The sequence below is a fragment of the Bactrocera neohumeralis genome, chromosome 4 (assembly GCF_024586455.1).
Source record: "Bactrocera neohumeralis isolate Rockhampton chromosome 4, APGP_CSIRO_Bneo_wtdbg2-racon-allhic-juicebox.fasta_v2, whole genome shotgun sequence".
Lineage (NCBI taxonomy): Eukaryota > Metazoa > Arthropoda > Insecta > Diptera > Tephritidae > Bactrocera > Bactrocera neohumeralis.
Genome location: NC_065921.1, coordinates 81,095,885 through 81,384,242, shown reverse-complemented (window position 1 = coordinate 81,384,242; position 288,358 = coordinate 81,095,885). Strand labels below are relative to the sequence as shown.

The 288,358-nt window shown below is 33.6% G+C and overlaps 10 protein-coding genes across 11 annotated transcripts in view; 6 read left to right on the top strand and 4 right to left on the bottom strand.

The window, feature by feature from the left end:
• The window catches only part of LOC126756965 (serine-rich adhesin for platelets), a 169,227-nt gene extending 92,516 nt beyond the window's left edge, over nt 1-76,711 (top strand). Inside the window, 7 exon segments of the mRNA XM_050470496.1 lie at nt 40,365-41,169; nt 43,771-43,861; nt 70,526-71,092; nt 71,622-71,688; nt 71,749-72,149; nt 72,152-73,921; nt 73,978-76,711. Of these exon segments, the coding sequence (XP_050326453.1) occupies nt 40,365-41,169; nt 43,771-43,861; nt 70,526-71,092; nt 71,622-71,688; nt 71,749-72,149; nt 72,152-73,921; nt 73,978-75,741 (5,465 nt within the window). The 3' untranslated portion in view covers nt 75,742-76,711.
• Nucleotides 59,929-60,841, top strand: LOC126756986 (uncharacterized). Its single transcript, XM_050470529.1, has one exon. It carries the CDS (start codon nt 60,060-60,062, stop codon nt 60,765-60,767), a length of 708 nt encoding a protein of 235 aa, XP_050326486.1. The 5' UTR covers nt 59,929-60,059; the 3' UTR covers nt 60,768-60,841.
• Nucleotides 76,712-92,146: 15,435 nt separating the features above from the next.
• Nucleotides 92,147-100,288, top strand: LOC126755870 (uncharacterized). The gene is made up of 3 exons (XM_050468586.1): nt 92,147-92,561; nt 99,806-99,900; nt 100,100-100,288. Exons 1-3 carry the CDS (start codon nt 92,147-92,149, stop codon nt 100,286-100,288), a joined length of 699 nt encoding a protein of 232 aa, XP_050324543.1.
• Nucleotides 100,289-117,792: 17,504 nt separating this feature from the next.
• LOC126756969 (uncharacterized) lies at nt 117,793-122,661 on the top strand. Its single transcript, XM_050470500.1, has 3 exons — nt 117,793-119,649; nt 119,717-119,874; nt 121,287-122,661. The coding sequence occupies exons 1-3, from the start codon at nt 117,938-117,940 to the stop codon at nt 122,183-122,185; spliced, it is 2,769 nt and encodes a 922-aa protein (XP_050326457.1). The 5' UTR covers nt 117,793-117,937; the 3' UTR covers nt 122,186-122,661.
• A 30,171-nt stretch (nt 122,662-152,832) lies between these two features.
• Nucleotides 152,833-159,339, bottom strand: LOC126756974 (protein twist). Its single transcript, XM_050470510.1, has 2 exons — nt 157,505-159,339; nt 152,833-153,516 (listed from the first exon to the last, which is right to left on the bottom strand). Exons 1-2 carry the CDS (start codon nt 159,109-159,111, stop codon nt 153,261-153,263), a joined length of 1,863 nt encoding a protein of 620 aa, XP_050326467.1. The 5' UTR covers nt 159,112-159,339; the 3' UTR covers nt 152,833-153,260.
• Nucleotides 159,340-163,720: 4,381 nt separating this feature from the next.
• LOC126756983 (uncharacterized) lies at nt 163,721-165,407 on the top strand. Its single transcript, XM_050470525.1, has 2 exons — nt 163,721-163,923; nt 164,566-165,407. Exons 1-2 carry the CDS (start codon nt 163,785-163,787, stop codon nt 165,321-165,323), a joined length of 897 nt encoding a protein of 298 aa, XP_050326482.1. The 5' UTR covers nt 163,721-163,784; the 3' UTR covers nt 165,324-165,407.
• A 1,809-nt stretch (nt 165,408-167,216) lies between these two features.
• LOC126756978 (protein king tubby) lies at nt 167,217-285,600 on the top strand. Of its 2 annotated transcripts, XR_007666665.1 has the most exons (8): nt 167,217-167,468; nt 172,580-172,850; nt 279,652-279,997; nt 280,103-280,666; nt 280,723-280,913; nt 282,293-282,430; nt 282,500-284,099; nt 284,132-285,600. XR_007666665.1 is itself a non-coding variant. In XM_050470518.1 (7 exons), the coding sequence occupies exons 2-7, from the start codon at nt 172,809-172,811 to the stop codon at nt 282,767-282,769; spliced, it is 1,551 nt and encodes a 516-aa protein (XP_050326475.1). In that variant the 5' UTR covers nt 167,217-167,468; nt 172,580-172,808; the 3' UTR covers nt 282,770-285,600. The 2 variants fall into 2 exon arrangements, 1 of the variants encoding a protein (XP_050326475.1); XM_050470518.1 differs by having other exon boundaries at nt 282,500-285,600.
• LOC126756980 (glycerophosphocholine phosphodiesterase GPCPD1-like) lies at nt 260,833-262,861 on the bottom strand. The gene has a single exon (XM_050470521.1). It carries the CDS (start codon nt 262,720-262,722, stop codon nt 260,872-260,874), a length of 1,851 nt encoding a protein of 616 aa, XP_050326478.1. The 5' UTR covers nt 262,723-262,861; the 3' UTR covers nt 260,833-260,871.
• Nucleotides 264,134-266,296, bottom strand: LOC126756975 (putative glycerophosphocholine phosphodiesterase GPCPD1 homolog 2). The gene has a single exon (XM_050470512.1). It carries the CDS (start codon nt 266,108-266,110, stop codon nt 264,248-264,250), a length of 1,863 nt encoding a protein of 620 aa, XP_050326469.1. The 5' UTR covers nt 266,111-266,296; the 3' UTR covers nt 264,134-264,247.
• LOC126756972 (glycerophosphocholine phosphodiesterase GPCPD1-like) lies at nt 267,987-270,789 on the bottom strand. The gene has a single exon (XM_050470505.1). The coding sequence runs from the start codon at nt 270,100-270,102 to the stop codon at nt 268,078-268,080; it is 2,025 nt and encodes a 674-aa protein (XP_050326462.1). The 5' UTR covers nt 270,103-270,789; the 3' UTR covers nt 267,987-268,077.
• Nucleotides 285,601-288,358: the final 2,758 nt, after the last annotated feature.

Sequence of the window (288,358 nt, the reverse complement as noted above, 5' to 3'; positions counted from 1 at the left end):
TTCAGCTCATGCGGTCCCCATTGCACTCGTACAATTATGCTACTCTCTTTATGGATCGCTGGCTGGCTCTTCACTTTTGTTGTTTGTTGTTGTCTGTTCTTTGGTTTTTTGTTTTGACTCATTGTGGCTTTGTTGTTTTTCACCTTTTTCATTGTCTAGCATTTGCTGCAGCGCAACACACGTAGCTGCTCGTCGCATCCATTATCGTCAGCATCTCTGTTTGTTTATTGTTATTGTTTTATCATCGCATATTGTCTGGCCGTAATTATGCATTCACTTTTTCCGACAGCGTCAGCAAAACTTTTTTCCTGAGCAAAAAAAAAAAGAAGAGAATTGAAACTGTATTAGAAATGTGAGAAATTGTGGAAAATGGAATCTTATTTTTTTTAGGTATTTAAGAGAGGCCTATGAAGCGACCCTTAGTAATATGCATTTTCCGTAATTGTATCTAATTTTTCCATCCGGTCCAGATCCATTGCTTGGTTGGTTGAAAAAGAGGCACACTAAGACCATCATTAGTGGCATTGTGCTCCCGGATGATAACTAATTTAAGCATTATCCAGTAACTTTTCGTAGATATGGTACAAAACCACACCTGATTCCAGCTGTCCAATTTCTTTCAAGTTGGAGCATTATGAGTCGTGGAATATGTATGAAGACTGGGCATTCGCATAGATAACATTAAAGCATCTCATCATCCTTCACGCATACTCTGCATTCCGCCGAATCCACTTTTCCGATTTTCAGAAGATGGGAGCTTAAAGGTAGATGCCTCTACAATTTTACCAAGTTCCCTTTTGTCTATAAATAGGAGCTATTTGATCTGTTCACCATCAACACTACCCCAAAGTCACCATGTGGTATGCCCTGTGATGCTTACATTCCAAAGTTTGAAGTCTCCCTCTAGGTTCCATTGTTTTAAACAAGCTTAGACTCATTGAAGAGATAAATTTTCCAGCTGTGGAAGCAAAGACATTCACTTTATTTTCTCAAAATTTTACGTTTAAATCTAACGCAGAATCACTCTTGACAACAGGTCCTACTTTGGACTGAGTAGGCAATTGAAAAGTAAAGTCCTCCCTCGACGAACAAAGACCAAACTCTACAAGCACCTTATTATTCCCTTCCTGCTATATGGTGCGGATGGATGGACAATGACATCATCAGATGAGTCGGCCTTAGCAGTGTTCGATAAAAAGGTTTTGGGGAAGATTAATGGTCTTTTGCGCAATGGCAACGGTGAATATCGTAGTCGATGGAACGATGAGACAGCGGTTGCGCGGGTCATGTTGTCCGGATGAGAACACTCCAGTTTTGAAGGTGTTCGATACAGTACCTGCGCTAGAAACAGAGAAAAAGGAAGGCCTCCAGTCCGTTGGAGAGACCAAGTGGAGAACGGCTGCACTTGGTATCGCGAGTTGGCACCAAATAGTGAAAAGCAGAAACGACTGGCGCGACAAGTGTTGTTAGTAAGGAAGAAAAAGTTCTAATATTTTGGTCGTTACTTCGCAAATTTCTTTTACAAACCATAGTTTGGATATCTCATTCGTACATATGTACATCACACATCCATCAACTAATTGGAGATCTTTTTAATGGTCGCTTTAATAAAACCTTAAAAAACACTGATGTTCCGGTTGTATAAACCCCATTCGGAGTTTACATCCAACTTCAGCTGTTGTTTCGTTCCACAACAGCTCCAAAAGCGGTTTGTATAGCGAACATCTTCTTTCAAGTCACACATCCTTTTACTAATAAAAGTTCGATCAGATAAACTGATAATAAAAAGGGAATTCTTGAGATATCCAACTAGTATCTTACCAAATTCAAAAAACCTGTCGTTAGAACATTTCAACAGGAACAAATTTCCAAAAACTCCTGAAAATCCTGAGCTCAGCTTCTGCAGCTGTCGTCCGCTAAGATTTTCAACCTTACAGTATGGATGCCGATAGGGGACTGTTTGAACTCTCACAACCAGGAAGAAGCTGGTCTTACTAGGGGCAAAGAGCTCAGTAGATCTCTAAAGATCGAAGTTGGGCCAAAGGATCTTACGACGGCGTATAAACCGCAGCGCTGACCAAGCGTAATATATTAAGACATGATTCTACTTAGGTAGATTTGAGATGGTAAGGGAATTTTGAAATCAGGTTTAGCTCGAAGGAACTGGGTACCTTGAAGGGCCTTTTTTACTATTAACTTAACTTCCATTATTAAGTAATATTCCAATTTACTAAGCTGTCTAAGTGCTACATCCTTCTTCATAACTTAACCTAACATAATTTGAATATTAAAATTTCCGGTAAAGTTTTGAACAAAACTTAACACCATTTCAAATCTGATACCTTGGCACTTAATTGATTACAAGTAAACACCTTAATTATGCAAATTTGAAAAACAAAATATTCAAATTCATAATTTTGCTTCAAATACTAAAATCGCAAAGTAAACTTAAAGCACATCCGCTGGTCAGCTTGGATACCGTTTGTTAATTTTAGCCATGAAATTGCACTTGTGTAGTTTCCGCCTAGGCAGGCGACCATGTGGGCCAGTCAGTGAGTCAGCCAGTGTTGCCATATGCGCACTTATTGTTATGCCGACCATTAACATAATTATACCATGACAACCGATAATAAATGAAAAAATCAACAAACAAAAATTAGCATGCAGAACAACAACATGTGAAACAACAAAGCGGCAAGCGGCAACAAATTGAACGGAACGGAACGTGTGGCATATGAAACAAACAGTGAATAACAAAAAACAGCTGTTTTGTAGCGGCAACGCGTTATGTTGAGCGAGCGCTTTGTTGTGTGCTGTAATGGCTCTCCCTAAAAATTAGAAAGATAAAAAAACAATATGAAATAGACACCAGCACCTTTTTTGCGCTGCTGCCGAATGCGGTCGCCGTGCGTTTGAAGCCAAATTAATGGTTGGCAGCGCGACGGCAGTCAATTTTTGAGCGACATAATGAGCTCAGTTGGGTGTTGGTGGGCGCAACGGCGTCGCAATGCTTTCTTCTGGGTATGTAGTGGCCTCTGCTTTTAACAGCGGCTGAAGTGGGGGTGTTGTTGACTTTCTTCGTACCAAAATAGTCGGATATTGGTACATACCTGAGGCAGTCGAATGACTGACCAACCTCGTTTGAACTACGGCCTTACGTAAATTATTCATGCAAGTGAGTAGATCGTGTAGCCTCACAGTCCTGATATATCTGCAAGTCTCGAAAGTACTTTTGCAAACGAAAAGAAGATATTTCTCTAAATGTAGTAAGTTCAATGCTTTAGGGATTAGATACTTTGGATCCATTCAAACAGGACCGCCTCTGTAAACTTTATAGATTAGATTCTTGACCCATTTCAAAAGGTTTAAAGTTTAGATATTCCGAATCCATTCAAAGAGAACTGTCTCTGTAAACTTTATATATTAGATATTTTGGATCCATTTAAAGAGGTCCGCCTCTCTAAACTTTAGAGAGTAGATATTTTGGATCCATTCAAAGGAGACCGCCTCTCTAAGCTTTATAAATTGGATACTTTGGATCCATTTAAAGAGGTCCACCTCTCCAAACTTTGGAGATTAGATATTCCGGACCCATTTAAAGAGGACCGCCTCTCTAAACTTTATGTTTTAGATACTTTGGATTCATTTAAAGAGATCAGCCTCTTTAAAGCGGTCAATAGAAAAAGCTCCTTGATGGTTAGCGACTTCTAACCCCTTCAGGGAGTACTCAACTCACACTATGTTTGCTTCGACAGGGAATAAATTCAAAGGTTCACCATAAATTTGTCATGGTTCATTTACAAAAATTCGCCCTCTGCCTAAGCCTCCGCTCCCGTGTCAGGTTTAACCGCATGAGCTTCTATTAGTTTCAGACCACTTAGGGTCTCGCAGAGTTCACAGGTTTATGACCGAGTTGGTTCTAAACCCCTAAAATTATTAATTTATTTTCCTTTCGCTGTAAGAATGCTATTTTCCTGCACTTGCTCTCTTCGAAGCACAGTGCCGCGCGCTCGCTCCCTCCCTCAACACTCGTGTCAATTATTACTACGATTTTAAGTATCTCACACCTCATTGTTGTTGCGCTTGCCTTTGCTCTTACTGCTATTGTGACCATTATCGGCATTATTATTGCTGTCGGCTGCTTTCTTCTCTGCTTCTCTGCCTAACTTCGCCGCCTAGCCGACCAACTGCTTGTAGTACTTGCACACGTAACTTCTATTTGCCTACACTTCGCTACGCTGCCGATGTCACTGCTGCGACTAGCGCTATGGTTCAATTGTTTTTATTGTTGTTGCCGCTCATTGCTTGTACCGTCGGCGCGCTGAACATTTTCTTATTGTCTTCTGTTGCTGCGCTGCGTTGCGCGTTGCCGTCGCGCTGTGCTTTTTGATTTTTTCGATTTCATTCCGTGTCGAGCTGATTTTTTCCAGTCATTCCGTTGTTTTGACTTCACCTGAAAAGGTGACGCGCGCGCGACCGCTTCGTGGCACTAAAATAAATTATTTGAATATTCCATATTAATATTTTGCGATTTGGCAGTAGTAAAAAATTATATGCGAAAAGCAACAACAACACAGAGTTGATTGAGCCGGCCAAACGTATGTACGCATTCGTATGTTGGTTTGTATGTGCATGTACGCATGACGAGTGTGAACTTTCGGTGCAAAAGTGAGCTGTGAATTGCACTTCGCATGCGTTCGTTGGTTTATTCGATTTTTATACCGAATTCGTTGCGGCGTTGTGGAAAATTAAGAAAATAAACAAAAGGTGCAAAAATAAATGTTATTGAAATGTTTGTGAAATTCAATTACAATTAGTGCAGCGTTTTATTTAGCCAAGTGCTGGCGAGTGTTTCGTTCAAATTGTTTAAATTGTGAGGTCATCGAGTTCGTGGTTTCGGAAATACGCGTATATTTTAATTTATTCTATTATATAAAATAAAGTTTTATTGCTGAATACGGAAGGGTCGAATTGAAATTTATTTGCGAACCTAAATTTATATTAATAAAGTGCTTAAAACATTTGATTGCAAAAAAAAAAACAAAAAACAGAAAAAATCGAAATAATTAATTTTAATTAATTAATGAAGAAATTAGTGAAAGATTTTATTTTTGAAAATATTTTTTTAAAATTACTGAAAAATTAATGCAATTAATTAATTAATGGAAAAATATACATACATATTTTAATTTTAATTAATATTAATTTTTTTTTAATTATTAATTATTATTTTCCAAAAACAAAGAGAAAAAATAATAATTTGAACAAATTTGTGAAATAATAATGAAAATTAAATTTAATTAAAATTATTTTTTAATTAATTCATTTAATTTTTTTATAATTAATGAAAAAATTAGTGAACAAATTATTTTTTGAAAACAGTTTCTATAAATTATTGAAAAAATAATGTAATTAATTAAGAAAAATATTAATTATTTTTTAATTTTTATTTTATTTAATGAATTATTAATATACATACATACATATATAATTTATTATATATTAGTAAACATATTATAGAAAACACTGAAAACACCATTTTCAGAGTATTTTCAATTATAAAATTCCAAAACTGTTTTTTATTAATTCCTTTTGTATTTATTTCATTTATTAAAGAATTATTGATTTCCAAAAACCATTCTAAAAACCGAAAAAATAATAATTTCAATTAGTTAATGAAATAATAATTAACATATAATTTTAATTAATTTAATTTTTCTATTAAAATATTTTCTATTAACAATTAAATTTAATTTAAATTATTTTTCCATTAATTAATTAATTAAACTATTTTCCATTAAATTTAAAATTTTTATTTTAATTAATTAGTAAAAAATTAATTTTAATTAATTATATAAAAAATTACGTATAATTAACACTACTGGAAGTTTATAGTTAAAAATTAATTAAAGAAATAGTAGCACCTTTAAATTTTAATTCATTAAATTATTTCTGGTATTGAAAAAAAAAAAAAAATTTCAATTAATTAACAAAAAATTAATTATAATTAATTATATGAAAAAATACTTATAATTCAAATTAAATTTAAAATTTTTATTTTAATTAATTATTAAAAAATTAATTATAATTAATTATATAAAAAATTATGTATAATTAACACTACTGGAAGTTTTTATTTAAAAATTAATTAAAGAAATAATAGCACCTTTAAATTTTAATTCATTTCATAATTTATATTTCTGGTATTAAAATAAAAATTAAATTAATTAAAAAAAATTAATTATAATTAATTATTTCAAAAAATACTTTACATTACTGGAAGTTTACAGTTAAAAATTAATTAAATAAATAATTATAAATTATCTATAATTTTTATTAATTAATTATAATTAATGATCTATATAAATATATTTTTTATTAAAGTAATGTTTTTTTATTAGATTTAATTTCACTAATAATAGCTGTATTTTGAAAATTCATAATAAATCTTAAAAAAGGATCAAAAATCAAAACTACCAAAAGTGTGACAATATTTGATAACAGTAAAAGAATATTAACAATTTTATTAAAAATTAATAAAAAGTAATCAATGCTCCAGTGACATAAATATACGAAAATTTAAAAATTTGAACATCGTTGAATTGAAAAAATCTTAAAAAAGCATCTAAAAACCAGCAGTCGTTCAAAACAACAATCTTCACATAATTTGGTCGTTTTCCAACACTATAAATAAGGTAATTATAGTAAAATATTTCAAAATAGATATTTTTATTAAATAATAGTTTTAGTCCTTAATATTTTCTTCCGATTTTAAAAATTGTTGATGATTATTTAAATATTTTTAATTAATTAAAAATAGCGTAAAATTGTGTAATGACAGTTGACAGCTGACACTTCTACACTACAATTACTATTATGACAGATGCCAGCTATTTTTTTTTAATATTTTATTAGCAATCAGTTCATTTATTACAGAGAAACTCTAATCCGATCTTTATATTAAATTACGGTTGCCTCAATAATAGGTAAAGATTTCCAAGAGCTTATGCTTAAGTTCAAATCTCCCTCGAAAGTTTAAAAATACTTTTTTTTTAAGCAGAAAAACTCAAGTTATCTAGGGATTCCGCAAAACTTCTAAAAATACCAATCATTGATAAGAGAAGAATCCGTAACGAATCCGAGAGATTTAATAATTCGGTCTAATAATTCGGTAGATATATTAATGTTGAGCGAGATACATACATACATATATCGAAATTGTTCGATTTCGAATTTTGGTCGCTATGAAGTTATGTATAGAATGTATTTTAGCAGCTCTCATTTCGCCGAAGCATACTAAAGCTGACTTTCTATCTGTGGTATAGCATACTAGCATATAACTGAAATGATGCGACTTTTTGCTTTGTCTTCGACAATTTTATGGTTTCGAAACTGTTGTTGGCGATTTTTTGAACATTCACGGTGTCAAAAACTCGAGTTTAACGTTTGAGTTTACAAACCATCGGCAAGCTTCCACAATAAGGTGTTAAAGAAACTCTTTACTTTTACTTCACAATGGAAATTTATTCAATCGTGCAAACAAATTTTATTGCAAAACAGGGTTGCATTTTCATAAATGTGGAAAAAAATGTTTCTGACGAGTTTAATGAAAATTTTGTGTGTCTTCGACTTTCTGAGTCTACATTAAGAGGTTCGTTGGGGTTGAATATACCTACAGGTATATTCTCAAAATAAGCAAGTTTATATAGCCGATAGAGGCACAAATTAATATACCACGAAGCATCGGCGCTTTGTCGATTCATGAATACCCTCATGTGGTTTGGTTTGGTGATTACATAGAAGTTTTAGGTATCGCAGCGAACGTTTCAGGCATTTTTTCAGTTATTCAAGCGAGATGTTTATTGGCTTGTGCCAGCGTATCGTCCTTATTAATCTAACCTAACCAAACCTAAGGATCATATGCAAGGTAGCGTTTCTAAAAATACTTTGGAGAACTTTTGTGCTGATATAACAATAACAACAGGAAATCGAGTTAAATCTTGCTAGACTTTTTTTTCTCCTGATTCCGCAATGACAGGCATTTTCATCTTTTCCTTTGACTGCTTGCCTAGTTTCGAACTTTTCTCTTTTGACTCCGCAATGACAAGCATGTTTCTCTCTTTCTTCGAAGTCTTACCTAGTTTTGACCACGAAATATGATTAGTTTTTAATTTGTTGCTAATATTTCTTTGACCACTTACTAGCCTGATCGCTAACAGAAGCAACACTTTGAAAAATTCATTCATAACTGTCTCTCGCTACTTTTGCTTTCATTTGAAATAAAACAAAATGGAACGTTGGTAATACCTTCAAAAGGGTGCCATAAAACCAGCGCAGCAAGCAAAGGCAACTACCAAATAAAAGTAAAAAGCCTCGAAGCGGCGTTATGAAGTTACCGCGCCAGCGTAACACTCGTTAGACACGCATTAGATGCGCAATGACTGTCGCGAAACGCCATAAAAACGTACGAGTAGCATGTATGGTATATATGTGCCGCTGTACATTTTGATAGCAACAATAAAACTGGAGCAAAATGCGTTAAGCCGTCAATGAATGCTACTTACATGCCAACAATAGACTCCGCACTTGACTACAACAACACGCTGCGCTTTGAAGTGCCCCATCTCTAGCTCGAACGTCACTTTTTTCGCCACTTTGTCGCGTCTTTAAATAGCTTGTTACCACATTTTGCACTTTTTGTACTTTTTGCCGTCGATTAAACTATTTTTTCTGCTACTTACTTTTATTTTCATACTTAACACTACTTAAGCGCAGTGCATTTCTCCACAAAGCGTGAAGCGTTTTCAAAGCGTTTTTCTTTCGTTTTCGTTTAATGATTTTCAGTTTGTGTGTTTATGTGTTAAATGGCTAAGTGTTGGCGGTATGACGTGAGTCGCTGCCACTTAAATTGTTGTTTTTGTCAGTGCGCATCAGTTTGCGATCATTTGCCCTTAAGCAGTGTTGCATAATCACGTCTTGTGGCTCCCTTCTCTCTCTTGAAATTGCAGTGCCGTCTTGCGCCTTGGATTGGCTGTTGCCCCGTTGTCTAATGTTTCCGGCTGCTGCTGCCTGTAGTGTAGCATTGCAGCTGTTGTTGCTTATTTTTTACGTCTCTTGTTTTTATTTTATTGTACGTAAATATGACTATATATTTAGCTTTGATTATAAGCGTTATTTTGGCGCTAACAACTGTCGTTTATTATATGTTACGATCTAGTTACGATCGTATTATAATCGGTTATGTTTTATGTAGTTAATTGCGAGTTGCGGGATCTAGAAGAAAAGTGCTAAAAGAGAAACCATATGAAAGTGTGATTTATGTATGGAAATATAGTTTATATGGCTGAGATATTCTAGCGGTTTTCTCGGATCTTACTATTTATTGTGATATTACTGGACATATTTTTGTGGAATAATTTTATAAACAGAATCAATGTTTGATAAAAGTGAAGCTCTGTATAGTTAAATCATATTCTCTCTCTATCTCCCTCTCTTTTTCACTCTATCTCTCTCGAAATATCTTTTTTTCTTTAAAATTATTTTTTTCGCATCTCCCGTTTCTCACTTAATACTCCACAAAGTGAAGCTTTGTTTGGCTATTTCATATTTTCTCTCTCCTCTCGCTTTCTTTTTGTGTTTCTCTCTCTCTCTACCTCTCTCTTTATCTCTTTCTGTTTCTTATTATTATTTTTGCATCTATCGTCTCTCACTTTACACTTTCTCTCGTGAAAAATCGATAAGTGATCTTTTTTCCTCTGCTTCTCTCTAGTTTTTTCTTATTATTTGTGTTGCTCTTACAAAAGTGAAGCTCTGTTTGACTATATCATCTTCTCTCTCTTTCTGTAATACTCTTTCAAATTAATTTTTTTCTTGCATGCCTCTTAATACTTATAATCTTTGACTTTACACATTTCTATACAATATCTCACGAAATTCTATTATTGATCTCTTTTTTTCTTCTTCTTATTATTCTTAAAGATTGTGTTACTCTCCAAACTTTGCCATGCAACATACTTTTTAAGCATATTATTCTAAACATGATTAATCCACGATAATTAAATTATTGATTTCTTCCTCTCCTGTCCTCATTTTTGCCCCCTCACTACCTTGTTTCTTACCCAAATTATTATCTCTCTTTTTCTCTGCTCTTTTCTGTCTTGCTCTTTTTCTTGAATTATTATCGCTCTCTTTCGGTGCTCTTTTCTATCTGGCTCTCTTTCTCTCTCACACATTTATTTTTTACCCTTCAAATCAAATATTTTGGTCTCTTTTTCATAATCTATTACATTTGTTCCTTAAGCTATTTACTGTTTTATGAAAATAAGTTAGGTTAGTTTAAAATCTTTTAAATAGACGAATTATGTCTAATACAAGTACCTTATGGATATTTTGTCCTTGATCTCGACCACTTAGATACTAAAATATATATGATATATGTATGTGTAGTGTTCTGTGGTATTTCTCTCGAATAAAGATCGTCGTCTGTTATCAGAATCCCAGTTCTACGCGCGCCTATTCAAAAGTTCAATAACTTTATATGCGACTTAGCAATATATCGATAAGGTTATCAAATAAGCTCTTTTATGACATGCTTTTGTTCATAGTGAAGCTTTCTTACTACAGTTCTTACTAATTGCTTCCAAAAGTAACTCCGATAAAGTTGAATTTCGGGTAGTAATCAATGTAACTAACATACATAAACACTTTTATGAGATCAAAAAGCGAGAATAAAAGATATTATTAAATCCCATATTCACACGCAACAAACTTAATCGGAGAGTGACGCTCTTCTTACACCGTTTGTGGAAACACGAGTAACTCTAATTTATGATCTGTTACCGCCAAGCATATAAGTGTGAACCAGTTACCGAATTTTAGTATGGTTTATTTGGTAAATATCTATATATATGTATTTATATAGTATGTCCACGTATAGTGTTATCTTTATTGCTTGCTGATTTGTTATCAAAGCTTGTAAATGCGCTAATGACTTTCGTAAATATTTACACCGTTATCTATTTCAATTAGAATACAATTGATTTTGAACATTGTTAACTAGGCAAATTATGTTTTAGCTAATTGTTACGGAAGGAGTTGACGTTAAAAAAATCCCAGTTACTGATGAACAGAGTAATTTCAAGAGATCGAGAGAGATTCTAAGAAAACTTTTTTTCAATATTGTAGTCACTTCTGAATTTAATATTTTTGTCTCTCAACTTCTGCAAAGAAATTTAATTACAGCAAGTATTGTGTTGTAGGATATCGATTTAGGGGATTTTCGTAAAAAATCGATAAAGTTTTCAGAAAAAAGCTCATTAAAGTAAATCAAGTTATTCGGAGGAACCTTGCATCACTCTCAAAAAACTAAAAGTTATATTATATCGATTTTGAAAAAAAAATGTAAAAGCTCGATAAAGCTTTAAGAAGATAAAAGCTCAATACATGGTATAAAGTGATTTTCTGAACCTTACACAACTTTCAAAAAACTAAAAATTGTGCAATATTGATTTTGTAAAAAAACATCCTAAAAGCTCAATGAAGCTTTCGGTAGAAACATGTTCTTTATATGAAACTATGTAAGTAATTTGCTGGAAGCTTGTTTCATTACTATTAAGCTATAAGTTATATTACATCGCTTAAAAAAAATTTGGAACAAACCTGATAAAGCTTTTAAAAGAAAAAAGTTCAATAAAGTACATAAAAGAATTTACTCAATAAAGCTTTCTGTAGATAAAAGCTCGATGTAGAGCGATCTTACACAACTCTCAAAGAACTAAAAGTTATACAATAAACACTTAGAAAAAAATCGTAAAAGTTCAAAAAAGCTTTCAGAAGATAAAATCTCAATATATTAGCGATTTTCTGAACCTTACACAACTTTCAAAAAAACTAAAAGTTATATAATATCGACCTAGAAAAAAATCGTAAAAGCTCAATAAAACTTTCAGAGGAAACAAGTTCTTTGTATGAAACCAAGTAATTTGCTAGAGACTCGTTTTATTCCTAATAAACTACCAGTTACATTATAAGAAGAAGCTTTTAGAAAAAAAAGCTCCATAAATGACACAAAGTAATTTACTGGAACCGTGCTTCATTATCAAGAAACTGAAAGTTATATAATATCGCCGTAAGAAAAAATCGTAAAAACTCAATAAATAACACAAACTTATTTACTGAAACCGTACATTGTTCTCAATAAACTGAAAGTTATATAATATCGATTATGAAAAATTTTATAAAAGCTTGATAAAGCTTTCAGAAGAAAAAAGTTATTTGTATGAAACTAAGTGATTTGCTGGAATCTTAAAAGGCCAAACAGTTTATAAATATATTAAAAAAAAATGTAAAAGCTCATAAAGCTTTCAAAAGAAAAAAGCTCAATATATGAAAATAAGTGGTTGGTGCATCTCTCTTAAAAAATACAAATTATATAACACTAGTTAAGAAAAAAATATAAAAGCTCCACAAAGCTTTTATAAGAAAAAAGCTCAATATATGAAAATAAGTTATTACATAAATAAAATTATGTGATTTTAATTTAGAAAACCATCATAAAAGCTTCATAAAGCTTCCAGAAGAAAAAATCTTATGATATAACTCTAAGTATTAAATTAAGCCTTTACACAAACGAATGATTAAAGAACCAAGTGGAAGCCAATTCTACTTTTTATGGCAGATAATGATTATATGACAAGCTTTTAGTAATCTTATCAGCTTTTAAACCGTTTTACGTTAATAAGATGAGGTGTACAACGAAAACAATTTTTTTTCATGCAGACATGCTAGTGAAGAGGTTAACCAACTAATTAGGTGTGTTGTGAAAACGAGGAACTAAATTTGTAGTGAAAACGCGCACCCCACGTGACTTAAGAGCTGGAAAAGCCCACTTGCGTCAACACTTGCCGATCAGCACCTACACTTACGCTGCGCTGTCGCTAACCTAATTTGCTCTTTGTTGTTACTTTTGTCGATGCTAATGTTCTGGCGCGTAATTGCGCATTACACGTTTTGTTGCTTTTGTTGTGTTGTTGTGTGCTTTTCAAGATTTCAATTAATTACCAAACACTTCTAGCTTTGGCACACCGGATAAACCTACAAAGCAACGTGGGTTGCCCGTCCCGACAAAATGGCAACACCAACCATGATAAGTTTTGCAATAAGAACAAGACACCAACTGAAATTGTTGTGACAACAAACACAAACGTAAACAGCGCTGAGCTGCAAGTGAAGTGCACAGCAGTGAGACGTGACGTGACGTTACGTGCCGCGCAGGTGCTTACGGCAGCCGCGACAGCCGAAAGCCAACACTCCAAGAAACATTCACTCTGCTGACGTTTGGCCTTCAGCAGCATAAATATTTCAAGTCAAAATGATTGTGCCGCAGGTAAAAAAAAGAGCAAATAAACAGCGAGCTCAAGCATTCTTTTACAATAATAAAATATTCGTGTGTCAATTTATAGCGCAGTAACGAGTTTTCTATGTTTGAATTGAAAATATTATTGTTGCTGTTGGTTGTTGATGGCCAAATGAGATCGTTGCCGTGTCTGCTGAGTGCGGAGTGTTTACTAGTCTGGTGCTGGAGGCGTGTGTTGGCAACTCAAACACTTGCTATTCTAATGCAAATAAGTGCATTAAGTATTTCATCTAGTGTTTGATAAATATATTGTTTTCAAGCTAACTTCTCAGTGCTAATCTCAACGTTTTCTCAAACCATTCAGAAATTTATTACTTTTAAGTTTCTTTTCGAAATCGATATTAAGATTTTCTCGGGACTTATATATATTTTCTCGCTTATATATCAAAGCGGGCTGATTCTCAATAGTGATCTCAACATTTTCTCAACTCCTTTTGAAAATGACTGTTCTCAAACTGATTCTCAATAATGATCACAACATTTTCTCAAGCGTTTCAAAAATTTATTATTCTCAAGCTAATTTTTTATAGAGATCAAAACATTTTCTCAAGTATCTAAGAAAGTTATTGTTCTCAAGCTGAACCTTAACACCGATCTGAACATTTTCTCAAGCCTTTGATAAATTTGTCATTCTCAAGCTGATTCTCAATACCGGTCGCAACATTCATTCAAGGTTTTGAGAAATTTATTATTCTAGAGCTCATTTTCAATACCGTTCTCAATATTTTCTCAAGCTTTTCAGAAATTTATTTTTCTCAAATTAATTCCCCGTACTGATAACAGCATTTTATCAATCCTTTTAGAAATTTATTAATCTCAAGCTAATTCTCAATAGAGATCTCAACATTTTCTCAAGCCTTTAAGGAATATATTATTTTAAAGTTGATTCTCAATAAAGATCTCAACATTTTTTCAATCCTTTGAGGAATTTATTATTCTAAAGTTGATTCTCAATAAAGATCTCAACACTTTCTCAAGCTTATCAGAAATTTATGTTGAGAATCATTAATTTCAATAGATTTCAATTTTCAATAGAGATCTCAACATTTCCTCAAGCTTTTTAAAAAATTATTGTACCCAAGTTAATGCTGGATAAAAGTCTGAACATTTTTTCAAGACTTTCAGAAGTTTATTGTTCATGAACTGTTTCTCTATACAGACCTCAACATTTTCTCCAGCCTTTGAGAAATTTATTATTCTCAAATCGATTCTCAATACCGATCTCAACATTTAATGAATTCTTTGAGAAACTCATTATACTCAAACTTATTCACAATACTAATTCTAGCCTTTTCTTAGCACTTTTGAAAATAATTGTTCTCAAACTGATTCTCAATAACGATATTAATATTTTCTCAAGCTTTTCAGAAATTAATTATTATGAAATGGAATCGTTATAGCAATCTCAACTTTTTTCACGAGAAAATTTCTGAATCTGTACAACTTCTTTCTTGCCCTCAATTCGCTATTCAGAACCATCTCCAAATTTACGCTTTTAACCAACGAATCGCTTTTTTATAATTTCTACTCATAACACCCTGTAAACGCTTAAGTGCCGCCTTCATGCATAAATATTGTAAATAAGGCTCACTTAAGTCTAGTCGTTTGAGTTTTCCAATTAATCACTTAACGCCCACTAAAATGGCAGGCGCGCTACAGAAAACGTAGTGAAGGAAAAACAAAAATGACAGCTGTCAAGTATGCGACAGCGCGTTTTCGTTTGTGGGCTGTAAAATATTGTTTCAATACTTGAATTAATGAATATTTGTTTACAATAAATTTAGCGAGTTCAAATTGCCATTTTAGGCGCTTCTACTTACTCATGCATTTTTCATGACCTCTCTTCGCTTGACGCGGCGCATTTTTTTCGTTTAATTTAATAAATCGCACATTTACAATAATTATTTTTTTTTTTTATTAAATTAAATTTATCGATTTTTTTATATTTTGTTTTTGCAATTTGTTTATCGTTGATTACACGCGTTTCCTTAGCCGTTGCTGCCATATATGTTGTAAATGCAGTAAATGTCAAAGTTACGTTTGCATTAAAATTGCTAATTTATTTGCTTTATACTAATTGGCAGCGTGTAAGGTGAAGTAAACTTTGAAATCGATACCGAAAACGCTTCGCTGTGGGCATTAGCGGATTTTATTGCCCCGTTTTGGCATTAAAGCTGATAATGAAATTGCGCCTTCGCTCTCCGCCGCGCTGTTCGTAATGTGAAAGATCGCCTGCATGCCGCGCAAGCCATGCGAAATTTAACGTTTCTTGGGAGGCAAGCAGTAGAAAAAGAAGCAGCAATTAAACAATTTCCATTTAAATTCAATTAGCGCTGTTTGTTCGCTGAACCATAAAAAATGGAATGTCAAACAGCAATAAAGAAACAAGCCAACGAAGATTTATAGGAAACGTTAAAACAAATTTCAATAAATCTTTGAAAAATTTACTATTCTGTAGCTCATTAGCAATGTCGATCTCAAAATTTTTTCAAGCTTTTCAGATATTTATTTTCTCAAATCTATTCCCCATACTGATAACAGCCTTTTCTCAATCCACAAAAGAACATTTTCTCAAGTCTTTTAAAAAATTGTCTTATAATATTTGAAATGCTTTTTTATTATACTGCTGCAGATATTGTCTTAAATACCCATTTATAAATAGTGCAATACCACCCTGGTTGTTTTGTGTTTTCTTTTTGGTACCAAACAGTTACGAGTTTCGTACTTTGACATTCAGCGCTGTCCCTAATTTCTATTTGTTAGATCATACTTACTAAAGGGTTTCGAGGTCCCCTACTTTTTTAAAGAACAAACACGAAACTCCAAATCTATTGGGGAATGTTTATTATTATTCGAAAAATCGGTCTTTGTCATTTATTTTTCGAAGATTATCTCTTTCAAATGTTGGCCCGCGGCTACGTCTCAAATGCTCCATCCGTTGAGTCCAATTTTCGATGACTCGTTTTATCATTTCGACTGGTAACTGGCGAATGACACGAGTGATGCTGTGCTCCAAGGTCAGAATCGAAGCGTGATTGCCGGTATAGACTTTACACTTTACATATCCCACTAGAAAAAGTCTAACGGTGTGATATCACGCGATCGAATCGACCAGCCAAAAACGTGAAATTATCTCCTAATCGAAATGTTCTCTCAATGAATCCATTGATTGATGCTACGTGTGGGAAGTGACGCCGTCTTGTTGAAACCAAATGTCGCCGAGATCACGAGCTTCAAATTCCGACATCAAATAGTTATCATGGTGCGATAACGGTCGCAATTGACGGTTACGTTCTCACCAGCATCATTTTAGAAGAAATGTGAACCACCGAATATGGATAATTCCACCGGCCCGCAAAGCACACCAAACCATTTTTTTTTTTGGATGAAGTGGCAGCTTTTGAAAAGTTTCAGGTTGCCTTGAATGCGGCTCCGAATTTGGCTCGTGAACGTCATATCTTCTAGGAACTTTTCAAGAGTTCGTAGAGCGAAGCGATGTCGTTTAAGAAAGTCGAGCGGCTTCAGTTCTTGTACAAGCTGTAATTTGTACGCTTTTAATTTCAGATCTCGATGTAAAATCCGCCAAGTCGTTCCCTACGTCAGTCCGAGTTACTGCGAACTGCTCGGAATCGACTTTCCACGGTCTTCGTGTACACCCTCAGCTACGGCTGTTATATTTTCTTCACTGCGTGCCGAAGTTCGGTCTCGTTATTTCGAGAAATAGATAGAGAAAACATTAAAAGAGGGACATACATATATAGGGAGAGAAAATTAAAAGAGAGAGAGATAGAGGGGAAAAAAATTAAAAGAGAGACAGAGATAGAGCTCTCTCTAAAATTAAAAAAGAGAGAGATAGAGGGAGATAAAACTAAAAGAGAGAGAGAGTATCACTTTGCGAATTTTGTTCTAAGGTAAGCTCCAAAGGTTTATATCCCTTGGAAAGTCAGAAAAAATCGCTTATCTTTTCTTTTTTTTTTTGAAGAGGAGATAGTGAGAGTGCCATGTTGAGGGTTTTATTTTGAGCTACGTACCAAGTTTACTTAAGGGGTTATACCACTGGCAAGTCAGAAAAAGATCATTTATTGTAAAAAAGTGTGTAACTATGAGGAAGGTGTTTCAGCTTCGAGGATAAGCTCGACAGGATCACGATCGATTTAAAAAAATGTAAACTTGAGGAGTTTATTCTCATTCAAATATCAAAAGCACTCAAAGCACTCACAATTCTAACAATATTTTCACACTAAATCAAGTTCAAATTTAAAATTTCTATAAATTCTCAATTTGTGTATGACTCTTATTAATTCCAGCTATTTTTTGCTTCATTCAATTAATTCCTAAACAAACCTCTTCAATCAATCAACTTAACTGCTCATAAAATTATGAAAACCAATTGATTAAAGTCAATTTTACAGCTGCTCAAGTTTGCTGTTAATAGCATTACATCATCCCATCACTAGAAAATATTCAGCGCATGTAAATAAGTAAACATTGTGCCAAAACTGTTACACACATACACATACACACAGTAAATAACGTATCTTCAATGAAAATCATGATTCAAAAGTCAGCTCTGTGTCAATTTAGACAAAAAAATTTGCTGTCACTGCGGCGGCGTTTACTTGCCAAATGTAAACAGACAAAATACTCGCACAAAATCGTGCCGATTGCCGATGAGTGACTCAATGCATGTTTGTTAAAGAAAAAATAAATCAAAAAAAAAAGTCTGCGTGGTAGCAGCATATTTTGTAAATAAAATAAGCTACTGTGAAGGTTAATGTTAGCAATAACATAGTAATGTTAGGCTTAACAGCGGTATGTTTTCTGCAGTGGCTGTGCTGCAAATGAAGTTAATGCAAGCAGTAACATTGTAACATAGTGATGTTAAGCTTAACAGGGGATGTTCTATGCAGTGATTGTGCTGCAAATGTATGCTGGCTGTTATAGGTATAGGCATATTATCATTTTTATTTAGAATGCTAGTTTTTTTTAAATATTTTTTTTTTTAATTATTCAATTTATTTAATTTTTTTTTTAATTTTTTATATATGTACATACATACATACATACTTACAGATTTTTAAATTTATTTTTAAGTTTTTTTCATAATTTTATTAAGAATCAAATAAAAAATGATTCTTAATGTTTTATTTCATATAGATTTCTTGATATTTTAACTTTTTTAATTTACTTTTAATTTTTTGTTTATTTTTACAATACTTTTTTTTGTAATTTTTTTGTAAACAGTTTTTTTTTTAATTTTTATTTATTTTATTAGCGTTTTTATTATTCAAAGTGAACTCTTGCCACCCACTACTGAACAGCTATCGCTCATGAGTGATCAGATGACTAAGCATTTAAGAAAACCAACTCCTACCCCCTTTTAGCCAATACATTTGCTTGTCTGCCAAACTTTCCAAACGTCTGCTATTGCTTATATTGTATGTGTGTATGTATTGTTGCATCCCATCTCCGTGTCGTATTAGTCATGATATTCCATAAGCTTTTTGTTTACAAAATTTTATAGACGTTGATTGTTTCGCGTGTTTTTTTCTCGCAAATGTTCGAGTAATTGATTTTTAGTTCCTCACTTGAGTGAAATTGACGACCGTTTAAGAGATTGTGATTTTCAATTAATTTTTACAACTTGTGTTGTTGTTTTCTTATTCTTCTAATTATACGGCTGTAAATTGCGGTGTTGTCTAACGACTGTTTGAGTAAAATGATGCTTGATTTGATGAATGGGACCAGATGATAGATGCGAGATATAACAAAACTAAGATAAAATAAAAATTAATTATAATAAAGTTGTTTGAAATTAAAAAATAATTAAGTGAAGAAAAATAATATGAAAATATGCTATGTTATATGCACAAATATATATGTAACTTAAAAAAAAAAAACTATGAAAAATTCGATAAAATTTTTAATATTCATATTTTTTTATAATACAACATAAAAAAAATTAAATCAATGTATAAAGCTTAAAAAAATTAATAAACTAAAAATGTATAAAACTAAAAACAAAAAAATTAAAATTAAAAAAAATTAAAAAGCAAAATTTTCTGAAAAAATAGTTGCAATAGAATTTAATAAAGAGTACATAATTTTCGAAATTGAATTTTTAAATACTATATAAAAAAAGTAAAGTTAAAATATTAAAAAAAATAATATTATTAAAATGTAAAAACTAAAATTAAAAAAGAATTGAAAAGCAAAATTTTCTAAAATATGTTACTATTTTAAGTAAAAAAGTTAAAATACCATAGAATTTAATATAAAAAAAGTATTTTAATTTTATTTATTTTTTTATTTTTATTAATTTTTTTGTATTTATTTTTTTTTTTTTTAATTTTTTTTTTTATTTTTTTATTTTTTTAATTTTTTTTTTTTTAATTTTTTTTTTTTTTTATTTATTTATTTTTTTTTTTTTTTTTTTTTTTTTTTTTTTTTTTAATTTTTTTTTTTTTTTTTTTTTTTTTTTTTTTTTTTTTTTTTATTTTTGTTTTTTTTTTTTATTTTTTTTTTTATTTTTTTTTTTTATTTTTTTTTATTTTAATAAAAATCAAACATTTTTACGCACATCAATGCATTCACTTAAACGCCAGTATTTAGTGCACTTCATGAAACAAAAGCGAAGTCAATAAACTCTTAAATTAAATGCCAATTAGCAACTCGCTTGTTTTGGAATTTTTCACAATGAATAAAACACATATGCAAATATCATACATGTGTATGAGCACTAGTAAATATGTACATATATTATATATACATAAATATGTATACTCCACTACAATGGAACAGTCGTAAAACTGCCAATTGGCATGCGAAACTCATAGAAATTGCCATTGAAATTTTGTGTTAAAAATTAAGCATAAAATATAGACAAATGCTGGGCGAGGAGCAAAAGAAAAAAGTAATTGAAACCAAAGTAAAACTAAATAAGAGTAGAAAAAATAAAATGATTTTAAACAAGTTCATGGGAGAGCCGCTGCAGCAAACGAGCTTTGATGAAATAACACGAAATAAAACAAAAAAATGCTTAAAAAACTAGGCACGCGGCAAACTTGAACCAGTGACACACTTTTGGAGGCACTGTTTGTTGTTGTTGTGATTTGTTTGCTTTTTTTAAAGTAATTATTAGGTTTTATACAAACATTATTCTCTTTTAATTTAAAAAAAAGTAAACATTTTAATTAAAAAATTTTGTTGTCTTGGCGCCACTAGTATTTTTTATAATATATATTTTCTGTTTTGGCAACATTTATTTATTTTTTTTATGTATTTGTATACACAATATAATACTTTTTACATTTTTTGTACGCTTAAATCTCCACCTTTACCTCGAACTCTAAATTTTTTGCTATTTATTTGAAATCTTAGACATTAGCACACCTAAGCTTTTTGCTACTTTATTTTATATATTTATTTATTATGCAGTTTTATTTATTAGCAACGGTTTTATAAACCACTCCTCATATTTAAATGTTGAAAAAGTACAAAAATGTTGAAAAAAGTGTTGAAAAAAAAACTTGAATAAAATAAATAAGTGACCAGTTTATAACATCCTATTTCGTCATATATACTTGCAAAGGGTCCCAGGACATAGTTATATCCCTGGTAACTGTGAAGCAGATGAACTAGCCAGAACAGACACAAATAAAACTTTTTGTACTGATGAACTTTTTTAGAAGCGCGTGATGGTTCAGAGAGGAGACAAGAGAGTGAGAGAATTTTGGTCCCGTTGGTTTCACAATGGGTCTCCTAAAGGCGTTTTAAAGGTGCAACGTTAGACCTAGACCTAGACTAGGTGAGATTTTAAACTTCATTTAACCAAAAAAAAAAAAAATGAAATTCGGCTAAGTTGAAAAAAAGTTGCAGCTGTTCAAAAATGAGTAAAAATAATGAAGAAATTTGCTGTATTTTGAAATTTTTGTATAAAAAAGGGAAGAATGCCACACAAGCCACCAATGAAATTTGTGAAGTTTACGGAGACCACAGCATCGTCTCGTCGTCAGTTCGTGTAGCACAATAATGGTTCGCTCGCTGCCGTTCTAGAAATTTCGATTTACACTGATGAAAGTTTTACACTGATGGAATAATGTTTCAAGTAGAAAAATAGAAAAGAGTGGTCAACCAAAATGTATATATTTGATTATTTATTTATTCGCATAAATATAATAAAAGCAATAAGTTGAAGTTTGATTAGAAATACGAAAAGACTTTTTCGACTACCCAATAGTAATATCTTTTTAGTGCTACAGCGCTTTCTTTTAACATGTTTTGGCTGAATTATTTTTAGTTTTGTCTTTATTATACTTTCTTTCATCTTTTCTTTGCTTTTTAATCATTTTTTTTTAATTTTTGTTTTTGAAATTTTTTTATTTATTTTATTTTGCTTTTTATTTTTTTATTTTTATTTCGGTATTTGTTTTTTATTTTTTTTCTATTATTTTTATTTTATTTTATATTTTTTTTACAACCACTTTTATTTAATACAAGTATAAAGACTGCAGCTATTTTAATAACTTTCATTGTGTGTGATGAGCGATAAAAACGAAACGCTGTAAAAAAGTAAAAAGGAAACAAATGTAGTGACAAAAACAAACTTTATTTATAATTCACGCGGCACGTCCACAAAAGAAAAAGTTTTTGGAGCTGCTGATGAAGACAATATTATATTTATGTATATATATATATATATATATATATATATATTTAATTTCTCACTTAATTACAAAAAAAAATTGTTTCGTTAAATTTTTTAATGTTTAATTTTTTTTTATTTTGTTATACAAATAATTGCTTTACAATTTTCTATTATGCTTAGTACTTTTAATAATTTATATTTTTTTTTACTGTTTTACATTTATAAATACATATGTTTTTATTATATTTTTTTTTAATATTATTAGTTTCAATAATTTTTTGAATTTTTTTTCACTTTTAATATTTTATTTTTTCTTTATTTTATTGTTTTAAATTTTTTCTTAAATTTATATATATTTTACAATATTTTTTAATATTATTATTTTCAATAGTTTTTTAAATTTTTATCTTTGTCTTATTAATATTAGTAACTTTAATAATTGAATTTATTTTTTTATTTTATTGTTTTTAATTTTTACTTATATTTAAATATTTTTATCATACTATTTAATATTATTATTTTCAATAATTTCTTGAATTTTTATTTTTTTGTTATTATTATTACTTTTAATAATTTATTTTTTTTTATTTTAATATTTTAAATTTATGAAATATGTATATATATGTATAAATTTTTATTACATATTTTAATATTATTATTTTCAATAATTTCATTTAATTTTTTATTTTTTTTTGTTTTTAATTTTTTACGAATATTTAAATATTTTTATTGTATTATTTAATATTGTTATTTTCAATAATTTTTTAAAATTTTTGTTTTTATTATTATTACTTTCAAAAATTTATTTTTTTTAATTATATTTATAATTTTGTTTTTTTTTTTTTGTAATATTATCGTTTTAAATTTTTTTTCGAATATTTATATATGTATTTTTATTAAATTTTTTCAATACTATTTTCAAAAATTAAAATTTTTTTTTTAATTTTTTAATATTATTTTTAATAAATTTTGAAATTTTTTTTAAATATTATTTTTTATTATAATGTATTTTATTTTATGTTTTCTTATATTTTTTTAATCTTAATTTTGCACTACCAAAGCCAACAATGCAAAGGCCAAACTACTCCTCAGCCGCATGCCGGCTTTATCACGCTGCGCCATGGCGTGTTAATGTCGGTTGATTGATGTGAAAATTTTTGTATTATTATGCTAAACGAATTGTCAAAAAACAAAAAAAAACAAAAAAAAAAAACGAAAAATAAACAAATTATGCGCAGCTCGTTGATTGCTATGCTGCGCGTATTATATTTAGGCAATGAATTATTTTGGCAATTTAACAAAGTGGACTATGAGTGACAACAATTGTGTGTTTGCTCTTGTTTTTGTTTTTGCTTTTTTCATATATAACAGTAAGTTATATGCTAAAGTCTTCAAAAATATGCACCTTGCATTTGTTGACATTGATAAGTGACTGTGTGAAAAAAATGAATGAACCTGGATCAATGTCAAGCTGGTCGATTTGAAAGGGTTTACTTAAGACGCTTTAATAAACGTTTGTTTGAGGGATTAAATTGCAGTGAATGGGCAGAAAGGGATTGGGTTCGTGTATATATACATATATAAGAGTTATAAATTTGCATAAGAAATAATTATAATAACTGACAGGAATTATAGTTTGAGTGTTTTCTCTTGTCTTAAGCTGAGTATATAGTGTGATAGAATTCAGAGCAGTGAGAGTATGCGTACTAAAGACAGTTTTCATGATCTTATCTATAAGACAGTTCAATTGACCCAACCCGACAAAGTGTGGACCTGACACGAGTTATAGTTTAAGCTCTTAGGCTGAGTACATAGTGTGATAGAGTTCAAGGCAGCGAGAGCGCAGACTTATATTAATGGACCCAGAAAAGTTATGTTATGTCTACCGAAGTCAGTTTTAATGACCTTACCCCTTCACCCGACAAATTAAAGACCTTTTCTTGTCATCTAAGTATTTGATTAGATTTTGTCTTCGTTTGTATATACACAAATTTGTCTCTCAGTTTTTGAGATATCGATCTGAAATTTTGCATGCGCTCTTTTCTTTCCAAGAACTTGCTCATTTGTCGAAATCGTCGATATTGGAACAATATAGCATATAGCTGTCATATAAATTGACTTATCAAAATCCAGTTCTTGTATGGAAAACTTTTTTATGTGTTAAGATATCTTCATGAAATTTGGCACAGTCCATAATCCAAGGCAGTGCTATAACACCTGAATATATCGTTCAGTTCGGACCGCTGCAGAATATAGTTGCCATACAAATTGACTGATCAAAATCAAGAAACAGACCTTTTTATACCCTTTTGGGCCATAAGAACCGCACCTGTATAGGGTATTCTGGCTTCGGTGTAGCCGAAGTCAATGTTTTTTCTTGTTTGACTTCAACTTTATGAAAATATAACTTTCCAACTCTATCCACAGTAATTACAATATTAGACCACAAGTATATGATTTAAAATGATTTAAAATACTTACAAAATTGGCGCTGCACACATTCATAAATAATACACAAAAAGTTGGCCACTTTCATTAATAATAGAAAAAACTTATGTAAGTCACGTTTTGGCTTGCCGACGCCTGCTTGTTTGCCCACTGGCGCTTATAAGGCGGCTTTTTGCAATAGCCAACACTTCCTCGTCTTCCTCGTGCCACATGACTGGCTGGCTGGCTGGCGCTGGCAGCAGATGGTGAAAACGAATGGTGTGCCGTAACACCACTAAACCCTACAATTATTTCGTCAATACCGTTAGCTTATTAAACGAGCTTTAACGACTTTGTCGACGTGCATTTTGACCCTTTTTAACCAAAAGCCACTTGTGGCATGCGAAAATGTTTATAAGCAGGAATTTGTAATCAAAAAATAGCAATAATGTTGTTGTTGTATTTGTTGTAGCGCAGCATTAGCCTTTATGAGAGCTTTTAGTTGAATTAATTTTTATTTTATTATTATTGTTGTTGTTATTATTGTGATTAGCAAGCTGCTGCATAGCTATGCAACTGATGTCATCTGCCTGCTGTCTGTCCGCGTTGTAGTTGTTGTTGGTAGTGCAGAGCACAGACAAGTGGACACTGGCAAAATTGCCGCACCACTTTTGAAGCCAGCCGTTGGGTCGCGCCGTAGCCCACACTTGTAGCACAAATTGTTGACTGATCGAATCAGCCGACCGCACCCAATGCGGCACCAGCTGAGCCACACACAGCCATACATGCATACATATGTATATGCATTTAATTGCGCGCCACCCACACAGCCACCGCCACCTCCATGCTGTCGGCATTTGGTGCGCCCGGTTCGTTTGGCTGGCGCTCAGTCCAAATATCGCAGAAAGGGAAACAAACCAATATAACAACAACAGTAGCAAAAAAAAGTACAACAACAACCGTTTGATGGCCCAATTACATGCCAGCCAAGTCGAGGCGAGCCACAGCTACTAGTCCACACATATCTTTTTCCAACTACATATGTATATGCATACATACATACCGACACAGGTTCATTTGGCGGCTCGCATGTCTAACCAGCAGCCATTACTTTCAATGCGCTCCATATCCCCCATACAAAACCGTTTTCAAGCATACCGTGTCAACTCAGGCATGTCAATATGGCCAACAACAACGACAATAACGGCGCCAGTAGCACGGGTGGCAACACCAATTGCCGCTCACACGTGGAAAATTGTTTAATTGGGTTTTGTGGTCTCCATACATACCTGTGTTTAATGGTCACTTGCTCTCCACCGTGCCGTGCCGTGAACGTTTGTTTGTGGGGTCTTTGGAAAGTCGTGCCCGCATATTTAAATTTTCATAAGAGTTACGTGTGTCTGGCTTAGAATACACTAAAATATTATTTTATTTTCGAGTTACGTATACACGAGGAAGGTTTGTTAAGTGCGTGTTCCATGTGATCAAATTTGACCCGGACTTCATATTTTATTACAATTCTTTGTTATTGCCTTCGGAATAGACATAATAATCCTTAATCCAAGATAGGAGTACGTTTCGTTAAGTGCGTGTTCCATGTGATCAAATTTGACCCGGATTACGTATTTTATTAAAGCGTTTGGTATCGCTTTCTTAGACTTAATAATACAATTCTCCAAACACTTGTTAAACCTCAGCTGGCATAACCTTCAGTGCTTTCAGCGAATTTCGGATTTTTCGGATGTTCAGTTAGCCAATCGTCTTTTATAATTTTTCTTTCTGCATCATTGCTTAAATATTTCTATGAGAACTATTTCCTTAGTATTAAATCTCATGTCTCCCAATCATTTCAGCAGTATTTGAAACAAAAAATGGTAATAGATATCTTAGTTTGTGAAAAAAAGCTGGGCCAGAGCCCAATTTTTAGTCTAATGCGTCTAATTTTATCATCCAAAATACTTTTTTTGAGAATTTTTAATTTTTCCTTCGACCAATTTTTTGGACTGCGCTAATATCTTAGTTTGTAAAAACAACTGTACGAGTGCCCAATTTTAAATCTAATGCGACTAATTTTATCACTCAAAATACTTTTCTCGAAAATTCTTAACATTTGCTTTGACCAATTTTTTGGACTCGTCTAATATACCTCCTTATAAGGATAATAAATATGTATCTTCCGTAGAAAAATACAATCATTTAATAGAAAATGGTGTTAGATATCTTATTTTGTAAAAAAAAGGTGGACCTGGGTCCAATTTTTAGTCTAATGTAACTAATTTTAAAACTATAAATACTTTTCTCGAGAACTTTTAATTTTTTCTTCGACCAATTTTTTTGGACTACACCTAATTGAGGTCAGTAATTGAGTTTAAAGGCCTAAAGACATAAGGTTAAAGAGATTTCTAATATTACATGCGTTATATATAAAAGTATAGTCATGAGTTTGTTGGTTTACTGTCCGATGCGCGATATTTTTTGAGCTCTGTTGAACTACGTTGGTCCTCGCCTATGTTAACATCGTTAAGAAACCTTTAGAAATAAGCACTCTTAAGATCTACTGCAAGAATTAGTATTGTAAATGGTCAAGAAACTTTAGAACTTTACGAACACACTTAGCCTTAGTCAACGCACGAACCCTAATTCTTCGTTTGTACAATATTATACCAGGTATTGCGTCGAAGATTTTTGATAGAATCTGTCTTATTTTGAAAATTAGAACTTTGTCTATCGACATAATGCTGTGAAACACTTCTCAAGCATTGAATTAGTGGATAGATTCCTCATGCTGAAGAAAGTAAAACTTATTTCAAAATGTTTTTTTTTTGTTTTTTTGTTACTAATAATGTTTTTTAAACAGCTGAAGCCCATTTTCTGTTCTTATCGTGGAACTTTTACGAATTTATCTCATATCAATAGACTTCCATTTTCAAAAATGGCAATAAACAAGAAAAGTGTTGCATTCATAATAAGTTTAAGAGACCTCTCGGGACTTTTCGATCCAACCTTGTACTCGTAATTTTGTAGCTTGTTAGTTTTGTACAAAACTGGTTACTGTTGGAGTGGGCATTTAGCATGTGGGAATGGTTCTTTATCTATCTATGTATTTACTAATTTTTTGTCTATGACTTTTTTATACTAGTTTGTATTATCTTTAGAAATTCTGTATGGGTCCACATGTGTTGCTCTGTTATAATAACTGAAGTATAATTATTACTTTTTAATTACTAATTTAGCCATTTAAAAGTAGGTCATGTGCTGTTAACATTCAAAATAAGTAATTTAGGGTAGAAATTGTAATAAAACGGTTAAGTACGAAAATGTTATAAAAAAAACTACGATAATAATAAGAAATAAAATTGAAAATTATTTAAAAAAATATTTAAAAAAATTTATTATTAATTTTCAAAATTTTAGTAAAAATAAATAAATAAATAAAACATGAGAAGATATTAACCAAAACCAACATTAATAAAAAATAAATTTACAAAAGTGAAAATATTAAAAAATCGGTTATTACTTTAAAACATGTTAATAATGATAAATACAAAAAAATATGACAAAAATTATTGATAAGATTTAAAAGTTAATAATAATGAGAAAAAAATAAAACATGAAAAGAATAGTAATCAAAAATAATATTAATAAAGAAAAATTAAAAAAATATACATAAAAATATTAAAAATTGGTTATTAATTTAAAATGTGTTGATAATAAATTATACAAAAAAAAGTTTTACAAAAATAAAAAATTTTAATAATTAAAAAAATTATAATAATACAAAAATAATGATTGGTGTGTAAATCAAAATAAAATAATAAAAAAATAATAATAAATAAAGAAATAAATAATTAAATATGTATAAAAATATACAAAATAATAATAATAATAACAAGCAACATCAAAAATTTAAAGTAATTCTATCAGCTCTCTTCGATTCGATAAACTAGCTATTGTCGAAACGAACAAACAGTATAAATGCCATGCAATCAAACTGGCATAATTGCTTGCAGATAGTAAGCGGTAGCTATAACACGGTTATACCAGTTTAATAAGGCATCTATAAACACTCTTGTGTTGAACTCAACTGACTAATTTTATTGTTGTTTGCTCAACTAAATTTCTTACCAAGAGAGCAGAGCTCAAGGTTAGCGAGCAGAAAAGTGGCCGATAGAAGAGACTTTGCTCACGAAGTTATTCTGAAATATTTGGAAATTTAAATAAATAGTCACGGATGATTCACACACGCTATATACACACATATGTGTTGGGGTGGGTCAAAAAATTTCATATTTCTTCGATTGGTACACTGAAAAGAGGTTCACATTTCTTGAACCACTCTAATATATATACATACATGTATGTAAGGTGCACTTGGTGAGGAAGCTGACTTAGCGTTATGATTTTATTGATGAAAAAATGCCATCATTGCTCATATACACATATGTATGCAATATATAAGTGTGCATATATGTACAGCTATGTGTATATTTTTACAGTTACAATAGAAAACTAGTCATTACAGAATACAATTCACACGTTCGTATTTTAATTGTTGCATAGGAAACACATAACGTTGGTTTCGGAAGATATTCAATGACTTGACAGCAGTCACGAGTATCTACCATAGATAACAGCACAAAAATGTGTATGTATACAAATGTATGTACATTGCAAGTACATTAATTAAAACAATTGTCAAATGCTGAAGTGGCGAAATCTAGAGCGAAAATCAAATGTCAGCAATGAACATGGTGCATGCCTACTGCATTTCTAAAAGAAAAAATTCAGAAGAGTAAAAAATTATAAAAAAAATTGAAAGGAAAATTAATTAAAAAAATAAAAAAAAAATAAAAAAAAATAAAAAAAAAAAAAAAAAAAAAAATTAAAAGAAAAAAATCTAAAAAAAAGAAAAAAATAAAATAGTAAGTGAAAAAATATAAAAAAATAAAAAGAAAAAATTTAACAAAAATATAGGAAAAGTAAAAAAAATATATATTAAGAACATAAAACGGAAAGAAGCTTAAAAAGAAATATAAAAAGTTAAAAAAAAAATATTTAAAAAAATATGAAAAAATTCAAAAAGGGAGAATGTAATAGTTTCAAGTGATCGCAATGTGTTGCTGAAAATATGGTTGAAAGCAAGAAAAAAATTGAGAAATTCAAAGAAGTTAATTTCTTGTGAATAAAACGTGATGTTCAGACATACATATGTACATATGTATATACATATGAACATGTGAGTACATGTATTTCGTAGCTAAGTACACATGTACATATAAGTAGTCACATCACATGATATATTGTGTTTAATTAGCTACGAATAAAAGTGAAATGCACTTTCAATGAAAAAATATAACCAAATACATATAAAACAACTACAAAAGGGTTAAGTTCGGAAGTTGGGAAGATTATATACTCCCGCTATTGGCAATAATCAAGGGCAATAGAAAGGGTTCAGAGCTTCGCTGCGCCGTGCATGACGGAAAGAAGGTTCAAAGTAAACATAGAAAAATGTGGCTAGCGTAAAGGTAAAATTTATACGGATGGCTTGAAAACAAAGGATGGAGTTGGTGCGGGAATATACTGTCCAGAGTTAGGCATAAGCCAGACTTTTAAGTTGCAGGACCACTGCAGTCCATATATTTCAAGCTGAGGCTTTTGCTATTGTGAAAGCCGCGGAGCTGGCCTCTAAGACAGTCAAGTAGCAATCAAGATAGCAACTTTGTATTGCATATCGGCCAGAAGTGTCTTGAGAAGCAGGGCACGCGATAGAAAAGAAATGTGATCGGAGACTAACTGTCTGGTGGCGACATCCGCCCGCAAAATGCGGCTGATAGATCGAGAAAACTGCAAGAAATGTATACAGCAAGGCACCAGGGAAATAATGGAGCATTCCTTGTGCACTAATCCCGCATTGGCTATACTATGCTATAAGCATCTGGGTTCTCCACGGTATGATACGCTGGAAGAGGTATCGATAGTGAGACCAAAGAGTCTGTTGAAATTTGCGTTCAATTCCCTTTTTATTATTATAATTTCCTTTTTAAAAGTTTTTACATTTTTTCCTGGTTTGACCTCCAGCTTAACTTCGAATGATTTCTTTCATATGAAAAATAGCGATGTTTTGTGTTTCAATTTAATTTTTAATGAACAACTTTTTTTTAATATCTATAATTTGTTAATAACTTCATAGCGTTTCTTTGTAATTAAAAAAAAATTTAATGACATTTTAATTTTTAACAAAAATTTTTTTTAAATAAAAAATTATTATTTTTTTTTTAATTTTTAATATCTATAATTTCTTAATTAAAAAAAAAATAAAATTTAATGAAATTTTTTTTTCTTTTGTAATGAATGTTTTTTATTAAAAAACTATTTTTTGTTTTTAATTTTTAATATCTATAATTCTTTAATGAAAAACTTTTTTTTATATCTATAATTTTTTAACAACTTCATAGCGTTTTTTTGTAATTAAAAAAAAATTTATAAAATTTTAATAAAAAAAATTTACTAAAATTTTAATTAAAAAAAGTTTAATAACATTTTAATTTTTAATTTTTAACAAAAAAAAATGTCTTAAAAAAATTTCTTAAATATTTTTTTTAATTTTTAATATCTATAATTTCCTAATTAAAAAAAATATATATAATATAATATTTTTTTTCTTTTGTAATGAATTTTTTTATTTAAAAACTATTTTTTCTTTTAATCTTTAATATCTATAAATTTTTAATAACTTCAACGCGTTTTTTTGTACTTAAAAAAAATTAATAAAATTTTAATTAAAAAAAAAAATAATAAAATTTTAATTTTTAACAAAAAAATTATTTTTTAATAAAAAGTTATTTTTTTTGTAATTTTTAATAACTATAATTTCTTAATTAAAAAAAAATATATATATAATAATTTTTTTTTTGTAATGATTTTTTTTAAAAATATTTTTTTAATTTTTAATATCTATATTTTTTTTCTTTTTGTTTTAATAACTTAATAACGTTTTTTTGTAATTAAAAAAAAAATTAATAAAATTTTAAAAAAAAAATTACTAAAATTTTAATTTAAAAAAAAATAATAAAATTTTAATTTTAACAAAATTTTTTTTTTAAAAAAATATTTTTTTTTTTTATTTTTAATATCTTTAATTTCTTATATTTCTTTTTTTTTAATTATTTATATTTTTCCTTTTGTCACTGATACTGCTACATACAAATGTACATATGTATATATTGTATGTACTTGATTTATTCCCACTGCATTTTTTTTACTGATTTCCAATATCCGGTTCTGTTTAACTTGATGTTGTCATAATGTTGTTGTTATAATTTTTATTGTTCCAAACTTAAAATTATCATGTTTGGAATTTTTTATTATTTTTTCTCTCCCCCGCCTTTGTCATCAAACACTTCGAAACAACTAAATAAACAACTGTCAAAACTACTGTTGAACACTACCGCTTTACCGATTGCGTATGTACTATACATATGTATGTGTGTTTGCGCTGCTGTCATATTTGTCAAAAAGTCTTTATATCGTTATCGAATTAATTGTGAAGACAGTGTATCAACCTTTTATTTTTCAATTTGGAAGGAGGAGTAATAAAATAAACTACTTCACTCGCTTGCATGATGTGTGATGGGAAGGGTAGGAAAGGTTAAAAAATTGAAAAAAAAATTAAGAGTTATGATATCCATAACTATAACTTTTACTATTAGATAATAGATAGATAGAATGTCGCATATCAAAAAAACTTACATACATATTAACATAAAACAATAAGTCGATAAGCGTCGATCGCTTGTTGAATTAGTGTTGAAACTTTAACTCAACTATAAGCAAAGTAATTTTAATATTACCCAATTAAATGCCATTCACTTATTGAACTCTTTTTAAATGCGCAAATATGCGAAAATCGGCACATTTACCTTTATTTGTTGTTATTTGCATTGTTATTGTAATTTGTTTTACACTCCATTATCAGCGATAAGCGTGACTGTCAGCGATCGCTATAAGCGCACACACATATACCCACACACATTGGTGAAGTGTCACAGCAGTCTGATTGCGCAAATATTTATTTTGTTATTGTTGTTGGTATTTGTTTCAGTTTTTTTTGTGTTTCAAGCAAAACTTTTATCATCATGTGTGAAAACATTGCCATATTTAGACATGTCGTGAGGCTTTCACAAATAATATTAAACAAATAGCAAAAAAAACCCTTAAATTCGACTGCAGCGAAGTTACACATACCCTACAAAAATACAAAAGTTTCATGTGAGAACTTTATTTTGATCCGCAGTAAAGATATACTGTCAAAAAAAAAAAAAAATCGTTGAACTAAATTTTGAACGTTCAGTTTGTATGGCAGCTATACGCTATAGTGTTCCGATCTGAACAATATTTTCGGAAAATGCAGCGTTATCGAGAACATTAATCTGTGCCAAATTTCATGAAGATATCTTGACAAATAAAAAAGTTTTCCATACAAGCCCTTAATTTTGTTCGTTCAGTTCATATGGCAACTATATTCTATAGTGACACGATCTGAACAATTTCTTCAGAAATTACATCGTTGCTTTAAGGAATAACCCATGCCAAATTTCATGAAGATATCTCATCAAATATAAAAGTTTTCCATACAAGCTCTTAATTCCGATCAGTCAGTTCGTATGACAGCTATATGCTATTGTGCTCCTATATATGTGATTCTGACAAATGAGCAGCTCCTTTGCCTAAAAAGGACGTGTGCGAAATTTCAGATCGATTTCTCAAGAACTTCCTTCCTGTTACCTTCACGGTATTACAGCTTCGTAACAAATTCAATAAACCCCATACAGGGTATAAAGCTTATTGGCTGGTTGGGCAGTGAAAAGAACACAATAGCGTTTGTAAGTAGTATTTATATATGTACATATATGTGTGTTTAAGTATGTGTTGTGCAATAAGTTAGTAGAAAAGTACCAGTTGATTGTTTAAATAAGTAGAAGCAGATAAGTGGTTGGAGGGGCTTTCTACCGAGAATTCTCTTTTATTGTGTGCACAGCGCGCTATAAAACAACAAAATTTCATACGTACATATGTACGTATTTAATGGGTGGTAATAAATTTTATAGCTTTATAAGCGTTCGATTTGACCAATTTATGGTTGACTGGGTCCATGTGTTCTAGTATTTGCATGCTTATTTCTTTTATGAGGGTGGCAAACTTTACCGGCAAACTAAAATTTGGTGAGGTGCAGAGTGAACTTAAATTTTTGGAATTCAATTTTGGGTTGATAATATGTAAAATATTGGGAAGGCCTTGAAACTCAACATTTTTAGATCGAGAGATTGCCCAAGGTAACTTGTTATTGTATAGGAGATACGTGATAGGCTCTCGCATGTCGTGCGATGAATGAAGGGTCTTAAAGGTATTAAGTTAACATCCGTTTTATTTTTATGAGACATATTAACATACTAAAGCCAGCAATTTTTTACATTGTGATAAAAATGCACCCGGTAATTGGTGTATATTTTGGTTGTGAAACGCGGTCTAGCTCGACTCGTCCCGATAAAGCTGATTTTTTCAAAAATAGTACCGTAAACAGTACCGTAAATTGTCTTAATTCTGCAACACGAGAATTTTTCAAATGGAGAAAGCACGTAAAATAGTGCTTGAGTATAACTATCCGCCATAAAGCACTAAATCTATTGCGTAATTTTATATCTCTGCGAATGATATTGATAAGCACAAATGACAAGGCCGTAACTTATCAGCGAACCTTTGATAAATACGAGTACGTTCTTAGAGCGTGGAATTGAAGCGTTCAATTGAATATTTAAGCAAACAATGTGGAGGAGATAGTGTAGACTGCTAAGCATTTTCGACAATATTATTTGAGCATTAAGGGGGCGAAAGAGAGAAATGACAGCGGTTTACGAATTTGATGAATCGTTTGAGAAATACAGGCGACCTATGTTAGGCAAATGGAAAGTAAAGACTGAAAGGTGTAATGTCTAAAAGTATGCTAAGGATACAAGTACAGCACTTGAAAGTATGTTGAGGCAAGGTTGTAACGCCTAAAAGTGTGCTACACAATATGTATAACCGCTTAAAATCGAATTTAGAAATTCACAATTTGGTGGATATAACCATTAAAGCTACATTTTCGGGGTAAAATTTCGGTGTTTCCTACCAAGCATGTAATGGAAACTGTTCGAAGCTGACACTATTGTTTTTTGATAACCGGAAATTCGGTTTTTGAAAATGTTTAGTTATTTAAACACATCTACTTATAGTTCGAAATCTTTTCTCGGTGTTTTCTGCTAAGCTTTATTACTTTTCGGGCTTATTTGCTAACTACTTTCGCTGCCACAACAATGACATCGATTGTTCTTTTCGCAGACGATATTTGAAATTTGTTAGCACCTTGTTTTTGTTTTACTAAAATTGTTTTGGCAAACCCAAATCTTTTCACTTTCCTTTTTTGCAAGCCACTATTTGCGGAATATTGCGCTTGCTCTTTTTGTGCTATTTCTGCATTTCACTGAGGACCGAAACAGCAGTTTTTCGAACAAATAATCACAATAGCAAACAGACTTCTGACGTTATCTTTCATTAACTACTTTTTTTTACAAACGGTGAATGTGTTTCCAAGAAATTTGATAATTTTGCAGTAGTTTCTCCAACTACCGGCGTCTCTAAATACGCTAGTACTTTGCTGCTACCAACATTTGTACAAACATTTCAATTGTTTTCGGTTACTGAAGTGCGCAACAATTTCACTTTTATGACTGATTAGACGATTTGATAGCTCAATACGATTATTTTTTAGATTGTTTTTGATAGAAAATAATTAACTGGTAAAATAACCGTTATAAACAAAATAATTAACTGGTAAAATAACCGGTATAATATGTATATGTATGTACATATGAACATATGGATATGTAACCTTTATATACATGCACATATAAGTAATTAACTGGCACTTTCAATGAAAAAATATAACCAAATTATAACCGGAAGTTGGGAAGATTATATACTCCCGCTATTGGCAATAATCAAGGGCAATAGAAAGAAAGAAAATAAATAACTGGTAAAATAACCGGTATAAACAAAATAATTGACTGGATAAATAACCGTTATAAACATATTTAACTGGTAAAATAACCGTTCATACATTTTTACCAAAACAAAACGATCGATATTTTTATCTCAAAAGCAGTAAAAATTATTTCTATCTCCTCAGCAACTACTTAAAAATTTATAAATTACTCTTGATCTATCTAAAATCACACAATTTGCGCTTCACTAGTTTGCTCTTTCACAACCTTAACCTCACTAAATTGTACCGCTCACACCATAACATGATTTTTCTCCATCTTTCCCATCCAACCTTACAACCTATTCACCTTTCAACCCAAATAAATTGCTCATCAACTAACACGCGCTACATACCTAACCTAACTTTTACACAAACTTACCCAATCCTGTTTCAAGATTTCCATTTACATCGCAAAAGCCGGTTGTATTGATTTTTGCCCTTAATGCGGCACGTTAAGTGTGAACATGATAGATTATCCTAACACAATTTGTACACGAAATAAAACGAAAAAAATTGCAAAAGAAATCAAAGCACGTCAAATCGTTAGAAAGTTGTCGTGGAAGCATGCGTGCTTGACCAAACACGCACTTACATAGTTAAGACATGGTTTTCCGAAGGGTCAGGTCAACACAAGTGACAACTAAATTTTGAGTAATGAGCTTTTTATGATTAAGGTATGCTTATATATTTGATTGAAGTTAGCGGAAGATAGAAAGCGAAAGCTTATTTCGTGTGTTAGTGAAAGCACATTGACCTATGCACTAAACTCACTTTAGTTTCTTCTTCTAATGCGAAAGGTGTGGTCTCAGACTAATTTCCCTTTCTTTTTTCCTTCAAAAGGTCAGCAGAACACGAAACTTTTAGCCTTAGAAGAGTAGTTTTATAATAATAACGGAGAGCTTTCGTTATTTAAAAAAATTTTTACTGACTAAGGCTGAAATAAAATAGACTGCGTAAGCTTTTCAGACTATTTGAAAGTCAGATTTGAAAACCCAGCTGTCCTGTAGAAGAATAAGTTAAAGCTATCCTGTGCAGTCGGTAATAATATTAAGTCTAAATTAGAGGATTCTTTAGCTTTAAAAAATATTGTAATACTTCTTGGATTGCTGTGAATATTTTGTGATATATTTTTCAGTTTTTGAATAATCTTTCAGTTTTTCTTTTTCCGGCTCTTCTCACCGGTTTATAGGTGCTGTTGTGTTACTGTAAGACCTCTTTGCTCTAAACTAATACAGTCTGATGGTTCGGTAAATATAGAAATCTAGTGGTTTTCTTAAAAAGTTGCCAGAAGGGAGTTAAGAGATCATATATAGGTTTTCAAATATCCTCATTTTCCTATGGTTTCTCTTTGAAAATAATTCATGTTGATTTCTGGTTTCTTTAAAAGATCCCAGAAATGGCCTTGAGAGATCGTGTGCTTTCAGATATCCTCATTTCAGAAAGGTTTCTCTTTGAAATGCTGAGTTAAAACGATCGTAGTTGCTATCGTCAAGACTCGCCTAGTAAAAAGGCTCATATTGACTTCGGGTTTCTTTAAAAGATTCGAGAAGGAGGGGTTGAGCGGCCAAAAGCTTTTAGATCTCCTCATTTCACTAGGTTTCTCTTTGAAAAGCTCAATTAAAATGACCGTAATTGCTGTCGTTAAGACTCGGCTGGTAAAAAACGTCCCATGCTGACTTGAGATTTCTTTAAAAGGTCCTGGAAATGGGCTCGAGAGACCGTAGGCTTTAAAAGCTCTTAATTTTTCTAAGGCATTTCTCTCAAAAGTTGAGCTTAAAAGTTGTCATCGTCACGACTCGACAAGTAAGTTGGGCCTATGCTGAGCTTCAGCATAAGCGCTTCGATTAAAAATACCAATGAGTTCCATAATATAAAACTTATATATGTAGCTTTTCTACATATTCTAGGTTAAATCGCAAATTATTTAAAAAATTTCTTTAATGTCTAAATTTTGATTCCTCTCTCATCAAAATAATGACTTGTTTAATTTCGTGGCGTATATGAAATTGTTCCCACTTGCTTGTCTACCGCCATAACTGTAAATCTCATGTGCATAAATTTGACATAAAAAGGCAAACACGTGATTGTGCCGGTATCTCTGGCTGCCCCGAAAATTATTTACGACTGACACTCGCCTTTTTTCGCACCAACTCGCGCAATGTGAAAACATAGGAAAGACGCCCATCTATACAGACACATGTCTTTATATCTATGATTATATAGAATTTGTATGTATGTATGCGCGGCCTCTATAAAATTTAATATGAAGACTCATCCGCTTCATTGCATGCATTCGACGTGTTAACCCACTTTTAGCCGGCGCGCCGCACGTGTTGCTCAGACGATGAGTCGGCGGTGGCAGCTGCCAGCATGACGCTTTATGTCTTTGCAAATTTCTTCTTTTTGTTTTTACACCGCCCAGTTTCGCTTTCGGTATTTTGCTCATTAAAAATGTTGTAGGTGACTTTTATATTCATCACTCTTACTGCTCTCCCTACGCTTCCTCTTCTTTGGTATATGTATGTATGTATATTAGGTTGAAAGGAAACACCCACAATTTTATTGCATGTGAACTTTTTGCAAATTTAATGTTGAAAACCGGTGAAGAATATACATATATAGATACATATATACATATGTATGTACATATGTCAATATTTATCATATTTTTTATGAAATTCTAGAATTTTCTAAAGTTGAACTGCGCAATAATGCAATATACACTTAAAGCTCTAAAGCTCACTAAACACAAGATGGTGTGCATTTTGTAAACAAATTACTGGAAAGAAGAAAATCACAATTTAATCAACATAATCTAAATAATATTTAATACTTATTTTACAAAAGCTCGGAAAAGCTCAAATTACTTAAGATTTTTGTAAAGCAAATCATGCTTTTAAGTTAATATAAGTTAGTCGAAAAATAACCCGAAACATCTAAGTGAATGGTAGGCCAAAATGCTTTTTAAAACTTAAAGCTCTTAAAAAGCCCGTTTCGTACTAATTAAAAAAAAACGGTTTATTTACATTACAATTAAACTGAACAATTTCCATAACATCTTAAAAATAACCTCAAACATCTAAATGAATGGTGCCCAAAAAAGCTTATTAAAACTAACAGCTCTTAAAAAGCTCATAACGTACTAATTAAAAAAAAAAATATTACATATATAAAAGTTGATCTAAAAAATAACCCATAACATCTGAACGATTGATGGACAAAAGAGCTTATTAAAGTTGAAGCTCTTAGAAAGCTTATGACGTACTAATTAAAAAAAAAAACGAATTACTTACATTACAATTGAACTGAAAAATAACCCATAACATCTTAACGAATGGTGAACAAAAAAGCTTTTCAAAACTAAAAGCGTTAAAAAAACTCAAAACGTACTAATTCTAAAAAAACCAAGTTACTTACATTACCGTTGAACTCATATGAATTTTAATAGGCACCGGATGCTTTTTACAAATTAATAAAAAAAAAGCTCATGAGCTCAGTAATAATGTATTTCGAAAATGTCTTTATCACAATCTGAAATTTATATCATAACGTATTAATTCTTCAAACCCAAAAACTAAAAGCTTTAAAAAAGCTCACAACGTAAAAAGGAATTACTCATATTTACTAAAATCAACTTTTATTAAATATATGAATTTTAATGACCTTCAGATGATTTTTAAAAATTTATATAAAGCTTAAAAGCTCAGTAATGTTTCGAAAATTTATTTTTTGTATTCGTGGAGAAAGCGTTTGATAATTTTTAATTAATGAATTTTAATGAAAATCAGATGCTTTTGAGAAGTTTATAAAAAGCTCAAAAGCTCAGTAATATTTCGAAAATGTATTTTTTATAATTTTAAATTGACTTTGAGCTTAAGAAACATGTATTCGCGGGGAAAAATGTATGCTTAAGTTAAGTGAATATTTTTGTACATAGTTACATAAGCTCTTAAAAGCTCACAAGGTACATAAATAAATCTTTTAACAAATATAAAAATAAATCTGAATAAAGCTGTAAAGCTCATTTCTGTCTCTATAAAGTCTTTAAGTAATAATCCAGAAATTCAAAAGTATGTTAAAGCTTTCTACTCTCTATATATTACGCTTTCGTTTAAAAAGCTTTAAAAACAATAATCTATTCTTTAAAAAGTATATGTGAATTGAAAAAAAAAATTATATTAAAGCTTATACTTCTCTATATAAAAGCAAACTGATTGAGAATTCGTCAGGCTATGGCTTAAGATTTGTTTGTTGAAGCATTATCAAAAGTGATAACAGTAAAAATCCTCCCAAAAGTGTTTAAAAGCTTTAAGAGGGAAGTTGTTCGAATTTACATATTTTTGTCGGTTTTAAAATTACTCAAAGTTTAGTTTACAAGAGCTTTTATTTCGTTTTTGTTTTTTCTCATAAAGTCTACAGTAATTTCTAACATGCAATGTTGAATTTGGTACTGAAGCTTTATGTGAGCTTTTTCTACAGAGTTGATTTTTTATGCTTCTTTTTTCGTTATTTGAAATTTTTTTTTGTTTTAAAAATATTGACATTTCTAATTATTGTGAATAATTTTCACTTGCCTTTTTATATGAAAAATTAAAAAAAAAATATAACAAATAAAAAATAAACAAAAACAAATTTCGGCCAAAATTCGCAGTTTATACGCGTGGACTAGGTCTATTAAAAATTTGGCATAAAGTTGTCCCACCACAGGTGCAACTGACCGTTCTTTTTATTTATATAATAACGTTATTTCATCAAATTAATTAATGATTTTACAAAAAATTTTCTCATTTCAGAACCGAAACGTCGCCGCTTCCATCCGCTGCGCAATCTTCGGCGCATTTTTCGTCGACGCACGATCACCAACGTACCGGACACACCGCCGAGCGTCAACACAACCAACACATTGCCACCGCCCACCAGCAGCACCAGTGAAAAGAATCTGCGCAGCGCCACACTCTCCTCCATATCGTCAGCGGTGTCGGCCTCATCGCCCTCCTCACCATTAACCCACCAACAACTGCAGGACGCCTACTCATCACAATCGCTGCCCAAATCGAAATCCTATTCGATCAGTGGCTGTGGTGTTGGTGTTGTTGCCGCCGCCGGCAATAGTGGCGGTAATAAGTCCACACAGCACAGAGATGCCCTATTGGCAACGGTGTTAGGTGGAGGTGGTGGTAAACACAAGCAGCAACAACAACATAATAAACAACAATTACAACAACAATTGGAAGAAGATATCGACATGTATACAACACACGCCACACACAGCACCACATCGGCGCTGTTCCACCATCATCAGCATCAACAGGTGGGCAGCAGCGGCGGTGTGCTCTTCCAGCCGCCACACTCGGTGCGGCAATCGCTGGGCGTGGCCGTGCTGCCGAGCGCCATGAATCGCAGCTTCTACGCTGAGCGCCAGAAGTTGCGCAGCATCGGCGACTCGTCGCAGGAGTTGGACAGCAGCGGCAATGATAGCGGCAGCGCCAACAACACGGTGAGCGGCAGCGCGAACGGCGGCGCACGGACGAATGGCTGTGCGAGCAGTGAGATGTCGGACAGTCAGCGTAGCTTGAGCGAAGGACGCTTGGTGGACAGGTGGGTGCCAAAAAACATACTGTATATGCTTGCCTAAAGGGTTAAATATGTATTTATGTGTTTGTATTGTTGTTGTATGCCTGTGGAACTTTGCTTTATTTAATTCATTAACCAGTCACGTTCAGCGCAAGCTGCCGGCTTTTTCTTCTTGCGCCTTATCGCGCTCCATTTCAGCCACATAAAATATGTTGTTGTGTGCTTTTTGTTGTTGTAACATTTGTCATGGCTTACGCAGCTGTCAATACTGGTTCGCCGCTTTGTGTGTCACTGTTGTTGCTGGTTTGCTGCTTTCGGAAGTCGCACAAGTGATTTCCGGTACCGGCGTAACAGTTTCTCTTCAAGTCACACATACGCACACACACACTTGTGTGAAAATATTTTATTGTTTATTGCCGCTTAACCACTTGTGTTTTTGCATATTCTTTTTACGTCTTATCGTAACGGCAACGCATGCAAATCGATTGGGCACACGTGACTCAACGGTTTGAAATTTATTTTTGTCCCGTTTTGCACATTTTTCCTCTTTCTCTGGTCCGCCAATCGATACGCTTAAAATTGTTTACTTCCCACGTCTCACCAAATGGCAGCGCTAATGTACTTAGCGAGTTATTTTTAGAAAACAGCTGATCAGTTCAAATGATTAATGGGAAAAAATCGTTGAGCAGCGAAATTGAACGTATTAAAAGAAGAAAGCTTAACTTCAATTGCACTCTATATATAATGCCCTTCACAAATATAAAAGATTCCTTAAAAGAACTTGATTTTGGTCGGTCCGTTTGTATGGCAGCTATATGATATAGTGGTCCAAGAGATCTTACTGGCATAGTTGGAATATCGGAAGGCTCAGTGAAAACCGTTTTGAAAGATCATTTGGGCCCAAGAAAAGTGAGAGCACGATTGGTTCCAAAATCACTAAATGTTTTTGATAAACAGCGTCGCGTTAACTTCTGGGTAACAATGCTTTCCGACTACCAAGATGTCATGAAACGTATTATTATTGGCGATGAGCCTTAGATCTATGCTTACGACCCGGAAACAGACGATCAATAAGCCAAATATCGTGGCAAACATTAACCAAAGCCGGAAAAAACACGTTAAAGCAGATAAAAAATCAAAGTCATGTTGACAGTTTTCTTCGATTATCGAGGTGTTCTCAGAATTCACCGGAGACCAATATTAGCTCATCCACCCCTTACTACTAACCTATGGTGCGGTGTTATAGTATTATCGAAAAAGTGCGAATTAAATCCCTGGCACAGGTGCAAGAGGTATGTTTGCTGGGGCTTACGATCGTAATGAAAACTATCTCAACAAAGGCTCTAGAGGTTATCCTCTACATCCGGTCGACGAGTGAAGTTTCTGGCAATGCATACTGTCAGTCAGCGCATGATTTTAGTTCATTGGAGCCAGACTCGGCGTCACTACAGACATGCTATCATACTCGATCTTGTTAATGAAATCGGGCTCAGCTGGCAGTGCGACCGAGAAACGGAGACCCACGTATAATTAAACACATCGTTTTAACCCCCAATAGCGAAGAATTGACCACTTGTTTTGTGATCGTCAATTCTAACGACGAAATCTACATATTCAGCGACGATTTAAAGGGTGAAATAGGAACAGGAGCGGGCTTTTTCTGTAGTATTCCATACATAAAAGGCAACTTAAAACTAAATCACTAAAATTCAGTCTATTTTGATTTGAAATTTTGGTATATAATTTTGGGATTCAGCTCTAATCAGCAAGTCCATAAGCATTCTAGTGGATAGCCAAGAGGCAATGAAGGTTATCCGTAGCGCCAAAACCAAGTCTCAGCAACTGGGTACCCGGTCATATAGAAATAGAAGGAAATGAAAAAGCAGACGAGCTGGTCCAATAGGAAGGGGAGAGACAAATCTCTTCTTAGCTGTTCCAGTCCATTCAACTCCTTCAAGGGTTGTTTGAGGCAATGAAGCCTGGACGAACATCTCAGGTCTTGAAATACAAGTAACACATAGCATAGCACATTGATAATGGACAGACCAAAAAGTTCCTACTTCTAGGCAAAAGGAGCTTAGTAACAGTGTAGGGTTCATCACAGGATACCTACCCTTAAGATCCCAAATTCAGATAATGGGACTCGACGGAACGCATCCATTTCAACCCACCAACTGTTCTTTAAAAACTAATACGCTGGCAATTACAGTCGAATTGGGTTCGATATCAAGTTCCGGCTTACTTCAGAAAATTTCTTTTTAAAGCGCTTTCTAACGGCATGAAATGACAAACCTTAGATCGCATTTTGTCGCGAAATAACAAATATAGATCCTTCGGTACGCATTAGAAGAAGAAACGCAGCAAAATATTTCAGTATTGAGAATTGAGAAAGAGAGAAATAGGGATAGGAAGAGAGATAGCGATAGGCAAAGGGAGAGAGATGGAGATAGAGAAAGAAAGTGAGTGAAAGAGGCAACTTTAGGTAATTTGTTTATTATTTCATTGACTAAACTTGTTCTTGCCTGGTATTCTGTGTCAGAGTAAGAGAGCTTACTAAAAAAAACTGCAAATTATCACATATTTCCGTTTACACTATAAATAAAATTAATCTCTACCTTTTTGCAGCGACTATAGTCACGATCCACTCTCTCAATCACACGACAGCGTATTTTCCGAATCGGCATCAGCGAGTCTATTCTCCAACAGAGATTATCAGGTGAGTGCGATGTTTTATTATTTTTAATTTGGTTGGACTTTTTACAAAAAGAGGTGGAATTACTAAAATATTTTAGCTATATATATTAGGGTGGGTGAAAGAAACGACATTATTTTCACTTGGTATTCAGAAAATTGTTTCTTAGGCACCTCTAAGAAATTCTCTTTAAGTATGAGCTCTTAATTGCAACGGGAAGGTTCACCATTTTGGAGTTTTATATTTTTATCTTATCAGATCGAAAAATCAATCACGCTTCCAACTGTTTGAAAAAAATAAAATGCTTAAAAAGTGGTTCACCTTAATGTACAAAAAAAGATACCGCGGAACTTAAAATAGTTAATATCTATTAAAAATATCACGACATTGCATACATTTTCGAATTTCATAACACAATTACCCACATGAACATGAGTTAATCTCTAAATTACGTGTTTGATCACAACTCATTCGAAAAGCAACCCTGTTTCGCAATTGCACCCTCATTGTCAGAAATGCAATAAATTTAAATAGAAGCATTGCAAAATGCAAAAATAAACTAAAGTGTGCACATCAAGCACTTGCAATAGTAAATCACAGATCGTGGTAAAAAGTAACAAGTAACAATGAGCTTGCGATGTGGCATTACATCAGCTCAACAATTTTTTGTGCCTCCATTGTAGGGAGGTTGAGTCAGCAAAGTCGAAAACAATACTAGAATAATCATAAAGGCATTAGATATGCGCAACAGCCATTGTGTTTGAGTGCGAATACGAATCAAGTTGTTTGCTAATGGTTGCTGACGACATCAAGTCACTTGATTAGAGCGTTCACGTCACTACGACTGCTTTAAAAGTGTAGCAAAGCGTGTTGAGCTAACAAATTACAATAGTTCTCCTGAATAGACAACTTAAAATTGCTTTCGGGCGCTTCAAACTCAAATCACATGCACATCACATGCATATCATATGAGCGACAGCAGCTCATCTACAACATCGTAGATGATTAATGATAAGGAATAATATAAATGTGATTGACCAAGTGTAATTATATCGCATAGACATCACTATCATAGCATATTGCGCAGTATCAGCAAATATAAACATCACATCATATCACCAATACATATATCACATCAAATTTTATCGCACGTTACAAGCAGGATAAAGGTGATAAATAAGCAATTTTTTTTGATTTTTGTAAAATATCATATCGCATACACATCACCAGCACATCACATTATCAAATTATTGTAATTTTTTAAATTATCAAAAAAACAACTATTGGCAAGCAATATGAAATATAAATCTTTTTATCGCATGCACATCACATCACCATATCACATTATCAAATTATTTAAAAAAATTACTCATTATCCCAAAAACAACTATTGGCAAGCAATATGAAATAGCATTTTTTTTGATTTTTATAAATTATCATATCGCATCACATCACATCACATTATCAAATTATCTAAAAAAAATTACACATTCAGCATATCACGACAAATTTTAACGCACATTAAGTCGTCCAAGCAAGATAAAGTTGGTACATAAGCAATTTTTTTGATTTTTGTAAATTCTCATATCGCATGCACATCACATCACATTATCAAATTATCTAAAAAAATCAACATTACAAAAACCACCATTGGCAAGCAAAATGAAGTAGCTAAATAAGCAATTTTTTTGATTTTTGTAAATTATCATATCGCATACATACATCACCAGCACATCACATTGACGTCGCTATCATATCATATCAACTACAATAAATGACAGGTGACAGCAATTAACTCTAAAATAAAATTTTTTCATAGTATATTGTCTATATGACATCATAATATCACATCGCATCATCACATCACATTAAGAAATTATCTTAAAAAATCACACATCATCACAAAAACAACTACTAGCGTTGACATTAGAATGCAAACAATCACAACAAAGCATGCATTAACATAAAAATTATTTCAAAAATAATCTAAGTTGGTGGGAATCGCAGCTTTGCTTTGTACTTGAGCGTGCTTTGAGTGCGGAAGAGCCGCTAAACAGAGTCGCAGCCAGCTACAATTGAATTAAATCTCAGCTGTTGCTCTGTATCGCATAGGGAATTGTCTGTGCTGGGAAGGTCAGAAAGCAGAGTAAAATAGCTTTGAAAACAACATTGTATTTTATCATCTCTTTTTTTTGTAACCGTTATCTGCGCTTTTGTTATTGTGCCTTCATTTATGCTTGTGTAATGTTGTTGACATTCTTTGATTACAATTATTTGCTGTTGTTGTTGTTAACGCTGCTGATGCAATCAATTTAAATAGATTTTAATCAAAGTTAATTTAATTTATTAATGCTGTGGCGCGATAAATTTCCGAGCGGTCACCGCGAATTGCAACAAGTAATCGCCTGAGTATTGTGTAAGTGAAATGTGGCATAAATAATGCTGCTGCGCCGCTGGGTGAATGTGGGTAATCGCATCAGCAGATTGATTGCATTGATTCTTGTTGCCCACACAGCCACACAGGCACACAGGCCTGTGTGTTGCTTGTTGTAGGCTGCAGCTGACATCAGCGTTTAAGTGTTGGGTTGAGTTGTGTGTGTGTGTGTCTGTGTGGGTTTCTTTAATCGCTTCTCTCATTCTCTTATTTCCACATTTCCACATTTATCCAATTTCCTTCGGTTTTCAGCAGCTCCACTGACATTTGACCTTCATCCTGCTTGTGTGCGCACTTCCTACCTTCTCTCCTACGCTTCTGCTTGCTTGCTGCTTGGCTTTTGTATGCACTACCCCTTGACCTTTCAACTGCAATTTCAGCTTGATTGATTGAATTTACGCGCGTTTTGACTGCTCGCAGCTGTTGTAATCCACGCCTTTGTTGGTTTTATTGTTATTTCTCTCTTTTTTGTAATACTCTCTTATCCTTATTTGGACCACTGATCACATAAAAAAAGTATTTCTCTAAAATTTATTTTCTAATTAAAAGCAAGTGTTGCGAGTTTGAGCCTAAATTATATTTTAATCTAGAAAAAACGTTAACTTTGGCTGCACCGAAGCATAATACCCTCCAGACGTGCCTCTCTTATAGCATAAAAAGGTATGAAAAGATCTTTGTCTTGATTTTGATCGGGCAATCTGTATGGCAGACATCCCTCTTTCCATATTCGAAGGCAAGCGTCTCCGACCTTTTGATAAGGTAAAATACCGGGAGCTTATCCTTGATAAAAACTCTCATTAAGGCCAAATATATCGGAGAGGGTGAAGAAAGCATCGGTTGCCTTATAATGTCGTATACGGTGTTATGTGGAAAAGGTAGGGGCTCTCATCAAAGATGGTGTTTGGGTTCTACGAAACCATAGTCAAGCCAATAATATTCTTTTGTGTATTCGCTTGTTGTAAGGCGTTCGAAAAAGCTACACTGGTTAAGAAGCTTGAACGCGTCCAAAGAGCGGCTCATGTTGATTATCTAGTCCCCTTTAGTTGGTAAGATTCAGATAAGTTGTCATTGAGGTCATTCAAGGTTAGGACCAATTTCAGGGTCGGACCATAAGGAGAGGAGTGTCAGACGTGTAGGGTTAGCTGGGCATGTAAAAAGGTGCATAGAGTCATGCGGAGACTCATTGCATGCTGGATATTTATTTGATATGTCGGGGTCGATACTGGATAAATTGGAGTTTAACCTGCCATAGTAACCAGAATGAAGCTGTGTAAGGGTCACTATCGATTTTTGCGGCAACAGGAACTCATCGTGCTCTCATCGGCATCTCCAGTGCACTGCGAACTACACCAATAATGACAGTTAATGCGATCCTACACATAGTATCCGTGGATATTGGCGGCAGGTGCCACTCTAAAGCTCAGAGAAGCTGAGTGTACAAAGGAGTCCAAATAAGGTCACACTGAAATTCCCTCCTTCTTCTATTGCATCCCTGAAAACTTGGACCACTGCATTACAGAGGCCACTCCTGGCGGCTGAATCTCCGCTGCCATACCCATGAGAGATGTGAAGACTAGGGTAACTCGCTGAAGTAGAAGCGCAGTGAGCTTTTTCACGAATGGCTCAAAGTTAGGAGGAACAGTTGGAGTGAGAGCTTTCTGTAAGGAGCTCCCCTTTAAGGTTAGCTTTTGGCTACCGTACTACTGTAGTGTTTTTCAGGCAGAAGTGACTGCTATTAAGCTAGCAGTCGATTTTCTGCTTCCAAGTTCCTTCTTTCAGGGAGGGAGGGTTCAATCCGACATTAGAGCGATGATAGTAGCAATGAACTCGCAAAGTTAATCAAGGAGCATAGCATTTGCAAGACTGAACCTGAAACATCTAGGCAGGCATATCTTCGGCTAACCAGCTGCCGACCTCAATAAATTTATGATCGGCTCTAAGCGCTTTAGCGATTTACCAGGGTCCTCTAACTAATCTTTATAACAGTTGTAGTTACCACAACGAACCGGCGTTATAACAAAATGAAATACGCTTTTTAGGGTCGATGATTTCTTCTTCTTCTTAATTGGCGTAGAAACCGCTTAAGCGATTATAGCCGAGTTAACAACAGCGCGCCAGTCGTTTCTTCTTTTCGCTACGTGGCGCCAATTGGATATTCTAAGCGAAGCCAGGTCCTTCTCCACTTGGTCCTTCCAACGGTGTGGAGGTCTTCCTCTTCCTCTGCTTCCCCCGGCGGGTACTGCGTCGAATACCTTTAGAGCTGAATTCATTCGGACAACATGACCTAGCCAGCGTAGCCGCTGTCTTTTAATTCGCTGAACTATGTCGATGTCGTCGTATATTCCGTACAGCTCATCGTTCCATCGAATGCGGTATTCGCCGTGGCTAAAGGACCATAAATCTTTCGCAGAACTTTTCTCTCGAAAACTCGCAACGTCGACTCATCCGTTGTTGACATCGTCCAAGACTCTGCACCATACAGCAGGACGGGAATTATGAGTGACTTATAGAGTTTGGTTTTTGTTTGTCGAGAGAGGACTTTGCTTCTCAATTGCCTACTCAGTCCGAAGTAGCACCTGTTGGCAAGAGTTATCCTGCGTTGGATTTCTAGGTTGACATTGTTGGTGGTGTTTACGCTGGTTCCAAGATAGACGAAATTATCTACGACTTCAAAGTTATGACTGTCAACAGTGACGTGAGTGCCAAGTCGCGAGTGCGACAACTGTTTGTTTGATGACAGGAGATATTTCGTCTTGCCCTCGTTCACTGCCAGACCCATTTTCGATGATTTAGCCTAATCTAATCTAAACTTGTATGGAAGGTGTATGCTACTGATGTCCTATATCGGGACCTACAAAAGAGGAGCCCTTTTGGAAAATTTCATTCTTCTTGTACAAAATTTCAGACGGACATACATACAAATATATATATATGTATGAATAATCAGGGTGACGAACTTCGGAACTCAGGGAACTCTCTGAAATATGAACGCCAGATAGCCAAAACTATTGGAAAAGGGCTAATGAGGAGAGGGTTTAAAGGCAAATAATGCAAATAAGCGCTCGAAGTACAAATATACATTTAAGAACCTCTTTACAGAAGACGACAGAAAGCAAAGAGCGGAGTAAAAGAGAGAGTGTGTAAAACTATGCACCTTACTAGGCAAACTGTGGCACTGGAATACTCTCTCGAGTAGTGCGTGCACTCCTTGCTGTCGCCGAATAATACGAGTATTCAAGAAGATTCCGTTCAAACGCATTTTGTGTTTAGAAAACCTTAATGACCTTAACGGTCTACGCACGCAAGACAAGGTTTTCTTCCTCCAAAAGCAATATGAAGTTGACGTTGTCAAACAGGCTGCACATGCCATGAAGATAACAGACAGCAATAGAACTACAATAATACACGCCAACGAGCAGCAACAAAAGCTGTTGAGATTTCCACTTTATACCCTGCCGCCACACCCGCCGACCTGTTGACAGCAGCAAAGCTTTTGTGAAATCTGAAGAGCATAGAAACCGGCGAAGAAGTTACACTGGTGGACGGCGACTGGCAGTGGCACGCTTGCTTGCTTGGCCGCTTCACTGCACGTCAATGAAAACCGTAGCAAAACAAAAAAAGAACGCTTACATTTTGCTGACTAAACCGGCCTCGACGCCAAGGCAGCACGACGACTTGAGCAACCGAGTGCAGCGGCTTCTTATTCCTACCGACTGGCCGAGCGATTGACCAACAAACTGCCGACGAACACAACAGCCATGACTGCGTACGCTGTCCGCAACATGCCGCTTGCAACATGCAACAGAAATTGGAAAAAGAAGAAAAGCAAGAAAAAAAAACAGAGTTGCATGCTTGCTTGAGCGCAGTGCAGTGAGGGCGGCGGTTGTGTTGTTAATAGTCCCGGCACTTTTGCTAAAGACTTCTTCTTACTACTTTGGCCCGCCAATGCTGCAACGCTGCCACTGCAGACTGCGTTCACTTGCAGCAACGGCTTCTTCCACTCTTTCTCCACCACAAAGGAAAAAAAATATTTGCAATCTGGTTAGCGAAATAAATCGCATTTCTTTCTAAGCTATTGAACTCCGTCTAACTTTTCTACTAAATCAGTTCGTCGCCAGCCGCTCGAAAGTGTGCAACAACACAAACGAATTTCCTCAACGAAGTGTAAACGATAGGGGCGCATATTTTTTGGGGTGTCAGAAATTTTCTATTTCTTGCAATCACCGCCTACTTTCGATATGTCAGCGCGTCGAAACCGTTGTGTGCGCCAGTGACCGAGAAATCTGTGCGCCAGTGTACTGGAAAAGTTAATCCGCTTATTTTGATTGAAAATTTGATAGCTTCTCGTGCAGTGTAGCGGCAAGCGGCGGAAATGTCGTACGGTATCGTCGCAGGCGTGTCGTAAAAGTGTCGTTTGAAGTGCGTAGCAGGAAAATTCGTATGCTAATATTCGCTGATTGAATACGTTTTATAGCTGCTTGTGTCAGTAAGTCGGCGCTTTGCGTGTGTTAAGCGTGACGTGAGGTCGAAGTGCTGCAGCGTGGAGTGGAAAATTGAAAAGGCTGCTGATTTCTTGGCTAACTGTGTATAAAGTGTATTTTTTAGCGTCGTAATGTGGTGCTTTGGAAAATCATAAGAACTGTTTTGAGTGCCACAATTTGTGTGACTTCCTTTCAATAACATATTTTTATGTACTGAAGTTTACTTTTTTGGCGTAAAATAATCAATGTTTAAGCTCTTCATTGTTTATTTTACTTTTTCATGCATTTTTAAGTTTCTTATGATTTTTGAGCTTTTCATTCATTTTGTTTATTACTTTCTAAACAAATTTTTATTTAGTATTCCATATATTTTTATTATTTTTTAATTTTTTTTTAGTTTGTCATAAATTTTTAAAATAAAACAAATAATTTTAAAAAATTTTAAATCATTTATATTTTATTTAGTATTCCATATATTATTATTTTTTTAAGTTTTTAATTTTTTTTAGTTTGTCAAAAATTTTTAAAATTAAAAAAATTATTTAAAAAAATTTTAAATCATTTGCTAAAGACTTCTTCTTACTACTTTGGCCCGCTAATGCTTTGAAATCATTTAAATTTTTTTATATTATATTACAAGAAACTAAAAACATGACTGAAAACCTTAAAAATTTATACATAAAAAGTAAATAATGTATGAAAAACTAAAAAAAGTAGCGATAATCCTAATAAAATAGTAAAAAAAGCATCAATTTATATAAACTTGTAATATAAAATATATTTAAATTTTATAAAAATGTATGCATTTTTTCATATTTCTTCAAGATTTTTGCTAATTTTTTTTTCTTTAGTTTACATGCATTATTAACATTTTTTTTTATAAATTTTTAAGCTTTTCATTAATAGTTTTAGTTTCTCATACATTTCTAAATGCATATTTTCTAAATAAAATGAAATAAAATTTACAAAATTTATTAAAAAATAAATACTTAAAGTTACGTAAATTTAAAAAATTTATTAAAAAATAAATAAATAAATAAAAAATAAATTTTGTAAATTTTTATACATTTTAATTTTTTTTAATAGTTTTTTAAAGCTTTTCGCTTTTTTGGTTTTATTTAACTTTTTTAAAATAAATTTTTAAACTTTTTATAATGTTTTTTATTTTTTTTTTTATAAATTTTTAAGTTTTAATATTTTTTTTAGTTTTTTAAACATTTTTAAGTGTTTTTAACAATTTTTTTCTAGGTTTTTAATATTTTTTATTGTTTTTATTTAAAAATGTTTCACTTTTTATTATTTATTCTCAAATATTTATTCTCAAACATTTCTTTCATATATTTTTTTAAATTTTATTTTTTTAATTATATTTTTTTTTATTATATGTACATATATTGTATATTTTTTATAAAAAAGTTTAGCTTTAAAAGTTAATTTGTGCTTAAAAAAAATTATAAAAAGATTAAATTAGAAAAATTAGAAGTTCATTTTTGTTATAAAAAAATTATGGAAAATTGCGTTCAGAAATATATGTAAATAACATATAAAAATAATTTTATAAATTTATAATTTCTGAGCGCAATTTCTCATAATTTTTTTATGAACGAGTAATTATTTTATTGATTAGTTTTAGATTTGAGCATTATTCGGCTGGTTTATAAGTATTCTCTTTTTGTTTTTATATACAAAGTTGTTTTTATTTTTTTTTTAGTTTTGTACATAAGGTTTTATCAAAGTATTAAGAAAAATTTTTATTTATTATATAAAATTGATTAGGGTGAAATATTTTTCAAATTATTTTTGTTTTTTTTGTTGATTTTATATTTATTTTTTGTGATACAATTTGTACCAAGTATTTTTCTTAAGCTTAAAAAAAAATATATATTTTCGAAGTTTTAATTAAAATCGGCAATTATTGAAATTTTTTTGGAAAAATAATACTATTTTTGTAATTTTGATTTATTTAATTTATAGTGAATTGTTTTTTTTTTTAATAAAATAGTTTTTTATATGTTGTTAAATTTTAATGAAAATTCTAATTATTTAAATAAAAAAAATAATATTTTCTTGTAATTTTTAGTTAATTTTGTTTTTAATAAAATATTTTTTAAATGTTGTTAAATTTTAATTTAAATTCTAATTATTTAAATTTTTTTTAGAAAAAATAATACTTTTTGTAATTTTATTTATTTAATTTTTATTTAATTATTTTTTTAATAAAATAGTTTTTTATATGTTGTTAAATTTTAATTAAAATTCTAATTATTTAAATTTTTTTTAGAAAAAATAATACTTTCTTGTAATTTTTATTTATTTAATATTTAATTAATTTGGTTTTTTTTTAATAAAATATTTTTTATATGTTGTTAAATTTTAATGAAAATTCTAATTATTTAATTTTTTTCAGAAAAAATTATATTTTTTTTTAATTTTAAATTATTGAATTTTTAATTTACTTAGTTTTTTTTTGATAAAAAACTTTTTTTCTAAATTTTATTTTGTAAAAATAATTAATTTATAATTTTAATAAATATTTTTATAATTCAACTAAATTAAGAGTAAATTTATTTTTTTATTATATTTTAAAAATAAATTTAATTAATAATTAAAATTTTTAAAAATTTATGAATTAAAAATTAAAAGGATATTAAGTTCAAATTAAATTTTTTAATTAAGTAATGCTTTAATTTAATTTTTAAAGTTTTAATGAGCTCCATTTTTTTATTTTTATTTACATTTTACTTTACTTAATTTTTTTGCAATTTTTTTTTAAAGAATTTTTGATTACCATCGTGTTAAAAGTTAAATATAGGTTATATATATATTTTAAATTTTATTTTATATATTTTTAATTTATTTATTTTTTTTAATCTAATTTTTTTTAAATACATTTTTTTTTCTTAAAAAAAATTAAACCTTCATTTTATAATTAAACCAAATTTAAACAAATATTAATTTTTGTTAAAATTTAGAACTAAATTGTTTAATTAAATTTTAATTTTTTTAATTAATTTCAATTTTTTTAAATTTTAAATTTAAACAAAAATTGTAAAGTTCTATTTATATATTTCTAAATAAGTAAGTAAATTATATTATAAACGAACAGAAAGAAATCTAAATTAGGTTTAATTTTTTTATTAAGTAATTATTATTAATTATTTAATTTTTTTATTTTGCCAATTGAAAAATAATGTTATATACGAGTAGTACGTATGTTTAATAGTAATATTTTGTTATTATTTATATGTGCGCCTATACTTTTTTTTGTTTCTTTCTAATTAAATTTTTTATGCTGCGGTTTTTATTTTTCATATAACTAATTTAAGGATTATAAATAGTTAAGAAAATGGGTAGAATATAACTTTTTTAGGTTCGCCTGTATTCAATAGTATGACAATTGCACCGAGAATCCAGATTGAATAATATACATATATAAAATCCACACATACAACTTTTCCTACTTCATCACTGATACCACTTTTCCTAAAGACTCCAACACAAATCTACAAATGTGCAGCCCATCAATATCGCAACTCATGCACCGTTATTCCTACCCACCGCCTGCACCCGCCCGCAACCACTTTGCTGTCGTCATAGCTTGTCGGCTAATAAATTGCCATAAACAGGATATTGTCGTTGTTTATGTCTCCATAACCTCAACCAGCAACCATATACATACTTGCTTATGTATGTGTGTGTATGTGTGCGTTTGTAGCTGTCAATTACTTTTTGTGTCAGTGTGTGGGAAAGCTTATTGCAACGCTGCAAAAACGTCATAGCCATAAAGTTGACCTAATTCGGCGGATATGTGGCGAGACAACGAGCAAAAACAAAAACAATAACACGCACAAAGAAGAATCTCCTGCGTCATTGTATACAGCAAGTTGCATGCAACAGCGCCTAGGCACAGCTGTTTGCCGCATAGAAAAGTGGCTGGCAACAGGTTTTACAACGCTGCTTCTTCTTCCTCTTTTTTGGCTGTCGCCTCTGCGCTATCCTTTATGGCGCACTTTAATGAGGGTTAATAAAGTTTTTCAGACTTGCAATTTTGTGAAATTACCAGTTAAAAGTGCGTGTGTGTATGTGGGAGAGATTGGTGCTTTAAGTGCAACAAAGTATTTGCAGCTTTTTGCAACTGATGTGTGTAATTTTTTTATTAGTTCTTATTTAATTTTTTTTATATTTTTTATAGTTTTTTAAGTTTATTTTCAACTTTTATTTTATTTAATTTTTTTTGTACTTTAACATTTTAATTTTTTTTATTAATTTTTAATGTTTTATTTATTTAAATTTTTTATTTTAAATATATTATTTATGTTTATTTTCATATTTTTTTTGTTGCTCATTATTAAATTTTTTTCTAACTTTTTTATATCTTCTTAAGGTCATTTTCAACTTATATTTTCTTTTATTTTTTTTTTATTTTTTTTTTTTTTTTTTTTTTTTTTTTTTTTTTTTATTTTTTTTTTTTCTTTTTTTTTTTTTTTTTATTATTATGCGATAAAATTTCAATTTTTTTTTATTTTTATTTTTAAGTTCATTTTCAACCTAGATTTTCTTATTTTTTTATATTTTTAATTTTCTTTTTTTAATTTTTTAGGTTTTATATATTTTTAATCTAGTTTTTTTTAAATGATTTAAGTTTTTCAACTTATATTTAATTGTTATTTTTATTTTTCCTAATTTCCGTTTTAACATGTTTGCTTATTTAACAATTTTTTAATTTTTTTTATAAATTTTTTCAGTTTTTTATCTATTATTTTTTTTATTTTTTTTTTTATTTTTTTAATTTTTTATATTATTATTATGCATTTTAAATTATTTTATTGTTATTTTTATATTTTTAATTTCCATTTTAACATTTCTACATACATATCTAATTTTTTTAATTATTTTGCAAAAAAAATTTTATTATAAAAATTCGATATTTTCAATAAAGCGATCAAACAGGAAGTTGGCTTCTGCTGGCTTCACACTTGTGCCTAATTAAAAACTATATATATGTATGTGTGCATCTTGGTATATGCATTTGCTAATTTGTAGTAAAAAATAGTATCGACAGTTATATAGTATACCTACTTATATATTTTTTATTTTTGAATTTTGCATCTGTTTTCTGTTGTTGTTTTAATGGCGCGGTTATTGGAGCGCAACAATCGCTAAGTGTGAGGCACCGATATTGCACCATTAAAATCCCAGCCAATGCACTATTTATAGTATGTGGCCGCTAGCATGCCCTGTAGGAAAAAATTTTCCAATAAGGCCCTGTAGGAAATTTTTTGCCAATTTTTAAGTGATGCATTTTTAAAGCAAAATAATATAAAGTACTCTCAAGATTTTCAAAACGGCGAACTTAACAAAGTTTAGTGCAAAACAAACATTGGCTCTCAGTTGGATAGAGTTTGTCGCGATTGAGATCGCTGAAATACGAAAAGATGGTCTCAAAGGCTAGGGAATGACTATGATATTACTCTGACAAAGGCTAAATTAATATAAATGAAGCATTTGGTTCGTTCACAAACTCCTCATACAGCTTTTTAATAACTCAATATCCTTAGTAAAAAGTGATCCATTTCGAGATTACCTACTTTTTTAAAGGAAATACAAAGAAACTTCAAATTTAATGGGGTGTGTTTATTATCAATCGTAAGAACATTCTTTGGCATTTATTTTTTGAAGATTATCTCTTTGAAATGTTAGCCATGGCTACGTCTGAGATGGTTCATCCTTTGAGTCCAATTTTAAATGACTCTTTCGGGCATTTCAATTGGTAACTGGCGAATGTCACGTGTGATGTTTTGCTCCAAAGCCTGAATCGAAGCGGGATTGTCCGCAGAGAATTTAGACTTTACATATCCCCAAAGAAAAAAGTCTAACGGTGTAATATCACACGATCTTGGTGGTCAATCGACCGGCCCAAAATGTGAAATTATCTGCTAACCGAAGTGTTCTCTCAATAAATTCATTGGTTGATGCGATGTATGGAAAGTGGCGAGCTCTTGTTGAAACCAAATGTCGCCGCGATCACGAGCTTCAATTTCAGGCATCAAATAGTCGGTTATCGTGATTTCACCAGCTCACAAACCATACCAAACCGTTGTATTTTCTGAATGAAATGGTATCTCTTGAAATTCTTCAGGTTGCTCTTCGTCCCAAATTTTGCTTGTTTACATACCCATTGAACCAGAAATAGGCCTCATCGCTGAACAAAATTTGGCTCGAAAAAGTCGAAATTTCTTGGAACTTTTCAAGAGCTTATAGAGCGAAGCAACGTCGCTTGGGAACGTCGAGCGGCTTCAGTTTTCACAAAAGCTTTATTTTGTACACTTTGAAATTAGGATCTCGTTGTAAAAGACACCAAGTCGTTCCATACGTCAGTCCGAGTTGCTGCGAAAGGCACCGAATCGACTCTCCACGGTCTTTGTGTACAGTCACAGCCACGACTGCTATATTTTCTTCACAGCGTGCTGCACGTGGCCTATTCGAATAATGAATGCTGGATCTCAAGATGGGTGAGGGGGTTGCGAATAGTACGCTCAGTAGGCCGATTATGTTGACTATAAGTTGAGCTCACTCAGTCTTACTTACATAAATATTTATATAGAAATCAGCGCATACTTACATACATACCTATCTAAAGATAACTTAATACACTCATTTCCATTGCGTGGCGTCGCCGCCGGCAAAGTGGAGCAATTAAAGCCTAGAAATGTAAAGCAAAAGCAAGCAAAAAAAGGCGAGAAGAAAACTAAGAGATAAACAAAACAACTAAACTAAGTAAAAAGAAAAAATGGTCAAAGAAACTGCTAAGCTAACGCGCACGCGCTAACTGGCCAGTCACTTTGCGCAGCCGCAGCCGCAGCTTGTTGCAAGTTATGGCGCTTGTACGTAAGTGGGAAATAAATGCTGGCCGCTGCAAGCTGAAGGGGTATTGAATTACATGTGAATATGTATGTATATATACACATATATATGTACATATGTATATCGATATGTATCTATTTATCTATGTTATGTACCTACTCGTTAACGGGCGTTTGTTGCACCGCATATTGGCCCATTGAGTAGCCATATGCCGCACCGATTGACTAACAGGTTGTTTAGCTGTTGGTGCTGGTGTTATAGCGCCACGACCCATTTGCCGCAAGACAGCGTGTGCGAAGTCCAATGTAAGAAATAAACACGTTAATTAAAGGTGTAGGTATCGTGCAAAAAGTATAATAACTATACCGTTAGTATACTGTATTACTGTTTTTGCTATTGCAAATATGTTGCAAATAAACAAAGGTACTAGGTTGTGACGAGGAAGAGATAAAGAGCGTAAGAGAGAGAGGTCGAATAATTTTCTGCAATATAATCAATTTTTAGGTAGTTTAGTTTTCTGGTGATGAGTATTTCTAATCGATTTTCGTTCATATCGCAGGCAAGAAATGCCATAGCTTTTTCCTTTGTGTTTCCGAAAAAATTCTTTTTGATAAGATATCTTAAAGAAATTTGTCTTTGATTATTGTCCGAAGTCACGCTATAACCTCCGCATATATTGTTCGAATCGGACAACTATAGCACATAGCTGCCATACAAACTGACCGATTTAATTCAATATTTATGTGCGAGCATTCACTCATAAACCCATATTTCCTCGTCATTTGTGTAATAAATACCAGCAGGTGAAACCAGGTTGTAACCGGCTGACTTCAATTCAGCACCCATTTGCTCGCCATACGCAATTGCAACTGACATTCGAGATCGGTTTATGTTGTGATTATGCAAGTTTCACTTGTTTTATTTCAGTAAGCAAGCCGTCATGAGTTGCCACATTTACTCATGAGCAGAGACTGGCTTACAGTTGTATGCTAATACAAGTAATTGTATGAAGTAGTGATAATTTTATAGCTGTTTTAAAGTATTGGTTTGCAAAGGCCTGAAACAGATTTGTGGGGACCGAAAAGTTTGCTTCAGATTTGTCTAAAAGCAACGAGGCTTTATAAACAAATGCTGAGGATATAAAAGTTAGAAATTAGCAAGCTTTGTGGGTCCTTATTGGGTAAGACCCTTCATTCAGCTATCATTCTGCGGAGGTGAATGTAGGCTTTAGAGGCCTTAAAACATGCCGCGCTTTATTCAGCTGGCATTATTTTCAGCTGAATAAGGACTTTACAGATTTTTGTGCTATAAGTACTTTATTCAGCTATCATTTGCTCGAGCTGAATAAGGATTTTCTTGTATTTTGGATGTTGCGGCTATACTCAACTATTATTTTCTGGAGTTGAATAAGGGCTTTACAGGTAATAAACGCTTTAAATGCCTTAGAACATTCCGTGCTTTATTCACATAACATTTTTACAGCTGAATACGGCTTTTAGAGATCTTTTTGCTGTCATCACTTTATTCAGCTATTATTCTCTTGAGCTGAATAAGGGATTTACGGGTCTCCGGCTGGCAGAGCTATGTTTAGCTATTATTATCTTGAGTTGAGTAAGACTTTTACATATCTCTGACTGTCAGCGCTTTATTCAGCTATTATTCGCTTGCGCTGAATAAGGGTTTTACAGACCTTTGGTTGACAGATTAGCTATTATTTTCTTGAGCTGAATAAAAGACTTTACATGTATTTTGAGTGTCAGCACTATATTCAGCTTTTGCTCTCTCGAGCTGAATAAAGGCTTTACATGTATTTTGTGTGTTCAGCTGTTACTCTCTTGAGCTAAATAAGACTTACGTATCTCTGGCTATCAGTATCATGTATTATGGCTGTTCAGCTAAATATGACCCTAACAGATATTCTGGCTATCATTATCTTCAGCTGAATAAGGTCTTTAAAGATATTTTTGCTGTCAGTGCTTTATTCAGCTTTATTCTCACGAGCTGAATGAAGGCTTTACATGTATTTTGGGTGCCAGCACTATATTCAGCTATTATTCTTTTGTGCGGAATAAGGGCTTTACTTATATTTTGGCTGTCAGCACCTGTATTCAGCTTTCATTAAAGCTTTCAAGGTGCTAAAAATAAAAAAAAGAAAGGTATGTTGTAGCATTTCTGCAAGATGCGATATTCTAGCATGACTGCTACTTCTTTCCACCAAGCACTTGTGTATCATAACACTTTACAAAATTTGAGAAAAATTGTAATTTAACTCAGCAACTGGTGTCAAGAAATTTTTCAAAAATACATTTGAAAATTACACAACATTCTACAATGCAAATAAATTAATCGTCTCTTCTATCTAAAACTTTTGGCATCGCATCTAAATTTAAAATTTGTTTTATAAAATAATAATTGTTGTTGAAAAAAAAATTGTTTATACAAAATGGCATTGCAAAACTTGCTTCAAAAGTGTGTGCTAAATATCGCAAAAACCGGCACGTTTGCGCCGACATCGCTTATACAGCCCGTACGCTTTTCGAGTTCGGTAGGCGGCTGCATTTTACCGAAGCATAAGAAGAAGCCAGCCAAAATCCGACCAGGACGTAAATGTATACCATATAAAGTGCCCATTTGCAGTGAAGAGGTTTTGAAGAAAAAACGCAAATCCAAACCCTGTCAAATGAAAGCCGATGTACAAGAAATCGATCCCGAATGCTGTCCAAATCCCTGTATCGATATGTATCCACGTTTTGATGATCTATATTATGCGCCGTCCGAGAAGAATCGTCCATACCAGCAAACTTGGTGTGAATTTGGTAATTTACGTATAACGACACGGCCACGTTGTTGCTATGAAGAATTCGATATACCAATGCCGAAGCGTCGCAAACCGAAGCGTGGTCCAAGCGTCGATCTATGCGAAGTGGCTAGAAAATGTCCGAATGTATCGCCAAAATGTGTGAAACTCATTTGGCCCGGTTGTCGCACGAACAAATGTACATTCAAATGCAATTACTATCCGCCGCCGAAGGATTGCCTAAAAATCTGTACGCCATATCCGAGCTTTTCGGAATGTGAGAGAGATTTGCCCAAACCATTGCATCCAGTTGAATGCAATTGCTTGGAATACATGGGTTTCTGTCCACCATAAAAATAGAATAATGTAAAATTATGTACATAATTTAAATAAGATCAGTAAATGCTCCGATTTTAAAAAAAGTAAAATTTCTCTAAAATACAAAGTGAATATGCTTTCATTGGTGAAATAGCATATGAAATGCTGTAGATAATGTGAAAGAATTATAAAAATATCAATGCAAGCGAGTTTAACTTTAAAGCTTTTTTTATTTTAACTTTCATCGAAAGCTTTGAGCTTTTGGATTTGCAGAAAATGTTTTTTGTTATAAAAAAGCGCGAAAGCTTATAAAGATTACTCACATAGTGTGAGAATTATTAATATAAAAATGAGAGTTTAAAATAAAAGCTTTTATTTCAACTTTCATCCAAAGCTTTGAACTTTTGAAAATGAATAAAAAGTTGTTTGTTATAAAAAGTTCGCAAGCTTATGAAAACTGCTCACGTAGTAGCTATAAAAGCTTTCAGGATAACTACTGCCATGAATAAGCTTTTTATGAAAGCTCATAAACATACAAAAGCACTTCAGATTAGTAGATCGCAGATTTTTAGAATATTTTCAGATGCCTCTGACAAGCATATAGTTTAAAAAAGCTTGATCAAGCATATAGGAAAGTAAAAAAAGATTTTCGTATGCAATTTTTTATTTATGCTAGGTTTCTATCTGTAGAAAAAGTTCTGTGAAATCAAAATAAAAGAAAAATTCTTGTATTCCTTTCAAACCCCTAAACACGGTCGTCTAAATCCACACTCTCCACCCTTCAAATAGAAACGTGACTTGCCGCGTGATTAACGTCAAAGCATCCTTGCCGTAGCTCACATAAATGCAATTTTTGAGCGCATTGAACTTCACCCACTCAGTAGAGAGCCTGCCATTGTACGCAAAAGACCTCAAAATATATTTTTAATGTGTCTGTAATGAATAGTTGAGGTCTTTAACCTGGCGTCTAAATCAAGTTCGTGGCACATTAAGGACACGGCATAAGCAAATGCTGAATGATGGGAAAAAAGTGACAATACCAATAATTGTCAAAGCGACTAATTGTATGTGACGACTAACACGTGACAAATATGTCAAAGCTGATTGACGGCTACACTTATGTATGGCTAAATGTGTCAGGGTATTTGCAGGGATTACCTACCTAGTGGTTGGAGTGGCAAAATTCGAGGGTGGCCTGTAGGAAATTGTAAAGTGTATACTCACTTGACGAGTTTTTGGTGGTCTCGTAAAAGTTAGATACCAACTTTCCAAACCTTGGATTGTAAATCTATTCTATATACCTTATAAGCACCTCTTTTATAGTTTGCTGGACACCAGCTTTCGAATGTGAAAGATGCACCTCGCTCTGGTCGACCTATCGTTGAAAAAGTCGCTGGAATTATGGAAAATATTGACCACGACCGTCACATAAACAGCCATGACATCGCTAAAGAGCCTAACATTCATCATCAAACGGTTTTGAACCATTTAAAAAAGTCTGGCTACAAAAAAAAGCTCGACGTTTGGGTACCACATGAATTGTCTGGGAAAAATTTAACAAACCGAATTAATGCCATTCTTTGCTGAAACGAAATGACATCGAACCATTTCTAAAGCGGTTGGTAACAGAAGACGAAAAGTGGATCAAATACGGCAATAATGTGCAAAAAAGATCATGGTTCAAGCGTGGTGAAGCTCAACAAATGGTCGCAAAGCCAGGATTGACGCCTAGAAAGGTTATGCTGAGTGTTTGGTGGGATTGGAAATGGAATCATCCACTATGAGCTGATCCAGCCTGGTCGAACGATTGATTCTACATTTTACTGTCAACAACTGATGAGATTGAAGCAAGTTATCGAAAAAATAACGGCCAGAACTGATCAACGGAAATGGCTTCGTCTTCCATTAGGACAGCGCTAGCCCACATATTTGATGACTCGGAAAAAACTGGGAGAGCTTGGTTGGAAAGTTTTGATGTATCCACCATATAGCCCTGACCTTGCACCATCGGACTACCATTTGTTTCGGTCAATGCAGAACTCCCTTATTGGAGTAAAGTTGGCTTCAAGAGAAGCCTGTGAAAATTACATAGCAGTTTTTCGCCGAGAAACCAGAAAAGTTTTACACCGATGGAATAATGCCTCTAGCGAAAAAATGGTAAAAAGTGGTCGACCAAAATGGTACATAATATGAATGTGGTTCATTAAAGTTCATTATAAATATAAAAAAAATAAGTTGAAGTTTGTTTCGAAATACGAAAATACTTTTTCGACTACCCATATATTAACTATAAATTGAGGTTAGGTTAAACTTTGCGAAGTCATTTTTCTTATTCAGTGCTTGAAAATTTAAGATCTACCTTTGGAAATGGAGACCTACGCCCAGTTTGGAAGATTGGTATATGGTAACTGATTTTTAGGTTAGATGAAAAAAATTTGAAGCTCCGAAATATGAAGTTGCAACCAATTCTAACCTCAAACCGTCTCTAAGTTGCAAAAAGCGCTAATGAGTGGCGTAATTGTGTGAACCCAACCGAGTGAGTTCCTACGGGGTCCTTCGCCACATCAAAAAAATCAGGCCTTTCTTCACCAACGACTACGACACTTCAACGAAAATAGAATATTGATGTCGATAGTGGCACGTTGAGACGTTGCCACAAGTTGTGGCAACTAGAGAAGAAGACCTGCATCCGCATAAAATCGGAAGAAAATGTTTGTGTAATAATGAAGCAAGCAAACAGTACCAAGTATCTGTGTACATATGTACGTATGTGTGCATGTGTGCATAAGTGTGGAATTACCATAAGACACTGGGAAAAGTGCTGTGGCAAACGAAATAACACAGACGCAACATGTGTGGCAAAGTCGTCTAAGAGGAGCGCGGCGCACAGCACACGGCTAACTGCAGTTTGATTGAGTTTTGTTGCAAGTGTTGAGGCATTGAATGGCTGACTAGCGCACTAACAGGGTTCACCTTCGATAAGCGAATCAAGGCTGCGTATGTGTGTGAGTTCATATGTATATATGTATGTGTGTGTGCATTGGTGTATTCAGGCGTGTAGGCAAATCAATGCCACTGCGTTGATGGGTTTTATCGGTAACAAGCGTGCGGCAGCTGCAGCCGACAGCGAAGGTGCTGCTGAAGATGACGTTAGTGCGCAGTGCGTCGGCGTCGGCGTTAGCGTTGGCGTCGTTGACTGACATTGACAGTGTCAACAGCGTCGCTCCTTCAAAAGTTGCTAACAAATATAGATACTTGTGTATGTGTGTACGCTTGTTTGTGTGTTTAGAGAAGAATAATGTTGCAACGTCAGCGGTTTGTTTGATTTTTGTTTTTGTTTGTACTGCTTACTTTGTTGTGTGCATTTATTATACCCTGAACGGGGTATATATACATATGTGAATTAGTCCCTAAATTTTTGAGATATCAATCTGAAAATCTGCATATATTCTTTTCTAATCAAGAAGCAGTTTATATTTTGGAACCGTCAATATCGCATCACTATAGCATATAGCTGCCATACAAACTGAACGATCGAAGCCAAGTGCTTGTATGGAAAACTTTTTCATTCCATCAGATATCTTAACGAAATTTGGAATGGATTATTTTCAAAGACAGTAGTGCAATCTCCGAAGAAAGTGTTCAGATCGGATCACTATAGCATATAGCTGCCATACAAACTGAACGATCGCAGCCAAGTGCTTGTATGGAAAACTTTTTCATTCCATCAGATATCTTAACGAAATTTGGAATGGATTATTTTCAAAAGACAGTAGTGCAATCTCCGAAGAAAGTGTTCAGATCGGATCACTATAGCATATAGCTGCCATACAAACTGAACAATCGAAATCAAGTCTTTGTTTGGAAAACTTTTTCGTTTGACGAGATATCTTCACGAAATTTGGCTTGGGTAATTATTTGAGGCAGTGGTACAATCACTGGAGAAATTGCTCCGATCGGATCACTATAGCATATAGCTGCCATACAAACTGAACAATCGAAATCAAGTCTTTGTTTGAAAAACTTTTTCGTTTGACGAGATATCTTCACGAAATTTGACATGAATTGTTGTGAAAGACAATGGACAAATCTCCGAAGAAATGGTTCAGATCGGATCACTATAGCATATAGCTGCCATACAAACTAAACTTTTGTATTTGTGAAGGGTATATAGCTTCAGTGCAGCCAAACTTAACTTTTTTCGTCTTTCTTATTCTTGCTTCAGCTACTGCTGGTACAAACTATGCGTCGGATTATCCTAATGTTGGCTGCGCATGTGTTTGTGTGTTCCTCTAGTGGCCTGGTCGCCTGCCTGCCCACGTTTTGCCTTGATTCATTGTTGATGTTGAGCAGATGGACTGTTGTTGTTATTGCACTGATTGCTGTTGTTGTCATGTACCCTTGTTGTTGTTGTTGTTGTTATTTTTTCCCCTGTTTTTGTTGTTTCCTTTGCTTTTGTTGTTATTGCATTTACTATTGTTGTTGTTGTTGCTGCCGCTATTTTGGTTGTCTTGCCGCCGGCAGTCATTGATTGCTATTCACTTCCTTGTACTACACACCTACATACGCACACACACACACATTTAAACGGCGTACCTACATGTAGTGGCCGGCGTGTGTACTTAGCCACAAGGAAGGAATGGGCCTCTCTACATTGTAGGCTTTCTATTATGGCTCTTCATGCGCTGCCTTCAGTTGCATATTGCACGTGCCTTAGTGAACATACTCGATACTAGACTGGCCAACGCATAACCATAACGGTTTGCCGCGTGCAAATATTCGCTTACCGATAATCGCGAGCGTGTGATTTAGTAATAGCTGCGCATAACAACAACAACAAACAATAGAAAAAACAGTTTTAACACCGAAAATCAATTTGCCATTGGAATTGTGCATTTTATAGCCATTTGAGGCTGGCAAATTGCTTTCGAGTGTGAAAAGATATTCGCATTGAGTTGTCGCCGCAGCAGCGGCATAATGGTCGCCGGCGATGGAGGCACACTTATTGTGCAGAATGCACACCTAAAGCAATCACTGGCGGTAAGCGGGGGTGAAAGAGTGTTTGTAGTGTTTTTTTTTTGAAATTTATAAAAAAAAAAATAATAAAATTATTTTCTTAAAAAAGAAAAAAAAAAAAATATTAAATAAATATAATATATAAATAGAAATATATTTATTTTTATGAAAATAGAAATGGGCATTTATAAAAAAATATTAACACAATTATTTTCTTAAAAAAGAAATATAAAATATACATAAAAAGATTTATTTTTATAAAAATATTTTTGTGAAATAGTTTTTTTAACAAAATTTACTGAAAGAAATTTGTTGTGCAAAGCAGTGTGTTTAAAAAGAATATAATATTATATTCTTAGAAAATATATACATATATATTTGTACTGATATGTACAGCAATATTTTTTTTAAGAAAATATTTTTATAAAAAAAATAATTTTCTAAATACCTCCTAAAAATTTGTTACATAAAGTTATTTTTTTAAAAGAGGAATATATGTAAATTTATAATTTTGAATATATTTTTATAAAATATTTTTTTTTTATAAAATTTTCTCAAATAAATTTGTTGTGTAAAGTTTTTTCGTAGAATTTCTTTAAAAAAAATTTGCTGAATTTAAAGTGTTTTTGTAGAAATTTTCGTTTATAAAAAGAAAATCATATAATTTTTTCTGAAATTGAAATAATAAATTATTAAAATTATTTTCTTAAAAAAAAATATCGTTTTAAACGAAATTTACCAAAATAAATTTCTTGTTTAAAGTTTTGTCTTAAAAAAATTTTGTTAGGAAAATTTGTCGAAAAATTATAATTAATTATAATTAAAAACAGGAAAAAATTGGTATTGTTTTTTAATATTTATTAAACATTTTCTAGAAAAATTTTATTACTTAGAATTTTAAGAATATTTAAATATTATATTTATTTATGTATGTATGTATATATTTTTAAAATACATTTTTTTCTGTGAAACTCAGTTTTTCTAAGAAATTTCTTTAAAATAAATTTTATTAAAAATCAGAGAAAACATTTTTTGTTAAAACAAGTACTTGGCTACCATTTTTAATTAAATAAACGACAGGAAAAATTACAAAAAAAAATAGAGAACATTAAAGAAATTAAAAAAAAATGGTAGCAAAATAATTTTTTATATGCATTTTATTTAATCTTTTAATTTTTATAAAAAGTCATATACAAGGTTTTTTTTCTCCATTTTTTTGTATTTAAATTTTTTAAAAAGTCATATACAAGTTATTTGTTTAAATAAAAATTAAATTATTTTTTTACAATTTTTTTTGTATTTAGATTTTTTTAAATAAATTTGAAAAATAATTCAAAAATTTTTATATATACATTTTTTTAAGTTAAAAACCTACATTTTACATTAATTATTTTTTATAAAATTAATTTAAATTATTTTTTTTTTTTTAATTTTTTAATAAAAATCATATACAAGTTATTTGTTTAGGTTAAAACTATTTTTTCTTTACTTTTGTTTTTTTTATTAATTTTTGTAAATCATAAAAATTTTTTTTTTGTATAAAAACTGTTTTTAGAAAAATTTTTTAATCATATTAAAATATTTTTTTTGTTAAAATATTTCTTTTTTTTAGTTCTTTTGAAATTTATTATTGTCATAAATTTACACAAAAAATAGTTATTTTGGGTCTTTGATACATTTCCCCCATTAAATAAATATGTGTTATTGTTGCTAACGCATTGATGTCTGATAATTTACTCAGTTTTGGCCACTCAGCGCTATTATAGAAACTTTTGGCGCTTATAAGCTTTAACGCGATTTCTGGCCAAAACTTAAACTGATTCAAGAAAACATCAATAAATTGGTTTTCAAAAACTAAGAAATGCACAGGTCAACATTCTAAAGCGTCCTCGCGTGTTTACATATGCACGTGCATATGTATGCATCACTGAAACATACATCCATATACACATACATATGTATGTATGTACATATGTACATCTTCGATCGTCTAAATCTTTGAAAAAATCTACTCGAAAGTGCAACTCACGCTGCAAACATGTGTTTCCGGGTTCAACAAACTGCTGAACAGAATTCTGAGCATTGCATTGAATTTCAATTGTACTAGACACACACACACACACATACATGCATGTATATGTGCACATACTATATCTTAAAATATTTATCCTTTTCGCTTTCGACACCCAGCACTCGGTCACTGTGTTTTTTGTTTGCTTAGAATTTTTGTTGTTTGCTTATAAGTTGCTGCTGTTGTTTGCTTAGAATTTTTTGTTATTGCTTGCTTTAATTTTTTCTTGTTTGCTTTTTTCTTATCTGCTGATTGTACAAGTGTTTTCTGCTGCGTTTGCTCTCACAAATATATTTCGACTGACCAAGTGACTTGGTTATTTACATTAATCTGCTACTGTGCGTTTTCTACGCTGCGTCAAAAAAGTATGCGTACAATGTGTTGTAATTATTTGATCGGTTGAAGTTAATAGGAGGAAATTTTAAGCAAATAATTGAATGAAATTGAACTAAAAAAGTAAAAAAAAAATAGTTTGTAAAAATATTAGAAAAATTAATAAAAAATTAAGAAAATTAAAAAAAAAATTAATTAAAAGAATTTGGTTAAAAAACAAAAAAAACAAATTTGCAAATATATTATGAAAAATTTAGAAAAAAATTGAGAAAATTAAATTTAATTAATTAATTAAAAAAAATAAAAATAATTAAAGAAATTAAATAATAAAAAACAATTATAAGAAAATTTGCCAAAAAACTAAAAAAAAAAGTATTTGCAAAAGTATTAAGGGTGAAAACTAGAAAAAAGTAAAAAAATTAATCAAAACTTAGAAAAATTAAAATTAAAAACAAAAAGAGAAAGAGAAAAAAGTAAAGTAAATTTACGATCTCTGATAGTTTAAAATAAGAAACAGTTATAAATTGAAAAAGTACAAAATTCACCCTACAAGAAATACTAACAATTTGAGCGGTAAAAGTTAATAAGAGGAAATTTTAGGCAAACATTTAATTTATTTAAAATTTTACGAAGAACCCAAAAAAATATTTTGCAAAAAGATTAGAAAAGATTTAAAAAAAAATAGGTAAAATTAAAAAAAAAACATAAATTAAAAAATTAGAAAAATTATAAAAAAATTAAAGAAATTAAAAAAAACAATTAAAAGAAATTTAGCTAAAAACTAAAAAAAAATATTTTGCAAAAATATTAGAAAAAATTAAAAACAAATAGGTAAAATTAAAAAAATAAAAGATAAATTAAAAAATTAGAAAAATTATACATAAATTTAAAAAAATTAAAAAAAAGACAATTAAAAGAAATTTAGCTAAGAACTAAACAAAAATATTTTGCAAAAATGTTAGAAAAAATTAAAAAAATTAGGAAAAATTAAAAAAAATTTAAAAAAATTAAAACAAAACTTAAAAAAAAATTTAAAAAAATAAAAAACTTAAAAAAAATTAGAAAAAAATTAAAAAAATGAAGTAAATTAAAAAAATATATTAAAAAAAAAATAGTTTCGTTTAAAATATAAATATTATTAAAATTTTGAAAAATCGAAAAAAAGAAAATAGAGGAAATTAAAAAAAAATTAACAAAACGTTCACTAAAATGAAACAAATATATTATGAAAAAATTAATTAATTAAAGCCCAGGTTATTTTGACGGTATTAAAATCCGAACTAAGTTGAATTTTTTTGTGTATTATGTTTATTTCAAAGATAAGAGCAAAGCAATCTCATTGATTCATTCAACAGCAAAGCAATGAAAAATGTTATAACCGGTTATTAACCCTTATTAACAATAAAAACAAAAAGTAGTCCTGTAGCTAATTTTTATATTTTTGGTTATTGTAGCGGTTGAAAATCTGTAGCTAACTCTTTCCTGAAGTTATTTCGAGAAATGATGCCGAGTTGACACACCATGACCGGATAACAATCCGATACGTTCCGTTTACTTAGACCCGTTTGACGTGAGAACCCAATTTCTAATTGTTTCTCGAATGATGTTATGACATAGACCCGTTTAATCTCAAAATATACATATGTTATATATCTGTTCTGAACCCTTTGTGTGATAATTTTAGTCTACGAATGGACATTTAGACGATTTTCTAAGAGCTTATCCATCAAACCTAACTAAGTACCTAACCTGCAAATTCATTTTTTTTTTTCCATTTTCTCTAAGGAACCAGTCGTCAAACATAGTTTAAGATTTTCTTTCCATTTTCACATTGCAACCAGTTTCACATTTCGGGATTTAAATTATCCCGAAACAAAGTTTAACGATTTCCTTAACAAATCCATTCTAACTATCTCATGAAGACACAATAAATCTAAGGTTGCGGTGCAATCCTTTATCCTAGACTACCTCCTCTCAAAATCTATATTTCCTACTTACACTTGTGAAACAATAATTTTAGTAAACAAACAAATGCGCACTTAAAATAGTCTTGCGATTTCTGAGAACCACGCCAAGTGAGAAAAAATAAATATTTATATAATAACCAAAAAATTTGAATAACAAAAACAAAATGAAAATGATTGACTTTAAACAAAATCCGTTTAAAATGAAAATCAAACCGTTGAGTAATGGCGAGAATCGCACAGGACGTAGCTGTTTGCGAGCACGTCTCGTCTTTCGCTGGAAGACTTGGGTATGCGTATCTACAAAACTCACCACCAACCCAACATACATAAGTTCACCACTGTACTTAAAATATATAAATTTAACACAAAATTAATTGCTTTCTCCAACTTTTTTGTACTCTTTACAGGCTGAGCTCTCCGATGTGCTGCGTAAACGCAATCGCCATCGTCAGGATGCTTCCGAAGAGGATCTGGGACTGCCACGCAGTCCAGCTTCACCACAACGGCGCGTCGAACGCACCACACAGCGCACTCACTATGCCAATAGCAAGCACACAACCACAGCCACATCTTCCACCGCCACCACCACGGGCGGCAATCACAGTGAAGTGTCCTCGTTGAGTTTGCTGAGCATGAATAGTGGTGATGGCGATGAGCTATTCACCGCATCCACCGCAAATAATTCCACAATTAGCGCCAAAGAATTTGTGCAGGAACGTTCGTTGACAACAACATCGTCGACGGTGAGTGGACGCAGCATAACACGCTCTTCCACCGTGTCGACCACATCAGTGTCCTCGGAGATTTATCGACACTCGTCGAGCGGCAGTTTGGCCAGCGACACGAACCGAGACGAGCCGGATTTGTTGGGTGCGAAGTATCAACGTCTGTCACATTCGGCTGCCAAGCATAAAATGGCTCTACGTCCGGCTAAGAAGAAGGGACCGAGTCGTCTGCACCGGCGTACGCTGGAGGTGAGTGATTTTGGTGAAGTTTAGAGTAGAAGACGCGCCTAATATGTAAGATAACGTTAGCAAGGCAATGCAAAAACGGTTCGTGAGCGAATTCCGTTCATTCAATAGCCTAGGGAAGAATTTTAGCTTAGCATAAATACATTTGGTACCAAATGGAGGCCATATCGGTTAATAAGATTATAATTTCCAAACTTCGTTTTGTTCGATAAATTGCAGTAGTCTCGAGTAATGTTACCAAGAGGGTGCGAAATCGCTTCGTGAAGCTAGGTTCGGTATATTATATTTAACGTTAGATCGATTTCCGTTCGTCCGAGTCCTAAGTATTTGGTACCAAGTAGACGTCGTATCGGTTAATAATATTACAGTTTCCGAACTACTTATTCGATAAATTGCAGACGTCTCGAAGTACTTATTAATATTCCAATGCCTTCGAGCTCTGAAAGTGTCTAATACAGTCGGTATCATCCGGGCTTAACTTTTCCTTACTTTTTGTATATATAATTTCAACCCTCTCCATTATTTTCTGCAGACCTCAATACCCGAAGCCAATGAAGATAGCCTCAGGTTGGCTAATAATACACTACTGGACATAAAAGGTAAGAATTTATTGAAGACTTGTTCGACTTCAAAGACTAACGTTTTCCAAGTTCCAGCAGAACACGACATCAAAGCCAAAACACGCTCTCTACCGCCTAGCGTTAATACTAAAGTATTAGATCAACATGCTGTTGAACCGAAAAAGGTGGCATCACCTTCGAAATCGAAAACGAAATCTACAAACGCCAGCAATGAGCAAACAGTAAACGTTAAGCGCTCGAAAATCGAGAAACATGAAAGAAGTAATGATGGTGGCAAACTCACCACTAACACAACAACAATTACCACCACTAGCAGCAGCAGCAGTAGCGGTTCCATAACGGCTGCCACCAATCTATTTGGCTTGCGCACGTTGACAGCGAAGGCAACGGCGCTCTTCGAGCCACCACAGGAGTCGTCCACCGATCCAACACCCAGTGAACAGGAATTGAAGAGAGAGAAGGAACGTGAGAAACTCAAGGAAAGGAAAAAGAGAAGATGAAAGAGAAAGACAAAGACAAAGAGAAGGATGCCGCAAGTACACAAATGGAGACCACAGAGAGTGGTTTCCTGCGACGACTCATACAACGCAACTCGAAGCGTTCGACCACGCGCAATAACAACAACAGCAGCAGCAACACTCCTAACAGCGTGCCGGCCGCCGAGGAAAAAATGGAACTGAGTCAAAGTGAAACGGATGCCAAAACTAAAATGCAGGTTTCCACCTCGTGTTTGGATATGAAGCCGACACCCGAGCCCAGTTTGACCAAATTAGATAAATCACGTAGCGCCTTGAGCTACGAACAAAATATCGAAGAGACACGTAAGGACATTAAACGTGAAATTTTGGCTGTCGGCAGCACCGGCTTGAATGCCATGCTGAACGCGCATAATTTGACAGCACACAGTAGCAGCGCCAACAACGTCAAGGAAGCCGCCGCGACAACCTCGCCACCGAAACCGAAATCGGGCGCGGCAGCACGCCAACGCTACATGCCGCAGGACATCGGCTCGCTGGAACGCAAGGTGACCACGAACGCCAACATCACAGCACACGACTCGTATGCTAGCAGCACGAGCAGCCTACTCTCCAAGAGCTCACAGCAAGAGATATTCCAATCCACTTCGATTATACGTGAAATTACCGCCTCACAGGCATCCAGTGTGAATTCGCTGAGCAGCGTCAGCAAATTGTCGGAACATCACTATGAGAAGAAACCGAAAATAGTTGGACTCAGCGCTTTTCAGCAAAAGATCTCACGTTCCAACGATTCGGTGGTACGTTACGCCGCCAGCAATGGCAGTAACGCGCACTCCACCAGCTCGCTGGACGCCGCCGACGAAACGCACGCGTACAGCAGCCAAGAACAGAAGCAACGAAAAGTTGTGGAGAAATCGCGCAGTTTTCGCACCTACCAAGAGGATGCGTATGCCACGCCCACCGCGATGCACAACAACATGCCCAGTTTGCCCGATTTGACGTTGAATTTGCGTGTGCCCTACAATGACTTCGCACACAACGCCAAGGATCATGCCGAGCACGGCGCTTTGGATGCGGAGCTGCAAGGTGATAAAGCGACGCGCGCTACCACACCGCGCACTGAGTCTGCTGGCAATTTAACTACCACGAGCAGCAATTATAATTTTACAAAAAATATTGTGGTGAAGAGTACGCCAAGCAAAACGGTTACGCCAGACGAGTCCAACAAGGGTGACTTACTTGTGAAATCGCCATTCATCAATGTATTGCGCAAACCAACGAGCACCACCAGTTTGGAGGAGAAACCACTTGTGGTTACTGTGAGCGCCGCCAACAGCAACCGAAAATCTGTTGAGCAGATAAATACGCCCAAGCCATCGCCCATCTCGCTCGTCACTGTGGTGCCGCCTGCAGCGGAAGTGTTGAAGGCCGAGCAGCAGCTGCGTCCGAAAGTCTTGCATTTGCGGGATTCGAATGCGAGCCTGGATACGTCCACCTCCACGGACGACCCGAAACTCACGCCCACAACAGCGGCGGTACCGTTGCGCGAGAAGAGCAAGCTGAAGTCTAATGTGGCGGTGGCTAATGTGCGCAACTCCATGGATGTTTTAGCAGCAAATGCCAAAGATGTGGAGCGCAAATCGGCGCCAGCACCGGTGGTGCAGAGCGCCAAGGCGCAAAGCGTCAAGACGACGCGTCGCAGCACCAGTTTGTTGGACAGCCCGCCGGCGCACAGCCAAAGCGGCAATGAGGAACGCGGCGGCGCAGTTAAAGTAAGTTTAACTTGTATTTAATATAATAATTTTTGATTAAGTGTATCTTTTCACAGTTGCATGAGTCGACAAGCGGCAGCAGCACGCCGAACGACGATGGCGTGCCGGAGTTCATGCGCATACAGTTGAATCGCGTTGATCCCGCGCGCATTGCTAAGAGCGCCAATGTGGTGCTGGCCAAGAATGTGCGCGAGCTGCAAACGCCTACACAACAGCAGCAACAACAACAAACAGAAGCACAGCAAGTGCAACAAGAGAAGCAGCAGCAGCCGCAACAGCAACAACAAGTGACCAAAGAGGCTAATAACGAGCGCAACAGCAATTTGGAGGAGCTCAGCTTGCGCCGCTTGAGCAACGAGAGCGTGGAGATTATCGAGAAGCCCTCACCCAATGAAGCCGACAAGCAGAAAACCATATTCGATATGAGCCAGAATCACAGCAGCAGCAACAACAACAATAAATCGCCAACTAAAATGCATGTGGTTGTCAGCGCGCTGCCGCCAAGAAGTCCCGTGAAGAAACAACAATCGATTGTTACGCTGTCACCAACTACACCGACCACACCAACAACACCGATAACACCAACGGCAACTGACGTCGACGAAAGCGCATTGCTGCGCATGAAAACGCCATCAGATACGCCCGCTGACGCGGCAACGCTGAGCGCCAAAAAGTTATCGTTGCAAGAGCGCAAGCGCTTATTCATGAGCGAGGAGAAATTGAAGACGGACAAGCGCATTGAGGAGTTGCGCAATGAGCGCAAGAAATCCATTACAGAGGAAGTCTATCGCAAATCATTTGCCAAATCGGAGGAGAAATTGGAGACGAGCGAAAAGGCGGCGACCGACAATGTGGTCATGCTGCGCAAGAAGTCCTTCTGCGCCACCACGCAAGCGGGCGCGCCGACCAACGGCAATCGCGACGATGCGACGCCGGAGTTGATGAAGGTTTTCGCGCGGCGCTCATTGAAAATCAAAGATGAGGACATCAACGCGCTTGCCGACAAAATACAAGTGGGCAATGGCGGCGGCGGTAGCGGTAGCGGCAGCGGCGCCAAGAAATTCGTGGCGGCGCAGCAGAATGTCGACAGCGACAAGGAGAATCAGTCGGCGAGCGAGGAGAAACTGGACAAATTGCCGAAATTGGAGGCGTCCCACGAAATGCAAAGCGGCAAATTGACGAATGGTGTCAATAATCGCAATTCGCTGGCAGATTTTCGCACGAAAAGCGTTATTGGCGGCGCGTCACATACGAATGGCTTAAGCGTGCATAATAACAATAATAACAATAACAACAACAATCACACTGCCGCAAATAACAGTAATAACAGCACCACCGGCATACACAGCGTTAACAATACCACCGTCAACAATGTCAACAGCAGCAACAACGGCATCACCAGCGGCGGCGGCGGCGTCGGCAGCGCCAATAACCGCAGCTTCCTGCCGCCCATCAAAGTCGCCGGTTTCCGCGCCATACCCATCGAGCGCAACAACAGCGTTAGCAAAATCTTTCCGACCACTGCGTCTGAAACTCTAAACAACAACAATAATAACAATAGCAACAGCAACAATTTGAATAACAACAATCACCATCAACAGCAACCACAGCTAAATGGCAAAGCGCACGAGCGGCAATCGTTGAACATCAAAGCGCTTGAGAGCAACAGCAGCGGCAGCAGCAGCAGCATGAATAGTTCGACGAGCAGCAGCAGCGCGCTTAGCAAGACAATCGAGCGCTCGGCAACGGTTAGCGAATTTAAGGGTATACATCAGCGGCGCGCCGAGTGGGAGCAACGCGCCAAGGAGGCGCTGAAGTAAGTGTAGCAAGAGAGTTGGCAACGCGCTTGTATGCAGTGTGCTGGTGAGCAGCGAAATATGTGCGAATATAAGAAATGAAAATGCCGGCGCAGCAAATGAGGCGCCAAGCGAATTGCACGAACGCGCCAAAATAGCAAAAACAAATGAAATATGTGTACGCATGCTGGTGTACATGGGAAAAATTGACAGTGACTTGGCGCATGCGCATGCGCATGCTTTTCGAGCTTATTTGCATTTTCTGCAACATTTAAGTACTAAGTTTTAATTCAACTTTCTTTTCCATCATACAAAATTATGCCGTAAAGTTGTAAATGTTACTAACAAAATCTAATATAAGCAAAAACAAAAAATACTAAAATGCTAAGAAATATGTATGAAATTTTCTAAGTGGTCGTTAATGAGTTGGCGGTTTGAACAAAAGCGATGATAAAGGTGAAAATTGCGAATGTGAGGGGTGTGGTCAACGCTTAAATTGCAAGTTTGGTCATGTTACTCGTTGGTTAGTCGAAAAAGTCTTTTCGTACATCTATTGACAAAATACGAAAATACTTCTTCGACTACCCTAAAAATTGAAATATAAATGGAAAGGCGAGAAAATTGTGTTGAAAATTATTGAAGTAGGCAACAGTTATTGAGAAAGCGCTTAGTTAGATGTGAGAGCGAGAAGGGTATAGTGTTGTTAGAAAATAATGAGCAAATAGTAAATAAAATTAGCTGAGCGTGTAGTGCAACAGTGTCAGAGATAGCGAAATCATTGCAGCTTGTTGCATATGTATGTGTATGAAACTAAAAATAATTTATTGCAACATTTCGAATTTTTATTTATAAAATTTTTTCTACGCAATAGATTTTTTAGTAAAAATTTTACATTTCGAAATTTTTTTACCAATTTTTTTCTTTGTAATAGATTTTTGAGTAAAAATTAAAAAAAAAATTAATTAATAATTGAAAATTTCGTATTCTTATAGATTTTTTCGTAATATATTTCTGACTAAAATTTTTTATTTTCAATTTTTATTATGATTTTTGTCATTTAATTTTTTTTATTTATAGTTTTTTTTTGGTTTATTATAGATTTCTGACTAAAATTTTTTATTTTCAATTTTTGTTATGATTTTTTTATTTAATTTTTTTCTTATTTATAGCTTTTTTTTGGTTTATTATAGATTTCGTACTAAAATTTTTTATTTTCAATTTTTATTATGATTTTTTTATTTAATTTTTTTCTTATTTATAGCTTTTTTTTGGTTTATTATAGATTTCGTACTAAAACTTTTTGTAGTTTTGCAATTGTTTCTAGAATTTATTTATGACTTTTTGCTAACGATATTGAGATTTTGAAGATTAAATTGCCAATTTTACTTACAACTTTTTGTTATTTCATGTTAATTTTTGTTATTAATTTCGTTAATTTCTTTTTTAAATATTATTTATATATATTTTTTAATTTTCCTCAGTTTTAATTATTATCTGGTTTTTGTGTTTAATTTTTTTAATTTTATTTTTTCTAATTTTCAGTTCTTTTCATAAATTTTATTTATTTTAAATATTTGTTAGGTTAAAATTTTTTATTTTTTAAGTTTAATTTTTGTTTTATTTCAAATTTTAATTTTTTTAATTGTTTTACTTTTTTAAAATAAAATGAAAAAATATGTTTTAATTTAAAATTTTCTTAAGTTGTGTTTTTTTTATTTTAAATTTCAAATTTTCTGTTCTCTTCATAAATTTTATCTTATTTTAAATATTTTTTGATTTTATTTTTAAATAATAAAAAACTACGTCTAAATGCTAAAAATTTAGTTATTGAAAAATTATAATTATGTAATACTGACCTTTTTAAAAGAATCTGTTTTAAAAGTTGTGTGAACTTGAAAAAGCTGACAGAAAAAATCATTGCAAACATTCCGCTTAAGATTTTCCAACTCATATTTTTGACAAAGAAATTAAAAAAAAAAATATTATTATTTGCTTTGCTTACTTTTATAATTGATTTTATATACTTTTTTAATTTTACGTAATTTTTTGTTTTTAATTTCATACAAAAAAATCTAAATCCAAATTTTACTTATCTTTTTATGCTTAAGTCTTTTAAGGCTTTTTTTCATGTCAACAACTTTTTTAATTAATTTTTTAATACAAAAATTTTTTTTTTAAATCTTTTTTTATTGTAAACAATATATTTTTAATTTTTTAATCTAAATTTTTTTTTAAATTTTTTTCATCTAATTTTTTTTTTAATTTTTTTAATCTAAAATTTTTTTTTTAATTTTTTTAATTAAAACAATTCTTTTAAATTATTTTTTTTTAGGTAAAATATTTTTTTTTAATTCACTTTTTAATATAAAAAATATCTTCTTTTTAATTTTTTAATGTAAAAATTTTTTTTTGAGTAAAATAAATTGTTTTTGCATATTTTTCTCATCTGCTGTATTCAATTTGCACACACTGCCCTCAGCAAGATTTCGCTATGTCTATCAAAACTCTCTAAATGCGACTTAAAATCGGATATACTCTTACAATTACATATGTACATGCATACATACATACGATGTAGTTATAGAGTCAATGAATGTGTTAGTAGCAAACGAAGTGCTTTTTTAAGAAGCTTTAGCAAAGGTGTTAGATTGTGTAGATGTAATAGAGTAAATGTGAGGAAAAATTTATGAATTTACAAAAAACTTTTTTTTTTCAAAATAATAAAAAAACGTATGAAAAAATTCTTTTTTTCCAAAATATAAAAAAATAATAAATTAAATTTTTTTCTAAATATAAAAAAAATAATAAATTTATAAAAAAAAAATTATAAATTTATAAAAAAAACTTTTCCAAATATAAAAACATCAATAAATTTATGAAAAAAGAACTTTTATTTAGTATGAAAAGTTAATTAAATACTTTTTTTCTAAATTAAAAAAAAATGTATAAATTTATATAATATAAAAAAAACTGGTTTTCAAACTTAAAAAAAATAATAAAGTTATTATTATTTTTTCAATTATAAATTAATATTTTTTTTATTCTAATACTACTTTGTTAAGAGAAAAGCTGAATTTTGGACTATTGTTGCACCCTGCACATAAAAATTATAAATATTTGCTTTTAAATTTTTTGAAATAAGTTTTTTTTTGCTTATTTCCTGTTTTGTATCAAATCTACTTATCTTGCATTTTTATTGTTGCCACTTTTTGCTTTTTTGGAAAATATTAAACGAGAAACATAAAATTCTGTTATGTAAAATGCGTTTTTTTACTTTGGTATTATATGTTTGCAGATTTATATAATATTTAGTTGATTTTTGCTTAATTATATTAATTTTTGACTTACTAAATAAGATTTCGCTTTTTATAACCGCCTATTTGGTTTTATTAAATTGGGGCCTTTTTCATACTTACAAAACGAAATTGTATAGAGTAAATAAAAAATTAATATAATTAAGCCAAAATTAGCTTTTTGTTCATAGCCGATTTCTAAAGCATTTTAGTATTAATGATTTAGCTTAGTTAAAACCATGACTCGCTGTTCTCGTATACCTATTTTACTAACTATTACCACACGCTCTCTTTTTATCGTACTTTCTCTTGTTAAAATTTTGATCTACATAATTTGAAAAAATTAAATTTTTGTATTAACTTTTGTATTTATGTTTATTTCTTAGTATTGGCTTTAGTGCTATTTGTATTTGGAAAATAATTAAAAAAGATTGTTTTTAATTAATTAATTATAATTAAAATTTTTAAAAACTAATTTTAAATTTAATTTTTTATTTAATTTTTCATTTAATTTAATTTTTTAATTAAATTTTTTTTATTAATTTTTTTAATTTAATTTTTTTTATTAATTTTTTTATTAATTTTTTTAATTTTTTTAATTTTTTTTGTTAATTTTTTAGTATTGGCTTAAGTGCTATTTGTATTTGTAAAAAAAATTGTATTTAATTAATTCATTTTAATTAAAATTTTTTAAAACTAATTTTTATGTTAATGTCTTCAAATTTATTTTTTTGATTTGTTTAATTACAAATAAAATTTTTTTTTTTTAATTTTTGTAATTAAATTTCGTTTTAGTTTTTTATGTCTATTTCTTGGTATTGGCTTTAGTGCTTTTTGTATTTGTAAGTAAAATTAAATTGCTATAATCGCGTAAGCGGTGTCTACGCCAATTAAGTAAAATTAAAAAGAAAATTAATTAATTAATTCTAATTAAAATAAAATTGTAATTAATTAATTGTAATTAAATTTTTTTTAACTAATTTTAAACTTATATTTTTTTAATTAATTTTTTTTAAATACTTATTTGCTAAAAACATCGTTTTCAACTAATTAATTATAATAAAAATTTTTTCCAACTAATTTTAATCTTAAATTTTTTATTTAATTATTATAATTTTTTTATGAATTAATTTTTTTAAATTAATGAATTTTTTTTTTAAATTACAAAGTTAATAATAAATTAAATTTTTTCAAATACAAATTTTTTCTTTTTAATTTTTTTAGTGTATAAAAACAATATTTTCTAATTAAAAACAAAAAAATGTTTGATGCTTTATTAATTTTTTTAAATTTTAAATATTTTTAGAAAATTACATTGTATAATAAAACTATTTTTAATGCAATCCTACATGAAAAAAATAGAAAAATACTAAAATTAAAAAAAATAACAAGAAAAAAACTAAAAACGAAGTAGAGCACATTTGTTGTAATTGATTTAAGCATTGAAATTTGAGAATTAGAATTTTGCGAAATTCCAAAATTGCATGACTGTGAGTAATTAAGCATGTGGATTGATATTTTTAAGTCTAATTTACATAAACACTACACATATACATACATACATACATATACACATATTAAAAATAACTATTATATAACTCTCTATGGCACTTGGTTGCAACTATTGTTTAACTAAAAATATAAAATGCATATAAAACACACACACACATATATATAAATAACTGCAACTATATGCAACAACTAAACTAAAATCAGCAAAAATCAATTGCAAACGAAAACAAAAACAAAAATCAAAATGAATGTATTAAAACACTAACAATTTATCGATAATTTTAAGCGAGTTTAAACGCAAAATTGTAACCAAATGAAGTGAAACTGTATGTAAATCAATTGATTTCTCCAAATTTATTTAGATAAATCAACATAACTAAACGTACTATATATACATATATTACTATTATTACAATTACTATTATGATTATTATCATTATTATTACCATTATTAAAACAAAATATTTGTGTATTATAAAAAAGCAAAAAATTAAACAAATAAAATTTCATTAACTAAATGTAAATGACAAATTGTTTTAAAGGGTGTTTTTGGGATGTACAGCATTTCTTGCAGGCATAGCTGTCAAATCAGATGTCAAGGTGAATAACCGTTTTTGACATTTAATACAATATTTTCGATTTACTTGAGGAAATTACATATATCGAAAGGCTTGAACCAAGAAAAATACAAAAGAGGCATAGAGAGAGAAAGAGAAGAAGTGAATGAGAGAGAGACCACCGCAATGTTTAACGTACACACCTGGTGTGAAACTTTGAGAAATAAAACTAAAATTTCAAATCGATATCTCAAATAGTTTTCGTGTCAGGTTATATTCTGGATAAGTAGGAATTTAACCTGCTACAATATCCAGAACAAAGTTGCACTAGGGTCATTCTTGTTTTACGCGGAAACTCGTACTCTTGTTCTGCAAAGACTGGTGTTCGGGCTCCAAGTACGCCAATCACCGGGATGCTGTCAATAAAATTCTCAATAGCTTCACTGAAATGGCGTTCAGTTCATGTCGGAAATTGTTCCCATCCATAACTTGGTCGGGGTATTGTTCAAGTTCGTCCATATGTTGAAGTAATGTCCTGCTGATGTTCCTAGGAGGCGGCTCTGCTTCAAGCAGGTGACTGCAGCGATGGTTTCTACATCACTATTTAGATGCCTGATGGAAGATAGCAGGAGACAGCCTATTATAGTCCGGATTGCGGTGTTCTGACTAGTTAAAGACCGGCCGGCCGATTGTCTTGTATGCTGGCAGCAATGTTTCTTTGACCTCACTCCAAGTGCTGCCCGCTAGCGACTTGAGATCTTGTTGCGGCTCTGTACTTTTATAATAATCGCGTGTGTGTGCGGAGTTAAGGACTGCAAACAGTCGAATGTGACACCCAAAATTTTAGGGTTGTTTATAGTCGAAATTTTAGCATGAGATCCAGTCTGAACTCCTTCGTCCAGTTTGTGAATAAGGTGACCTTGGATTTGGCAGGGGAGAGTTTCAGGTTCCTTGCATCGAAGTAACGAAAAGCTTTAGGAGATAGGCGTCGAAAAAATACCATCAATACCATTGCCCGGCGTCATTATCGTACAATAATCTGCGAGGGTTGTGAGAGTTTCGAAATGTAGGGACTAAACATTAGCGATGAGAGGACAACATAACGCGGAGCCCCCTGTTTAATTTTCTCTAATTTTACCAAGGGCCAACAGGACTGATCCTGAAAGGAGCGTGGTTTGTTCAAAGTCCTCAAGCAGTGTTGTATGGTCAACTGTGTCAAAAACTTTTGACAAGTCCAACGCTACGAGAACAATCCTCTCGCAGAGGAGTTTCTATTAGAGCTATCTGGGAATTGTTCAAAACTGCCAGATGACGCTTATATTGATAAAAATCGATTTTAAAATCGATGGATCATTTTCTTGGTTGAAGCAACGATATGCTCACAATATTCTGACAAAATTTGAAGGGTAAGGGACGTCCAACGAAATTAAATTTGTTATAAAAAGAATCTAAAATTTTCGTGTAGATTTCATGAAGGTACGCTAATAAGACTCAGGTGCGCGGAAGACTTTGTTCAGCTTTTAGTTTCACAACTAAAGGAAAAAATAAAAGTAAATAAAAAATAAAATAATCACAAAATAAAAATAAATAATCATCGTGGGCGCCACATGAGTGCATTTGCATGTACCGTTAGTCTTGCCAAAACTAACTTTTAGTAGGCACAATTTTTCAATGTCGCTACTTCCAATTCTCTCATGGATTATTACTAATCTCCACACATTGCACAGACCATAAAATGGAAATTAGCAAAGCAAAACAAATTAAGCATCCGCGTATTTTTGATTTATTCATGGGGAAGCACTCTTAGCAAAGCATGACCATTCCATGACGCATACCCAACGCACTCGCGGCTAATTTGCTTTCCGATTTCCAATTTCAAAATGATTTTGTGTTTTTCTAAGACTTTAACACTAAAATTAACTTAAATTAAGCAAGTACATGTGTACTTTTGTATTTCTAAGTAGACACGCCAGGAGCTTTCTTTAGATCACATAGGTCTAGTGGTATACCTATACCATATGTTGTACATATAGAGGTGTGTGTATGGAAAAGTGCTCTAATTTATATTTTTAAATTTCGAGAGAAAAATAATTTGTCATTGTTTAGGTTTTTTTTTCTTCAAAGTTCATGCTTTTTCGCAGCGATTGGTGTATATAACCGTTGGAAGATTGATGGATTTGCCAATTTCACGCTCTCATTTTGAGACCTAAAACACTTATTACTCCAACAAAATTATTTAAAATGTATGTATGTATGTATATATCGTAGAAATTTTAAAATAACTTTTCATTAAGTAGATAATAATATAATATTCTAGAAGTGGATGTCACCCTAAGGATTTCAGAAAGCAAAAAATCAGACCAACTGTTCAACTGGGCTATAGAATATAGGTTAAGTGAATGAGAATTCTACCGGGACCTAAAGTCTATTGTGCCCAAGAATATAGATCTATATACGTTGTGAAAAAGAAGCCCAGGAGATGAGCAGAGAGAATATACATTAGATATAATCTATTCTCAATATAGTCGGGTCACATTATCAAGCCGGTCTTTTATGTGGTCAAAGACTGTAAACTCGGCAATCTTTCACAAAAGTTATTGAGAAATTCTGCCTTGAGAATATTTTCTGCATATTATTTTTTTTATTGGCTAGAAGTAGCTCTTCTTAATACCATGATTTTCGATGTTGTGTTTGTAGTAACGTTAGAAAACCGGATGTATTTTGGAGAAATGCTGCCGGCTTCACAGTCCTTCACCAGATAAAAATCCGGCTCCGTTCCGGCTACGTAGACCCGACTGTCGTGGGAACGGCATGTGTTTCGATCTACAACTACGGTTTTAATAAAGAAAAATTTCATTTCTTCGAAAAACAAAGGATGATTTCATAATATAAGACGACTCTGTACGCACCAAGAACGCTGTTTTATTGCTAGGATCTTAAGATAGGCATTTATATTGACGATTTGGAGGAAGAAAATAGTTTCGAGGCATGGAAGAGTACGAATGCACTGAAAAAATAGTGGAGGATTGAGTTTGGAGGAATCGTCCGCTGCTGAGGAAGGTACATAAGTCTTTGGTCTTTCAGCAGACATGCAGAAGTGTGTGCTAAACCTGTATTGGTATAGCTAGAATAATTTAAAAACCTTGCAAACCATCATTATTAGTTAGACACAGGCCTGCAGATAATAAAATAGCCGGGAATGGAGTAGCTGACGAGCTTGCCTGCTCTGCAACTCATACCATGAAAGAGCGGCGGTTAATCCCCACACCATAAAGGAGCTGCTCCGTAAGGAGGAAATAGTGGACAGGCTGAAGTATTGGCGACAACCCCAAGGCAGACCAAATTGCTAATGGGCGGTTACAACCTAAGAAGGTCAGGTAAACAATCTCCCAAGGAACAAATTCCGGCTACTTGTCGCATTCTAGACTGACTGCTATTAGCTCAAGAAGCACTTATTCAACATGAGTCTAGCATCTTGAAACTTCAGAGCACCTGCTAATAGACCGCACATCAATCTGTATATGCAGAAGTAGATCACATCACATCGCCTCAAATGAAAGTTATTAATTTGCTGGCGCTATGTGAGTCGCTGTGACTGAGAGGAGGGCACATTAGACCTTACGTCGCACTGCATTCTTTATATCTACATATTTATCTATCTATAGGTAACCATGCGATGGAGCTAAAAATCAACTTTCGAAGTTTTATCGGAGATGCGAAGTTGAAAATATGTACATATACCTCTCCACTGTCAAGCTTTCGCTAGACTGAGGTTGAGACATCACGGAAAGCACATCCTCGGCGCACCAGGCGAATTAGCTCGAATTAATATGAACCGTTTCAAGAAATTTGTGGCAGATTCAAGGTGCTTTATCTTTTTATGAAGGCCAAAATTCATCAATTACTCCTCTTGGATTTAGCAAGTGAACTCCATCTGGTATCGCAAAGGACCATACTGGTCTATACGTGGCTTATTGGTCTAACAGATTAACCTAACTTTACCTAACCTTTGGTTATTTATTAGAAGTGAGTTTCATTTGCATTGTCCTCGAGGCATTCAGCGTGCGAGGGGTCAGTTTCAAACCAGTGCTACTCCCTTGTTGCTCTTGAACGGCTGCTTGTTTTTGGCTTTTAGCAGCTTTCAAAACTTGTAGTTGTCTAGCCCGACCGCCTCGAGTTCATTATGTACTAGTATAAATATTTTTTCAGCCTTTGTCCGACATAAGCCATCAATTATTCAGCAATTACTCATATACTCTATATGCCCATCCATTACACGTTGCATGTTGCAAAGTGGTAATGGCATTTTAACAGCAGGATTTCTTATTTCTTTTGGTGCCCTGACCTCGTTAAAATTTTTCGCGAATTTGAGTTGAACCATTTGTTTATCTTAAGAGAAATTTTCCGGCAATATTTTTTTATTTACAAAATAATTATCAAAATATGCACACACATACTCGTGTGTAAATTTGTTTGTAGTTGTGTTGAGTGCATCAATTCGGCTTCGCCGGAATCTGATGATTGAATCGCTTTGTCAGACAAAGATTGTTTATTGACTTTGATGAGTTTATTCGTTACTTTGACTGCAATATGTAAAATAAGAATAATAGGAAGGTTTGCAGTGAAAATTTCGTGTCGATTTTCGAGACATGGAAGTCAAGTAAACTTCCATTGAAAATGCATTTATATTTTTAAGGTGTTTCTGGCATTCTTTTTCAAGTTAACACAACTGACCTCTAGCTTTATAACCCGTATATACATATGTATTTTACTCATATCCTCCCACACAGATACTCGATTTCGTCACTTCAAACTTGACCCTGTTGTTTGAAACGATCCACATATATTTTTGCTCTAAAAAAACTCTGATGACAACCTCAAGAAATTCAGCGTGGATTCAAGTGCTCATGAACTTTCTTGGAACAAAATAAATGGATATATTTATATGCACATATGTATGTTTGTATCTGTATTAGTATATAAAACTATACGCATTTTATTGGCAACAACTTAACAGCAAACTCAAAATTTATTTTTATGCGATGCCATCACATAATTATTACCGCGAAAATATATGTTCAATTCAACTATATATTTTCGCTATATTGACGCAGATATATGAAACGACACTTATGTATATACAAATTTATACACACGTCTGTGAAATGTGTAATTATAAATTTTATTAATAATGCGTTCACTGACAGTTCCAATGATAGAGAAAATCTGCCATTTTTTAGAATTTTCTATTGTTAATTTAAAATAAAATATAAAAAAACAACAAAAACAGCAACTAAACAATTTTTGCTCATTAGAACTTTTTTGTGTTTTTAGTTCACGCAAACTTTAAAATAAAAGTCAAAATAGGAATTCCAACAACAAAGGACTACACTTTATTGTACCCCTCAGTACTTTTTAAGGGTTTTACCTCCCAGAATAGTTAGAGAATTAAGAAAAATATATTTGGAAAAAGAGATAACAACAACAACAAATAAAATTTTTTGCTAGTTTGAAATTATGTGGATATATTCTTTTGCGTTTTCAATTCGTAGTAAACTATGATATTTGATAAAATAACTAAATAAATTTTTGAAAAAAACAAAAAAAATAGTAAAAATAACAAATTACAGACCAAAAGTTATTAAATTTTTGGGAAATACAATTTTTGGGTTTGAAATAAAAAAATTACAACAACAAAAGTAATTAACTTTTAGAAAAAAAATTTGTTAGTTAAAAAATTTCAACAACAAAAATAATTATTTTCGGAAAAACACAATAATATATTGAATTAAAATTAAAATACAACAACAAAAGTAATTAGATTAAAATATAACAATTTTTTGAGTTGAAATAAAAAATTACAACAACAAAAGTTATTACAATTTTGGAAAAACATAATTTTTGTAGTAAAAATAACAAACTACAACAACAACAAATAAACAAAATTTGTTATATGTATATTTAACAATTCTAGTTTTCTGGATTTTTAGCCTTCAGCAATAATAAAACCATAAAACCAAAATTTGAAAAAAATTTAAATATACAACAATAACACCAAATACCGTTTTTCTGCTTCCAATAAACACTTTTCATAATTAAGAAAATAAATAAATCAGGAAAAAATACAACAACAACAACATCAAAGCACTACATATTTTTGAAAAAAGTAAATTTTGAAATTTGAAGTTTTGAAAAAATATATTATGAAATTTTTGAAAATTTTAAAATAATATATATTTGGCAAATTTGATTTACAAAAGATTATTATAATTTGTAAAAATAAATTTATGAAAAAAAAACAAAATTTACAACAAAAACTAAAACTCATAGTTGTATGTACTTTTATGTATGTATATGTAACTATAAATTTTATTTTTTAGTCCTCTTACTCAGCAAACATTACTAATAAATAAAAATAACAATAGTTTTGAAAATATATATATATGTATGTATACTATAATATATATTATAATTACAACAACAAACCACAAATTATATTTATATATGTATGTGTGTATAGAAGACTTAAAAGCCAAAATGAAATATGAATCCAAAATTTATGTGAGCTGGCAGGCGATTGAGCGTTTGCGTATGCAAATAATATATGTATGTATGTATGTACATACATATGTATGTGTGTATGTTTGCATAGAAAATAAATAAAAATTGAACAAATAAAATAAATTTAAACTAAAATACTTGTTGAGTATCTTAAGAGGGCGTCAAGTGTTCATAAGGTTTACAAATTTCAACACTTGTATTTGAAAAGCCATAAAGGTCACGTAATTTACGAACTGAGTGCTTTATAGTATGTGCATACATTTGTAAAAATATACAAAAATATATAAATAAATAAAAACACATGTAATATAATTTTTGCCACAAAAATAGCACAACTTTTAAAATTGATTTGTAAATTTGGTTTTATGTTTGTAATCAACATCAACAATGTAAGCTTTGAAAACTTTTCTTAATTTTTTTTAAACATTTTTTTAACTTTTACCAAATTTTTTTTAGTAATTTTTCTAGACTTTTTTTTTTATTTTTTGAAGAATACTTTTTGAAAACTTGTAAAATTATTTTTGATTTTTTTTACATTTTTCAAAACTTTTACCAAATTTTTTTTAAATAATTTCTGAAAACATTTTTAAATATTTTTTTAAAAATAATTTTTGAAAACTTGTAAAATTATTTTTGATTTTTTTTTACATTTTTTAAAACTTTTACCGACATTTTTTTGTAAATAATTTTTGAAAACGTTTTTCAATATTTTTTTTTAAATAAGTTTTGAAAACTTTATAAATCTATTTTGAAAATTATCTCTGAAATTTTTTAAACAAAATTGTTTTAACATCAACAATATTTTTTTAAAGTTATTTTTTTGGAACTTTTTTTTTAATCTAAGTTTTGAAAACTTTTTTTAATTTTTTCTTGAAGATTTTTTGAAACTTTTATTTTTTAATAATTTTTAAAAATATTTTTTTAATATTTTTTGAAAATTTTTTTTTGAAATTTTTTTAATGGTTTTGGAAAATATTTTTCGGATAATGTCCTTTTTTTGGAAAATATTGTATGTATCTTACAAACTTTCTGGACAACTATTTTTTTGATTTATTTGAAAAATAATTTTTGGAAACATTTTATATATTTTTTGAAATATTATTGAAAACATTTTTCGACAATTTTTTATCAAAAATGTTTTTCGAAAAAATAATTTTTGAAATTTAAAAGCAATTTTGTAAATTAGAAACCTTTGGAAAATCTAATTAAAAAATAATTTCTTAAATTAGAAATTATTCTTAAATTAGAAATTATTTTTGAAAGTTTTTTTTTAAATAATTTTTCAAAACTTTTCTTTAATATTTTTTTTTAAATAATTCTTTCTGAAATCAAAAAAAAATGTTTTTGAAAACTTTTAAATATTTTCGAAAAAATTATATTTGAAATTTTGTTTGATTTTATTTCGACAATGTTTTCAAATTAGCTTAGCATATTTTCCATTTGTAATTTACTATTTTTAGCGGCATTGCTCATTAATTTTATTTGTTATATGCTTTGATAGTGTGTTGTCATAAACCTTTGACAAAATCGATTTAAATTGTTGCTATTTTTTGTTGCTGTATAGGTAAAGCTAAGAATATCTGGCAAGCGCCAAGTGTTTCAGCGAAAGTGACAATGTTTTGAGTAGGTTCAAAATTCCGCGAAAAAGAAAATTTATTATTTTTTTTATATTTCAGTTGGGACCAACGCACGCAACTTGGGTGTTCTTCAATATTCTGCGTTGGGTGATCCACATAATTTTCATTGAATTTCTTCTACTTTCATATTTTTAAGAAACTACTTAAGTATACCTTAGTAAAGAGATTTAAGTATTACAAACCAATTTTCGAGTAAATTGCGAATTTTATGATTAATGCTTTGCTTTGGAGAGTGTTAGTGTGGGACGGGTTCATTGAACCGACAGAAGAACACAAGCAGTTGTGTGCTTTTCAGATATGGCAAACGAGTCTACGAATACCGATAACGATTAGGGTTCACATGTACTCAATCAAGGTCTTATATCTCAGACCAACAATAAAGTTTCTCAGTTGGTTTAAAGGCAACCTGTAATATTTCTCGGTAGAAACCAGTCATTAAATCTTGAACCTAGTTTAAGTTGAAACATTTATCTAATATTCTACAAGAAGTAATATTCGACTACAGGAAGTATTATTCTATCCCACGCGGTTAGGTTAGTCTCGGTCTAGAACGAAGAGTTGTGATTTGTTTATGTTTTGAATAATTAGAGGAATATCATTTATCTTATAGTTTTGGTGATAAGAATTTCGGAAGCTGAAAGATTAAATATTGACCAACAATATATGTGACCTGGTCTACGGAAAGTGGGCTTAGGTGTCAAAAAATCAATTTTCACTTTTTAGTTGATTCGGATGGAAGATGAGATGCTTTTTCACGTGATAGAATCCAAAAAGTTTTCGCACGTTAGCTCCCTTTTCGTAGACCAGGTCACATATGTTAACTATAGATTCGAACCCCTAAAGCTAACCCTTCGAAGAGCGTACGTATGTAATCTGTTACTTAATATCCAAACCAGATTTTGGAGAGTGAAATATTTTGAAGAATCCCGCTTCCAACCAATTTATGTTCCACAAATCTCGTTGATATACTTTAGTGTGGTGGAACTCAGAAGCTATAGGTAATGAAGCACATGATCTCTACCAAACATAGACCACATGTTCTAAAGAATTATGGTCTTGAGCGCAGTCTGAATATTTATTGCAGGGTTTCGCATGTTGCCATGAGATGATCGGCTTTAATGGGGTCTAACGATAAGCTTTTGATATTATAACCGCTCTACGATTTTATCATAATAATAAAAACACTAACTCCACTCTAGACAGTGAAAACTCTATAAAAATCCCAAGGAGCCGTCTTCTTGAGTCCTTCATAAGCTCACCATTCAAATTTTTATCAGAGAAAGTTGATTTATCTGAGTCCAACTGTAAACATATGTAATTTAACGTCGAACAGCTGATGCTAGCCGGCTGCTGTACATGTATGTTTGTATATAAAGATGCTGGTATTTTTATTTCAACACGAGAATTTTTGAATATCGTGAGAACAGCGAGCACGTCATGGATTCGACGGTCGACTGGCGGAAGAAAAGGCATTGAATGAGCGACGCCACCGAATGACGCTAGCTGGGGTGGCCACCACTGTGGCTGCAAGTGTATGAGCAAATAGTCAATAGGAAATAGAAGAGTGGAGAGGGAGAGAGTGGGAGTAAAGAGGAAGCACTACATGTATATGTAGATACATATGTAGCGGATGGCTGGCTGTTGCAGATGATGACGACTAATTCATCTCTGCGCAATGCGAAAGTAACAGCGACGATTCGACGACTAAATTCAGTTGGAAATTAAATTAAGAACGGAACGGACGAAAGCGTAGACCGCAATAAAAAAGAGCTGCTCGTCAAATAATGTGATACGCGCTGACTAAACGAATGAGGGAACGTTATACATATATACATATATTTTTTTTATATATTCACAGTTAATGTCAAATATTAAGGGGTTTAATGTGTGATAACTGTGTTATGGTGAGAAATGTGAAGAGAATTAAAACGTAATAGATTACAAAATTACAAGATAAAAAAATTTCCAAATTCAATAAATATGTGGAGAAAATTAAAAAAAGATATTTAATTTAAATTATAATTAAAAAAAGTAAAACAAAAATTAGAATTAATAAATTAATTTTAAAAATTTGTATAAAATTTTTTAATAAGTAACATGTAAAAAAACACTCAAATTAATATTAAAAATTTAGAAATTAATTAATTAATTATTAAAAATTATAAATTAGAAAAAAATTTATAAAATATAATTAAAAATTATTAAAATTAAAATAAATTAAATAAAAATTAAGAAAATTAAATCAAAATTAAAAAAATTAATAAAAATTAGAAACTAAAAACAAAAATTTCAAATTAAAACATTATATAGATAAAAAAATTAATAACCAAAATTAAAATTTAAAGGAATATCAGAACACAAAAATAAATAAAAAAGTTAATAAAATAATATAATTAAAAATTATTAAACTTAAAACAAATTAAATTAAAATTAAAAAAATTAAAAAATAAAATTAATATTGAAAACCATATGTGAGTACAAAACAATAAAAAAAACTTAAAAAAAATTAATTAAAAAAATTACAATTAAAAAATTCAAAATTAAAATTGAAAAGGAAGTGTAAAAACAAAAATATATGAATATATGCATAAATTTGCAAAAAACAATTTTTAAAGATCTGGTAGCATACAAAAGTGATTAAATGACCACCAAAAATAATATAAAAATTAAAAATTAGAAAAAAAATATAAAAAATAAAAATTGAAGTTGCAGCGTAAGCAGTTTTAAAAATAAAATCACTCCACACTAGAACTTATGAACGCACTTACGTGAACCGTCCGGCCGTTAGCAACTGGCTAGAAATCCACCAAATAAAAAATTAGCAATAAAAGATAATTTTAAGCAAACTTAATCAAAATTAAATGCAAACATGTCGAACACACCGTCAGTGCGCATACAAATGCCGCCAACCATGCAATCGCCACGGTTGGCGCTGCGTCCACCGCGTTTGAATCTCTCCGGCGTCACTAGTTCGGGCTCCAATCAGTTGCATCCGCCCTTAACCGGCCACCCATTGGCCACACATCCACAGACTGGACTACCGTTAACCGCACAAACTAAGGAAAGCGAACAATGGCCTTTCTTCTCGGCATCCGATTTCGCCAGAGGTTTCTCCGATTTCGTGGACTTCACCAAGGCGGGCATGAGTTTTGGCGAAAAGTTCACCTTTGGTCTCTACGAGAAGCTGAGCAAGTGGTCACGCAAATGGTTTACACATATTTTCTTATTCATTGTCATGGTGCTTTTTAGTGCTGGTGGTGCGATGGTATTTGTTGTTGTCGAAGGTGAGCGGCAGAAATATTTTTTAAATTTATTTGATAACAAATTTTTGGAGAAATGCTTATTTGAGTTAATTATGCGATAAATTGTGAGAATTATTTAATTGTGAAGTTTATTTTCTGCATTTTAACTCTTGGTTAATCATATAGATCTTTTGGAGCATGAAATTGCATGTACTTAATTATATATACATATGTATATGAATAAAAAAATTATTTTCTGAACTTAAAAAAATTTTTTAGACAAAAAATCTAAAAAGAACTTTTCGAAAATTAGAAAAAAAATTAAACGTTAAATTTTAAAAAAATTAGGTGGCATATAAAAGACATGTTTTGGATAAAAATTCAGCAAAAAAACTTGGAAATTTTTAATATTTTTTTTTTAATTTCAAAATTTTCAGAAAAAGGTTACAAATGTGGGATTTAAAAAATATGTTTTCAAAAAAAATTAAATTCAAAATTTAAAAAAAAAATAAAAAAAATTTTGGTTTAAAAAATTTACTTTGCAAAAAATTTAAAAATAAAAAGCAACTATTGGATTTTTCAAAAATAAGTATTGAAAACTTGTTTCTAATTGAATATCTGAAAATTTCTTTTAAAACTTTATTTGAAATCGCTATTCTGAAATGTTCTTTTAAAAAAATTAACTTAGATTTTATTTTGTTTTTATTTCAAAAATGTTTTCAAATTAGCTTAGCATATTTTCTATTTGCAAATTACTATTTTTAGCGGCAAATGCATATTATCTATGAAAATTTTTCAAAATTAAAAAAAAAAAAACAAGAAAAAACGTTAACTTCGGTTGCACCGAAGCTAATATACTCTTCACAGGTGCATTTCTTTTAGTAACTATGTGTTCAGTTTGTATGGTAGCTATATGTTATAGTTAACCGATCTGACAAATTTCCTCGGAGATTACGTTTTTGCCTTAGAAAATGATCTATATGAAATTAGGTGAAAATACATTGTCAAATGTGAAAGTTTTCCATACAAGAACTTGATTCCGATCGTTCAGTTTGACAGACAGACGGACATGGTTAAATCGACTCAGCTCAACATACTGATCATTTATATATATACTTTATAGAGTCTCCGACGCTTCTTTCTGGGTGTTACAAACATCGTGACAAACTTAATATCTACCCTGTTCAGGGTATAATAAAAAAAAATTTGGTTTTTAAAAAATTTACTTTGGAAAAATTTTAAAAATAAAAAGCAACTCTTTCATTTTAAAACAGGTTTTGAAAAAAAATCAAAATAAAATTTTTGTAATTTTGAATATTTTATGAAAAATTTTCAAAAACAATATTAAAATGTTGGTTTTAAAAAATTTACTTAAGAAAAAAATTAAAATAAAACTCTTGTAATTTTGAAAAATTTCAAATAAAAATAATATTTTGGATTAAAAAAAAAAGTCTTGCAAAATAAATTTAAAAGAAAACTCTCTCTCTCTTGTAATTCGGCATCTTTTACGAAAACTTTCGTAATTTTCAAAAACAAAAAAATTAAATTTTGGGTTTTAAAAAGTTTACCTGCAAAAAATTAAAAAATAAAACTCTGATCATTTTGGGAATTTTCAAATAAAAACATTATTTCAGATTGAAGAAAACATGTTTTATGAAACAAATTTAAAATAAAACTCTTGCAATTTAAAACTTGTATGTAAAATTTTCGAAATTTTCCAAAAAAATTTAATTTTTTTTCTTTGATAAAAATTAAAAAATAAAATAAATTTTTTAAATAAATATTTAAAATAAAATAAATTTTTTTAATTTTTGAAAAGCTAAAATAAATCTATATTTTTGATTTTAAAAAAACATGTTTTTCACAAGAAAACTCTTGTAATTTAAAAACTTTAAATAAAATTTTTCGAAATTTTCAAAACAAAAAGTTTCAATTTTTTTTTTGGAAAAAATTTCGAAGAAAACCTTTGTATTCACTTTTAAGAAACAAAGAATGATTTCAAAATAAATATTGTGGATTTTTTAAATGTGACATACTCATTTCACTTTCATGGAAAAAGTCATATATGTACATATGTAAACATGTGTGAGCATACATATGTTTTCCATCCTCATAAAAACTTACGCCAACTTCTTTGGTCCCTGTTGCTTGCCACGCACTTGCCTTTCCAAGGTCAAATACGCAAAACACATACTAAACCGGTCGTTTAATTGCGGGCACAGAATGTGGACGCCAGCATGTCTGACACTTTGGCGCTCACAAGCATGTATGTATGTAAATATGTGTGTATGTATGTATGTCTGCATATGTATCTCTGTAGAGTGTATTAGAAGTCACTTAAAGAGCAGAAGTGACTTGTTTGTCGCTTTCTTCCGCTTAGGAAAGTTCTTTTATCACATTTACGAAACGCACTTACTCGAAATTTATTAGTATATTTGTATATTATTTCAAGGAAAACTTAAAATGAAGGCAATAAAGTAGATTACTCATACGTAGTGGAAGCCACACAAATGAATTTGTGTTTAATGTATAAAATTTTTTGAGATCTAAACTGTATACATATGCGCTTGACCACATTTATTATTCCATAACACTCAATATTTAACAAAACTAATTAAAATTTTATTCTAGAAAACCAATTTAAATAATATTTCTCTATGAAAAAAATAAAAATAATCAACTTCACTTGTGTTGAATGCATTTGCATTGTATGATGAACATTAATTAACCAGAAACGCCAGTGAAAAGCACACTTTATTTATTTCTGCAAATGCAAAGCTCAGCATGGACAAACAGACACACACATGTACACAGAATTTTTAGGAAAAATACACAAACGAACGACTGTAACATTCTATTTGTTGCAATATTTATTAAGATGCGCCGGCATATTGTTAGAAGCAACTGGAAATTTGTTTACAGCCAAATTTCAGTAAGAAAGTATAACAAACAAAATGAAATGAAAACTTGAAAATTGTATACGAATCTGAAGAGAATACCTTGTATCCATACGAAAAAGCATTTTTGTACTTGTTCCCCTAAATATTTTTTAATACCGCCAAAAATTTTGAAAGTCACCCGAACTTAATGCCAACATCAATGCATAAATCAAAGAGAAATTATTAAGACAACTTTAAAAAAAAGTAAACAGTTAAAGAAATACACATCAAAAAAGGCAATAAACAAAGTGCCAATAGACGCCAGCACCAGAAGTATGCAAATTTCAAGACTTGCCGTACGCGTGTCTCAATTTCACACATGGCGCGCATAAGCAAGCAGCACACACACAAGAGCAAGCACACGCACATATACACATGTGTATAAGTTCGACATGCTGCATATAGTGTGGAGCAAAACTCACATTGATTGTTCATTGATATTCTGCTTTTTTATGGTTACTCATACGTCATGGTGTACACAAACAAATTGTTTATTTGTAAGCAACGAGAAATATTTGCCAAAGCACGCATGAATTTTTACAAGGAAGCATGTAAATAAACAGAGAAGCGTAGGGTAACAACAAACAAAGCAACAACAAAAACAACAGAAAAGAAACAAAAAATAAAACAAAAAGTGAACAAAAAATAAATAAAAAGATATAACAAAAATTCCAAAAAATTAGCGAGAAAATTTTAAAATAAACGAAAAAATTAACAATTATTAATTGTAGAACATTTAAGCACTCATTGATTTGAGTAAAAACTTAACGCTATCGATGCTGAAAAGCCCCAATCTGTTAGCGCTATAATAGGGTGGTGCACAAACATTTTGATGCACTTTGCTATTAAAACAAGAAAATTCTAATAAAATCGAAGAAAAAATTTAATTTAAATTGATAAAGAAAAAACAAATAAATGGAATTTAATAAGGAGTTATCAAATTGAGAATTTCAAAAAAAAAAATTTTTACACATCTTTATGTCTATCGAATGTACATAAAGGTAGGTGAAAATCCCCGATTTATTTTTTTTCGTTTGATACTTTGAAATATACATATGTATGTCCTTACTCACCTCTAAGAAAGTCATTCAAGTATGAGCTCTTAATTGTAATGGGAATATCCTCCGTCTTACAGTTTTGTAGTTTTTCCTTTTTATCAGTTAGAAAAATATATGTACATATGTGTATCTTACTTCCAACTACTTGAAAAAATTTCTCGTTTCATAGATAGATAGGAAATTGAAAGGTCAACAAAAATGGTTACTTACCTATTTATCAGCATAGCAAGAAAAAAATTTTATTTTGACCACCCTAATATGCAAATATTATATTTGAACACTTTCTACGAATATTTGAAATTGCTCCGGAAAAAAGCTGGGGATGTATGTATGAGCGCAATTGTAAGAATCCTTTAACTTTATATAATCGGTTCTCAAAATCTGAAATGCCTAATTTTCGAAACGCTGTTTTCAGAATTGGTGAGAAAAATTTCTTTGAAACGGCTGGATAGATCGTTTTGAAAATTTTAAACGACTTTTTATATTTATATTTGTCATATCAATATTGAAGGAATTCTTATTCCTTTTTTTAAATTTTGAATTTTTTAAGCTACTTTGATATGTAAAAATTGCCACCAAAACTAATTTTTCAAAAATCAAAAATTAAAAATTAAAAAAAAATAAATTTTAATTTTTAGTAGTTCATTTGTTTTTAAAAATTTATCAATATAAGATAAGGAATACGATTTTTGATAATAATTTCAATTTGAAATTTAAATATTTTCACCAAAAACAAATTTTCAAAAAGCAAATAATTTTTTCAAAAATCTAAAATTTGACAAGTTATGATCATTATGAAATTATAGAAAGAATAGATTTTTGACTTTGAAATGTTAATTTTTCAAATTTTCAAAAATCAAATACTTTTTCAAAAATCAAAAATTTGAAAAGTCCATTGATCATTATGAAATTATAGAAGTTTTTAAAGACACTTTGAAATTAAATTTTTTTTTACCAAAGTCAACTTTTCAAAAATCAAAATAGTTTTCGAAAACCAAAATTTTTTCAACAATCAGAATTTCAACTAGCCGTTTGTTATAAATTGATAGAAGTTATGGAGGGTATCAAATTTCTGATACTAATTTGATTTTAGGACACTTTGAAATGAAATTTTTTTCCTCAAAAACAACTTTTCATTAATAATTTTGTTTTTGTTGGAAAATAAAATTGTTTACTGACTTACTAAAAATTTTACAAGGAATACGATTTTTGATAAAAATTTCGATTTTAGGACACTTTGAAATGAAATTTTTTTTCCAAAGGCAACTTTTCAAAACTTATATATATTTCAAACACCAAAATTTTTTCAAAAATAAGAATTTCAACTAGCCGTTTGTTATAAATTGATAGAAGTTATGGAAGGAATAAAATTTCTGACACTAATTTTGATTTTAGGACTCTTTGAAATGAAATTTTTTTTCCAAAGGCAACTTTTAATTAAAATATTTTTTTTGTTGAAAAAAAAATTTTCGATTGACTTACTAAAAATTTTAGAAGGAATAAGATTTTTGATAATATTTTCTATTTTAAGACACTTTGAAATGTAAATTTTTTCACCAAAAACAACTTTTCAAAAATCAATTTTTTTTTCAAGAATCGAAAATTTTTCAAACAAAAAAAAATTTTTGAAACTTCAAAATTTTATGTTGTCCTTTGATCTTTGAGCTATTAAAGTAATAAATTGATTTGTTTTTTGGATTTGAAATAATTTTAAGCAGAAAAGTCTCCTTAACCCTCATTCATCTCTTCTCGCAGGCCCTACTAGAGATCGGCTAAGGGATCAAGCGAAACAACAATGTTTCAAAATAAATCACCGACTCTTAAAGTTTACTAAATTTTAAATGTTCTTTTTATTTATTAATGCATCTTCAAAGGAAGGCGCTTCTTTACGTTTTTTCTGACTTGCTAGGGGCTATAACCCCTTAACTGAAAGTTTACCTAAACAAAATCATGTTTTATATTTCACAACTTCAATAAATAATGAAATTTTAACACATGTTACTCACATAGTTTGCGCTTAAAAGTAGGCAATGAATACAAGTAAGCATACAAATTGATTCCATTGATTAGTAGAGCCTTCTCTAGAGTATCGCATATGCGTCTTCTCCAAAGCTTTATCCCCAAAAGAAATTATCCTTAGCACTCGGGGTTGTTTATATTTCATAAATTAATTTTTTCAACATAGCTTTCAGGCATTTTCATTTCGTTATTGTTGTAGTGTGCTTCCGTTTTATACATTATTATTTTTTATGCTACATATTTACTTTTAAGTAAGGCAGTACTTACAATTCACTTCCGCTGCCTACAGTAGCTAGGACGCAAGAATTCAAGTAATAAGATCGATATATGTATATCATATACGCACACAATCACAGGCACACTTTCCTCGGGAGTAATGAAGGCTTAGATACGTATGTGCTGGTGATGGACAAAACAAAAACAATAATAAACTGTTTACACAGTGAACTATGATTCAGACATGCACATAGTAGGGTGGGTAAAAAACAAACGATTTTTTCCGCTTGTTACTGTGAATTATTGAGTTACAGAATTTATATGGAAAAAATTGAATTAAAATAATTAAAATAACGGTTGAAGAATTTTTATTTTAAAAAAGTGAGATTTTGATTTTCTGCCTGATAATAAGAAAAAAATAGAAAACTGCAAGGCGCAGGGCCTTCCCGTTACAATTAAGAGATCATGATCTCTCTAATAAAGCGGTTCTTAGAAGTGTCTAAAAACAATTTTTTTAGAATAACAAGGAAAAAAAAATTTTTTGACCCACCCCAATACATAGTCGATTGTCTAAAAAACATTTTTTTAGAATACCAAGCAAAAAAATTTTTTTACCCACCTTGATACACAGTCTATCGAATGAGCTCATAATTTTTAAAAGCAAGTTAATGATATATGAAAAAAATATAAAATACAAGTAGGAAACTTAAGCCAAGCATAGGGTAGTTTATATGTACTTAACTTAAAGTAGCATACTTTTAGGCGCAGAAGCTTTTATCGGTTTTATTCAGTGAGCAGTCTAATCAAATGCAACGGTTATCAGCTCAAAAACATGTTTTAGTCACAAAATCTATTTTTTTGGACGGCACAATAAATATAAATTGGTAGTCGAAAAAGTCTTTTCGCATTTCTAAACAAATTTTAACCAATATTGTATGTTGAGGATATTTTGTAAGACACTTATTTATATAAAAATTTATGTATAAAGTATGTAAATTCAAATATTAATTATGTACTACTTACCAACCATATTTATCCGTTCTATTTATTTCAGGTCACCATGCCAGCCAAGTACAACTGGATTTGAGCTATCAGCGGAGAGAGTTTTTAAAGGAAATGTCCAGTTTGGCGTCCGATCGGGCTTTGCTGGTAAGTTTGCAATGGAAAAAACGAATAGAGAAACATTTAATTAATTAAATTAATTATTTAAAAAAGTAAGGCATGAATTAACAATAAAAAACTACTAAAATTATAATAAAAATTTTTAGCATTTATTATTTTTTTTTAATAAAAATCTTAATTTTTTAATAAAATTTTACTTCTTATACTTTTTGCTTAAAACAATCAGTCTGACCGCCAGCTGTTAGAGGGGAAAGTGGTAAATATCATGCGCAATCATAAGGAGGCTATTAACTCATTCATAAATAATGAAAAAACTTTTGAGGAATTGGAAAAACAGAAGAATCCTTGGACTTTTATGAATTCAATGTTCTTTTGCGGCACAATTTATACGACAATCGGTGAGTATTTGCAGTAAATGAAATTAGAATTAAGTACTAAGTATTACAAAAAATAAATATAAAAACTAACTAAAGAGTGATTCAATTCGAGTTCCCTACTTTTTTTAAAGAAAAAACACAGAAACTTCAAATTAAATAGGAAATGTTTATTATTATTCGAAAGAACATGCTTTGGGATTTATTTTTTGAGGTTTATCTCCTTCAAATGTTGGTCACGGCTTTGTCTCAGCTAGTCCATCTCTTGAGTATGATTTTCGATGACTCGTTCGAGTATTTCGACTAGTGATTGCCGAATGATACCCGTGTTGTTTTCCTCCAAGTTCTGAAAAGAAGCGCGATTGTCCGCATAGACTTTAGACTTTCAATATCCCGAACGGAAAAAGTCTAATGTTGCGATAACACACGAGCTTGATGACCAATCGATCAGCCCAAAACGTGAAATTATCTTCTCACCGAAGTGTTCTCTCATTAAATCTATTGATTCATGCGATGCGTGGGAAGTGGCGCCGTCTTGCTGAAACCAAATGTCGCCAAGATCACGAACTTCAATTTAAGGCACCAAATAGTGGATTATCTTGGTCCACACTCAGCTACGGCTGCAATATTTTCTTCACTACGTGCTGGACGTGATCTATTCGGTCTAATATTATCCAATAATGAATGCTGGGTCTCAAGAGGGTGACCATAAGTTGAGCGTAGCGTTTCTAAGCACACAAATACTTATACTTATATGTGGTTACAGTTATGAAATACATATAAGAAACTTATATATGTTTGCTTTCACCCATGTACTTATATAGTTTCGTGTGTTGAGTGGGCATTTTTCGCAAAAAAAAACAGCAAAACTACACAAAGACACAATAATTTTTAGTAGAAATATTTTAGACGCCATTTGTTGACGATTTTGACGCACACGCAAAATTTTATTTAAAAACTACAAAAAAAAAATATTGAAAAAAATTTTCCGAACTAAAAATATATAAGAGAATTTTTATTACACTCGAGTCGACCTATTTTTAGTGCGTCGACTGCTTGCACTTAAGGAAGACATGAACCTATGTATATATATATGTATATATATCCGTAAATAAATTAATACAAACTAGTGTAAGTGTTAGTATGATTAAAATTACAAGTTCGATAGTTTGATTGTTGTCACTTCACGAATTCTTGTTTTTGTAGTTGTCTCTTGAAAGCCTATTTGATTTAAATTGAAGCAATGTCGTAAATTTTAATTAAAATTAACATATCTTCAGCATTTTTTCTGTTTTTTATGTTGCTTCTTATGGATTTTCTGAATAAAAGAGAATTTTGAAATTTTTAGAAATAAAAATTAAATAAAAAATAAGTGAAAAATCTCCAATCTTAAGGGTTTTAGAATTCTCAGGGGTATAAAAAGTATTTATTTATGCTTTGTGGGCAAATTATTATTATATTATTATTAAAAAAAAGCTACAAATGAATCATTTTAACTCACATTCACTATTGCCTATCTCTCTCTCTCTCTGCAAAGCTCTCTTAGATTTTTCTACTCATTAAAAGTACTCACTAAGTGCCTCTTCAACTGATTTTCGGCACTGCTAAATATAGTTTAGAAGACGAATGTTGTTGTTGTTGTTGCTGAGTTAACAGTCCTTGCCAGGATAAAAATCCGAGCCCGTTCCGGTTACTTAGACCAGACTGTCGAGGAAGTGAGATAGGAGAGTATTTGAAGATGAATGCTGTTACCTAGGTTTTTTTATATTCGTAACCTTACCTTCTGCATTAAATTTCTTTCGCCTACTTATTACAAGTAGCTATAATTCTCCAAATGTTTATGTAAAATATAACATATATAAAAATATACATATCATATATGTCGAAAAAGTCTTTTCGTATTTTGTCAATAGATGTCGTTGCAGTCGTATATCTCCAATGCTACCAATCATATTGTGTCATACCATATAGTGTTGGAAAGGTGAGATTTTAAGCTTCATTTAAACAAAAAAAAGTTGAAAAAAAGTTACAGCTGTTCAAAATTGAGTAAAAGTAATTAAAAAATTCGCTATATTTTGAAATTTTTGTATAAAAAAGGGAAGAATGCCACGCAAGCCACCAATGAAATTTTGAAATTTCGATTTACACTGATGGAATAATGTCGCTAGCGGAAAAACTACCAAAATCGAGTCGAGTTAATACAAATTAAAATTTGTCTATATTTTCTCTGGAGGTACTATTGTTGTAAGATTTTTCTAAAAATTCTGTAAGAAAATTAAAAAAATTTCTGCCAGAAAATCCTTTTTAGTCACCAACAAAACTCAGAAGTGCTGAGTTTTTGATTGCGGCAAAAAAGAGCTTAAGAGTTATGGCTCTTAATTACATAATATACATGTGTAGTTCCTCTGAAATATTTGTAATATGCAGAAAGGAACGTCAGAGACCCTAAAAAATATATGTCTAAATGATCAGTGTGACGAGCTGAGTCGATTTAGGTTTATACACCAAGTAGTCCCTCAGTTTTTGAGATATCGATCTGAAATTCTGCTCACGCTCTTTTCTCTCCAAGAAGCTGCTTATTTGTTGGAACCACTGACATCGGACCACTGTAGTCTATAGCTACCATACAAACTGGCTGATCGGAATCGAGTCCTTGTATGGAAAACTTTTTAATTTGATGAGACATCTTCATATAATTTGACATGGCTCATTTGCTAAGTTAGTGTAATCTCCGAAGAAATTGTTTAGATTGAGTCACTGTAGTATATAGAAGTCATACAAACTGATGGATCAAAGTCAGGTTCTTGTGTGGAGTCCTTTGTATTTGTGAAGTGAATTATAGCTTTACCTTTGTATTTTCAAAATTTTATTCTTTAAATTTAGTATTTTTTTTTATACATTATTTTCATATTTTTTTTTTTGTTTTTTTTTTTTTAAATTTTTCTGTTATTTTTGAAACCGCATTATTGCAGCTATTTGTTGGAAGCGGCAAAAATTGCAATAACATAATACAGACTTGCAGTCGTCACCTTATGTATGTACATACATATGTCGCTTTAATGGTTTCACCCATCAAAGAAAAGTCATTAAGTAATTTTAAATGCTTTTAAGTATCTATTATAGGTTTGTATGAGTAAATGTCATAAAATTGGAATATTCATACTTTTAATGCAAAAATAATGTAACGAAATGGGCTCAAGCGCCTTATTGACATACAAGCAAACATTCGATATACGAGACAGACGCTTTGTGGAGGTGGAGGTGTCAAATTGTTGTTAACACCGTGGGGATGTACGAAAATGTAATTAAGTTCTTACTCATACGATTTGAGTATGAGTGTTGCCTTTAAAATTATCTTGCTGCTGTTGAGTAGGTAAAAAATATAAGCAACATTTCTTATATATTTGTGCGTATTTATACATTTACACACATATTCGCTTGTCTTTCTATTTCGATAATTTCGAAAAAATCACGAAAATCTGCATTTTCCAATTTCAACGCAAAAACAAATGTATTTTATTGACGTTTTGTGTTGACCCACATACTTCTGCGTTCAAAATTTAATTAAAATTTAATTTTATGCATAAATATGTACAACAAACATACAATTGAATGCGTGTGCGTTCATACCAATAATAATAAGTGGGACATTCAAGGAGGAAGTGTTGAGATGATTCTAACTCATCTTCTTCCAAATAGCTAATGCAGCTGGCTCAATCTCACTTCATAAGTCCCGATCAGTGTAAAGTCAAAACTCTTACAACCACTTAAAGGTCGACCTTGCTGAGAGCATAAAGTTCCCTGAACATCCTGGGCAACCGCTGATAGTCGTCCAGCGCTTGCTGGTTTTCTGAAGCCCCATAGTCCTGTAGGAAGTCACATTAAGCCAAAGTAGTAAACCCTCCACACAAGCTGTGATCCAATGAATCCTTCCCTTCCATGCTTCTTCGAAAGTATGTGAGCAGAAAAGAGATAGACAGTACTAGTGCTAGGTCAAAGGACTGGTAATCCAAGTATTTTGGAATGAAATCAAACTGTGCGAGGATTCCAGACTGCCATGGTTCGCAGGCATCTAAGTACCCCGAACAAAAATTGCTTAGAACAATATAGGTAAAACTATGGTTTCATGGAAACTACCTTTAGTTGGAGTCCCCAAATTTTTCTAAAGGCTCCCCTGCAGAAATATAGAGCAACCGATGCTTTCGTTACTCTGTCGTCGATGTTGGGTTTCTACGAGCGCTTCTTGTCTAGAATGAGCTCTAGTGAATGAAACCAGTTCGGTATTTCGATGCATTATTAGGTTAGGTTAGTTATACCGGCCGGCTATCACGCCATACATAGACCTAATGACCTTTTGTAATATCAGATGGAGGTTCAGTTTAATTAGAGGTGCAGAATTCGTCACACAAGACGTCAACGTCTTTTACGAACTTTAAGAGCGACTTGATGTCTACGTTTTTTACTTCGTTCAGTACTTTGAACTCCGAGCTCCTAAATACTTGAGACGAGTTCTAGAAAGTGCTGGACAAAGGCACTCTGCACTTTCTTCATGTATTGTTATCACCATCTGGCTCGCATGTGAAGCCAGTATGTTGTGACCTGCCAATAGGTCAACAGCTGTCCAGCAAGAGAATTTTCCGAAGGATCTCTTGCACATGATCTTGGCGACCTTTCATGCACTTACCGGCATTCCATTTCGCTTTGATCCGCCTGTCGGCCCTTTGGGAAATTTTATTGTATATCGTTCTTAGTGATGCAATGAGAAATTGTTTGAACTTTGAAGGGAATTCTAATCATTCCAGTTGAAATATAAATTTTGATGATAATACATCAATATTCTTTCTATATCAGTGTTCCATAAATAATCATTGAAAAGGCTAAACAATTTAAAGACTCCAAAATATGAAATTTTTTATCTCTAAAAAATCTCAATCAATCAAAACTCCCATAAGTCCAAACATTCATTTAGTTTAGTACACCCCTAATATTCATAGTTCATTAAATAAATTTCACCGTTAGCGTTTTGCTGTTTTTGTTTTTCAAATAATGTGGGCGTAAGGTCGTTTTCGCATTGTCACCTCATTTTCAAGTTGTTTCGGTCGAAAATAATTTCAAATCTCACAAACACACACACACATTTCTTTATAGAAAACTAGCACACGTGTGTTGTTTAACGGAAAATGTTTCCAACTAGACATTTGATGGTGGCATTAAGTTGAAGATCACACTAATTGATGTCCAGAAATGCAATTATTAAATTATTTTATACGCGGCTATTTAAATTGTAGTGTCTGAAGTAAAAATAAGCTAAAAATACATTTTTGCAAAGAATTTCAAAAATTTGGAAAAATGCCATTCTTTGCGGATATGTTTCAAAAATTACTATATATACATACATATACAAGTGCATCTGCATCTGCGTGTATATTATTTCCATATTTTAATAACAGAAATATATTTTTATAACTGAAAAATTGTAAATTCTTGTTTTTATTATGATTCTTCGGAAGGTGTGATTTCTTTCGACGAGATTTTAACACTTGAAACGCCTCAATGTCGCTGTGATACGACGAAAATTCTTCCGGTTTTGAGAGTATATAGTTAAAGGCGTTATGTTTTTGAACAGTTTCTGTGAAATATTCGTAAAATCTCTAAATTTCAGAACAATTCAGTGTTTCCTGAAAGTACCGAAACGGAACAGTACTTTATAGACAAATTAACGTTGGTTCGTGAACCGTGGTATTTCCGCAAAGCGAATTAAAGATCAGCTGTGAACTAACTAAAATTGCTAGATTCCTTTTAGAAAACTGAGTTTCGAGTTACGATTTCAAAGAGAAGCCTCACAAGCATCGCGGTGTGTTGACGGTGAATTAATCTCATCGCATTTAGCTTGTCATAAAAGTAGTTGCCATACACGAGAGATCTTTTACAACTTTCATGTTTTCAAGCATACTAATGGTGTGAATAATATCAAAAATTAATAATGACGCCATTTTTTAGTTATTATGCTATTAATCTTGCTTTATTTTCTTTTAATTCGATAAAGTCATATTGTGTGCCAAAGAGTACTGAATAATATGAAATATAAAAAATAAAAAAATTTCAATATATTTTTTTTCATTTTTTTCTTTTTATCAAAAAATTTGTTTCTTAGAAAAAAATATACACATACATATATACTTATGAATATATACAGAAATATACATATAAATATAATATATATGTATATGTACATATATATATAAACAAATAACAAGCAACCGCCCATATTTTGCGAACTCATATTTTATATACCCAAAATGTCAAGACATAAATTTTATTAAATTGAAAATGCTTTTTTTGCGAAATTTGTTTCTTGACTTCAGAATTAATAGAAAATATAAAAGTTGTCAACGTTTGAAATGAAAATTTCCTAGAATATAAATTAGTGGATTTCAAGGCAAGAAAATAAGAAGTGAAGTGTTGAAAAATCCCAAAAAATACCAATTCTTAAGAAATATTTTTGAAAATGAAATTCATTAAAAAAAATTTAAAAATATTTAAAAACATTTGAAACAAAAAAAAATAAAAAGAAAATAGTAAAAAATAAACAAATAAATAAAAATTAAAAAAAAAAAATAATTAAAAAAATTGAAATAAAAATTAAAAAAGGTAAATAAACTAGTATTGAGCAAAAAATATTTTTGTAATTTAATTAAAAAACATTTTATATAAATATTGAACACAAATTTTTTTTGTAATTTAATTAAAATACATTCTATATTTCTACAGTACCTGTCCAATAAAGTACGAACGAACAAAAAAATTATCCGGAGTTCTAACTTTAATCATTAATAAAAACATAAATATTTGGCGTATTTAAAAAAAAAAATTATTTTTTATATGCTATATACATTAAACTTAAATTATCATATTTTTGTATTGAATCATATTCAATATTATTAAATTATATTAAAAATATTAAATTTTTGTTTTCGTTCGTAATTTATTGGACAAGTACTGTATATGTAAAAACAGAAAAAAAAATTTTTTTACATAAAAATCATTAGAAAATTAAAAGTAAAAATTCATCGTTTTAAATAAAAATTTTAGGGAAAAAGATTATAAAGGAAATAATAGTTCTAAAACTAGAAGAAATTAGAAGTTAAATTTAAAAATAATAAAAATAAAATTTTTAAAATTAAACATACAAAAACATTATAAAAAATAATATTTATTGAAATTTCAATATTTTTATAACTAAACTAAAACATATTTCATATGTCTTGTATGTAAAAATATAAATAATTTTTTTACTATTAAAATAAAAAATTAAAAATAAAAGATCAATGTTAAAACAAAAATTCAAACGAAAATAATAATTCTGAACAGAGGCAAAATTAAAAAAAGATTAGAAAAAAAGAAAATAAGAAATAAATAATAATACAAATTTTAATATTTTTATAACTTCATTCCAAATTAGTCTATATATGTATATGTGTATATGTACATACATATATAAAGAAATAAAAATTTTAAATTTTTAAAATAAAAATTTTTAATTTTTTTTTTAGTTTTTAGATTTCTTTTTAAGAATAATACTAAAAATAGCTAAAATTAAAAATGTAAATTAAAAAAAAAAATTAAAAATATTAAAAAATGTTCATATGCATATATGTATATATATATTTATGCAAAAACAAAAACAAACTTTTTTACACAAAAATATAAAAATAAAAGTTTAACCTAAAAAAAAATTTAACAAAAATTTTATAGAACATAATAAAAAAAATAGTTTAAAAAATTAAATTTAAATAAGAAAAAAATTTATAAAAAATATTAATAATTAAAATTTTAATATTTTTGTAAAAAGTATTAATAATTAAAATTTTAATATTTTTATAAAAAATATTAATAATTAAAATTTTAATATTTTTATAATTTACCAAAAAAAAAGTTTCATTAAAAATATAATAATTTGAAACTATCAAAAAAAATTTAAAACAATTAATTCAAAAAAGTTTAAAAACAATAGCAATTGAACTTTTAATATGTTTCTTATTTAATTTAAAAAATATTTAATTAATATAAATTTTATTCAGAATTAATTTTCTTATAATTATTACACTTAAAAAAAAATCGAAAATTTCTAGCATTCATTTTTGTTTATTTTCATATATTTTATATACATACATACATACATATATTTTCCTTTTCAAATATAGCACTTGAAACTAATCCCCAACTGTTCACACTTGTTTGTACAACTAATCATTTCGCCGGCACGCCGCGCTCGCAGCAGTCGCTATAATTCACGAATTTTACTTGGGTTATAAATTTGTTCGCCCCAAAGATGGATGCTTTCGCATTTTATGGAATAATAACAATTTCGAAATTTTTATGCGCCACTTTCAAAGTTCGATTCAACCACAAATGAAGCATGCAACAACAATTAAGAATTCGCAATTTGCCATAAAGTGATTATTTTTATTTAGTAAATGCGAATTTTTATGAGCTTATGCTTTCAGAGATTTGTGGCGGCAATAAAAGTGTGCTTCCTTAAAAAAGGAGAAAATAATTTTATTAAAAAAACGAACAAAGTAAACAAATTTAAGAAGGGAAATTAAAAAAAATTGTTAATGCTAAAAAAATTTAAAAAATTAAATTATTAAAGAGAATTAAAAAAAATAAACTTATTAAACTAATTAAAAAAAATAAATTATTAAAGAAAATTTTAAAAGAACTAAATAAAAACGGAACCATAAAAATTAAAAAAATTAAAGCACTTTAAAATATGTATATTTCGGCATATATGTATGTATGTATACCTACCAGCAGACAGACGTGCAGTCATATTATACTTATTGTATAGTACATACACACATATGTATGTATGTCTTAGATTAGCGACAACAAAATATTGGCATTCAACACCCACTCATGATGACGTTTTTACAACCGAAAACTTTTTGCTATTTTCTCACATATCAATTCATATGTATGCGCATATATATGTATATCCTTTTACATATACATATGTATATTTATAGTAAATGTTTGTTAATGTGTGCTTTCTGAGGGATTCGAATTTGTTTAAGTGAGAACTCAGACAAACGATTTATAAATTTGAAGAAAATATGACTAAAAATGTAATAAAATAATTTAAATAACAACACCATAGAAATATTTAAAAAATAAAAAATATTAAAAAATATACTTAAAAATTAAAATTTAATATTTTAAAAATAAAAATAAAAAAAAAAAACAAAAAACTCATATATTGAGAAAAACGAAAAAATTAAAATAATTTAATAGATCTAAAAATTAAAAATTATTAAAAAAAAATAAAAATATTTGAAAAAAAATTACATTTTATATACAATAATTTAGGATTAATATTTAGAAAATAAAAATTAGAAAAATATTTATACTATTTTTTTTAAATTGAATTGAAGTATTTAATAAATATTAAATTATACATGTATGTACATATGTACATATATAATAATTTAAATTTAATATTTTAAAAAAGAAATTATAAAAAAATTTTATAATTTTTTTTTTATTTTAATACAAATTAAAGTGTAAATAATTGAGTTTGAATAAAAATAAAATAAAAAGCATAAAAAATTTAGGTTAAAATTTGAATTTAATATTTCAAAAACAAAAAAATTTATAAAAATATAAACATAAACAAAAAAAAAATAAAAAAAATAATGAATATAAAAAATTAAAATAAAATGGAAATATTAAATATTTCTATTGTTTTTGAAATGTCTATATATGTACTTATATAACAATTTAAAATTAATATACAAAAAAATATACAAATTTATGTACATATTTAAAAAAATTAAAACAAGAAACAAAAACTTTAATATGAATAAATATATATGTAAATACATGATTTTAATTAAAAGCAAAATAAAAAATATATAAAAATAAAAATGGATATATTAAAAAATAAAATTAAATTAAAAATATTTTTTTACAAAAATTTTATGGAAATCAAAATATAGAAATATCAATAAAAAAATTATATTAAAAAAAAATTTAATTTTAATTATTATTTATGTATATATATTTTTTTTTAATTTTTCGATATGTTTAATAATTTTAAATGAATATTTTCAAAATAAAAATTATAAAAAAATAAAAATGTGAATATATATATAAATTAAAATTAAAATAAGAAACAAAAATTTTAAAACAATTAAGAATGTAAATAAATGAATTTAAATAAATAATAAAAATAATATAATAAATCAAAAATATTTAAAGAAAAAAAAATATAAAAAATAAAAAAATTTAAAAAAATTATTAAAATATAAATAAAAATGTTAATTTAATGTTTTGTAAATAATATAAAAGCACAAAAGATATGAAAAATTTATATTTTTCAAAATTTTACAAACAATAATGAAACTTAAATCACCGAAAAATTCAATGCTTGTATAAAATAAACAATTTAACAAAAATAATATTGTGTATATGACAACTCACAGTAATACATGTGGCTTACTTCAAAAATTGCCTATAGACACGGCTAAGGATTTATATTTAAGTCTTCCTTTCCTTAACAATTTCAAGAAGTGACCTTGCAACTGCCAGACATATATTTCTAAGAATTTCAACGCTCTCCCAGCAATTAAATGCATTTTTTGTGTTGCTTTGATATTCTATAATTGAAATAATATTTAGAAAACTTATTTAACGCATCGTCTAACTGTTTTCCACTCTGAATTAATCACTGAAATGTATACAACTTTTCCTTAGAGCACAATTTCTTCACACTCTAACAACTTTCTAAGCAGAGGTGTGGTTTTGAGCGCCCAAAATTAGAGATTTTATGACCATATTTTGCTAACCGGAATGGACCCGGAATTTTATGCGGTTAAGGACTATCAACTCGGCAGCATTTCTCAAAATTACTTCAGCGATGTTTTATGCCGCTAAAATAACAATAAGAACAACAGAGATTTTATGTGCATCAAACTTTCAACTTTTCAGCAAATAAAAAAAATAAGTTGAAGTTTGCTTACGAAAAGACTTTTTCGACCACCCAATATATGGGTTAAAACCTTTCGCAGAATAGGGCTGCTTAAACGGCTAAGAGACGAGCTTCGGCCTTTCATTCTACATCTATAGTTCGTTTAGAATCTCTCTAAGCGCATTATGCAACAATTCTTTTACTAAAACCTCTTCATTCAGCTTTCTACTATTTTCTCTAAACAAGCTGCCACACGCAAAAACATTCAACAGGTGCGCTTTTCATAAGAAATATCGCTTTTTAAACACTGCACGACAGCTGGCACAACACTCCCAGTATAAACATTTAAGCGCACAGGTTTTCTAGCAATTTGCGCTACAATTTCCACACGATTCCCAATCCCAAACGTTAGACAAATATTGCCTCATTAATCCATTTCATTCATTTAAATCGGCGCATCTGGCTACTCTGGACAATGTTTTCATTTGTTACTCGACTACATGAAGTCATTACTCAGAAATTAATTTTTACAAAACTTTCTTGCCTCTTCGGCGGCAGTGTTGATGTTGTATTTGCGTTTTCACCGCGTTTCTGGCACTGCCAGTACAGCAGCAATGTTTATTTACAATTGTTGGAACTGCGAACAGATTTGAAAAGAAAAAAATAATGAAAACTTTAGATTTTGCACACTTCGGAAAATGGATTTCCGTAATAACATCGTCAGTATTTGGGATCGATTTATCAATGAGGCATCACAGCTAGCGAGGAAGGCGGTTCAATGACGCCAGGAATGTGTGATGAGTCGATTTGATTTATAAAAACATTTATATATGAATGGTATATACATATATTGATGTATATGTATATGTACATATGTATATTGTATACATATATATGTATATAAACTTATATTATTTCTTATACAAACAATTAGCACTTTTCACGCTTAGCGTTCCTTCGAGGTGCTGCTTCGATTGATTGAAACACTTTTGCCATATACCTATACATATGTAAGTATATTAATATATGCTTGTATATGTGTGTTTGAAATTGAAATTACAACTATTTGACTTTGCTTATTTTCACTGCAATTATGTGCTTCCACAATTTATTTATGTTATGAGTGGTTTGTGGCAGCTTGTTTTCCTTTCAGGCAGTAAATATTAGTTTGAAATCTCAATGCCTTCACTTTTCCTTATTTATTTGCATATCTTGATTTATTTTAAGCGGATTTTCAAGGTATTTAGGCAACTTCGGGTGCATGGCAAAGCAACAGTGGCATTGCTAAGAGGCCACTAGATGCATTTTAGAACAAAATTTTACAAAAAAAAAATACAAAGATTTTTTAATTGAAATAAATGATAAATATTTACACTTGATAGAACAAAGAAAACAAATGAAATGAACACAAAATTATAATAAAAATATAAAATAAAAAAAAAAATTATTATACAAATAAGGAAAAACGTTGATACCGGCTGTACTTAAGTTATAATACTCTTCACAGATGCATTTCATATCAATGAACGATTTGAGTCTTGATTTTGATCGATCAGTTTGTATGGCAGCTACATGGTATAGTACTTCGATCTCAACAATATCTTGGACGAATGTAACATGCTCTTCAACAACAATTCCTGCAAAATTTTGTGAACATATCTCGTCAAATAACAAAGTTTTTCATACAAAACCGCAATTGGGATAATTCAGTTTATATGGCAGCTATATGATATATTAGTCCGATCTTAAAAAAATTCTTAGGACATTATACCTTTGCTTTAGTAAATAATCTGTGTCAAATTTCATGAAAATATCTTCTCAAACAAAAAAGTTTTCCATACAAAGACTTGATTCCGATCGTTCAGTTTGTATGGCAGCTACATGCTATAGTGGTCCGATATCGGTGGTTCCGACAAATGAGCAGCTTTTTGGGGAGAAAAGGACATGTGCAAAATTTCAGATCGATATTTCAAAAACTGAGCGACTGATTAGCGTATATACAGACAGACGGATCGGTGAATAAAAAAGTTGTAAAAACTTTCAGAAACTCTGGTGAGACGATTCAGAGGTTCCACTCTTTTAAAAAAATTAGTCAAATATTCAATATTAAACATATTGCCTAGTAATGAGAGAACATTGTCCTTAACAAAACGATGGATTTAAGCTTCAAAATAATCATAATTCGTAAAGCATTTATCCCAAGGGTCTATCAATATTTCAATGTCGCTTCAATAACTTCGACGTCTTCCAGATAAGCATTTGTTTTCATCTTGAGCGCTTACTTGCATTTGAGTACAATCTTTTTTCACCGAACCAAAATTTACGTCTGGGAAAGAGGACTTAGTCGCTGGAGACCAAATCTTGTGCATATTTTTTTCCATTGAAAAAAAAATTGCGGTGAAAGCGTCACTTGAAAGCGATCAGATAGTCGGTTGTAATAATGCTAACATTGGCGACCCCATTGGTAAGGTTAGGTTAGATGGCTGATAGAAGATCGCACGTGGACAGCTATATGTAGTTCTTCCTGAAGCCATAGAAAAAATGAACTCCTGTATTTGAACTTATAAATTATTCCTGCGATCGATCTTGGGCCAAAAGGCTTTTGCGACAGCGCATGTACCAATGGTGGTGCAGCGCTTATCAAGACTCCGCGAAGCCCAGCTATATAGTAGTAGGATACGAGAGCACTGACACGCTCCCATTATACCAGTCTTGTCACAAAGACACTCAATGCTATTCATAGCGAAGTTAGGCACTCCTCGACCAACCCTGAACGCACTCTAAATGAATTCAAGGCTAGTATCGCCGCTCTGCTATCTGAGTGAATGGTCACTTCTCTGAAGGCGGCAGCACTCCGAAGCAGCAGATCTACAAGTATTGTTATCTTTATGACTACAACTTCGGCTAGAAAGACACTACACGTCAGGAAGTCTGAAGCTGGAGTTGATAGAGAGCTCCTGGCGACCGCTCATAAGTCATAAAATTCTTGAAAAATGTGTGCTCTCCTGAGTTGCGATCAATTTTTTCAAAAACGATGCGATTTTCGTTATTGAGGTCGAAAAGGGAGTAACTAAATTTTATTCTATCTTATCAAGCCATAGAGCTTAATCCCGCCCTCTAGGTATCTATCTTTTATAAGCATTAGTGGGTGTAGAAATCTTTGAATCTTGAACGACCAAGTAACCTAGCCAGTGTGAAATTGAGGGATAAATGGTGTGGAATGTATAAAAATTTAACAGTTCTTCGAGGAGGACATTTGTCCTAGATTTTTGTGGCGTAAGACAATTTCTGCAGAAAGATCTGAGACTATAAGTCCTCAGATTGAAAATTCACGAGTTGTGTAGTTAAAATAAACTAGCTTTGCCTTCATAAATGCGCTGAATTTAGGAAAAAAATATAAAATTTGTGAACATAACATTTTTATGCTAGAATTGGTACAGAAATATCAGCTGGCAATACTTTGCGTTGAGTAGCTGGTTGTGTGATAGAATATTCATCATTTTTGCTAGCTAAGCTTGCAACCGTAAACTTGAGAGCTTTCACAGGGCGTAAATAAGCACAAAAAGCTCACTGGGATATTTCAATTTATTTATTTAAATTTTCAAAATGTTGAGCGTTTACAGAATACAGTTATATGTAAATAACTATACATATACATGTCTCTCCAAATATACTTATATCGATATGTTGGCATTTCGCAACTATTTGAGATATGCAAATAAATTAAACTTGCGAAATGGACAGGAAAGGTTATAAACCAAATGAATTGAATATCAAAATATTGAACTCATAATGTAACTTAATGGCGCACATGTTAAATAGTTTTCACGCCATAAATAGGCTTCGCCTAATTAATTGCACATGTGCCACACGGCGCATTTGTGGCAAGTAAAATATTATTTTATGAAAATATACGTGAAACAGAGAGTGCAAATCAAACACTGAAACAGCTGATCGCACTTTAAAGCAACAAAAGATAAGGTAAAACAATAACAAAAAGTGCAAGACAACAACAAGAGGACAAAATAACAACATAAAATGCAAAATAACAACAAAAAATGCAAAACAACAACAAAAAATGCAAAACAACAACAATATATGCAAATTAATGCAGAGATAATTCGACAAATTTCCTCATTTCCACAAAATAGAAAAGCGAAAACAAAAGCAAACACTTAAATATGCCAACACCGCTGTGGCCGGCTGCTCAAAATCAGTTTATTTTCGGACAACGAGGCGAGCGCTAGTGGCAAACGAGCAACGGCGGATAGAAAAATGACACGTCGCCGTGTGAATATTAGATCTGCATATATATAATTATATTATATATTTTACAACAAATATAAAGCAATTTCCATAAATTGATACTTCAAATAACAGCATGTAACGGTATTCCAAAGCTACGAATGCGATTAAAAGTGCTTTTTTGGAATCTTTAAAAACGGAAAATTCATGTGTATGTATGTATGTATGTGCATATTCCAAAATTTTTCGGTGTCAAAATGGTCGAGTTATAATTATAGAATTTGGCATTCGCAGCGGTGCTGCTGAGAAACGATGGATTTTGAAGCAGCATTGTGAATTTTCGTAAGAAACTAGAAGCAAAAGAGAATATGAACAAGGATGTCGAAATTTTATGGGTGCAATTAAAAATAGCTGCAAATAAAGTCGTGTGAGAAAGTGCGAACATTTATAAAACAAAATATGAAAAAGAAAATAAAAGAGTGATATATAACAACAAAAAAAATAAAACAACGAAATGGTTATTAAAAAGTGAGAAAATGGAGTGGCATTAAAATAAAAACAATGCGAGAGTACAAATTTTAATCTAATCAGAGAGAACCAATGACAAGCAAAAATACAAATAAAATTAAAATAAAAATGAGTGTAAATGAAAATTGATAGAGAATTTCAACCTCAATCTTTGAATATAATGAAAAGGAAAAAAGAGAATATACAAAAATAATTATTTGGTAGAAAAAAATATCTATGAACAAACACAATTTTTGTTCAAAACTAAAAAAATTAAAATAAAAGGAAAAAAATTTTAAGAAAAAAATCTAAAATAAAAAATTTAAAAATAAAGAAATTTTAAATAAAAAAATTAAAACTTTATTTTTATAAAACAAATAATAAACTACTCTTATTTTTTTATAAAATTCAAAAAAATTAATTGCAAAATAAATGATTAAAAAAAATATTAAAAAATTTATATAAACAAAAAATTGTAATTTTTACACAACTAATTAATTTTGTTAAAAAAAAATAAAATTTACCCTTATTGTTAAATAAAACAAAATTAATTAACGATAAATAATTAAAAAAAAATATATATAATTGAAAAAAAAAAATAAAAATTAATTAACTAAATAATTACTTTTTTATAAAAACTTAAAATTGGTTTTTATTGTAAAAATTAAAAAAAAGTAATAAAAAAATAAATAATTAAAATAAAATTATTTAAAAAATGTATATGATAGAAAAAATATTATAATATCTACACTAACTCATAATTTTTTTTTTTATAAAACAAACTAAAATGTAACAAAGAAAAATATAAGTAATATTAATAAAGATGCAATACAAATTAAAAATTAAATAAAAATATAAATAAAGCAAATAAAATTAATTATTGTTACAAGAAATTATTTTTAATAAAACTCCTGTACTTAAAAAAAAAAGTAAAACAAAAATTATTTAATTAAAACTAAAATAATTTTATCTTTCCTAGTTAAACATTTTATTTTATTTAAAAATTAGTTTTAAAAAATTATAGTAATTGTTTTTTAATTAAAAAATAATAATATTTACTTTAATTTGTAATTTTTTATAGAAAAGTAAGTAGAATATAACGCAGAAATCAAAAATAGAACATTTTAAATTATAATTTAAATGAAAATAAAAAAACAATTAAAAATAATATTTGGTACAAAAAAAATTAAAATAATTATTATAATTAAAAAAAAACTTCCAATAAGTTAAAAAAAGTAATTATTTAAAACCAAAATTAAACTTTACTTTTCTTATTTAAAAATATGCTTTTAAAATTAATCTAAAAAATATGTAAAAAAAAAGACAAATAAAAAAGTTTTTCATTTTTTAAACCGTTTCTAATTAATTATTACTCAAACCAATTAAATTTCCAAAACAAATCTAAATGATGATGACACAAAATATATAACACAGAAAAATAAATAAAATAATATTAATTTTATTAAATTGAAAAATAAATATTGAAATAAAAGTAAGGAAATATATAAAAATAATAATTGCTAAGAAGAAACATCAATAATTTAAAAAAATTAAAAAAAATAATTAATAGAAAATAAAAATAATTAATTATTAAATTTAGAAAATTAATTTAATTAATTATAAAAATAAAAAATTAATTTAATTAATTATTAATTTGTTTATTAATTTAATTATTTAATTTTTATTTGGTCAATTAAAATAAATTTTTTTAATTAATTTTTTTTTAATTTGTTTTTAATTTAATTTAATTAATTAAAAATTTTAAGATTTTTTTTAATAATTACTTTAACTAATTTAAAAAACATAGACATTTTGATAAAAATATTTTAAATTATAAGAGATTTTTTAGATTGCAGCAGAAAATCTAAAAAGACTATAAAAAATTACAACTAAATAAAACAACAAAATAAAACAAAAACTTGCATCTTTGCCCTAAACCTACAATCACCCGCTTCACCAACCTAAAAGGATGGAGGAACACGCACAACAAGAAGGTGTCACCGTGCGACGCCGACACCGAAAGCTAACGCGACCGCAACGAGAGAAAACACCCGATCCCACAGCAAAAGCGACGAACGGCAGACGTCGCTACTCAGAAGACGATAGCAGTGCAGTGGATGGTAACAATGCAGCCGAAGACGCTGCCGGAGTGCAAAGCGTGCGCATGCAAATTCGGCCACCGGGCGCCATATCCGCGCACGAGAGTAAAATACTGCGACGACGCGATAAGACATTCGCCAATTCGGCCGCGCGCAGTCACTCACAGCCACGTGAAGCCGAACGCCTCACCAGTCCAGAGGCGGACGTGCTCATGCGCAGCGCGAAACAACGTAGTCTCTCCTCGCCGCGGCACAAAGATGAGTCCAGCGAGGGTGAACGCAACGGCAGGCAAGCGCGTGCGACGGCCGATGAGAATATTAGCCGTTTGGAGCAGAATTTGCGACGCTTCGAGGAGGAACGCAAGCGCTTCGAGTCGGACAAACGTCAGTTTGAGCGCGAAAAACGTGAGAATCGGCTGCGTTATAAACAGCTGCACGACAGCGACGAGCGCAAACGTTTGCTACAGAATTATCGAAAACTAAGCGATCGCATACAATTGCCGGCCGATGCTGAGGAACGTCGCCGCATGGTGCACAGCTTGCGTTTGCAACGCAATGAAGCGCCATCACTGAAACCACGTCAACGACACAGCGGCTACGAAGAGTCCTCCACACAATTCTCCTCATCCGAAGTGGACGATGTGGAGGAATCCAGAGCACATAGATTGGAAAAGCATACACACCCTGTGCGCCGACAAGTGTCCGCCATTACAGGTGCAGTAAATTATGTAGCCGATGTGCGTGGTCCACCACCACAGCCGCCAGAGCGCCGCAGTGTCAGTCGCAATCACTCACTCTCACCTATGCGACCGCAAAGGCGTTCGAAGACACCGGAACAGCGCGCAGAAATTATGCGAAGGCTAGCCGAAAATGAGGCCAATAACAGTAAGTCGACAAGTATAACACCAGAGCCGCAAAGTCCAGCCACACCCATGGAGCAAAGAATGCCGCAATATCCAAGGCCACAGCTTCCGGCCGAAATGGGTGAAGTGCGTCGACGTTACAGCACACCACGCAAGGATTCGCTTACCGAAATTGCCAAGCGAAGAAAGCAAAGTTTAGAGAAAGCCCAGCTTGAGGCTGCAATGCTGCTTGCGGCTAAAGAAGCAGAGGCAGTTAGGCTAGAGGAGGAAGCACGTAAGGCTGAGGCTGCTGTGCCGCTTATGACTAAGATTATACGCAGTGTATTCGCATTATTTATTAGCAAACGTGCAGAAAAACCAGAGTCCACAAAAACAACTGAGGTACATTTCGCATCCGAGGAATTGCTTTTGCCACAAGACTTAATTGCCGAAGATTTACCTAAGAATTTGTTATCCAAAGAACTGATAAGGCATCTCTACTTCGACGCTCGTCAGCAATGGCGACGCATGAAGACCGATTTTCCGAAAGAGTTAAACACTATTCGGCTATTGCGAAATAAATGTGTTGCAGAGTTGATTCTACTAATTTTGCTGTGTGGTTTCGGCGGTCTGATGTTCCGTTACACCGAGGGTACCTCGGAGAATATCTACAAATGTGAAGTGCGTAAGGTAAAGCGCGACTTTATCGATAATTTGTGGACAGTTAGTCACAACATGAGGTAGACAAGATGCGCCGAACTCTGCAGTAACTTGTTTACCACTTATAGACTTTTACTTTCTTCATAGGGAAGACGATTGGAAGTCACTAGCACGTCAGAAGCTACGGAAATTCGAAGACGAACTTAATTCACTTGCTGAGTTGGGTATACGCCGATACCCGGGTCAGAAATCGTGGAACTTTGTAAATTGCATACTATTCTGTTGGACCGTTATAACAAGTATAGGTGCGCAGCTGTTTATTCCACAAATTTATGTTCTCTATTCCATTCGGTACTGGAGGTAGCTCGCTGTGCCAGCTAATAAGAATAGAGAAAAACTTTTTTTTTGCTCAAAACTTCTTTTTCTTCTTTATTGGCGTAGATACTGCTTACACGGTTATAGCCGGGTTTACAACAGGGCGCCAATCGTTCTTCTTTTGATCAAAACTACTCTCTTTAAATATGTCGGGGTGAACTACATCAGGCCTAGTAACAGTTATGTACTCAAAGTACTTAAAAATCAATCTTACAGCAGCTTGGCGTTCCTCTGATTATATGCTTTACGTTTTCTGGATCAGAGAGCTTCGACTCATCTCCAGAAGTATGGAAAGCAGGATAGAGTCAGAGGAATCTCAAGACTGCCGAAAAATTGTTTTCTAAGTTGGTTGGTTGAAGAGGAAGGCGGCCGAAACGGCCGCACTTAGGATATCATTAAACCCATTATGTTGCCGGGAGGTAACCAATTTAAGCCTTACCCAGCAACTCAGTATATTTTTTCCGCCAGGGTTCATTGCTTCCCAAAAAGCAGGCACGTTGCACTTGTTCCAGGGGCTTAATGCGTCACTTTTTCGGTAATGACATCCACCTTACTAAAGCTCCATTTGTTTGCATTGGGCGAATGAAACTTATGTAAAGCCAATAAACCGTATGTGGTTGAACAACCCACTTTCTCAGATTCAACGAGCTTTGGAAGCCCTGCCCTTATTTCTCTTTGGCTTACTTTTTATCTAAGGTAACTGTGAGAATTCGAGAGTACAATAGTTCCACTCCTAAAAGTAGGGCTTTATAGATTGTATTTTCAATTTTTGGTTCTTCTTGTAAAAGAGCAGATTTCTGTTTTCCCTAAATTGACAATTTCCCAGTGGCCCTCTGCCCAGTAGGCGGAGATCTCATGGCCCTTTTCTATGAGCCGAGATAGGTGATTGAGATTCATTCCTGAACAGAGGATGTGGAACGACCTTAAAGTACTCCCTGTCGAGTAGAAGTTCTCTAAGTACTCTGACTAACAGGCTGAGCTCTGCATACTTTTGGTTCTCGGTAGAGAAGAGAACTCTCTTCGGCTAAAAACTCAAATCTCACTAAGGATAATCGATAAAAATAGAGGCTGCCTAATATTAAATCAGTCAGAGAAACCGCTATGTAAAAATTCAAACAAACTTTAAGATTTCAAGCCGAATTTCGGAAAATATATGTGGAACTTATCTTCGGTGATCTTGAAGCCACGGGGAATACTTTTTAGGTTCCTTCACGCTTCACGCTGATGCCCATATAATGGGTCATCTAAGCCCATTCTTACACAAACTTCAACAAACAAAAATCATGTTTTCATCGATTTTTTTATAAAAACATTTTATTCAAATTCACATTTCTCATTTTAGGTTATGGTCACATTGCACCCGTAACAACGTTGGGCCGTACCTTGGCCATCGTCTATGCCATCATTGGTATACCACTGTTCTTACTCATTCTTGCGGATTATGGTAAACTCTTTACGCGTGCGCTGAAATTTCTTTGGGTCTATGTGCGACGCTTGTACTACACCGGCACTTGTCGTAATATACGTAAACATCAGTCGGTACGTGATGCCATGAAATTGGCACGACGCTCGAGTATGTTCTTCGGACGTGATATGGATATTGAGTCGCGCACCACCGGACCCGAAACACCATCGTCACCATTCGATGAGACCTTCGAAATAGATGATGAATTTAATTTACCCATTTCGGTGGCTTCATTCCTGCTGATCAGCTATATTTTGATTGGTGCGCTATTCTACTCCATGTGGGAGAATTGGACTTACTTTGAGGCATTCTACTTTGTCTTCATTTCGATGTCCACCATTGGTTTCGGTGATATGGTGCCGAATCATCCGATATTCATGATGTGTAGTATACTCTATTTGGTCTTCGGTTTGGCGCTCACCTCTATGTTCATCAATGTGGTGCAGATTAAATTGAGTGATACCTTCAAGCAAGCCTCGATCAAGCTTAGCACTACGATTGGCATTGAATTGCCACCCGATGAGAATGCTGAGGGGGCGGTTGAAAACGCAGAAGCGGGCACAGAAGCGACGGTGAATCTGAAAATGTCACCAACTGCCATTTCGCCAACGAGTACGACGCCAGCGAATGAGTTGGACCTGAAAGTGCCGCCACCAGCGCCACCACGTCCGAACAGCAACAATGTGGGTGAGCACGAGAGTCCGCCACCGCTGCCGAGTCGCAAACAAGAAGTCGATTCGAGTGAAGTGAAGAAAAAGGGTTGGCGTTTTTGGTAGACAAAATGCAATTTCGAAGTATGACGAAAGCTTTCGTAGCTTTTTGCGCATTTTTCGTTTGAAACTGCTACTATGCGCGTTTTGGAAGCTTGAAGTTTATATTAAACCGTTTTTATAGACTTGTACTTCGCGACAACTGCATCTAACTGTGTCTTTTCGAATTTTCTATCAGAGCTTACAAAAGAGCTTGAGAGCTTTAAGTTTGACTGCACTTATACTCGTAGTTATTAAGACCTCTAAACTTTTCCATCCGCACATATCACCGACCAATGCTCATATATTTTAAAATATATTTGCGCTAGCTTAAGTTTAGATAAAAAATATTTAGATGCTAAATAAATTAATTTTATTACTTAATATATATACTTGTATATGTATGTATAAGTGGGCATTTTCTATATAAGCCTAAAAGTTTTTTCAATTAAAACCAAAGAATTTTTTATTAAACTAAACTTTTGATTATTTAAACTAATAACGACGAGCAATAAAAATAATAAGAAAATATAATTTTTTTTTATTAATTTTGTTAAAAAATATGAAAACAAATATTATTTTAAATTGAAAAATTTCAAAAAAAGTGAAAAACTAACAATAAAGTAATTTTGTTAAATAGAATGCAAAAAAATACTATTTTAATTTTGTTATTATATTTCGTTAAATAATAATAATTTCTTATATTTATTATTGAATTATTTATTTTTATTTGAAAACATTTGTTATTAGATTTTTAAAAATAGTAATTTTTAGCACAATAGTTTTTATAAAATGTATAAATATTTACTTAAGATTTTCGAAATAAAATAAGAAACAAAAAACAATGTTTTTTTAATATTTTTTTTTATAATTTTGTTTTTTTTTACATTTTGTTTTTCTATTTTGTTTCCATTCACGGTCAGGATGCATTTTTATAGTTTTCTAATTCAAATTATCCAGTATGTGTTGTTTTTTATAAAATATATAAAAATTATCCTTGAGTTAAATAAAATTAAAAATATTCAAATTTTATTTATAACTTTTTTTCAAATTGTTTTAAACTTTTTTAATTTTTTTTTTTAATATTTTTAAATTTTTTTTGTCAATCAAAGTTCAATATGCATTTTAAAAATAAAAGTAGAAAAAAATTTAAAATATTTAAATATTAATTTTTTACATTTAAAACAAAATAACAAAGTTTTTGAAGCAATTTTGGAAAAAATCCCAAATTTTTTAAATTTAATATATTTTAAATTTTTATTAATTTAATTTAAAAGTTTTCAAAATTAAAATTTTTTTAACTTTTTTAAAACTTTTTTCAATTTTTATGCCAATCAAAGTTCAATATGTGTACATTGTTATAGTTTTTTCTGAGCATTTCCGATATTCAAAAATTTTTAGTGTTTGAAAGAAAGCGACAATCCTAATTCAAACTAATAAATATATGTTAATTTTTATAAAATGTATAAATATTTACTTAAGATTTTCAAAATAGGAGTAGAAAAAAAAAAATCAAAATTTTTTAAATTTAATTTAACTTAAATTAAAAAAAAAAGTTTTGAAAAACAAAATTTCCACATTTTTAAAATAACATTTGATTTAAATTGTTAAAAAGTTTTCAAAATTAAATTTTTTTTCAAAATTGCTTCAAAAAGTTTTTAATTCTTTTCAATCGAATTTCAATATCAATTGTTATAATTTTCTTCTGAACATTTTTGATACCATAAATTTTTATATTGGAATTACAACGGCAACTCCATTCAATAAAATTATATATGTGTGTACATATGTACATTCATTCATACATATATCTACTTTTGTAAATTATTATGTTTTCTATCATATACATATGTACATATGTACATACATAATATTTATAAATTAACATTCGGTTAACGGTGGTTTTAAAGTACATTATTGGCAACCCTAGAATCAAAACTTTTTTTCTCTCTAGATTCATACTTATGTAAATAACATAAGTGACCTACTAAAAAAAATTAAATATACATATAACAGTAAAAAATTAAACCCAAAACAGTTATTTCTATTTTGACAATAGGCAACCCTATTGGAAAATATGCTTAATGTAGGCAATATATGTACATACATATATGTACATATGTACCTTCGCTCGAAAACAAACCAATCAGTTGTATATACATACATATGTATGTACATATGTACATATATGTACATATTTACATTAATAACAAATATTATAAATTAATAATACTTTATTTTGGAAATTCTTACGTAAAACATGTGTGCTCAGGTATTTAACGAAAATTTACGTAAGTAAATTCAACCAATTCGAATACTTGGCCACCTTTCAATGCCTAAACAAATTATTAGCAAAAAAGGAAATATTGAAAGCATTAAAATTCTAATTTTCCTAATAAAATAATAACAAAACATAGTTTTCTGACAACCCTTTTTTTAGAAAATTTCAATTTTAACAGTTTGAAAACCACTGTGAAGCAAGAAATTCTAAAAATATTCAGAAAATCTACACTTCTGGCCACTCTTTTAATTTGTTTGATATTTTGAATGAATTTCCGGAACGAAACTCAACAAAATCGTTGCATACATTTAGGGCGCTGATTTGATTTGATCAGATTTATTAAACATGTAAAATACTATTTTTGTACCCTGAGCAGGGTATATTAAGTTTGTTACGAAGTTTGAAAAACACAGAGCGAAAGGTTGGAGGCTCCATAAAATGTATGTATGTACATACAAGTATATGCATATTTTATATAAATGACCACCGTGACGAGATGAGTCGATGTATTTACCATTCAGTTTTTGGAATATTGATCTGAAATTTTGTACACATTGTTTTCTTTCCTAGAACCTACTCATTTTTGTAGCAAATGCATAGCTGTCATACAAACTGAACTATTGCTCAAGGTAACTGAATGAAATTTAACAGAGATTATAAATCAAGGCATTGCTAAAATCTTCAAAGAAATTATTCAGATCGGACTACTATACCATATATGTAGCTGTCATCCAAACCGACCTATATAAATCAGTATTAAGATTTTGTTAAAACTTTATTTATGTACAATAAAAAATGCACCTGTCAGTGGCGTAGCTAGCGGGGGCGAAGGGGGCCGTCGCCCCGGGCGCAACGTCTTGGGGGCGGCAAAACGATCTTCGCTGTTTTTTAATATTCAGAAAAAAACTTCAACAAATTTTTTTTACAAAATTTATTATAAAAGATAAAGAGTTGTACACTCACAATGTAGTAGTCTGAATAACAATAAAAAATATTAATTTTTACTCGAGTAGTCTTCAGTCTTTGAATTAGTCTTATATCTTTTCTCTTACATCTTTCTTAAAAATAGTGATCGAATTTAAAGATGCACTCTTCTAGCTTTGTCTAGCGACGTGTCTCTCTCACAGTTACCCGATGCTTTGAACAAATACTTTTACTTCTCCAAATTTTCAAAAATGAAATTTAAAAACTCCAATTCGGGCAAAAATTCCTGCAAATTGTGTCAAAAGTGTACAAGATATAGGGCGAAAATGGGTTTTTTCTTTGGCTTTTAATAAGATGTCTCGTAAATTTACTATCAATTTCCTCAAAAACCATATTGTGAGAATTTTGGAACTTCAGAATTTGCGTGGCTTCTAGTTCCTAAATTTTATATATGTACTTAATATCGAAGATATTTTGTAAAAATTCACTTTTGTTCGAACCACCTCATGAAGCTTGTAGGTAGGTAGATAAAGGGGGGCGGCAGAACATCCTTGGCCCCGGGCGCCCGAAGTTGTAGCTACGCCACTGGCACCTGTGAAGGCTATTATAACTTCGTTGCAGCCGAGCTCAACGTCTTTTCTTGTTTTAATATAATTTTTTCATTCTCAAATTCGTTCTCTTATAATTTATAAATTAATTTTTAAACAGCATTCCTCATTTTTTTACATAAAAAACATGGTAAGAAAACAGGGTGCCGAATATCAACCGTCTACTCTGTGATTGGTCGTTCTGTAGTATATAAACGCATGCACGTACATATACATGTTTATATACGAAGTAAGCGCAACAGGCGTGAATGGAAAAATTGCAGCGTTCAAATAATTATACTGACAGTGGAAACAATGGATGTTAATGGAACATGTATATTCATAAAAAAATAATGGATTTGATTAAAAAGATAAAAGTAAGTTTCGATAGAAGCCACATAGGTTATTTTTCTCTGATATGCATGAATATTGCAACAAATCAAGCGATTGCTATTAAAATATTATATTTTAGAGCTAGCAGTGCGACCGAGGAAGTTTTTGGACAAATTTAGACTTAACAATTAGTATTACATATTATGCATACTAAGAATACACAGTAAAATATTTGAAGAATACAAATTAAAAAAATTTCGAGTTACAAATCATCTTTGACGACACTCCACTGCTGCAGTGACTCCGTCTTTCTCCGCGGAGGAAACCAAAATAACAATTCTCACTAGAATATGACCTACAATTAAATAAAATTAAAATTGTGATCGTTTTTGACTTGCAAACCTGATCTAAGTAGCTAGTCCCTTAAGCTACGGAAGCCTGTAACTAAAAAAAATGTGTAATATCATCATCACTTAAAGTTTTAGTACGGTATTTTTGAAGATATAGAAATTTTTAACAAAGAAGACGTTGCTTTGAACTGTAAATAAATGCAATATCCATTAGGGTGGTTTATAAAAACGAATATTATTGCCCTTGGTACTCTGAAGAATAGATTCTTTATATATCTCTAAGGAGCTTTCTCTATATATGAGCTCTTAAATTTAACGGACAGCTCCTCCACCTTACAGTTTTCTATTATTCTCATATCATCAGATAGAAAAATTCAAATATCGCTTCCAATTACTTGAAAAAATATCTCATTTCATGAAATTAGCAAGAAGTTGATGGCTTTATAAAGAGATCTCTTACGATTTTTTCGTAAAGCTCGTTTAAAAGATATTAACGGTTGAAGTTTTATTATGTTAGGGCATTTTTTTTTCTTAGGAATTTTATAATTTCTCGAAAACCCGTTATAAATCGAAAAACTCATAATTTATTAGAAAATTTAGTATTGTACCAAAATGCTCTCTTAAAATTTTTCGATTAAGTTGAGAGGGTATTCTAGTCTAAAAAAATTAATTGTATGAAATTTAGTGTTCTACAAAAATTTTCTCTTATAAATTTTCGTTGAAGTTGAGAGAGTATTCTACTCTAAAAAGAAATGATTTTTTTCGCAGTTTAACTATTCAAGAATATGTCTACAAGCGGAATTTTCAAACCTCAAATTAGTTTCGGAAATATACGTGTTTTGCTGACCCTTCTTCCAAACTGATTCGGTTGGTACTGAAACTTGAAACGCATTTTTCATGAAACTGTTCACGATTTCTCAGGTCATACTGAACCGATTACATGAAATTTTTTGACAGTTTCTTTTGTAGACTTATCTATGCCTGAAACAAATACTCAAATCCAAATTTCTATTTCAATAGGAAAATAAATATATTTAGATATAAGGATAATATTAACAACCTTCTTTTACGACAGTTCAAAAGTTTCTTGAAATTCAAGCCTCTACATAGACTAGAAAACCGCCTTCAGCGTTTATGAAATATTCATCCTCAAATAAAATACAGATCTTTGAATAAAGGTTTCGCAGATTTTTCTACCCGCTCTTTTCTATGCCTGCCAGTTTACTCATCGCCATTGCGAAGAAGAATTGCATCCCACACAAACATGCATAGCGAAACGAGAGAATTTGATTGGCTCTTGCCACACAAGTCATTGTTGTTGCTTATGACTTAAGGCATTGGCGTATTATGAGAAACAAAAACAACTTATACAGACAATGGCTGCTGAGTAGCGATGCCTGTTTCATGACGTCACTGCTGAGCGAACTATAGTCGTCTCTTTCACATAATGATCAAGCGAGTTTTCGGAACCAACAACAACAAAATAAGTAAAATGTTGAACAATGTTGGATATTTCAATGGCGCAGCAGACATTAGTTTACTTTTACTCACACAAGCCACAAGTAGCTGGACATTATTTTGGAACATGTTGGGTTTTGCGAAAATTATCAAAGACTATATGCAGCCGAGTGATGCCTTAAACGAAGGAAAAAATATTCATTGATTAAAGCACTGCAAACTAGTGATCATATTGATTCCACGCAACAGCAACAATAACAACACATAGTAATGAAACGATTGCGTCTTAAGATCAATATAAGCAGCAAATGCCGGAAAAATATTTATTTCAGGCTGTTATGATAATCCGATCTTTAATAGAGACCATTGCAAGTTGAATGTACATAATGCAAGAAACTTCGTTTGTGAACCAATGAAGGGGCAAAAATACACTCTTGGCTCTAGATCAGAAAGGTGGTATAACATCCTGCCGTCCCGAAAATAAGTATTCAGTAAAGCTTTGGATGTTTCTTTTCACTTCATGAGGCTTGTTACCTTCGATGGGGATATACTTTGGTAGTAATCAGTAATTATTTGGTGAACGGTGAACCTATTTATCTGATAAAATGTAAAAAAGAAAAATCTGCCTTGAAAAGAAAACCCAAAATATCATATATTTACTTACTTTACGATTTCATTGTAAAATGTAAAAATATTTCGAAGGTCAACATACCACTTATGGCCAAGTCAAGGTCAACAATTCAATATTTATTTATGGTTGCGTAAAATGGCAATCCATATTCATATTCATTCATTTTCGAACTTAGTTCAAGAAATCTCTCTTATCTTATTATCCTAATTGCTGGTGAGCACATAATGACGCACGGCGATTTCCCACGCGGAAACTACGCTAACCATTGTAAATCCCAAAAAAGGGGCAAACCCGCGACTTTACAGCTAACAATAGTTGGTATTTAAGAAATTTTAGCTACCTGTGTCTCATTAAGCATAAGTAGAGGAAAGGGTTTTAAGTCAAATGCAATAATAATATTATGATTGCTTTATTGTGTCAGGTGATCGTCAAAAAAGAGATTAGGCGTTTTATAGGAATGATAACAACAGCTCAATATATCATAAGAGAGCCGCATCAAATTCTTTTCATTTATTTTTAATATATATTTATTTCCTCATTATAGCTTACTTTCATGCTCTTTGAAAACTCCCGGGTACAAATTGTGCCTTCGAGCCTTATCAAATGCATTGAAAATTTTTAAAGCTGTTAAAAAAGGTAAAAATTATAGAAAAAAAAATTCATTTTCGTAATCTCAGAAGTCAAACAGCTAAAATTCACTACCATTTAGGAGGAAGGAAGGTTAGGACTTGCTAATGGTTTTGGGCCAATCTTTATGAATTTTCACACATTTATATATCATATTTCTGTAAATTTAATTTATATTTGCGGAATGTATCGAACTCAAACAGCTAAAAATTCACGACTTACTAAAAGAATGCATTTAAATTTCTAAAAAGCATATAATAATGAAGTAATACATTTTTGAGAAAATTTTAATTTGAAATAATAAAAAGTATTTATAAAACCATATTAAACGATAAAAAAATTCAAATTTATTATAAGAAAGGAATCTTTGCGGACTTAAATTTTGACAATAATTTGGTTTTGAAAGGGATTGTATTAGTTAATATTAATTAATTACTTAATTAAATTAATTATTAAAAATTTGTGATTACAATTTTAAAAATTAATTAATTTTTTTTTTAAATTTTATTTATGAATTAACTATATAATTTTTAATGAGTTAATCACGTAATGAGATATAATTAAAACATTGTATAAAAATTAACTAATTTAAAAAATGTTTAATATTTTTTAACCATTTTTTTTAATTAATTATAATTAATTTATTAATTTTATGCTTAAGTATAATAAATTTAACTAAATATAATTAATAATTAATAAATTATTATGTGTGTAAAATGCCGAAAGACTACTCACTAACAGTTTTTATTATAAATTTAAGTTGAAAATGATATCATATAGGCCAGCCCTTTTTCAATATTTTTTGTTTGAATTTTTCTATATTTTTTTTTTTATGATTTCAAAACTTAAGTAAATTCTTATAAAAAAATTTACCTTTTTTTACTTTGAAAGCAACGTTGCAATCTAGAGGATATTTTAAACGAGTCTTTTATTTTTTTTTTCATGTCACTAGTTTCCAAAACTAGCTTTCAAAATCAGCTCGGAAATCTAAGATTTAGCCCAGCCACTATTTTCCAGTCACAAAAAATTACTCAAATCACAAAAATATGCATCTGCACATACCCGCTACATCCGATACATCGCATTCGATATGTCGCCAAGTTATGCTACCGAAGCCGAACTCTTTAAAATTCAGCAGCTCACACTTTTATTTAGTGTGGAAAAAGTAATAAAGTTCAAGCAGCATTTTATAGTCAGCACTGACGAATCCCCTTATAAGACCATTATTATGAATGTCACTTCACAAGTGCTACTACCAATATATTTTTGTAGTATGTGCATCTGTATGTATGTATGTAATTATTTATGTTTGTGTGTGTGGCACCATGTATGTATGTAAGTATGTCGTGACAGTCACACATGTGCGCGGCTGTCTTTGCCGTCTACTCGCCGCTATATATTCTCATGTCTCCACATTTATGCTGAGAATTTCAGCACATATACACGCACACTTAAACATACACACATCCCCAGACTTGAAGGCGTATCCGGTGATTTACGAGTCAAAATTAACATTTCAAAGTATAGCAACTAATGTGAAATTATAAACCACAAGTACATTTTACTCATTTTTTATACGCTCATATAATATGTATGTACATATGTATGTATGTACATACTAGGATGGACCAAAACAAAACATTTTTTTGTCGTTTGCTGCTCTGAAAAATATGGCCTTAGACACCTCTAGGATAATATCTCCAAGTATGTGGGATGATCTTTGGCTTTAGAGTTTTTAATCTTTTAAAATTAAAATTTTTTTGGCCCACCCTATTGTTAGATAATTTTAATTTTTTCCTTAGATACCGTAAAAACCTCATTAATTATGTCTAAGTAAAAAATTTTTTTTGACCCACCCTAATGTTTATAGAATTTTACCTTAGATACCGGAAAAATTCATTAATTTTGTCTAAGCAAAAATAAATTATTTTTGGACCTCCTTAATGTATAGAGAATTTTAATTTTCTTCTTAGATACCGTAAAAAAATCAATAATTTTGTCTAAGTAGAGAATTAGCCCACCCTAATGTGTACATAATTTCGATTTTTCCTGTAGATACAGTGAATACACTAATTAATTTTGTCTAAACAAAAAAAAATATTTTTTTTTTTCACCCACCCTAATGTATAAATAATTTTAATGTTTCTTTATATACCGTGAAAAAATTCATTAATTTTGTCTAACCCAAAAAACTTTTTGGTCCACCCTAATGTATAGTAAATATGTAGACGTATGGACGATTGTACATAATTAACAGTGACAAGTAGAAACGAAGGAAATTTGTACAATTGACATATAAAAAGTGGTTGCGCCTTCACTGTATGCTCTGGGGAGGAGTTAAGTTCTCATTTTATATACTTTATACTTATAAATAATACATAGTATATAGTATGTATGTACAAACATATGTACAACCTTCAGCAAATTAATCACGCTATCATTTCTCATCGCAACGTTTGTAATCCTGTGCTGAGATACATGACTAACGCTCGGCGGGTTCGAATTCCGCATGCAAGCGCTGGCTGTTACGATTACTTGGTCACTTAGTCGCTTAAAAGTCAGAAGCTCAGACTGTACTATCGCTATAAAGTCAGTATTTTAGATAGCGATTACTTGATCATTTGGTCATTGGAACATCAGAAACTTAGTTACGCCCGGGGGCGGAGAGTTTGCTTCACTCTGCAAGACTTTAGAAGCTCTGTAACTTTATTTACAATCGATAAGCTCGAAGAGAACCGTATATGAAACGCAAAATACTTCGACAAAGAGAAGATTAAGAAAACTGATGATACGTTCCCAAGACAGTAGGTTCTACGTTACCTGGAATAGACCCACAAGAACTGTCAATTCAATTTCACCTGACGACATGGTCCATACTAAAATTTGTCTTTGTTGTACGATATAAAAGGTTGGATCCCTAAAGTTCGAGTCTATGAGGATTTGAAATCCAAAGAAGGAGATAGTTTGAAGCTCAAACCCCTAATAAACAACGCAAAAGGGTACCGACTAGAGCACCCTTTTCATCTTATGGCGTTATAAAGTTCATCAAGTTGGTAAAATTACTTTCTCGACAAATAAGAACCAGTAGAGCTTTATCAAGCTATAAGCGTAATGATTTTATGACTTACTCTGTCAAGCAAGTAGCCAGACGGCACATTGCTAGATGTTTTTATCGTATTATTAAAGGGGCAATCAGCTTGTTAGACAGCATAATCTCAGAAGCTTCCACCGTTATAACAAGAACTTTCTTGCATTTCCTGCTTTACACTCTTAATTAAATGTGTGCTGGATATAAGAAATCTTGAGTTAAGTAGCGCGGACCAGAGGATCAAAAGCTAACAAATGATAGACACAGGAACCTTTTACGCCAATGAAACTCGCTCGCTGGCTCAATGGGGGTTATAGGTTATCCGAGGTTAGGTTAAAGGAGGTTATGTTGGGTTACACTGGCTGGCAGATCATTGAGCTTTGGAGAGTCACCGTGAGGCTTAGTTTAATGTTTCATTTGATCCCAAAAATACCTCTCTATCTTTCGTTACCACATCCTTGTCTCCACATATAAGAAAAAGTCTATGTTCATTCATAAACTTTCAACCTCATCTAACCTCACATAACCCAAACTGACCTCATCTAACCTAACATATGCTAACCTAACCTTAACTATCATAACGACTTTCCTATAACGTCAGCATGCAGTTTCCCACGTGACAAATCTTATAAGTATCGGCATGGGATAAAAGAAGCGACCAGCGGCTTCTGGCACAAGATTAAAACTTCATAGTTGCTTTGTTGTAGGATCCTCTTCAGATTGGCTCATTAGTTTTTTGTTTTCCCATATCCTTCGGGGTTTTCATGAATAAAAATGCATTTCCCATTCACATTGTTGGCCAACTGTGTGAAGTGTTCTGCCATAGCTGGATGCACGGACGGCTGAATGGACTGACTGCACGCTGCTTCTACAAGTGTGCAGAAGAAGCATCGCGGAACTTGAGAGCTCTTGTATTAGCGCACATGTGGTGACCAACCGTGTCCAACGCAAAACAGGCTAACTTGCGAACGTGGCAATGAAATTGCATGTCCAATGCACTAAACGCTGACCCTTAATTTGAGTCGAAGCTGCTGAGTCGATAGTCGTATTAGGACAATGAAATTCGCTGGGCTATTGGCAGCAATGCCTTTGACTTTTGGGCGCGCTTAGGCGCTTAAAGGAAAGACATGCATATATGTATGTAGGTTTGTATGCGAATTCCGAGTACACATGTGCTTAAAGTGCATTTAAATGCATATATGTATGTATGTAGGTATCTACCATGTATTTAGGTTTACATATTTATGTTGTTGTAATATTGTTATTCGTAATTTGCCTCAGCACATGTGCGAAAATACACACAGTGAGCAATTTTCAATTCACGTGTCTTTAGTTAGACGTGTTGTTGTTGTTGTTGCTGGTAACGGCAATTTTATTGGACTGACATTAAATTAAATGGAAGTTGTAATGCCACTCATGCATTCAGCTGAACTACGTTTACGGAGGCCGTACAGAGGAAATGCTCACTTACACACACATACATATACATATATACTTATATACATCCTTACAAACATATGAATGTGAAGCTAAAAATGTACAATTGTATGTACATAGCTGCATTTATAAACCTTTAGTACTCATACTATATTTTTAATTTTCTTTCGCACTAAAGAACTAGCTCGAAGCCACAAAGTTTCACGAAAGCACAGAATCTCTATAAAGTATTTAGATATAAATTATCAGTGTGAAAAGCTGAGTCGATTTAGCCATGTCCGAGCGTCAGTCCATCTGTCCGTCCGTCTGTCTGTCTCTATATCAGAAGCTGCTTACTTCGGAACTTTCGATGTCGGACCACTATGACATATACATAGCTGCCATACGAAAGTATCAAAATTAACTCACGACTTCTAGTCTTAGACCAAGTGTCCTCTGGGTAGTCAAAAAACATCCATCCCAGGATTGCGCGCTTGGTTTGGGACCCGCCACGTAAAAAACGACCCCAATGAAAAGCAAACAACAGCCTCGGATGAGAGACCCCCCTTTTGATGACGACTACTGCAAACACATTAAGGATTACGATTTAAGGTCATGAATCTGGAATGTCCGATTACTTAATTGAGAAGGTGCCGCGGTCCAGCTGGTTGATGTCCTGGTAAGAGTAAAGGCTGGCATCACCGCCACAAAAAGTGCGATATACGGGACTCGGACTGAGGCGAGCAGATCCTTGTGACATTTACTACAGTGACCATATAAAGAAGCGCAAATTCAGTGTGGTATTCTTGGTGGGAGAGAGTCACCGTCGTAGAGACCTGGCATTCACCCCAATGGATGAACATCTAGCCACAAATCACATCAAAGCGAAAGTCTTCAACATAACGCTGAATTGTGCCGAAGCTCTGGAGCTCTGGCGGCAGAGAAGTACGATGGGACCAAGCGCTTGAAGCGCACCTATGAGACCTGCCCCGCCACGATGTCAAAATCGTGCTTGGCGACTTTAACGCCAGTGTGGACAAAGAAGGTATCTTTGGCATAATAGTTGGTATATCCAGTCTCCATGATTGAAAATCCCCAAATGAGTTGAGGCTGACCGACTTCGCCCGAAATATGGTTATCTGTAGTACTAGATTCCAGCATAGGAAAATTCATCAATCTACCTGGCTGTCTCTGAATTGAAATGCCATCAACCAGATCGATCATGTTGTGATAGACGGAAGACACGTGTCCAGTGTTTTAGACGTGTGGACGCTCATACTCTACAAGTCACTCATGATCCACGTCCTGCTTTATGGTGCAGCGGCAAGGACGATGACAACAACTGTTGAGTCGACGTTAAGAGTTTTCGAGAGAAAGGTTCTGCGGAAAATCTAAGGTCCTTTGCACATTGGCAAGACGAATACCGCAGTTGATGGAACGATGAGCTGAACGAGATATACGACGCCATTGACATGATTCAGTGAATTAAGAAACAGCGGTTACGCTGGCTAGGTGATCTAGGTTTCGTCCAAATGGTTGAAAAGACTCCATCTCTGAGAGTATTTGACGCAGTACCGTCCGGGAGAAGCAGAGCTAAACCAGAGTTCAAAAAAGAATCGACGAGATCGGTTTCTAAATTTGAACCGAAGAAGACTGAGTAGAAGCTGTATGAAAAAGAGGTCTGAACGACAAATTTCTTATACACCCGGTAAGCAGTAATTACTATGGGACTTAAAAAATGGGATTACCGATCCGATTTCGGCTGCGGTTACGCTGGCTTGGTCATGTCGTCCGAATAGATGAAAACACTCCAGGTCTGGGAGTAATTGACGCAATAGCCGCCGGGGGAAGCAGAGGAAGAGATAGACCTCCATTCCGTTGGAAAGACCAGGTGGAGAAGGACCTGGCTCACTTGGCGCGTTGTTGTAAACTCGGATATAACGTAAGCGGTGTCTACGCCAATAAATATTTTTTATTTCTTTTTTTTAGTTTTTTTAGTTTCTTCCTCCTTTACGCTTCAATAAAAAGTTGTACATCGCAAATGAACTAACTGCATTGAGGTTTTATACTGACATACACATGTATGTATGTACATACAAGAGCACATACATACATACATATGTATGTATAACCGCCGGTCCAACAATACAAACAACCGCCAAGAATCATGCATGTACTCGCAAGACTACCCAGTTCTAAAGATTTAATTACTTGCTTCGACATCTGCAACATCTGGAACTTTGGAAGCGTAGACCACAGCCCTGCGTACACACAAATATGCATGTAAATATATGGATCAATACATAGATGCATATAGTTTCTATATATGTATGTATGTACATATAGTGTATATAATACATATATATCTACTAAATGTATGCAAATCTTTAATGTACACACGAGTGTATCACATAGCTATTTGGTTAATGTATTTATACATACAGGCCTTATGACTTTGTAAACAAAAGAATCGGCATATATGTATGTACACACATACACAAGCAGGATACCAGAACATATAATCACATGTTAGTATGTGCATATTTCCTGCATACTGGGCGCTAAGATCAATCATTATGTGCAGTCGTAAATCTCAGATGAGACGAAGCGCGTTCGGTTGGAAAAACAAAAAAAAAAACGAATACATACATACACACGAATCAGTTGTACATTTGGAAAATGAGTACCCGGTAGTAAAACTAGAGAGAAATATATTTACAAAATAAACTTTAAACTAACAGATAAACTGATAATTTCCTAGAATTTATAATAAATTAAGAACACCTAGACCTAAGTGATAAAAATAACAACATTAAAATGTATAAGAATAATATTTTTGCAACAACATCTGATGATACACTTATAAATTGGTACTTACCCAAATGGATTCCAACCCTCTAGCTCTGGAATATATCTAACAAAGTACTTTATATTTTTGATTATGGAAATCGATCCCCTACATTTATGAGGTTGAATTCAAAAACCATTCTCAGGGACAGAGTCAAGCTTGATCAGATAACCATTAGTTCGTTTAGGGAAGTTTATAAGTATATAGCATTAGGACTAAAGAAAAGTAGTATAACGAAAGTTGGAACTGGTCTATTGTCTAAAAGTGGTGATAACGAAACTTGAAACTAGTCTATTGCCTGAAATCTAGTGAATGTATGGTTAAATAACTGAAATCTCTTCATTTAAGTTTCCGTCGAAGGTACTTGAAATATTTTCATACAACTAGAACATCGATTACATTTTTCGGATGACTAAACAAACGGAGATGATAATCTAACATGCACTAACACCGAAATCCCTAATTGTTCTGAGAGATATACATACATACATATGTAGTTGATAAAAAAATTCTTACTTTACTAAACATTTTGAAAAAGATATTCAAATTAAAAAAGTAATTCTCCAAAGCTGCTTCCGCTACGCTCTACAAAATCAATCATTGTTAAGGGGATATACCAGTGTGACGCATGAAAAATTAGGCGATTTTCGTGAATTTTTTTTTAAAAGAAAGTACTAGATTGAATGTTTTAACGTTCTATGGACGTAATAAAGTATATTTTTAGCTATACTAAAAATTTTTTTTTTTACAAAAATATTGAAAAGTAACGAAGTTATGTGCTGTCTGCGGAAGTGCCGAAAAAAAAGTGCCTCAACTGCTGGCATGATTCCGGTCGATTGAATAGCTGAAACAAAAAAATTCAAAATGTTTATTAAACTTAAATATATTTTCTATACAATGAACTACGATCTTTGAAAAATATCAAAAATTAAGAAAATGGCGTAATTTTGAAAAAAAAAATCGTTTTTTTACGAAAAAATGGTCGTTTTTTTAATGCCAAATTGACAATTTTCAACCAATCAAAAAGATCGTAGTCTATTGTATAGCAAATGTATTCAACTATATCCAGTTTTAATTTGAAGTCGATCGGTCAATTTCTCGTTGAGTTATAATGTCAGCAATTTTGAAAAATGTCGTTTCGAGAAAAACGCGTTTAAAGTTTCACTTAAATATGTTTGCACCTCTGAGCGGTCGCTGTTTAGAACGCTGGCATTCAAAAACTATTTAAGATACGACCTCACCGATTTCACAGGATATTTTTGAATATATAAACTATCGAAAAAGCAAAAAAAAAAAAAATTTTTTTGAAAGTGTCACACTGGTATAGCCCCTGGTATGGATTTACGGGTTTCAAAAAATCGAAATTTTTATTGTCTAATTAAATTCTACAACACCTCTAGAATATTGTCCTAAATTTTCAAGTTGATCCGAGTAATAGTTTTGGAGATACAGCCTTGAAAACTTGTGCGCTCGAAGCTAGCTGTGCATAGTGCGCCGCTTTTCCAGAAACTGTGTTTTTGAATTCGGTTGGCAAGATTTGTCGAGAAGTACTCAACCGATCTTTATGAAATTTTACACTGGTCTTTGAGCTACAATTCTTAACGACTTGAAAGAAATTTTTTTTTCTATTGCAGCATTTCGAAAAAAAAATGTCACAAAATTTTCACTGAAATTTTAATTTTTTTTTTTTGTAAAAATGTCAACCAAAAATCCAAATTTCAGTTTTTTTCCTTCGTCCAAGTTCCAAGTTAAGGTTTTAACCAAAACATGTATTTTTTCACTTTAGATGATCATGCAAGGAGTTATTCTGCCAACGCGGGCGCATCTTTTTTTCGAGGTGTCACCGGAAATGATATCGCCATAGCAGAGTTTAAAATATTTTTTCCAAAAATTTCAAAATTCCTTTTTTACAATAAAAAATTCTAATAAAATATTTAATTTTTTATAAGAGAAAATTTTTTTTGAAAAATGGTGTTTTTTTACCCGAGGAAACCCATGTAACCCCTTAACTTGACCAATCCCAAAGTTGCCTTTCAACTTAGTCTCTCTCCCGCTCCCTCCCACTAAAACACATGAAGACAACCCTGATTGTTCCAAGCTATGAACATCACACCACCTTTAATCTAGGCGATCTCATAGTTTGTGTGTGTTCTTTTGGCTTTTGCAGCTGGTAAATTCAAATACAAACAATAGTTGCTTACGTAAACAAAGTTGGGAAGCGAAAACAGTGGAGCACATTTGGTGCATAAAACCGTTTTGTTTATTTATAACGCAGCACGAAAGGATTGACATGAAAATAAAGCATAAAATTCTGTCCAATTACTAAGTTTTTTATGCCTAAAAGACTATGGTTTCCTATTTAAAACAACAACAAATACAAACATACATAAACGTTGTACTATTTTCGGTTTTATAGCTTCGCAAAACCGAGCATCAAACGGAAAAGCAAATAGACTATATGCTTAAAAGCACAGTCTATATTACTAAGTATGTATATTTTTTACTAATTAGACATATTAGTCTTCGCTTTGTTTGTAGTTTTATGGATGTATTTACACCCGGAAATTTATGGTAAAAAAATTGAGTAGACACATTTAAAATTCACGCTAATGTACATATATTATTATCTTTATTGTGATTTGTTTAGACGAGAATTGTCGGTATGTATTGGTATAAACCAGATATTTAACGAAAAATTAATAATTTTCAGGGTATTTAAGTGTATTCAGAAACCTATTTCTGCTAAGCGCCTAAGCATAAACATAATACTGGCTGTGCATTTGGCAAACTTTAAGGAATGGCGAATCGAAAAAGCAACTGGTATAAATCACATACTCTTTTATGCCGATTTATTCCTCTTATGCCAGATTTATTTGTTTGTCCAAAGTTAAGGTGAATCGATGACAGCTGGTATAATCACATATATTAATTATATATTATATATACATATGTATGTGTGTATAAGTATATAATATAATGTACGTCTGTATGTTCAGAAACAAAAATATATTACTCCATACATAGTATGTACATATGTACTGTATGTATGTAAGTCTATAACCAAACAGTTTGTTTTTAGTCCACACCTCCACTTGTATAGCCAACAAGTTGCAGTTCCAAAAATAAAATCTCGAAAATATTTCAATATACTCATATAATATTAAGGCACTTCAACCTTATCATGTCATAAACACCCTGAAAAGTGCTTCAATCACCACATTGTGTTGAAAACCGTCCAGATGTTGCTTATAAAATTTTCACTTTCATTTAATGCTATTTTTAGCGTGGAATTGACTGTTAAATGTCTAGCTGTGCATATTGAGTTTACCGTTAGAGACCCTATCTTGTGTTAACATCTGGGTATAGTGCCAATTGACACCAGACTTAATAAATATCTATTGAAATAGCACTACACTTCACACTTGGCTTTATATAAAATTATCGATACATATTTTTGCTTAAAAAATCGATAAATTTTTTAAATTAAACATTTTGAGAGAAATGCATTAAAACGAGCTAAATACTTACATTAAAAAGCCTTTATTGAAGTCGTCGATATCCAAACTAAAAGTTATCGATAATTTTTTAAGCAAAATTTTCTTCAATAACGATACAATAAGTGGTAATTTTCAAACTTGGCTTTTCGCAATATTAAATTATCGAAATGAAAAATCTATCGATAATTTTTGGCAAAACCAATTATCATCTCTAACAATAAGATTTGTTCAAGTACTCGTGTTTTTGATAGTAATCGATATATTTAGGAATTGGAAAGCTTTTTTCGAAATCATTTCTTAAGTACATATAATTTAATATCATTTAAATTTGCTCTTCTATCGATTAGCCGGAAAAAAAGTTATCGATAAATATTTTTCGAAGCCAATTATTTTCTATGATGTATTGTGTTATAATGTATAGTATACTTTACTTTATATAATGTATAGGATAACACAATACTTTACATCTGCCCTTATATGAAGTCACCGATAACCAAACTAAAATTTATCGATAAAGTTTTTTGCAACTAATTATCTTCTGTACAAATCATTATAATGTTACTCTTCAAACTTGGCCTTACTTAATAATAAGTTATCGAAATTAAAAATGCATCGATATTTTTTGGCGTAACCAAGTATTATCACTAACAATATTATTTGTAAAAATACTAGTATATATGTACATACATATATGGTAGTTATCGATATAAGTCCCTAGTTAAGGCTAATAAATCATCGATTTATTTCGGAACTGGAAACAATATTGATAACTTTTTATCGAAACCAATTCATTAGAATAACAATACTTACGAATAATATTTAAATTTACTCTTCTATGGAGTAATGGGTTGTCGAAATACTTTTTTTGAAACTAACTGTTTTCTGTTGCACTAAAATTAACACATGCGCTTATATGAAGTCGTCAATAGTCAAGCTAAAAGTTATCGATAATTATTTGTTGACATCAATAATCTTCAGTAACAATACCTACATAAGAACATGATTCCTTACATTTGCCTTTTTGTATATGAAGTCATAAAAAATAAAAAACTTAAAGTTATCGCAACAAATTTATCGAAACTAACTGTCATTACTGAAAGTAACATACGTCTGTAAATTTTCAGTAACAGTACATCATTACGTTGCTCTCTACATCCGACCTTTAATGAAGTCGTCGGTAGCGAACTAAAAGTTATCGATAATGTTTTCGAAACAAATCATTTAAAGTTACAATACCTAGAACATAAGGCTACTCTTTACAACTACCTTTCTGTATATGATTTGATCAATAATCGAACTAAGAGTTATCGATACTTTTTTTCGAAACCAATGATCTTCAGTGACCTACAAAATAACACTATTCCTGACAACCGTCTATATGTAGATGAAAGCATAAATAATCGCGCAAAAAGTTATCGATAAATATTAATCAAAATCAATTGTCATCACTGACAGTAACATATGTATGTATGTATGTAAGAGAGTAAGTGTACTTACATACATATATGTTCATTTAAGTTGTACTTACCTTTACACCCGCTTTTTCTCTCTTATTCCCTTTCTCTCTCTCCATTAGAAATACATATATTCATAATCAAATATAATCCTTGCACTCCAATGCACAAACACTTCACTTGCACCACAATACGCTTTCAATACTTTTTACACCGCACAACAATTTAACAATTTCACAAACTATCCACAACAACATTATCTTCGCGACTAATTCTTTACTATTATTTCGATCTTGATTCAATATTCACACACGCGTTCTAATTACTCCACCAAACCACGTTGTCTCCTTCAAATTTCGCCACAAACTAAATTGGCACAGGTGCGCAAAAATGCATGCAGCCGAATTAGCAACGGTAAAAAGCGAAGTTCACGCTGTTATTCAGCAATGAAAAGTGTGAATGCGAATGTCGATTGATAGTGGATTAGGCAAATAATCTCGTGTTTGAGCTGTTGTGCGTAAACATATAGCAACAATGCAATGTTGTTGAGATCGTCGTTGAGATGAGTGTTGTTGGTAGTCAGAAATGTCAATATGTGATGCTATAGGGTGATAGTTTATTATACCCTGCATAGGATACGTTGTTTGTAGCGCACAAGAGGAAAAGCCGGTGACCCTATAAAGTATATACGCATGTATAAAAATGATCAGCGTGACGAGCTTAGAGTCGATTTAGCGATGTCTGACCCTCTGTCCTGTATAAACACTTATGTATGTATACTAGTCCCTCAGTTTTTAAGATATTGATCTGAAATTTTGAACTCATCCTTTCCTCCTCAAGAAGCTACTCATTTGTCGGAACGGCTGATATCGGTTCACTATAGCATATAGCTGCCATACAAACTGAACGATCGGAATCAAGTGCTTGTATGGAAAACTTTTTCATTTGAGAAGATATTTTCATGAAATTTGGTATGGTTTATTTTTTAAGGCAAAGGTTTGATCTTTCAAAAAATTGTCGAGATCGGACCACTATAGCATATAGCTGCCATACAAACTGAACGATCGGAATCAAGTGCTTGTATGGAAAACTTTTTCATTTGAGAAGATATTTTCATGAAATTTGGTATGGTTTATTTTTTAAGGCAAAGGTTTGATCTTTCAAAAATTGTCGAGATCGGATCACTGTAGCATATACCTGCCATACAAACCAACCAAACAAAGTTTATGTAAGGAATCTTTTGTATTTGTGAAGGGTATTACAGCTTCGGTGCAATCGAAGTTATAGTTTTTTCTACTTTCGTTTTAAATTTAACCGCAAAATGTAGAAAAATATGCATACATCATAACTCCTTTTACTTTCTCGTAAGAATTCGCACTCATTCTGGTAACTCTGTTTAAATCGTTCAAACTTTTTTCTAGAAAACTGCTTAACTGCAAATTTCTCTAGTTCTCTGGACTCAATTAATGCGAACAACCACTCTTTGGTAATACTCTTTTGTGGATTTATGTGAATGCTTTAAGCTCCGAATTCAGCGCCTTCTCTTTTTGTCTCTCTACAACTTTAAAATAGTTGTTGGCTTCCGGTGGAGAATTCTGCAAAATTCAGGCTGTACATTCCAACTTCTTTAAATTCAAGCTAAAAATAAAAAAAAAAATCGCAAGCATTGTCCATTGCCCAAATTATTTAACACTTTCATAAAAAGGTCCATTTATTGGGCTTCCTAACGAAAGAACACGTGCAGTTGCATAATGTTGCCCGCTAGGGAAGGAAAGAAATTGGCTTAATACACAAGAGTCTTATAGCAATAGCTTACACGTAGGCGAAAGATTTTCGAATTTGAAAATACTTATGTTCCGTTCTATGTTTTGTTGTTGCTTCAAAATTCAATATTGCATCGAAAACAAAGGCAAGCGTGAAGAAGTCATGGCGCCAGATTAACGAAAATACGATTGCTGTGCAAATAATGGGATTCCCTGCAGGGCTTACAAGCAGTCGAATGTAGTACATTCGAGCCGGCATTTAGAAGACACTACACCGCAGACACTACCCAGGGCGGGCAAACACGCATCAATGAAAAACCAATAAACACCGCACATTGTCAACATGTGTTTTGAATTAAAGTGTTTCGCGGGTGACAGCAACAAGAAAAACTATATAGGAACTAATATGCCATTGGCACACACATACGCACCTATGTAATTACATATATGACACATATGTATGTATGTATGTGTGCATATGCTTGTTTTTGCAAAGAATGGCGAGAAAGAATCTGCATTGCGTACGAAATTGAAGATACTTTGTTCATGTGATTACAACAAAAAGTGTACTTAATTTCTATATGCCTAAGTGGAGGAGCATATGTATATGAACATAGAAGCCTCTATAGGTGTGAATAAGTTTGAATGAACATTGAAATATAATTTTCGAAAATATTTGAACTTTTTTTTTGGGACATTTTGCGGAGAAATATTTTTTATTTTTGAACTTTTTAATTTGTTTTTGAACTGTAAAAAATCTATTTACATATATAATTTTCCCTAAAAAAATCTTTAAAAATCGTAATACTAATTATAAACCTACATATACATATGTATGTATGTACATATACATATATCCATTGAACATGATTTTAAAAATTATCCATTTTTTTCAATCAACTTCATTATTTTAACTTTTTTGGTGAAATTCTTTTATTTTGGGATTATTTTTCGAACCCCAAAAAATACATTTTTATAAATTTCCGTCCACAAAAATATTTCAAAACCGTAATACTTGATTTATATACCATAAGAATATGATTTTCAAAATTATTTTTTTTAACTATTTAAATTATTTATTTTAACTTTTTTTGTAAAATTTTTCAGCGAATTTTTTTTTTAATTAATTTTTAAATCCTAAAAAAAATCAATTTTTTATGAAATTAAAAAAAAAAATTATGATTTTTTAAATTATTTTTAAACGCCAAAAAATACATTTCTATAAATTTCCCTCGACAAAAATCGTTCAAAATCGAAATATTTGATATATACCCTTTAAGAGTATTGTTTTATAATCACAGAATATGATTTTCAAAATTATTCATTTTTTTAACCATTTAACTTTTTTTAAATTTCAAGCGAAATTTTTTTTGTTTGTTTTAAATAAATTATTAAATCCTAAAAACATCCATTTTTTATGAAATTAAATTTTTTATAAAATTTTTAATCACAAAAATTTTAGGATTTTCTAAATTATTTTTCAAACCCCTAAAAAATCCATTTCTATAAATTTTCCTCGAAAAAATCATGTAAAATAATAATTCCTGATATATATGCACATACATACATATATATTTAATTTAATCATTATCGAGATTTTTTTTTGATTTTTTATAACTAATTTTTAAACCCCGAAAAAATCCCTTTCTATAAATTACCCTCAACAAAATTACTTCAAAATAATAATAATATCAGATATATACACACATTCAAACTTATGAAAGTTATTTCAATTATTTAATTTAATTATTACATCCTTTGAGAGTTTTTTTGGATTATTTAAAACAAATTGTAAACTCCAGAAAACTCAATTTTTATAAATTTCCCCGACAAAAACCTTTAAAAAAATTAAAAACATGTTTTATGAACACTAAAAAATTATTTTAATACTTTTTGTTAACTTTTTCATTTTCATATATAATTTAATTATTTTAATTTTTTTTGTGAAATTTTTAATTAAAAATATTTTTGGATTTACAAAATTAATTTTTAAACTCTAAAAACATTATTTTTATAAATTTCCCTCGACAAAAATCTTTGTAAATCGTTTTACCTGAAATATGGGTTATTTTAGGGCTTTAAGAAATCTTAAAATCTCGGAATTTATTAGGCTACAACTTTTACCAAAATTCGGAATTTTTTATTGAATAAAAGTGTCAGACATGGAAATTACCAAAAACGTGTTAATACGCTCAAAAATATAACAAAACAAGAACAGTATTAAATGATTCAAACGTGTTTTTGACGCCATCATAGTTCATACCACAACTTTTTGAGGATACGAAAAGAACTCTGATATGTACGCCAACGTAATACACTGAAACCCAGCTGGCTTTTAGCTCACTATAGCTCAAAACCACAGGAGACTTCGAAGTATAACCTATAATATAACCTATAAATAGCACATCCCGATAGTCTTCTATAATCATAATATAATTTACAGTGGCTTTTCAGCCAAGTCTATGAAATACTGTTTTTTGTTTTTGCTTTCCTGGTTCTTCCTAATAGCATATTTTTTTAGTTCCTCCTCAACTCACCAATAGGCTCATAATTTACGAGCGCATTTAATGATTGATCTTAACGCCCAGAAAACCATTAAAAAAACATACCTACAAACACACATATGGGGGAAAGTGCTCCTGTATCCCGTTTCAATTGTTTACAAAGTCATATACTCATATGTAGGTATGTATGTACATATGTAAATCAGCAGTTATTATCTTATGTTGGATAAATATCTCTCTTAAGGTTAGTGTATTTGTAAAAAGGTATGTTGTCAGTGGTGGGAGAAAAAATCTGAATTCGATTAAATTCGACTTCCGAGGTAGCAAATATCATAAGCTCTACTCTGGGAACACCAGTTTGCTTAGCACCTGTTGTCAGTGTTGGAAGAAAAAGTCTAAATTACTCGATTTCCGAAATAGCAAATATCATAAACTCTACTCTGTGAGCTCTAGATTGCTTAGAATTGTTTTTAGTTTATAAAAAGAGCAGCCAAGTCTAAACAGTTTAAGAATCTCAAATTAAATACTGCAGATCGTGTATTACGCCGTAGATATTACGTAAAGCATTGAAGAATATATGTATCAAAGTACAGGAATCAGTTACTTTGTGGTTCTCAACCTGCATACCTCCGATTTCAGGCTCCAAAAAGTAATCCAGTTTGTGGTTTTTGGCTTAGTTGGGCATCTCAAGAATATCAACAAACTCATATGTTTTCATTATCCAACATCGGCGAATCGTTCCACACCCTCTATATGATATTTTTGGTAACACGAATTATTTTAGAGACCTTGGGTATTGGGCAGGGGTCGTGATCACTACGATATTCACTGAAGTTTCCGAAAAATTAATACTTTAAATGTATCTGATTCGATCGGCGTAGGTTTTTAGACCTTTATTAGGATCAGTGTTGCTTCAACACTCTTCGGTGGCGCTGAAGCAAAAATAATTTAGGTAGATTTGCTCAAAAGTCGATAGCAGTAGTTGCAGTCTTGCATTTGAAGTGATTCGGTATCGACTACAAAATCTCAGCTACTTATCAAAATGCCCTCGTATATGCATATAGGAACACATATGTACGTACTCATAAACATATACTATATAATTCATTAGTCGGTCTGGGTGTGGTCTACGTCCGCAGTAGCAGATGTTGCAGATGTCGGGCAAGCAATTAAATCTCCAAAACTGTATGTATAAACTAACCCAAAAGAATACTCGTATATAAAGTAGAGTCGATATAAAACTTGAATATAGTTAGTAAAGTTAATTTGTGGAGTTCGTTTTATAAACGAAGCATACAACCGATACAAAAGACACTTCCTTTACAAAAAAAGACCAAGCAAAAATATTTTTTTGCGAGTTGGAAGTACAAACATACATACTTATGTACATACTATGTACATATATGTTACATTTGTCGGAGTTATACATGGAACTTGTTTTGCATTTCCTCATTGCGGTTCCGGCACGATCAGTTCAAATGCATGAGTAGCATTACAACTTCCATTAAATTTAATGTCAGAGGTATAAATTCGACGCTTTGAAGAACCGCTGCGGCGATAATGAAGGCTTCGTTACTTATACAAATGTATGTATTCACTTATATACAAGTATATGTATATGTATGCTACTTTATATTTCCACAAGAATATTTTCAATTCGCCACGAAGTTCCAACTCCAAGCGACTCTTCTCTTCAAGCACCTCAGCCAACAAGCATTCATTTCTCACAGCTCGTAGCTCGTGTCCTTCTTTTATCCCAATATGATTCTTAACTCAAACTCTGTGCAATTGTTTATAAATTACAAAAGCACAATAGCCTGTCTTTGACTTGGCACAATTGGCTACCATATGTGTTAACAGCACAGGCTCTTGAGTTGAGAGATTCCTCACACTTGTGGAAACAGCGTGTAGTCCGCTAGTCTGTTGAACACTTCATATATGCGGCTCTTCAACAATGGAAATAGAAATATTATTTTTATACAAGAAAACACCCGAAGGTCATGAAGCATATGTGGGCTGTTTAGATAGAAGAGCTTGTGAGAGCATTTGCAAAGAGAGAGAGAGTCCAAAAACCATAATAATAATGCGAAGATTTTACTCCTGCACAGAAAAATTAAATATTATAGATCTAAAGTCCTATGCAAGTTCGAGCATGTGTTAATTATCGGAGAATCACTGATCTCTTTTGAAAAGTATAGATGTGGCATGTTTCCTGAACTTACGATTGCTAGCCTTATTTACATACAAGTACATACATATGTACATATATTCCAATATACATAGCCTATGGCGCCGCGGGGACAAAGTACGGTAATGAGACTCTATTTGGATTACATATGTGCTATTTATTGGCCTCCTCCCCGTCGGCTACCAGTCGATAGCATTCCAATTAACTATTCCCGGATCTCGTGGTTGTTGTTGTAGTTGCAGAACTCTGCCGAGTTGACAGTCCTTGGCCGGATAAAAATCCGAGTCCGTTCCGAGTCCGTTCCGGTTACGTAGACCCGACTGTCGTGGGAACGTCTCGGAACATGCCTGAGCCAACCTCATTTTCTTTTGTCACAGAACATGTCCGATGAGAGGCTTGTCTATTTTCTTTTGAGAACTTCGACCCACAGAAGTTTTTGGCTTGTACGTGACCATAAATCCATGTTAAAGACGTTAAGGCGGCATATAAGCTTTTCAGTAGTCTCTTAAAAAAAAACGTTTTAACCCCAGACCCAAAAGACATCCCGCATATTATTTTTCTAGGTTATTATCTTAAGTCCTCTTTAAAATTAATTTTGCCTCAGATCTTTTTTTTGACTTAAGTAAGCCTACACCGGTACTTATAGCATCGATATGTCTATCAAAAGTTTCTCCGGCAAAGAGAATGAGGCCCTGGTATAGACACAGTTGAATAATAGTAAAATATTCAGCAGTTTCAAGCTTTTTCCATCTTCTCTCAACTCAGTACGTGGGAACCAAATTGAAGAGACAAGATGGCTACAACCAAATAGAGAGCTGCGTAGTTCGTTACATGCCTGAAACAATCAAGGAAACTTTATGTTCTCCCGGTGTTTTTCTCATCGTCCATTCAACTCAATAATGTTGGAATAAAGTTAAACTTAGCAGTGTATTCTTATAAGTTTTTATTTTAACTGATTACATAACCAGCAAGCGGATCCAGTCTTATTAATTCTTCATCTTCCACTCAGTTGAGCCTCCACATTCGAAGTCTGAAGCCTTACTATAGGCTACGTAATCGTGCCGACTCTGTAAATTACTTTGCTAAAAACTCTGTCAAATAAACTGACCTTCCATCTTCCAGTTTAAGCAGTGCTTAGGCCTCGCTGTTGAGTGCTTTGCTAATAGTTTCTAGATAATCGAAGAGATGTTTCTCGTTTTCAGGAGCAAACCGTAAAGCAACGAGCAACCACTTCTGCTAAAGGGTACATACATACATAGAAGCTAGAGAGCAAGAGTTAAGCTGCTCAAACCGTGTGTTGAGAAGTCGAAAGCCATGCAACAACAGCGGTACTGAACTGAGATGACAAAGAAGCTGAGCAAGCAATGAAGCAGCGCCATGTAATTTGATCTAACCTAAAATATGGACATGTCTAATTTTTTGTTGTTTCTTTTTCGGTTAGTTACATGGAAAAGTGAAGGGGGACGATCTAGTTGTCAAGGCGAAACCAATTGATTACACTGTGGGTTAGTAAGTAAAGGCAAGTACATATGCATGGATGTATGGATGTATGTGATTTGGGAATGCTGCTTGTCATTTGGAAAAAAAATACTTAGAGATTTCTATACTTATGTTGGTTTGTATGTCTATTGGTAAGTATGTATGTATATGAAATTAAAAATGTACATGCGGTTTATAATTTCATACTAGTTTTTTGACTTTGAAATGCTTATATACATACGTACATGTGTATGTATGTATAAGCATATTCTATATATGTATGTATGTGTACTCATAAATCACTGAAGATGCCCGCTAAAGGAAGCGGGGTTTCAAAAACGTAATTTTTATATATTTATAGACATATTTTTTGCACTTGTCTGTATGTATTTTTTGTATGGGAGTATAAGGTTGCTTATATATTCATATGTACATTTACATACACAGACATTCAGTTATATATATCCAGTATTATATAGAGTATATTTAATGACAGCCGCGCACATCTGTGTCTGTCAGCGCATACACACATACAAACATGCATACATACTTAAATACATATAAAGCAGCACTTGCGAAGTGACATCAAGTCCATTATTGACTCGTAAGGAGCGCTCATCATGGCTTTACATTGTACATTCTGGAGTTTTCATTACAGTTTTCTTAAGAAATAAAATTGTAAGCTACTGTGGTGCTGACGTGCCTGCCATTGACATGTCCTGACACCAGACTCAGAGTTCATGGGAATTATTTTACATGATTTTGGTACTCTTTGAGGAGCGAGGCACTTTTTAATACAAATTTTAAATATGAAAATAGAGAGCTGGTTCTAGTGACAATTTACACCTGTGATAACGGAAGTGCATTAGAAATCGAGAAAAGAATAAATAAATAATTTTTGAAATAAAAATAGCTTAAAATAAAAAATTATAAACATTTTTTAAAATAAATTTTAAAATAAAAACAAATTTTGCGAAAAATAATTGACATTTTTTAATCATTGTAAATACACAAAAATTTTAAAAATATTTTTTTAAAAACAAATTTGTGAAAATTAAAACCACATATACACACATAATTTTATTTTTAAATTGATTTGGAAGTGATTACTACTGTTTTAGTGATAATCAATCTACACTTTTTGTTTTACAACTTTTATTAATTTATTATTTGTTATTATATATTTTAGTTATTTTTGTTATAGTTTTCTTTAGAAATATTTGTTAATTATATTTTTTAGCAATTTAAATAGTTAATATTTAAAAATATATAAAATATCTCTTATGATTATTAAAATTTAGTTCAAAAATAAAAACAAAATATATATTTAATAAGCAAAAAATAGTTAAAAATATAATTATTAAATATTTTATATTTTAAATGAAAACTTGAGCTAAATTTTTTTTAATTACAAAAAATAGTTAAAAAATAATCAACCAATAGTTTTACATTTTAAATGAAAAACGAAACTAAAGTATTTTTTTATTCAAAATATATTTTATAAAAAAATTCCTTATTATTTTAAAAGAATAAATAAACAAAATAAAAAAAATTATGAAGACATTTATTAATGTTGGCGAAAAATAATTAAAAATATTATTTTATAAAAATTAGTTAAACAAATATTTTTTTTGGAAAAAATAAAAAAAAAACGTTATCTGATTTAAATAAATATTGAAAAATATTATACAAAAAAATTATTATTAAAATAGTAAGTAAAATACAAACAAAAAATGTATCAAGGAATATTATATTTTTTGGTGAAATTATTTTTAAATGAATTTTATAGTACAAAAAAAATATTTAAAAAAAATTTTATTTTTTGCTAATATCAAATAAAAAGAAAGTAATTTTTAATTAAATAAATTTTAATTAAACAAAAATTAATTGTTAATAGATATTTTAAAAATATTTAAAAAAATTTTAATTTTTTTGTTATTATAAAATAAAAAACAGTAATTTTTAATTAAATAAATTTTAATTAATTAAAAATTAATTTTTAATATTTTAAAAATATTTTTAAAAATTTTCCTTTTTTTGCTAATATCAAATAAAAAACCAATAATTTTTATTTAAATAAATTTTAATTAAATAAAAATTAATTTTTAATAAATAAATTTAATTTAAAGTTTCAATAAAATAAAAAAATAATTTTTAATTAATTAAATATTATTTTTAATTAAAATATTTAAAATTTGGAACTTAACAAATTTGCGTGGAATTCTACATTTTTTATATACTTAATATAAATGATTTTGTTAAATTATCTCTCTTTGTTTTCATTTCATTTTTAATTACCGCATGAAACTTGTAGGTACATAGGTAGATAAAGGGGGCGGCAAACATCCTTGGCAAAACCCCGGACGCCAATTCGAAGTATTGTACTACATATAAGGCGAAAATGGGTTTTTTTCACTGCTTATATTTAATTTGCTTCAGAACAAAACTGGTTATGTTACTCGGGTAGGCTACTCGAGTAGGCTCATGAGCTATGCATAGACCAGTTTTGGGCCTTAGCGAGGCTAGATGGAGCCCTGTTACATAGTTTATGATAACTAGTCATCCTTCAGGACGTCAGCTTCAGCTTGACGCCAATTTCAATGGGTTCTGTGGCCTCACTATCGATATCTCTACCAGCCCCATTCTGCATGTGCCGCCAGACCGTGAACATTCCAATCATGTTTGTGAGTGTTCCACTCATGTTTCTGCAGCATTTTCTATTAATTGTCTATTTTTGATCTATCGCAATGCACATGACTTTTGCAGTTCTGCATCACGATAGCTCGTTACATCGAATTTTACCTTTCATGCTGTGCTCTTGTCCAATAATAAAAGAAACCCCTCATATTGAAACAAAATTCAGTTTCGGTTATGAAATGGTTGTGTATTAGTTATATCTGACAGCGTTAGGTTGAAATTTTATGATACTGATATCGTCACTTAAAATGGAAAACCACGTATCACCAAACAAATCTAAATTGAGTTTATTATTGCTTACGATATATAACCAATATATAACCATTTATCATAACCATTTTATAACCAAAACTCACATATTGTTTCAATGTGAGTGGTTTCTATTATGTTGTTTTTCCTTCACTTTTAAACTTATGAAAAGTGATGTTATATTATTTTGCATTTCAGCTGACGATATGTGGATAAAAAAAGTTGAAATTCGTCAAAAAAAATTCAAGAAATCATAAAAAAATATAAAAAATTAAAATTAAATTAAAAATGCCAAATAAATTCTTTCTTAGGTATTATGCATTTCTTTATTTTCATTTCGTTCGATGCCTACTTCTATTCATACTTATATAAACTATATATACCAAAAAATACTTAAACAACGCATATTCGCCGTAGTATAAAAATATTTAAATTATCTTTACATAAAAGCCGTTATAAATATGAACGTTGGTGCTTTGATCAGCTACAAACTAAGCTAGATACTTAATATCTAATGGAAAGTTCAAATTCTTTAGCCCAACGACTGAGAATACTATAACAATATACATATACATACATACATACATATAACTAATATTTAATACACCACAAGTTCACTTAAACACTAAAGTTTGCAAGTGTAGAAAACCCAATCTCAGTTGAAAATTCCAACAAATTCTCTTCGAAATTTCAAAAACCAAAAACAAAAGCGAAACTGTTAATTTATTCTACGTTTTATTTTGCGTGTCACCTTCCATACGCCAAACGCCAAATAGGTAGCTGAGCTTTTCCGGTGGTATCACTGAGGCGCCTGTGGCGCGCCGCAGACCCTTCAGCTCGGACTCGGTGCCATTGGTGGCCGCATTCAAGATCGACGCCGTGCCCAGCGGCAGTCCATTGTTGGCGAGTATGCTCTTGCTGTCCATCGTTTTCAGCAGACTGATCTCGCTCGTGGAGAGCACGCGACACAGAAAATCAATATATCTGCAATAGGGAACAAATCGAGCAATAGTTAAGTCATAAAAATATTTTTAATTTATGCGCATGCGCGTGGCACGGTAAGTATTATGTGTGTTAGAGGTAGGTAAGTGGGGAAAATGTGCAATTTCCGGGAAAAATCCGGCGGCTGTGCGTTAGTGGGAATGCCCCTCGTTTGGGTTTTACTGCGTTCGGCGTATTTTCCGCCCGGCCTTTTGGTAAAACTGAAGTTGTTTGTCGGTTATGTAGTACATACATACTCTTCTACATATACATATGTGTGTGTGTGTTGAAATGCATATGAGCTATATGCGAAAGAGTGGATTTTTTAAATATACTCTTTCATAAAAAATATGTTTTCATTGATGTGAGTGAGTGGATTGTTGGAAAAAATAGGCAGATATTAATATTTTCTTATTTCTTTTGTGAAAAAAATACTAATTTATTAAAACAATATTTTTTCATTTATTCAGCGAAAATAAGTGTAATTTAAATTCAAATTAGTTAAGACAAATCAAATGTTATTTTATTTAAAATAAAAAAAATAATCATTTAAATTATTATTTTAAATTTTCATCAAAAATTTAATTATTATTATATTTTTAATAAAAAAATTAATTATTTTAAATAATAATTAGATTGTTCAAAATATTAAAAATATGCACCGGCAATATTTTAACATAAATGATATGCCTCCTCACAAATATTTAAAACATTTTAAATGCTTTCTTAATTAAAAAAGTAGTTAAATTTTTCCTAAAACTAAAATTATTTCGTTTTAATAAAAATAAAAATCTTTTTTGCGAAAAAAGTAGTTACAGTTTTCCAAAAATAAAATTATTTCGTTTTAACAAAAAAATATTATTATATATTTTTTTTAAACCAAAAAAAATCGTCAATTTTTTCCAAAAATGAAATTATTTCGTTTTAACAAAAATATTATATTTTCTTTTAAAACCAAAATTTTTTTTCGAAAAAAGTACTGAAATTTTTCTAAAAAAGTATTATTTCTTTTTAATAAAAATAATATTTTTTTCTGTCAAAACGAACAACTTTTTCGAAAATAGTAAAATAACCAAAAAAAAGATTCATATAAAAATTTTCATTTCAATTTTTTATCAAAACTAATTTTACTGATTCAACTAGTTAATGTTATCATTGAAAATATTTAAAAAAAATCAACAATTGTATATAAAACTTTGAAATTTAAAAACAAAAATCTTTAGATTTTTTTTTTTGAAAAAACCTTCTTTTTCTATTTTAGAAAACCAAAATATAATGAACAAAGTTTAGCACAAATTAAATATCTTTCCACTGAAAAGTTTCAAAAATTTTCAAATAAATGAAGAATATTATTAATTTTTGCAAATAATGCTTGTATTGGTTTTTTCGTATGCCAAAATCTTATTTCTAGTAAAAAATTATAAAAATAAGAAGTAAACAAAAAAATTTAAGTAAAAATAAAACAAATTTAAATATATTTAAAATAAAATAATATGGTTTTGAAAATTCAACAACAAAACAACAAAAACTTATATGTTAAAATCGGCTAAATTTGTTCTGAGGGAAAAAGCTTGCTTTTAAGTTTTCAGGTTCAAAGCGGGCACTGAAAGCGATTAAGTACGTAATTTTATAAACTTTTGCAAAATTGTAAAAAAAAAGATATTTTTTACTAAAAAAAAAATTAAATTACTTTTATTTTTTATTAAATTTTTATTATTGCTACATTTACTTCTGATTTTTCATAAAAAACTTTTTTGGAAACAATGCTTGTGCTAATTTTTTCGTAGGCCAAAATCATGTTTATATTAAAAAATAAAAATAAAATTTAAGAAATAAAGTAAAAGTTAAAAAATTTAAAAAATTAAACAAAAAAATTATAAATTAAAAATAAAAATTAAAATTAAAAAATTTTTAAAAACAAAATTGATAAATAAAAATGAAATATTTTTTTGAAAATGCAGAAATTACTGAATTCAAATTTTAAGTAAATAAATTTAAAAAAATTAAAAGTTAACAAATAAAAAAAGTAAAAACTTCAAAAAAATAAAAAAAAATATTTTTTTTTAAACTGCTGAATTAAAATTTTAAGTAAATAAATAAAAAAATAAAATAAAAGTTAACAAATAAAAAAAGTAAAAACTTCAAACAAAAAAAAAAAATTTTTTAAACTGCTGAATTCAAATTTTAAGTAAATAAATTAAAAGTTGAATTTTTTTTGAAATTTCAGAAACTGCTGAACTAAAATTTGAAGAAAAAAATTTTTCTTTGCTCCAGAATCAGATAGAACATTATATATTGGTGCAGGTTTTGTATTATTTAATGCATCTTTATATATTTTAATTCTTCCACCTATCATTTCGTGGCAGCAGCATGAAAAAAAAAACATATTTGAATCGTTTACTGGGGTCTCTTTTTTCTATTATCTGAGAAAACTTACGATGGTAATGTATAATAAAAGGCATACTGACTGAAAAAACCTGAAATTTTAAGGTGAGAACGTTCGACAGAAAATTTGGTGTTTTTCGGATTTTAAGTCGAAATAAAGATAAAAAAATAAAATTTGAAATAATTTTTTTCGTGAAAGAAAATAATTTGTGTACAACATTAAATAAAAAAAAAACTAAAATCTATATTATTTCAATTTTTCACATAAATTTTGGGGCTATGTGAAAAAGATGTTGATACAAAAGTTGTAGTTCTTTTCATTACCTGCAACTTTGCTATACAACTTTCTTCTATTGGACTTGTAGCTTTGCCTGAAATAGAGAGATAAACCGATTTTAACGCTTAAAAATTCAACCACGCCCCTCCCTTTCCTCTTCCCGACCTCAAATAGATGACTAATTCCTCACATTTTTGTTATTTTATCTTTCATTTGAAATACCAAGACTTACAAAAATTATCTATCCTGCTTTAAAAGAAGTCACTTTGAACGATTTAATTGAGTAGCTTGACAAATATTTTTGATGAAATGTAGTGCACTGCTCAAACAATTTTCTGCAAAAATTACTGCATTAATTTTTATAATTTTGTTCTTATTTTTTGTTGAACAAAATCTGCGTTTTTTCATTCATTAAGTTAATTAAATTAATTTTAAAATTTTTTCCAAGCAATTTTTCATATATTTTTTATAATTATTTTTCATATATTTTTTTATAACTATTTTTTATTGATTAAAAAAATTCAGAAAAATTAAGTTAAGTTAATTAAATTAATTGAAATTTTTTTTCCAAAATTTTTTCACAAATTTTTAATAATTTTTTCAAAATTCAGAAAAATTAAGTTAATTAGATTAGGTTAATTAAATTAATTTTAATTTTTTTTTTCCAAAAATGATCACATATTTTTTTATAATCATTTTTTATTAATTAAAAAAAATCAGAAAAATTAAGTTAGGTTAATTAAATAAATCTTTAATTTTTTTCCAAAAACTTTTCACATATTTTTTTATAACTATTTTTATTAATTAAAAAAAAATTCAGAAAAATTAAGTTAAGTTAATTAAATTAATTTTAATTTTTTTCCAAAAATGTTCACATATTTTTTATAATTATTTTTTATTAATTAAAAAAAAATCAGAAAAATTAAATAAAAATATTAAGTTAATTAAATTAATGTAAAATTTTTTTTTTAAGTTTTCAGAAATTTTTTTCATTAATTAAAAAAATTCAGAAAAATTAAGTTAATTAAATTAAATTAATTTTTTTTTTTCAAAAATTTATCACATATTTTTTATAATTACTTTTATTAATTAAAAAAAAATTAAAAATTAAAAAAATATTTGCATATCGCACTCAAAGTCAATATATGAATCACATCTCATTTTCATATGTATAACATTTGTGTGCCCTTTGCCTACAAAAACACCCTAATTTTGGAAACACTTTCTAACCATTACAATAACATCATGTAAACCCGACACTATACACCAAAAACTTTTCCCGCTATCGCAATCGCATTCGGCCCACCCACTGCTTACCACTCCACTCACCTGGTCGCCAGCTTCAACGTTTGTATTTTGCTCAGCTTATCGCTCGGCAGTGTCGGTATGATCTGCTGCAGCGCCTTGAACGCGTCATTCAGGCTCTGCGTGCGCTGACGCTCGCGCACATTGGCCATAACGCGTTGATTGTGAAACTCATCGACATCCTCGGAACGGCTCGATTTCCGGCGCGTACGTCGACGCGGTTTGCGAAAATGTTTAGCAGCCGTGTCTGCATTGTCGGACAACGAGTCCGCGCGTATGTCCATCAAATCATCGTTGGTGTAATCATAGCTGGCGTCGCAGTTCTCATGATTATCGCCATTCAAGCGCATAAATTCCAAATCATCGCCTTCGGAGTTGTTGCTCTTCATCGAGTGCGCAAAGTCGTAGTGTTGTGCGAGGCTTTTGCCAATAATATGAGGCGTCTGCGCGTGGACTTGGCTTAGCGCCGCCGCTGTCGCCGTCTCGTGTGCGAGTGTGTGTGTTAAATCCTTGTCGATTTCGTGTTTTAAACTGAAAATACCGTTAGTTGGTGGGACATTGTGCGGCGGCGTTGTTGTTGTTGGAGTTAAGGCGTGTTGCAGCGGCTGTTGTTGTTGTTGCACTGATTGTTGTTGTTGTAGTGACTGTTGCAGTGTTTGCTGCATTGCTTGCTGTTGGTGATTTTGTTGCTGCTGATGTGGTTGTTGTGATTGCTGCTGTTGTTGTTGTCCATGCGGCAGCTGCTGCTGATAGCCGTATTTGAAATTATCCACACTATTCTCACACATTTCCCGCGCGGCAAAGTCAAACTGTGACGTGCCGTTGCTGCTGCTGTTGTTGCTATTGCTGTCAGCATTGTTGTTGTTGGGACCGTTGATATTCGAATTCACATCCGACACCGTTGTTGGCAGATAATCCAAGACAAATCGCGGCGCATCCTGCGCGTGCATGAAGTGCGCTTGTTGTTGTTGTTGTTGTGGTGCGTGCTGTTGCTCATTGATCAGCTGTAAATGCGGCTTCTTAGTCTCGTTCATAAGTTCGTGATCCGCGCTCTCGAATTCACCTCTATTCCGCTTGGTCGCACCCACCAGCTGCGCCGTCACGCCGTTGCACGCGCCATTCTGCATATTATAATTATTATTCAATTCTTTAGCCATATTTGTGGTTGTTGTTGTTGCGGCGCCAGCGGTGTGCTCCACCGCGCTTTGTCCAAAAGCCAGCGGCGTTGTGTTGGCGCTGCAGTTGCTAAGCATTTCCGGGCTTTGCATGTGATAGTCGGTGGAATCCACCTCAGCGCCAGCGGCGCCGTTGTCACCATAAGCGAAATCCGTTGGCTCCACTATATGACGTTGTGTGTGCATCGCTGGCTGCTGTGTGGGCGCCAAGCGCGACGCCTGCGCTCCATTTGTGCTGTGATAAAACGAACCGCTGAGCGTGTGTTGTTGCTGCTGTTGTTGTTGCTGTTGGTGTGCGACGATATCCTGTTGCATTTGCATGTTGTGCAGATATTCGTAGGCTTGTGGCTCCATTTTGATCAATTTAATCACATTGTCCTGCATGTCCATTGCATGCGGCATCGGTTTGTAGCTGATGTCCAGCAAAACTTTCGGCGAACTCGGGCGTATGGACATATTCTAATGTGAGTTCTATTAGCACTTCACCGCAAATTATGGTAGTAACGTTTCGGTACTTAAATTTAAAACGAAAAATATTTCAGCAATTTTTTTTCTTTACTTAAATTAACACTAGTTTTATTGCTGTTTTCACATATACACACGCACACTAATGTATATTTGGAAAAAAAATTAAATTTCCACCTTCTCGCGTGAAAACAAACCAGTTTACATCCTAACCCGCACAGGAACGTAACGCAACTAATGCCGCTATGCCGAAGCCAACTCAAAATAGCAATGATCGGCTGCAGTCGCTCCCACATTGTTGTTGTCGCGCATATACCGCTTGTTTGCTGGTTTCACGAAAGAGACAACTCTCTGGTCTGCGTGCGGTAGTGACGTCATCAAACGCATACTCCTACTTTCTGTTCTCCGCTGCATTGTGCGCACCAATCAACGCTGCGCGCAGATCGTAGATCTCTATTCACACACATACATATACACATGCCTGGCTGTGCGTATGCATGTATGTATGTGTGTAGAAGTGTATTTGCAAGAACAATTAGTAAGTTATTTTGTATAAATGAGTAAGCCATTAACTTTTTCCAAATAATTAGTGAGAGCTTAGATAAAAATTTGCAACTCAGCCTGCATACCCAGCAGGAAAATGCACTGGTACAAAGATAAATTGTCTGCAGAGGTCTAAATATCTTTTTACGCTGAACCGGGTATATTCACTTTGCATTAAAGTTTGGCCTTTAACACGCAGAAGGAAACGTCGGAGCTGCCGCCTATTAACAAATACAGTGAAATTTTCCATTATGGACCTTCCTCATAACAGGACATCTCCCATAACTGGACAAATTTCATGAACATAACGTTTTTATTAATAATTTCATAACCGGACATGAACATGTTCTAATGACCGCACACAGACACTATTTTGGTAATATTTCGTTCAAGATATCTCTGACAATTTTTGATAGATAAAGGTTGCCACCTATTAAAAATTTTCTATACAAAATTACCATCGACTAACTTCTAACACTACAACAATCATATCAAAACAGACTGGAATAAAAAGGAATTATTTTGAATAAGTGCTTTGACAGGGTTGCCACCAATTTAAAAAATTGTGTACACTAACACTGTCACGATAAACGTATCACTACGCCAGTGGTCTCAAAATAAACTGGTTTAGTAAGGTTACAGACACAAAATAATTGTGAAAAGTATTGCCACCTGTTTCAATTTTTATGACAACCATTCAATACAAATGTTAAATAAACGGATTACTACGCCAATGGTCTCAAAATAAACTGGTTTAGTAAGCTTGCAGCCACAAAATTTTTCTGAAAAGTGTTGCCACCTGTTTCAATTTTTATGACAACCATTCAATACAAATGTTAAATAAACGTTCCACTACGCCAGTGGTCTCAAAATAAACTGATTTAAAAAGCTTCCACATTAAAATATTTCTGAAAAGTGTTACCACCTGTTTACATTTTTATGACAACCATTCAATACAATTGTTGAGATAAACATATTACTACATTATGGATCTCAAAATAAACTGTATTGAAAGCTTACATATTATAAGATTTCTAAAAAGTGTTGCCACCTGTTTGAATTTTTTATGACAACCATTCAATACAATTGCTGAGATAAAAAATATTACAATAAGAATATCGTACTAAACCTTAGAAAGCTTACAGTTAAAAAAAATTGTTAAGCGTTGCCACCTATTTAAAAATAAATATGTGTATAAAATTTGTTTTGATTAAATTTTGAACATTAATTTTTATGGCAATAGATATTCATCGAAACAAACAGAATTAGGAAAGATTTATTTTGAAAATTTGTTTGTGGAAGGGTTGCCAACTAATGTAAGAATTAAAATTATTTTCAGCACTGTCAGTAACAGCAGAAACTTTTTCCAAAAACGTTAAGCTTATAATGTAGAATAACGAATACGAGCGTTTGCTCTGCAATATTTGTAGTTAGTTTTGAACTAACTGGAAGCTTATGGAACTAGTGCGCTTTTTTTATAGGTTACCTCAGTTTTTGGTTCACACATACATTTATATACCGTTTATCGCTCATATACTATAAATTCAATTATCGAATTTCAAATTTTATTCAAATATGTTAAAAAAATAACAAATCGTAAATTTGTTTTTGCTTCCTAGGATTATGGTTTGGATATCTTTGATATGTATCGAAAAGAAAGGAAAACATGTCTTTGTACGTATTACACCGGAGTATTCTCGAAATTGCTGAGTAAATTTCATTTTCTCCTCTCTACCGTTTACCAAAATCCTTCTTTAAACGCTAAGAACATTTACAACCCGTTTGAACTGCATGAGCCTAAAGTTATGCAACGTTTATAAGCAGCATTTGCTAATATTTCCTTGATGTGAAAATAATGTTCTAATTAGTTTTATATTTTTTTGCATTTATGAGTTTGATGTATTATTAGCTCATAGTGTATATTTCTCTTGATAACAAATAATATAATTAAATGAATGTCAACCTTCAATATATATTGTTCAAATATCAGTTAACCATACTTTATTGCCCGCCTCTGTAAATATGAGTGTTCTGATAAGTTCTACGGGTGTTTGTACCAGCTAAATGTTGGGTTGCTACAAAAATAACAAAAGTTTGAGAGGTACTGTGCTCCTGCACTTGTGATGAAAGCAAATATTTATTTAAAAGCTGTTGATTCAGAATTCCTGTGCACATTCGTAATATATAAATAGATTTGTATATATAGACATACAATATATGCATTCACACAAAACAAAACCTTACAAAATTTAAACCGAATGTTTTCCTTGCAGTACTTCGGATATGTAATTTTGGTTATCGGCTACAAAAAAACTACCTAAGCAATGGACTAAAGAGAACTTTTTCATGTATACAAATGTGTATGAATTTATGTACAGTTGCACACAAGTACAGGCAAACATTCTTGCGATTCGTACCCTGTCGGAAATTTTTAAGTTTCTATCAACACTTAAATTTTTTCAAAACAATCAGTTTTTCATTCAAATATGAGAAAAAGTTAATAAAAAAATCTAAATAATAATAGAAACGAAAGCTTAAAAAAATAATTAACTTAAAATATTTTTAACAAAATCGCATAATAACTATTTCATATCAAAAAATATTTTTTAAATTAAACTAAAAAAAATTTAATTAAAAAAATTAAAACATGCAAAATTTTTTTTTTCAAAATTCAAAAATATTTTTTGTGAAAATATAATTATTATGTTTTTGAACTTAAGAAATCAAGTTGAATTTATTTTTAATATAATATATGTACATATGTATGTACGTGTGTACATACATAATTTTATTCTTAAATTTAATTTTCAATAATTTAAAAAAAATAATATTAAATAATTTTGGATATGTTCTACACTTTATTGTAACAAGTTTAAAAAAACATATTAATTAAATTAAAATTAATTAATTAAATTGAAAAATTATTAATTAAATTAAAATTAATTAATTAAATTGAATTTATTAATAACTTTTTTTCAAAATTTGCTACAATAGCTAATCAGTTTACAACTGATCTAAAAATATTTAATATTGATTTTTAAAAATTATTTTATCACATACATACATACATACATACATACATATGTATGTATGTGTGTATATTGCTTTATTGTAAAAAGTTAAAAAAAATACTAATTAAGTTTAATTAAATTAATTAAAAAAAATTATTACTTAAATAATAAAACAATTACTAGTTAAATTAATTAAAATTAATTTTAATTAAATTAAATTAATCATTTTTAAATAATTAAAATTAAATTAAATTTGATTAATTTGAAATTTAATAAATTAATTTTAGTTAATTTATAAAAAAATATTAAGTAAATTAATAAAAATTAATTAATTAAATTGAATTAATTAATACTTTTTGCAAAATTTGCTTCAATAAAGCTTAGAACTTATCTAAAAATATTTAATATTAATTTTTAAAAATTATTCTAAATTATATTAATTTAATTAAAATTTTTTCTCAAAATTTGCGCCAATATATTAAAATAAATTAATAGAAATAACATTTTTAAATTAAGAAATAAAATATTTCTTTAATTTTTCACTATTTTTTTCTAACATTTATTGAAAAGAACGTATTTTGTATTAATATTTAACAAATTTTAACGTATTTATAATAATTTATATTAATAATTTATAGTAATTCTATAATCATATATAATTTGTAATAGTTTTCAAAAACTAATATTAAATACTTTTAGAAAAAAACGATATTTTTAAACTTTTGTGAGATATCAATTTATTTTATTTTTATATTACGTACAAAAATAACAATGCGAACAATTCTTTTTATCATCAAAAAAATTTCTACAGGGTACACAGCCAGCATTACTCATTTCACACAATGCCTTCGGTTCGTTTCGGTAACCACACACTATGTTATTGCTAAACAACAGCCTGTACTCATACGAAACATTTGCTTATATAAATACATATATAAATATGCACATAAATATATAGCATGTATTTATAGGGCAGATAAGTATTCACGAGTGTTTCGTTCTCTTGCGTTCGTATCAACACTATCCGTTGGCATTTGCGTTTATCGCGTCGTCTGCGAGTTCGCTGACATCGAAAATAACGCAGTGCCCGCAGTATTGTCGCGCACAGCAATGGAAAAGGAGGATTTTATAGAGGAAGTACGCAAGCGAGAATTTTTATGGGATAAGAAAAAGATACCATTGGGAAGTCAGCAGCAGAAAATAATCGATAAACTATGGCAAGAAGTAGCGGACGTTTGTAAAATAACAAGTGAGTACACAGTTCAATGCATAAAAATATATTTATTGAGGAAATGTAGTATATTCTTAAGCTTGTATACAAAAATAAATTTAGAAATATAGAAGAAATTTTCATTGAAATAACAATGTTCGGCGTTTGTATCGCACATGTGGAGACACACAAATGTGTAAAGGCTAGGCAAAAAAACACCACTGCGAGTAATTATGGGCGCTTGATGAGTGTACGGCGTGGTAGCTAAAAGAAAAACGCATAAATCTCGCGTTATGCGTATATACATACATACATACATACATATGCACATATCGACCACTTGTATCATCGATTATTTCGTAGTTTGCGGAGAGCGACTTTGTGTGTTTGCAGATAATTTGCATGTGCGTGCAAGCGTGATACCGTTATCGCTGGAACTTTTCGAATGCGTTTTAGAGCTCCTCTAAGTATGTATGTATGTACGTATGTATGCACATCTATAAATAGTTTTAATCGCGAAATATTTATCGTCACTTCAATGGGAATGGCGGAACCAGAGCTAATTTTCGTGCTTCAGCTATCATATACTATATATAGTACCGTTATTATACTATAGCTAAGTTCTATATTCCAAAAATACAACATTTTTAACCCCTGTTTTCTACTTTGCACCATTTTCAGAGTCCACAGCCAAAATAAAGTGGCGTAGCTTACGCGATCAATTCCTGAAGGAATTAAAAAAGGTGCCAGTCTACACCAGCGGCGGTAGTTATTACATTGACGAGCGTGAAAAACCGAAATGGACACATTTTAACAGTTTAATTTTCTTGCTCAATACCCACACGCCCCGCAAACAAGTTATTGATATTAGGTCCGAATCGATAATTGATATACGTTCGTCCGATTCGGTGAATAGCTGGGATGAGAACAAAAGCCAAATCGAAGATACGCCACCCACAGTAGAGACGTCTGAAACTACCGACACATACAATCACTTTCCCAGCATACGGAAAGTTTACACGCTGGACGAGGAATTTGAGAATGCCAACTCGTGTGTAACCGAATGGAAACATGAGCCCGCGGAAGCGAATGTGTGCGATGAGGGTAGATTACAAATAGAATATGAACCACCACCTTTTGTTGCGGTCGCACCACAAATGGCAGATCCGAAATATGCGAAGAATAAACGTGGCTACACATGCAGCGCCGAGGAATACGGCGAGTCGGCGGCCGCACAACTGCGCGATGAACTGTCCGATTGCCCGAGCAAGAAGGCAGCAATTGAGGCTGTCGAGTCGAATGAGGATAATGAAAATTTACTGTTCTTTCGCTCACTTTTGCCCTATATGAATCGCTTGGATATAGTGCAGCAGTTGCGGGTGCGTACGCGGTTTCAGGAGATTTTAATGACGGAATTGGGTACTACCAGACAGTATTGAGGAAGATTAAAGATTTCTATCAATCACATACTCACGCAAATTATATTTAAATTGTAAATAAAGATTTTTTTAAATAATACCAGATATTATGACCACACCCCTTACTTGTCACATTCGTTTTTTTTTTCCAAACCGCTAAGATTGTCTTCTTAGACGTGCATATTTAAAAATCCATTATAAATATTTTTTTTTCCTCACATAAAGTTGTTGAGTTGATAGTCCTTGGCATTCGGGTCCGCTTTAGTAAGATGACTGCCAAGAATCGGCTTCAAAGTCATATTGTTTGACGCAAACGGATCTTTGGTTACGTATAGTCAACTGCTTGGGAAGACGGGCGACCAGCTTCAGTCATGCTCGAGAGTGCCAAAAGTGGCTATCAAGGCGGATAATGTGACAAAAGTCCGCGAAGTCGTATCGACAGACGCCGTTTGAAGGTGCGCAAGTTAGCTGAATCAGTAGACCTCTCAAAAGACGAGGTGTCCGCGCGTTTTCTTATTGCATACAACAATCCCAGCAGAATGACTACTTTGCAGCATTGTTTGATTCACCTTAAGCACAATCGGACAGATTTTTTGCGGCATTTTGTGACCATCGTTGCGTCCCTTGGTGCACACCAGATACCAAAAAGTCGTCGAAACAGTGTACTGGACTGGTCGAAACTGTTCCGAAGAAGTTGAAGCAAATGTTATCGGTCAGAACGGTGATTATCAACGTTATAGGAGTAATCTATAAAGTCTATGCAGAGACCACGAAAAACGGTCTATATTTTTGGATCGATTTAATACGGAGAAATTGGTCTTCCAGCTTGCCAATGTACCAGCTTAAACGTCCACCGTAATCATGGCCAAAATGTTCAAACGAAGCTCCATTCAATTTCCCCTAATTCGGTTTGTGGAATTTCTCTTTGTTTACAAACTTGAAGAAATCCCCTGTAGAAATTAGACCCGAGTGAGAGGTTATCGCCGCCACCTACTTTTTAGGCCCGTTACCAGCCAACTGTCTGTTAAGTTCTAGGCAACTTAACCAAGACTCCTTTCAGATCGCAACCGACAGGTTGCGACTAACCAGGCATTGCGAAAACGGTCCTAAGTTTCGAACTAAGCTGTGCCTTCAATTCCTCTACAAATTTTATTCCGAAGGTTTCAGATTTATCAGACAGTCCTCACTATTGCATGTTAGTATAGAAATCTGTGCCCAAAGCACGCTGCATTATCGACGTAAACTTCTTACGAGCGCTTACCCATATGACGACTACTTTGTATGCCGTGCAATAATAATAAATGCAACGCTGTCTGCCAAATTTTACAATAATGCCGAGACGCATATAAAGTTGCACGCGAGCGCATATATGCTTAGCCCCGGCTGAGTATGCATCGGCTGACAGTTGTTTTTGCGACGATGTGCAGTTGTTGGTATTTTTCAAAGTCACAGCTGCCGCGTGGAATACAAATGCAATGCCGTCAAAAACCAACAACAACAACAATATCAACAACTTGTAAGTATACTAAAAATATGCCATTACTATGCAGACTGAGTACATGCCTGACAAGAGAGTGCAGCTGAGCGCGCAGTGGTTCACTTGCGTAGAAAAAATGAGACACCACTAAAGCCGTTAACATTTAATGAGTGCTTTGCAGACTGTTAAAACAGCTGTTTGTTTATTTTATTTTTTAACAGCGTCGTCATTTTGCAGCGAGCGACTGAGCACGTGAGCGACTCATGTTAAGGCGTGTTTTTATTTTTATTTGTATGAGCGAAAGAGTGTGAGTGCAGCGAGAGTGAATAGAGTGTGCTGTTATTAACATTTTCGTGCAGGTATTACTCACTGTTAGGCAGAGAGCACATAATAACGGCTGTTTGGGGTTGAGGGTTGAAAAGTGCATGTACACACCAACACAGCTGTCGCTGCTGCCGACAGGATATTCGGCCAGCCAGGATGTTTTGCCTTCAGCAGCAGGTCGTGCGGTCGTCGACAGTTCAACTTCAGTTTGCTGTGCCACTGCAACGTTCAGTCAGTTTAACGCTTTGTGGCGCCGTGTGCGGCTGTAAAAATTTCGACTCCGTTAATTAGTTCACTTTTAACACGGCAACGTGCGGTTGTTTTCAAAACTCAGAAGCGAAATTTTGTACTTATTTTTGGCAAAGGTGAAATATATTAGCGTTGTTTAACATAGAAAAATATATTTTTTGTTAAAAAATTAAAACAGCAATGTTTTCAATTTCGTTGTTGTTGTCTAAATCGCAAAGAAATGCACAAAAGTGACGTCATACTTTGCATTCACAAGCAATTTGTGCCAATTTGTTTTTAGCATTGCTTTGTTAAACTAAGCGATTTTGCTGGCGAGTGTCTTTGAAAATCATATTTATAATAAGAATTTGTGAAAATTGCTGGCAATATGCGAATTGGCAACTGCAACCACAACAAAGGTGACAACAAAACAACTGCAGTGGCAAAAACAAAGTGTGTGGCAAATATTTAGCAGTTTTGAGTTTTGTTGTGTGCGGCAAGCAACGCGAAAGTGAAAAAAACACAGCGATATTTGTATGTGTTTGTGGTAGTGTGTGTGTGTGTTCATAAGATCGTGTTGTAGCTGCACTGTGAAGTATTTTGCACCTTTTCTAGGTTAAAAACCAGCTAACGAGCTAAAAAAGGAGAACGGAAAAATTTACTATTGTAAATTAAAAGTAATTACAAAGAATTATAATGTTTCAAAAAGTGCAAACTTAAACCAAACTAAAAATAATTAAAAAAAAACAGAAATTGTAATAAAATACCGACTAATATAGTCATATCATTTTTTATTTGTGAAATTTAAATTATATATATATATATATATATAAATAAATAAGCAAATATAATTATGATATTAATAATAATAAAAAAGAAATAATTATAAATATTTTGTAAAATTTAAATAAAATATTTTTTTTTAAACAATTGGACAAAAAAGCAGCTTTATTTTTTATTTTATCTTACTATGTACAATTATTTGTTTGTAACAATTGGAAAAGAAAGCAATTTTAGTTTGTGAAAAAATGTTATAAAACAAATCAATTATAATTTCAAAAATAACTTAAAATACATTTTTTTCACACACTAAAATTCTATTTTTTTGTTCAGTTGTTTAAAAACAAAAATAATTTTGCATAATAAGATGTAAAATAATTTCCATAATCATAAAATACCAATAAAATAATAATGTAAATTAATTAATTAATACAATAAATTATTTCATTTGTAAAAATTAAATGAAACATTTCTGTCTTTAAAACAACCAAAAAAAAGAAAAAACAATTAAAAACACAATTAATATGCGAAAAAATAAAAAAATGTGCATTTAATAGAAAAAAAAAATTTTATATTTATTTTTTTATTGGAAAGAAAACAAAAATATATTATGAGTTAACTTAAATAAAACATTATATTGTAAATGTTATAAATTAAATAAACTAAAATTAAATTAAATAAGTAAAACATAATTAAATTATAAAAACCTCAAAAAAATTAACTTTTGTAAAAATTTCACAAAATGCATAATGATTTTTACAGAAGAATTTATAAAGAAACAGTTTTAAATTAAAAAAAACTCCAACATTTTTAAATTTAAAATTAAAAAAAAATTGAAAAAAGTAAATAATAAAATAAAAATAAATGGAGATCATGTACATATGTATAAAAGTTGTGTAAAATTATAAAAAATATTTAATATTTTGTAAAACATATATGTATATAATAAGAAAAATATAAAACTTGTGTAAAAGAAATAATAAAGAACTGTCAACATTTAAAAAAAAATCATTAAAAAATTTTAATTGAAGGCTGCCAAATAAAAGTATAGAAAAATTAAAAAAAAATTATAGTCATAGTCATTATAGAATTCGAAAAAATATAATTATAAAAATTAAATAATATATAATATATATAAATTATATAATCAAAACAAAAACAACACTGTGAACGTTTAAAAAAAAATATTTATATAAACATTTATAAAAAATAATTTATAAAAACAGTTTGAAATTTCCCAAAAAACAATAAAAAAAATTAAAATTATAATTCATATAAAATTATAACAAAAATATGCAAAAATTTATAATCAAAAAATTAAAAAAAGAAATGTAACGTTTAAACAAATCTTTATATTTTGAAAAGACCAAAAGAATATGTATAGGACCAGTGAAATTAAAAAAAAAATATGTAAATAATCAGCACAAATTAAAAAAAAATGTATATAATCAGAAAAGTATTAAAAAAAAAATATAATAAAAAATACTTTACATAATTAGAAAAAAATATTTACCGATTAAAAATATGATTCTAAAAGTTGAAATTTAAAAAAAAAACTAAAAACTCTTAAGATTATAATTTGCTTAACTATAAAATTCTACGAAAAACAAAAAAATATATGTACGTATAAGAAAAAATTATATCATCAGAAAAAAATTAAAAAAAATATTTACCAGAGGAATATGAATAGAAACAGTTTGTAATTTCTAAAAACAAAATTAAAAACTCTGAAATTACAATACAAAAATCCAATTTAAATAATCAGAAAAAAATAAAAAAAATTTTGTAATCAAAAAAATAAACAAAACCTTGTGAATGTTTAAAACAGTATTCATATTTTGCAAAAACCTTAAAATAGAAAAATATTTCCAATCCAAATATTTATTTTAAAAATAAATATTAATTAAAAATAAATATAATGAATTATACAATCGGAAAAAATTAAAAAAAATTGTAATAAAAGTGAATTTAAAACGACTGTGATCGTTAAAAAAATATGTAAAACAAAAGCCTTAAAAATATAAAAAATAATAAAATTCCAAATATTTACTAAAAATTAAAAAAAAATATATATAAAAATAAAAAAATTCATTAACATTTAAAAAAAAACTAATATTAACAGGCAAAATAAAAAAAAACTGTCTGCGTTATTAATATTTGTTACAAAAAAATATATACATATACATACATATATGTATATATACAAACAAAAAATATTAATTAAAAATTAAAAAAATATTGAATTGTAGAGCTAAAAACGAAAATTAAATATGCAAAACAAAATTAAAAATAACTGCGCGAAAAACATAACGTTGTTGTTATTGTAGCGGAAGAAGAGACAGTCCTTGATCGGATACAATTTTAGGTCCGATCCGGTTACTTAGACCGGACTGTCGTGGGAACGGAAAAAAACTTCTTTGGCAATTGGAAACAGAACATGTTTAAGAGCTGTGCTTCGTAGACTCTTTCTTATAGCAAATGCTGGAAATATTCAAATCCCATTGCAGAACTGCAATTTTTTTAACAAAATCAGCGTATTGAAACCGTATTTTTATGGATACAAAGCGTAAAAGCTGCACATTATCACCAAGTAGCCCAGAAGGAGCTTTTGACCTTATAATTTTGATATTAGAAGTTTCAGACCATAACTTTTTCGTTGAACTGATAAATTCAGCATTTTGATATTCAATACTAAGAAAATCGTAAGATGCCAACTTAATCAAATAACACAAAGGAGAAAAAGGCTTATATACCATACATGTCTTTCATAGAAAGGCAGCCAACTTCAAGTTAATGACATAAAAATCAAAAACCTTCTGATTTAAATTGGTCCGTTTGTATAAGTTTATGTCAACTAGTCTGTCAGTTTTGTGGATATCGAGATGAAAATTTACACACGGTCTCTTTTCTTTAAGAAGCTGCTCATTTGTCGGTATTAGCAATATCGGACCATTATAGCATATAGTTGCCATAGAAACGGAACGATCGAAAACGGGAGCTTATATGGAAAAATTTTTCAATTGAGCAGATATTTTCACGAAATTTTGCATGGAGTTATTAGCTAAAGCACTGATGCTATCTCCGTGAAAAAGGTTTAGATCGGATCACTATAGCATATAGCTGCCATACAAACTGACTGTTCAAAATTGAAAAAAAAAAAATCTTTTTACAGCCTTTCATGCTATAAGAAATGCATATCTCAAGAATATTATAGCTTTAGTGTAGCCGAAGTACGTTTTTTTCCTAGTTTTAATAACATCTTTCAACCTAACCTCAATTTCAAATATATTTTTTGTTCGTTGTAGTACACGTTTTTGTTGCCAATAATGAGCAAGAGGAAATTTGTTTGGCATTTTTTTGCAGCATTTTTACGTAAAATTTACATTTTTAATTTTTGAAGAAATATTCATCAATAGCCAAGCACTACAGTAGGCGCGACTCTTCTTTTACATACATACATTTGTAAACATGTTTATTGAATTGTTAGCAAATGGATTTTATTTTCCTGTTTATCGAAATATACCCATGCCAACTTTTTTGAAGGTATATATATACATATATGTATATATATATGTATTTGTAGATATGTAGCTACTTCTTCTTGCATAGTGTCTGCATTCATTAGACCACGGCACATCTGCTGCTGGCACTCTCCTCCTGCCCTTACGCCGCCACATAAAATCAACGATTGGCGAACAACAGCGTTTGATTCATTCACCGCTCTTTTTATGTGTAATACATCCATACATACATACATATGTAGTTCTGTGTAAACCAGTGCGCTCTCCGCTTTACTTTCCCTGCCGCGCAGTAGCGTCGCCGTCGTGCCTTACCAGCCAGTTCTTGCGCCAAGCGTGTGTCCATGCTCATGCATTCTGAGCATTTCAACAACTGTTAAGGCGCTTTGACACGCCAGCAAACAACAACAAGCGCTGAGAGGACATACACTGGCACATATGTATGTGTATGTATGTGTGTGCGCTTGTGTGGTGTGCGGAAGAGGGCAAAAGGCGCACACAGGCATACAGTACGAGCGCAAAGTAAGCGCCACAGAGACTCATCGTGTACTTTTTGTCGTCACCATTCACTTAATAAATCGAATTTCCATTTGGTAACTATAACAACAGTAACAACAAATGTGCAACAACAAAAGAAAGTTATATATGAAAAATATATTTTGTGTCTGTGTGTGTGTGGCAACATGTGCCCAAGTGATTATGTCTACTGCCATTAGTATTTATTGTTGTTGTCAGTGATTGTGTGCAACTATTGTTGTTGTGCGGTGTCTATTAGTGTTGTTGTTGTGTTCTCCTGCACTATTCTTTATCACATCTGCCAATGTTTGCAAGTCGCTTTTGGTTTGTTTTGCTACTTCGCCGGTGATAGCGGTACTTTGACGTATAAAACTGTGAAGCAGTGAAAAAGAAAAAAGTGAAAATATAATGGAATTATTGTTTTTGTTTTTTAGCAATGCGGAAATGAAATTTAGATTTTGAAATACAAAGGAAAAATACAGTATAAATATTAAAAAAAATATACATATATAAAAAAAATTAATTAAAAATACAAAAAAAAATTAAAAATATAAAAAATAAAAAAATACAAAAAAAAATTAATTAAAAACATTTAAAATACAAAAAAATTATTAATTAAACAGGAAAATTAAATAAATCAACAAGCAACAACAGATACAAAAAATGTCTGCAGTCAGCAGTCGCAATCAGAAAATGGAACAACAGGTGAGTGTTGATAAGAAAAAATACAACTAAAATCGCTTTTTATGCAAAATGCAGCATTTTTTTAGCTGAAAACCTTTAAAAAAAATTTCATAATGTTTTATTGAAAGTTTGAGAGCATCTTGTGGACATCGTTCAAAGAGGACTCACCCTGTCAAATATAATCTTAATATAAAGCCATAAAAGAAGGAGATCTCTTTCAGCCCTCATGACCAAGTGCTTAAGTCTTGACCTCCCAAACGCAGGACAGTCAAGACGGAAGTGTTGAGTGTTTCCACCTCATCTTCTTCTATACAGCTTCTGCAGATAGCGTCTGGTAGGTTTCCCAGCCTTACTGCGTGGACCCCAATAGGGTAATGGGCTAGCCTTACTGAGGGCAAAGAGATCACTAGGCCACTTGCGTTCGATCTTGGGTCACAAGGCTTTTGCGACAGCGCATGTGCCAATGGTGGCCTAGCGCCTATTCAGTAATAGAAGAACACAAGCGGATAAGGGAGTACCGAGCTAACTCATCAGTTTTACAGTTTCCTGCGATTCTGCTGTGGCCTGATATCCATACAAGTGTTATTACACTCGATGCTATTGAGAGCGAGGTTAGGCACTCTTTGACTAGCCCTGAACGCACTGTTAATGAGTTCAAGGCTAGTATCGCCGATCTGCTATCTGAGTGGATGGTCACTTCTCTGAAGAAGGCTGCACTCCGGAGCAGTAAATCTACTGCTACCTTAATGGCTGCAACCTCGGCCTGGAAGACATTGCAATAGTCAGGAAGTCTGAAACTGAAGTTGATAAAGAGCTACTGGCCCTCTCCTTTAACCTTATTCCAACGATTCCATGATCCAAGTGAAGAAGTCAAACTGAATGGCTAATGGCTTCTACTACGATTGAATGATCCAAGTGACTGAGGTATGAAAAAGTGAGGGTTTGGTATGCAGACCCGTGTTCGCCGCTGCTGAGTCTGATGGCTTGGTACTAGATTCTTGATCTCACTCCGCAAAAAGATCCATTTTAGCGCTGTTGGCATCAGGTCATGACAAGAACAGTATAATAAGCGCACAAAAACGGGCCGTTCGGAAACGGAGTCTACCGTCAGCACTTCTTCCTTCAAACCCTCGCTGGGCAGCAAACGTGAAAGGGAGAACTCTTCACTTGAGGAGTACCTTCGTAGTAGCACAATGCAATTGTATAAACAGTAGATGGAATTGAGGGTAGTATAGTGGGATCAAGTACCAAACTGCTAGTACTAACGGGCAAGTTACCAACAAGGAACTGTCATGAGGAACGAATAGTCGTTCTCAGTGGCAGTCAACTGTCACTTCAGGCAATCTCGGTTGTTGAAATCAAATCAATTATGGTACTGGAGTGCTTAAAAATAATATAATAGAGTTGCCACTGTAAAGAATATCATACTAGCTTGGATCCCTGTGCAAAGAGGAATCAATGGAATTGAGTTAGCCGATCTCCTGGCGAAAGAAGGTGCGGCAATCAGTCTGAAAGGACCCAAAAAAACATACAAGGCAATCAATAGACCGGTCTTTAACTACGCTGCGCCAATCTGGTCGCTTGGATGCAGTGCAATGCAAACAAGAATGCTACAGACATGTCAGAAGACTGCATTTCGGACTACCTCGTGATGTCTCTTGATGTCTTCCATCGAAATATATGCCCAGCGTGCAACGAGTCCCCCGCATGACACCATCTCTTTTCACGACCTCCCAACCATATACATCTGTCATCCCTCTCCCTACGATCCGATTCCGTCGAAGCAGCACGTTTCCTGGGTCTACCATTGGATGACCTCGATGGCAACTTATCTAATCCTTACCATCCTAACAGGGAATAGTTAACCTTTACAACAACAAGCCGAACCGTTCTTCACCGTGGGTTCCCACACGTTATGAGAGTAGAAAATGCCACTTGCAACAAGTACCTGGGTTTCGACAGGCATGGATGTTTCTGTGAGAGTATGATAAAAAATGGAGTTTCTTGACCCATGAAGGCAGTTTGTAGGATTTTATACAGGTCACTGCAGGCTGCGGTGTCATCTGCACTGTTTAAGGTACTGTCCACGGATCTATGTCGCTTTTGCAAAGGAGGTCAGGAAATCGGGTAATTAAATTCGGTGAGAGAACACCTTACCATTGTCGGAACCACTACTATCAAACCACCATAACATAAAAAACCAACGAATAAAAATCAAGTTCCTGTAAATACTAATATTTTGTATTTGGTGTTAACATATAGTTTCAATTTCTTGTTTTTTGTTGTTCCTTGCTTTTCCTAATTGCTCGAAAACATTCGAAGAGAACATTTTCAGTCAATTTATACATTTAAATTTGTGTACCTCCAGTAAATACCTGCAACAACTAATTGTTACGATTGACCAAACACACTAAGCTTGTAGAATTAAGGAAGAAAATCGAACAAAACAATTTATTCGATTACTTGACAACCGAAGACAGGAGGCAATTACAATTTTCAGTGAAAACATGCAAAGAAAAACATATTTGCAGGTATAGGAATAACAGTAACTATGTAGGTATATACGTTAGTGCGTCTATATGAAACTAAACTCTCATGAATAAATTTGCGTATACTCGTATATGTACTTCTATTAAGAGTGTGAGTGACATGAGCCTGCAGGGATGTCAAACCAATAGCCAATATCATGGAAGAGTTTCCCGTTGGGAGTTCACAATCACGTTTGCCTATCTATGTACTCAAATGACTAACTGTATATGTTATGAAGACTATCTATAGTCTGTGTATAATGTGGGCAAAAAATAGTAAGACTTTTCTATTAAAATTTCGCGTGAAAAGCCATTCGTCGAAATACTTTTTTTTAAGTTGGTATGATCGTCAGTGACATCTGTGTTAAATTACACAGCAAAATAACCTCTAGTGTTTAGTGTACACTTGTCTTTCTGAAGGACATCAAGTGCTTTCGGCGATTTTTACGATGAGCGAAATCATTTAACAAAGAAGTTTCATTAAATTTTGTTTGCGGAATCAAATATCTGGTGTCGAAACGTTCAGAATGTTGGAAAAAACCTTCGCTGATAATTGTTAGACGCGAACAAGTTTTTTTGATTGGTAGAAATTAGTCAAAGAGGGTCGAGAACGCGTTGATGATGAACCACGTCCAGGACGGCCATCAACATCAACTGATGATCAACACGTCAATAAAACAAAGGAATTGGTGCTTGCGAATCGACGATTGACAGTCAGAGATGTTACTGGCATTGTTCGAATATCAGAAGGATCAGTGAAAACTATTTTTAAAAGCCATTTGGGCCTAAGAAAAGTGAAAGCCGGATCGGTTCCAAAGTCACCCAATTTTTCGAAAAAACAGCGTCGCATTAACGTCTGTGAAACAATGCTTTCCGAGTACCAAGATGTCATGAAACATTTTGTTATTGGCGATGAGTCTTGGATCTATGCTTACGATCCGGAAACAGACGATCAATAAGCCAAATATCGCGGCAAAGTTGAGCCGAAGCCGAAAAAACCACGTCGAAGCAGGTCAAAATTCAAGATTATGTTGACAGTTTCCTTCGATTATCGAGGTGTGTTGCACTACGAATTCCTTCCGATCGGCCAAACTGTCTATCAGGAATACTATTTGAGTGTTATGCGTCGTTTACGCGAAGCTTTGCGTATAAAGAGACCGGAACTATGGGCCGACAACTCTTGGTTTATGCACCACGATAATGCAGCGTCGCATACTGCATTGATTCTTCGTGAGTTTTCCGCCAAATTTTCAACCAATATCGTGCCGCAACCACCGTATTTGCCTGATTTAGCTCTATGCGACTTCTGGCTATTCAGCAGACTCAAACGACCGCTCTGGGAAATCGGTTTTGAGTCAATTGAAGACATTAAACGTGACTCAGTAAACGCAGTGCAGGCTATTCCGGAAATTGGCTTTAACGACCGTTTCGAGGGTTAGACAAAACCTTGATATAAGTGTATTGTGGCCAAGAGAGATTACTTTGAGGAGAACAACAGAGATTTTCAAGAATAAATTAAGAATTTTAAAATTTGAAATAAGTCTTACTATTTTTTGCTCATAATTGTATGAAGAGCAAATGGTGTTGTTGACCAGACTATGAGAGAAGATTGAAAGGAAATAAATCTGTAGATCTAAGAATGCCTGAGGATGCTGAAATGTTAATTAGCTTTACTTTCTCATGTTAGGAACATACTCGACTACTTCGCAGTACCCATACTGTTGTCGAGTTTCGAACTAGCAACTAGGTATATAAGAGACATGCTCCTAGCTACTCTCAATACGAATACAAAATAATATTTAAAAGTCACAACCAACTTGTGCTCCATATGTATACTCGAATAATCAGGTATTAAGTGAAAAATGTGGTGAACTCTTAGTTAACGGTACTTAAGTCTTATGAATATCCACAGCCAATTGGAAGTTGGAGAGTAAGCACACAGTTTGCGCACAAATACCGAGCAAAGTTAATTTCCTGGGATTAAATGTGTGACTGGAACTAAGCACATGGTAAATAGTACGAGTGGCAATTGGTAAGCTGAGAAATCAGGATAATACAGGAATAGCAATGAGTTACTGGTTGGAATGCTATATATGTACTTGTATAGGAGACACATGTGGCAAGAGTAAAGGCAAACAAAAGAGTCAATGGAAAACCACAAAAGTATAAATAAATAGAAACCACGAGAATGAAACAGTGCGGACAAATAAAGCATACCAAAATTAAAGCAAAACAAAGAAAGAAATAATAATAAGAAATGAAAGTGAGATGGGGAACAAAGATGAAATTCTATTGTATATTATTTGCAATGAGAGTAGAATGAACTAATGAGCAAAAGAAGCTGAAATGGCGCCAGAAAGGTTCAAAGTTATTAAAGAAATATCGACGCCAATTATACCTACAAATGTCTTAAAGCTCCCCAAGCTCTTTCCAACTGACCATTGGCTTTGGTCCATATATGGAACTAAACTCTGCTTACTCTGTAAATGCATTGCAACCGGGTGCCGGACCCAAAGCACGGCAGAGGTTTTAGATGGGCCTCGAACCCTACCAAGGTGGTTAGTGTGTCCATTCCACACTGCCAATTGGTACTGAAAATGCTTTGCATTCTCAGGGCGCTGATCAACGCATTGATTTGATCCGCTGTGCTTTTGACCATTGGCTTTTATGAACTAAAAGCTTTCATTGTGGCTTTTGTTTACCAGATCAGATAAGAGTTTCAAACGTTAGTTGGAGAGGTGAAGTTAAAAGCTTGTAACAGCAATTAGTCATGCCTAAATACAAGTTCATACTAGAACAGATGGATTAGAACCACAGACCAACAATTGTGAGGGAAAAAATATCGGGCAGAGAAGAAGAGAGAGAAGAGAGATTTTAAAAGTCTTTCTCCCCTATCACTTAAGGAAATTCGAAACTGAGGATCAAGGAAAGAATTATTATTGAAAGAAAGATAGAGAAACACTCAACTGCATCCGATCTGGAAACACTGAAAACTGTTATTGCTTTATTAAAGCTGACAAACCGTGCGGGATGGGATAGATACCGAGAGTTGAAGAGGGAAGCGAGACGCATTTGTAGACAAAAAAAGAGAGACCGAAATTCGTGAGAACGAAAAGCTTGACAAGCTGGCCGACAGGGATAATGCTCGAAAATTCAACGAAAAGATGCTGCGATTAACAGAAGGCTTCAATACCGGAGCATACTCTTGTAGAACCGCTAGCGGTGATCTAGTGTCTGATCTCCGCAAAACTAATACGGCTGTGTAAACTGACGTTGAGCAATACCAAAAGCTCCACCGGGATCGGGAAGGATCCCTCCGACAAGTTCAATACCAAATGAACTTTCAAACAAGGCGACTCCCTATCGAGCAACTTCTTCAAATTAGTCCTGGAGAAAATATTTCGAGCTGCAGAGCTGAATAGAGAAGGTACAATCTTTTATAAGAGTGTACAGTGATATCATTGACCTCAACAACCGCGCCGTTAGTTCTGCTTTCTCCAGACTGGATAACGAAGCGAAGCAATTGGGTCTGGTAGTGAGCGAGAGCAAGATGAAATATCTTCTGTCATCAAACAAACAGTTATCGCACTCGCGACTTTGCTCCCCCGTCACTATTGACAGTCATAGCTTCGAAGTCGTAAGTAATTTGGTCTTTCTTGGAATCACCATTAACACCAACAATAACGTCAGCCTTAAAATTCAATGGAGATCCTACCTCGGACTTAGTAGGCAATTGAGAAGTAAAGAGCTCTCTCGATGAACAAAGGCCAAACTCTCCAAGTCACTCATCATCCCCGTCCTGCTATATGGTGCAGAGGCATGGATGATGACTACATATGATGAGTCGATGTTACGAGATTTTGAGGGAAAGGTTCTGCGGAAGATATATGGTCCTTTGAGCATTGGCAACGGTGAATACCGAATGTATGAGATATATGACGACATTGACATAGTTCAAAGTGTCAAGAGACAGCAGCTACGCTGGCTAGGTCAGATGGTCCGAATGGATGAAAACACTCCAGCTCTGAGCGTATTTGGCGCAGTACCCGGAGGGAGAAGTAAAGAAAGAGGAAGACCTCCACTCCGTTGGAAAGACCGGGTGGAGAAAGACCTGATTAGACTTGGAATCTTCAAAAGACGCCAAACAGAAAAAAAGAAGATCGACCGGCAGTGTCTACGCTAATAAAGCAGAGGAAGAAAAACCTAAACTAAATCCAATCGTTGTCGAGGCTTTGAAATTGGAAATGTATTGCTTAAGTTTATTAAGATATTTCTAGAAGCTCCTGTACACATACATACATATGTACCTACTAAGTAAAATGCGTAAAATCTATTATTCACTCTCTCGACCATGTTTAATGGGCATTCACTCCTTAACGAGTAACTCTAGTTAAAAAGAATGCAGGTTAAAAGCGCAAGCACACTCCTTCCATGACACATAGAAAACAAACAAAGTGAACTATATTCGATAATGCTTCCAAATTTTCAAAGGGAGCATGTGGCAGCACATTTTTCACAATCAGCAGCTTTGTCTGCAGATGAACTCAATGATTTCCATCAACTTCATATCAAATGTTCTCTTGCTTTATTGAGTATTTTTGCTGCATTGTTTTGTTTCTGTTGTTGCTATTTACCTTTGTCACCAAGGAGTCAACACAATCATGTTGGCTTCAACAAATCCATCGGTGTACATAATGTATTGACCTTAATACGCTTGTGCGTTGTCGCCGCCACCTTCTCCTCCTCCACTAACAGCCAAATGTCGGTTTACTATTTTGCTATTGTGCTCCATGGTTAAAGGAAATTGCGTTCATACGGAAATAAGTATGTGTGTGTGCATGTAGGAGAATTGTTGCCATGTGCGTAAATTGGTTAGTTATTTGTGTACTCACACTAATGAACCAGTTGGTGGTTGTTGAACAAAATGTCCAACTAATGTTGGGTATTTGTTAGTCACTTATAAATTTGGTTGGGTAGGAATATTTTATTTTTGAAACCAAAGCTTACTTTCAGTTAACTTAACGCTAACCACAATTTTTGCTTAGTTTAACCTTAATTTAGTTGCACTAGAAATAAAATTTTTTTCTGCGAAGATATTGGGTCGTTCACTAAGTAATTTCTTGGATGACAACAGTTGATTTTATTGAAGTTTTGCGCAGCGAACTTAACACATAACCGCTTTTACTGTTATATTGTAAGGCTTGTTTGTAAAAATTTTTCTTAAATATTATTTTTAAAATTTTTTTGGAAAAATTATTCTAAAAATTTTTTAGGAAAACTATTTTAAAATTTTTTCTTAAAAATTATATAAAAATTTCTGAAAAATTATTAAAAAAAATTTTTTGGAAAATTATTTTTAAAATTTTTCTGAAAAATTATTTTAAAAATTTTTTTGGAAAACTATTTTCAAAAATTAAATAAAAATTTTTCTGAAAAATTATTTTAAAAAATTCTTCTGAAAAATTATTTAAAAAATTTTTTTGGAAAACTATTTTAAAAATTTTTCAGAAAAATTATTTTAAAAATTATTTGGAAAACTTATTTCAAATTTTTTTAGAATATTTTTAGTTTGGTGCCCTATCGAATATGGAAGTTAAAAATTAGCATTTTTGATATATATTTGAAGCAAAAAAGGACCCGGAAATTTTAAATAAATATTTAGAATATGAAACCCATTCGTGCTCGACTCGTGCCGATAAAGCTGATTTTTTTTCCAAAAAGAGTACCGCAAACAGGTCCTCTTAAACATGCTTGATCGTGTGAATTCCGATCCCACTGTTATATAGAGTTTTATAACTGCCGATGAGACATGGTTTATGAGTTTGACGTCCACAATCATGAGAATGGAGGAAAAAACGAGCCAAAGCCAAAAAACCAAGGCCGCTCAAAAATCAAGGTGATGCTTATTGTTTATTCGATATTCGTGGTTTTGTGTATCATGACTTTGTTCCGGAGGGACAGACGGTCAATAAGGAGTTCCATTTTGTAGTATTGAGGCGTTTGTGTTAGAACTGCCTTCGAAAATGGCCGGAATCGTGGAAGAATATTTTATGGATTTTACAAGATGATAATGCACCATCTCCCCAGCCACGATTGTGACCAAATTTAAAGCCAAAACGCAATTAATATTATCGATCAACCACCGTATCCAGAACCTTTGGCTCTCACTGATTTTTTCTTGTTCCCCAAAATCAAAATGGTAAATATACAATTCAAGCAAGGCAAAAATTATGTGATGTGTACGGAGTAGAAGTGTTGACCGAATGCCACTACCAAAATTGGTTTCCAAATTTCGTTCCGCAAATTCGATCGTAAAGATTCACCACGTTCTCGGAGCCCACTTGAAGCTGATGTGGATTTTGGATAAAAAACAAAAATTCCAGTGGTTTTTTAATGTCTAGTATCATAATTTGAGCATGAAAACAGAAACCTAGAAAAAATTTTTTTGTTGACCGTTATAATTGGAGGTTTACATGAAGATATTTCATGCTATTCGCCTTCGATTCGCCATTTATCTGCTCGCTATTGCTTTCTTGTCATAAAAATTACATGTAAAAGCAACATTTTTCTGTTAAAGTTTTTTCGATTCGCTAGAGACTAATGCTTGGCGAATCGAAGACAGCCATTGTCACAGTGTGACAGAAAATAATCCGTCACCTTTTGGTCAAGTAAACAAGTTAGTTTTGTCTGTCGCTGCTGTTTAGAGAAACTACAAGAAACAGTGACTATTCTAGGCAATATTGAAACAGAGATAGTGAAACCAGGAAGAGATCTATTTCTTATTTGTAATTATACTTTCGCACTTAGACCAAAACTTTTTCAAGCTTAAACTGACTACTGGCAAATTAGACGCCGTTAGATATGGTTTTCAAAACTAGTTACTCTCTTTTTTAACTACTGTGCTTCTAAAATATATTTAAGAAATGTTATGAAGAGTGCTGAACTAATTTTTAGGCTATAAAAGCAGAGCAGAGAGAAAATCACTCAACCAAAACTGCACCGGAAGCACTAAGTCATGGAATATTCATGCTGCTCAGGTTTTGACATATTTTTTTAGATCAGAAAAAGTCAGTTATAAAAAATTAAAATTTCAGTGGAAATTTCGCAAAATGTCATGAAGATCGGTTGAGTAGTTCTCGAGAAATTTTGCCAACCGACTCCAAAAACCCAGTTTTGAGAAAAACGCGTTTAAAGACGGCCTAACTAGCCTCGAGCGCTGGAGCGGATCAATTTGAAAATTTAGGACATTATTCTAGAGGTGTTGTAGAATTTAATAAGACAATAAAAAAGTCGATTTTTGGAAATCCGTACACCCCTGTAATCCCTTAAGGGGCCTGTGCCTTCTGAATTACAAAACGAATGCAGAAATGGGGTAGTAAGTAGGTATTGATACCTATGTGGAGCGAGTTACAGTGATTCTGGGTGACATCCTTCATTATCAGCTCTTTCTCTCTTTAACTCTCTCTTTTACGATCACTGTTAGTCTTTCTCTCTCTTCCTCTCTAATAGAAAAATATTATTTTGCATATAGCCTAGTTCTGCGTTCAGTCTGAGGAGGAGTTGAGGTTTCTAAATATATGTGAAAACCAATTTGTATGCCACCGAATGACTGAAAAATTATTATTAAATATTTTACAAGTCACTTCCAACAAACACTTTCCAAAAGTGATCATTGTGAGAAAAATACGGATTTTGGTACAGTAAATCGCGGGGTTTGTATACAGAACCGACCGACTAGTTATTGTCAGTCAGCACACTCGGCTACAAGGCTCGAGCACTATATTTCCACAGTTGAAATATGAGAACCCAACGCCATATTCTATTTCTTCGACTATAATAGGTTTGTATGTATTTCTCTGTATTCATTTAATGCATAATTCATTGCTCACACGCGTATACGTTCGCCGCCTTGGTGTTTCCACAAATTAGTCCTTTGAGGTTTCGAAGCGTTTTAATAGAAATTCAACTTTAATGAAGCTCAACTGTCAACGATAACAATACATACGAGTCTAACCATATGTCTGTACATAGCACAGCGTGCAACAATAACAAGTAATGATAGATTGTTAGCTCGTCTAGCGATTGGATTGTGCAGTTGCGGCACAGCAAAAGGTTTCGGATGAAGGATATTGATTGCCCACATGGCGCAGTCAGCGATTTAATGACCGCAAATGTAATGATCCACAATCTGCGCCAACTATCGTGGGATTATCAACATCGCATATAAGGTTTATATATTGTGTGAAAGATTAAAGCCCACCGTCAACAAACTGATTGGACCTTATCAGTGTGGCTTATATATATATGCGCCAAATCTTGGAAAAGACCCGTGAAAGGAGAATCGACACACACCACCTCTTCGTCGATTTCAAAGCTGCTTTCGACAGCACGAAAAGGAACTGCCTTTATGCCGCGATGTCTGAATTTGGTATCCCCGCAAAACTAATACGGCTTTGTAAACTGACGTTGAGTAACACCAAAAGCTCCGTCAGGATCGGGAAGGACCTCTCCGAGCCGTTCGATACCAAACGAGGTTTCAGACAAGGCGATTCCCTATCGTGCGACTTTTTCAACCTGCTTTTGGAGAAAATAGTTCGAGCCGCAGAACTAAATAGAGAAGGTACCATCTTCTATAAGAGTGTACAGCTGTTGGCGTATGCCGATGATATTGATATTATCGGCCTCAACACCCGCGCCGTTAGTTCTGCTTTCTCCAGGCTGGACAAGGAAGCACAGAAAATGGGTCTGGCAGTGAACGAGGGCAAGACGAAATATCTCCTGTCATCAAACAAACAGTCGTCGCATTCGCGACTTGGCTCTCACGTCACTGTTGACAGTCATAACTTTGAAGTCGTAGATAATTTCGTCTATCTTGGAACCAGCGTAAACACCACCAACAATGTCAGCCTAGAAATCCAACGCAGGATAACTCTTGCCAACAGGTGCTACTTCGGACTGAGTAGGCAATTGAGAAGCAAAGTCCTCTCTCGACAAACAAAAAAAACCAAACTCTATAAGTCACTCATAATTCCCGTCCTGCTGTATGGTGCAGAGTCTTGGACGATGTCAACAACGGATGAGTCGACGTTGCGAGTTTTCGAGAGAAAAGTTCTGCGAAAGATTTATGGTCCTTTGCGCGTTAGCCACGGCGAATACCGCATTCGATGGAACGATGAGCTGTACGAGATATACGAAATCGACATAGTTCAGCGAATTAAAAGACAGCGGCTACGCTGGCTAGGTCATGTTGTCCGGATGGACGAAAACATCCAGCTCTGAAAATATTCGACGCAGTACCCGCCGGGGGAAGCAGAGGAGGAGAAAGACCTCCACTCCGTTGGAATATCCAATTGGCGCCACGTAGCGAGAAGAAGAAACGACTGGCGCGCTGTTGTTAACTCGGCTATAATCGCGTAAGCGGTGTCTACGCCAATTAAGAAGAAGAAGAAAGAAGAAGAACTAATGTGCTCCTTTTGTGCGTATCATATATATATATATATATATATGTATATTAATTTATGTGATTTTATTACAACAATACATACATACAGATGGCTATATAACTCCTGGTAATTAACGTAGCCAGCCATTAAGCGCAAGCAATTACCGCAAGCGCGTACGCAGCTCATTAATGTTGTCTATCGAGCACTAGTCACGCCTACTAAAGGGTGATCCATAACAGAGAAACTTAAAATCTAATGGAAAGTGTTTATTATGATTCAAAAGAGCATTCTTTGGCATTTATTTTTTTGAAGATTATCTCTTTCAAATGTTGGCCGTGGCTATGTCTCAGATGCTGCATTCGTTGAGTCCAATTTTCGATAACTCGTTCGAGCATTTCAACAGGTAACTGTCGGTTGACATGCGTAATGTTTTGCGCCAAGGTCCGAATCGAAGCGGAATTGTCCGCATAGCCTTCAGACTTTACATATTCCCAGAGGTAAAAGTCTTACGGTGTGATATCGCACGATCTTGGTTGCCAATCGACCGACACAAAACGTGAAATTATCTGCTGAATGAAGTGTTCTCTCAATTAATTCATTGATTGAGGCGATGTCTGGGAAGGGACGTCGTCTTGTTGTAACCAAATGTCGCCGAGATCGCGAGCTTCAATTTAAGGGATCAAACAGTCGGTTATCATGGCGCGATAATGGTCACCATTGACGCTTACGTTCTCAACGGCTTCGTTTTAGAAGAAATATGGACCGATGATTCCACAGGCCCACAAACCACACCAAACCGTTGTTTTTTCTAGATGAAAATTTGACCCATGAATTTCTTTTAGTTGCTCTTCGTCCATTGAGCCTGAATTGAGCCTCATCGCTGAACAAAGTTTGGCTCGAAAAAGTCGGATCTTCTTGGTACTTTTCCAGAGCCCATAGAGTGGAGCGATGTCGCTTAGCAAGATCGAATGGCTTCAGTTCTTGCACCAGCTGTATTTTGTACGCTATTAATTAAAGATATCGACGTAAAATGCGGCAAGTCGTTCCATACGTCAGTCCGAGTTGCGGCGAACGGCGCCGAAGCGACTCTCCAAGGACTTCATGTACACTCCCAGCTACGGCTGCTACATTTTCTTCACTGCGTGCTGGACGTGGTCTATTCGGTCGAAAATTATCCATTATTATCGGGTCTCGAGATGGACTATGGTGTTGCTAATAGTACGATCTATAAAAAAAAGCTATTGAAAAAGTAACTCCACTTGAATCACCCGTTACAACGGTTAACTGCCTGCAGCTGTGTCATTTTTAAACAGTTGCCGTATTTATTTAATAACTTTTCGTTTGTTTTACTTATTTTTGACGCACGCAAACTAACCGAACTAACTTCGGCACTTATCATTGCTAAGGTGAAAGTTTGTTTTGAAGTGGCCATCAACTGCAGCGGCCCTACCGCTTTCATTAATTTTAGAAAATCGCTTTCCACGCAGCTGTGCTGTGTGTGCCAAGAACGGAGAACGTGCCACAACAGACCTGCCACCTGCCAACTGCCGCCGCAGGCCTCAAAACAAGCTTATCCAGCTGGAAATGTATACATTTGTGAATAGATATGTAGTTTTGAAGTGCTGCAGAGCATACAACTTTGCTTTGACATTTTAATTTAGAAGAGACCATTAATTTTAATAACCACTAAAAGTTTTGCCGAGCTTCAAAAATGCTCTTTCGCCTACACTTTTCGTTAGCAAACTATTTCACTTAGCTCCTCTAGCACTTTCGCCAAACTACAATTTCATTCTATTGGTGTTATTTACTTCAACTTCTCGGCACACACACACATATGTACAATTGCAATTTATGTGGAAGTTCTTTAGTTGCTCCAAGGTAACTGTTAAACTTTACTAGATACAAAATTATGTAATAAAACGTGCAATTTGTTAGGGATTAGTTGTTTACAAATAATTTTGTAGTCTTTGTGTATGATTCTGGGTAACTCCGGCAAACTAGTTGAGGCGGAAAGCTCTGTGACTGCCTGTGTTTGGCTTAATTATTCAAAGGAAATATGTTTGCACAAATACATTTCATAGAAGTTGTGAGTGTTAATACGCCCAAAATTTACTTGTGTGGTCCTAGTAGCTGAAACTTATTTACCGCTAACTAGTGAAGCATAAAGTTGTGGTTTAAGTCTGGTTAATAACGTATGACTACAGGAAGACTAGTTGGAGTAGTTTAACGGTTGTTAAGGTGCGTAAATTTCTATCACTGATGTGTGAACTGCTTCCTTAAAAAGTCTAAAAGCCTAACAGCAAAGTTCAACTCAAGCCGTAGAATCCCAAACAAGTTTTACCACAGGTTGTTGTACTCCGAACAGGCAGGATTTGTGCGTTCTTATATCGATTAGGTTAGGTTAGTCTGGTAGTTTGATAAGGCAAGCGTTGACCAGTTTTGGTACTTATCGTTACCAGATGGAGTGCCATCACGTAGTTGAATTCTCATATTAGTCGTTCCAAAAGCAATATTTTATTTCCTAAAAATGCACTTTTAGTATTTTTGAGGTAAACTACACTTCCAAAAGTTCGATGTCTAATTTGTGATAGAGCTAGGGACTCATAGAGGAACTGAAGAATGGCATGGACCGTCAATGACTGAAGGGTTGAAGTCGGATTGCCAAAATTATCGATTTAACGGACTCCATCAATTCAATCAGATTTAATCAGCTTGTCATAATCCCATAAAAAAGTATTTTGCAATCAGGTCATGTGATCTTAGAGGCCAACGGAAAGTGGAGTTTCTTGATAATAATTTGTTGTAAAATTTTCGTTGGAACTCCGCAATAACCGGTCTGGCGCAGCTGCTCCATCTTATTGGTATATAAATGCTACTGAAAGGCATACTTCTTCGGCGCAGTTCTGGGTAAAAAAAACTCATTCGACATCTTTAAATAACGGTGCCCATTGACAATTACTGTTACACTGTTTTCTTCAAAGGAGTATGGCCCGACAATACACCGTTCGTTTGCCAACTCCAAGTTGCGAGTTGAAACTCTTGGATTTGCCTGAATTGACGATGCAACAGCCGCGATTGTTTCTTGAGTGCTAACATACGGATCTCGATGGTACGGTCTTCTTGCGACCCTTCCAGATTTGACAAACATGTTGACCAACCTCATAATAATCATCTACTCTTGTGGGTGCCGCCAAAATCCCGTCTGAATTCCCTTTGGACGGAAATGACGGGCTGTAAAGCATGGTACCGCTGCACTATCCATACCTTCTTTGCGGTATCTCAGGCATTCATTTTTAAAAGACTAAAATAATAACCTGCGAAATAAAAAAAGTAAATCGATTACTCACACAGTAAAATAGTTACTACGCTTTGTTTTTGTAGCCACCCTGCACTTTTCCGGGAAATTTTTATTATTTGTTTATAAAGCTGGAGTTGATCTTTGGCTACGACAAGGCTAGTAGTGCCGCCTGACCACCCGTGTAAATGACCGCTTTCTATATCCTCCCGTAGCTATTCAATAGAACTCCACACGTCATATCTATGCCTTGTACTTCCGCTTGGAAGAGTGTAGCTGAATTTGGTAGCCGGAAAAAGAGAGAAGTATCGATATCCTCGAACTATAACTCCGCCCCTACTTCGCAGTCTATTTTGGGTTCGTTGGTATAGACAGAGGTAGTCTTATCATTCCATACCCATCTGAAGGATATTCCTACCTGGAAGTCACTATTTAACTCCAACCTTGAGAGGATATAGTTTAATTTATTGAGATCAGTTTCGTGATGGTTTAGAATTACTTTATGTCATTAACTCTTCCTTTTCCAACCACCAATATCTTTAATTCTATTAGCAGACAGTGTTGCTACTTTCCGTATACAATTTTCTATGTGCAGTTGGTACAGCATCGTATTTATCACATCATTTAGATATGACTTAAACGCCCCGGTAACCCCTGCCAGGGCTGACCATTGAACTCCATTTGATTTTCTGATATTATATTGTTCTGAATTTCCTAATATTCATTTTCCATTTCAGTTTGGTATCTATTACGAACCCCAAATATTTTGCTAAGGGGGACCGAGAAATTGTAGAACCACCGTGTAAGAGAAGTCGAAATTGAGATAGTTGTTTCGTTTTCTTCGTCAAGCTAAAATATGTTACTAATTTTGAAGGAAATAGATTACGTGCTGCATAGCAGCACTGGTAAGAGCCTTCTCGTTATGATAATTTTAAGCCATAAATTGCAATGCGGAACTCACTTCGAGGTAAATGACAGTTAACTAAGGCCTTTAAGACAACATTGTAGATATTTTTGTGCTCAATGAAGCCTTGGATCATATCTGACAACACCTTTCAGCTTTACAAATATGCCGTCTTCAAATACTGAGTAAGATCGTATTCGAGAATATGCCGCTAAGCTCTTTCATTCAAGGGCCTCAGTGTAAAGTTTGTAGATGGTGGTAAGGAAGAGCTAATTTGTGATGTCATAATGGACCAAAAATGAAAAAAAAATGAAAAAAAGTAAACAAAGCAGTAAGGAAGTACTAATTTCATGTGGAGGCACTCGATATGTTAGAAAAATATTTTCAATTAATTTTATAGCAAAAAATATTCGCTAATTCGTAATATTCAGCTTTTAAGTCGTTACTTTGTAATAGAATTTCAATAAATTTTTTTAGTTGTGTAGATATAAAAGTCTTTGTAAGAATTGTTTACTTAGTGTAAAAAACTTTAAAGACGTTCTTCACTGTTTTCAAACTCGATGGAAAAAATGTGTTTGTGCTGTTTTTTTAATATTCAGTTTTATTTAAAATCTGTATTATTATTAAAATGACAATAACTAAATTGCTGATAAAAGCAATGATTTCAAAGTACTTGGAATGAAAAATATTTTACAAAAATGAAGGTGAAATCAATTGGGTGGAAATGCAAGATCTAAGCATGATCTTTTTAGTCAAGTTGTTGATGTAGTAGTAGTTGACTATTAAACAGCAGTTGGATTGCAAGTGCGTTATCACAATCCTCCTTCTAATTACTTTATATATGAATAGCTTGTTCTTCAAACTGATACGGGAACTTGAGCTTAGCTTTTCAATATTAATGCCAATGTTCCATTTGGTGAGCCACAGTTCTCTAGCAGCCAAATGGATTTACTGCTTCCTGGAGGCAACTGTAGAATTTCTACTCGACGCCAGCAAAGCAGTGCCATTCGCCTACATTGCCGTAATTCTGGAGTCAAATTTAATCACTGGGAAGTTAGCCACAAAAAGAATTTAGAGCACAAGCATGCTGACTTCAGGTACACCAGCGCGTATGGGTCTCAGAGCCGATTCAGCATCACGACCACTGAAATACCGTAGAACGTCCGATTATGTAAATATCACTTTAACAGGAGGAAGGTTTTTCTTTAAATTATATGATAAACACAGGCGCGTGCCCTTAAAAAATGGACATCAAGGAAAACTGCGGAATAGTATTTACAATTTTCCATGACATCAGTTATAAAGTGTTCTACTCTGTGGCATTGCTCAATTGTGGCATGTAACTTTCAGAAGCTATTGTTACCGAATGAGTTGTTTCTCCTCCAGTGAAGCGAAAGCAATATTTCTTCAAATATTTACGAAATTAGTAACAGTAGGCCAATCGGTCGATATGAATTGACCAGAAGCTCAGGGTTTTCAGCTTTCGGAACCTAAATTATCTCAACACGTTTACATTGAAAAGTAAAAGAGTATGTGTATCCCATTAAAGGGCTTGACGATTATGTTGATTACATTGCCTAGAAGGGCTTTAAAGGCTGGTGCTATAATTTTGTTGCATTTCAGCGATTGGTAGCGTCTAAAACTTGCTGTATTGCTAAAATCATCATTAAACTTTTTAGGAGTGAAGTTGTTTTCGAGATGTTTGGCAAAGAATAAGATGTTTGATAATAATTTATTTTTTTTAAGCCACTCAACAGAGCTATTCTAGTGTTTTTCAAATTCGCTGAAGAAAATTTGTACCACCACTTCAAGTATCGAAATACGTTGACCTATTCGCTTATCTTTTACGAACGGGAATAAAAAGCAGTAATTCGGTCCCAAGTCAATGGTTTCAGTCGATGTCTGAGAGCTCACATTGTAAGCGCATTAGCGTAATCCATCTTCGATAGTTGATTCTACTGATTTATTAAAAGAAAATTGGCCCAAAAAACGATTGCGCATCACTCAAAATTTACTGTTCTGAGTTGTTTTAGTGGTGAGGTTGCGACAAATGCAGTTTTTCCACAAAAACAGGCAACCATTTGCTTGAAAGTGCTTCGTGCGTGAAAAGCTTTTGTTGAATTTGGCTCATTTTGAAACACCAATAGAGTCCACTGCTGTTTACTTTTCGGCTCATATATGTATAAATCCACGATTCATCATTTATCATGTCGTCATAGATTTATTTCGAAGCATCGTTGTCGCTTTTGAAAAAAAAAATTCTACAGTCAATTGTCCATGCAATATTGAATGTATACTAGTCCCACTAATACCCATAATTGTCTCAATATCACGATAGGCCACGTGAAGGTCTTGCAATATCAGTTTGTTCACAGCGTCAATAGTTTCCGGAACAGCAACTGGTTTTGGACGACCTTCCTGAAATGCGTCTTGGAGTGTTCTACGACCTCGTTTGATTTCACCTTACCAACGATAAAGATTGGGCCTTGATGGAGTTACATCATAAAAAATTAAATTACGATCTTCGACTCATTTTTCCTGAGTTAATCGACGTCGAAAGCTGTGAAAAATAATCACATGCAAATGTTAGCGATTGGATGTTTTTTTGTTCCAGATGATTATTTCAAGTTACTGTAAATAACAAAAATAGTGCTGGTATGTTAAAAAGTTCTCAGTGAGTATAATATTAAAAACGTCAAACCTTACGATAAAGTTCTGAGTTGAAAGATTGCAACACTGGAGTTGCCAAGTCCCGAAATGTAAAAGGCAACCTACGTAAGGTTAAAGCTGGTTTGGAAGCATATGGAAAAAAGTATACACATGTTTTATAAAAAGGCGATATTTTAGTGCTATTAACAAATACTTTTGGCCTTAAGTTAAAAAAAAAATTTTTTTTTGCATTACTTCGAGTTGTCTTTAGCTACGACCGAGATCCGATTCGGAAAATAAAAAATACGAAAAATAATTACTAAATTTGAACGCTTCTTATATAAATTATGAATCCGCAAAAAATATTTCAGAATTCATATTAAACCTTTCGAATTTTTTTCATACTAATCCCGACTTCTCCATTATTATTAGTTAAAAATCTCATATTTTATAAAAACGTGACGCCTGTGTACAAAAATCAAACCGAAACGGCGCTAGGAAATAAGTTTTCTCACATTTTCTCTCTCTTTCTCTCTCTTTATCTCTCTCTAGCTCCACCGTTTCCTTGTGCTTTGCTTTATTGCAGCAGTTCATTCAACATAACTCCGTTTGTAGCCGCCAGGGTTTTTAGGCGTTGCATTACTCATGCTGCTTGTTGTTGTTGTGCTACTGGTTGTTGCTTTGAATTTGATTAAGCAGGTCGAACATGGTCATAAATCTTTGAATATTGCACATAATTCGTTGCTAACGGCACCAAATTGAAATAGCACGGATGCCATAAGTCACAACAACAACATACACATTAATATAAATACAGAAACAAAGGAACGAAAGCGCAGGAAACACAAACAAACGAACGAAAGGCTAAAAGCAAGAAGAAACAACTAATAACACCCTTTAAGCATACCACGAAAACGAAAATTGAACCGAAATTCGTAAAATTTAGCTACAAACCCTTTTTTTTTGCTTTAATTTCCCTTAATTTTGCCCATCCGCATGGCGCGTTCAAGTGCCCCAGCCATAATGGCTCATGCCTATACAGAGTGAATAAATGGAAATCGGGTTGCCAGACACAGGCCCACACGCACACACACATACACACAAGCTAACAATATTAAGTGCTCCGAACAGCGCTCCTGTTGTAAAACATAGCCCACGGCTTATAAAGCGATACAACATCGGCTTGTAAGGCTTGCTGCAACGCTATAAGCAAATAAGCGCACCACTCCGATCGCTCCGCTCACTCCACGACATTCATCAGCCAATGGCTCTATTTGACTCCACTCACGCGCCACTTGAACGCTTCGAAACGCTGTGGGCGCTTCCGACTTTATGCTGACACATTGAAATTGGGCAGACCGTTCGCAAGGCGCAGAGGATAAGGCTCAGCGTACAAGGTGTAGAGGCGCAGAGGCGCAGGTGTTGAGTGGCAGTTGGTGATTTACTCCGTCACCACGGCTGTTGGGCCTGATGTGCGTGCGTGAACAGGACGCGCCCTGCGCTCGTCAAAGTCTGCATAAAGTTGGCTGACCTCAACTACAAATTATTTTCATTATTTTCTATGCGCTTCGTACCCGTATTTACCTCGTCTGGTCGCAGTTTTTATTGCTTTCGTTTTTTGGTTGAGCTTTTTTTCATGCCACTTATTTCTTGTTGCATGTCGCCAGTGTTATTACCTTCGTTGTCATGACGGTTTTGGACATTTTTTATGTTTCGCTTTGCCACTTGCCATGTAAAATGTCAAAATAGTGATTTTGTTTTATGTACTCCTGCCTCTAGAGTGGAAAATATGTGTGAAAAAGTGGTAATAGTGGCTTAGCAGTGCGTTGAGTTACGCTGACACCTAAACAGCTGTAATCGAAGGGGATCTAAATTGGATTTCTAATGGAGTATGAGTGGTATGAAGCCGAAGCTGGAATTTTAAGCTTAAAGCTGCGCCCTAAATATCGTTTGATTAAATGTCGATTTTAAAGCCGCCTTCTAGAAAGGGAGCCGCCTCTATGCCCCTTTGTCTGATATTATTGGCTGCAACAACCGCGCCGTTAGTTCAGCTTTCTCCAGACTAGATAAGGAAGCGAAAAAAATGGGTCTGGCTGTGAACAAGGACAAGACGAAATATCTCCTGTCATCGAAAAAAAAGTCGTCGCACTCGCGGCTTGGCTTCCACGTCACTGTTGAAAGTCTTAACTTCGAAGTCGTACATATTGAACCGAATTTGAAAACTCGCTTAACCATTATTTATTCAGTACCGTCTTAAAAATAGCTGTAGGTATGACACTTTTAAAAGTGGTAGTTAAATATGACTTATCACTCTCAGAGCTCTTAAAACTGCTCTACTTACCTTCGAATCAATCCCACCCTCGGCTCGGTTCGGGTCGGCTTCGCTAGTGTTTGGGAGCTTTCACGATAGCTTTGTTAGAACTAGACCCATAATCATAACCAGTATAGTATGTTACCAAACGACCCAAGTGAAGAATCAAACAATAATTCTCGGAGCATATCAGGACAAGTACAGCGTCTATTAAAAGTGATGACGTGATTTTGACAGGTCGTGACGGTCATGTAGGTTTATTTACGGATTTGTGTCAAATTTCGTCAGTGTGTTCAGTATGGCTTGCCATCTTATCATGTCTACTTTCACTTTGGTACAGTTCAGGCCAGTATCGAGGTCAATCCGAACTAGTTTGTTCAACTTCGTTCTGTGTAGTTGGGTCTATCTCCAATGACAACATGGTGAATTTGGTTGGATTTGGCTCTGCATCCGACAGACAGACAGACTATTTGAAGTGCCGCAGCTTTGGGCGTTAGAAATGATGGAAGCCAACGACGATTTTCATAGAAAAATCAACTTCTCAGATGAGATGATTTTTGGCTTCGTGGCTTCATTAACAAAATAAAATGTCACTCTTGGGGTGAGTCAAATCCTCGTGTGGTTCGGGAACCGCAATTGCATACCCAAAAAATGTACCGTTTTGTGTCGTTACCATTAATATCGAGGGTTATAACACGTTGTTGAACGATCTTTTTTCCCGGAATTTGATGAAATCGACGCGAATGATCTCTACTTTCAACAAGACGGTAACCCGAAAGACCTCTCCGAGGCGTTCAGTACCAAACGAGGTTTCAGACAAGGCGACCCGTAACGTGCGACTTCTTCAATCCACTCCTGGAGAAAATATTTCGAGCTACTGAGCTAATAGAAAAGAATAACTCTTGCTAAGGGGTGCTACTTCGGACTGATTAGGCAATTGAGAAGTAAAGTCCTTTCTCGACGAACAATGACCAAATATTACAAGGCCCTCATCATTCCCGTCCCGCTATATGATGCAGAGGCATGGACGATGGATGAAAACACTCCAGCTCTGAGAGTATTCGACGCAGTACCCGCCGATGGAAGCAGAGGAAGAGGCAGACTCCACTCCGTTGGAAAGACCAGCTGGAGAGGGACCTGGCTGGAAGTGTAGCTCCAATTGGCGCCAAACAGCGAAAAGGAAGAATAATTCTCTAATAAAATATATTTAGCGGTAAACGGTTTGCTCAAAGCTCCTACATAAGTTATAAAGCCAATTTGCTCAATATAGGCATATTTACACATAATATTCTTATAAAAATTTATTGGCAACTGCGTTCGAAAAACACCAACCCTCATCATTCCCATAACGCCACGCAGCATATTTTCACAATTTCAACATTTTTATCAGGATAAGGCAAGCAAATTTTCATAATTTCCCGTTTTAAATGGAAATTTATTGCCAGGCAATACTGAGCAACAAGCAAAACTGTATATATGTGCAGATGTGAACTGCGTACACATATAGTATATATACATGTAAGGAATGCCTTTAAGGAATACCTAAATATATGTGTGTATGTAGCAGCACAAATATTTTTTTCGCTTTCCGTTTTTGCAAAATGCCTTGAGATATTTTGCTGCCTTTTCGCTTTCTCCCTACACTTCTTTAATTTTTCTCACACTTTTGCTGAAGAAAGTTAATTTTTGCTTTTCCGTTGACAGGATGTTCAGTTCTCCTTTGCTTCCTTTCAATTTACACATTTGTCGAATGTGACTTCATTTAATAATGAATAGACAGGATTTCCAGTTATTGCCGAAATTTGCCGTCAGCGACCTTTTGGGAGCGAATATTTTTATTTTTAGACAGAGAAGCATTATTTTTAATATATTTAGTGCTCTTAAATACAAATAAACTGGATACAAGCACGGTGAAATATGCTCTCAAATAGGGTATACTCTTTGGAATTTGCTTCTATGATTGCAGTGTCTCTACTATCAAAATGCTTCTGTAAGTTAGTGAACAGAAGAAAGTCAGCGCAAGCTAAAAGAAATTTTTAATGAAAAGAATATAGATGCAACTTCAGCCTTATAATTTTGGTAATGCAATCCATGCAGCGCCTTTTTGATGACCCTGTGCCGCAACTGAGAGCTTAGAGTACAATTAATCTTGACACAAGGCTTCCTATTTATTTATTTTTTTTTTATTATTAGTTATTCTATAAAAAACGTTCATTAGTCTGAACCAAATTACCTTATTCCTCATATTTTAAATTTAACTCAAGAGCATATTGAACCAATTGGACAGCAATATATAGGAAGATCTAAATAATAAAAAAGTAAGGAAATCTGAACTAGTGTTTTTTTAGACATTTTTTGCGCTGTTTTAGTGAAGTGTGCCTAGAAGTTGTCGGATGAACAGCGAATTATTAAAGTTCTAAACGTATACTAACCTTTAACTAAAGGTTAGATTTAAGTATTAAACTATATTGGTTCTATGATATATACGACTATGCTTTGTCTAATAATTTTAGATTACAAATATATTCAAATATATTTTTTCCTTTCTTTTCAGGTAGGTCGAATTATAACTATAACTTTCATACTATAACTATAATGTGAATATATGTGAGGAGATTGGTAAGTGAATATTCGAAAACTTCTCCGAATCTTGTAAAACCAATATTTTCTTGCGCTAGTTTTCTATGAAGTAGAGTATTTCGGACAATATCTTTAAGCAGTCTTGTTCATCAGCTTTTAAATACCTATTGACTGATCGAAAAATCGAAATCACGTGATATGGGCAGGTGTGATCTTCGTTGAGGTGCTGATCTTGTTACTCTGACATGTTCAAGAAAATTGTATGGCTCTTTATACCAATTCAGACTAATTTGATTGTTTAAAGTACGAAAAATATGTCTCTTCTCATCTGACTGAAGGCTAGGCATTTGCATAAATAATGTTGCAACGTCTCATTATCCTCCGCGCATGCGAGGTCTTTGAAGCTATCGCTATCTAGGAGACGTAGTAATTCATTGATCAAGTCTATCCAAAACAAAGGGTACAGGATGCCTCCTTTTTATATCTGTGGAGCGATTTTTATATCTTCCCCATCGTATAAGGCTTGTCTATTGCTTGTCACATGACTTAACCAGGCCAACAGGTTCTGATTAATGTCAAAGAAGCAATAGCCGATAACATCGCAGCCGTACTAGCCTTATTTAATACACTTTCCACGTCAATGAATGTTGCTAGATTGAATTCTCGTATGTCTAAGGAGCTTTCGTTTATCCCAGCTACCTCATATGGGGCGATATCAACCGATTTGCCTTTAACGTATGCGTGCTGCCGGAACTCCAAACGAATTGGTGATTTGATGAAATCGTCGCAGATCCACTCCATACTTTTTAGCAGGAAGGAGGTTAGACTGATCGGTCTGAAATATTTTGCCAGGCAGTTGTTTTCCTTTCCCATTTTCGGTAGCCAGATAACTTTAGTCTCCTGCCATCCACTTAGCGTGCACCCCAAGCGGGCGCACGCATTATAAATGCTACCAATGAGGTGAGACAGTAGATCTCTAGTAGGGCTGGAAATATGCAAACCGCACCCTCGGCCTTAAAGGGTTTGCAACTACTAAATGCTTTGGTAACCATTTATTGGGTGAACCCGTCTTCATCCTGCTTGGCTCTTATGACAGGTTGAAAACGATTCACGTCCGACCATTTGAAATGAGTATCTAATAGTACGAAATATGCGAGGACGATTGACATAGTCCAGCGAATTAAGAGACATCGGCTCGTTGGCTAGTTCATATCGTCCGAATAGATGACAACACTCTAGCTCTGAGAGTATTCGTTGCAGTATCCGCCGGGGAAAGCAAAGGAAGAGGAAGACCCCCAATCCATTAGAAGGACCAGGTAAAGAAGGACTTGGCTTACAGAATACAGAATTCAGCACTATTTTGAAATATTATTGCTGATTGAAATCGATTTCTCAAACAGTTATCGACTTATCAAACTGCCCTCGTGTGCGAATAATGATTTGATTTACACACCAGCGAAGAGTAAGTCAATTGCTGTAGATTAAAACTGCCTGGGGGTGGCTTAATTTTCAATACGTTATCAAAGCAATAAATTACAATACTTTTCGAACAGACAGTCAATTTATGGGCGGACAGTTATGTGTGGGTGTAATTGGCAAACATTAGAGCATATAGACTAAAAAAAGTTTGTGTTGTGCGCATAGAAGTATGTAGTATATATAATAGAAGTTTAATACATAAAAATGTGTATAGAGAAAGCCTAATTTATATAACATATGGGAGCTTCGAGCGACTGTGCAATTTGCAACTCAAAATCCCTAACAATGTGGCATGCAACAGCACAGCAGCATACGAAGCTGGGTGGTTCGGTTGATTGTGCAGTAAGCTTAAATATGCACACCCTCTCACTTCTGCTTATGAACACATACATACACATATATTATATGCAAATAAGCGCCATCTAAGCATAAGGACTACAAATGCCTTATATATGTATATGTGTGTGTGCGCTTCCTTACCCTGTGTGTGCTGCTTGCAACAATGCAATGTTCCAGCGAAGAAGGTGAAGAGGCATCGAACACAATCCGATTTGCACAACCTGCCAACAACAGATAGTCAAAGCGTCAGCCAGACAGACAGGCATAAATGCAACACTGTGTGCTAAGCCGCAACAATGTACGACGACGAAAAGTAGTGTAACGTATCAGTTCTCTAAGGAGACACAACTTAAGCTTGTGTCTACTATTTACATGTGCACACGTGCATCAATTTTGTTCTTTAGCATACACTAAGGCGTTGAAACCCCGCGCGACTGGTGAATGCTAAGAAATTGGGATTTCAAATAGTAATCCCGAAATTTGCTGACGCTGAAAATCACTTTTTTAACTTTCTTTATTCTGACCTCAAAAAGCTTCGACAAAGCTCAGTGTTAAGACAGGGATTTATTTCGACAAAAGTCAGTCAGTTCTACTAGATTTGGTACTATTTTCATACCTTCCTTTTTTATTTTTTTTTTTCGTACTTCGAACTCAAACAGTTTCAACAAAGCTTCTTCGTTTTTAATTTTTCTTTACTCCGACCTCAGAAAGCTGCGACAAAGCTTAGAGTAAAATTTGGGTTTGTTAACGAATGGTCAGTCAGTTCAAAACAGACTTAGTACTATTTTCGTACCTTCTTCTTTTTTTCTACTTCGAACACAAAAAGCTTTAGCAAAGCTTCTTCCCTTTTTTACACCGAAGTCAAAAAGCTTCGACAAAGCTTAGAGTAAATTTTGTTTTTGTTAATCACTGAGGTACCATAAATGGCTTTGCAGAACGCTTTCTCTTACTAGACATTATTTAGCCCCTTTTCCGAGTATAGACCTCGAGTTTTGAGTTTATATACCAACTCGGCAACTAGGAAACCTAGATAGAAGTTTGAGATTCGAAAGCTCCTGTTACGATACTGGTCGAATGGCGAGTTGGATCTTCTTTGGCGTCTTCCGTTCTAGCGCTGGGCCAATGCATCTTTTATGGCGTCTTGCGTTCTAGCACTAGGCCAATAGATCACGCCTGCGCCCAGCAAGCGCTGGTTACCGACCAACTTCCATGCGACTGCGGGATCCTTTTGTTCTAGAGTAGAACGCAAGAGATCTTCTGAACTCTTGTCGGACGCTAGTTGTCAAAGTTGTATGGTGGAGGGTGAGATGGAACGATTCAGTCACTTTCCCCTCCATTGTCCTACCTTTGCAACAAATTTGTGATAGGCACAAAACGCTTTGTCGATACGAGGTACTACAACGGACTGTCGTTCTAAGCAGTCCAAGTGAGAAACTGCTTAGTATCGACCCCTTAACCTAACTTAACTCAACCTTGTGTCGAATTTTTTTAAGTCAGTCCTCCTTGACAGATGTACTATCTGCTAACGGGATTCCGGACAACTTCACTAAGATTGACCACTTAACCTAACCTAATCCAGCTTGGAATCGAATGTTTTCAGACAGTCCTGCCCGACAGATATGAAATCCGCTAACGGGATTCTGGACAACTTCACTAGCATCGACCTCTTAGCCTAATCTTACCCAACCTGTGGTCGAATATTTTAAGTCAGTCCTCCTTGACAGATATGCAATCCGCTCACGGGATTCCAGACAACTTCACTAGCTCCTTTAATAAACAAAGTAAGCTCTGAAGACACGTTCGCACACACATATATCCACCACAATCTAGTGGCGCTGTGGCATGCCAACCAAGGCTGCTAGGTAGCAATTCTTAAATTGCCTGTGTGCGCACAAAGCCGAAGCGTCGCCGCCGCACACGGCTGTCAAACCAATAAAAGCTGCCGAATAAACAAGCGTAAAAAAGAGCGCACCAAAACTACCACAAAGCATCAACGAGCTCGTGCGGACTAAGAGCCAGTAGGAGGCAGCATGGCGCGAGCCGACAAAGTGTGCTGGCGAAGAGTTGAGCTTTGCGAAATAAATATAATTTACATTTTTATACGGCAGCAGCAGGCAACAGTCGCGCAATATATAAAAAAAAAAACACACAAACTAACAATAAAAAGTATTCAGCATTTCTGCTGTGTGTTTGGATAAATAAAAAAAATTTGCAATAAAATAAAATGCGAACACACACAAACGGCGCAAATGCTCGCCTCCACACTTTATTTCCTTCAAATCCGGCAATGCTACAACCTGCAGAATTCCGGATTACTTAGTATGGCTATGGCCTAAATTTGTTGCCTGCAAGCACAATCTGATTCGGTTGGATATTCCGCATGAGGATTTTTGCCCTTTTAAGAATTTCACATTTTATTGCGAATTTGTGGGGATTTATTTGTATGAAACCAGGCTAAAGCGCTGATCATTTTCATGAATTGCGTTTTGCTTGGCAAATTTGATAATACCACAGGTATTTATAGCACCGTTTAGAGAGCTTTATGTGGCATTAAAGTTAAATGATGCCATAGGCCGAGTACAGATGCAAAATTGCTAATAATATTCGCATATGATTGCATTGTGGTGTCCGCCATCCTTTCTAACAACCAGGAAGACAAGTGTAGAGCATGTTGTATCGAAATGAACGCCAAAATTGAGTTGAAAATATTATTTTCGACAGTGCCGAGTATATGCCTAGACGCATATAAAGCATTGCTAGCTTTCCTCACTCTTTCTTCAACCTTGTGCTTCCACAGCAGTTTTCTGTCCAAGACTACCTGAGCCAAAGCTGCGGTCCTTGAGAGAGAAGGGCTTACTGTCCTCTCTTACTCTACAGCGCTTATCTACGTTGCCTGAGGAGACCATATGAGAGGATTTGTTTGGTTTCTTGTGAACACAAACAGATATGATGTCCAATTCAGACTATATTGAGAGTTTTGTCTAAGTGGCATTTTTACCGGTATTTCAAAAGGAATCCCTTGATCGCAGCGTGAGGATCAACAACGTAACCCATCCTATCCTAACCACCTAATTCGTAATTACTGCGTTGGACACTTCCTATTTTCTTATATTTGTATTGGAATATTTTCCAAAAAACAGTCCAGTCCCTCTTGCTTAGCCTTAATATTTAGCATCGAGGTTCATTCTATCTTATTCTCAAAGAAGGTTTGTTCGGGTCCCCTGAATTTTATTTGACTTGGATCACACTGTTGGACTGGATAGCTGTTCAGAATGGTTTCAGTAAAGACGTTATTACTACTACCCGACTGCTACCTTGGCCTACGAATCTTCCATTAAAATATACACGTTTTTAAGAACCCTTTCCAAGAAATACCAGTGTAGAGTGCAGTCTCTACTGTTGTAAAAAAATTTCGATTTATAATATTTAATCTTCTCGTCAAAATGGCAGTCGGAGACCTTTTGTTAAAGTTGTCCAGTGGAAGTAAGTTGGAAACATTCTGACCTTTGTTCAACTGACAGCATCGTTCTCAGATTTTATATGAGGCTGCACAAGAAAGATAGACGGTCTTTGAGGGGGTCGGAGATTACAATCAACACGTGGTATTGAGGGTCATTCGATTTACACTTTTAGTGTTTACAACCGGTACTTTTACCAAAAGGGTATTTCACCGGTTATGATCAAAAGGAATCCCTCTTATCGAACTTACAGACCTAACCTATGCTAACACCACACTGTGTTCGGATACTTTCAGGATCATTTTCTTATTTTGTGTTGGAATATATTACAAAAAAAATCCAATCCCTCTTTCTTAGCATAGATATTAAGGTTCCGAGGCTTGCAATAATATCGTTTCTCTAAGATCGGACTTTTTTATAAATCTAAAACTATTTAATACAACATAAGACCCCCTTGCATGTGAATGGAGACTGAAAAATATTATTTGACTTAAAGTCACACTGTTGGTAATTGAGAAAGCATATTTCTATTTTGGTTTCAGTAATATCGCATATCCTAGAATGCTCCATTGCCCACGAACCTACCATTAATATATACACGTTTATAACGCGACAGCTTTGTCAATAGATGACGTTGCTGTATACCGTCATGCTAGAATATGAACAGACACAAATGAAGACGTTTTCAAATCAATTTAGACGGTTTGGTCGGATAATTGTTCCAGCGTTTGCCTTAAATAATATCATATATTAAATTTTTTATTCCGAACCTCATTCGGGGTACCAATTTTTCTTGTTTGACACCAATTATAGCAGCGTTCCTAGATCAACAACAACATTTTTGAGATCTTGTCTTTTGATATCAAGCCCTTGGCTCTGCATGAGTACGAACACCAACTAATATTTCCGCTTTTGCAGCTTCCTTAGCAGCGTTTAAAATTTTTGCTTTATGGCACGTAGAAGAATTGACTGTATTAACCCGAAAAATTAAATTAAAAGCTTATCAAATTTTCAGAACTAAAAAAATGTTTTTGTGGCAGCGTTGTTACTCTCCCAACACCGACTTTCCAAAATAAACCTGTCACACCTATTTAAGCTGGCAGCCCGTAAGCACACACTTTTATAACCCCCCGAAAAGGCATCAATAACATGCATCGTAAAGTTGGGTATACCGTTAGCAATGTTGCTATATGTTTTTTTTTCTTCTCTATGCCAGCTAATAAACGGTTCAGTAGGGATTTACGAAAACAGCACAGGTTCTATGTACTCGCCTGTTTCACTCACATGTAGCAACAGGATGCTGACACTCTGCAAGCACAACACGCAGTGCCCCAAAAGGATATGCCGTACACAGCAGGACAAAAGCAAAAGAAAAGATATGCGGGTGTGTGTGTCTAATGAACGATACTTTTCCGGGGTTAACAATGGTAATAGAAGTGGTAATTTGAAATTTATACAAGCAAACTGAACATGGTGGCTAATAGAACAAGCAAATGTAAATGTACAAAACGAAGCTAACAATTCCGAGTACCAAATCCACTCACATAAGTGTGTATGTTATAACCTCAACAGAATATATTACTTTTATGAAGTTTTTAATACTGGAAGTATACGTCGGAGACCTTATACAGTATGTGTATAAGGTATTGCCATAACTGCCTCTCTCTCTGTCTATAAAAGTATATACGCGATGTAGTCGCTCAGTTTTTGAGACATCGATCTGAAATTTTGCACACGTCCTTTTTTCACCTAAAAGCTGCTTATTTGTCGGAATCGTCGTTATCGGACTACTGTAGCATATAGCTGCCATACAAACTGAACGATCAGAATCAAGTGCTTGTATGGAAAGCTTTTGTATTTGACAAGATATCTTCTTGAAACTTGGCACCGTTTTTTTTCTAGAGCAATTCAATAATCTCCGAAGAAAATGTTTAATTCCGATAACTATAACATATAGCTGCCATACAAACTGAACGATTAGAATCTAGTTCTTGTATGAAAATCGATTTTATTTGACAAGATATCTTTACTAATTTTTGCATACATTATTTTCTGACAAAAAAAATGCGATTTCCTGAGAAATTGTTCCGATCGGATCACTATAGCGTATAGCTGTCATACAAACCGAGCGAATAAAACAAAGTGCTTGTATGGAAAGCTTTCGCATTTGACAACATATCTTCATGAAATTTTACAGAAAATATTTCTTAACACAATATTGCTATCTCTGAAGAAATTTTTCCGATCGGTTGACTATAGCATATAGCTGCCATACAAACTGAGTGAACAAAACCGAAACCTTGTATTGAAAACTTTTTTATTTGACAAGATATCTTCACGAAATTCGGTATGAATTATTTTAAAAGTCAATGCTAAAATCTCTGAAAATATTATTCAGATCGGCTTACTATAGCATATAGCTGTCATACAAATTGGCCGATGAAAATCGAAATAAAAATAACTTCATACCATTTTTGCCAAAAAAATGCACCTGTGTAGGGTATTAGAACTCCGTTGCAGCCGAAGTCAACTTTTTTTGTTTTTAGTACTCTTTGCCGTTAGAATTCCTGAATAAAATTGTTATGGATAGCATTTCTATGGAGTCTTGGCACTTTTTCCCAAACTGCACTTCTGCTGTTGTGTTATTGTATTGTGTAGGTGCGAACTTTTCATGTGTGCTATGGTCACATGTGTATTATAGTTGCATGTGTGCGTGTGTGTGCACTTAGCTTATTGCCAATGCGAGTTGGTCGAGTGAAGTTTGCGCAAACGGAAGTTCGCTGTAAGTAATGTGGCAGCCGAAGTTTTGTGCGCTTTCGACTTGTATTAGTTGTTCGAAATTACTTTTATGCAGCGCTAAAACAGCAATACTGCTCAAAGCAGCGCGTAGTTTGCGGGAGAGATGGCAAACTTTTTATCTGCGCGACAATTCAATTACATTCACGAAAGTAAGTGCGAAGTATTTGCGAAAGTATTAACAGTACAGTAGAGGGGAAATGTCCTCGCATTAGAGTTGTATATTTATTTTTGGAAAAATCTCGAGTAGTGGGGATCTTATCGATTTTTAAGCATTTTTTCAACTTAGCTGCACAGGAAATTAGCAAACTCCAACTCCTTTACATCAGCAAACTTGTTGAATTGCATTGAGGTTTCATTATCTCTTACCCATAAGCACTTTTGTATAGCTATGTAAGCAGGCAAATCTGGGCTTTCGAAACCTACCTACATTCACATCCTTAACTCATATTCACCTAATTTGAGTATGTACGTAAATTGGTATAAGTTAGTTGCAGAGGAAACACGTATACATAAATCTTCCCACAATCCTCATGCACAAAAAGGCCAACAATAGCTTACCCATACTCACTCTCCACACCACTCTTCACTCATTGCTTATTTTCTTAATACTTAAATAAGCTTTTCGAAAACATACCGCACCGAAGGCGAAACAAACTTTCACTCAAATCACTCGCTTCACTTAATTTCAATATACATATGTACACATATAGTGTACATATGTACATAAGCATATCACTAATGCCAGAAACACTCAGTACTTGGCACAAAAAAGTGATTTAAATTAACCAAATTCACTTTGAAATGTTCATTTGTCTCCTCCCACCGCAATGCTAACCACATTTCTCAGTGAATAAATGGAAAATTCGACTACATGTTCGGTAAACCATATGGCAACACTTTCCTTTCAAAGTATTTAATGCGATTTCAAGCTTGGTTTTCTATTTTAGGTGGTAGATCAAAGCGAACTTCTTATGTTCAAATGTAAAAAAAAGTTCTCGAAGGAAAGAAAAGTGAAAAAAATATATTATAATTATGAGAATAAAGAAGCAGAGGAAGAAGCATTTGAAGAATAATTTTTTGACTCTGAAACACTTGCATTTAAAGGATATTTTTAGGACTACAAGACACTTGCTGACGCCACTGCTGGGCTTGATAAACTTCAAATACATTTAGAGTCTAGGTATATTTTACTCATATTTTAGAGATTTTTGAGACATTCTTGAGACAGCCTTCAAATGTTTCTTGATAGATGTCGCTTGATAGACATCAATTTCATTTTGAGTCTAGGTGTATTTGACTCTAAATCTATTTGAAGTCTATCAAGCCAAGCAGTGGAACTAAGCAGCAAAGACAGTGACTTGCAGTCCATGACAAAATTTATGACCTTTAAAGGCTGCAGTAGCTTCCACACTTTGATTAATCATTCAAAAGATTAAACTAAATAACAAATACATTATGACTCCATATCTCTTAATAGATTCGTAAAACGTATATTAAACATTTATTGGCACCAAATTGGTACGATTTTTTTTTTATGAAACCCGAGAATGTAGATTTCAAAGTCTGTAATAATGGGAACTTGCCTTCTCTATCGTTCCAATAAAGAGTCCTCTGGTGGATGTTTCATATAAGCAGGAGAATGTATGTAATAAAAAAAACCTAGTCCAAAGAGACGACAACGTGTTGGGTAAGTAATACGTTGATCTTTTAGCTTCCTGAAACACGCTCAGCAGTCTGTCGTACTCTTATCCACTAATGGGTGGAGTTATTAATGGATATTCTTCTTTTACAACAACTTTTTGCAGCCAACTTGCTACTCTAACTGCGATCTTTTATATTTCTCGCTATCTCCACCTCTCTCTGAATCACTATCTCTCTCCCCTGCTCTATTTAAATCTCTCTGTTTTTATTGGAGCCCCGATATCCACATTTATATGCATACCTCTGTCTCTTTCAAGTTTTATACTGACCTTTTTTATATTAATTCAGCGTGTTTTAGTCTCTATCTCTCTCTCTCTCTCTCTTTGTATATCTTTCCATTTCTCCATGATCTACATTTATATGTCTCTACATCTCTTATGTCTTATTCTGACCTCTTTTAAATTAATTAAACATGTCCAAATCACTATATCTCTTCTCTCTTCGCTCTCTCTTTCTATCTCTCTCCCTCTCTTTGTATATATTACCCTTTCTCTGCGAACATCGATGTCTACATTTATATACACACCCCTGTTACTCTGAAGTCTTATTCTCAGGCCTATTTCCAACCTCCTTAAATTAATAGGGACTCACAACTATCGTGCATTTATCTCGTCTTTTGGTTATCTCGCCAACTTTTTATATATATTTTTATACACCTCTCTCTTTTTCTATATTACTGCTCTCTATGTCTTACCATTTCGTTAAGAGCCTCGATATTTACCATTCTGTTGGACTCTCTCTCCCACAGAGGTTCTTCTCACCTTTTTTAAGATAATTAAGCGTAAAATAAGTACTTGCATACATTTTTTTACTCGCTCTAAAACTGATCTACTCTCCACAATGCCTATGCCGCGATAATGTATTTCTCTCATTGTCTACCTCTCTTGCTCTCACTAACTGTCTATATGGTATTTCGCATTTCTCTCTCTTTATATAAATCAAACTTCCTCTCCATTTTTATCGTTATAAAATATCTCTTCTTCTCTTTATATCACTCTCTCCCAGACGTCATTTTCACCTTCTTAAAGGTAATTAAATGTTAATTAAGTACTCGTTTAAACGGAATGTTTATGTGAAAAGAGATTAAATCTTTAAAGCATTTACACTTTACGTGCATTCACAGTTAGTGTAACGGCAAAACCGTTATTTAAACGACACTCAAGCAGCTACTGCAACTGCCATTAGCACATTTCGGCGACGTTAGTATTTGCACGCCAACATTTCGACTGAGTGGCGGCAATTCATCAATCTCAGTTAATTGTGAGTTTCAATTTAAAAGTCGAGATGAATTCCCCAGTTTAATTAAAACTTCATTGCAACACTGCATGGGTGTAAGTCATGTGCTCAAGCAGCACACCCAGAGATGTATATGGTTTGCCGTGTGTTTTAGTGGCTGTGGACGAGCAATGTACGAGTACGTGAGGCTAGTTTACGGCAAATACCGAAAAGGGCAAATTGGGTTTTGACCAAAATTGACGAGTCAAGCTGAGCTGCACACGTAAACCGAAGATTGTGAGTGTTTAGCATGCCTCAGTGCTGTGTTGGCGGTTAATAACAACAACTTAAAGGCAATAAAGATTGCAGGAATTGAATTGAAATTGCACTTGTATGTATATTTATATAGATATTAGGGTGGTACTTAATTTTTTTAAATTGTATTTATATTGTATTTTATATAAGATTTTTAAATCACATCAAAAGTAATGTAATATTAGGGTGATACTTAAAAGTTCAAAATATTTTTTTTATCGAAAATAATATTATGTTAGGTTTTTATAAACGATTTTTTAACCGCATCAAAAGTTATGAAATATTAGGCTGGTACTTAAAAGTGCGGAATATTTTTTATCGAAAATAATATAAAAAGGTGCTATTAAAAAATTTGACGTATTTTAATATCGTACATATGTATGTACATACATATATAATATTGGACTAGTAATAATTAGGGTGGTACTTAAAAGTACGGAAAATTTGTTTGTCGAAAATATTATTATTAGGTTTTTGTTAATTTTTTTATCACACTAAAAATTATGTAATATTAGGGTGGTACTTAACAATACGGAATATTTTTATCGAAAATAATATTATTAGCCCACTAATGGCTATTAAATGTGAATTATTTTTATGTCGTATATAATATAAGGCTGGTACATTACAAGTTCGTCACATTTTTCATAAACATCAAAAATAATATAACATTAGGTTTGTACTTAAAACTCTGGAATATTTTTATATCAGATGTTTTAAGCACGTTGAAAATAAAATAATATTATATTATGGTGGTACCTGAATATTTATGTACATATGTATGTATATATAGGATTTTTTTTAACCACCCTAATATAAGGGTGGTGCATAAACCACCGAAATATTTTTTTACTACTTCAAAAATAATGTTATATTAGGTTGGTACTTAAAATATATTTTTATATGGCATTTTTTAACCACCCTAATATCATGGTGATACATAAAGCTTCTGTATATTGATATCTGCCCGTTATATTAGAGAATGAGTAGTAATGACTAACCAATTTATATACTTTCCAACTTAAGTATCACCCTAATAATTTTAAACATTACGCTTTCTACACTAAACGTTATCAAAACGGGTTTATAATTGTTTATATTAATTGGGTTATATTTGATATATGGCCATTATATTAGAGAATCTGTAATAAAAAGTAACCAATTTAACTTTTCAACTTAAGGACCACCCTAATAAGCATTAAATGAGTGCATATGTATGTACTACTTTATCTACAGTTGCGTGGGCATAAAATCATTTGTGAGCACAAATGTGGATGCAATTAAAAGATGCAAAAAAGTCACTCCCTGCGGCGCTTGTCGGCTTTGGCATGAAATAAAGCTGAGCAACAGGCGCCAAATGCTGGTGTTAATTGCTTGTGTTTACACATACGTACAGAAGCTGTATTTTTGCGAATTTTATGTTCGTTCATCGCCTTTGCGGTTACCGGCAGTGCCGTCAAATGGAAAATGTCTCTCAAGCGAATTCAATTTGAAGCTTAAATAATCACTGACAGCGGTGTATACATACGTATGCATGTGTTTGTGTGTGTTTTTGCGCAGATATATGCACATACACATGCATCAAACCCAGCATAATTATGCACATTATTTACCCAATGGAAACACATTTGCGCATTTGTCGCGAACGCCGCCGAAATCAGCAGCCACAGCTGATGTTCCGCGTGAAATGTCCAAAGTCTGACAATTTTAGCGGATTTGCAATTGCAATTAATTGCAAATTTCAATTTTTAATGCCACTATCTAGGTGTAAGTATAGTACTGACAGTGGCAGGCAGCCAAATGTTATTAGCGTCAAATGATGTTTAAATTATTTTAAATGCATATACTCGGTAAGTAGCGAATTAATTAACCGGTTGAGTTTATAATCTGGCGTTGCATTTCATTAAATGCGATTTTAAATTGCCACAAAATTGATAACAAGTATATACTTAAATGATCAACGCGACTATCCGTATCCGTCTGTACGACTATCTGTTCGTATATACGCGAACTTTTACCGCAATTTTTGAGATATCGAGCTGAAATTTGGCACACGTCCTTTCCACTCTAAATGACTTCACATTTGTCGGAAACGCTGATATCGGACCAACATAGCGTATAGCTGCCATACAAACTGAACGATCGGAATCAAGTGCTTGTATGGAAAACTTTTTTATTTGAAAAGTTATGTACACGAAATTTAGCATGGATCATTACTAAAAGAAATAATGCAATTTCTGAAAAAGTTATTCCGATCGAACTACAACAACATATAGCTGCCATACAAAGTGGTCGTTCAAAATCAAGTTCTTGTATGAAAAACTGAAGTTGAAGTTATTTTTATACCCTTTAACGCTATAAGAAATGCACCTGTGATGGGTATTATTGCTGCTCTGCAATCAAGTTTAACTTTACTTCTCTTTTTTCTGGCAATTTTGTTTATTTTTCAAGCTGTAGTAAGCTGCAACTCTGCATAGTTACCATCCACAACTTTAATTTATAAATAAATCCCTCGCAATTAATATTTATCAGATTTATAACTTTTTATTTATAAAAATAATGTCTTTTTACTACAAAAATTTTGCCGAGATTTAAGTAAAACCATACACAATTTCCATTTTAATCAACAGTCACATATTAAAATCAAGTTGACACGGCGTATGAGTGACATTTGTGTGGTGCAAGCAATTTCTTGCTAGAAAAATAATTAAATCCCATTATTTATGCATTAAATTTGCACAATTTTTTATGCACATGTCTGCTATGATATATCAGTATTAATGCAAATGTCATTTCAGCAAACACGCACACCCGCACACACATGCTACACTTGCCTCCAGCATAGCTGGCAAATATTTACACAGTTTATTGACTGGCTAACAATGGAAATTGAGCATGAAATGGTCGTTAGGCAATATGTGCATAATAAAAATCAGTTAAATTTATTGTGGTCGCATATTACACATATTTTGTTTATTTGCTGCCGTTTTTTTTGTTGACATTTCAAATTTGATAATAATTGCTGGCGCACACGGCGTATGAGTGATTGAGTGTTGGCGCTTGATTGATTGAGCGATTGCAAATCGTAATTCAAGTTTGTACAGCAGCCAGACGTTTGTGGGGCTTGATAATAACATGTTTGCTCTGATGATAGCAAATAAATTAAAAGTGTACGAAAAACTAAGCGGTGAAAACAAAAAAGCGATTATAAAATTTTATTTTATAAATTTCACAAAAAATATTATTGACATATTTAAGTACAACTGAAAATTATTTGTGTTTATGGTTATGAAAATAGATGGTTTATATACGCAGCTGTAGAAAATTGCCAATTTTTTTTATTTCTTTTTTTTTATTATTTTTTGTAAGAATATCGAGTGCTGAAAATAGAAATTTCCGTAACAGAACAATCGCTTGTTTGGCAGCTATGCCTTGCTGTGCTTCGATTTTAATGAATTTTATGACACATTTTTTGTTTCTGATAAGAAAAGGTTATGCAAAATTTCTTGGCGATAGCTAATAAATTCAGCGATTTCTACGACAAAACTTCATTTTTGAACGATTGTATGTAGTGCTTCAATCTGCATGAAATTTACTGTACGTTAATTGCTCTTAGTAAGAAAACATTCTACAAAATTTCGTGTTGATAGCTGCTAAATTCACTGATTTGTAATATAAAATATCATTTTTGAACGGTCCTTTGTATGGCAGCTATATGTTAGAGTTGTTCAATCTTGACAAAATTTACTGTACGCTAATTACGCTTAATAAGAACAAATTCTACAAAATTTCGTGATTGTAGCTGCTAAATTCAGGGATTTTTACGAAAAAACCTCATTTTTGAACGATCAGTTATATGACAGCCATATGTTAAAGTAGTACAATCTTAATAAAATTTATTGTCCTTTCATTATATCTACTAAGAAAAAATACCCCGAAATTTTGTGGTGATAGCTGCTAAATTCACCGATTTGTAATGTAAAAACTAATTTTTGAACAGTCGTTTGTATGGCAGCTATGTGCTATAGTTGTTCAATTTTGATGAAATTTACTATATGCTAATTACTTTTAGTAAGAAAAAATTCTGCAAAATTTTGTTTTGATAGCTGCTAAATTCACTGATTTGTAATGTAAGATCTTATTTTTCAACGACCGTTTGTATGGCAGCTATATGTCATAGTTGTTCAATCTTAACGAGCTTCACTGTACGTTATTTATGTTTAGTGAGAAAACATTATAGAAAATTTCGTTATTGTAGCTGCTAAATTCACTGATTTCTAATGTAAAAACTCCTTTTTGAACGGTCGTTTGTATGACAGCTACAGGTTACTGTCGTGCGATTTTGATAATTCTTGCAGACCAACTTTGTCTAAGGCTAAGTAAAACTACCTACAAATTTCGTGATATTCGGTGCTTTATTGAAGCAGTTATCACATATATTTCCATTACTGGATAATCGGTTTCATTACAGCTTTTTCAACAAACTTTAAAATGAAAATTGCAAAGGTAAAATGTAAAAAAAAAATAATTCAAAAAATTTAATAAACATAAAATAAATTTTTTTTTTGAAAAAAATTTCCAAAATTTTTTTTTATTTAAAATTAATTTATAATAGCATAAGCTCTCTCAGTTGTGTGTAATCATAATTTCTACTAAATCTTGAGAGCCTGCCTGCAATCAAATTGAGTTAAATTTATACTGAAACTGCTCACTAAAAGTCGCGCCGAAAACGATTAAAAAATTAACACATAGCTGCCGGCTTCCTACCGAATTTACTTCACATTTAAATTTGTATATACATATACGCACATATATACAAAAGTCGCCCCACCAAATATACATACATACGCTCAGATATTTTTCACCTTTCCAAATTCAATTAGCTCCTTTGGTTTATAAATTTTCATTTACTTTAATGAGATTTTACTTCAGCGCCACAGCTGCGCTGCTGCCCAAGCGTCTAACAAGTCAAACGTTTAGCCACAAGCAAAGCAAAAGCAATCAACAACAAGCTAATCGCTGTAACTGTAAGCATATGCCAACCGCATATCCTGTTGCTGTGCATTGGAAAACTGGCAAAGACAACATCTAAGCGCCAGTCGGCAAGGCTAAAAGCTCAATTAGCGTGATTTAAATGCAAACAATGGCATACCGTTAGGCGTGCACACAAACTGCGTATGGTTAACCGTAATTAGCTGTGTCTGCGTCGGCGGTCAGCGCGTTTTGTACTACACTTTATGCTTGCTTCGCTGCGCTACGAGCTGGGCAGTGCGCCCTCAGCAGCATATAGAAATAAATAAATGAAAGAGGGAATATAAATATGGATATAAAATATAACGAATAATGCACACAAAGCAACTGTGTAAATCTAAATGCAGCATAATACAGGAAAGGAAGCGGTAGGTCGGAAATTGTGGCAGCGTTTGGGGCAAAAATAATAAAAAAAAGCTCGCCTTTTTATACCTTCGAAGTGTTTATGAGGCATTTTAGAGTTTTTGTGGGGTCAACTGTAAGCAAATTATTTTCGCTATAAATTTACAAATGAAACTTGGAGTGGCAGCAATTAGAAATAAATGTTTATTAGCATAAAATAAACTAATTGGAAAGCTTGTTTTCAAAAGCAATTAACGGGAATTTAATGTTGCGATAATTAATACATTAATTGGAATTCATTACATGCAGTTGGTTGGGAGCGTATTTTTATTATTTCTCTTAAATTTCACTTCTGGACTCTACATTGTGAATTCAAACCACTTTTTTTTAACTATTGATACTGTCAATTTTTAAGACAATTCGGTATTACTTTAATAACTTTTTGAAAATTTATGGCAATAAAATTATTGTTAGGCATTTGAAACACTCCCTTTGGTAATTAGGCTTATTCTCAAATTCCTATTATTTCAGATTTTACATAAAAACTTTTACTGCTTTGAAACTTTGAGCTTTCACATACTATTGCATCCAATTCCAATGTTATAATCTTATTAAAACTACCGTTAGCGTCTTTTGTCTTCCAATCAATCCAATCATTAAAATTATAGCTTGTTTATAAAAGCTTTCCCTCCTTTCAAGCTAGAAACTTTCAGCATCCAATTACAGCTATTGTAACCTCATTACCATAACATATATTTTGTAGTCATTTAATTTTGCAAGTTAGCCGCAGTATCAAAGTTTTTTACATAAAAGCTTTCCCTGATTTTAAGCTTTGAGCTTTCACAAACTGCAATATTAAATTACAAAATTACAAACTTTTCTGAAATACCTCTTGCGCCTTTCATCTTCGAATCTGAAAATTTTCATAAAAACTTTCACTGCTTTGAAGCTTTGAACTTTCAGCATCCAATTACAACTCTTATAACCTCATTACTCCGACATGAATTTTTCTTTTAGTATTTAATTATCTCAGTTATGCGCAATATCAAAGTTTTTTACATAAAAGCTTTCACTGTTTTAAAGCTTTGAACTTTCATATTCATAGTTTTCAATATTACAACCTTATAAGAACTATCTTCATCGCCTTTTACCTTCAAATCACACTACAGTCTCAGATTTTACATAAAAGCTTTCACTTCTTTGAGTTTCAGGAAATCACAGGTCTCAAAACTTCATTATGACAACATACTTTTGTCCTTTGTTCTTTCAATTCCATTCATACTTCTTTCAGTAAAGTCTGCGAATTATTCGCGATATCTCAGTTTTAATATAAAAGCTTTCACTGCTTTGGAACTTTGAACTTTCGTTCTCTGCGACATCGAATAACAAAATTAAAAACTTATTAGAATTACCTCTGTCTTCTTTTGTCTTCCAATCATATTAAAACCTCAGATTGTTTAGGAAAGTTTCACTGCTTTGAAGCTTTGCAGCTTTGTACTCATAACCTCATTACACACAACCAAAACTTTAAATGCTTTAAATTTCTCTCAAATTTCCTTCATCAAGTTCTGTTAGTTATTCGCAACATTTACGTCATCATATAAAAGCTTTCACTACTTTGAAGCTTTGAACTTTCGAAATTAAGTTATAATTCTTATAGCCTCATTACCACAACGTGTATTTCCGTAATTTCCGTCATCAAATTCTGTCAGTTCTTCACAATATCTCAGATTTCATATAAAAGAGGCATCAAATTAGAGCTTTCATAACCGCATTGGACCGACTTTTTGTTTTATTTTTGTTTTATCTTCTCTCAAATAGTAATTAAAAATACTATTTTTCATTGTTTAAGTTCTATCAGTTATTAGCCATACGTCAGATTTTATATAAAAGCTTTCACTATTTCTAAGCTTTAAACTTTAATAAGCCCCAACATAGGAAAACTACTTTTTTGCTTATTGTCTCCCAATCAGTAATTCAAAAACTACTTTCTGTCTATTAAGCCTTGTCAATAATCCTCGAAATCTCAGTTTATATATAAAAGCTTTTACTACTTCGTCCCTTTTGAACTTTCATGAACCTCAGCATTCAATTACAAGAACTCTTACCTTACTACACCGACTTGTCAACCAGCATCTTCCAAATACAATCGTTTTCCTTGCCAAAATTCCCTGCCAACTGCCATCAATGCTAGAGCATCATTAATCTTTAAAAACTTCAAGCAAATAGGTATGGCGAATATTGTAAAAGCTTTTTGCATTTTATCGTTACGTTTTTGCTTCCTTTACGCCAATCACAATAAACCGTAAAAGACTTTGCAGTATTTCATATTATGATGTCCATTACTTTAAACACTTCAGGCGCTTATTTGAGATAAATGATGGAATATCACTCAAACTACAACGTAATAGACGCACACGGTTTGGCAGGGAAGAGGGGAACAAACCTAATAAATTCCAAGAGGCCACCATAAATAACTGCCGAACGCCGACAAAGAATGCCAAAGGCAATGCGATGCGACTGGTAAGCAAATATGAGCGACGTCGGCGTTGACGAGCACGACGATGATGACGGTGATGATGATGATGATGATGACATAAAGGCGCCAGGACAGCATTGCGAGTAGGAGTGTGAGTGGTTTGGGAGTGGATAGGAGATGGCGTATAAACATTCGTCCGTATTTAAAGCATATGTAAATAGATTGAGTATCAAATAAACTGCCAAGAGCGTCGGACAGAATGGGTGTGTGAGTCATATACCCTCAAACAGATATTTATCGTTTTATTTGAGTGATTTTAAGGACTTCATGTATAGTGAAATGAATTATATTTTGTTAACTTTTAATAAACAAAAATCGAAGTTTTTTTTTATAATTTTGTTTTCAACTTTTGCTCCACTTTTTTACAAATTTTTTTTTTCGAAAAATTTTATTATAAAAATGAGAAACTAGGTTATTTTAGGTAAATGGGCTGATATTCTTAAGGCCACGAATAATTCCACTTAGACTGCTTGTCCGTTGTGATTCTCAGAACTCTTAAGTACGGATTAAAAAGACCGTCTTATATCTACAGAGCGCCTAAAGCCAGTCAAAAATTTGGCTGGCTGGCAAATATCTACTCCAGTCAACTCGTCGAGTTCATAGAACGCATGGCAACCAAAACGCTTTAACTTTAGTCTGGCGAAAATTCAACAGTGAAGCAGAAAGTGTCTAGATATTTCCATATCATCTTCTTCCGTGCAACTTTGGCAAGTTGCGTCCTCCAAACTCTTTAGCCTCAGCTCCTGAATGCCAATGGACACCTATCAATGTGCTCATGTGAACCTTGCTAAGAGCCGGTATTTCTATCAACCTTTTGTGTTCCTCTCTGTGACAGAAGACCGCATGAACTAAGACAAGGAAACCGATTGAATATTTGTACATTTCCCTGCAAGTTCATCGGCTTTACTGTTTCCGACGATTCCGCTGTGACGAACTTGATGTCACAGCTAGTGAGGATTCACTGTTTGCTTTCTCACTACAGTCAGGTCAAGGACTGTCAAGTCGGCAGGGTTCTGCGCTACAACAACAACATCAAGACTCACTGCCAGCGTGCTCACTTCGTTGAATTGCATCTGCTGTTTCCCAATAGTTAGCTGAAACTTCTGCTAGAAAGACACCGTGGTCTGAAAGTTTGAAACAAGCGCGGATAGAGAGCTCACGACGGAAGACTCTCCCTCCAGCCTGTTTGAGCTTCGTTCTATCCGTGAAAAGCTCACCATGACTCTTCTCCATTAACTCCGCCCGGTCCACATATTCCTCGGAGGTATGTGCGTGGAGAAGATTCCGCTAGGAGTGGGTTCCGGGGCGCAGTGGTTCAAGTTATCAGTGCTGCAATCGAAGTGCGAAAGAATTTCGGTTACCATTCTTTTAGTTCGATTCCCTTGCTTTAAAATAGGCCGCAGTTTCGGTGATCACATCTTCATTCGAAAAAAATTAGATTTGAGAACAGAAAATTGTCGCTGGGAGGCAGATCTGGAGAATTGAGTTGATGCTGAAGCAATTCGAAGCTAAATTCATGGAGTTTTGACATCGTTTCAACTGACTTATGACAATTAATATGGTAAAAAAGCACTTTCTTTTTCTTCAAATGCGGTGATCAGAGTTTGGTAATTTCGTCCATTAAATGGTCCAATAATGCTATGTAATAGTCCTAGTTCATAGTCCTTCCTTTTTAAGGTAGCCAATACAACTTATTCCATCCCAAAGTACAGACGTTACAAACTTTCCAATCGACTGTAGAGTTCTTCTACACCTTGGAGCGGGTTCATCGTTTGCAGTTCAATCGGATGCCTGTTGATTGGACTTCGGAGTAAAATTATGCAACCATGCTTCGTTTACTGTCGCAGATCGGCGAAAAGACTCTGATTTGTTACGCTTAAACATCTTCAAACACTGCTCGGACATCAACTCGTCGTTGTTTTTGATCAAAAGTGAGCTCGCATGGCACCCACTTTGCACAAAGCTTTCTCAAACACAAATATTCGTAAGTGATACGATGTAGCCATTCAGTTGATATCTTCAGAGTGCCTGTTATCTCGCAATACTACACTTTATGGCCATCCAAAATTATTTTGTGGACTTTTTAGATGTATTCGTCGGTAACAGCCTCTTTTTGGCGTCATTCGATGCTCATTTCAGCACATCTAAATTTAGCATACCAATCTTTGATGGTTGATTTTTCTGGGGCAGTGTTCGGCAACTCATTATCAAACGAAGTTTTGGCTTCAACTGTATTTTTTTCCTTCAAAAAGCAATATTTTATCAACACGCAAAGTTTCTTTTATCCTTTTCCTCAGTACAACAAAAGGCGCTTCACTCAAAATTTTATAACTCACTAAGTGAGTAATATACACGCGCCTTTTGAAGGTTAGGTAAGAAACTAAAAATTGTATGTATACATACACATAACTCTTGTAGTGTCAACTATCTGTCAGGCCGAGAACTTTTCAATTGACCTGTTACGTCTACGGTGCCATCCACTGCGTAAATTTCATAATTTATCATGAAAAATGCCAATTTTTCTTCGGTAAATCAACTGCAACCTTCGCTTTTTAAGGCGCCAATGAATACTTTAGTTGTTGTTGTGAAAAATCTACTACTTTTAGGTGCCACTAAGCACTGGTATTTGTTGTCTATTGCCAGCATTCCCCAGGCATGGCTGTCATTGCTGACAGGCGTTGCTCCAAAGACGTCAGCAGTGCCGTCAACCAATGGCATTTCTCTTATTAAACCACGACCAACATTGCCTCCGGCGCATATTTTTATTATTATCATATCTTTTTTTTCGTGGTTTTTGTTGTTGCCGAAGTTGCAAATGGTGCGGAAAATTGAATTTTTATGACACATGGCGGCAATAACTTGCCACATTGCAAGCGAGATGCGCACAACAGCTGCGCTGAGGAGTGGCAATAAAAAATTAAAAAAATTAAATTGCAATGCAAATATGAAATTCGCGTGTATTTGCGTGTGCGTGTGTGTGTGTGAAGCATAAATTATTATAAAATGATAACGAATTTATGCGGTCGCCTCTTAGGCGCTTTAACACGTGCTTTTTATAACACCACGTCGAATTTTTGAGTGTATGTGTGTGTAGTCAGCATTTTAAAGCCGGAAAAGCTTTTATTTGGTGTTTAAAAGCAACTCACTTTCAATATTCACCAATTCTTCACACCTTTCGCAGGTTCGCACGTTCGTAATCGCTCACGCAAGCGTGAAATCCCTGCGCTTACTTACGAGCCGTCAGCGGTGTGTTAAACTTTATTTGCGCCTCACGGTGTGTTTATGTATGTGTGTTCTCATAGGTGTATGCCGCATTGCCAGTTTAATGTCCTCCGTGTATTTATTCGTTAAACACTTTACAGCTCCCGCATTCGTTCGACTTGATTTGCACGTTTGAATTTTAAGTTTATTATTTGCACGTGTGTGTTTCAGTTTGACACGATAGCTTACCAACTGCTTACAAAGAAACTCACCGCAATGTTTTATGTGTTTCCACTCAAGTGGTTTTACAATTGTAACTTATTTACAATTGTTATTTATTTGATGACTGCTATTAACACCTGAAAGTATGCTATAAAAACAGTTTGCACTAAGAATTCACTTGTAAATTAAATTTAAACTTAATCAACGGATTTTCGAGTTAATTCGTAGTCAGTCTGAAATCGAATCGCATAAAAAAATTTTCAGAAAAATATCTAAATGAACAGAAAATCTGGTACCGGAAGCCTTGTTCGTCCATCTGTCCATCCGTTGGTATATACGCGAACTAGTCACTCAGTTTTCGAGATATTCTTCCAAAATTTTGCAAACGTCCTTTTCTCCCCAAAAAGCTGCTCATTTCTTAAAATCGCCGATATCGGACCACTATAAGCTATAGCTGCCATACAAACTGAACGATCAAACTCAAGTTCGTGTATGGAAATTTTCATGATGCTTGTGACAGACTAATGTCCAAAGTAAATTTCAGATCGGACCACAACCTTTATACCTCTTTATGCCATAAAAAATGCAGCTGTGAATGGTTGTTGTTGTTGTAACGGCAGAATTATGCCGAGTTGATATCCCTTAGCCCAAAATCCGGGTCCGTTTAGGTTACGTAGACCCGATTGGCGTGGAAACGGAGCTGTGAATGGTATATAGCTTCGGTGAAGCCGAAATTAAAGTTGTTTCGTAACTTACACCAATAAAATGACAAAAAAAAAAACAAATGGCAACACCACAAAATTTTACTTTTGAAATAATATTTGTTCAATACATCTTAATTCGTTAGCATATGTTATTTTTTAAATTTTTGTTATTACTATGTTATTACAAAACATACATGTGGCAGCACTGTTACGTTTTACACTATTTAAGCGTATATTTTTAAAATTACTTTAGCCATTTCAATTATATAAACAATCTACATTACAATATTTATTCCACTTTTATTCTTAAATAATTTATATTTATTGTCTGTTGGCAACTCCATTATAGTTTTTCCATAATGGCACTTGCTTACATTTAAAAAAGTTAAATATTTTGTAATTATTTTATACAGAACTTGCATTTAATTTTTTATTTAATAATAATTATAATTTATAGCCAGTTGGCAACTCTAAAAAAACTTTTTTTCGTAAGAAAACTAGTTTAAATATAGAAAATGTACAATGTTATGTAATAATATTTTTCTAAATAAATAAAAAGAAATATATATTTAGGGTCAGTTGGCAACTCCATCATTTTTTCGTAATAAAGTTTTTATGAATATAAAAAACTGTCAGTATCTGTAAACACAATAAACGGAAATTCCATTTAATTTTTTATGTAAAAGCTTACATTTATTGTCAGTCGGCAACTCTCAACTTTTCTGCGTGAAAAAGTTTAATTAATTATGTTTTAAAAACATGGAATGTTTTTTTGCATTTTTTTATAATTTTAAATAATATAAATAATTTCCATATATACATTTCTATTTTATATAAAAGAATATTATATTTATAATCAGTTGGTAACTCTGCTTTAAATATAAATAATTTCAGTTTACATTAAGTTGGCAACGCCAAAAAAAACTTTCCAAAAAGGTTGGCTTAAATATTTAAGTACAAGACGAGCTATGCATTTATTCATTTCATTTTTTAAATATAAATAACATCTAGTTTTAGTCAGTTGGCAACTCTATTTTTTAAATAAATTTACCTAATTATACTATACTATTTCTATAGAAAACGTAAAATGTTTTTACACTTTTTATAATTTTAAGTATAAGTAATTTCTATTGACATTAAGTTGGCAACGCCAAACCATTTTTCGAGACATCTTGTCGTGCTTAAATAGATATATACATATGTACATAAGTAACAGACATACAATCTATTTTTGCACTTTATTTTTTAAGTACAAAGAACTGCTACATGTAATTGGCAACGCTAAATATTTTTCGTAAAAAAGTTTAAAAGTTTGCTTCAATATAAAAAATGTTTTGTAGCTATATTTTTTCTAAATAACTTTAATTTGTATTGTGTAAAATTTAGAGTTGCCAACTACTCTGTGAATTTTTTTCCATAATAAAGCTTGTACTAATATAAAAAGTGCAATAATTTGTAATTACAATACACAAAAATTGCATTTAATTTTTTATGTAAAAGTTTTTATTTATGGTCAGTTGGCAACTCTCAATTTGTTTTCGTATAAAATTTAAAAAATTTGCTTCAATATAGAAAAGGCACAATGTTTTGTAGCCATATTTCTTTATAAATATAAATATACTTTTATTTATAGTGCGTTGGCAACTCTATGAAATTTTTTTTCGTAACAAAACTTGTAGTAATATAAAAAATGCAAGTTTATTTTGTAACCACAATACACAAAAATTGCATTTAATTTTTTATATAAACGTTTCTATTTTTCTATTCTATTTATAGTCAGTTGGTAACTCTATTCCCTTTTTTGTAAAAAAGTTTAAAAATTTTCTTAAATATAAGTAAAAGTATAAAAGTTCGCTTAAATATAGAAAAAACATATTTTTTTATCTAAATAAAAACATATGTATTTGTTGAGTTAAAAACTCTATATAATATATTTATTTTCGCTACAACTAATTATGACTTTTATTGTGCTCAAAGGCATAAACAAAGTTTCTCAAGCTGCAGCAAAATGCTTAAGAGCGTTGTTTAATAAAGCAAGTGTTGCCAAGCAGGCGGAAAATTATATAATCAAATTAATTAAGCCATATGCGCGCCATGAGTTTATTTTACCTTTTCTTTCCTTTTTTGGAATATTTTTATTGAGTTTTTTAAATTATTTTTTTGAGCCTTTTTATTATTTTGATTTTTTTTATTTCTTAATGGCGTTTTCTTGCATTTTATTTATACAAAGTTGTGCTTTTTATTAGCCAAGAGAAGTTGCCAACACAAGTTACTTGTATACTATATAAAAATACATATACGATTGTATAAGTATGTATATATGTATGTGCATAATTAAATGTAACACGTCTAAAGCTAAAGTAAGCTTGTAGAGGTAAACGGATTTCCATGTAAAAAAAAGCACGTTTTTCTTAACTCAAAGCCTCAAGCAGTGTTTTTGGCTTTGTGCGCAACGGTACTTCCTCTGGCTTTCATGTTCCTTATTATTATTATTATTGTGTGCTCAAATGCATATATATTTATATGTACATTCCCTTACATGTAGTATACATAACTTCACATTTTTGTTAAGGCATTAGGCTCTTGCATGCTCCGAATTTATTTAATCACCACAAAATGTATGACATTAGCGCTCGAGTACGTGTTGCTCATATTACAAACCTTAATGTGGGCACTGAGGTGTCCATTATTTCACCGGTCGATTTTTATTTTGCTTTTTACACAGTACACCGTGTGGTATGAGTGACACAGAATTTAGTATAAGGCTCTTGCATGAGCACTCAGTGCATTTGTTGCATAACTTTAAGCGCGTATAACTTTTAAAGGCATGATTTTATGGAAAAAATTATTATGAGCCTTTTTGTAGAATATGAAATTTTGTATTAGAGTACACTGTTTAAAAAGTCGTAGCTTTATTTGTTTTGGAGATAAAAAATTTATTGCAAAGGATCAAAAAACAGCACTTCAAATATATAGGAACTGTAAAATAAAAATTAAATTAAATTTAGTCAAGGTTTAAATTGAAAATTTTTCGAAAATAATGAACACCTTAATATATATAAAAATGCATATAAATCTATAAAAATACATGTGTCTGCATATAGAGTAAACGAGCATAATTTAGTAGCTCAGCAAACAATGCGCCAACTGAATACTAATTTGGTGAAAAAATTTATGTTTTTGTAGGGGGAAAAAATAGATTAACTCATTAAGTTAGTTGCTTGTTTTTGTGAGTTGGAAAAATTACTTGAATTATGTTATCCATTGAGCACCTTTATTGCTTAGCACACTTTGACTGATTCTAAGCTAAAAATCAGAAAAGCATGACTTTTAAACAAGATACATATTTGTGCGAGGTAAGCACTTTTATAGCTGTTTCGGATTTTTTTAAATATCATAAATTGAAATTTTTGATATGGATAGTTCCATACAAAAACAAGTCCATAAAGCAGACTGCCTAAAAATTTCCAATAAATCGTTGCTTTTAGTACCTGATATATCGTGGGTATCATTTTGAAAAAGTCAGTTTCGAGAAAAACGCGTTAAAAGTTCCAGTTATGACCGAAGCAGTTTGGATGACGAGTTAGCACAATACCGATATCTCCGAAAATAACTTCATTTTGGAAAAATAAAGTGCGTAAATACATTGTATGTTTTCTGATTATATATTTAAGAAAGAAAAGGTATCACGAAAAATTTTTTGGCGTTGCCAAATTAATATCAATTAGAGTTGCCAACTGCCTAAAAATAGAGGTTATTTATATTCAAAAAATAAAATGCATAAATACACTGTACGTCTTGTATTTATATGTTTAAGAAAACAAAAAAATTTTGGCGTTGCCAATTTAATATCAATTAGAGTTGCCAACTGCCCGTAAAACTAGAAGTTATTTATATTCAAAAAATATAATGCATAAATTCACTGTACGTCTTGTACTTATATATTTAAGAAAACAAAAAAGTTTTGGCGTTGCCAATTTAATATAATTAGAGTTGCCAACTGCCTAAAAATAGAGGATACTTATATTTAAAAAATAAAAAGCATAACTGTACACTGTACGTTTTATACTTACATAAAAAAAATTTTAGCGTTGCCAACTTATTGGAAAAATAAATTATTTATATTTAAAGCTATAAAAATGCAGAAATACATTCTACGATTGCTATAGCACAATTAAGCAAACTTTTTCACGCAAAAAAGTTTAGAGTTGCCAACTAAATAAAAACTTTTGCTTAAAGATGAAATGCAATTTCCGTTTATTGAATTTACAGATCCAGCCATTTTTTGATATTAATAAAACCAAAAACAAGTTATATATACAAAAAATGAAATAAAAAATCAAAAAAAATATGTACATTTATAATAAATTATATACACCTAAAAATCACACATTGTAATCCCGAAAAATTGCAAATAACGATGAATATTTAAAAATTTGATTTTCTCTTCATCCTCCATGCAAGCAATTATGCATCAGCCATTTTTCTAAACCAAACTGCACATTGGTTGCATATGCATCCTTTCGTTATGGAATTAGAAAAACTTTATTTTTTCAGCCAATTTGGCGCCAATTTTCATTATATGAAGCCCGTGTCTTTTTCCTACATTCGCTCGAATATAGTACGTTGCCATGTTTTGCTGTTTTTTATTGTTTTTTCTTATTTGGTTTTGCCCTTTGCACAACTTCACGCTCATTTCACTCACTCGCAGCGCAGTCGTCGCCTTCTATGTGCAGTGTGCACTGCAGCAAAGTCAAGTGCACCAGGGCGTATGATGCACATTTAATTAGTTTTCCACACAGTTTTTTGTTGCGTTTTTTCCCCACCAATTTCCTTCTTTCGTTTGTGTTTTTGGTGCGCATACTCTATCAGCGTGAAAAAGCTACATTTGCAGTTTCAAAAATTAACAACAACAACACCAGCATGAAGGAAATGCACAAAAGCCACAGCAGTAGCGTAAGTTCGTTATAGTCCTGTGGATGCAGTCAATAAAAATTAAGTGGCTGGCACTAACCATGGCAGTATGTGTAAATAATAACAACAATAATGTAATAATATTTATTTAAGATTTTGCTTTTCGCATAAAATTTAATTTTTCTGCCGTTTTATGATAATTAATTTAATTAGCTTTGCAAAGTGTTGAATTTTAGCTAATTTTTTCAACATTTTTAGTAAAAGTAAAGGAAAATTTGGATTTACATTAAACCAATTATTTTGGAAATGAAATTTACTAATCGGAATTTTTGTGAATTTTTGGTTTAGCTCATATTTTTTTCGCAATTTTTTAACTTTTGGTGTACTTTTTCTGAATTATATCAATAGCGTCCTTATTTTGAGTAACTAAGGATGGCAGCATGTCTAAAAATGGGCTATGCTTAAAGTTTTATCCATTACGCCACATATACTTACATAAATTTTTATTTTCTAAACTATAAAAAATCTTTAGTTATATTAAGGGGTAAAATTCCCTCAAGGAATATCAAAAAATATGCCTGAAAGTATACTACTGATTGTATGCCTACCGTATATTATTATTTATAAGTCATATAAAAACTTCTCCTACATTTAGGGGCATATTATCTAGGGAAATATCAAAAAACACCCCTGATTATATGATACTTTTTTGCCATTTTTTTACATTTTGCCATCCATATGTAATATTGGTCTACATTTAGGGGAAGTGTGCTATGCTTAGATTTTTATAGAATTATTTATATTTTGAAAGGCATACGAACACTTTAGGGACAGAATTCTCTAAGGTGTTAATGCAGAATACGCCTAAAAGTATGTTATACTTATTTTTTGTGATTCTTTTATTATCTTAGAAGTCTTAGCCTACATTTAGGGGTAATATTCCTTTAAGCAATATCAAAAAAATATGCTTTGAAATATACTATGTTCAGATTTTATGTATATGTAAAATTTTTTCTACATTTAAGGGCAATATTATCAAGGAATATATTGAAAATCTGCACCTGACAATATGATCTAGCCATTTTTTCGTTATTTTGCCATCTATACAAAACGTAGACCTTAGGGAAAGTATGATATGACTTGTTTTTTATATAGTTAATTATATTTTGTAAGGTAAATTAACACATTCGGGACAGAATTCTCAAAGAGTACAAAAAAATATACGCCTGAAGGTATGTTATACTTTTTTGTCATATTTTGAAAGCCATATAAAGTCTTGGCCTACATTTAGGGATAATATTCTCAAAATTGCTTTCAGACAAAGAAATTCCTAAAACACACTAAATTTTTCAGATATACTTATTATAATTAACCAATATTGTTGCTATAATATTTTTAATATTTAAAAAAAACTTCTGAAATATTCACCAATATTCTCACCATAATATTTTTAGCATTTTTGTCAGTAAAATCAAAAGAAATCACATAAATTTTCTTCTCTTTTCAATTCATTTTATTTTGCGCATTTTCCGATACCACCACTGTCAAGTCAATAAATGTATGCGATAATTTAATAAATCTGCTTCAGCTTCAGTGCTACCTGCTCTGCATAAAGAATTTATTATCACAACAGATTTCGTTGCTTGTAAACAAATGTCACTCATACGTCGTGTAGTACAAAATGGAAAAAATATGTTGTGAGCTATGGTGTTACGCAGTGATTTATTCAACATGATTTATTTAAACAAGAATTACACATCAGAATTTTGAGTCTTACAAAGTGCTAACAGCACTTTTAATAAGAATTGTTTAACAGATTTAAGGAAAATTTTTTTAAAGCTTAAAAAAATTAAAAGGTGGAGCTAAATTATGCCGGAAACAGTTTAAATCAAGATTTAAAAAAGATTGCGGGAGATAATTACAATTTGTAATATGAAATCCCGATCCCGAAATTTTCGGGATTGCAAAAAATAGCTCGGGATTCGTACCGACACTTCAGTAGGAATATTTACTCGTGCTCTGCTTGCATTCTCGATCCCGAAATTTTCGGGATTTACAAAAATTTGAAGCTTCAGTGTTTTTATTTTTTTACACATTCTCAACAATTTTAAATTTTTCGTAATAAAAGCAATATCCAAATCCCGAAATTTTCCCTCTTAATGCGGCTCTATGTTATAGAATTTGCTTCAAAACTAGCCTTTATGATTATGTAAGCTCACCCAGTATCTAAACATCATACATTCTATGAAAAAAATGCAAGACAAAGTAATACAAAGTCGCATTAGCAACACGCTTTTTGCACAACTCAGCTCTTTCGCCTTCAAGCTTAAAAATAGCATGCTGTCAACGACATTCTCTGCATTTCTACTCAATTCTAGAAGCTGGTTGTGTGGGGTTATGTCTTTCTTTGATGCTTTTTTTACAACGCATTGCTTGCTTGCAAATTCTGTTTCCTTTTCATACAAATTTCCGCTTGATTGTGAAGGCAATTGAAATACTTGTTGTTGCATTATTTGATTATCCGTTTTATGCAGAGTTCTTGCAGTACACTTTACTTTCTCTTTTGTTTTTGTAGACTTCTTTCAGATGCGTTTTAAAGTTCTCAAACAATGGACTTTACATTTTTTCGCTTTCATGCCTTGCATTGCTGTGGTGTGCGTGCAGTGAGTGTGGTTTGATAAGTCCAGTGTGTGACTAGGGTTCGCTCTATTTGGCATGAGACTCAAGATTCTAGTTCAGTGTTTTTAGTTTTGCTTATGACTGTCTATATTATAGATTTTCTAAGGACTCACAGAACTATTTTCGTTTTCAATGATTAGCGCTCTGTTCAAAGCAAGGCTATACTCATTGAAGTAAGGATTTGACTCTAAGCTTGCCATATTTCGTTTACTATTACAAAGCTACGCATAAACTTGTCCAGAAAATATTGCATAACTCCAAGAAACTGCTGGAAGCGCCCGCCTCCAACATTTTTGTATTTTTTTTTCGCATTCCCAACTTTTTCTCTTCAAAAAATTCCAGCCCCATCGCATCCATCGTCAAACCTCGTCCATACATGCCTGCTATCATTCATTTCCCATGGCCATTATTAACATGCCAAAGCAGTTGGAATTCAAATTTTTCGAATCGCACATGTACTTTGCTGTGTTCTACAAGCATGTTTTGTCTCTTTGCCCTTTCTCATGGATTTCGTAAAATTGTGGTCAGCAGTTGTGTGCAACTATGCATGGTATTTATGACACTTTCATGCACATTTTTGCGCAAATGCACACACACACACACACACATATATACAAGCCGATGAATATTTATGAGCACCAATATGGCTTTTTAAATTGCTTAGTTAGGCGCAAATGCACACACGCTCTAACGTATCTGTATTTAGAAGTTTAAAAGCTCATTTGTGTGTAGAGAATTTTGATTAGTAAAAAGTTACGCTTGAGTTTAGCTATTGTGAAGAGAAGCGTACCACTGTGATAAGGCCATTGTCGGAAGAAACATATGTATCTTCTAAACACTTGGATTGTGTGTAATACAAGGAAGCCATGAAATTCCTTTATTATTGCACCAAACTGAAAGAAAAGCAGATATTTCGTTGTGAGAATATTCGAATGTATAAATTTTCGGTATTAAGTCAAAATAATAAGATATCAAGGTTTTTAGTAAAAATTACAAAATTAATTATAGCAGCAAACAAATATATATATATATATTAGGGTGTTTTTTTTTTTGAACTATTAATTTTTTTCAGTACCGTCACGAAATTTCCTTGGAAATACCCTAAAAAAATTCCCTGAAAATTTTAGCCCTTAATATTAGATTAACATTAATAACTGGATCCAAGGGATGTAAAAATTTTCCATACAAAATACACTGCAATCGTGATTTTTTATCTTTATATTCTTACAGATCAGTGGTACTTATTTTATGGCATCGCTTTGACTTTAGACGCATATTACTTAGAATTGTTTACTCTACAAAATTGCCCAGTGCAACAAAGTCGTGACTCACACCAGCGAGTTAGTACGGGGCTCTAAACCTGATTTTTCCATGAAATTCGCATTTTTTTTGTATAAATCTCGTAAATCACAAACTTGTAGGAAATTTTATTTGCTACAAAAAAGGTTCTAAGTCAAAATCGCTATCATTAATACTTCTCGAGATATTCAGCTTTTTAAGTAAGGCTGTATGGCATTTTCATTTCTTATTACATACCCCCTTCACTACATCTTACCGCACTCAGGTCGGACATAAATTATTTGTCCTGCCATTCTTGTTAACTTATCTTCCTTCTTCTATGGGTTTGAGCCTAGCTTGATTTTTATTCGCTCTCAATCATTTTCAGAGGCTTCAGTGCTAGTCTAATAGACCAGTTGTGAAATCTAAAACCTGCCATAGTTCATTGAATCCTTCTTAACTTCTAAACGGATAAGGTAAATTCATACACACGTATACTTCATATATATATCAATATCAATACTTCATATATATATATTTATCAAGCTTCATTATTTTACCGTCTCTTACGTTCTTCTTTCATCATATGCGTTTCATTTTCCTTTTTAAATATCATCAACATTATGATGTTGAGGCATGATTCCCTTTAATCTCTATATCCCTATATACTCTATGTACATATATAGTAAACAATATATGTATATACCGATTATTGCCATCTATGATTTATCCATGACTGATTGCTATCTGATTTGGTACATCATTTCAACCTAGAACTTTGCACTGAAAATTATTTTTCGTTCGTTGTCTAAACTCTCACTATTGAAGGAAACTTCCGGATTAATGTGAGTTTCACGATTACTGTCCCTGATCTTTCGATTTCTCCGGCTCAAACTCTTATTTCTTATGCTAGTTTCATTTTTAAATAATACTTATACATACCTATATCGACTGCTTCTAATTTATGGGTCTAATGTTCTGTCTGGGCAATCCCTTTTTCTAGGGCTTCAATCTTAAAATGTAATTTTGGTAAGGGTTGTTGAAAATTTTTTCTTTCATCGGCTAACTGATGTATTGCAGTTTTTTTTTAGTTGTTGAGCTTGGTATTTCCAGTAACTAACGGATATTCTACTTGTTTGCACTCTATTAAATGGTGAAATTTCAGTATTTTTCACTTCTTACGCAATTTCTGCCAACCAGCAACTGGAAATACTTTTTAAGTACTTGAGCACAATAATTATATTTCACATTAGAAAAGTGCATTACTTCGTGACAGAGAACCTCGTACTATAGGTGTGACACTAACTGTTTATTAGAAGAAGAACTGGAAGGCAAATTATTCACAGAGTTCTATTAAAGGAGCAAAGCGGATCCAAAGATCGAAGATCATCCATTGAAATCTCTCTCCTCCTTGACCATAACATCACCAACCTATTGGATGTTGCTATTTGAACCGTTCCCACGGCAATCGTGTCTACGTAACCGAAACGGACCCGGAGTTTTTTATCCGCTCAAGGACTGGTATCTCGGCAGAATTCTATCGTTACAAACAACAACAGTGATAACAGGTTGCTATTTCAACTTTAAAATCACAAGCTGGTGGTGCAGATGCGCCTTCATAACTAAAAGGTCAATGATTCCAGTCACGTTTAGCGTAATATTTTATTGTTTTCGTTATTTTATCAATTTCGTTAGAGAAATTCTGAATTCTTGTAATATTTATAATTTTATGAGACGACTTCGAGTTTCAGAGCCGCGGCGAGCTTTTAGCTTCTAAAATTGGGATTTAAATGATTTTATAGGTACATTTTCTATCCAAATGATCTTGTCAGTTTTGGCACCCTAAAATGTAGAAGTGGAGTATTTTTTGTTTGTGGACTTTTATAGACTTAATCGCACGCTCTTTAAGTTTTTTTTCAAATCTCATGTTCTTTTGGTTTCTGTGATCTTTTTCTGTATATACAAAGTTCGAGCTTAAACATCATCAAACATGCATTTTCAAGCAGATTTTTCCAAGACCTATAAATACTAGATATTTTTCAGCGGCACTTAAAAGCTTTAATGGGAAGGATTTTGTGGAAAATTATTTTTAAACACCCTCCAATTGCGCACAACGTGTCTTCCTATGACTAACACTACACCTTTTTTGTTTACGCACCTGCTTTATTTTCATAAAACAGTTATTGAACACACTGTTAACTGTTTTAACGGGAAAAAAATGAATCAGCAAAACGAAAATCAAACGTTTTTAATATTTTGTCAGTAAATCTGCATACACCCTAGTGCTTAAATTTGGCATATCGTTTTGCTGATTCATTATTTTCCCGTTTACATGGTTAACAGTGTGCTCAATAACTGTTTTATGAAAATAAAGCAGGTGCGTACCGTTGTCTTTAATTTTCTACATATATCGTCAGCTAAAATGCAAAACAGCGCATCATTAAAAAAATTGAAATTGAGTTTTTTATTGCTTACGATTCACTACATCATTTTACATATATGTAACAATAAAATTTCCAGCTCCCGCTGGCAGAAATAACCAATATATAACCACTATGTAACCAATATGTAACCAATCAGTAACCATTTTATAACCAAAACTCAATTTTTTTTCACTATGAATGGTTTCTATTATATCGTTTTACCTTCACCTGTAAACTTATGAAAAGTGATGTTACGTTATTTTGCATTTTAGGTGACGATTTGTATCTATGTTTATCTATAGCTGACTCAGCGATTTGTGCGCCAAAACTCGCTTTATATGTTTTGATTTTCACTTTGATTCAAATGTAGATTTGGGAAGTTGCGTGAATCATCATTTCATCATCGTGAATCATCAGAAAGTCATGGTGCAAGTTATTGCCCTATTGGCAAAACATTTATTTACTCATAGAATGCGGAGGTGTAACCTTGTTAGCTTATCAATGATTGTTTAAAAATTTAATAAATAAGCCTGAATAATATGAAAAGAAAAGCCGTTAGCGGTAGCAGAAAGGTTCAGAGTACTAGTAAAAAAATTCAGTGAATTCAGCAACCAATTTAGTGCTTACTTCCAATCGAACCTTCTAGAAGAAATATTGATGATTAATTGATGTTCACTATGAAACGATGAAAAAGGAAATTCAACAAAAATTTTAAAGCTATGTAGTAGTAAAGAGGAGGACAGGTATTTAGTTGCGATTTTTTAATTAAAAAGTTTTGGTTTAAAAATTAGATTTTCAGAATTAAAAATTGTTAACATATGTATAAATCGTTTGAATGTGTAAATTTGCCGAGCACTGTTCTACGTCATGCTCTGTTGTATTGAATACGATGCTTTATAAAATATATATATGCATACAAATGATCAGCATGACGAGTCAATTTTGGTAAAGCAATAGTGTAATATTCTGAGAAATTGATCAGATCGAAGCACTATTGCTCTAGCAGCCATACAAAGCGAACGATCGGAAGAAAGTACTTGCATGGAAAACTCTTTCATTTGAAAAGATATCTTCGCGAAATTTGGTATGGTTTATTCTCTAATGCAATAGTACAACCTCCAAATAAATTGCTCCGATCGAAACACTATAGCAAATAGCTGCCTTACAAACTGAACGATCGGAATCAAGGGCTTGTATGGAAAGATCTTTCATTTGACGAGGTATCTTCATGAAATTCGGTGTGGCGTCTTGCCTAAGGCAATAGTGTAATATCCTAAGAAATTGTTTCTATCGAATAGCTATAGCATATAGCTGCCATACAAACTGAACGATCGGAATAAAGTGATTGTATGGAAAACTTTTTCATAAGACGGAATATCTTCTCGAAATTCGGCACGATTTATTTTCTAACACAATAGCATAATTTTCAAAAAAAAATTTTCGAATCGGACCACTTTAGCATATAGCTGCCATACAAACTGAACGACCCGATTCAAGTGCCTGTATGGAAAACTCTTTAATTTGGTGAGCTATCTTCATGAAATTTTTCAAGAGTTATTGTCTAAGGCAATGATGTAAACTTCGAAGAAATTTTTGAGATCGGCTAGCTCTATAACATATAGCTGCCATACAAAGTGAACGATCGAAATAAAGTTCTTGTAAGGAATTTTTGGTATTTGTTAGGGGTATTGTAGCTTCGCTGCAGCCGATGTTAACGTTGTTTCTTCTCTTTGTAATACATTATTTGCCCTGCCCAAAATCTTTGCCACTTCAGAACTCTAAATATATATCAGCTTTTACTGTATTGATTTCTGCAAGCAACTTTAGTTTGAGTTTATTACTTGCACAATTTGCCATTAAAACACTTACCATCACTCAATTGCAGTGCTCATATTTCCTTATTAACAAAATTGCTACATTATTTTTTTCTAATTTTCAACCACACTATTAACTACCAAACCAAAAGGCATGGCAATTCACAAATTATTTTAACAAAGCCTGCCAATCACTTGTCACATTGCTGCGCATAGAGCTGAGCACAAACCGCAAGCAGAGTGTCAAAACCTTGGTAATGATTGACTGTTTTATAATGGACTTCCAATGGGTAAATGCCAAAGCGCAACGCGTCTTCTGCGCCATGCGCTCAAAGCCATATGCGTGGGTATGCATGTATACAAACGCAGCGGACGCCAAACACAGAGGCAATACGGGAATTAAAGCGCACTGCCAGGCAGCGCCACAGTCATCGTCGCGTTAATGCAACAACAATATTGGTATTGTTTTTGTTTTCGCAGTTTTTGGCAGCAGTTATTAACGAGTTATCGAGGCATTGATGGCCCGCTGCCAGCCAACCGCAAGCCAAACGACAGTCGCCGGCCAGGAAATTCTACTTAAAACAGTGAATCAGCAACAGGAATAATGACTAACGGCGACAAAATGATATTTGTATAATAAGAACCAAGCCAGGGGGTGTGAAGAGTGCAGTACTGAGAGCGAAAGGGAGAGAGGAAGAGCGCGAGTGCGGAAGGTTTCGACGCCAATTGGCATTTATATTTATTTCTTCACGAATAATAAAACTTTTGTTGAAAGCGCAGATTAAATGTCACTTTATGAATGAGTGCTTTTATGTGTGTGTATATGTGTATGTCAGTATGTATGCATGTATTTTTATACCGCTGCGTCGGTTGCGTTTGCTTGTTGCTATATGATAATGGCAATGGCAGAAATGAAAAGCTTGAATTATTACTTTTGTTAGCTGCCATTTTCAAAGCACTGAGCCGTGAATGGGTCGCAATGTTGAATTATTAAAAAATCAGCATTTATGCAGTAGCAGCGAGTACGCAGCGAATTGAGTGATGTTCAAATATACCCGCTATTTACTCGTCTGTGAAGCACATTTCAGTTATATTGTATTTTAGGAAACGTATACGCAGTGTAGCACCGTTGCACGAATAATATGGCAAATAATGTGCTCTCTATGGAAATTTTGTGGACAAATTTTTGATTTTTTGGGCTAAAATGGTAAGTTGAATATTTTATGTAGATAATTTTGAATTCTTAGTGTTTTGAAATGAGTTTTTCAATGCTAAGCTTTAATGAAGTATTGTTGACCTTCAAAATCCAGTCATTGTAAGGAAAATTTTTTTATTTAACAAAATATCTACGCGAAATTAAGCGTGGTTTATTATTCGAGTTAAGACTACAATATACGAACGTTTTGTTTAGATCGTACAACTATAACATATAGCTGTCATACAAAGTAACTACTCAAAAGCAAGTATTTGCTTGGAAAACTTTTTTAATTGACGAGGCATCTTCGCGGAATATGGCGTGAGTTATTGCTTAAGTCAAAAAATTATTCTCGGAAGAAATTGTTCCAATTGGACCACTTTAGCATATAGCTGCCCTACAAAGTGATCGTTCAAAACCAAGTCCTTATATGGAAAACTTTTTTATTTGACGAGATATCTTCACAAAATTTCTTACAGAATATAATCTCAGACAGCACTACAATCTCCGAACGATTCGTTTAGATCGAAGCACTACAGGGTAAAGCTGTCATATAAACTGGTCGTTCAAAACCAAGTCCTTATATGGAAAAGTTTTTTATTTGACGACATATCTTCACGAAATTTTACACAGATTACAACTAGTAACTGTGCTATGTTCGAAAGTATTGTACAGATCGGACGACTATAGCATATAGCTGCCATACAAACTGATTGATCAAAATCACGGTAATGAACTTTGTAAGCTCTTCTATGCGATAATAAATGCAAGTGTGAAAGGTATTATAGCTTCGTTGCTGCCTGTTAAGTGTATTGTAGCTGCGTTGCAGCCGAAGTCAAAGTTTTTCTTATTTTCTTTTAATATCTTTTATCATTGGACGTTGTCTAAACTTTTCCATATAAAGCTTAAAGTTGCAAAAAACGTGCCGGATCAGCCTAAGCTGCGGCATTTAAAGTGATAACTCAAAGTTAAACTTGAAACTCTGGCAATTTCACGATTTTTCTACTTTCTCCAGCAATATTCTTGCAATTAGTTCTCCACTGCATATTGCTCAAGCCTTCTTTGTGTCAATTCATAAACGCAATACTTTCCAACGAACCCATTAGAGTGGCATTAATGAGTTTCAGACCGCCAAAGCGACTTTTTCCAGCCGTAGAATGCCAGCGATAGCGAAGTGAAAGCTTCCAAGTGAACTGAAGCACGTTTTCTTAACACAGCGCTGCGCGTTCATCAAATTTATAGCGAACTTTTTTTCGCGCTGTGAAACTTTCGCTGAAGTTTCGCAAGCGCTTTAGCTTGCTTGTGCAACAAAGTTTGCCGCAGCAGCTTCACTTTGCTGTTATTGTTGCTATAGCATATACATACATATATTTGTCAGTTTGTCATATTGTGGCACTTGTCATTTGCATATGAAACAGAAGCGCATGCAAATGAAATGCAATGGCTGCGTAATGAAATGATGGTGGCTGTGCGCGTGCATGAGTGTGCGTGAGGCGTAAGCGCGTAAATTTCATTTCCGCAAGAAAGTTTCGCAACAACGTGCTGCCACTGACAGCGCCACGCTGGCCCCAACGAAGCATAAAACTGGACGAAACCGTGATGGAATGCAGATGAAATGCAGATGACTGCATGCTGATATAATGAAATCGTATGCGTATGTATGTGTATGTGTGTGTGTGTGTGCGTGTACGTGCGTTATGAAGAATGGCAAGCAATAAAATTACACGTGGTATATCACTTCCACTGAGCTCGGAGTTGTTGTTGTTTTTGCTTTTGTTGCTGTTGATGTACTGTGTTTGTTATTGTTGTTTTTGTAATGGTACTATTGCTATTATTGTTGCTTTTGTCGTTTACTACTGTTGTTGTTCTTGTGTTGCGCATTTCTTGCGACAACAATTACGCATCAACAAATTATTTTTTTGGTTGTTGTTATTGTCATTTAAAGTTTTTTGCTATTGTTGTTGTTCTTGTGTTGCCCATTTCGTGCGACAACAATTTTGCCTCAACAAATTATTTTTTGTTGTTGTTTGTTTTTTTGCAAATTTTGTTGTTGTTGTTTTTTTGCAAAATTTTATTGTTGTTGTTTTTGTATTGCGCATTTCTTGCCACAACAATTTTGTAGAAACAAAATACTTTTTTGTAGTTGTTTTTGTTGCTACAGTTTTTTTGTTATTGTTGTTGTTCTTGTGTTGCGCATTTCTTGCGACAACAATGTCGTAGCAACAAAATATATCCTTTGTTATTCTTATTGTTTTTTGTTGTTATTATTTCATGTTGTCTTTGTATGTTATTGTTATTATTGTTGTTACTTTATATTTTCCTTATTGTTGTTGTGTCATTGTGTTGCGACAGCGATTTCGTCACAACAAAACACGTTTTTTGCAGCGCTTTTTGCCCACCTCCGTCTACCTCTTCATCTCATCACATTATTTGCGAATCTGCTTTTGGCATTGCCATGGCAATTATTTTCAACACCACCCGAAGAGCATTCGCAAGCCAAGCACGTACATTTGACGCAACGACAACATGCCGACAACCACACACACATACACCCATGCAACAGCGAGTGCAAATAAAGTGAGTTGTGAGGGGTGAGTAACGGTTTATTATTACTCCCCTCCCTCTCCTGCCGCTCCACTCCCTCTCCTGCCATTCCACTCGACCTCCTGCCACAGCCTGCCAACCACTTGTGTGACAGTTTGCTCGCTTGGTTGGTTATTTGTTTGAGCGGCACTATCGCCTCAACGCCGCAATGCAATTTCCGTGTAATGAGCGCCCGCAGCCGCGCATACAAACACAAGCGCACATGCACACACACACACACAGAGACATGAGTGTCGTGAAAACACTTGCTTTTTTATTATTATTATTGCGGCATGACGTCTTTGCATTACGTCTTCATCGGCAGCTGCTGTTAAGCCATATTGCCTTTAACTTTATTTTGTTGCCACTTAGATACCTGTCTGGCACAGCGGCCGCAAGCGACATGCACAGCCGCAGCATCGTAACCGCAGCCAACTACTTTGTTGCACTTAAAAGCACTCGAGTGCGGAAGATGAAAATGTGCAACAAAAATTAGTGGTTGACGCACAACAGCCACACACACACACGCCAGGCATTTATGCAGACATACTCATACATACATGCAGATATATGCATATGTGTGTGTCTCATATAGTTAAACTTCAGTTTATTTGAATGTGTTTATTTGTATGTGTGTTTAATTATAATGCAATAGTGTGAAGCTGCAAATAACTTAGCTGCCACGCCGTTGACAATTGCAGCTGCTGCGTGTCTGTTGCGCATTCCACTTGAGCGGGAATTAAAACTCGCTCGTCTTCACTTCTTCTCATTATTATTGCTGCAACGTCTGCAATTTCGGTTTTCTTTACGATAGGCGCCACGTTGAGTGGTTTATGTGGCAAGAACACACACATTATGACACACTTGTATGGAGGCAAGTTTGTGGTCGCGCTGAAAGTTCGAGAAATGCTATGCCAACTGCATACAAATAATGTTTATGAAGCGATTGATGACAAATTTCGAATAAAAATTAAAATATACATGTATATAGGGTATACAATAGGGTGCGTAAAATTTTTTTTTATAATTATTAATTTATTTCGCTTGCTACTCTGAAAAATAGGCTTTTAGACTCTACAAAAATAGTCTGTTAAATATTCTATTTTTTTTACCCACCCTAATATACAAATATGGTATATTTATAAATCGTAAAGAAATATGTTAAAACCGGTTCGATGAAAAATAGGTTTTCAGATTCTACAAACATTCGTTTTTTTTTACCCACCCTAATACACAGATATGATATATTTATAAATCGTAAGCAAATATGTCAAAACTCTGAAGTACTCTGAAAAATGGGGTTTTAGACTCTACAAAAATAGTATGTTAAATTTTCGTTTTTTTTACCCACCCTAATATACAAGTAAGGTATATTTATAAATCGTAAACAAAAATGTTACAACCAGTACTTTGAAAAATAGGTTTTTAGACTATATACATACATATACATACATACATATGTAATATTTTTTACCCACCCTAATATACAAATAATGTATTTTTATAAATCGTAAACAAATATGTTAAAACCGGTTCCGTGCAAAATAGGTTTTTAGACTCTACAAAAATAGTCTGTTAAATATTCAATTTTTTTTTACCCACCCTAATACAAAAATACTGTATTTATAAATCGTAAACAAATATGTTAAAACTGGTACTCTGAAAAATAAATTTTCAGGCTCTCCAAAATATTCCGTTAAACATTCGATTTTTTTTTACCCACCCTAATATACAAATATGGTATATTTGTAAATTGTAAACAAAAAAGTGAAAATCGAAAATGAAACATAAAATCAAGAAGTAAATTTCAAGATACTTTTCTGAGTAAAAGTGATAAAAAATTTTTAAATAAAAAAAATTTGGTTAAATTATTACTAAATGTAAAATATGAAAAATAAAATATTTTCATATGATAACAACATTTCAGCACAGCAAATGTTTTTTCCAAGATATAATAAAAAAGAAATATAAGCATATGAACGCATTTCTCCACCATATTTTATACATACATACACCATTCCTTTCTACGTATTTTAGTCATAGATACCATTTCCCACGTATTAATTTCATTCATTGTAAAAACTAAATGTTACTCATACGCAGTGGTATATTGAAGCTTTAGGTATAACATTTCTTTGCTGGCACTAAGCTAGTTTAAAGCTTTTATGAGCTATGAGTTAGCTGGTGGCTGTAGATTTTTGGCAGAAATAAATAAAACCAGCAATCAAATTCAGAGCGACAAAAAATACGTATATTGTATTTACATATGTATATGGCTTACATATAGTAACGTATACTCGTAAAATGTCAGAGTTGAAAAAATAACTCAAGAATAATATTCATTAAAACTATAGCAAAGCATTTAATTCGACTAAGCATACGCCCCCAATGTACAAAAAATATGTCTAAAATTTATGCTTCTTAACAGGTAGGCTAAAGAACGGATATTACTCATACACCATGTCATACTACATTACTTGGAGCAACAAATAATATATTAAAAATAAAATTTTTATACTCTGCATAGAAATTATTAAGTTCGCCACGAAGTTTGTAACTTAAAAGGAAATGTCGGACACCGTATAAAATATATATATATATAAGTGATCAATGTATAGAGCTGAGTTCAAATATCCAAATCCTTCTGTTGTTATATACTCGAATTAGTGCCTCAATTTTCCAGATATCGATCTAAAGTTTAGCACACGTGCTTTTCTTCGCAAGACGCTGTTCATTTGTTGGAACCACAAATATCGAATCACTATAACATATAGCTACCATACAAACTGAACGATCGGCATCAAGTGCTTGTATGTAAAGCTTTATCAATTGACGAGCTATCCACACAAAAATTGGCATGGTTTATCCCCTAAAGCAAGAGTACAATCTCCGAAGAAATTGTTTAGATCGGATCACTATAGAATATAGCTGCCATACAAACTGAACGATCGCAATAAAGAGCTTGTATGGAAAACTTTTTCATTTGACGAGCTATCTTCACGAAATTCGACAGAGATTGTTGTCTAAGCCAACTCTACAACCGCCGAAAATATTATGCAGATCGAACGACTATAGAATATAGCTGCCATACAAACTGAACGATCGCAATAAAGAGCTTGTATGGAAAACTTTTTCATTTGATGAGCTATCTTCTCTAAATTCGACAGAGATTGTTGTTTAAGCCAACTCTACAACCGCCGAAAATATTATGCAGATCGAACGACTATAGTATGTAGCTGTCATACAAACTGACTGAACAAATTCCTTCTTATATACTTTTATGCTATATAAATTGTAACTGTGAGGGTATTATAGCTTCATTTCAGCCAAAGTTAACGTTTTTTACTTGTTTTCAAAATATTGCACCCAAATAATGAGCAGAAGCATGTTATCAACTTATTGTGAAATATTACTCATACGCAATAGCGTATAACAAGTGTCTATATAGAAAGGTTTTTCATTTGACGAGCTATCTCCACGACATTGGGTGGAGATCATTGTACAAGTCAACTCTACCACTGCCGAAAATATTATGCAGATCGGACCACTATAGCATATAGCTGTCATACAAACTGACTAAAAAAAATTCAAATAAATTTGTATATATTTTTATGCTATAAAAATTGCAACCGTATGGGTATTATAGCTTCGTTTCAGCCAAAGTTTAGGATTTTTTTTTTTTTTCAAAATATTTCACCCAAATAATGAGCACAATGGATGTTACCAACTTCTTGTGAAATATTACTCATACGCAGTGGCGTATGACAAACATTTCATTTAAAATTTTCGAAATTAATAAATAGCATACAAAACCAATCCAGTTGTCTTAATATATTGCCTACACAGCTCTCTAGTTAATAAATATTTTGCTTTCAAGCAATTTCCAAGCATCTTGCAACAATTAAACTAAATTGCCCCAACACACAGCAATTTAGGTTCAATTTAGTACTAAAATACCTCGAAAACAAAACTATTAAGCAAATTAGCTGTCTCTAATGGTTATATGTGGCATGCTATTTAAATAGCAATTGCTGAAAATCAATCAATATGCATTATCTTTGGCTACTGAAAGCATTCGTGTAAACAGCAATTAATAATACATTAAATATTGATTTGCATGTGGGCACATTTAACAATTACTAATACACAATATAAATGCAATTGAAATGTCTGCTACAATCATTAATAACACTTACAATGTCAATAATCCACATAAACTTTATATTAATGATTTTTGAGGTTTTGGAGCAGCATGGGTTAACTAACACTAGCTCGGTAGTGTACACACACACATTTGCGCTCAATAATTTCTAATTCCACATATGTATGTATACATATGTTTGAAAATATACTTTTCTGGCATTTTCACCATTCCATTACATGTAGAACCTTGCAATAAAAACAAAAATTTACAACAAAAGCTAATTGTAAATATGTAGGTTAATATTTTCTTACAAAACACTTGTTGTTGCAACGTGCGGCACAAGCTAAAAGCGGCAAAAGTTATCTGATGTGTAAACACGTACTTGTTGTAGACACATATCCTTGTGATTATCAGCACATGTAGTATATGCATATTGAATGGCAAAACACAAAAGGCACAACTGTCAGCCTTCAACTGGAATAAAAGTTAACATTCATCAATACGCTTACAAACACATGCACGTACAGGCTGTGAAAAGGTAGAAAGAGTATATGTACATATGTAGATACATGCGCTTGCTGTTTTAAAGGTAGTGCGCAATAGCTACATTTTTATTATGCGTAATTTACTAAATTTTATAATAATTTCGATTTAATACCATCATTTTGGCATTTCGGGATTTTATAATTTCAGTCCCGAAACATTTCGGGATTCATCGAAATGGACCATTAAAACTTGTTTATTATTATTTTTTGTTAAAAATAGAATTTCGGGAATTCAAAAAACTAATCCCGAAATTTTCGGGATTTATCGAAATGTTGCAATTACAAATTATTTACACATTATTATTTTTTTTATTATAAATAAATTTCGCGATTTCAATCTCAAAACATTTCGGGATTTTTCCAAATGTTACAATTATAATTTGTATATTATTTTTTATTATACAATAAATAAAATTTCGGGACTCCAAACATCAGTCCCGAAACATTTCAGGATTTTTCGATTATTATGCATATATGTACATACATAATGTTGTACAACTAACAAACAAATCGAGTACAATATAAACGGTCTCCACTAAAGTTTATGGGAATATAAGCTGTTTAATAACCAGAATTTTGGCATCTTTGTTAATTGAATTTCGGGATTCTACGATTACAAAACCGTGGTCGTGAAAAATTTCGGGATTTACCAGAATATATTAATTACAATGTTTTTAAAATCGTAGTATTTTTAATATTAATGAGCCAATCCACAAATTGCCTATGTTATAGGCAATATCCAGGAACCAAGGACTTACGGTCGTTTATACAAGTTTTTACTAATGACTAACTTAATTCAGATTATAGTGGATAAAAATATAATGTTGTGTAATAAAACGATTATTTATAGCTTTATTAATGCAATTCGAAATTTCGGGATTACAGAATATTAGTTCCGAAAATTTCGGGATTTATCGAAATGTTACAATTGAGGTAATATAATATTGTGTAATAAAAAGAATTAGAATAACTTCATTAATGCAATTCGGGATTACAAATTATTAGTCCCGAAAAATTTCGGGATTCATTGAAATGTTGCAATTGCGGTAATAATATACTATTGTGTAATAAAAAGATTTTGCATATTAATTTCTGTATTCGGGATTACATAATGTTAGTCCCGAAAAATTTCGGGATTTATCAATATATTACAATTGAGGAAATATTTGAACACACAAGTAATTTAATTTATCTTTTTATAAAAAAATATCTTTCTAGGCGACAAACATACCCTAACATAGACTAATTATTTATACATACGAACAAAATTATCCTTTCCTGAACACATACACCCCTATAAATAAAATAACATAAATAACACTTGCTTTCCTTTCAAACTCACCCGCATGCCTCACGTAATTTTCCTTACGGTGAAACAGCATGTCGGTGTCAATCTGCCAGCCAAACACTCAGTTCGTTAAGTGTTGTTATCGGTTTGACGTTATTGACAATAACTACGACAGGGACATGTACAAAAGCCGAACAACAACCAATAATGGCAAGCTTATACACATAATAATGAGTCACCTGATGCACGCTCACAAACATATAGTATGTGCTGGCATTTGCTGAACGCTTAACGCCCCAAAGCTTGTCACTCGGCGCCAGCTTATGAGCAAGGACCTGTGCTCACATATGCATGTGTGTGTTTGTGTTTGCTTAACTTTTGTAAGTATGTGTCTGTGTGTTATGTGCAGTTAAGGCTTGGTGTGCGTCCAACGCAAATGACCTGTCATCTCACATGCTCGTATTGTGCTGGTGCTGCATATGCGCGGCTGTGACTATTAACGAGCTCTTTGCTCCATGTGTCGTGGCCTTGTTTCAATACCATTGACTGTCTGGCTGATTAAACAAACGAAAGGTTAGACGCCTATTTGGCCGGTGACTTGTTGGGGTTCAAATGCCTAGCTTTTATTGTTGTGTCGTAGGCTGGTGTATTGTAGGTGCCCCTAAGGGTGGCATGCATTTATAAAGAAATTGACCAGCAAGAAGAGTTTATACGAGCCTTACCAAGTATGAGCGACCGCTTCCTTTTCAGCTGTCCGATTCCTTTTCGGCTTGCTGGAGTTCGTTTTGGACCTGTCTCTCCCTCCAGCCGCACTCTACTGGAAAACGAAAAAGCTTTAAGCACATTTTTCTTAACTTAAAGCGTGCTTTATTGAGCAGACAGAGTTAATGGTCAACAAAATCCTCTTTCAAATACCGTTCTAAATTAATTTTGTTCTTAAAATAAAAAATAAAATAAAAAATTAGCGCCACCCTAATATAATATTAATGAAGAATAAATATGTGCTTGCTCTTTTTTTAAGTAGGCTACTTTTAAATATAGACTGAATCTTAAAATATGTGCGACAGACACAGACCTAGCTAAATATAACGGCATAACATTTACGTCTCGCTTTGAAAGTTAATCAATTTATTGATTTTCAGAGACAACTGCTTTAGTCACCACATCTCTTCATTGCTTGTTCATACCCGAACTCGTAACTATTTCTGCTATCTCTTTCTCTTTCAGTCTTTATATGCGTAAAACCAATGTGTGTCCTTTTGCTATTAGTGTTAAGTTTATGGTCACACATAACTGTTAATGGAAATTTCAGCAATAAAATCGATTGATCGATTTATGACGTCGTAAAGTGACTAGTGATTGACCTAATTCGCTATTTAATGTACCATTTAACAATTGTTTATTTATTTATTTTGGTTTTTCTCTTTTTGGAAAAAGCATAAATGAGGATAATATATGAATAAAAGAGATTTGGATAATTCATATAAGAAAAGTTAGTTGGGACCAAGGATATGAGAAAATAGTTATAGAAGTACAAAATACTGAATTTGATTTTTTTTAATAAACCGAACAGGGTATATTAAGCTTGCCTCCAAGCTTGTAGTACTCAAAGGGAAAGTTCGGAGTTCACATAAAGAGTAAGAAAAACTTTTTCATTTGAGAAGATATCTTCACGCAATTTAGCACAAGTTATTGCCTAAGGCAATTATACTATCTCCGAAGAAATTGTTCAGATCGGTCCACTTTATAATATAGCCGCCATACAAACTGAACGATCGGAATCAAGTGCTTGTAGGGAAAGCTTTCTCGTTTGTTAAGCTATCTTCAAGAAATTCGGCACAGATTATTCTCCAAGCCAATGCTATAATCTTTGAAGAAATTACTCAGATCGGACCACCATAGCTTATAGCCGCCATACAAACTGAACGATCACAATAAAGTGTTTGTATGGAAAACTTTCTCATTTGGCAAGATAACCTCACACTTTTTTGCATGAGTTGTTGCCTAACACAGTAATACAATCTCCCATGAAATTGTTCAGATCGGCTTACAATAGCATATAGCTGCCATACAAACTGAACGATCGGCTTCAAGTGCTTCTATGGAATTTTTCTCATTTATTGAGCTATCTTCGAGAAATTCGGTTTAGATTACTTTCCAAAGCAGTGCTACAATTTCTGAACAAATGGTTGAAATCCGATCACTATAGCATATAGCTGTCATACAAAGTGAACGCTCCAAATCAAACTCTTGTGTGAAAAACATTATCATTTGACAAGATATCATTACGAAATCTTTCAGATATTATAGTCCAAGGCAACGCTACAATCTCTGAACAAATTTCCCAGATCGGTCTACTATAGCATGTAGCTACCATACAAACTGACCTTTCAAACTTAAGATAAAGATGTTTTTTTAACTTTTGTACTATATAAAGTGCACCTGTGAAGGGTATTATATCGCCGATATAGCCGAATTTGTCTTGTTTTCATATTGAGATGCGAAATTTTAACTTAAAATTTGCCAACCGTTTGAAAATATATATTACAAATTGCACCAAACTCTGAACTGGTCCAACTCCGACTAGTTAATATCAATTGCATAGCGGACAAGTTTAAATGTAATGCAATGAGTTCAAAAAGATATCAAATTATTTCATAATAAGATAAAAAAGTTATTTATATAATTATTTAAAGAAATATATCATCTTATTGAAACATAATTAAGAGTTTTGGTTATATATTGTATTTTTATTGGTTAAATATTAGTTATATATTGGGTATATCTGATAGATAGATACATATATCATCATATTGAAAAAAAATTTTGAGTTTTGATTATAATATGGTTATACATTAGTTATGTATTAGTTATATATTGGTTATATAATGGTTATATATTACTTATATATTAGTTATATATTGGGTATATCTGATAGATAGATACATATATCATTATATTGAAAAAAAAATTTTAGTTTTGATTATAATATGGTTATACATTAGTTATATAATAGTTACATATTGGTTATATAATGGTTATATATTAGTTATATAATAGGTATATGTGATAGCGCAAGCTTAAATTTTATGCATACAATATATAATAAGATGCAGTGAATCGTAAGCAATAAAAAGCTCAATATAGATATTTTTGATAATACGTTGTTTTGCATTTTAGGTAACCATATGCATATTTCAATATAAGAAATAAGAAATAAGCTGTTAAAAAATATAAAAAAAAAACATTTATTAATCCACAATCATAAAGTAGTTAATTAAATTGTAGTCACTTGTCGTTGTAACGAAGTCCAACTTGGACTGTCGCATATTTATGCACAAATATTCATTGCTGCCGGCCATTTTCACAACACACACACAACCTACACACTTCAGCAACAACAACAGCGAACTCAACAACCGAGCAGTAGTTGAGTCAAGCATGTCATTAAGGCTTTAAGCACTTGCAGACTCCAGTTCTAACATGCCATATTACACGTTTACACAGAAACCCAAACAATAGTTGTGCGCACTTGTTGTTGCCGCTTCGTTATGCATAGCTTTGGTTGTAATAAAATGTTTGCTTTGTTGTAATAAAATGTTTGCTTTATTGTAATAATAATTTGCTAGGTGCTCGTGTTAGACACACATAAATGTTTAATAAAACCCGAACAAGAGCCAACAGCTGTTCACAGCTCAAGTTGAGCTCGAGTATAGTCATTTATTCTGTTGCTGGTGACAACGAAAATTGAGCGGCAAATACCAAAAGCAACTGTTGTCAATACAAATTAATTTAGTATGCATATGATGCTGCCGAAAATCTCTCTCATGCCAACTTTTACTTGCAGGCAAATTAATTTAGTGTCATTGTTATTAAGACATGCCTCGAGTTGTTGAGCACAAAGAAATTGCTGCACGCTGACAAATTAATTGTTTATTTTGAGAATAATAATATACAAGAAGAGCTTGCAGATAATTGAGTGGCACATATAAAAGCGTAAAATACACACACACATACATACACAAATGTTTTACACATTTCAGTTGATTTCATGTGCTAGTAAAATGCCTTGCAGGCAGCAGCTTCAAATTTTATTAATGCATCAATTAGTACAATAAATATGCCAAGGCAACTCCTGATATGCTTAAGCCTTACTAAATTTGTGTACAAGAATATAACTTCAACATAAACAAACATATATGTATGTAAGCCTACAACATTTCCAATTTACAACAACCACAGCTCGTTCATTATAATATTTGCCAAGCGCAGCTAACCTAATCCCAGCTGTCAATAAGCCCTTATTATTAGCCATGAAGTGCAATTTGATTGTCGTCCAGATAAACAGTTAATGAACGAATGTGCTGAACGTAAGCTTACATAACGAAAATTTCAAGCTAAAGGCTTTTATGCCTTTATTGGCTTTCATTGGCAGCTTGCCACATTAACTGCGACAACTTTTTCGGAAAAGCATTTTGGCAAACACTGCAATTATTCTCAGTTCAGAATGGCAGTTTATATAAATATTGAAAGCTTAGATATGAGCTTGCGAATGTCATATTATCAGCGATCGATTTGTGTAATAAAATAAATTTTAATGCACTTAAATAAAGAAGAAAGCATTTAAGCAAATGAATTTGTTAGCATATATTCAGGCGTTCAATGGTTCACTTTCGAGGTGCATACTTTTTTAAAGAAAAAAACACATACATTTCGAATTGAATGGGAAATGTTTATTATCATTCGAAAGAACATTCTTTGGCATTAATTTCTTGAAGACTATCTCTTTCCAATGTTGGCCGCGGCTATGTCTCATAGGGTCCATCCGTTGAGTCCAATTTTCGATGACTCGTTCGAGCACTTCGACTAGTAACTGGCGAATGACACGATTGATAATTTTCTCAAAGGCCTGAATTGAAACTGGATAGTTCGCATAGACTTTGGACTTTACATATATCCCACAGGAAAAGTCTAATGGTATGATATCACACAGTCTTGTTGGCCACTCGATCGGCCCAAAACGTGAAATTATCTCCTCACCAAAGTGTTCTTTCAATAAATCCATTGACTGATGCGATGTATGGGAAGTAAAGCCGTCTTGTCAAATCCAAATATCGCTGACATAAGGAACTTCCATTTCAGGTATTAAATAAACTGTTACATTCTCACCGGCATCATTTATGATGAAATAGAAACCGATAATTCGCCAAACCGTTGTTTTTTCTACATGAAATGGCAGCTCTTTAATCTCTTCAGGTTGCTCTTCGCCCCAAATACGGCTATTTTGTTTGTTTTCATACCCGCTGAGCCAGAAAAGGGCCTCAGCTGCAAAAAAGTTTGGCTCGAAAATATCGGATCTTCTTGGAACTATTCAAAAGCCCATAAAGCGAAGCGATGTCGGAGGATCGAGCGGCTTTAGTTCTTGCACAAGCTGTACTTTGTAAGCTTTCAATTTAAAATCTCAACGTAAATTGCGCCAAGTTGTTCCATACGTCAGTCCGTGTTGCAGCGAATGACTCTCCACGGTCTTCTCAATCACTGTTCTTTTTGAGAAGTTGAGAGAGTGAAGTTATTTCAGTTTTAGCCCAAAGAAAGCAAAACAGTTAAGCAGTAAGTGCGATTCTTGGTTTTGAAAGGTGTTCCACAAGTTCAACTATAGACTGCGGAACCGTCCACCGTGCAATCATCTATTTTTCCAGCCGCACAGAATACAGCAAAACTATAATTTTTTAATACCAGTTGAATTTTGGACATTTTTGCTTAGTAATACAATTTTTCTTTCTCTTTCTCTCTACTTAAAAATTTTAGACCAAGCATTTCTTGTGATTTGTTTTTTTTTTTTTTTTATTAATAGCCTCAAATGTCATGAAATTTGTATGCCATGAATAGGATATATTAAGTTTGTAACACCCAATATGTCAAAGATACTATAAAATATATATGCAAATGATCAGCATGACCAGCTGAGTCAATTTAGCCATGTTAGTCCGTCTCTCTGTATAAATGCGAACGAATTCCTTAGTTTTCTGAGATATCGAACTGAAATTTTTCACACATTCTTTTCACTCTAATGAGCTGCTTATTTATCGGAGCCAACGATATCGGGTCACTATTACATATAGCTGCCATACAAACTAAACGATCGGTATCAAGTGCTTGTATGGAAAACTTTTTAATTTGACGAGATATATTCACGAAATTTGGCATGTGTTATTTTCTAAGACAACACTGCAATCTCTGAAGAAATTATTCAGATCGAGCAACTATAACATATAGCTGCCATACAAAGTGACCTATCAAATTAAAAGTCCTTGTAAGGAAAACGTTTACATTTGAAGAGATATCTTCACGAAATTTGGCATGTGTTATTTTCTAAGACAACACTGCAATCTCTGAAGAAATTATTCAGATCGAGCAACTATAACATATAGCTGCCATACAAACTGAACGATCAAAATCAACTGCTTGAAAGGAATTTATTGCTAAACATTTTTCGTCGACTGTAAACGGCTGTGTGCACATAAAAGTCAGCACCCGCTAAAGTCCTTGAAAACGTCTGCGCTCGACAATGTTAAAAACTCACTCACGACAAGAATGCAATAAAATACAAATGCCACTTTACGTTAACAAATGTGAACAAGTGTGCGTGCAAGCGAGCCAATGCCGGAAATATCATAAGTTTTATCAATAAAATATTACAACTGAAAGCAGCAAAAAGAAAATAGACACACACTAAAAATATTTCGTATTCAATGCAATACAGTGCATGTCATCAACGCGCATCCGCATTTAAAAGCGTATGTGTGTGAATACACGTACGTGTGACGATGAAATTATGTGTATGTGTGTAGGAAAATCTATGTGTGTAGCAGTGTGCGTTTATTGTGCTAGCAATTGCATGCAACGCGGGCGCTCCGCTTTCGCTGCAGCACACATGCAAGCTGGCACTCATACACCTGCAAACACATGCACCCACTCACACATACAACCGGCAAATCAACAATAACATTGAAATAAAGCTATCGCTATCAGTTCAGTTAGTGTTTTTTTTTTCGTTTTGCAATACAAAACAAACGACGGAGCGCTTTGTGCCATGCCATGCGATGCCATGCCTGTCTAGATGTCCTTGATATTCTTTGGCGCTACAACAGTCCGCTCAGCGCACACTTCAGTTCTTCACTTTTCCCACGCCGGCGGTTCAAGTGTGTATGCTCCATGGCGTTTCGTTTATTATAACATCTGTGTGCGTGGCATATCTAGAATGCACCTGACAGTTTGGCGCACTCACCTACACACATACACATACACACATATGTGAGTGTGTGTTTCCTATGCATTGAATGGCACTGGCACCAGGCGAACTTTAGCTCCATGGCCAAAGTCAACAAATGTCATAAGTAAATTAATACAATTGAATGTATATACATATGTGTGCGTGTATGTATGTTTGTATATAAATACATACCTACATATATGTGATAATGCGCTTGACCTTCATTTACATTAATATCGTTATAACAACTTTGTTGGAAGCAAATGCAGTTCATATTTATTTAGTTGGGCAAAAGTTAAGTCATTTAAGCAAAAGATAAACAGAGCTTTGTCATGCTTGCGGTTAAGGAAAATATTACTCAGATTCTTACGTATAAAGTTCACATTAAGACGACTGCAGCTAATAATAAGTAAAACGTTAACTTCGGTGCCACGGTAGTTATAACACCACATAAAATGCAATAAAGAGATTTTTCTCTTGATTTTGATGGATCAGTTTATTTGCTAGCTATATGCTATAGTGGTCCGATCTGAAAAAATTTTTCCAGATATTATAGCAATGCATTGTATAATAAATGTGTGCTTATTTCCTGAAGATACCTTGTAAAATAAAAAACTTTTCATATAAGTGCTTGATATGGATAGGTCAATTTGTATGACAGCTATACGCTATAGTCATCCGATCTAAATAATTTCTTCAGAGAGTTCATCACTTCTTTAGACAAGAATCCATGTCAAATGTTGTGAGGATATCTCATCAAACAAAAAAGTTTTCCATATAAGAGCTTGCTGTAGATAAGCCAGTTTGTATGACAGCTAGATGCTATAGTCATCCGAACTAAATAATTTCTTCGAAGAGTACACCACTGCCTTAGAAAATAAACCAAGTCAAATTTCGTGAGGATATCTCGTAAAACAAAAAAGTTTTTCATACAAGCACTCCATTCGAATCGTTCAGTTTGTATGACAGCTTTACGTCATAGTGATCGGATCTGAACAATTTCTTCGGAGATTGCAGCATTGTCTTAAAGAATAATTTAAGCCAAATTTCATGAAAATATCTTCACAAATGAAAAAGTTTTTCATACAAGTACTTTATTTCTATCGACCAGTTCGTATGGCAGCTATATGTTGTAGCAGTCCGATCGAAACAATTTTTTTCGGAGATTGCATAATTACTTCAGATAATGATCCGTGCCAAATTTCGTGAAAATATCTCCACATTTGAAAAATTCAATAGCACTTATACCACGCGAGATAAAGATAACTAAAGCCAGCAGACAAGCAGCACTTATAAAGTCCGATTTATAACTAAAGTAATAGCTATAAGAAAGATCAGCATCCTAAAAACACTGAAATATAACACACAGCAGCCATGATATGCTTCAAACATACACTTTCTTCAGTATAATTCTCTCTCTTACTTGTTGCACCCCACAAACGCAAACAATATGTTACTCATACGCAGTGTCAGCTCGGCTCAGCCAAACTTTTCTTCACACATTCACTACGTTTTTGACTCAGCCATGCACACATATAAATACTGCTAGATACACATGCTTGAGTTTGAGTAACAATTTGCATAAATCGTTCATTGTTTGCGCCGAAATGTGCGAAAATGCGCAAATATTTAGCAGCACAACTCGCACTTCAATTGCCTTATTGTCACTTAGAAATGCCGCATTTTAATTTTATTTCATTTGTGTGAATCACAAAGCGCATGAATTGCCGGAAAACATATGCATATATACACACGTACATATGTCACATTTCATATTTGGTGGCGCAATGAATGTCAGTTGTTGGAAAGTTTTAGAAAACTAGCAATATCCTGAGATATACGAGCTGGCAGGCTCGCTAAGCACACACACACACAGCTTTGGAAAGCTATTTATTTGAAAAATCATAAGTAAACAAGAAAAAACGTTAACCATGGATAAAATACCCTACACAGGTGCATTTTTATAGCATAAAATGGTTTGAAGAGATGTTATTTGTGATTTTGAACGGTTAGTTTATATGGCAGCTATATGCTATAGTAGTCCGATCGGAGCAATTTTTGCAGAGATTGTAACCATTTCTTGAGTAACAATCTATGTCAAATTTCGTGACGATACCTTGTTAAATTAAAAATTTTTCCTTACAAGAAATTGAGTGTGGTCGGTTATTTTGTATGACTGCTATATGCTATATTTCTTCAATCTGAACAATTTTTTTAGAGATTGTAGGTATGCCTTAAGTAATAATGTGTGCCAAATTTCGTAAAGATATCTTGTCAAATAAAAAAGTTATCCATACAATGAATTAAGTTTGATCGGTCAGTTTATATGGCAGCTATATGTTATAATGGTCTGATCTGAATAATTTTTACGCAGGTTATAGTGGTGCTTCAAATAACAATCTGTGCCAAATTTCAAGAAAATATCTCTTCAAATACAAAAAAAGTTCATGCAAGCACTTGATTTCGGTCGTTCAGTTTGTATGGCAGCTATATGCCAATGTGGTCCGATATCGGCGGTTCCCACAAATGTGGCACTTTTTGAGGAGAAAATGAAGTGTGCAAAATTTCAGGTTGATAACTGAAAAACTTAGGGACTTGTTCGCATATGTAGACATGAAACAAGACTAAATCGACTCAACTCATTCACGTTGATCATTTAAATATATACTTTATAGCGCTTTCAACTCTTTTCGCATGTTACAAACATCGTGACAAACCGAACTAATCCTGTTCAGGATATAAAAATTCAAGCGTTCTCATACTTACACATATACAGTTATGTGTGTCCACGTTTTGCCTGCAAAAGCACGAACTGTCGCAAACAACTACATTTTTTTCGTCACTTTCTTCTTTTTTCACATACAAACACCATAAAGTTTCATGAAAAAATATTCCACATTTTTTCACCATTTTTAACCGTATATTCATATTGCCTGCGAAACTTTGCTGTCGGCGGCAATGTGTCAATATTAGTCCGACAGCTATGGCAACGCTGATATTTGCTTTGCATATGAAGGCGTAGTGAAGTCAAACAATGCTTGTGACCGCCAAATAAATGGGTTTATGGCCACTGAGTTTCTTTTTTTTCGCTTCGGCCTTCTCGCGTTTGTAGTTAAGGGTATTCATAGGGGTTAACAAGTTTTGAGGCCATTGAATGGTGAAGGGGTTTCAGATTATTCTAGCGGTCTATTTTGATTGTATGATATAAGGACGGTACTGAGACTTTCTTCATAAACTCGAGTTTAAGGTTTTCCATTTCTGAAACACCATCGACGACCATCTCAGGGCTCGATAGGTTTAACGTAGTGTGAGTTTTATTTAAAATTTTCTTTATAAATAATGATAAAAACCACATTATCATAAACTCGAGTTTTCAATACAATAATTAGATAATGATCTGTCATATTACAATCATAAACTCCATATACGAGAGTGGTGTTTAATGATAAACACCACATTGTCATAAACTCGAGTTTTCAATACAATAATTAGATAATGATCTGTCATATTACAATCATAAACTCCACATACGAGAGTGGGGCGTAATGATAAACACCAAATTTTTATAAACTCGAGTTTATGAGACAATGATTAGACCATGTTTTGTCACATTACAATTATAAACTCCATATTCGAGAGTGGTGTTTAATGATAAACACCACATTGTCATAAACTCGAGTTTATAACACAATAATTAGACAATTATCTGTCTCATTACAAAAAGTCTAGAGGGATTCTTTTGGTTAAACTGAACCTTAAATCGAGAATATATCTTCAAAATCATAATCTAAATCTATGCTCTTAGAAAAAAAGTATGGGAAAGAGCAAGATATACAATCAACCACTACTGCACTTTTCACTGCTCTAGAATTATAAGAATCTTACAGAATTTTTCTCATTGAAGTTTTGTTCTTGTTCCAACTCTCCTCTCCAATTAATAGCACACCGCATTCTTTTAGAACTAATTACACTCGAACATGTCATTGCGCGCAGAAATTTATTAAACGGCAAAAACCTGCAGAATGCAAGGACTCACCTTCACCCACATCGTCGACAATTCTGTGGCGTAGAGTATAAGGATTTTAGCAAACTATGTATTTATGCTTGTGTGTGTGGGCAGTGTGTGTATGTCTGTTGCATTTAGTTTGTAGCACAGAAATCCATTTGCGCCATTTTCAATACAATTTTCTTGTGTATTCCATTTATTAATAATTCTTGACCTTCTTTTGAGCTACTAATCTTATTATTCTTTTACTCGTCGCGGTAGTATTTTATTTTGTTTGCAAACTTTTAGCGAAATTTTATATTGAAATAGTGAAGAATATTGAATAGATTAAACAAATTTCGGTTTAGTCTGCTATTTTTTAACTTAAAGTACAGTTTTTTACTTCAAACGCGTCATTTTTATAACTTGAACAGGATATTTTAAATTTGAACTAAGCAGAAGGTAACCACGAAGACCCTATAAAGTATATGGTATATATAAATTATCAGCATGCCGAGCTAAGTTGATTAAACTATATACAAATATACGCGAAATTTCGCACACGTCAAGTAGTTGCTTATTGATCCAAGCCGCCGATATAGGACCGCTATTGTATATGGTTGCCATACAAACTGAATAAGGATCAAGTACTTATACGAAGAGCTTTTTCATTTGACGAGATATACACACAAAATTTGGCATACATTATTATCTGAAGCTCCACTATGATCTCTGAACAAATTTTTCAAGTTGATCAACTATAGCATATAGCTGCAATACAAACTGACCGATCCAAATCAAGCTCTTGTATGGAAAACTTTTTTATTTGACGAGATATGCTCACGAAATTTGACTAGAATTATTGTCTAAGGCAGTGGTGTACTCACCGCAGAAATTGTTTACATCAGATAACTATAGCATATAGCTGTCATACAAACTGGCCGATCCAATTCAAGCTCTTATATGGAAAACTTTTTTATTTTGCAAAATATCTTCACGAACTCTGGTATAGATTATTGCCATAGACAATGCTACAAACTCCGAACATATTGTTCAGATCGGATAACTATAGCATATAGCTGCCATATAAACAGGCGGATCAAAATCAAGACAAAAAAATTGTTGCAGCCTTTCCTGCTATAAGAAATGCACGGTTAAATGTTTTTTTGGTTTTTTTGTTTTATTTATTATATGGCAACACTTATTTTTCGCTTCAAAAAAATTGTGGTAGAATAACCTTAAGACAGAAAGTTACACAGAAACACATAAGTTTCAAAAAAAATGTAACAATTTGAAAATGGTGGTCAATACTGAAAAAAATATTTATTCAAAAAACTGTTATGCATTCTTGATGCATAATCTCATTCATAAGGTATACATAATTAAACAAAAAACAATATTTTCAACATTTTATTCATAAACTCCAGTACAACCTACAGCAATATGCCGAACTTTTATTTCTGCAATTGTAAATAGCATATTTGACCTTAAGCACTCAAGTAAGCAGCTGCTTAACTTTCAAATGCAGCCATATGTGGATTAGCCACCTCATAAATGTGCTTATATGCAAGCCTACATATGCTTCTCCTTACAATTGCTGCCTTCTGCACTTAATCTCCAGACGATTTCTATACAGCATATTTGCTAAGCCATGCACACTTCACCTCCTTGACTGCTCTGCTAAAACTTTCAAAAATTTAGAGCAAATTCTCTGAAATTCCAAAGCAAGTGGGTGGAAAGTACCATAAAAATGTGGTAGTGTGGCGTGTCATATGACCAATAGCGGCTTTTTCTAATATGTGTATGTAGTTGAAAAGAGAAAGAACAAAAGTTTCCAAGTAAATGCCAAACTCATTGGTGGGAAGCTACTGCTGTTAAGCACTCAAAGTTAAAGCTTCTGAATTGTGACAAATAAGTCAGAGGGCACTCAAGTAATTGTTGTACATTTTGTTCATAAAGTTCAAAATTTTCTATTACAGTAGCTACACATCATGCTATATACATATATATTGTGACAAAAAGCACCTGGAAATTGTAATAAAATTTCGCGGGTAAATGATATTTCATTTTTCGAAACTGGTAGGACCGTCCATATTATTACTATGCCAAATATGAGGGTGATCTGTGAACCAGTTTGTTTAGAGCAGCAATTTCCGGGTACTTTTTTGTCACAATATATTTATACATATATTAACAAATATAATCGACATAAACCCACATAATTTAATAATATGATTATGATATGACAGTTCGAAAACGGTGTTGTTTTGGTTTCGAGCAAGTCCTTAAAATTAACGAACAACTTTTACATGAAGTCGGACCTTAACAGTAATAATTTAAGCTTGCTATTTATTATTATAGTACACCAATATACCTGTATGTATACATCTACAAATAAATAGTTTTCTAATATATTTTTTTATTTCTTTTGCAGGTATGGATGACATTAACCAGATTATATGTATATCTGATATGAAAGCTAAGTACGTCAATATAAAAATGAATAGATAAAGGCTCACATATTAATAGCCAACTAAAGACTCGAATGTCTACTATGGTTTTAGTTCCTTCTGTCAAGTATTGACACTCTACGCAACAAACTCCTGTAAATTTATAAATTTACTTACTCTGCTAGCATAGTTTAGGTTGGATTAGGTTAAGAGCTCGGTCCTGACAGGGATCGCACTCATGTAAGAGATCATAAGACTTTTACACATCGGCAAAGCGCTTTGAGCCTATCACAAGTTTGTTGTGACGGCTAATGTCAGAGTGTCAGTTTCTGCTAACTCTGCTGGTTCGCCGAACGTAAGGCTGCCGAGATTTTTAAACCACAGTCTTGATGCCAATGGAGATCGAACTCGGTCCCATCGCAATGTGAGCGTGGCCCCTCTTACTAGCTTGTCGGTTTTGCAGTTGTCAGCGACTCCGCAATGGTCGGGGCTCAAACGAGTCTAATGATAAAATAGTTGAATGCTATTTCTTGTGAGGATAAACACTTTTTGAGACGTGTCACTACTGCACTTAGTACCAGTACGCCTACCAGGAAAGCACTACAGTAGTCCGGTAGCCTAAAGCTTAGACTAACGCAGAGCTCTCTATAGAAAACTCCACCTCCAAATTTGCCTTCTAGCTTCGACGCTTTCGAGAAAAAGTTGACTGCACCTCTTCTCCAGCGACTTCTTCCCATCCACATATACCTCGTCGGCATGTGAGTGGAGAAACAGCCGCCACGAGTGGACATTGATCCAAGTTTTCAAGAATGCAGTTGAAGGAGGAAAGAATTTCGGTGTGTTCTTGTTCATAAACCTTCATATACTAAACTTCCATAGCCTTAGACACTTTGCAGCAATACACCTGCCTGTAAGGCGACGAGTTCTATGTGTAAAATGTTATTAAGTGCTACTGTTGATGGCGTTCGTTTTGCACCGAAGATGCGATAAGCCCGCTCTTTGGACACGTTCAAACTTCTTAGGAAATGTAGACTTTTCGAGCGCTCTCCACCAAACGAATACACCATAGAGCATTATTGGTTCGACTACGGTTTCTTAGAGCCAAGTCACTTCCTTTATTGGGCTTAAAAACCTTTTCACTATAGCTCCTTATATTGCTATAGAATACCTACCTTATTCCCACCTCATTAGTTACTTGGCATCCACGTAAGCTTTTTATCAAGGTTAATTATCTGTTATTTCACCTTGTCAACGGGTTGAAGACGAGAGCCTCCAAATGAGTAGTGAGTAAGATCTGGGATCTTATATCTCCTGGTAAATTAAAACATTTCAGTTTACTTGCGTTGACGGCCTAATCCTTTTTATTCACCCACTTTGAAATACCATTCGGTTACCGCTAAGACGGTATTTAGAAATTTTCCTTTAACTATAGGAACAACAACAATAGAGTAGACTATCGTTAACCACCAAAATCCATAGCAGCGGGGAAAGTACCACAATCAGTACCCTCCATTAACCTTTCGGGATGTCTTTGCACTACCCCACTGCGCTACGACCGTTACGTTGCGGGATAGACTCTCATATAGTATATAGTCTATCTCTGCTCTCTTAACCCAATCCCAATGGATCACCATTACAATTTGAATCGGAAACTAAGCCAAGTATTCGGCTTATTAGACAAGGGTAAAAAATGTTTGAAAGTAAAAAAATCAGATGAAGACTGAAACTGAACAAAATGAAGTGAACAAAAGGAAAAGTAGTTTGAGCGCGATCTGAGGTCGTTGATTTTTAAGGGTTTCCAACAAAACTAAGAGTCCAAATCACATCACTATTAATAGGCAGATGAAATGCGAGTAAAAAAAACAGCGTTCAATCGCTATTCAGCAGCTTTGCAACAAAAAATTATTTTAAAAATTTTTCAAAAATTATTTTTAAAATTTATTTATTTATTTTTATTTTTAAAATTTATTTATTCATTTTTATTTTTAAAATTTATTTATATATTTGTATTTTTTGCTTTTTATTTGAAATACTCGTAACCATTTTAAAGTCTAATGGAAAAATTTAAATTAAAATTATATTTTAAGCAATAAAATATCAATTAATGAGAGTGCTATTCTTTCTGTTCTTTTCATTATTGATTTCTCTTCTTTTAGTTGTTTAAAAGCGTGCAAGAGTTGCACATTTTTCTTTGTAAAAAAATTTCACAATTTTTCAACGCTTTCGGCAGCCTCCACATATTTGAGCACGCATATAAATATGTACATACAGATGTGCGCGTTTGTTTGTGTTTGGGCGGAAAAAACGTTATGCATAAAAGAGAAAGAACAGCGCATTCCAAATTCTTCTACTTTTTGGCAAATACTATATGTAGGTACATATCCGTACATATAATTTTTTCTGCTTTTTGCTAGCAATATCTGACAACATTCCTACATTCCAGCAGCATTGTCTGAGACAAAAGAAATTTTTATACAATATATGTGTGTGTATTTATACATATGTACATATATGTAAATTTGAGAGACATATTTTTATATAATATACATGCATACATATATGTACATATGTATATATGCATACTGTTCGAATTATTTTCAGCTGCCCGAAAAAATTAGCACCCAGCTCCATTAATCCTTAAATTACTAGTTCTTTAAATTCAAATATCTTGCTTCAAACCAAACTTCTATGCTGCTACAACAACAAAAACAACGATAATTTAACAATTTTATTACTTTTTTTAACACAAACATTTCTCAGCTCTTCTTTGGTCTTGTAATACTATAATAATGGACTTTCTCAAGGTCAAAGGCAAGTCTTCCACATATTGCCTAGCAATTTCCTGTGGAGAGCAAAATTTTGGAGCGTTAAATAAACCCAAAACTCAATCGAAATGGGCGTAAAAGCCCACGAAAAGTTTGAGGCGGTATCGAACCTTGAACACCTCAAACTTATATAGTCTTTTTTGCAACAGAAAGGTCGTGGCGGAGTGGCTTTGCATCTAGGTAGTCAAGAATCTACTTGAAAAATTCCTGGTACGAGGCTACAGTTTGACAGACTAAGCCAACGACGATGTCCTCATCGTTAAAAAAATATTTCTAAATACCATCAACGAGCTAACCGAAGGGTACCTCAACATGGTATTGGGCGAAAAGAAGCGGTTTAGCCATCAACCCAAGTAAAAGAGAAATTGTGTTATTTACCAGGAAGTTTCAGATGCCAGACGTTCCTCTCACCTCATTCAGAGGGTCACGTCTTGAAACTGTTTGATAAAGTAAAGTACCTAGGGCTTATCCTTGATTCACGGAGGCCAAGTACTGAGGAGGGAGTAAGGAAGACATCGGTCCCCTTATATTTCTGTAGAACAGCTAAAGTGAAAAGGTGGGGAATTTCACCAAAGTTGGTCGTTTGGCTCTAAGAAACCGTAGTCAAGCCAGAAATAATCCATGATACATTCGTCTGGTAGGCAGCGCTCGAAAACACTAGACTTGCTTAGAAGCTTGAGGGTGTCCAAAAGACTGCTGTTAAATGCATCTCCGTTGCACTGCGGACTTGACCAATAAAAGCACTTAATGACATTCCACACATAGCACCCGTGATTTAATGTGCGCTCTAAAGCTCAGGAAAGCTAGGCATATGAAGGTGTCCGAACTAAGACACGCGTGGCGGCTTTTTTTTGCTCTCATACCGACGAGGGATGTGTGGATGGGAAGGACTCGGTGAAAAAGAGGCATGGTGAACTTTATCACGGATGGGTCGAAACTCGGACGTGAGGTTAGAGAAGAAGTTAACTGTAAAAAGCTCTCCATCAATCGTAGCTTTATGCTACCGGATCACTGTTATGTTTTTTAGACAGAAGTGGCTGCTATTAAGATGATGGTAAATGTACAGTAAATGTACTGACGGTACGAAGTATAGTGGTGACACTCATCATGGGGTGTCTGTCCTCACTAGAAATAGCATCAAACTAGTTCTTCATCAGACTCGTTTGGTAATAACAGTATTGCTGACAACTGTAAAGCCTACGAGTTAACCTAAGGGAGTACCCTTGCCCTACTCACATTGAGTTGGAGTCGAATTGGATCTCCATTGCCATCTTCCGTTCTAGCGCTGGACCAATAAACCACGCGTGTGCTTAACAGGAGCTGATCGACAGCAAGCGGCAAGGAGCTAATCGGACTGCAAGATCATTTTGCCCTATTATAGAACGTAGGAAATCTACTGAACTACTTGTCTTGAGCAAAGTACACAATCGTAGGAGTTCTTACTGGACATTGCCCTTGTTTAAAAGACTGCTTTAAAAGTCTTGTCTTTAATGTTTATTTAATAAATTTGAAGCCTATTACTAAATACACCAATAAATTTTCATAGCACACAATTCTACAAATAAAATATTAATAAAGAATACATAAATTTTCAACGACAACCGCAGCTCAGCTGTAATTTGAAGAGTTTCTGCAAACGTTCATCCTTTTCGAACACATTTTGTTTATCGGCGGGCATGAGCGCCTCTATATGATCGTAGATCAAACCATGCACACCCATCTTCTTGTACCATTCGATGGCGTTGCGATCACATAGCTTATCACCCCACAGCATTACCCACTTCTTCTGTCGATTGGCCAGCGTCACAGCGTCCGGGTGGTTTTCAAGGATGCTCGCAGCCGGCGCAATGCCATTCAAGTCGAACGCCTGCGCGGTATTAACCGCCGGATGTAGACAGTGCGTGCGCGGATCCAAAAATTCCGGCACATTATGCGAAACCGTAAAGAAGACGGGATAAATATTCTGTTTGAAACGCAACATGATGCAAATATCCGCATCGAAGGAACTAAAGCAGCACAAGCGACCCCAACTGACGTCCTTTACCACGCTCAATATGGCGTCCACATACTGATTTTTATCTATAGTCTGTATGCTCTCAATACCGCCGGCATAATAAGCTTGCGGCCACTTCACTTCCATATTGCAGCCGAGAAAACGATTTGTGGTGGTGAAAAACTCGGACAAAGTTGGAAACAGACGCTCTGCGGGATTGCTAACACTGCACGGCGAAGGATATTCTACAATGCGCTCGTTAATAATGCGATAAGTGACCAAATGCTGCAGCTCTTCGTAGGTGAAATCTTTGACGGATTTCGTGCACAGATCCATCTTGGTAAGCGGTTTGCTATCAGCGGTCAAACAAACAATCAACTCGAAGTCGTGATAGATGATGGGCACCAAATCTCGAGTCAGCATCACATCGAACTCGACCATATCAGCGCCAGCCTTGTAAGCCTCCTGCATTGAGTGCAGCGTGTTCTCCAATATGGGCGCTGGATTGTCGGCAATGAAACTGCGTCCGATACCACGGTGTCCGATGTCAAGACCCTTCCAGCGACGCGGCCAATACTGCAGGAAGGTTGTATTCAACTTCACCTGCCAATCCGACATGGCGTTGATAACTAAATATTTCAATTTCAAACGTGCCACTTCCATGCCATTAGTGATACTAGCAAAACTGACAGTCAACAGACCCTCGCTGGTGTCTAAAGCCTCGGGTGGTATATACATTTGACCCAAGAGCTGTACGCAACCCGTCGATTCGTTGGACAAATTCAACTTCAGCAAATAACCGACCATCGCTTTGTCCACCATCATCACTTGAAACATCAATGTATTATTATTATAAACCACACCCAAATCGGGCTGCTCCTTCATTTGACTGCCACCATACAGCATATTCGAATATTGCGCATATGCGCGCGCCGATGGCAATATGGGTAGCATTAACTCCGGATTAACAGGCTCGAGCTTGAGTCTGATCTCTTCTTCCGGCACTATGGGTAAGTTCTCTTTAAACTCCAATGCATTGAAGAACAACTTGAACAGCACTACATGTCCGGTGTTAAGCCAAGCTTTGCGCACTTTCAGTTTATTTAGACAAATGCAACCGAAGCGATCGACGCATTCCACTTCCTTACACTCGAGTTTGATTTCGCGCGCACGCTCTTGTATCTCCCAACGACGTGCTTGCACAATCTGTGTGGCTTTGTCTACCGCGGCGATAAAATAACGATAGCGTAAGAGTTTCTCCAGCGAAAGCTCAACTACCGCCGTCCACTCGCTATAGTCGTCTGCGGAGCGTTTTAAACGTGGCGCCAATTGCACATTCCATTCGCCGAGCGCCTCCTGATTGCCCATCACGCCGACTACTTCGTAGGGCGCAATGCGTGTACCGGTCAAATTCACTTTAAAGGTCACAATCGCTGTATCTTCCGACATAGTTTTGGTACTTTGGAGTCGTTTTAAATTAACCAAAACGTTACGTTTACTTCTATTGACACATACACAGAAATTTAGAAACACATTCGCACAATTTATGTAAGTTTTATTACATTTTATTTTGGAACCAACAAATTTTGACAGCATTGTGGTCTTTTTTCAAAAAACGATCATATGGAATTTTATACTCGATTTGAATTGCTTTGAGTGTGATAATAGCTGAGCGATAGATAATAGAAGAATATAATATAAATAGAGTGAGTGATAGAATAATACGTGAGTACGAAGAGATTGACAAGCTGGCCGACAGGGGTAATGGTCGAAAATTCTACGAAGAGATGTGGCGACTAACAGAAGGTTTCAAGACCGGAGCATACTCTTGTAGAACCTCCAGAAGTGATCTAGTGACTGATGCCCAAAGCATACTGAAATTATGGCGCGAAAACTTCTCCAGCTTGCTAAATGGCAGTAAAAGCCTAATCACCAGGAGATGGTAACCCCGATTCCCCAATCGATGACGATGGAATAGACGTTCCACTGTCCGGTCATGAAGAAATTCGTATACCAATTACCCGTTGGAAGTATAAGAAAACGGCGGAGGCCGATGGATTGCCGTCCGAGCTATTCAAATACTGCGGCGAAGAACTGATAAGGAGCATGCGTCAGCTTCTTTGTAGAGCATGGCCGCACGAAAGCATGCCTAACAATTGGAATTTGAGTGTGCTCTGCCTAATCCATAAAAAGAGAGACCCCAAAATCTGCGGTAACTACCGTACGATAAGCCTCTTTAACATGGCATATAAGGTTCTTTCGAGCGTACTGTGTCAACAAACGGATTGGACCTTGTCAGAGTAGCCTTAGGCCTGGAAAATCAACAACTGACCAGATATTCATCATGCGCCATCTTAGAAAATACCCGTGAAAAAAGAATCGAAACAGACCACCCCTTCGTCGATTTCAAAGCTACAGAGAGCTGAGCAATACTAAAAGCTCCGTCAGGATCGGAAAGTACCCGTCCGAGCCTTTCGATACCAAACGAGGTTTCAGAGAAAGCGACTCCTTATCGTCCGACTTCTTCAATCCAATTTTGGAAAAAATAATGCGATCTGCAAAGCTAAATGTGTGGCGTGACAGACGGCCACTATATCCTCTTATAGAACCCTTTTACTGGAACTAGATCCTGTGGACTTCGGATTGTAGGTTTAAAGTCAGTTGTTACCAACACGAAGTTCTGACCTAATGGATTTCTTGTAAATCCGACGGACTTTGCAAGTTTCCTTAGTTAGGAAAAACTCCCACAACCAATTGATATAGTTTCCTGCTCTCATAATGCAGAACTCAGCTGACTAAATTCACTAACCGATTTTGCAAAAAAAAACTCAGTGAACTGTTTTCTATTGCCATTTCTAGCTTATTTTCTATTTTTGCTTTATTCGTCACACGTTTTAGTTGTAAGTACTCCGACTGTATGTTGAAATGTTTGAAAATTTTCCACAAAAAAATAACAGAAAATATTAAAATCCACTCAACGGCAACCACAACTGCGCTGTAACTCAAAGAGTTTCTTCAGCTGTTCATCTGTACCGAAAATACTACGCTTATTGCAGGCCAACAACAAATCAAGACGATCGCAAATCAAAGCGTAAACACCTTCAGCACGATACAAATCTATTGTAGCGCAATCGTCCAGTTGATTACCCCACAAAAACACCCACTTATTTTGACGTTCCGCCATCGCCATTGCATTCGGATGTTTGCGCAGCAGGCAAGCATTGGTCGCGATACCATTGAGATCGAATGCTTTTGTCGTATTTATACCCGGCTGGACGCAATGCGTACGTGGATCGGTAAATAGCAACGGTTCCGACTCGAGCAACAGCAAAACCGGATAGATATTTTGCTTATAACGCAGCATAATGCAAGTGTCGGCATCGAAGGATGAGAAAATGCAGACGCGTCCCCAACTCAACTGCTTTACCACATCGAGTATGACGTCCATATACTTATTCTTGTCCATGTGCTGTGGACACTGCGAACCGCCGGCGTGCAGTTCTTGCGGCCACTTAACTTCCATATTGAAACCGAGCATTTTGTTGGTTCTCTCGAAGAACTCTTGCAATGTCGGAAAGAGACGCTCATCGGCATCGCTTACCGTTTCCGGTGCAGGGCAGACAATCAAACTATCACCGACCACTTTGTATGTCTGCATGGCCTGCAATTCGGCGTAAGTCAAACAGACAATCGGTACGGGGACAATATCACTAGCGCTGCTGGGTATTGTCGACGAGTTCGGACACATCATTACATAGAAATCATGATATATTATGGGTACTAAATCTTTGGTGAGCATCACATCGAACTCCACCATATCGGCGCCCGCCTCAAATGCGCGCTTCACCGAGCTGACTGTGTTCTCGAGTGGCGTTAGCGCTGCATTATGCTCCACAAAACTACGTCCCAGACCGCGATGTCCAATCAGCATGCCCTTCCAGTGGTCGGGCCAAAACTGTGTGAATGTGGTGTTCAACTTCACTTGCCAACTCAGTGTGGGATTTATGATCAAATATTGTATTTCCAATTTAGCCAGCTCCACGGCGGCCGCGTCTGGCGAGAGCAATGTCACATCTAATACACCTTCGCTCTCCTCGAGCGCTTCGGGTGGCAAATAGCTTTGCGCTAAGAGACGCACACATTTGGTGGCGCCATTGAATGCAAACAATTTCAATAGAAAACCAACATTTTTCCGATTCAACATATATATCTGATAGATTAGTGCTCTTGCATTGTATTCGATGCCAAAGTCTGGCTGAGCCTTCAGCTTACTGTAGCCATATTGCAAAGTGGTGTAGAAAATTTCTGCGCGTGCGGATGTTGCTATCGCAAGAAGGTTTACCGCGTCTAGCGGTTCTATTTTCAACTGCATTACTTCGCCCGCCTCAACAAGCTGATCCTTCGCGTTACACTGCAACGCCTCGCCGAACAATTTGAACAACACGATGCTGCCGACGTTGAGCCATGCGCGCCGCAATTTCGGTCTTCCAGGTGTTATGAAACCGAAACGATCAGCTGTTTGCGCGTTCGCTTGTGTCAAGCGTAATTCGCGTGCACGCTCGCCAACTTCCCAACGGCGCAGTTGTACGGTTTGTGTCTTCTCATCCAACACACCGATAAAGTAGCGATAGCGTATCCATTTATTTAACGGTACCGTTATGTTCGCAGTCCACACATTGTAGTCGTCAGCGCTGCGTTCAAGTAGCGGCGCTCCTTGTATTGACCAGCTGCCCAGCGTTTTCTTATTGCCTATCACGCCGACCAGTTCGTGTTCGGCGATTCGTGCGCCAGCCATTTCGACGGTAAGTGTCAATTGTCCAACTGAACTTTCCGACATTCTCTACTCCAAACTGCTTTGGATAAGGAGAATCCGCTGTTGAGGTGGGAAAAGTAAGAATTTTTATTTTTTTTTGTTTTTTTTTACGAAAGTTTTATGTAAATATTTTTATTTTTTTAAGTACTCACTTGCAACGATTGACATCTGTTTAAAAAAGAAAATATTGACAAACAGTGTCGCCTTGTAGTAAATATATTTGAAGGGTTACCTAAGCTTGTTAAGACTTTTAAAAGCTTTTAACTCGGTTGTTCTTCTAAGACATCAACAATATTTTGGTTATCAAGGAGTAAAAGTCTGAAAATGATTAAATTTTCAGAATAGAGTGTACACGAAGACAGTGGAGAATCGATTCGGCGCCGTACGCAGCAACTTGGACTGACGTATGGACCGCTCGACCTTCAAAAGATACATCGCTTCGCTTTTAAATAGTTCCAAGAAAATCCGAAGTTTTCGCGACAAATTTTGTTCAACGATGACGACCATTTCTGACTCAATGGGTATGTAAACAAGAAAAATGTCGCATGTGGAACGAAGTCGCAACCTGAAGAGATTCAAGAGCTGTCATTTCATCCAGAAAAAACAATCTTTGGGTGTGGTTTGTGATGCCGGTGAAATCGTAACCGTCAATGGCGACCATTATCGCGCCATGGTAACCGACTATTTGATGCCTGAAATTGCAGCTTGTGATCTCGGCGACATTTGGTTTCAAAAAGACGGCTCCACATCGCATCAATCAATGAATTTATTGAGGGAACACTTCTGAGCAGTTAATTTCACGTTTTGGCAACCAAGATCGTGTGATATCACACCGTTAGCCTTTTCCTGTGGAGGACTTGAGTCTCAAGTCTATGCGGACAATCCCGCTTCGATTCAGGCCTTAGAGCAAAACATCATGGGTGTCATTCGCCGGTTACTAGTCGAAATCTTAGAACGAATTCAAAATTGGACTCAACGGATGGACCATCTGAGACGTAGCCACGGCCAACATTTGAAAGAGATAATCTTCAAAAAATTAATACCAAACAATGTTCTTTCGAATAATAAAAAACATTCCTCATTAAATTTGAAATTTCTGTATTTTTTCTTCAAAAAAGTGGGGAACCTCGAAATGCATGACGCTTTAGATCGCAGAGTTATACTTTCTACTTTATCCTCGTCATTATATTGTTCAATATCCAGCCAGTGAGTCTTACCGTCAATTTTAAGCCTTAAGGTGTCTTTGGACGACCTCAGCCACCAAACTTAAATCGGTCTAGAATATTTTCATACCATTTGACTAGATTTCAGCTCCCTTGAAAATATTTGGCTGAGCACATTTCCACCTTACACTGTTTTTAACGGAATAAATGAATGAAAAAGTATGCATGAGAGAACCTGTGACTAGTTGGTTAAGACATCGAAGCACCCAGATATAAAAACAAAATCAATGAAGGCTGCATCGTATGTCGTAGGTAATCTTGAAGTTCTCCGGAAATAAATTTCAAGGATTGCCATGCAATTCTTTGAATTCACGTCCGCGCTTCAAGCTGCTGACAGCGAAAAGTATTGAAACCTCCTTAACGATACTTTAGAATACTTTGTAGGATGTTCATGGGGTAAAGACGCAGAATTAGGTTTAGGTTAAGCTTTTCCAAAGCTTTTTGATAAGCTTTTTTGTTAAACTTTTTATAGTGAAACTATTTATTGAAAGCTTTATAAACTAAGAATTCTCTTTAGAGGTTACATAATTTTTGCAGCCGTTATAACTCACTGTTAGTTTACCAAAGTTTACCACCACAACTTATCCTTTTCGCCAGAAAGTTGTACCAGAAAGTTGCAACGAAGCATCTAAATTTGTTATAATTTTCCCCAAAAGCGCAAAATAAAACACAAAAGATTTTCACACCAGAAAATAAGGAACATTCAAACCAAGTTTTACTTGTTGTACAACAATAGACCTACAAACAAATTAACACTAGACAAAAGAACTACAACAAATTCACATTACTAAGTATACTCTCGATAGTTGAGTTCACAGGTTTCTGCTGATTCGGCGAACATTGCAATCTGAAGAAATCGGGCAAATCAGCTTCGAGCTCGAAAGCGCTACGCTTATTCGCTGGCAACCATAAGTCCACACGATCATAAATCACACCAGTTGGAGCTTGCGCCTTAAACCATTCAATCGTTTCGGTATTCTTGAGCTCATCACCCCAAAGGAAGACCTTTTTACCCTGCTTTGCCGCTATTTCAATCCATTTTGGATCGTTCTTTATGTGTACAGCATTCGGCACAATGCCGGCCAAGTCGAAAGCTTGCGCATTATTAATGGTGTCGTACAACGTGTCCGCGCGTGGATCTGCATAAACGCCGAGTATGGTGGATGAGAGAAACATGATCGGATATATATTCTGTTTGTAACGCAACAACGTGCAAATGTCGGCATCGAAACTGGAGAAGAAGCTCAGACGACCACAACCGTGACGCAACATCACATCCAATATGCGGTCCACATAGGTATTCTTATCGATAGTTTGTACGCTCTCGAGCTCACCATTCAATATCAGCTGCGGCCATTTAATTTCAATGTTGAAACCCACCGACTTATTCACTTTGGTGAGGAAATCTTCGAACAGTGGGAAGAGTCGTTGATCCTCTTGCTCTACATTATTGTGCGCCGGATATTCGATGATTTTATTGCCCACTACCTGATAGGTTTTCAAATTCTTTAACTGCTCATAGGTGATATCCTTGATTAGTACTTCGGTGAGATCAGCTTTGCTGGTGGGCGTCTTGGGATCCATACAGACATAGATGTAGTAGTCGTGGTAAATCACTGGCACCAAATCGCTAGTTAACATCACATCGAATTCGACCAAGTCAGCGCCCAGCTCCGTGGAGGCCTTCATAGACGCCACCGTATTCTCAATTATTGCTGGCGCATTAGTTGCCTGCTTCAAACTCTTACCCAAACCACGATGTCCCACATCCAATGCCGTCCAATTGCTGCGCCAGTACTCCACAAAAGAAGTGTGAAAATCGACAGTCGAGTTCGGCAAGGGTTTAATTACCAAATACTGTATATCCAAACTGCCGATAGCATTCAGCCACACGGGCGATAAGAGATTGATGGTGAAACGGCCTTCGGTGCCTTTCAAAAACTCCGGATATATATACTGATAGCCTATCAAACGCACAAGCTCATTATCATTCTGTGTCGTATACAGCTTCAACAGGTAGGCGACATTATCCAGCTGCGACACTGTCGTCTGAAATATCAATATATCGTTGGGCTTGTAGGGCACACCAAATTCCGGTTGCGTACGCAAGTAACTGTCACCGTACACCATACGCACATACTCTGTGTGCGCCTTCGCCGAGGGCAATATAGCGGACAAGCGACACGGCTCGACCGGCTGCAACTTGAAACGCAACTCCTCATTACCCGCACTCGTTTCATTCACATGCAAGGGATTGCGAAATAGCTTGAATTGTACAATATTGCCCGCATTCAGCCAACCGCGTTGCAGCTCACGCCGCTGCGGATCGATCCAACCGCAAGCATCGCTGCGATTGCCCGCAACAGTGCCCACTTGAAAGCTGCGCGCATTGATATGTGATTCCCAGCGGCGCACCTGCACCACACCAGTTGCATTGTCTATGGCCGCAATGAAGTAGCGATAATTGATGGTGGTGTTCACCGGCAGCGCTACGCTGGCCGTCCACACGCGATGATCCTGCGTGCGATTCAATAGGATCGCCTTGTCGGCGCGCCAAGCGCCCAATTGTTTGACATCGCCGACCATAGCGACGAGCTCATAGCTGGCCAGCGGTTGTTCGTTAAGCGAAACGCTGAAGTTATACGGTATCAGCGAGTTGCGCTTGAGCGGTATAAAGCGGCGCGCTGTGTAATACTTTTCGTAGTACGAGGAATCGCACTGCGCGGCGCGCGGTAGCCCAGCGAAAATGCTTAACACTGCGCAGAGCGCGCAAAGTTTGGCGAGCGAAAACATAGTAGCGCGCTACAAAAACTGTTCACTTTAATTTAAGCGTCTATAATTTTCAAAGAAAGTTTCAAAAACTGTAAGCGCGGCGCTTAGGCGTTATCCTTGACGCGGCGTTTTTCACTAGCGGTAGGTGTCGCGCGCACACTATGCCTGCTGTCCACTTAATCGCGCACTGTCGGCGCGTTCACCGCTAATTTATTCATTTCTTTGAGTTTTGAATTTTCAAGTTTTCACCTCAGCGCTTATGCTTATCTTAGCCGCAGATTAGCTGTAGGTTGTGTTATCAACTACGCTGGACTTTGCGAAAAGTATATGAGCGCTCAATACTGCTATCGTTTAAGATTTATGGGCTATTTTGCTTTGCTACTAACAAACGGTATTTTTATAAAATTGTTAATAAAAGTTTATGACAACTCTTGTTGTTTACTTCACTATTACTTTTTTAATTTTTATTATTATTTTTTTTTAATTTTTTATATTTTTGTTTTTATTATTTTAAATATTTCTTGCAATATTTTTATTATTCTCACTCGCTGCGGTTTCGCGACTTATTCGTTGTGCTCGTTTGGCGTCGAAAAATGCACTGATCGCTATAAAGTTTCCCACAAACTATGTTGTCACCTAGTAATAACAACAAAAGCAACAATCGACACACAAATTGAACCGCGCTTATCAGCGCTGCATTTACTAAAACTAAAGCGCTTGTAAATGAAACAAGTGAATAATTTCGGTGAGCGCTGTACTGCGCCAACAACCGTCGAAGGTTCGACCACCAAGACCACACATTTCCAAATGAATTAGTAGCAATGAGCATGCGCACTGTACCCGCGCGCCCCACTCCGGACTTAATGACCTTTGTTGCGCTTAGCGGCAATGCTAAAATTCAAAATTCAATGTCAATTGTACAACATACTGGGGGCGGAAGCGTGTGCATTAACCTGCTAACCCCAAATTCTGATATGACTTTTGTACAGTAGGGCAGGTGCGACCAAAAACTTTAGTTCCGAGTCCTTAATTTCAAGTTGTATGGCCGTTTATCGTTGCTTGTTTGTGTAGAATGCTACGACTAAGAGGCTTTCATTGGACGTTCAAATTCCCAGCTCAGCATTTCATCTAACTCTTAGACTGGTTACTATTTTTCGCAGCAAGTTAAGGAGTATACGAAAAGCACAACTTTCACTGTAGAAATTTTGTCCAAAATATCGAACTATTATTCCTCTTGCTTTTATAAAAGTCACTCATAGCTCACCAGCTTCTTATCCTACTTTTCTGTCGAAAACTTTGTAGCAACTTGTCGAATAATCCAATTTCAACAGCGCTCTCAACCAAAAGCTTTAACTTTAAATTCAAGTTGCTTGTCTAATTTTCTCCGTTGTGTGGAGAATTTCATAACCAAAAGGCTATCACTGAATACGATATCAAATTCGCAGCTCCACATTTCATCTAACCTTTTATAGAAGTGACCCATATCATTCTGAAAATTTCTAACTGCCGATTGCACTTTTTAATCGACAACTTTGCACCAACTTGTTGGGTAATCGAATTTCTTTATTGGCATAGACACCGCTTACGCGGTTATAGTCGAGTTTACAATTGTAGATTTCAAGTGTAGCCTGTCCACCTGTTCTTTCCAACAGAGTGGAGGTCTTTCACCTCCTCTGCTTCCCCCGGCGGGTACTGCATCGAATACTTGCAGACCTAGAGTGTTTTCGTCCATTCGGACGACATGACCCAGCCAGCACAGACGCTATCTCTTAATTCGCTGAACTATGTCAATGTCGTCATATATCCCGTACAGCTCATCGTTCCATCGACTACGGTATTCGTTATTGAAAATGTGCAAAGGACCATAAATCTTCCGCAGAACCTTTCTCATAAAAACTCCTTACGTCGACTCATCTAATGTTCACGTCCATGCCTCTGCACCATAAAGCAGGACGGGGATGATGACTGACTTATAGAGTTTGGTTTTTGTTCGTCGAGAGAGGACTTTACTCATCAATTGTCTACTCAGTCCGAAATAGTACCTGTTTGCAAGAGTTATTCTGTGTTGGATTTCGCTGCTGACGGTGTTGTTAATTCCAAAATAGACGCAATTATTATATCTACTACTTCGAAGTTGTGACTGTCAACAGTTACGTGTGAGCCAAGTCGCGAGTGCGACGACTGCTTGTTTTATAACAGATATTTCATCTCGTCCTCGTTCACTACCAGACCCATTTGCTTAGCTTCCTTATTCAGTACGGTATAGCACGCTTGTTGAGGCCAATGAAATCACTGAAATCTTACAGAAGATTGTACCTTCTCTATTCAGCTCTGCAGCTTTTTCGACTTTCTCCAGCAGTAGATTGAAGAAATCGCACGATAGGTAGTCGCCTTGTCTGAAACCTTGTTTGGTATCGAATGGCTCACAGAGGTCTTTCCCGATCCTGAGAGACCTACTAGTTTTGCGGGGATTCCAAATTCAGACATAAAGGCAGCTCCTTTTCGTGCTTTCAAAAGCAGCTTTGAAATCGCCGAAGAGGTGGTGTGTGTCGAGCCTTTTGCAATGCAACCCTGCGTTGACAATTTTTCCAGCTGACGGAGCGCATACCATAACGAAACGTTAGATCGAGTTGCTTACCCTTAGATTACTGTAATTTTTGGAATTAGTGATATAATTTCTATACAAATCGGTGTACCGTAAACTCATAACGAAGTAGTTGTAAGCTTCAACTACACACATTAGATACACTTGAGGCATTTTATGCAAATTAATTATGAAATACAGCAAATTACGCTATCTCTGATTACACGAAACTATTATGCACAACAACAAGCCCTCGGCAATCACTCCCCACCACGCTACCGCGCGCACCACCTAATTAGAGATTTATGAGTTCATAAACCCCAATAAACAGCGAGCAGCTATCCAACGAAATAATTCAAATAATCATTCAATTATGTGTGGCAATTATGATGATCACGTGTGTTCTTGTACAACAACGAAGCGATAACGCTGCTGGCGAGTCAGCATTCTTTGCACGTTTCCAAACGCTGCTCGTGTTGAACGACTGATACATAGCTCGTGTTTATAGAGGCTTACGAGTAGGGATACGTGGTTGTGGCTGATTTTGGCATTTAGCAACAAGTAGTTGTGCTCACTGATTTTTCCAAAACTACCCACAATTTCCGCTTTTGTGCAAATAAATTGCGGCATACACACCTGTACGAGCGTGAAGAACGTGAGCAGACAGAGATATGGCTGGTTGATTGGTATGGAACAAAGTTTTGAGGGTGCAATCTACAGTTATTTTTAATATTTTTAACAGCAGTACACATACACACATACATATGTTCATAAATCATATTTGATAACCGTGAATTAATTGCTTTATTTGCACTAAAAGGTATTTGTTGTAATTTGTATTGTTTTCTGTTTTTGGCTTATGGATGATTGCCTAGGCGTACACGATATCATTAGCAATGCTCGACATTACTACTCGTATTTATTTACATTTGAATCATTTCAACTGTCTGCTCAATACTGACCATTACTTATCGTATTTGGTCTGCCATGAAGTTGTTCCGCAACAAGAGGGACTTAGGTTCATCTTTTGTCTTACCCATAAACTCCTAAAAGTGGATCATTAGATTCTCATATGTAGGTCGACGAACCGTTTTGAGCTTGCCAAAAATTTATTAAGGCGTTTAATATCAATCGCAGCCATTTCGCTAGTTTCGCAAAAGTTCGGTCTACAGAGGTATTTTAAACTCAGTCTGGCAAAAGCTAGGCAATAGAGGAGAAATTGCTCAGGCTTCGCGAAGAGCCAATAGTTCAGAGAACCTCTTACAGTTCCCACAAGTTCTTATTGTTCATCGGCGCTTTCTGAGCTCACTGGAGGACCGCAGATCCAACGCCAGCACGCAAGAAGACATCGGAAAGCCTACTCGCTTCCAGTCGGCTGCAATTGGGGAAAGAGTGCCCTCTCCAGCAAGCGCATCAACTTAGCAATTTCCGACAATGCCGCTGTGACCGGGCAACCTTACAAATCTATTATGAAAGAAGTTTGAATCTATTGCTGATGATGATAATGAGGCCCTGCACTCCTTCACTACTTTTGAGCGTAAAGTGAGCGACCTCAAAGCCAATACAGCCGCTCGGCTATTGAAGTGAATGCACACTTCTCCAAAGGAAGCTGCACTTCGGATCAGTACTGCTACTGTTATCTTGATGACAGTCACCTCAGCTTGAAGGACAGTACAGTAATTTAGTAGACTTAAACTAATGTTGATGAAGAGCTCGCGCCAGAAAACTCAAATAGCAGCTTTTGCCGCCAAGCGTCTACCAGCTATGTCTACAGATGCGACGTGTAGAATGTTATTGAGTGCTATTGTTGGGACATAGCAGTACTAAATTCTCTCAGAACAGCTGATGAGCAACTTTTTGGATCAGCAATTAGCTCGTCCTATATTTTTTCAATTTCAAGTTCGCTTGGCATTCGAACCCACGTCTCAACACATGACAGTCAATACACTCGGTACTGTGCTCAGCGCACTATACCGGCATTTCAAATGTTTATTTATAATGACTGACTAATCATTTTCTAGTTTACAACCCAATATTAGCTATAATCTTAATGAATTGAGATTGCAAAGTGAGTAGTAACTGTCGTGTTCATTTGCTTACCTATTTATACATTCGATTTTTCATATGTCGTTTTTGGTTTCTAAAATACTTTTTTTAAGGATCGTTAGATTAGCTTAAGTTAGGTTAAGAGTTCGATCTTCGGTTCGGGATCATATTTGGACAGCTTAGAACGCCAGTACGCCTTACAAATCGACAAAGCGCTTTGAGCCTTTCACAAATTTGTTGAGCCGGCTAATATCAGTTACAATGTCTCCTAGTTCACCCAAAGTAATACTGCCGAGATGTTTCAATCGCAGTCTGGAACCCTGGAAAATGGAGGAGAAAGTGTCCACATGTTTCTATCGCACCCTCTTCCATACAACTCTGCCAACTAGTGACCGACAATATATTAGTCTTACCGCACGAATTCTTTTTGGACAGTGTTCTAAGAACCCCTAAGCGGCAAGATGAACTGTTATATGCTAAGAGCAAGTAGTTCAGTAGATCTTCTGTATTCTACTCTAGACAAAGAGGATACTGCAGTCGTATATGTGCTGGTCGTCGGCCGTTGAACGCTGTCATCGGCGAACGCCAGCAGTTGCATACTCTTGTAGAAGATTGCCCCTTCTCTATTCAGATCTGCAGCTCGACTAATTTTCTCCAGCAGTAGATTGAAGAAGTAGCATGATAGGCAGTCGCCTTATCTGAAACCTCGTTTGGTATCGAACGACTGGGGAGGTCTTTTCCGATCCTGGATCTTTTAGTATTGCTCAAAGTCATTTTACACAGCCGTATTAGTTTTGGAATATCAAATTCAGACAAAGCGGCATAAAGGCAGCTCCTTTTCGAGCTGTCAAAAGCAGCTTTGATGTCTTATAAGGTTCAAAAATATGTGAGATTAAGTTAGACTGAAATGTTTCTGCGATATATTAGCGCAACAATAATGGTTTGACGTTTGTCTCCTCGGAAGGCAATGACAAGAAAACGAGCCTATTTTCTTTAAGCATAAACTTGACAGTAAACCGCACAGCCTAACAAGGTTCTTGTAGAAACTGATGAGGAAGCAACAAATCGACCAAATATTAGTGGTTGGAGCGCATGATATATGTAGATATTTATATAAGCTTTTTGAAGGTAGTTCACGAATATAACAAGTGATCCAAATAGAGGTGCTCAATAGCAGTTCGAACTGACGTATGGAACGACTTGAAGCATTTAACGCTGTGATCTTAGATTGAAAGCGTACAAAATACAGCTTGTGCAATATCTGAAGCCGCTCGACCTTCCCAAGCGACATCGCTACGCTTTGTGGGTTCTTGAAAAGTTCCAAGAAGATCCGACATTTTCGAGCGAAATTTTGTTCAGCGATGAGGTCCATTTCTGGCTCCATAGACCTGAATTGATTTGGACCTGAAGAGATTCAAAAGCTGCCATTTCATCCAGAAAAAATAAGGGTTTGGTGTGGTTTGCGGTTTTCTTCAAAAATTATGACATTTGGTTTGAACAAAACGTGGCAATTACAATCTGCGACAGCGAATGAGGGACTAACAGAAATGCTTTTTTTATAGTTACAGGGGAAGTAGGTATATTTTAAAATACTACATATATATGTACGTGGATTGGTTTACGGGGCACGAAAGTGTAATATACACGAGTAACTATGTATGTATGTATGGTATGTGTGAACTCCTGATCTCACAGCGAAATGCGCAAATGAAGAAATCATGTCCGAAACCATTAAAATTAATTATACTGACATCGATTGCAATTTATCACTTACAGCAACAACAACAATGGCATCGAAAAAACTGAAAAAATAGCTGTAGACATATTGATGGCAATCCACTTACACACACCAACATATTTACATATACATATGTAGATTTGGTTATTGCCAGCCCAAATAGAATAGCTGAGCTGTCATGTTGAGGCGTTAAACTGCACACTCTTAATGCAAGCAAACATACTCACACATAATATATACAAGTATATGAGCGTGTGTGTGACAAGCCAACCTCGCTAGCTTCCCTCATTGAACTTGAAATTCGCCCCCGTTCAATGAAAGCCTACAACAAATACCCGCTTGTGCGCAGAAAAATGCTTGTGCAACAACAAAATCGCAATTCTTTTTAAAATTAAATAAGAAAAATCTGGCCTTAACCACTTTTCATTTAATTTTCCATGCATTTTGATGTGATTCAATTCGCATTACATGGCAAATTCCCTCATACATTCGCTAATTGTTTTGTTGTGTTGCACCTGCAGCGCATATGACCTAACTGTACATGTACATACATACATATGTATGTATGTGTGCATATGAATAGCCACTTGTTTTTCCCCCAAAAGTGGAATACGCGCGTTGTATTTCATGTGTAATCAGCGAAACAGTTCAATTGCTATAGGCACTCGCTGAATAGGCATACACTGAAAAAAATATCACACACTAAAAACGAGAAAAAATGTAACTTCGGTTGCACCGAAGCGAACAGTCTTCAAAAATACAAAAGGTTTCTTACAAGAACTTGATTTTGATCGTTCAGTTTATACAGACGTTGTGTTTTATGTGAGTACCTGCCGTTGACGGTCCAATCTCACGGTACCTAAAAGCACAATGCGTTGATCAGCGCCCCAAACAATACATGCTTTTTGCAAGTATTATTTGGTTGCAATTGGTCGGATGGAAACGACAACTTTTCCACGGATCGGGTTATAACCTCTGACACTGCGACCGCCCGCCGCAGTGAAACTCCACTGAATGGAATTTCAATTCTACCCGCCTTTAGGCTTAAACCACAGCCACTACGAGTCTCCCCAAAGGGCCAAGCCAAATGAGGAGATTGGAGCGAACTCTATGGGCTAACTGCTCCGCGTAGTACCAGATTCAAGTCTCCGGCCAGACTTTTCAGTGCGACTTCACTGAATTGAAAATTCAATTCTACCTGCATTTGAGTTTAACGGCATCCACCACGAATCTTACCAAAAGCCCAAGCCCAATGAGGAGATTGGAGCAGACTCCGAGGGCTAACTGCTCTCCGGGGTACCAGATTTAAGTCTCCGGTCAGATCTTGGAGCTTTTGCTACAACCAGTTGAACACCCATCAAACTCAATGACTTGTGACATTTGTCGCTTGAACTTCAAATGTCTTTTAATTAGAAGGAATTTCATTCAAAGTCTACAATATCAGTGCAAGCTGAATATTATAGCACTATTTCTGACAAGACGTACCTTACCCGAAAATTATCTTAACTGTAAAAGTACGCACACTTTCTGCTCTATTGGCCACCTTCTGGTACTTTACCCAGAACTATCGTTTCCGTAGGTTTAAACCGAAATCAGACGACATGAAGGATCTAAGAATTATACGATTTTGATCTCAAAGTAATTAAAACAATAATTATTCACTTAAAATGTCAGTTAAATCTCAACTATAAAAGAGTTTAGTTAATTGAAGCAGACTTTTAGATTAGAAGATCCTAAAACGACTAACTAACACCCACTATTCGATACAAAAATAAGGCTCAGAGCGTGGAAGAACCTTTAAAATCTCAATATGTTTTCAATGTTCTAGTTTTTGATGGATCTACTAGAGATTTCAGAAGTCATAGAGACTATAAAGATCTAAAAACACTCGGGTTTCTTTCAAAATATATGTAGGTTAGGTTAGGTTAAGAGGTCGATTCCAAGAGGCACCTCCCTTCACAGTTTGGACAGCCGGTTCATTGTAGTACCTAAAACTCCTAAAAAACTGTGTCATAAAACCCTCATATATCGACAAAGCGCTTTGGATCTATCACAAATTGATTGAAACGGCTAATATCAGTTTCGACTATGTCTTCTAGTTCGCCGAAGGTAAGAGTACGGAGATGTTTCAGCCTCAATCTTGTAAAGGCGGGACAATGGAGAAAAAAGTGCCTGGATGTTTCTGCCTTACCCTCCTCCATACAACTTAGGCAACTAGTGAGAACATTGACCGCATGAATGCCTATTGGACACTTGTTACGTTCTACTCTAGGTGATAAGAGAGAGGATTGCGGTATGATGAACTTTGCTCAGAGAAAGTAGTCTAGAGTCACAGAGGAGCTGATGAAGGAGAGCTCCTTACCGAAAACGCCCTCTCCAATCTTCCCTCCTAGCTTCAACACATCCGTGAAAAAGCTTACAACGCCCCTTCTCCAGCGGCATCACCCCATCCATATAAGTTTTCAGGAAAGAAGTAGAAATAGGACAGAATTTCGTCGAAAGCTTTCTATCAAGCTTAAGCCTTAGTTTTTTCACCTCATCAACAGGTTGAAGACGCGAACCTGCGAAGGAGAGAGAGGCACGTTGGGAATCTTATGCCTTCTAGTAAATAAAACCATTTCAGTTTACTTGGGTTAACGCGTTTCTCGAGTTATGTAAGCTGGTCGTTAACCATGAAGATTCAAAGCAGTGCGGAATTTACCGCACCCTGTGGGGTGCCTCTATAAGCCTTTCGGATGTCTTTACACTACCCCACTCCGCTACGCTTGTTCTGTCACAAAGACTATGTATGAGATCCTTGAGATTCAATTCCACCTGAAAATTTCCAGGGCTTTAGTCACTACCTCCGGTCATACATTGTGGAAGACCTCCTCGATGTCGAAAAAAGTACCTACAGCGAATTTCTTTTTTACTTATTCATTTGTAATCTTTTATTTTTAATCTCTTAACCACTTTCCTAAGAGAATAGGACACCACTGAGGAATATGTTTACATAATCTATGTAGAAAGAAGAGGATAATTGAAAGAAAAAAACAGAGTAATATGGATACATACATATGTATATGCAATTTCTGAGCTCACAGAGCTCACAGTAGTTTATGATTGCATACGAGTCCCAGTGGCTGTCATTTCGATGATATTTCTTTAACTTTTATTTCTCTCATACATATTTTAATGAGCTTTCTTATATTCTGTGTTGCAGCGTCTGCTAATGGAAGCGTATATACGACAAAAGCGCGCCTCGCCGGGCATGGTGCAGGCAAGTGACTTACAAATAACCCGTCCCATGTCGGGGCTGCGCACATCAACGGCCACTGGCCGCGAGCTGCATGCCTACGATGGTCCAATGCAATTCATCAGTTCGCCACACAATCCCGATCAATTATTAAGTAACACCACCGGCGTCACAGCTACGAATACGAACGCGACCACCGTCAACGCCAGCCACAATGCGACCAGCACGAATGGTCGTCAGCATGGTGTCAGCTTTACGAACAATATGCGCCCGCGGACAGCCCAGATGACAGGACATATCATCAATCAGGATGGTAAATAAATGAAATACAAAGACGTTGTTGTTTTCGTTTTCTGCTTTTGAAAGTTCCAATTTAACTTTATCACTTTTCTTTACACATCTTTCGTTGTGCCTACAGATTTAATCGAAGAGATTTCCTCACACGAACTCGAAGATGACGAAAGCAGTCCCGTCAATCATGTGAGCAGCAATGGGCAACGGCAAAAGCAACGCCAACAACAACAATTACAACAACATCAACAACGTTCATATAGCCACGATCAGGATAGCAGCACATTGGACGAAGATGATTATGTGAATCGGAATATCGAGGAAGCGGCACCCGTCATGCCATTGAATCACAGCATCGCCAATAGCATCGCATCACAAACCAACACCACCACCAATTCGGCCGTCGGTGTACGCAGCACTTCGGCGCACTCGACCGGCGCCGGTTCGGCTAATAACACTGCCAACTATTCGAACAGTGCGCAGCAAACGAATTCGTCAGCGGACGCCAGTGGCGAACCGGAGGGTGATCTGGTCGGCAACATCGAACAGTTCGTCATGCAGCCAGCGTCACAGGGTGTGCTTTTCAAGTGTCGCATAACGCGTGATCGCAAAGGCATGGATCGTGGCCTATTTCCGATCTATTATTTGCACTTGGAGCGCGATTATGGCAAGAAAATATTTCTCTTGGGCGGTAAGCGTGGTGGAAAGCTTTTTCAGCAAAATGCCTTTTATATATATTTTTTTCAGGACGCAAGCGAAAGAAGAGCAAAACATCCAATTATATTATCAGCTGTGATCCTACGGACTTGTCACGTAACGCCGAGGGTTTTTGTGGAAAATTGCGTTCGAATGTGTTCGGCACCTCCTTTACCGTGTTCGATAATGGCAACAAAGATAGCACGGAAAATCCCCGACTCGATTTGGCGGTGATCATCTATGTAAGTGACATTGTAGGAGTTAACGTGATAAGGTTGAGGGTACGCTGCTTCCGTTCTGACCTACGATACGATAGGCTGATGAAAAAGCAATTAATGGTATTGGGTTTCAAACGATTATAGAAGACATTTTTTCGATAATTTCATCGAGTAGCTCTTCGGTAGCACTTCATACCAGCCAGAGAAATTAAAAGAAATTTTAGGAAGGTTCAGAGGAGACCTAGAGCGGCTCTCAAATCAAATCTGAATAGTGAACACAGAACCATAGCTCATATGACCACCACGGTCGAAGTAATAAAAAATGGGGTCATTAAAGTCTTAGTTACCCCAAACTCCCAAAAGTGGATCACCAGATCCTTTATACATAGATCGACGAAGCGTTTTGAGCTTAAGGCTAGGTTCTCCAAAGGTGTGTCTTCCGTGATATTTCAATCGCAGTCTGGCAAAAGCGCTGTAAAGGAGGAAAAAGTGACAAGATGGTTCAAGCAAGCCTTCCTTCCTATAGCAAGAAGAAACTCGAAGTCGCACAAGTTCTGGTTGTTGACTAGTGTTTGCTGAGATCACTGGAAGTCCAAAGGACCAACGCTAGAACTCATCAGAAAAACTACTCATTTCCACTGGACTAAAATTGAAGAAAGGGTGCTCGCTCTAGCCAGCTCACGGACTTTGCAGTTGCCGGCGATTTCACTATGACCGGACAACCATACAAGTCTTATATGAAAGAAGCTTGAAGCTATTGCTAATGAAGCCCTACGTTCTTAACTAGTTTTTAGCGCACAATTAGCAAGCACAAAGCCAGTATAGCGCTTCGGTTCTTCGAAGCTCTACATCCACCGCTAACTTGATGGCATCCACCTTCACTTGAAAAACGTGTAGATCTGGTAGTCTGAAATAAGAGCTGATGAGAGCTCTCGACATAAGTTTCCAACTCCTATTCTTCCTCTTAACTTCAATCTATACGTCAAAAAGCTCACTGCGTCTCTTCTTCAACGGTTTCGTCCTGCACAGAAATCTTTCGCAGATATGTAAGAAGAGAAGGTGTTTTACTTGGTTTTCTGAAATCATTTATGTCCAACTTATGGTGTGTGTCTTTATATACTATTAACTCAGTAAAGCTCTAAAGGCCGTCTCATGGATCTTTATTACCGAAGGTTTGACTTTACGTGCTGAAGTTTGTGTACTGCGTTTCTTTAATCACTAACTATTTAAGCAGTTAAGACAATGAGTGATAGATTCACACTTAACTCGATTTATACCGCTAAAGTGAGGTTTAACTGGTATACCAATAAAGGAGTGGCGCTAAGCAGACCATTTTTTTTTTTTTTTTTTTTGATTTAACCAACTTGAAACACATGTGTTAATATCTTGTTCTCTATTTGCAGGACACCAATATTCTCGGTTTCAAAGGTCCACGCAATATGACCGTGATACTGCCCGGCATGACGGAGGAAGATCAACGCGTGAAAATCAGCTCGGCCGATCCCAAACAACAGGGTATACTAGACTTATGGAAAGTTAAGGTTAGTTTCGTAACTCGTCGTGTTCCATTTTAAAATATACTTACGTAATGCTTTACTTTTTCACACCAGAACATGGACACCATCGTTGAGCTGCACAACAAGACACCCGTATGGAATGATGAGACACAATCGTATGTCTTAAATTTTCACGGGCGCGTCACACAAGCATCGGTTAAGAATTTCCAACTCGTACACGATTCGGATCCCGATTATATAGTCATGCAGTTCGGGCGCACCTCCGAAGACGTCTTCACCATGGACTATCGCTATCCGCTGTGCGCGCTGCAAGCGTTCGCCATAGCGTTGAGCAGTTTTGATGGCAAAATCGCATGCGAGTAGAAAAGCGAGAGAGGCTGAGCATACGACAGTGGAGTGACAATTTTGCGCAGGCGTGTGCAAAGACAAAATTATGCTCAAATTTATAAGCGTTCAGCAATAACTATAGTATTTTATGTAAATGTAAATGTAAAATCAAAAACTAAGCACAAAAGAGTACGGTCAAAATCAAAAAAGTGCATGAACTCAAAAACAAACGGTTGCCTTAGTTGAGAGCGTTCGCAAGGCGCGCTAGAATAACACCCACAATTGTATGTATTTATGTGGTGGGTCTGTACATCATGCACCGACTTGATTAACACTAATATTTTTTTTTATAAAGCAATTAAGAGTACAAGTGTAAACAAAGAGAAAAACATATACACACCAACAAACATTTATATATAGGTGGCATATAAAAAATTCGAAAAGCATCAAAAATACATTAAAAACTCTCTGGCAGACTAACGAACACAATTTTTTTTAGTTCCGAAATTGAGTTTGAAGAAGCAAAATTTTCAAAAATCATTTTTCGTATCACTATTATTAAAGCATATTTAAGTTTGCCTTAGTATTTCTACACTAAATACTCAGCGAACACGCCATACAACAATTTTCAAGGCTACTAACTTATATATTGGTTAGTCGAAAAAGTCTTTTCGTATTTTGTCAATAGATGTCGTTGCAGTCGTATAACTTATACTTAGTGATGGAAAGGTGAGATCTTAAGCTTCATTTAACAAAAACAAAAAAATTAAATGCGGAAAATTCGGTTGAAAACAAGTAACAGCTGTTCAAAAATTAGTAAAAATAATGAAGAAATTCGCTATATTTTGAAATTTTTGTATAAGAAATAGAAGAATACCACGCAAGCCAACAGCATTGCGAAGTTTACGTAGGCGATGCTGTATCAGTTCGTGTAGCACAATAATGTTTCGCTCGATTCCGTTGTGGAAATTACGATGTGATAAAGCCTCGCTCTGGTCGACCTATCGTTGAAAAAGTCGATGAAATTTTGGAAAATATTTTCCAGAACTATCACATAAGTAGCCATGACATCGCTAAGGAACTTCACATTCATCATCAAAAGGGTTTTGAACCATTTAAAAAAGGCTGGCTACAAAAGAAGCTCGATGTTTGCGTACCAAATGAATTATCTGTGAAAAATTTAATGAATCGAATTAAGATCTGCGATTCTTTGCTGAAACGATATGAAATCGAACCATTTCTGAAGCGAATGGTGACAAGAGACGAAAAGTGGATCAAATACGACAATAATGTGCGAAAAAGACCATAGTCCAAGCGTGGTGAAGCTCAACAAATGGTCGCAAAGCCAGAATTGACGCCACGAAAGGTTATGCTGAGTGTTTGGTGGGACTGGAAAAGTATCATCCACTACGAGCTGCGCCAGCCTAGTCGCACGATTGATTCTACATTTTACTATCAACAACTGAAGAGATTGAAGCAAGCAATCGAAAAAAAAATCGGCCAGAATTGATCAACAGAAAGGGTTTCGTCTTTCATCAGGACAACGCTAGACCATACACGTCTTTGATGACTCGGCAAAAACTGGGCTTGGCTGGGAAGTTTTGATGCATCCACTACATAGTCCTGACTTTGCACTATCGCACTACCAATTGTTTCGGTCAATGCAGAACTTTCTAAATGGAGTAAAGTTGACTTCAAAAGAAGCCTGTGGAAATTACTTGTCGCAGTTTTTCGTCGAGAAACCATAAAAGTTTTACACTGGCAAAAAGTGGTCGATCAAAATGGTTCATATTTGGTTCATTAAAGTTCGTTATAATTATAAAAAAAAAAAATAAGTTGCGAAAAGACTTTTTCGACTACCCAATATATGTATATTATTGATAAACATAGTCCGATTTAGTCATGTCCGCTTGTCTGTAGTCTCTCAGTTTTTGAGATATCGATCTGAAATTTTGCACACGCCCTTTTCCCTCCAAGAAGCTGCTCATTTGTCGAAAGAGTCGATATCAAATTACTACTATGGCATACAGCTGCCATACAAACTGAACGATCGAAATCACGTTTTTGTATGGAAAACTTTTTTATTCGAGAAGATTTCTTCACGGAATTCGGCATGGATTATTCTTTAAAGCAATGGTGTAATCTCCGAAAAAATTATTTAGATCGGACCCCTGTAAAATATAGCTGCCATACAAACTGACCGATAAAATTACATATGTGCTCGTAAAGATTCTTTTGCATTTGTGAAGGGTATTGTAGCTTCGGCGCAACGGAATTAAAAAAATGCCTTTGAAGCAAGTCTCAATACAAATATTGAACACTCTCACCTCTCACTCTGTAACCACTTTCGTATTTCCACAGTGCGTTGCACGGCTCAAATATTTTCACTAATCCTTTCTATAACAAAATTGCTGTCTGACTCTCTCATACTATTCTAAGCGAACAAGGTTTCCTCAAAGAATACATGGTGCACCTATTGTTTTCGAATTAAATATAAATTTTTGAAATGAAATTTATTAAATAATTCCTGTTTATATGATTTGGTTAAGCATTTCATTGTGTCCATATTTTAGTCATTATTAATACTATATAGATGTATTGATTACTAGATGCATAGAATTATGTCGAAATATTTGCAATAAAATTAGTTTATTTTCGTCAAAGAAGAAACGCATATTTATAAATATATTTCTACACAAACAACATTACATCATGTACATTAATATAGAAGATAATATTTAAGAAAAAAACACTACTTACATATTTATATAAACACTTACATATATATATGTATATAAAAAGAAGCTATAAAACTCAAAACCAAAAAAAAAATTAAGAGAAAGCAATAAAGAGTACTTGTAAGAACAAAATAAAACAGTTTGATTTTTTATGACAATTTTTTTTACAAAAAATGAAGTCCTTTGTTTCATTAAGGTACTTTACATACCATTACCAATCTATATGAAGTCAAGTCAGTCAAGTTTTCCACCGATTTTATCCATTTTGGGCACAAACATAAACTTGCTCTCTCGATTTTATTGAGATAACTCATATATTGGTTAGTCGAAAAAGTCTTTTCGTATTTCGACAACTTTTTGTCATTTTTCCCTACATACCATCACCTGTCTCTATGAAGTCAAGTCAGTCAAGTTTTCCACCGATTTTATCCATTTTGGGCACAAACATAAACTTGCTCTCTCGATTTTGTTGAGATAACTCATATATTGGTTAGTCGAAAAAGTCTTTTCGTATTTCGACAACTTTTTGTCATTTTTCCCTACATACCATCACCTGTCTCTATGAAGTCAAGTCAGTCAAGTTTTCAACCGATTTTATCCATTTTGGGCACAAACATGAACTTGCTCTCTCGATTTTATTGAGATAACTCATATATTGGGTAGTCGAAAAAGTCTTTTCGTATTTCGAGTTCACGAACGAATCATTGTTGTGCTACACGAACTGATACAGCATCGTCTTCGTAAACTTCACAAATTTCGTTGGTGGCTTGTGTGACATTCTTCACTTTTTTATACAAAAATTTAAAAATATAGCGAGTTTCTTCATTATATCCACTCTTTTTTGAACAGCTGTAACTTTTTTTCAACTTTCCCGAACTTAATTTGGTTTTGGTTAAATGAAGCTTAAGTCTCACCTTACCAAAACTATGCGGTATGGCACAATGTGATTGCAACGACAATCTATTGACAAAATACGAAAAGATTTTTTCGACTACCCTATATTATCAAGAAATGATTCCTTTCGAATTTCTAGATTATATCGCAGAAATTGACTGATATTTTCGATAAAAAAAAAATTCGCAACTGATATTTTCGATAAAAAAATTCGCAAAAGGAACGGGGGTCCACATTTCCGATATCTGGTGGCTAGAATAGTTTTGGTCCGATTTTGACCATAAGCAAAGTTTGGTTCGTTACATTTATTGCTGTTTGATTTGCTTACTGGAAAGTGAAAGAATCGGATGGAATTTAAAATTGTGTTTTTGTCAGATTTCTGGTTTTTATCTGATTTCGCCCAAATGCGCCTTGTAGTGTAGGAAAGTCATGATGATAGTACTTACCGAGTTTGATTGAAATCGGTCGAGTCGTCCAAAATTGATTTCGTCTCTCGTGCCATCTCGACTGTAAAACTGTTTGCCTGTGACGCATTTATTTATAGATTTATCGCACTTTTAGTAGTTTTTGGACAAACCGTTATATGTGGAGTGTGCCGAATTATAAGCCGAAATCACAAATTTTTAACTTTTTTCATTTCATGCGTTTTCCAAAAATTATTCTCCTAGACGAAATTGAATGGTTTAGTAGATATGTATGCACATGAACCTTTATTAGAGGGCGCAGCCATGCCCACTTTTTAAACAAATTTCACAACCATAGATGTCCCTGCTTACTTCAATTCGTTATAATTCATTTTCAACAAATAGTAACCGTTATACACTCGTGCAATCAACCAAATCTGCGTATTCCGCATATCGGGTTCGTGTCTTAAGTCTTTTGATTTATGTGTACTCACCTCAATGACCTTGTAGCAGTCGCCAAGCTGTGTTAGTCAGTTTGAATTCCGTAAAAAATGCAAAATAAATTACGCTTGTGATTAATCATTTCAATTTTATTTGTTGTAATTTTATTCGAAAGTTCTTATTCAGCAATGTAATTGTAAAATATCATATAGTATAATACTCGTATGTATGTATGCATGTAAAATTACAAGTGAATATTTGATTATTTATTTCTATCTGTTATACTGTTATACTGTTATTTTTTTTTTGCTTATAAACATATGACTTTCTTCATAAGCATTATAGGTATATAGTATGTATTTATATATATATGGTATGTGAGTGACTCAGTGAGTGTATGTAGGTGCAGCAGATACTTAATTGCATTATTGTTACCTTTAAGTGTTACACATTTACTTACGTATATATATATATATATATATATATATATACTTATATACTCTCGTACAAATATCTATTATTCATGTAGTTACATGCTTATACATAGTTCTTCTCATAAGTAGGTGCTAAGGTTACTTATTCTTTCACATTTCTCTTCAGGTTAACATCGTATTATCCGTTAGTTACAGTTTTCAGTGTGCAGATTTACAAAGGTATGTATATTTTATTGTAAAGTGAAAGTAAAAATGGAATTGTGAAAATTTAATTGCAAGAAATTTGTTAATACAAATATACAATTGGAATTTTTTATAAAAAAAAAACATGCAATAACTTAGCTCTCTATTTTCGAGTGGTTCAATATTTTATATATGTAGTTGGATGAATTTGGTTATTTGCTTAAATTTTCATTGGCTGTTTTATTTTTATTGTATACATATTTATTTAAATTTGTTTACTGGAAAGTAAAACATTAAATTTTTTTTAATTTACATATTCATTTTTATTTTATTTTTATAATTATATTATTATTTTATTTTTTTAATTTTTTATTTTTTTTTTTTTTTATTTTTTATTTTTTTTTTTTTTTTTTTTTTTTATTTTTTTTTTTATTTTTTTTTTTTTTTTTAATTTTTATTTTTTTTTTTTTAATTTTTTTGGTTCATTTTTTTTTTTCAAGTTAAATTAGTCATTTTTTATATTTGTTAATT

Coding starts and splice junctions, on each gene's coding strand:
- LOC126756972 (XM_050470505.1), bottom strand. CDS start 270,102: ATGTTTTCGCTCGCCAAACTTTGCGCGCTCTGCGCAGTGTTAAGCATT.
- LOC126756980 (XM_050470521.1), bottom strand. CDS start 262,722: ATGTCGGAAGATACAGCGATTGTGACCTTTAAAGTGAATTTGACCGGT.
- LOC126756986 (XM_050470529.1), top strand. CDS start 60,060: ATGGCATTGCAAAACTTGCTTCAAAAGTGTGTGCTAAATATCGCAAAA.
- LOC126755870 (XM_050468586.1), top strand. CDS start 92,147: ATGTCGAACACACCGTCAGTGCGCATACAAATGCCGCCAACCATGCAA. Junction 92,562..99,805: donor GGTATTTGTTGTTGTCGAAG/GTGAGCGGCAGA, acceptor TATTTATTTCAG/GTCACCATGCCAGCCAAGTA. Junction 99,901..100,099: donor CGTCCGATCGGGCTTTGCTG/GTAAGTTTGCAA, acceptor TAAAACAATCAG/TCTGACCGCCAGCTGTTAGA.
- LOC126756969 (XM_050470500.1), top strand. CDS start 117,938: ATGGAGGAACACGCACAACAAGAAGGTGTCACCGTGCGACGCCGACAC. Junction 119,650..119,716: donor ACAGTTAGTCACAACATGAG/GTAGACAAGATG, acceptor CTTTCTTCATAG/GGAAGACGATTGGAAGTCAC. Junction 119,875..121,286: donor GACCGTTATAACAAGTATAG/GTGCGCAGCTGT, acceptor TTCTCATTTTAG/GTTATGGTCACATTGCACCC.
- LOC126756983 (XM_050470525.1), top strand. CDS start 163,785: ATGGAAAAGGAGGATTTTATAGAGGAAGTACGCAAGCGAGAATTTTTA. Junction 163,924..164,565: donor GGACGTTTGTAAAATAACAA/GTGAGTACACAG, acceptor CACCATTTTCAG/AGTCCACAGCCAAAATAAAG.
- LOC126756978 (XM_050470518.1), top strand. CDS start 172,809: ATGTCTGCAGTCAGCAGTCGCAATCAGAAAATGGAACAACAG. Junction 280,667..280,722: donor GAAAATATTTCTCTTGGGCG/GTAAGCGTGGTG, acceptor TATTTTTTTCAG/GACGCAAGCGAAAGAAGAGC. Junction 280,914..282,292: donor ATTTGGCGGTGATCATCTAT/GTAAGTGACATT, acceptor CTCTATTTGCAG/GACACCAATATTCTCGGTTT.
- LOC126756975 (XM_050470512.1), bottom strand. CDS start 266,110: ATGTCGGAAAGTTCAGTTGGACAATTGACACTTACCGTCGAAATGGCT.
- LOC126756974 (XM_050470510.1), bottom strand. CDS start 159,111: ATGTCCATACGCCCGAGTTCGCCGAAAGTTTTGCTGGACATCAGCTAC. Junction 153,517..157,504: donor ACGTTGAAGCTGGCGACCAG/GTGAGTGGAGTG, acceptor TCCCTATTGCAG/ATATATTGATTTTCTGTGTC.